The following is a 276676-nucleotide window of genomic DNA, read 5'->3' on the forward strand; positions in this document are numbered from 1 at the left end:
CAGTTTCACTAATTGTATAAATGTGTGTGTGTGTGTGTGTACACGCACGTGCATGTATAGTGCTGTAATAGACATAGATATGCAGATGTCTTTCTGGTAAACCGATTTATTCTCCTTCAGATATGTGCCCCAAAATTCTATGGCAGGGTCAAAGGGTAGGTCGGTTTTTAGTTTTGAGGAGCCTCTATACTGAGTTCCATAGTGGTTGTACTGGTTTTCATTCCTACCAACATTGTATGATGGTACCCAACATTTTTTCACCAGCATTTGTTGTTTTCTTTATGGCTGCCCTGACTGTGGTGAGATGGAATCTTGGGGTGCTTTTGATTTGCATTCTTGATAGCTTAAAGATGTTTAGCTCTGTGTGTGTGTGTGTGTGTGTGTGTGTGTGTGTGTGTGTGTGTGTGTGTGTGTGTGTGTGTGTGTGTGTGTGTGTGTGTGTGTGTGTGTGTGTGTGTATGTGTGTGTGTGTGTGTGTGTGTGTGTGTTTTGTCAGTTGTGGGGTTTGAATTTGGCCTGGGCGCTGTCCTTGAGCCTCTTTGTACTTAAGGCTAGCACTCTACCACTTGAGCCACAGAGCCAGGTCTGGTTTTTGAGTGGTTAATTGGAGATAAGAGTCTCAGGGGGACCTTTCTGCCTGGGTGGGCCTTGAACCTAGATCCTCAGATCTCAGCCCCTTAAGTAGCTAGGATTCTAGGCATGAGTCACTGGCGTCTGGTTTGAGCAGCCATTTGTATTTGTTCTTTCTGAGAGCTGTTGGTTTGCCCATTAGTTGATTGGGTTATTCTTATACTGTTTATTTTTTTCAGTTCTTAGTATATTTTTAGCATTGGTCTTTTATGTGTTGTAATTTAATCTTTTTATTTTATATATTTTGGACATTAGTCCTTTGTGAACAGCTAACAAAGATTCTCTCATTCTATGGGTTGTCTCTTGATTCTGTTAATTGTTTCTTTTGCTGGGCAGAAACTCTTTAACCATGTCCCATTTGTCAATTCTTGGTCTTCTAGCTCAGCAGCTACCTGAGGAACAGTTGAGACCTTTGGACATTCTCCAGCAGGGACTGACTTCTAGAAACTTCAGCAGTTAAACTGGTGGTTGCACCTGGCTTGTAACTTGCCCTGGGTTTCATGACAATATGTTTAGATGACAGTGTGTCCTTTTGGACGATGGACCAGTGTGTCTGTCTATCAGTAGGAAAGAACATTACAAATGTGTGCCCTGAGTTCCATGTCAGCCTTTATTACAGCATTCCTTTAGCCATTCCGAGAAGTATTTTCAAACTAACACTTGAATGTCCTGACTATAAATTTGCAAGGGACCCCTGAGGGGAAGATGAGCAACCTGTTGTTTCTTAATTCCTTTTCCCACATTCTGGCCCTGGAAGTAGGGACAACTGCCAGCTGTTAAAGCTGCTGAGACACTGGGCAGTTTGAGGACCTACAATCACACCCACTCAATCCTAGCACCTTCCCTGTGAGCCAAATTAGTCACGAGGTATAGGAATGGGGTGAGCAAATAGGTCCTCTGATGCCACCTGGTGGCATTTGAGGAGAGCACCACAGTGACAATGGATACATAAGCCTCGTCTGAATTCATGGCTGGTTTTGTAAAAGGGCCAAATTACCGGAGCTGTCAGCTCTCCGTTGGATGAGAAAGGTAAGAACAGAGGTGGGTTGAAACATGAAAATGTTTTGGTTCTTTTTGAACCAGAGGAACAGAATCCTGAAACTTCCCCATACTTTAAGTTTGAATTGTTGACCTACTCCCTTTGCTTCCAGTGCTTGATCTAGAGAATGCACACACTCAACACTGACAAGAAAGACAATACTTGCAGGGGAACGCAGGTTTCAATGCTCCTGAGAGCATCATGGGAAGATCCTGTTGTGCTGAGTTAAGCAGAGCTCACTTAACAACATAGCCTTACTTAACCTCCAGGCTCAGTGTGCACACTTGCCTGAAATGCAGGACTCCCATCCTGCTCTGAGCTCTCTTGCAAATGTTATGTGAGAGAAATAGTATTCTAAGTCATTTGACTTTCAGAGAACCATGTGCTGCTAAAAGAACATAGATTCTGCCAGGCACTGGTGGCTCATGCCTGTAATCCTAGCTACTCAGGAGGCTTGGGTCTGAGGATTTCGGTTCTAAGCCAGCCCAGGCAAGAAAGTCCATGAGACTCTCAGGGGCAGCACCTAGGCCCTGAGTTCAAGCCCCACAACTGGGGGAAAAAAGATTCTTTTTTTTTCTTGTTGGTCGTGGGGCTTGAACTCTGGGCTTGGGTGCTGTCCCTGTGCTCTTCAGTTCAAGGCGAGTACTCTACCACTTGAGCCACAGCACCACTTCCAGTTTTCTAGAGGTTTATTGGAGATAAGAGTCGCACGAACTTTCCTGCCCGGGCTGGCTTTGAACCGATCCTCAGATCTCAGCCTCCTGAGTAGCTAGGATTACAGGTTTGAGCCACCGGTGTCTGGCTAAAAAAAGATTCTTTCACATTGGTAGCTGTGCTTGTCTCTTGCCCTGCTAATAGCAGGTGTTTTTTTTTGTTTTGTTTTGTTTTGGTCGGTTGTGGGGCTTGAGTTCAGGGCCTGGGCACTGTTCCTGAGCCTCTTTGCTCAATGCTAGTGCTCTACTACATGAGCCACAGCACCATTTGCATTAATAACTATTTTTTGTTTTTTGTTTTATTTATTAGTTTCTTATTTTTGCCAGTCCTGGGACTTGAACTTAGGGCCTGGGCACTGTCCCTGAACTTCTTTTGTTCAAGGCTAGCACTCTACCACTTGAGCCACAGTGTCACTTCTGAGTTTTTCTGTTTATGTGGTACTGAGTAATCAAATCCAGGGCTTCATGCATGCGAGGCAAACATTCTACCACTAAGCCACATTCTCAGTCCCATTTATAACTTTTTTTTGGGGGGGGGCCTGGGTGCTGTCCCTCAGCTCTTCAGCTCAAGGCTAGCTCTCTACCATTTGAGCCACAGCGCCACTTCTGGCTTTTTTCTTTTTTCTTATGTGTTGCTGAGGAGTCGAACCCAGGGCCTCATGCACTGAGCCACCTTCCCAGCCCCGCCATTCATACCTTTTTAATAGGCAGCTGTATTCTTGAAAATGAAGATAACAAGTAATCTACAGAGTTTGAGAGTTCTTGTCCCATTCAGTTTATACTAGCTAGGAGTAATAGTGTATGCATTCGTGGCCCTTGGGAGACTGAGGCAGGAAGACCTATCACAAGTTCAAAACTAACCTGGGTTACATATTGAAACCTTATGTAGAAACAATACCTACCTATCTGGGTAGCTGAGGGCGCAACTCAGTGGTGGAGCACTTGCTTAGCATATGCGAGGTCCTTGGCTTATTCCCTAGTCCTGCAAAACCAACAGTCCGTGCTGTGTGTATGTGATCTGGAAATCATGGATGTGTTGTACAATTATAAAACAGTCCAACTTCAATCCAAATGAGAATTCAGCCCTTAAAAGCAAAGCAAACCAAAGGAAGCGAGTCCAGTTATATAACAAGTTGGTAGCTTTCACAGAGGACTTATTTTAAGTGGCTTTAACTAAATGACTATTTTAAGTGGCTTTTCACAGTTGTTGACAAAAAATAGTAGCTGAGTATACCTCTTTAGTGGGCTCAGTTCTAAAACTAAAGTGAATTGCAAAGAAGTCCTACAGTTTTTATAAATTATGTTAATAATAGCATTGGGATGGTTATTATGAAGATAAGTAGATATGTCTGCATATTCAAATGACTATGTTAATGTGAGGAGCCAAAAATTTCAGTATAAAAAGATGCAAAATTATGAATTCTATAATTCTATAAGTTCCAAATGCAAATAGTGGTATGAACACATGATACATTTTCTCTAAAAATGTCAGTTTCTCAGCTGAAATATAGACTAGAATAATGGACCCTCGACAACCAGGAACTCCCCACATGCCCACATCCTTGCTTCTCAAATCCGTTCTCCACTGAGAAGAGCGATTAAATGTCTGTTTCCAGTTCAAGGGTAGGGAATGCGGAAGATGACCTGGATATCCTGGAATACTAGAAAGCGAGGAAATGATCACCCCAGGAGGCTCTTGGGGTCCTAGCAGACTGACAGGCTGAATTGGAACCTGGTAACAAAAAATAAGCTCAAGAACAACAGCCAGTTTATTAGAATCAGGATCTAAAACATGGTCCACTCTTGCTTGTGTTACGCTTCCTAAAGGTTTTTAAATTGGTATGGGGGGGGGGGTGGGAGGGAAATATTCCATGGAGTATTCAATGGGGAAGTATTTGATGGGGAAAATATTTTGTGAAGTATTTGATAGGGGAATATTCAATAAGGGAGCATTTGATGGGGAAAGTATTTGATGGAGAGATATTTGAAGGGGGAACTGTTTGATGGGAAAGTTTGATGGAGTAACTATTTGATGAGGGAACTATTTTTTTTTTTTGGGTCCGATCATGGGGCCTGAACTCTGGGCCTGGGCGCTGTCCCTCAGCTCTTCAGCTCAAGGCTAGCGCTGTACCACTTGAGCCACAGCGCCACTTCCAGCTTTTTTCTTTTTGCTTATGTGGTGCTGAGGAATCGAACCCAGGGCCTCAAGCATGCAAGGCAAGCGCTCTACCACTGAGCCACCTTCCCAGCCCCAGCTATTTTTTTTATTGTGAAAATACTGTACAGAGGGGTTACAATTACATGGGCAAGATAAGAGTACATTTCTTTTTTTTTTTTTTGTCGGTCGTGGGGCTTGAACTCTGGGCCTGAGCGCTGTCCCTCAGCTCTTCAGCTCAAGGCGAGCGCTCTACCACTTGACCTACAGCGCCACTTCCGGTTTTCTGGTGGTTTATTGGAGATAGGAGTCTCACGGTCTCTCCTGCCCGGGCTGGCTTTGAACCGAGATCCTCAGATCTCAGCCTCCTGAGTAGCTAGGATTACAGGCCTGAGCCACCAGCGCCCGGCAAGAGTACATTTCTTATCAAGCATTGTAGCCTCCTTCTTTGTTTCCCCTTCCCATCCCCTTCCTACCCCCATGAGGGAACTATTTGATGGGGGAAATATTTAATGGGAAAAGTATTGGGAGTATTTGGTGGGAGTATTTGATGGGAGAGTATCTGTTGTGCAAGTATTTGGAGGGGAAGTATTTAATAGAGGAATATTTGATGGCAGCTGTATTTGGTGGGAGACATTTGATGGAGGAAGTATTTGATGAAGGAAGTATTTGATGAGGAAAATACTTGATGGGGAGTATTTGATAAAGGAAATATTTGATGGGAGAAATATTTGGTGGGGGAGTATTTGATGGGAGAAGTTTTAGGGGGAAATGTTTGATGGAGTATTTGGTGGGATTAGTATTTGACGGGGGAAGTGTTTGGTGCGGGAAGTGTTTGATGCAGGAAGTATTTGATGGGGAAATATTTGGTAAGAGAAGTATTTGTTGAAGTAACTATGATGTGGGAGTATTTGATGGGGGAAGTATTTGGTGGGGAAGTATTTGATGGAGGAAGTATTTAATGGTGGCATATTTGTTGGGGGGATATTAGTTGATGGGGGATATTTAGTAGGGGCATATTTGGTGAGGGAGAATTTGATGGGAGAAGTGTTTGATGGGACAAGTATTTCATGGGGGCAAAGTATTTAACAGGAGTATTTAGTGGGAGAGAATTTGCTGGGGGAAGTAGTTGATGGAGGAGGTACCAGAGCATTTTCCACATTCTGGATTTGGCTGACTGCATTTCATTGGTATTGTTGAACATACTTGCCCCATTTAGATCCTCTTTCCACCTTCTCGTGCTGGCCTTCGCCCTAAGAAGTTGACCTAAGTGGTCTGTATCAGAGGGACCTCTAGCCTTCATCTTCAATTGAGTTTGGACATTAGGGAGCCCTCACAGGATTGGGAGGGACAGAGAAGGGTCAGTGTTTATTCCCCTGGCTCCATCCCACATAGCTACTTCTGTTGGACATTCTCCTTGACCAAAGGTATCTGTTTCTGTCCACAGATCGTCTTTCCAGGCTTGGGAAACCTCTCCTGCCTGCTAGAGGCTTTGCTGTCTCCCAGGATTCTGCATCAATTGATTGATTAATTGATTGTGTGTGTGTGTATGTGTATGTATATGTGTATACCATCGTCCCTCACTATACTGTGATTTACTTATTGTGGCTTCACTGTATTCCTTTTTAAAAAATACACAAATAGTGATCCCTCATCTATGGCAGGTGTTATGTTCTGGAGACCCTCAAGATAGAAAAAATCCACAAAGTAGCAATAAGCAATCCATGATATAGCAAGGGATGACTAGTGCTGCTACTTTGCAGATTTCCACCTGTCATGGAGTCTCTGGAACCTAACTCCCACGACAGATGAGGGATCACTGTATCCTGAAGCTTAAACTCAGGGCCTGGACATTGTTCCTTAGACTTTTTGTTCAAGGATAGCATCCTGTCACCTGAGCCATGGCTCCGCGTCCAGCTTTTTGGTGGTTAGTTGGAGATAAAAGTCTCACAGACTTTGCTCTCTGGACTGGCTCTATACTGCATTCCTCAGCTCTTAGCCCCCTAAGTAGCTAAGATTATAGTTGTGAGCTACTCGTACCCAACCCATCTTGTTTTTAAGATAGAGTCTGCTAACTTTTGCCTCCTAGTTATACCTTTCTGGCAGCTGGATGTTATTTAATCAGCAAATTATCCAGATGGAATTCATCTTGGCATAGGTTTGTGATTGGACTTTAATTGACTTCTTTTCAGACAACTAGCCAGTCAAAAGAACAGTATTTATTGACTCATCCATCTTCTCCCTGCAGATTTAAATTCTACTTATATTATTTATTAAATGACCTTCTAATCTTTTGGTTTGCTTCCAGACTCTCTTGTCTGCTCCATTCATCTCTCTATTTCTGAATTCATCATGAACTGTTTATTATAGTCACTTTATAATATACTTAAGGTCTGGCAGATTTGTCTCCCGAGACTCCCTCCCTCGCTCAGATCTTTCTTGATTTTTTCTCCCTTCATGATCTTCAGAATCAATTTTTAAGTCCTCAAATAATTCTGTGGTTATACTTATTTGCATCCCATAAAATTAATAGATTAAGAGATAGGCAGAATCTTCCTGCCCCACCCCACCCCCCATCCCTGGCAAGGGACATGCCTCTTCCCTTTACTCTGACTTTGAAGGGATTGTTCATGTTGTTCCTGCACATGTCTTGAGAGGCAACTCATTCATTTTAACATTGGAATGGCATTTATTCTGTCTCATCCCATGGTTTGTTTCATTGTTCCGCCCTTGTCATTCCAATAAATGCTTCCAAATTTCTTTTACTATAAATAGGGCTGCAAAAATACCCCTGTATGCACATATATTTGGGAAATGATGTTGCTACCAACAAAATGTCTAGACCAAAAGCTTTAAAACAAAAAAGTGTGGGGGGGGGGGTAGGGGGAAGATGGGAAAAAAAGAAATGTACTCATTGCCTTACTCATGTAACTGTAGCCCCTCTGTACAGCATCTTTACAATAAAATAAAAAAATTTTAACAAGGGCTGGGAAGGTGGCTCAGTGGTAGAGCGCTTGCCTTGCATGCCTGAGGCCCTGGGTTCGATTCCTCAGCACCACATAAGAAAAAAGCCGGAAGTGGTACTGTGACTCAAGTGGTAAAGTGCTAGCCTTGAGCTGAAGAGCTGAGGGACAGTGCCCAGGCCCAGAGTTCAGGCCCCATGACCGGACCCAAAAAAAAAATTTTTTTTTAACAACAAAAAAAAAGGTTAAATGTGGTGGTTCACACCTGTAATCCCAGCACTCAGGAGGCTGATGCAGAAGGACCTTGAGTTCAGAACCAGCCTGGGCCATGGTACTATAAAAAGAAAAATCAACAAATTGAAGAATACTAGGCTCTCATGAGACTAGTTTAAAAGGTTATGAAGATAAGTTAACAGAACACACCAAATAAGATTACAATGTGAAGTGTCCTCGATATGAAGAATACGATCATGACATGAAAATAAAATAATTAATAATTCACTTATTATACTAGTCTTACCTGCAAGACTGTTGCCTGTCTGTCCCCTGCTGGATGCTGCTACCTGTGTCCCATGAGGTTCTGTTCCAGGCTTTTCTCCACTGTCTTGGACACCTGGAAAGCTCCCCTACTGCACACAGCCAGGTCAGGGGACAGAAGCCAGGCCACTGAGAGCGTCCCCCATTCAGAGTTAGTCTTGGGAGTAAGCCAGGGAGACGACATGGGGAAGTTCCCTTTGCAGAATCAATCCCAGCAGTATCATGCAGAATCAAGAACTGAGTCACATCACTGAGGGCCTGGATCCAGCCTTGCCTGAAGGTGTTTCCAGGCAGGATTCTCTGGGACCAGAGCCACAAGCAAGGGTAGTTGCACCAGGACCCAGAGGTCAGCAGCACTGGGGAGAGGTGCTCATACACACACACACACACACACACATATACACATTTATATATATGTATATGTATGAACCATCTTGGCAGTGAGAGGTCTCTAGAAGCTTAGAGAGCACTTGAGCAGAAGGGACCAAACACCAGGGCTCAGTTACCTATTGCTGTGGAACAAACTACCCTGAAACTTCTCAGTGGAAGCAGAGACAGCACACGTGCTCAAAATTCTGTGGTCAGCGATTCCTGCTGGGCCCAAAGGGGAAGTAGCCATTCACCTGTCTACAGCCATGGGCTAGATTGGGGCAGTAGCTGGGGTAGCTTTGCTCAAGCCTGGGCCTCTGGGGGGTTCCTGGAACGGAAGAGGCAATTCCAGTTTTATGCACAAGGTGGCGCTGTTCCAAGACAGCCAGAAGCAGTGTGTAAGGGCCTGAGTCCCCTGGCCCCTGGGAGAAGGGGGGGATGTGCAGAGAGCTCAGGAGGGGTGAAGAAGCCTGGCCTTTTACAGGGGGCAGCGGAGGGCATCAAGGGCACAGAGATGGCCTCAGTCCTTCTACCTCCTCGCCTCCTGCTGGGACCTCTCTGGCTCCGGAAGCATTCTCCATCTGATGGAGAGTGACCCACGGGCAAGTGCAGTGCTATCAGCAAGGTGCATGCTGGACCAAGCCCCCGGACACTGCAGGGGCCATGCTCTTCAAGACCAGACCTTCGAAGAGGTGTTAAACGGAGGCGGTTGGGGTAGGCCTGGATCCGATCTGACGGCTGTCCCTGTGAGAAGAGGAGATTTGAACACAGGTACTGGGGGTATCTGTGCATGGAACAAAGGCCACAGCCAGGGGCCATCTGCAAACCCAGGACAGAGGCCTGCGAAGAAACAAACCCTGTTGTCACTTGGGACGATTCCTCCAGAACTCTGGGAGCTAAAGCACTGTTGTTTAAATCACCCCGCCTGTGGAAGTCATGGCAGACATCACAAATGTACATGGAGGCCTCTCTAGGCCTCTTATATCCTGTCCCCTGGAAGCCCAGGCCAGCCCAGCACAAACCCCACAGACTGACAGACCTGATGAGACTTGGGCCACCATGCTCACTCCTTCCCAGATATGGAGTACTTTCCCCAAATTCATCAACATAGTAAAATGGTTGCTTTAACCAAGTTTTAGGGGTTGTTTATTACACAGCAAAGCTAAGTTCCAGTGGCTCTTCTGGAGCAGTTACACTTCTTATAATTTCATACAAAAGGAGCTGGTGCACACCTGTAATTCCAGCATTCAGGAGGCTGAGCTAGGAAGATCCCAAGTTTGAGGCCATCCTGGGCTACAGAGTGAGACAAATACACAGAATACTTCTCTTTGAATATTACTAGCTTCGGCAGCACTGGTGCTGCCACCTGGTGGTCACCAGAAACACTGCAAGATATGCTGTTTCTTTTAGGAACATCTTACTTTCATTCATTCTACCAGAGTTCACCAGCTCTGATGGTGGTGGGTCAACTGTAGTTTAAAAAGCATGTCATAGCCAGATGTGGTACATACTTTTAATCTCAATACTTGGGAGGTTGACACAGGAGGATCTCAAATTGGAAGCTAGCCTGAGCTACATAGCAAGATCTCATTCTCAAACAAGCAAAACATAACATTACTGGTTTTTTAAAAAATATCCTTTCATATTACATCATGAAATTTCACAATTTCAGGCCAGGTGCTGATGGCTCACATCTATAGTCCTAGCTACTCAGGAGGCTGAGATCTGAAGATCGGGATTTGAAGCCAGTCCGGGTAGGAAAAGTCCCCCTGAGACTCTTATCTCCAATTAACCACTCAAAAACTGGAAGTGGTGCTGTGGCTCAAGTGGTAGAGCACTTGCCTTGAGCACAGAGAGGCTCAGGGATAGCACCCAGGTCCTGAGTTCAAGCCCCACAATCCACCAAAAAAAATTTCCACAATTTCTTATATTCTTTTCCCAAATCCAGACTTCTCTGAGAACTGATAGCTTGTTTTCATCAGTTTACAAGGGCTCACTCAGCAGCTAACCCTAATCTGAGCTGATGTGGGGCTATGACTAACCTTAATTAACCTTAACATTCTCAAGGACATCAGAATGTTTGGACAGGGGGCACTGCTGCAGACCTCCCTTGGAGGCTGGGGGCAGGGTTTGCATCAGAGTGAGCAGCAGCCCTCAAAGTGTGGCTTGCCAGATTAGGAGCAGCCTTGTCACCCAGGAACTGGAGAGAAATGGACATTTTCAGCACTGCCCCTGTGCCAGTGATGTCCCGCCCCCTGTAACTAGCCTTCCTAGTGATTTTGATTCAGCTCACTGGGTACAGTGAGCATAGGCACTACATTACACTTAGAAAATCCCTTAGCCTTCCCAACTCTTCCAGGGTTTAAGATAAGAGGTTGCTCTCAGACTTGTACTTTGAAATGTTCAGTGATGTTGAAGAAAGCCATGAAATGTTCATGTCTCAGAAAGGTAGGCAGAGGTTCCTTGCAGGAAGAGAGAAATAAGATCAAGTAATAACAGTAAACACTACTTTTACTCTCAGACATGGTGCCAAGTGCTTACACTCAGTCTACATCATGACTAGGAGATGGGCATTTTTATAGTCCTATTTTATGATTGGGGAAACTGAGGCAAGGGGCATGAGCAATGTCCAAAGCCCAGAGAGAGCCATCAACAAGTGCAGGGTACTTCAGGAGAGAAATATAGTCAATGTACATGCCCTCATTGTGTGTGTGTGTGTGTGTGTGTGTGTGTGTGTGTGTGTGTGTGTGTGTGTGTGTCTGTCTGTCTGTCTGTCTATGTACTGCTCCTGGGGTTTGAATTCAGGGCCCACATACTATCCCTGAGCTACTTTTGCTCAGTGCTAGTGCTCTACCACTTGAGCCACAACACGACTTCTGGCATTTTATTGGTAGTTTATTGGAGATATGAGTCTTGTGGACTTTCCTGCTCAGGCTAGCTTTGAGTCATGATCCTCAGATCTCATCCTCCTGTGTAGCTGGGTTACAGGCGTGAGCCACCAGTGCCCAGCACATGACCTCATTTCTTCTGCACTCTGATCTCTTCCTGGTTCTTCCCTAAAATGAGATCCCTATAACCATCTCCTCCCCAGTGGTTCAGAGTAAAGGAGAAAGACTAGATCTGTACCCCCCTATTTTAAATCTCTACTGCACATGTACATGTCACAAACCAATGCCACTGTGTTTCTGAAGTAACAAGACTGGAAGTATCCATTTTGACTTGCCATTTCCCATTGCATTTTCTGTTCTCCAGGTAGCTTTATCTCAGTTCATTTTCAGTTGTTCAGAATGCTATCATAGAAAAGGCTCCTTGGTTCATCTGTGCATTCCCCTATGGGCAGACTTTTAGGATGTTCCTAGTCTTGTTCTTACATATAAAGACAGAGTGGATATCCTTAGCTATCACTCCCTGCTCTGGAAGATGGGAGAATGTTCTAGGCAGGTCTTCCTAAATGTGGACTGCTGGGCCACAAGGTGTGTGCAGCCAACTTTCTTATATAATGCCAAATTTCTCTCCAAAATGACTTCTAGCGTTTACCTTCCTCTCAACGCAGGGCCTTCAGGTACCAATCTTAGCCTGGCAAAGTATTGACAAACCTGTCTCCCCCCCTTCCTCCCTCTCCCCCTTTTGTGCTGGTTCTAGGGCTTGCGCTCAGGGTCTCGTGCTTTTCCTTAGCTTTTTTGTTCAAGGCTGGTACTCTATTGCTTGAGCCATAGCTCCACTTCTGGTGCTTTTTTTTTTTTTCCTGCTTAACCAGAGATAAAAAGTTTCCTGGATTTGTCCACCTGGGCTGTCTCAAATCAGTATCCTCAGATCTCAGCCTCCTGAGCAGCTAGGGTTACCAGGCATGGGACGGCTGAGAAGGTTAACTCTGGCTATTCTGTTTGCATTTCCCAGTCATTTTGAGGTTGAGCATTGTCTTCCATCCAAGTCCCTTCTCTGGGGATGTACACCTTGCCTTCCTCCTTCAGCTTTGCCTAGGTCACTCCCAAGCCGAAGACCTTCTCTCCCCTGAGCTGAGGCTCTGGGCTTGATTTTGCCACTCAGAATAAGGGAACAACTTCTATGTGTAGAGATGGCAGCGAGTGACCATGGCTGCAGGCTGGAGGGTAACAACAGCGCCACCAACAGGACAAAGGTGGAAGGAAAGAAACCTCAGCATCAGTTGATGACTTCTGATATAGTATTATTATCTTGTTGTGTTTTCAGAACTGTGCATGGATGAGGAACATTTCCCTCCATAGAATTCCCAGCTGTGTATTATTATTATTTTTTTGTCAGTCGTGGGGCTTGAACTCTGGCCTGGGCGCTGTCCCTCAGCTCTTCACCTCAAGGCTAGCGCTCTACCACTTGAGCCACAGCACCACTTCTGGTTTTCTAGTGGTTTATTGGAGATAAGAGTCACGGACTTTCCTGCCCAGGCTGGCTTTGAACCTCGATCCTCAGATCTCAGCCTCCTGAGTAGCTAGGATTGCAGGCATGAGCCACTAGTGTCCGGCCCATGTATTATTTTGTCTTGTTTTGTTTTGCCAGTCCTAGCGCAAGAACTCAAGGCCTGAGCACTGTCCCTGAGCTACTTTTGCTAAAGGCTAGCACTCTATCCCTTGAGCCACAGCACCACTTCCGACCTTTTCTGTTTATGTGGTACTGAGGAATCAAACCCAAGACTTCATGCATGCTAGGCAAGCACTCTACCACTAAGCCACATTCCCCTGCCCCCCAGCCGTATAAAGGTGGCCGTTTTGTTCCTTCAGCAAACCCTCACTCTGCTCCTCCTTCGGCCCTGTCTTCACTGGACCCTGGCATCTGAACCATCCCAGTCTTTCATCAATGGTGCTGTCTGTATTAGTGGCCCAAGGCCACCACAACAGAAGACCACAGGCTGAGAAGGCTCAACAGCAGACACTTAATTTCTCACGATCCTAGAAGCTGGCAGTTAGACATCAAAGTGTCAGCAGCCTTGTGTCTTCTGAGGCCTCTTTCCTGGGCTTGCGGCTGGCTGGCTGCCTTCTTCCAGTGTCTTCAGCTGGCCTTTCTCTGTCTCCTCGTCCTTCCCCAGGAAGATCAGGGTTCCTGATGGAATAAGGTCCACTCACATGGACCCATTTTACCCTAGCTACTTTCACAACGTAGTTACCCTACCAGTCACCTTTTCATTGCCCTCACAAAACATGACCTTCCCCCCCCCCCCCCCCCCCCCCGCCGATTTACTTTATTGTTGTTTTAGAGGTGATAAACAGTGGGGTTACCTTTACATAGTCAGGTAATAAGTCCATTTCCTTTCACACAGAGTCACCTGTCCCTCATTCTCTCCCAGTCCCTCCCTCCCATCTCCACCCGCGAATTGCACAGTGCACTTTCATTGCTGTCCAGTGCGCTCCACTGCTGGACTTTTTCTCCCTTTTTCCTCGGATTCTGTGCCCTCAACCATCCCACAGATATGCATGTGAATATACCATATATAAGGTAAATTAAGAAAAAGTTCTTTGTTCCCATATCTTTAGTTCCTTTCAGTATGTATGTTTCAGTATGTATATTATTTTATATACATATGAAGAGGCGCTTGGGTATTGCACCTTTGTGATTCTCTCCTATCCTCATTTGGTCTCACTGTATGTATCTAGAATCCTGTGTAATTAAGGCTATGAACTTATAAAGAGGAAGGGTTGCCCTTGGTTCCCTAGTCTAAGGTCACGTGTTCCCATTACTTTGGTGTGGCGACCACCTCGACCAGCAAGGAAGACGCGACGCGGGATTCTTCTCAATGCGGTTTATTCAGGACCTTTTACAACATCTTCTTTCCCGCTTCTCCAGCCCGCTTCTTCCTGCTTCTCCCTGCTTCTCCCTGCTTCTCCATCCCCCCGCCCCTGCGCTCCGGTTATAAGCCTCCTGGATGGCCAATCCCGAAGCGCCACGTGGCATATACCGATAGGGCTGCAAACACGGAAGCAAACTAGGAGCCAAGTCATAGCCATATAAGGAGTTGTTTTTTACAGAGAGCACTCGTCACCGTCACCGGGAAGACGGAAGGCGGGAGCCCTGGCCATCTTAGGTTGCAGCCGCACCACGCAGCCCCGCCATTTTAGCTACAATGTTGCTTTTGCGGCCGTCTTTGGTCGTGGCTCCCGCAGCTCTCCACACTTTGGGCCTTCAGCAACAGAAGCTTAAGGTGGGGAAGCACTTGGGAAGGAGAACCCCGCAGTCACAAGCCAGGAGACATAGTAAAGGCAATGACCTAAGGGCCTCCCATTAGGTTCCACCTCTTAAAGGGCCACAGCACCTCCTCATGATACCACACAGGAGACAAAGTCTTTAATACCTGGGCCTTTGAGGACACTACATCCAATTAACAGCAAAGACCCCCCCCCCCATCTCCAAACATAGCCACATTTTGAGATGCTGAGTGTTAGGACTTCTCCTTGTGAATTTGGGATCTGGGGAAGACCGGCCATAACGCTGCCTAATAGAGAAGCAAAGATGGATTCAGCGATCACTACTGCAGGTAAAGTGACAATGTTGTCTCTTCTGCTCTGACCAAGTGGTTCTGGGAAGCCTCCCTTGAGAGGTGACATTTGAACTGACATGAGAGAAGAGTGGGACCCAGGCAAGGGAGCGGGAACAGGATATGTCGTGCGAATGATGATACCTCACTAGGTATGTAAAGACAAAGTCTTCAGTAGCACAGGTTGCCAGGGGGACGTGCAGGGTGACTTTGGACATGGTGACATTCTGCATCAGACACAAGCAATCCCAGCACTTCTTTTTTAAAAATGCAGATTTCCAGGCCAGGTGCAGTGGTGCACACTTGTAATCCCAGCATTCAGAAGGCTGAAACAGGAGGGGTGTGAATGCACGGCCAGCCTGGGCTATGTGAAGAGAGACTTTAAAAAAATCATCACAAGCCGGGCTACTCAGGAGGCTAAGATTATGAGGATCGAGGTTCAAAGCCAGCTCAGGCAGGAAAGTCTGTGAGACGCTTATCTCCAATTAACCGCCAGAACACCAGAAGTGGTGCTGTGACTCAAGTGGTAGAGTGCTTGCCTTGATCTGAAGAGCTGATGGACAGCGCCCAGGCCCAGAGGTCAGGTCAAGACCCACAGCTGGCAAAAAAAAAAAAAAAAAAAAAATCACAATTCAGACCCCAGGCCTGACCTCAGTCCAAGAGGAAGACCCAGAATCGGTATTTCTTTCAAGTTTTTCATTTTGAAAAATAACAAGCCTCTGGAGAAATGAAAAGTACAAGGACCACTGTATTTCTGACCTTCCCAGACCCACATCTAATATACACAGAACACTGAAATTCCACGTTGGCTGTGGTTCTTACAGCTAATTTTTTTTCTCTCCAAGATCCAAACGAGGTGCATATACCATGTATTTTTATGTACCTTTAGTCTCTTTTAATCTAAAATAACTCCTCACCTTTTTTGCTTTTTAATGAGACTAACTTTTAGAAAAAGAGGTCCCAGGCCTGTAGAATGCCCCATATTCTAGATTTGTCTAAATTTTCCTCCTCACCAAAATCAGGTTAAGTATTTGGGGCCAGATATGACGTGCATGGTGCTGAGTGCGTGTCATTGCATCATGACGGGGTTGGGGGAGGGGGGGAGTGGGGGAAACAATGTTGCCTTGTCTCCTTCCGCAGGAGTCTGCGTTGGGTCCTGGGTAAAGAGACCCCTAGCTCTGCCCAGGTAAAGGCACACATCCCCCTTTCTCGTTAGTAAGCAATCTGTGGTGTAATATTGTTTTTTTTTTTGGGGGGGGGGTGTCCAGTCGTGGGGCCTGAACTCTAGGCCTGAGTGCCGTCCCTCAGCTCTTCAGCTCAAGGCTAGCACTCTACCACTTGAGCCACAGCACCACTTCTGGCTTTTTTCTTTTTGCTTATGTGGTGCTGAGGAATCGAACCCAGGGCCTCAGGTATGCAAAGCAAGCGCTCTACCACTGAGCCAACTTCCCAGCCCCTGTGGTGTAATGTTTTGACCAGAGTGAATATTTGGCTCCCCAGAAACTTTTCTTTTGTCGGCCATGGGGCTTGAACTCTAGGCCTGGGCGCTGTCCCTGAGCTCTTCATGTCCAGGCGAGTGCTCTACCATTTGAGCCACAGAGCCACTTCTGATTTTTTGGTGGTTAATTGGAGATTAGTCTAAGGGACTTTCCTGCCCGAGCTGGCTTTGAACTGCGATCTTCAGAACTCAGCCTCTTAAGTAGTTAGGATGACAGGCGTGAGCCACTGGTGTCTGGCCCCAGAAACTGTGTTACTCCATGACTTCAGCATCTCCTGGGGATGGCTCCCTTCCTCAACTAATTATATCGGTGATTGAAGAATGGGATCTCAAGCCAGGCACCAGTGGCTCACGCCTGTCATCCTAGCTACTCAGGGGACTAAGATCTGATGATCCGGGTTCAAAGCCAGCCAGGGCAGGAAAGTCCGGGAGACTCTTATCTCCAATAAACCATTCAGAAAACTGGAAGTGGTGCTGTGGCTCAAGTGGTAGAGCACTCGCCTTGAGCTGAAGAGCTGAGGGACAGTGCCCAGGCCCAGAGTTCAAGCCCCAGGACCGACAAAAAAAAAAAGAATGGGATCTCTCTTTACGATTTGTATTCAGTTATTTATGGAGCAGTGCGGAAGCTGGAACTCTGGGCCTTAAGTGCTCCCCCAATTGAATCTCATCTCCAGGCTCTTTTTGCATTGGTCATTTCCAAGGTCTTGTCTTGCTTTATGCCCAGGCCAGCCTAGAACTGTTATCCTCCTAGTTTTGTTTATTCCATGTTTGCTGGGAAGCATGCCACCACTCCCAGCCATTGTGCTTCTCCCATTGCTGGGATGACAGGCATGCGCTACCTCAACCAGCAACTGGTTGAGATGGAGTCTCTCAAACTTAAATTTTTTTCTTTAAGCTTAGGCTGGCCCGGGACTTAGATCTCTCTCTAAAGATCAGGGATCCTGGTAGCTAGGCATATGGACTTGTGCCACTGAGTTCTACATTTGAAATGGTTCCATACCTCAGAGGATTTGGGGAACCCCACTTAAGGCAAAGGAAGGGGTGCTGGAGGATGAGAGGTTGCTGCCAAGATTGTGGTAGGTGTTGGCTGAGGTGTGCTGTTCATCAGAGTTGGTCAGAAGGCATGTTCCTGGGCCTGTCCCACCCCAAGGAATGAGGAAGGGGTGCAAAGGGGTGCCCAGGAGGCAGCACTCAAAGTCTCCCACCTTCTCTTCCCCAAACAGTCCGTGGCTCCCCCCAGAGTAAGAAATGGGGATTCAGGCTGGGGTCTTGAACCCTGGAGCTAAGCAGTCAAGTTGCATCTTCAACATACTTGTATTGTTTTGTCCTGTTTGGGGGAAGCCATATTTGGGTTAAAGATCAATCTTCATTGATTCTGTTTCAAATGGTCTGGGGTAAAGTCTGGGCCTCAAACGATCTTAAGCTGCCCCAGTGTGGTGGGACATACCTGCAATCCCAGCACTCCGGAGGCTGAGGCAGGAGGATCTGGAGTTTGAGGCCAGCTTTTGCTCCATTAGTGATGCTAAAGCAGGAAGGCTGACAGTCCATGCACAGGATTCCCCATAAACTTAGTGTAAAATGAAAACCTAGGGGGAAAAAAGGAGCAAAAAGTGAAAAGCAGACCATTCGACTCTTACCACCCTGTCCTTGGCTAGTCCCAAATGTCTGGGGCTCCCTCCATACCACTTACGGGGCTCCCATTGTATGCAGATGGCTTTGGAGAGTGGATAAAAGAGGGTGAAGAAAGGTCACTTCCCTCAAAAGCATGGAGACATGGGAACACACACACACACACACACACACACACACACACACACACACACACACACACAATTGGAGTTTTGCAGAGCAGGAAATGGGCACTGCCGAAAAAGGAAATGACTGTCCAACCATCTCCTCCTGCTAGGGTGTGAGCCAGGACTCGCTGACATGCCTTTCACCCTGCTTGGCTGGCCCAGGCTTATTTCAGACCACTGGGCACTCTTGCCTGGTCTGGAGTCACCAGCAGCATAGAGACCAGAGCCTCGATTGAGCAAGGCCTGAGCACCTGCTGAGGGGCTGGGCGCTGGTGGCTCACATTCATAATCCTAGCTACTCAGGAGGCTGAGGGCTGAGATCTGAGGATCATGACTCTAAGCCAGTCCGAGCAGACTCTAATCTCCAATTAACCACCAGAAAACCAGACGTGGTGCCTTGAGCAAAAACTAAGCTCGGGGGTACAGTACCCAGACCCTGAGTTCAAGCCCTGTGACTGACAAAAACAAAAACAAAAAATAAATAAATAAAACAACTTGCATGGAAACCTAGCTATTCTGGAGGTTGAGAGAGATTGAGGCTAGCCTCCATGGGAAAGTTCAAGAGAAACGACCTCAAAATTAACAAGCAGAAACATGGCTGGGGGATGGGCCCAAGTGGTAGAATATCTGCCTAGCAAGTAGAAGGTCCCAAGTTCAAACTCCAGTACCATACACATTTAGAAGTAAACAAAAAAGTTTTAGTGAAGCTGGTTGGGTGGTTTGTTCTTGTACTTGAGAGGCTGAGGTAGGAGGATCATAAATTTGAGGCTAACTAGGCTATGTTATGAAACTGTCTCAAAGGAAACAACCAGCCAAACCAAAACCAGCAAAGCACTTATGGAGATGTAATCTACATGCCATGTATTTATACAGTTCAGGTCTCTTTTTAACTGCATTCCTGGTGATACAGCCATCGCTGGGGTCAACAGAACATTTCATTACCACCTTCCCCCTCCCCCCCCCAACCCGTGACACTCTCCCAAGTGCGAGACAATCATGACCTGCTTGCTGTCTCTATGGCTTTGCCTGCTCCGGACATTTAAAAGAGAATCTTATGACATGTGACCTTGAAACCTGTTGCATTCATAGTTCTGCTCATCTGTACTATGTTGGGTGTTAGCACTTGGGGCTTGAACTCAGGATCTTGTGTTATTGCTTGGTTTCTTTGCTCCAGGCTGGCATTCTATGGCTTAAGCCATGCCTCCAGCCTGGCTTTTTGCTGGCTAAGTGGAGGTGGAGTCTCTTAGGTCTTTCTGCCTGGGATAGCTTTGAATCTCGATCCTCTGGATCTCAGCCTCCTGATTAGGAAGGATTATGAGCCACCTGCCTCTGTCTTGGTTTTTATTTCTTGCAAGTGCATACCTAGGAGTGGAAGAGGTTTGGAAGAGAAGTCCCCCATCTACCCCCCCCCCCCGCCTCCCATGTGTTTAGCATGGAATCCTACTGTTGGGGGAGGATCTAATTTCCAAAAATCGTTATACTGTGGTGAGGTATTGGGGAGCTGAGACAACATACAGCTTGGAAGGGACAAAGTTCAACCCATGACATACCTTTTTGCTTTCTTGGTAGTGTCCTTTGGAGCATGAAAATTTCAGTTTGTTTTGTTTTTAATCAGGGCTTTGCTATTTATCCATGTTGGCTTTGAACTCTATCACCCTGCTCACTTAGATTACAGGTATGAACTACCACACAGGGCTAAAAGTTTTCACTTTAATGACATCCTGTTCATCATTTCCCTCCTTTGTTGCTTATGCTTTAGGTGTCATATCTCAGAAACCATAGTCTAATCCAAGGCCGCACAGATTTATGCTACAATAAATCAGGTTGCCTTGTGAAAGTTAAAATGTGTTTGTGACTTTAACTATCACTATTCCACAATACTGTGAAATATGTGAAATTTACGTAATCACCTAATCTCAATTAAAGAAAAAAAGTGAGAGAAGGGATGAATTAGGAGAGATGGGTAACAATGTTATCAGACACTGTACTCATATACTGTTTTGTAGAATGGGAACAGCTTTGTACAACTACTTAAAGATAATAATTAATTAATTAAAAAATAAAACAGTTTTATGGGCATATCCTTGACAGAAGTTGACTTTTGCATATGGTGTAAGGAAGGGATCCAGATTCAGTCTTTGGCATGGGGCTCTCCAGTTAGTTTTCTATTTATCTGGATGTCCATCCTATCTTTATCACATTGTCATGCTTAGTGTAGCTCGGTTGTAAGTTCAAAATTAGGAAGTGTGAGTCCTCCAGCTCGTTCTGAGTACAGTATACTTTCACCTCGTGTTATCAAACACCTCTTGGAAGAAACATGAATGAACAGGCATCTTGGGGGCTGGGGACACCCCTGCCCTTAAGGACTTCATTTCAGGAACACAGGCTCCAAGTTCTATCCCTGCCTTGGAGAGACAATCGCCTCCTTCCCAGCCCACAGCTCCCCAGTCAAAATCAAAGGGAACAGGCTGCAGGCAACAACAGTCCCCTTGGGTTATTTTAAACATCACATTAAATCTCCTCCACCTGTTCCCTCTCTAATTGCTCCTACTGAAATAGTGTCATTCACAACTGGATTATTAATGAACTGAGAGGGAGGGGGCAAATGAAGGGTGGAGCTCACAGGACTTGGGGGGAGACTGGAATAAGCCCCACCATGGTTTCTTTTCTTTTTCTTTTTGTTGGTTGTGGGGTTTGATCTCTGGGCCTGGGCACTGTCCCTCAGCTCTTCAGCTCCAGGGTAGCGCTTTCTGAGTGGTTTATTGGAGATAAGAGTCTCACGGATTTTTCCTGCCCGGGCTGGCTTTGAACCGTGATCCTCAGATCTCAGCCTCCTGAGTAGCTAGGATGACAGGCGTGAGCCACCGGAGCTGAGCCAACTGTGGTTTCGTGTTCCTCCAGGGGGAAGTCATTCAGTTTCCTGAACAATCAGGAATTCACTAAGCCCAGTTGGTACTATCAGTCCCAACAGAATATTGATTAGTAACGACCCAGAGTTTTCCAACTCAGGGTGCTGTGAACCCAATTTAGCTGGGTACCATCCCCAAACTGAAACCACCTGGTTGGCCCTGGGGTGCTGAGTCTAATCTGGGAGCCAGGAAGAGCTCAGGAAACAAAGCCCTTGCTGGAAAAGAGAACCTATTGTTCAGCGAGTGGTCAGCGAATGTGGATTCCAGAGGATATTTGGGGGGAATGGAGTTTGCTTTTTCTTTCTTTTGTTTAACTTTCCCTGTTCTTCCTGGGGAAGGAGAGGAGGAGTTGCTGCTGCTCCAGGGCCACTTAAAGACAGTTAAAAACGTTGTCGCGAAGCAGGCCTACGGCTCCAGAAGTGGCGTTAACATACGTTCTGCGTTAGCCAGAAACCTCAGGCAAGCAGCAGGGCCTGGGTCTAGGTCTAGATCAGCGGGCCTCACACCACGGCGCGCACGTCTGCGGGCCACTTCCTTCCCCCTTCGCTCCACCTCCTTTCCAGAAAGGGGACACGGTGGGAGCCCAGGTCGCAGGTCACTTGTCCCCCTGTTCACACTTGTCTTGCTCTCCTCCGGTGACACACCTGCCCTCACAAACCTGTGTCCATCTCAACACCTAGTCTGGCTCCTGGACGCCGGGGTGGGGGCGCTGGGGGTCCTCAGACGCGGGCTGCAGTGGACCCTCAGGTAGGAGCCTGGGATCCCTGGCGCAGATCCTTTTCTGGGGTGCTGGGATCAAGGTTAACCCCAGAGGCTCCACCGTACGCATCTGTGAAATGGGATCACGAATACATTCCGTGTGGAAGGGAAGCTGATCTTCAAAGGAGAAGGATTCCCTACCTCGGCTGGCAACCTGAGCTCCTTTCAATTTCCTGCTGCGGCGGCGGCAGCTCGAACCCGAGGCCCCAGGCCGCGCGCGCCGGGACCCTTCCCCGCCCCGCGTGCGGCGGCTGGGGCGGAGCGCGCCCACCTCGCGCCCACCCCTTCCCGCGAGCCCAGGCCCCGCCCCGGGGAGGAGCCGGGAGGCGGCGCGGAGGCTCGCGGCCGAGCGCAGCCGGCTCTGTCGCCGCACCAGCAGCCGCGGCTCGGAGACCTGCAGACCCAGCAGGGGCCGGGAGCCGCCCGGGGCAGGGCTCGGGAGAGCGGGTGAGTAGCCCGGCGCCGCCGCCGCCGCCGTCTCCTTCCTGGCGAGCCTGCGGCCCGACCGCACGCGGGGAGTGGTGATTTGGGCCGGGAAGGTGGGCTCAACCTGGGGTAACCTGGCTGGGGGCGAGGGGCGCTTGCACGAGGGCGGGCGTCTTGAGATACTGGGTGGGGGTGGCGCTGGGATGGCGGGCGCGGGGCCGGGGAGTTGGTCTGGAGTGGGGGCGTCCTCGCGCGTCTGGCGTGGGGAGCGGGGGAGCTTGGGCAGGTCTTTGGCTGGGGCTGTGGTGGTCGGATCTTGGAGCAGGGAAGAGCATTCTGTGTCCATCGCTGCCTGCCAGCGGCCGGAGCCTCCGCGCGCCGAGCACCTCCAGCGCCCGGTCTCCCAGTCCGGATGGGGGCGCCGCCCCCTCGCGTGGCAGCGCGTGGTCCCGGCGGGCGGCAGCAGGACCGACCGGCTCCTGCTCGGGTGGGCAGGCGCCCCTGGGCGCAGATCTGCCGCTCGCCTGCAGGACCTTCCTGGCTGCTCCGCCTGCCCCGGGGAGACCCGGCGCGATGGCTCCCCGATCGCTGCACCGACCGCTCCCCCGGTCCCCGCGCGCGACTCCCGCGCGCCGGCTCCCGCAGGGAGGAGCGCCCCTGGGCGCCGAGGCCGGGGGAGAAGCCGAGCCGTGCTCCCCGAGAGGTCGCCCGGATCTAAGGAAGAGGGGGGGGGGTCTTCCCCAAGGTCACCCGGAGCGCCCAGATCGCCCCGGGTGGGGACGGCGTGGAGCGCGAGGCGTGGGCTACCCGCTTCCCGTCGCGGTGCGGCCTCCCTTCCTCCGTGTTCCCCAGGGCGCCCCGGCCTCGGGCTTCACGCGAGGCGCCGGTGATGCAGCGCCCGGCCCCCGGGGGCGGGTAACGGAGTCTGGGCGAGCTGTGGATCTGGTCTGGGGAGGGGGGCAGCGGGGCGCAGCCGGCTCGCGCCAGGCCCGGGCCCCGAGGTTCGGCGGCACCTCGGGGAGGGGGGGCGCGGAAGGAGAGGGAGGCGGCGGCGCGGCGCTGCTCGGAACCGAAAGCCGAGCCTCTGGCGCGCCCATGTGATTAGATCCCACATAATGGGTCCCTGTTTTCGCTGTCACAGCTCCCCGCGGCCCCGGAGCGCCAGGTGCGGCCTCTGAATCGCTCTCTGTGGAGGACCCGGGCGCTGGAGGTACCAGGCGCCCTGCCTCGGGGCTGTCTCCGCATAGGGCCTGCGTTCACCGCTTCGGGCCGCCGGGGTGCTCCCCGGGGTGTCCTGCCATTTGCTGCGGCTGGGGGGAGCACGGGAGACGCGACCCTCCCTCTGCGAAGCCGCCTTCCAGGCTGGTCAGCGCTGCCAGCGCGTAGCTGGCCGTGTGCTGGTGGGCACCGCACTTGGCCTCCCGGGCCTCAGTTATCTCTTAGGAATGGGGTGAGCCGTCAGGCTGCGGGGGTGATGCGCGGCCTCGGGGCGGAGCGCTGGTGCGGTGGAGCCACCTTCGGGGCTGGTTGGAGAGGGGTGGGGCGTGTCTCTTAGGTGCGGGAGTGGGGCCCTGGTGGGCCGTTCTGGAGGGGGTCGGGGGAGTTTCCACGGCTTCCTCCCTCGGCCCTGTCACCAAAGAGCCAGCTTGCAGGAGGCGGCGGGGGGGGGGTGTGGAGACACGGTGACTCCTTCCAGCGAGCCGCCTGCCAGCCCGCCCTTTCCCCCCACCCCCACCCCAGATCCTCCCTCTCTTTCTCTCCCACCTGTCATCCAAATCCCATCTCAGCCGCCTCAGTCCCTAAGATGCTGCAGGCAGGGTGTCAGCGTGACCCCTTTGGGACCGAGAATGCTCTTCACTGTCAGCTGGGGTCTACCCAACAGGGGGCCTCCTCCTCACACCCTCTCGCCGGCCCCAGCCTCTGGCTTGTTTAGATTGAGGAAGACCCATTTGATCCTTCCTTCCTCTCTTTTGGTCTTGTGAGGTGACACTTGTAGCTCACGAGCCAGACTTCTGTTGTTCTCTGGACCTTCCCTTCTCTTGCCCTGGGGCAGCCAGGCTAAAGCCTGATGCCCACTCAGACTTTGCTCCCCCTGTTGAGGGAGTTGGAGCCCAGGTTAAATTCTAATCCATTTGCTAAGTCTTTGGTGGAAGCTGAGCGGCTGGGAGGGGAAGCTGAGGCAGGGTGGTGGTTTCTCCTAGGGCAGGACTTTTCTGCACAGTGTCGCTAGCCTCTGGAAACTTTCACTCCAGGCTCTTCTGGACTCCCGGGGGCTCAGCCAACCTGGTTTAGCAGATTGCAAAGGCTCACACACCTGGATTCAGGTATGGTGCTGGAACGCACAGCCACCCCTCCCTGATAACCATGTCCTCTTCTTCCACCCTAGCCAACCCCCCAGGACACTTGTAGAAGTTGTTAGACATCCAGCCCAGAGGAGGGTATAACCTTAGACCTAGCACATCTTAGAGATCAGCTTTCATGGAGGATGTGGTTGAGCTTCTCTCTAGCAGAAGGCAGCCAGTTCGAAGAACAAGGAAGCCAGGCAGGTCTAGTTGAAATGACGGATAGCTCCGAGACTGTAAGCTCTTGAGGCCCTGGGTAAAACGCTCTTTCTCTCCCCAGCCCTAGTTTTCTTACCTGTGAAATGGGCATCACAGCAACGCCTCCTTTATGGTTTGTAAGGCTTGTGAGACCACAGCATTCAGGAAGTGCTGGAGGAGTGAAGGAGGCAGGACCTGGAGCAGGTAGGTAGGCAGGAAGTGACTCTTCTCACCGCTGCCCCCACTTCCTGCTTTGCACTGCTTCAGTGGCATTGGTGGTCAGTGTCTCGTCTGTCTCTTGCTACAGGGGCAGGAGAAGTCTTAGCTCGAGTGGGGGAGTCTTTCTCTTGTGAATGAGAGTCTGGCTTGAGCCTTTCCCCAGAGAGTCTGTGAGCAGCCTCTTAGCCTTTCCCAGCTAGTTGCCATTTCCCAGGGCTCATTGATTCAGTGAGCAGACATTGAGTCCATTCCAGACCTCATGCTTAGCAAGGGGTTTTAAGACGTGCCAGGCAGTTCTAAGATCTCTTCTTGGAAGCAAAACAGGTGTGGAGATAGATAAGGAACCCTGGGGAATCAAAGCTTCCATGGGAAGAAGATGGAGTTAGGATCAGGAGGAACAGGTGGGCTCAGGCTGCCCACGGTATGAACCTTCACCTGGTCACAGGGTGATGATGGACAGTTTCCTTTCCTCTTGTGTAGACCAGTGCAGATGTGAGGAGAAGAGACACTGTGGTTATCAGCCCAGCTCTGGGCCTTCTAGTGCTTACTCGCAGATGTTAGTTGCTATTATGATTAGTCTATTATTACCAATAACAGGTGGGCAAAATTGGCTGCGGGAGCACATTTGAGCCCGCAGTGACAGTCTCCCAGGTGGTGGGTAACAGAGTGGGTAGGCGGCCTGTACAGGGAGAACCATGCGTGTCAGGGCACGCAGGCTGGGAAGAATGGAGTGTCTGGTGAGCTGTGGGCAGGAGTTGCAGCTGAAGCCCAGTCAGCACCAAGAGCGAAGGAGGCTGGGGCAGGAGGAAGGCCAGGAGGGAGGCAGAGGTCATCCTGCCAGTGGCTCTGAATGTTCAATGCTTGCTGACCCAAAGCAAGAGCCTGCAGTTTGTCAGGTGGCAGCTTGATCTGGAGGACTGGCTGATCACAGCACCTGAGAAAGCTCAGGATTCATTTTTTTGTGTGTGTCGGGGAAGGGCTGGTCTACATTCATCTGTCAATGTATTCCCTGTTCCCATCAGCCCAGCCAGGAAGCACTGAGATCCCCTTCTTCCTGAGACACCTTTCCAACTTCTGCTTCTGGCTTTCTCTTCCTGGGACTCTTGTTTCTTCTAGGAAGGAAGATGGCACCGACTTAAGTGTCCTTACCTAACTCCTACTGATCGTGTTTTACTGAGTGACTTTCTGGATGCTAGTCAGCTCATGGTCTTCTCTTGCATTGTCCTCGAGTCCTTGCACCAGTCTAGAGAAGTCGATCCACCTACCCCCCAATGCACAGAGGGGAAACTGAGGGACAGAGGATGAGGCCCTTTGTAAAGGACATGATACCCCCCCCCCATGTGACTCACGTTGGAGAAATTTCCAAAGGTACTATGTGCTGGCCAGGTGCAGTGATGCGCACCTGTAATTCTAGCATTCAGGAGGTTGAGGCAGAAGGATGGAGCATTGGAAGCCAACCTAGCCTACATAATAAGATGTCTTGTGCTGTCCTGTATCATCTTCTTCATGTTCTTTGGAAATATCCAAAACTGACAGCAGAATGGTCTGCTTCTCCTGTTCTTCACCCTTAGGTGCTAGGCTTTGGAGATGGGTCATAGTGAGGTGTTGCTCTGGGTATCTTCCTGAGTACCGTGGTGACTGTGGGGGGAGATGTTCTTGGATATCTCAGCATGCAGAATGGCATTCCTCAGCCCACTGGTATCCCACCAACATGCCTTAATATAGGCCATTTGTAGCTTGATTGATATGGCAGGTGGTGGCCAAGCCCCCAGGTGGCCCCAGGGAGGAATGAATCTTTTAGGATGACTGCTCTCAATATCATGTGACCTCAGATCTTGCCTGTTACAGAACACATCCAAACAAAGTCTCAGATTACCCTTTGCGTAGGGGCAAAGTTTAGCTCCAGGGTTCAAATCCTGATTCTGTTTTCCACTAACTTTTGTGTCTTTGGTGATTTCTTTGCATCCTTGAGCCTCAATTTCTTCATCTGGAAATACAGACCATATGGATTACCTATCTATCTATCTATCTATCTATCTATCTATCTATCTATCTATCTATCTATCTATCTGTCTGTCTGTCTGTCTGTCTGTCTGTCTGTCTGTCTGTCTATATATATACACGTAAGTGTCTCTCTCTCTATATATAATGTATTTCACATACACAGTGCTGAGTTGTCTTGAGGACTTGGAATCCTAGGTAAAATGCTGGGCTTCTAAATTACAGACCTAATGTCCACCAAGTTTTTTGTTTTTGTGTATGGTACTTACCATAACTATGGTTATTTGGTTCTATTCATTGCTAACCACTTTTCTTTTAGCCTTCTGTCTTATGTACCAGAGCCATAGTTCACAACTGGGGACAATATGCCCCCAGTAGGGATATTGATCAACATCTAAAAATGTCTTTGGTTTATCCAACCCGGTTAGGAGGGCAGAGGGGGAGGGGAGCTATTAATACCTTGTAGGTAGAGACCAGGAGTGCTGCTAAGTATTCTGTAGTGCATAGCACATCCCCTCACAACAGCAAAAACATGTATCTACTTTCCAAATGTCAGTAGTGCCAAGGTTGAGAAAAGACTACAGGGGACTGCAGGTGCCCGAAGGGCAGTGACTGTGTCTGAATCATTCAGCTCTGTGGCCCCAGTTGTCCAGTGCAATATCCAGCACACGGGAGAAAATCAATATACATTAAAGGAATGAATGAGGACTTGGAAGGCTTTATGTGCCCTGGACTCCCACGATTTGGCTCATGGAACAATCTGAATGGGACAGAAGAGATTGAGAGGAATCTGAAGGATGAACAGCCTGTTGTTAATTGAGGCCAAGGACTTTGAGAGCAAGCGCTCTGATCTCTTTTCCCAGCAGGTGTGTGGGGCCCGCTTAGTATCTTCATGGTTGCTGTACAGCCTCTGCATTCTGCCCACACAGACACAGGATCCACCTAGACTTGAACGAGTGGGCTGGGGCAGGGGATATAGGTGCTGACAAGAAACGCCCTGTTGACTGGACCCTTGGGATTTGCCAAGCTGGGGTGCAGCTGCCATCAGCTTCCTGTTTTTTTTCCCCTTTCTGGTAGAATGGAGGAAACTCACTGAATGGCTATTTTTCCACTGACATTTACAGCAATGTGATAGGCCTTGGATTAATGAGGTCAGGCTACAGTGTGAAATCTGCCTGATAACTTGAAGCTTGGCCAACAGGAAGACATGACTTGTTTTCTTTGGGCTGTTTGATGTTTCTCGATGGCTTTCGGGCAGGGAAGTTGGTGGAGGGGTGTGTGTGTGGGGACTCTATTCAAAAGAAAGCAGTGGTTGATGCCTTGGAAGTACCAGGCTGGTGTTGCCTCTTTCCCCAATTTACTGGAAAGGCTTCTTCTAATGCAGATTTCGAAATAAATAGCTTGCTATAGCAAAGGTTCACTTTGAGCCCTGGCTTATTTCCAGGCAACATGGACAATGTAAAGGGCCACTCTTTGTGGTGTCCACAGGGATTTGAAGGTTGGCCCTGGAGATGCTTGGACAGGTAGGTGTGCACATCCAGGCGAGCTTAGTCCTACAGAGGCAGAGGTCCAAGCAGATGGCTCAAGCTGGTTCATCAACCATGTTGCCATTCCCATCCGAATGCAGAACTGGGTTTGGCAGGGCTGGAGCCGGAGCTTCTGCATTTCTGGTTGGCTTCCAGAGTGTCATCCCATGGGTCTGTGAACTGTGGCACGTAGTGGAGGCATCTGGGAGCCCTGACTCTACAGGTGAGGGTGACCCACTCAGGCATAGAAGCCATCTGTTCTGGCTGTGGGTAAAGTTGCAGATGTTAGCTGTACCCCTTCACGGTGTGCCCAGGCCTGGGATTGATCAGGAGCAAAAGAGAGCTTCTAGAACATTCCAAAACATGTGTCCAGGAGCACACTGTTCTTGGGTCAGCTGTTCACTTGGGATTTGTTAAGAGCACAGGACCCAGGTCCCAGCCCAGCCCACATGCATCAGAATAGGCCAGGGTGGGGCCCTGGGAATCTCTAGGTGTAGGGGAGGGGAGAAGGGAGGAGGAACTGGCACCCAGTGCCGGTTCATTGCTCAGCAGGACCGGGGTTGGGTTGCAGGGTTGTGCATGTGGGGGTGGGGGGTGGAGGGATGAAGATGGGGGTGGGGTAGGGGAGTGGTGACTGAAAGCCAGGCTGCATTTTGCTTGCTAGGCTTTGCACCTTGCACAGATGCCACTTGAAGGAAGAAGCCCCTAGTGATGATCATTAATGCTTGGTACTTAATGTGAGCACATTCAATTAAATCCTTTGGTCTACCTATCAACTCTTTATTTATTTTTGTCGGTCATAGGGCTTGAACTCTGGCCCTGGGTGATATTCCTCAGCTCTTCAGCTGAAGACTAGCACTCTACTATTTGAGCCACTGAGCTACTTCCAGTTTTCTGAGTGGTTTATTGGAGATAAGAGTCTTACTGCCTTTCCTAGGCTGGCTTGAACCACAATCCTTATATCTCAGCCTCCTGAGTAGCTAGGATTACAGGCTTGAACCACCAGCGCCTGGCCACCTATCATCTCTCATTCTCTCTCTCTCTCTCTCTCTCTCTTTTTGGTTGGTCATGGGGCTTGAACTCAGGGCTTGGGTGCTGTCTTTGAGCTCTTCAGCTCAAGGCCAGTGCTCTACCACTTGAGTCAGAGCACCACTTCTGGCTTTTTCTGTTTATGTGGTACTGAGGGATCGAACCCAGGCCCTCATGCATGCAAGACAAGCACACTACCACTGAGCCACCTTCCCAGCCCCACCTATCAACTCTTAAAAAGTGCCAGGTAATGACCCGACTTGACTGCTCAGGATGGTGGGGCACAGAGAGGTTCAAGGCCATCTGCAAGGCCGCACAGCCAGTACATGGCAGTGAGGATTTGAAGCCAGTTCATTTGGCTTTAAAGTCCTTGCTCTTAGTTATTACAGCTCTTTTGTGTACGCGGGGTTGTCCCTAGCCCTTCCTTCAGATGCAGGAGGCTAACAGCAACTGTCTCCCTCAGCCTCTCATCCTTTTTAATTGCTGCCTACACACCTTCTGCAACCTTTAGTAAGTTGCTTGGCTTCCATTGCTGAGCCTCAATTTCCCCTGTGCAGAATTTTCCCGTGTAAAGTAGGAACACAACGGTAGGAGACGCACATGATTAAACACGTAGTCTTTGCCTGGCAGCGAGGATGTACGTGCTATGTGCAGTGATCATTCTTGCATTGTTGTCTTTAAAGTCCCCCGGGAGTGGCTGGAGAGCGGAAGAAGTGAGCAGAGCACTGTGCCATGGTATTCCTAGAGCTGGACCATGTGCTCTTTACCAGGTGACTCATGCCCCTTCTTTACCTGGGCACTTGGTAAGGCCTCAGTGTCTGGGCCAGCCCAGTGAGTTCTCTGAATGTCTCGATCGGGTGTCTCAATCCCAACCTGGCTTGACTTCTTATCACCCAGTCACAAGTACAAGCCATTCTGAACCCTACTCTCTCTAGGACTCTTAGTCCTTCCAGAGACACTGCCTGCATCTCATAGTTCTTTCTAGAACTATTGCCATCCTCCACCTCCTGTGGGCTGGACAGAGAGGAAGCAGTCTCGCTTTGTAAACATTGCTGCTTTCCTTACAAGGACATAGGGAAGATTTCCTCACCCAAATATCATTTATCTTTTCCTTTGCCTTATAACATCAGGCTTTTGTTTCTCTATTGCTTTGTTTTATGCTTTTTAATTATGAAAAGAATACAAATGCTTCGTAAAAACCCTAACCGTACGGCAATGTGGTGGAAAATGGAAAAAAGTAAATTTTCCGAACTCTTTTCCCTAGCTTCTCATCTCCATTTGCCCAGAACTTCCTGGTTGTTTTGTGTATCTTTCCAGAAATTTCAAATTTGTAGCATATACAGATTGCTCATACAAGCTTGCTTTTATTTATTTGTTTATCTTTTTTTCTTTTTGGGTCCGGTCATAAGGCCTGAACTCTGGGCATGGGCACTGTCCCTCAGCTCTTCAGCTCAAGGCTAGTACTCTACCACTTGAGCCACAGCACCACTTCTGGCTTTTTTCTTTTTGCTTATGTGGTGCTGAGGAATTGAACCCAGGGCCTCATGCATGCAAGGCAAGCGCTCTACCACTGAGCCACCTTCCCAGCCCTCTTTTTTTCTTTTAAACTATCTGTGGTATCTATGCCACAGTCTTTGGAGACTCCCTTTTCCAACTAATGTATCTGAGCATATATACCTTTAACTAGATCTTCAAAGCTACATGGTATTCTAGTGATAAAAATTCACAATAAAGGGGTAACAATGTTTGATAAGAAATGTACTCATTACCTTACTTATATAACTGTAACCCTTCTGTACATTATGCATACAATAAAAAAATTAAAAATTCATGTTAAACTTTATTTTGTTGTCTCTTGCCATGGTTAAAATGGTATTTCCAGTTCTTTCCTACTGCAAATGTTCAGTGCAACATCTTTATACAATGTATATCTTTGTACTCTGATATGATTTTAGCCATAAGGAAAATTCCTTGCAGTTTGAATTGGGTTAGATACTGCCAAATTGTCCTCCCAAGAGGCCAAACCAATTTCTATTTGTTCAGGTGTGAATGGCTGTTTGCCAGCCTTCTCCAACACTGACTATGAAATAAGTTTAATTTTTGCCAGTCTATTAGAAACAGGTTGAGCATCCTCATATGACATGCACAGGATCAAAAAGGTTATGGATTTCTTCAGAGTTTGGAATCCTTGAAGACTCAAAAGGAACTGTCATGGGGAATGAGACCTAAGCCCAAACATGAAGCTCATTTATGTTTCATACATACCTTATCTGAAAGTGATGTGTTAAAGGTTTTTAGTATGCCTGGGTTTTGTCTGTGATATCTCACATGAGGTCTGGTAGAATTTTCCACTTATGCTTTCTGGTCAGTGTGCACAAAGCGTCTTATTTAGGTTGGGTGCTGGTGGCCCATGTCTATAACTGTAACTCCTCAGGAGGTTGAGGTCTGAGAGGATGGCAGTTCAAAGCCAGCCCATATAGGAAAGTCCTGGAGACTCTTTATCTCCAACTAACCATCAAAAAGCCAGGCTGGAGGCATGGCTCAGGTAGTAGAGCACCAGCTATGAGCAAGAAAGCTGAGCAAGGGTATGAGACTCTGAGTTCAAGTCCTGTCTATGTAGTGGGGGCAGGAAGTGGTGAGTGCGACTTCCTAGTTTGTCTATGGTGCTCAAAATCAAGGCCTTGTGCATGTTAAGCAAGCATGCCACAATTGAGCTACACCCTCCCACTCAGCCTGAGTAATGTTGAACGAGCGTCTTTGGTGGTTTGAGTGTTTATGAGTGGGGTTGGAGGGAGCCTGTGTAGAAACCTAGCCCGAGTTTGAAGGCAACTCTGGTTTTGGAGGGGCAAAAGGGAGCAGAAGGCTGGCTTTAGAAACCCCACTCATAACTTCAGGCTCATGGGGCTTGGGTGCGGGTGGCAGAAGCAGCTGTTTACCGCCGAGGTCACAAGGAGATGTGTCTGTGGAGGAGATGCACAGGTGAAGGTGCAGTGATGAGTGAGAATCCAAGGTCAGCCAGTGTGCTGTAAAAGCATGTCCACCTCTAAAGGATAAGGTCATCTAGAATGAGATCTGTCCACTCTGGACACTTGGTGTCCACTTAGGGGACACCAAGCCTTAGCTTGGACAGACCTATCTCAGACATCTCTTCATTCATTTGGAATATCTTTTTTTTTTTTTTTTGCCAGTCATAGGGCTTGAACTTAGTGCTGGGCACTGACCCTGAGCTTCTTTTGCTCAGGGCTACCACTCTACCACTTGAGCCACAGCACCATTTCTGGCCTTTTCTGTGTATGTGGTACTGAGGAATGGAACCCAGGGCTTCATGCATGTTAGGCAAGCACTACCACTGAGCCACCTTCCCAGCCCCACTTGAGATTTTTTTTTTTGGGTCCAGTCATGGGGCCTGAACTCTGGGCCTGGGCACTGTCCCTCAGCTCTTCAGCTCAAGGCAAGCGCTCTACCACTTGAGCCACAGTGCCAATTCTGGCTTTTTTCTGTTTGCTTATGTGGTGCTGAGAATCGAACCCAGGGCCTCATGGATGCAAGGCAAGCGCTCTACCACCGAGCCACCTTCCCAGCCCCTTCACTTAAGATATCTTAAGGGCAACACATGGCAAGGAGCCATGGAGAATATCATCCGAAACAGGGCTGTGGAATGAACCCAGCCATTATTTGATAGCAAATCCCCTGAGCAGGGCTCACAGAGCCAGTTGCTGAGCAGGCAGAGTGGAAGAAGACTGTGAAGGGGGACAAGGCTAGCACGCCCTCCATGGAAGCAAGGAAGGGGCCTGGCTCTGCTCCCAGGGGCTCTCCCCAGCAGGTTGCTGCCTTGTCTGCATTGATGCTGTAGCTCTTGCTCCAAGCCAAAGGACCTTCCCTCCCTCCCTCCCTCCCTCCTTTTCCCTTCACAGATTAAATTGCCATCTATTTAATTGTCCATTGTAAGGGGTTTCATCATGGCATTTTCATACATACATGGAACATTCTTGATCGTAGTCATCCTCTCTATTACTCTTTTTAAAAAATAGTTCTCCTTCATTTTTGGCAGTACTGGGGTTTGAATACAGGACCGCACACTTTCTGGGCAACAGCTCTAGCATTTGAGCCACCCCCCCAATACTATTACTCTTTTATCCACCCCCTTTCTTTAATTTCTTTCTTTATTTGTTTTTTTTATGCCGTGTGTTGCCCTTATCCCAAGGTGATGTATGTTGTAGTTACATAAGTCAGGTAATGAGTACATTTCTTTTTAAACAATGTCACCCCTTCCTTTGTTCTCGCGGCCTCTTCCTCCCATATCCCCCCCCCCAACATTTTCAACATAGTGTCTAGTGAGCACCACTGCTGCATTGGGTTACCCTTTGTGCCCCAACCCCTAACTTTCTTAAATGTTCCCCCCTCACCCCCCTCCCACCCCATGCTTAAAATTGTTTTTTTTTTTTTTGAGATAAGATCTCCCTATGTGGCCCAAGCTGTCTGAACTCCTGACCTCCTGACCCTCCTGCACAGCCTCCTGAGTGCTGGGATTACAGGCTGGTACAACCACAGCTGGCCAAGGACCTCTTCACCTGCTGTGGTGTGACAGATCTGCTGGAATGGTCTCGGTGAATTTGAGGTCTCTTGGCCTCCCATTTATGAAATAACTGCTGTATGCTAGGGGGGCAGTGGGGGAATGTCACATGTCCCTTGTCTTCTAAGTGCATCCAGTCAGATGGAGGAGGCCAGTCCAACAATTCCTCAATGCAGTGTTGAATGTCATGTTAGAGATGCAGTGAAAAGCCTCCGAACTAGAGATGGGAAAGAAATGTGTTTGGCTCGGGGCAGAGGAAGAGCAGTGAGACCAGGCTGTGTATGAGGTGTAAGGCTAGCCCCAAGCGCTGCCCGGACCACACTTAAGGGCCACATTATCGGTATAACCCTTGAGATGGCCATCAGAGATCAGAGGAGAGAAAGCTCGCAGGTGGAGTGAGTGCTGGTGTGCACATTGTGTGGGCTTAGCAGGAGGGTCTGGGTTCAAATCCAACACCTGCCTGCTCACCTCTTGTGACCTTGGACATGTTAAGATGAGGCTTCCTACTGGGTGCTCACAAGTAGCTCCCACCTGTAGTCATTGCTGCTTGCCACTCAGGAGGCTGAGATCTGAGGATCTGGGTGGGAAGCCTGCTCAGGCAGATAAATCTAAGAGTCCCCCCTCCACATTAAGTAACAAATATGCCAGAAATGGAGGTGTAACTCGTGGTAGAGCAGCAGCCCTGAGTGAAAAGCAAGCAAAAGTACGGGCTCTGAGTTCAAGCTCCACACACACATACACACAGACACACAGACTCTCTCTCTCTCTCTCTCTCTCTCTCTCTCTCTCTCTCTCTCTCTCTCTCTCTCTCTCTCTCTCTCTCTCTCTCTCTCTCTCTCTCTCTCTCTCTTGCACTCTCTCGCACTCTTTCCTAACCTGTTCATGGGGGATAAGGATACTTGTTTTTCAGACCCGTTGTGGAGATTAAAGTCAACTTCTGATAGTATTTGGCACACAGAGCCTGAGCAAATGGTGACGACTGCTGCACAGGTGTGAATCCATCAGGCTGGCTCTCTGTTGCTGGAAACCCCGCTATTTATGGCGTGGAGGTGGGAGGAGGGAGGTGAGGAGGGCGAGAGGGAAATGAAAATGTCAGGGTCACAGACACAGTACCGGCTGACAGGGGCTTGTGACTCCACTCCATCTGCTGGAGACATTCTCGCACAAGTCCCTGTAAGAGATACAGACTTGAAGCAGACTTGAGGCGGCTAGTAGAAACAGGGAGTAGGGCCCCCTCAGGTCTACTCAAAGATTGGCATTAGCATTATAAAGTCCTGCAGTCCGGTTGACTGGAGAGGCTGTTTAACACCAAGGTTGAGAACCAGGGCTTCTGTGTCAAAACCAATCTGAACTGGCTTTCTGGTTCCACTGCACCCTGTCTCAGTGGTCTTGGGCAGTTCCGGAACCCCACAATGCTTCAGGCCAAATCCTCTGTGGAGAGGGAGTTAATAGTACCTTTCTCAGAGGCGGGCGTGAGGACTAAGAAAAGCACTTAGCTCAGCTCTAAGGAATACAGTCAGTGTCCGACAAAAGTTGATAATTATAACGGGGAAATATATCATTTAATGGTGGGCTACTTAACATCCTGGGGCGCTACAGAAAAGACTTTGCTTTAGACTTTCTGGGGAAGGAGTAGCCCCCACGGCTCTAAGAAAGAGTAAGGAGGTTCTGTGCCAAGTTCTGACACAGCGCTTCTCTGGGGCACATCACACCCACTTGAGCAGCCTTTAGAAATGTCAGTTCCTGGGGACCAGTGAACCAAGTCTGTTGACCAGTGACCCTCAAACCAGTATTTTTTTTTTGCATGAAATGATTTATGATGGAAAAAACAAGCACAGAAAAGGATATAAATCCTAAGTGAATAATTTTTTTTTTTAACAAACCGAATGTGCCCATAAAACCACTTCCGTGTTCAAGATGTAGAATGTTGCCGGTGCCCCAGGCACTGTGCCCCCTGTCCTTCCCTGTTGTACCCCCACCTTAAAATGACCCTCCCACTGGGTTGAATTTCACCCAAATGGAATCACCGACTCTGAATATTTTTGTGTGTTTGAAAACTTTCAGCTAGCCTGGTAAGAACCACCCATTGTCGAGGGGGATTGTATATTGTTCATTCTGGTTGCTGTACAATGTTCCATTGTGGGACTGAAGCATTTCCCGCCCCCTCCCCCACCCTGAGCTGTTGTTGATGGGCGTTTTGGATTGTTGATACTTTGGCTCTATTACAAATAGCGCTGTTGATGCCTTTCAGGGGATGTGTGTAAAGATTTCTGCTAGGTATATTATTCTCAGGAGGGAAATTGCTGGGTTCTAGGTTCAGGTTTACAAAGATTGCTGAGCAGTTTTTTTGTTTTTTGTTTTTTTTAAAGTGGTTGTAGCAATTTATATTACCGCGCAGTGTATGTTCTTGCCCAAGAGTGTGTATTTTCCATTTTGGCCATTCTGGTAGCTATGTAGTGGTCTCGCTCTGTGGTCTGTAGTGTTCAGGAAAGCCTAATGCAGAGCTGAGATTGAGAACCTTTTTCCTAATACCTTTGGAAAACTGGCAGTGGAACTGGAAAAGGAGATGCTATAATTTTTTTTTTTTTGTCAGTCATGGGGCTTGAACTCTGGGCCTGGGCTCTGTCCCTCAGCTCTTGAACTCAAGGCAAGCACTCTACCACTTGAGCCACAGCACCACTTCCGGCTTTTTCTGCTTATGTGGTGCTGAGGAATCGAACCCAGGGCCTCGTGCATGCAAGGCAAGCACTCTACTGCTGAGTCACCTTCCCAGCCCATATATATATATATATATATATATATATATATATATATATATATATATATATATATATATATATATATATATATATATATTGTTGTTGTTGTTTTTGGTTGTGGGGCCTGAACTCTGGGCCTGGGCGCTGTCCCTCAGCTCTTCAGCTCAAGGATAGTGCTCTACCACTTGAGCCACAGCACCACTTCCAGCTTTTTCTGCTTATGTGGTACTGAGGAACCAAACCTAGGGCCTCATGCATGCAAAGCAAGCACTCTACCATGAGCCACCTTCCCAGCCTCATATAATGTTTAGAGGAAGCTTTCCCACCCCTACTTCTGTACTGGGGTTTGAACTCAGGATCTTATGATTACTACTAGGCAGGCATTCTATCACTCAAACTTGTACCTTCAATCCTTGTAGCCAGAGCTTTTTGTGGCCTTATCCTAGCTGATCAGGAGTGTGTTTTACTGTGGAAGGAGAAAGTTGAGGAGAATCCAACCTGCTGGCAGGGTCCTTGTTCCTGTGTTCTTTGGGGAGGGCCATGGCTCATCAGGAGTATTCTGAATGGTAACTTCAGATATAGTACCATGAAGCTCCAGAAGAGAGGCCATGGATGAGTTCAGTCTCTTCTTCTAACTTAAGACTTTAACTTAAGGAAATGGAGCTGCGTTTCAAGTGATAGGGTGCCAGCCTTGTGTAGAAAAAGCTAAGGGACAATGCCCAGGCCCTGCATTCAAGTCATAATACTGGAAGGATGAAGAAAAGGAGAAGGCAAGACCTGAAAGCAATGGGAAGATATAAGAAGTAACTAAGTGTATTTATGTGTGTGTGTGTTGGTACTGGGGCTCGAATGCAGGGCCTGAACTGTCCCTCACCTTTTTCTTTCAAGGCCAATGCCTTGTCGCTTGAGCCCCTGCTCCATTTCCAGTGTTTTGGCGGTTAATTGGAGGTAAGAGTGTCACAAACTTCCCTGCCTAGACTCAGATCTCAAGCTGTTGAGTAGCTGAGATTATGGGTATAAACAGCAGTTAATAAAAAGTGAACGTGGGCAGGATTTTAACACAGAGAACGGAACTTTATTCTAACCGTAGCACCGCTTTCATGAGATGGCTTTTGGCTTATGGAGACTTTATATGTTCAAAGAGAATGAAGCTGGTCAGAAGGAAGTTTGCTTGGAGTTCTGGCCACCCAAGGAGAGAATGAAAAGGAAGGAACTTGGGCGAGAGATCAAAGGGGAGGGACAGAGGGACGATCACACAGCCTGCTGCAGCGAGCTTCCCTGCAGAGCAACCTGGAAGGTCACATCTAACACCGAGAGACTTCAGAACCTGCAGACTGGATGAGAATGCCATTTTACCAAACTACTGAGCATCTTGAAACTTACTGATTTTACTAGTAACGGTGTCATCTCCCAGACAAGAGAGAAGTGAGGACAGGTGCTGGGTTGGGAACTGTTGGGTGAAGAGGATCTGAAAAAACACTCACCAAAAAGAGCATACTGGTCACAGGGGCTGAGCCCTTAGGGGTTTGGAAAGTACATGTGATGAGATTCTCAGAATGAGATTCATTTATTTCCTGCTTAAGAGCTAGGAGCAATGACAGCCCCTACAGTAAGGGGAGTTATGACTTTAATCAGTTTTTCCTCCCCTTCACCCTCCTCTTTTGTTTTGACTGCACTGGCCTTTGACTGTCTCAGAGTTGCAAGGCAGATGCTCTACCTCCTTTTATTTTTGGCATTGGATATTTTGAGATAGGGTCTTTCTTTTTGCCCGAGATCTGATGAGGCTTCTTGCCTTCACTGGGATGCTAGGCATGTGCTACCACACTTAAGAATCTTCAAGCTTTTTTTGCCCAGGCTGGCCTAGAATCACGATCTTCCCAATCTCAGCCTCCTAAACTGTTAAGATTATAGGCTGAGCCACTGTGCCTGGCAATCTGAGATGTTCTTGATTCTCTTTCTCTCTCTTGCTCCCTCTTTTTATTTTTTGCAAGTGCTGGAGACTTTTTACATATTAGGCTTTTTTTTTTTTTACATATTAGGGCTTTTTACATATTAGACAAGTACTACATTACTGAGCTTTATTGTCAGTCCTTTGAAACAAATTCTATGTAAACCCAGGCTGCCCTCAAATTGGTGATCCTCCTCCCTTTGCCTCCAGACAGGTGGCATTACAGGCTTATGCAACTATACTCGCTTTGTTATTGGCTCTTGTCTACCATAGAGGTAATGGTGATTCTGTGTCATGATATCCTAGAATCTGAGGGGCCCTTTTGCCATGTTTGATAGAATTCTAGACATCGACACTTAAGCCTAGAGGATTTTAGTCAGTGGGCTAATGATAAATATTAGAATCCAAGTTGAGGCAGGCGTGATACAGACCACAGTTGTACACTTGATATGCATCTGCCACTGCCTACGTCTGCAGCCAAAGCAGACATTACCAATCACTCACAGCACTCACTTCCCCCTGTTACCACTCATGGTTCCTTAATGATCTCTCACTTCACAGTGCTCCATGTGGCCATTACTAGCCTGAGAGTTGGCACAAGAGAAGAAAAAAGCTTGGGCAAAGTCATGCTGAGGGGCAGAGGACATCCAGACCAGGCCGACCTAACTAACATGAATGGCCGTCCCTTGTTTAATGACTGTGCAGCCTAGGGGGGTGTTCTGGGGTCACAGGTGGCCACCTTTGGGAAATGATCCCTGCAGCTGTGAAGTGAGTTTTATCGGCTTGCCCTGGGAAGAGGGGACCACGCCCCCAGCCTTGAAGGAGCTGCAAGCGTCCTTGGAAGGCTGGCTGTTTGGTTTAGCTGGGTGACTGTGACGACTGGGTCACACGGCTGCTTGTAGTTATTGTGTTAGCTCGGTATGTGCTCCTGGACGTAGCACCTGTGTTCCTGTCCCCCAAAGCCTTTCCCACACTGATATTCTTTTGTTTTCCTTGAAGGTACTAAGGGGATTGAACTCAGGGCTTCTGGGCTTGCCAGGCAGGTGCTTTATCACCTGAGCCACACCTCCAGCCATTTTTACACTGATTTTTTTTTTTAGAGGGGAGTGTAGGGTCTCACTTTATACCTGGGCCAGCTTGGGATGTGGTATTCCTGTTCGTGTCTCTCCGGGTTACTGGGGATGACAGGTATGTGCCACTGTACCTAGCCACTCCCTTGTAGCTTGGCTAACAGGTGTGTACCACCATGCCCAACTAATGGTTGAGATGGAGTTTAATGCCTTGGCTGACCTTGATCTGTGATTCCCTTACCTCTGCCTCCCAAGTAGCCAGGCGTGAGCCACCATACCTGACTCTCAAACTGTGTTTGGGTACCCATGAGTGTTCTGGGTTCATAGAGAGAAGCTGGACATGCGAGACTGGTGTGTTCCAGGACTCCTTGCACCTCTTTGGCTTTGACCTCCTTCACAGCGTTCTTGGAACACAGCCAGAGAGAGCTGTCCCACTGTCACAGGCAGACTCAACATCTGCTCGCAATGGTCCTTATTGGGACTGGATTGCCTGGTTGTTACCAAATGCCATGGTGCAGACACACAGGGTGGAGTGTTTACTCCTAATAGGATGATCTCTTTGCCAGGTCAGGATCGGCATGGGGTTCCTGGTGATGAGGACCCTTTGCATCATCACACGATGACAGATTTGTTGAATTGTCCACATTAGATGGTTTCTCCTCTTGCCAGGCCCACCCTGCTTCTTCATACTGCCTGTGAATGATCCTAACTCTGCCCTCTAGAGGCTTGCAGTGAAGCTGATCCTTTCCCTCCTGGCTTTTGTGAAGGCCTGATCCTCTGCTCCCAATGTTCCCACCCGGTTCACACAGCTCATTATTATCCCCATGTGGGACTTCATTCTTGTGGTTTTTGATTCCCTCATCCCTTTTTCCTTCTGAACATCACAAAGTCCCGTACATGGGCTTCAGAGAGCAGTGACAGTGAGAGACAAGTCCAGGACCACCATCCAGGGATCTGAATGAAGGAGTGACAGAATTGGGAGCAAACCCACAGGTCCTGAATCCCACAGCTGATTCAGAACCAGGAGGCCTGTCTAGAATGATGGTGCCCAGCATCTAAAAGGTTTGTCCCAGCAGGAATAGGACAACTAGTCCATTTTTAAAAGCCCATGAGAATGGCATTGGGCCGGGAGGGCAAGGATAATTTCTAATTCAGATATTTGGAGCACCTAGGGCCCCAGAAATTTCTTTGCTCATGAGTAAAACATCTTTATGCTGGGGGAAAAAGAAGATGCTATTATTCAGAGATGTGTGTTGTGGGAGGTGGGGGTGTGCGGCCTTTAAGAGAGAAAGTAGGTCTCAAGCGAGAACCTGGGAGGAGGAGGAGGAGAGCCAGGATGTTTGTTTTGTTTTCTTTTTTTCTCCTGTGCTCAACGGTGCAGGAAACACAAGGAGAAAGGCACTCATGGCCTTCCTCCAGATGCCTGCCAAGACTGTGGAGAGAGAATGGCTGAAGAACCCAGAAAAAAACCAAAACAAAACAAAAAAAACTTCACATTTTCTTTTACCAGGGTGAACTTTGAAACGCTTCCTGACTCATATTTTAATATCGCTGCAATTTGACTTCACCTTCCTTGTGTGTGTGTGTGTGTGTGTGTGTGTGTGTGTGTGTGTGTGTGTGTGTGTGTGTGGTTTTTTTCCTCAAAGCAGTAGGCTCAGGTCTAAAGATGTGTCAATCAGCCACTCCCCTGGAATTAAGTAGGCACAAGGCTTGGGTCCCCTTCTCCCACCTCCTTGGTCAGAGCTGCTGTGGGAACCTGGTCTTGACTTCTCACCCTTCCTCAGAGTGCGCCTTCCTCTTGGGCTTCAAGGTCCAGCAATAGCCATTGTAAGAAAAGTGGAGCTGTCTGGAAATGTGCCCGAGCAGAAGGCCACTACAGGACACAGTCCCGCCTGGGGCCATTATCAGTATCCCTATTATAAAGCATCATTATCATCATTTCTTGGCTTGGATAGGAAACCCTGAGACTCTAGTTACTCTCCTGAGAATCCCAAGTATTAGCTTCATCCATAGACTGGCTTGCAGCAGCAGGGTCAATATGCTGCACCAAAAAGTGAGCTTCTGCTCAGATCAGCTTAGAACATGTGCATACCCCTGAACTAATCATAGTGTCTGGTTCACACGTACTAGGAAAAGAGAACTTCTGATTGGACCAACTCAGGACATGTGACTATCCTTGAACCAATCATGATAGCTGGATCACAAGCACTGAGAAAAGAGAGCTACTGATTGGGCTGACTCAGAACATATGCCTACCCCTCAACCAATCACATGGTTGGGCTGAGACCATGGATAACAAGCCAATCACAGCCTAGCATGGAATGATAATGGCTGAGCTACACAGTCGACACCCAACCAGTGCTATGTTTGTTTTCCCAGACATCCTTACTCTTATAAGCAAAGCTTGTAATATAGCCTTTTCTTGGAGTGTTTGGGGTGGGCGGAGGGGGGGGGGAAAGAAGGGGTGGGTGGGTAGCACATCTCATCTATCCATGGTTCCACCTCCTGGCCAGGCCCTGGCTTCTGAAGCTGTGCCTCCGTGGCCCCAGATGCTTGCTAACTGGAGCAAGTGTGAGTGGGTGCAGGGAGAGCAGTCAGGTTCAGAGTCTGTCAGACAGCAGGCTGGATGCAGGAAGGTCCAAGGGAAGAGGTGAGGGCACCTGAACAGCCTGTTCCTGCTTCTCCCAAGGGTCAAGTGCCTTGCCCTCAAATTTCCTGTTAGCTACAATCAAGCTATTTTGGTTCATGGCCCAGATGTTGGAAAAATTAAATACTCCACCCTACTTCCCTTGGCCTTGGATTCCTTTTCTCATGTCACACACACACATTTCCTGAATGACCTCACCCACCTGGCCTCTGTGGAGCCCGCCCGCCCCCTCCTGACCCGCCTGGCCACTCTGTTGATTTGTGGCTCCACATGTGTCCAGGCTCTGCATGTATATGTCTCCTAACACACTGGACTAGTTTTTCTCCAAAGATGGCCTTCCTTGGGGACCCCGCTAAGTGATGACCCCATTGTTCTTCCAGGGCCTGGCTGTACTCTTATTTTTGTCTAGGACTTTCTCTGGAAGGGTGAGCAGGGGTGCCCAGCCCCTGGGAAGTGTGGATTCCTGGGCTGCCCAGGCCAGTGCCCTGTCCCAGGGGCTACCTAGCTAGCAGCACCAGGCAGTTCTTTAATTAGACCAAGCAGGGTTTTCTCAGACAGGGGCGGAGGAGGTGTGTGGATCTACTGGGGGAAACTAGGTCACCTGAAACCCAGCAGCCAAGAGGGAGCTGTCCTGGCGCCCCAGCTCCAGGGAACCCAAGGGGTGAGGTGGGAGAACAGAGTCAGAGAAAATGTGCTCTGGCCCCTTTTTCTGGCTCCTGGGAGACTCTGTTCTCACCTTTCTCCAGGGGGCTGGGCGACTGCCCTTAATTCCTTTGCCTGAGGTGGGGGACAGCACTGGTAAGAGCCTCTGCCTGCCGGGGCCCAGGGAGTGCCGTGAGTGAGGGCCCCAGGGTGAGGGCCCAGGGAGTGCCGTGAGTGAGGGCCCCAGGGTGAGTTGCTGCTCGAGGGATGTGCCCTTGGAGCCCATCACCTACCCCATTGTGCCCATTTTGTCAATCATCCTCCGGGGAGGCTGTGTCTTGTGTCTGTCTTTTCCTTCACTCTGTCCCTAACCCTTAGCACAGTCCTGGCATGTGGTAGATACCTGATAAGTATTTGTCAGATGAAATAATTTTCACAAATACTTTGGGGCCGGGGATGTTACTCAATGATAAGACCACTTGCCTGGCATGTGCAAAGTCTTTGGGTTCCATTCCCAACACACACACACACACACACACACACACACACACACACACACACTGCTACACTCAAAGCCGTTAAGAATGTCTCTTTTATCAGATTATTTATTATGAGAATCAGTAAGGTACCCAAATGCCACACTTGCATTTCTTTTTTCTTTTTCCTTTTTTTTTTTTTTTTTTGCAGTTGTGAGGCTTGAACTCCACCTGGGAGCAGTCTCTGAGCAATTTTGCTCAAGGCTAGTGCTCTTCTACTTTGAGCCATAGTGCCTCTTCTGGATTTCTGGTGCTTCATTGGAGATAAAAGTCTCATGGACTTTCCTGCCTGGGCTGACGTTGAACCCTGATTCTCAGATCTCAGCCTCCTGAGTAGCTAGGATTACAAGCATGAGCCACAGTACCCAACACTTGTATTTCAATTGCATTTTTTTTCTTTTGTCTTGCTTTTTTTTTAAAGCATTGTTTTGCCATGTAGTTCCAGCTGGTCTCAGGCTCGAGGACCTCTTTCCTCATCTCCCCTATCCTCGGATTACAGACATATGCCACCATGCCCACTTTTTTGGTTTCTTAGTCTGAGATAGGCTCTCACTATGTAACTTAGGCTGGCTTGGACTTGGCAGTGTAGCTCAAGCTGTCCAAGATCTTATGTCGTGTTCCTCTGAAGTGCTGGGATTACAAGCATGCATCCCTTTGCCTGGAGTTACTTACATTTCTTGCCATCATTTAGTTTTTTCGTTACTACTGACTTGCTAGTTTTAGACTGAAATAGATTTTTTTAAATGGCAATTTCGTATCACTACCATAAATAAGCAGTAACTGTGAAAACAAATCCACAGAAAACAAAACAGTATTATTCCATTTTCTCCTAGGATACTGTTGCTGGCCAGGAGGCTAGCAGCCCAAGGCAGTCTGTCTTTGTTTACAAGGGAGATTGGCATGGTTATGAAGATGCTAAGGGTTTATTGGTGCCAGACTGACACTTTTCTTCTGCAGAAACATCTTGAAAGGTGAAGAAAAAGCGAAGAGCCAGGCAAGGTTATACATGCCTGTAATCCCAGCACTCAGGAGGTAGAGACAGGTATTTGGCTTCTCTTTTCCATGCTTAGGGAAGCGCTTGGCCATGGTGATGGCTGGGAAGATCTTTTGAAGGGAGATAGTGTTTGATTTTTCCCCCCTAGTCCTAGTGCTTGAATTCTGAGCCTGAGCTTCTTTTTGTTCAAGGCGAGTGCTCTACATTTGAACCACAGTGCCACATCCGGCTTTTTTGAGTAGTTAATTGGAGATAAGAGTCTCATGAAGTTTCCTGCCTGGGCTGGCTTTGAACCATAATTCTCGAATCTATCTCAGCCTCCTGAGTAGTTAGGATTACAGGCGTGAGCCACCGTTGCCCAGCTGGGAGATTCTGCTTTTAGCAATGTGATTGTCACGATTTTCATCCTCCTTTAGCATCATCCTACCTGGCAAGGTGGTCAGCAGGAATACTGAAGAAATGAGCATTGCACAGAGTATCAGGGCTGAGAGCACCTTAATGGAATGTATGGGTCAGTCTGACCTCCAGTAATGGGGAGCAAGGATTTCCTACCTCCGGACACAGTCAGGCCCAGGAACATCTTGTGGAACTGCCTGTTGGAAGGCTCTTGAGGCCAAGTGTGTGTGTGTGTGTGCGTGCATGCGTGTGTGTGTGCGTGCGTGCGTGTGTGCGTGCGTGCGTGCGTGCGTGTGTGTGCGTGCGTGCGTGCGTGTGTGCGTGCGTGTGTGCGCGTGCGTGCGTGTGTACGTGTGTGCGCGCGTGCGTGTGTGTGCGCGCATGCGTGTGTGTGCATGCGTGCGTGTGTGTGTGCGCGCGTGCGTGTGTGCGTGTGTGCCTGCGTGCGTGTGTGCGTGTGTGTGTGTGTGCGCGTGTGTGTGCATGCGTGCGTGTGTGCGTGTGTGCGTGTGTGTGTGTGTGTGTGTGGCGGGGAGGGGGAGTGTGCAGGGGTGTCACACAGTTGCTTCCGTGAGCCTTCGTCCTGCTCACAGAGTCTTCCTTTCTCTGTGCAGATTGGAGCTCTGGATATTTGGGAGGCTGCTGTGTCATTCTGCCTGAAACAGGGGCTTCAGACTCAAGTGACTACAGGAGCTAGCAAGTGATGACAAGCAGGAAGAAGCCAGGTGGGCGTATTGGGGGTTAGAGGGGAGTATGATCAATTATGAGGCTACATGTCTCCATCTCGAGGGAACAGCCCTTCTGAGAGTGAGGCACTGAGTTCAAGCCCCAGTCCCGGCACAAAAAAGAAAGGAATGAAGGAAGAAAGACAGAAAAGAAGAAAAGGAAAAAAGAAAGGAAGAATAAAGGAAAGAAAGAAAAAAGAAAGGAAGGATGAATACTCAATGTTGGATATAAAAATCTCCAAGTTAGACGTGGTGTGGACTCAAACCAGACCAACCACTGAAGGTGGTGCTGGTTGCAGAGGGTTTTGGTTGAGTCTGGCACAGCCACTTGGTGCTCAATACTGAGCCCTCAGACTTCCTGATGCCTTTGGTCCAGACATTGCTGTCTCTAGCAGGTTATAGTTGTATGTGTTGATTTCTAGAACTTTCTCCACAGAGATCAGCCCCACTGCATGCCTTTGAACAGGACCCCCCTCAGCTCCCCTTTTCTCTCACTCAGCAAACTCCTCAATCTTTCGAGGTTCGGATCACTTGTCTTCTATTCTGGAAATCCTTTCCTCATAAACCCAGCTAGGCCTGTTCTTTGTCTTCCATCTGTGGGATGTTGGAGGATGGGGAGAGGTAACAGATAACAATGTAAAGTTCATTGGGTGCATTGCTTTATTGGCTGACAGCCAGCTAGGGGCTTTCCAGAAGGCAGGGCTGATATCTGAATCAGAGCGGGTCTCAGGGCAAGCCTTCACGAAAGTTCTGCTCCCTTGAGAAGGTAAGACTCGATAAGCACGTGCTTCTCCAATCTAGGGGCTCTGACTGTCACCACGAAACTGCGAGGGTGAACATCCAACTCTTTAGAATTCTTTTTTTTTTTTTTTTTTTTGGGCCAGTTGTGGGGCCTGACCTCTGGGCCTGGGCGCTGTCCCTCAGCTCTTCAGCTCAAGGCTAGCACTCTACCACTTGAGCCACAGCGCCACTTCTGGCTTTTTCTGCTTATGTGGTGCTGAGGAATCAAACCTAGGGCCTCATGCATGCAAGGCAAGCACTCTACTACTGAGCCATCTTCCCAGCCCTCTTTAGGATTCTTCTAAAAAAGCAGCCAGAAATACAAAGCCAAGACAAGAGGAAATGTTGGCAGCAAAGGTAGACGACTCACTCCTGGTTAGAAGGGACAGAAACAGGTTCTGTCTCTATGGAGAACAGGTTGGCAATTTTTTTTTTTTTTTGCAGTATTTGGGTTTGAATTCAGAGCCTTGACAGATGTTCTACCACTTGAGCCTTGCTTCCTAGTTATATTCTTTTTTTTGGGTCCGGTCATGGGGCCTGAACTCTGGGCCTGGGCGCTGTCCCTCAGCTCTTCAGCTCAAGGCTAGCGCTCTACCACTTGAGCCACAGCGCCACTTCCGGCTTTTTTTTTCTTTTTGCTTATGTGGTGCTGAGGAATCGAACCCAGGGCCTCAGGCATGCAAGGCAAGCACTCTACCACTGAGCCACCTTCCCAGCCCTTCCTAGCTATATTCTATGCTGGTTATTTAGAGATGGAATCTAGCAAACTTTTCTGTTCAAGGCTGGTCTCCAACTTCAGTCTTCCAGATCTCAGCCTCCTAGGTAATAGATTACAGGTGAGAGTCACCAGTGGCTTGGTAGTCTCCTTTTAAATAAAGCAAGTAATTAGAAGACGATCCTATGGTTGTACTCTTGGGTATTTATATCGAGAAATTAACATTTACAATCACATAGATACTTGTCCATGAATGCCATACCCCCAAACCGGAAACCACCCCCATGTTGTTCAGTGGACAAATGACTGAAGAACATTGTGCAGCTCCCCTGCACAATGGAGCACTGCTGGGCAGTGAAGGCATGAACTGTGATTCACAAGACAGCTAAGAGGAGTTCTGAAAGGAATGACAGGGAGTGGGAAAAACCAAGCCTCAGGTTACCTGCTAGTGGAGTCTGTTGATATAAGGATGATTCCCCTCCTCCCCTCCGCCAGTCCTGGGGCTTGAACTCAGGGCCTGGACACTGTCCCTGAGCTTCTTTTGCTCAAGGCTAGCGCTCTACCACTTGAGCCACAGTGCCACTTCTGGCTTTTTCTGTTTATGTAGTACTGAGGAATCAAACCCAGGGCTTCATGAGTGCCAGGCAAACACTCTACCACTAAAGCCACCTTCCCAGCCTCTGTTTTTGTTTTTCTGAGATGGCAGAAAGCTAACAATAGGAGACAGCTTAGTGATCACCAAGGGTAAGGGGCTGGAGTGGATGAGGGTGCATTGAGATGGTGGCTCCAGTGGCAATGAACTGTTAGCATTTGACTGTGGTGGCAACAGGTGGGTAGAGCCCAGTAAATATTCAAGGCAGAACACCACTGAACGCGGGGAAAATGGGACCAAGCTTGGCAGATGGTGATGTGGTCGCGTTCCTGCCCGCCACACCACACAGTAACTTTCGTGATGTTGCCTTTGGAGTTCACTAAAGAAAGTGTGCTGGAATCTCTGTATTATATGTTCACAACAGTGTGACTCTATAATGATCTCAGAATAAGAAGTTAATAGGACTGAAAACAAAAATCATAATGAAACCAAACAAAGGCCAGAGACAGCTGGTGAGCCTCTCTCCCGCTGACTTGTGACTGGATTATTAATGACTTCAGGCAGACCCATTCAGACCTCTGGACCTTTGAACCCTGTGATATGGTCAAGCCAACTTCGCTCCCATCTTCTGGTTTACCCTCCAGTCTCAGGACCAGTATATTCTGAGGGTCCAAACTGAAGTGGAACCCTAGGCTTTAGCTTTCTGGGGAAGGGCAGCCCAGATGGAGAAGGTGAGAGGAAGCAGAGGACACAGGAGATTTAGGACCCCTTGTTGAAGTTCAGGGTGATCCTGATCCTCTTAGAAAAGGCCCACCTTTCCCTATGTGGGTCAACTTACAGCCAGCTTGGCCTGCTGAGTAACATGTGTTGTATTCCTCCTTCCCTCCCTGCTCTTCTTTTCTCCACCTTCTATCTCGTTGCTTTTGGGAGCCTGACTTTTTTGGCCAGCTCTTTAGTCCTGTAAGTCTTGTAAATCCTGGGAGGTGACAGAGCATTATGTGTGTGGGCAACTGACTTAGAGGAACTCAAGTGATTGTCCTCAGACCCTCTTATTCTCCTACGCCCCCAGCTTTGCATCTGACAGCCCACACAGTCTGTGCCGATGAAGCTGGCTTCAGACTCTGGAATTTTCCTGACCTCGAGTTGGGAGATTCATGAAAGGAAGAAATGTGTATCTTTTTCTTTTAGGAGTTTTCCCAAGGAGTGAGTAAAACCTCAACTAAGGTTTTTCTAGGCCCCAGAGGTTTAGTAGTTGCTTTTTGGTCTAGGGATCTTTTTATCCCTTTAACTCGAGGATCCCAAAGATTTTTATCTCTCAGTCAGTATTTGCCATATGTGAATGCTGGAAATGTTTAAAATTGTTCTAATTCCTTTGAAACAATACACCTGTTGCTTGTTATAACAAAATGTGACATTTTGCTGGAAAAACAAGTGTTTTCTAAAATAAAAAATAGCAAGAAAATAGGTATTGTCTAAAAATTTTGTAAATTTCTTCGTGTGTGTGTCACGTGCACATATTGGTACTGGGGCTTGGACATAGAGCCTCATGTTCTTGGTTGGCTTTTCTGCTCAAAGCTGTTTTTTTATCCCTTGAACCACACTTTCACTTCCAGCTTTTTCTTTATTCTTTTGGTCATAGGGCTTGAACTTAGGGCCTGAGCTTTTTTTGCTCAAGGCTAGTGCTCTACTACTTTGAGCCACAGCTCCACTTCTGTTTTTCTGGTGGTCAATTGGAGATAAGAGTTTCATGGACTTTCTTACCTGGGATGGCTTCAACCCCCAATCTCAGATCTAAGCCTTCTGAGTAGCTAGGATTACAGGGGTGAGCCACCAGTGCTGGCTCAGCTTTTTGATGGTTAATGGGAGATAAAATTCTTGGGGATTTGTCTGCCCAAGATGGCTTTGAACCAAGATCCTCAGATCTCAGCCTCCTGAGTAGTTAGGATTACAGGTATGAGTCACCTGCATCCAGCACAGGTTTCTTTCTGTTAGGCCTCTTAACTGCATTCTGAACTATTTCTACATTTAATCTGTGGCAATGTCACCTATCCATAGCTTTGGACCCACTGTGTCCCTCTGAGATAATCAGAGTAGCATAATCATAGCATCTCAGTCTATTTTCTGCAAAGTTTTAACCTTGAGGCCCTTGAAAAGTCTTGAGGATTCCCCACAGGGCTCCCAGGCCATTCTTGGAGAACACAACAGGAGGGTGTTATACCCTCTGCTTCCTTTCTGTCCCAGCCCCATAACAATACATCCCATAATGAGCAAACAAAGAGCTTCTGTAGAAGGGTCAGAGACTTCCTATTTCTGAAGACTTGGCTTCTATTTGGATGCCCCCCAGAGGAGCTGGATTTGGGTTGCTTTGAGCCCCAAGTACCCCTCTGGTTCCGGCATCCACATACTGAAGCCAGTAAAGGAGGTCTTTAAAGCTTGCTGGAAAGGCATGGTACCTGATAGGTGTTTGTGGATGGAGAGGTGGATACCTTCCACTATCCCACAGAACTTTCTAGAATGATGTTCTTCAGCTATGCTGTCCAATATGGTAGCCATTAGATGGCTGGGGCTATGGTGTCCTTGAAATATGACCCAGGGCAGCCAGACCTCACGGATTCTTCTGGGCCACTGCAAACATTTGTCCCAGGAGCAATGGAAAGCAAACATTCAGCAAAAGGGTTTCGAACCCCAGGCAGCAGGGTGACATAATCAGGAGTTTCTGAGCCTGACCAGTGTCTCCACCTCTCTCCCTGCCACAGGCCCCACCATGAGGCCCCAGCCCCTCCGCAGTCCGCATGCTCCCATGGCCCCGGGCGCACCGTGCTAGCCCCAGCCAGGTGAGGGGAGGCTCCGGCCATGGCCAGCCACGTGGACCTGCTGACCGAGCTGCAGCTGCTGGAGAAGGTGCCCACGCTGGAGCGCCTGCGCGCTGCCCAGAAGCGCCGGGCACAGCAGCTGAAGAAGTGGGCGCAGTATGAGCAGGACCTGCAGCACCGCAAGCGCAAGCATGAGAGGAAGCGCAGTGCAGGTGGCCGCCGCAAGAAGGTGTCCTTCGAGGCCGGGGTGGCGCTGCTGGAAGCCTCGTTGAGGAACGATGCAGAGGAAGGTAGGTCTGTCCGTGCGCACGCGCACCCACCCACCCACCCATGCCAGGGAGGCCGGCGCTCCATGCACATGCGCACTGGTGCCAAGGCGGTCCCCTGGCACAAGCTTGCGTTCCAGGTAGGTCTCCTTGTGCGCATGCACACCAGCACCAGGGATTCATGAGCGGTTGCACACTCGGGCCAGGGAGGCTTCTCCATGCGCATGCGCACTGGTGCCAAGGCTGTTCCCTTCATAAGCTTGCGTTCCGGGTAGGTTCCGTTTTGCGCATGCGCACCAGTGCCAGGGATTCATGTGCTTGCAGGTAGGATGCCGGGCGGGTAGTCTGTAGCTCCTCTCTCCAGTTCTGGGGCGAGTTGACTGAACAGTAGCCCAACCCATCTCAGGAGGAGGATGTTCTCTTAGGAAAAGCTTTGGCTTTATCTTAGACTTTGTTGTTGTTGGAAACAAGGAATTCAGCCTTTGGCTAATGAATATCATAATAATTTGCTTTCCCACCCACCAATATTTACGACAACCTACTTCCTGCACAGTGCTGCTCTAGACCAGAGTAATGAACAATTGGATCTGATTTCCTTCCTCTAAGTGCTAAATGCTCCTGGGATCTTGCATTTATGTTTTCGTTTGTTTTGTTGGTCCTGGGGCCTTGAGCTCAGCGCCTAGTTGCTGTCCCTGAGCTGCTTTTGCTCAAGGCTAGTGTTCTACCACTTGAGCCACAGCTCCACTTCTGGCTTTTTTTTTTCTTCTGTAATTTATTACAGATAAGAGTCTCATGGACTTTTCCTGCCTGGGCTGGTTTCCAGCTGTGACCAAATCTCAGTTCCTGACTACTCAGTAGTTAGGATTACAGGCATAAGCCACCAACAGTTTTCATTTTTGATGGAACCAAACTCAGAATTATGTCCCTAGCCACCCCCCCTTTTTTTTTTTGCTTTAATTACTTTTCCTATAGGATATAACTTTTTCTACACATCCTCAGACAGTGATCCTCCTTCTTGTACCTCCTTTGAAGCTGAGATTAAAAGTGTTTACCATCACGTCCAGCCCTAGGATCTTACATTTCTTAAGCCCTTCCTCTGTGCAAATCTTCATTCCCTACTTTCTGTGTATGCTGTTCTTATTTCTCCTTTAGTGAAGGGGAATGAACACAGAGCCTTACACATGCTAAACATTAAGCACCACCCCCAGCCCTGTCTGATTTTACTAATCTTTGATGCAACTTTCATGGTATTGGGGAGTGGTTAAAATCATACCTGTGAAGTTTTCTTAGACATAGTCCTTTGTGAAACGAAGTAGTCATTAATATGTTTTGTCATACTATTAGTATTTTTATTTTTATTAGATTCCTAATTAATATTATCCTATGATGTCTATAAAGTTTGGGAGCAGACACATACATGTTACCTAGGACATTTTTACTCTATAACATGAGTGAATTATATTGTCCATATGGTCCCTTTTCAGACTGTATGATATTCTATTCTTGTTAATTTTTATCTCATTACATTATCTTATGTGTCCTGTGGTCTGGATGCTGACATCCATATGATACTGAGACTCAGAACCTGGCCCAAGTTGGTAGAGCAGGATCTGAGCTCCCAGCATCCAAGCTTGGGTCTCGAGCACCCTGACTCTGCACATTTGATTCTTGTTTCAAGATGAAAGGGGGATGATTTAACCAAAGCCTTCCTTTGTGGGCATGCGCCAAGGGCACATTGGAGCTGAGGTCTGTGCACATTCCTTCCATCTTTCCCCCTACCCGCCTTGGGCTTTGGCCTATCCCTGAATGTTAGGCTTTCTGTTGTCTCTGGAGTGGCCCAGTTGTTTCCTGAGCTCCTGGGCATACTCTGCAAGCACTTGGTGCTAACACAGCCCATGGAAGGACCGACTGGGAAGAGGTGGCATCTATAGTGAGGGCACTGGGTTTTACAGGCTGAACATCCCTGACTCTGGGATTTTGACATGTTCCAAAATTGGAAATGTGTCGAAAGCCTGTGTGATGACCTAAGTAGAAAAGTCCATACTTTTTTGTGTGATAGGGTGCAGGCAAGGCTCAGGTTTGCTCAAAACATGACAGAAAATGGCCTTTATGGGGGACCTAGTACTACCTGCCTGTAGTCCTAGGACCTGGATGCTGAGGTAGGAGTTTGGTGATTTTGAGAACAGCTTGGGCTACTTAGTAAAGAGATCTTATCTTAAAGAAATTGCCTTCAGACTGTGTGTGTGTGTGTGTGTGTGTGTGTGTGTGTGTGTGTGTGTGTGTGTGTGTGTGTGAGACAAGTGTGTATGTGACTCAAATCTGTTATTGACACTTAGGTTCCATTCTTTTCTTTTGGGGGGGGGGGTCCGGTCGTGAGCCTGAACTCTGGGCCTAGGCACTGTCCCTCAGCTCTTCAGCTCAAGGCTAGCACTCTACCACTTGAGCCACAGCACCACTTCCGGCTTTTTCTGCTTATGTGGTGCTGAGGAATCGAACCCAGGGCCTCATGCATGCAAGGCAAGTGCTCTACCACTGAGCCACCTTCCCAGCTCTAGGTTCCATTCTTGAGATGTCTCTTCCTCCTCCTCCTCCTCCTCCTCCTCCTCCTCCTCCTCCTCCTCCTCCTCCTCTTTCTCCTCCTCCTCCTTCTTCTTCTTTAATCCAGTATTGGGACTTGAACTCAGGACCTTCCACTCTTGCTTGGCTTTTACTACTCAAGGCTGGTGCTCTACCAATTGAGTCATACCACCACTTCCAGCTTTTGGCTGGTTAATCGGAGATAAGTATCTTGTGGATTTTTCTGCCCAGGCTGGGTTTGAACCATGATCTTCAGATCTCAGCCATCTATAGTAGCTAGGATTACAAGTGTGAGCTTCTAGTGTCCAGCTAAGATCTTTCCTCTTGTGCGTGCGTGTGTGTTTATTTCCAATTCTGAAAGAAATCCCCAATCCCGAACTCTGGTCCCATGCCTTTCCAAGCAGAACACCTAATCAGGCTTGGCCTTGCCCTTTGGCTTTCTAGAACCCTCTTGAAAGCCTGTTCCTTTTCATGCTGGAATCACAGGGCTCTAAGAAATGAGCAATCTTGCTTCACAGATCCACTAGCTGCAAACAGCTCAGCCCAGAGGTGTGACGTCCTGGAACGGCTCATTCCCACGTGTGGCTTGCTGAGAGACGAATGATGTGGCAGTCCCTTGTCATTCAGGGGGCGGCTCATGATGAGGTGTAATTTGAATGGGGGTGGAGATGGGGGGGGTTATCTTCTCTCTCCATTCTCCATTCCTGGTTTACTTCCTTCTTCCCTTACAAAGTCCCGTCTCCTTTCCCCAGGGCCTGCTCAGAGGTGCTGGGAGCAGGCTGACCTGCCAGGCCCCATCTCTTAGGGACTGTTGCGTGCCCTGGGGCACATAACTCTAAGCTCTGGGCTTGGAGTTCAAGGACAAGTGTCACTCAGATTGCAAGTCCTACTTTGCTCCGTGACAGTTTCCTGGGTCTAGTTTTTCAGTTGTGTAAAATAGAGCCCTGACTGCTTGCTTACCTGCTTGGAAGCAGGTGTGGCGAGAACTTGAGCAGATCTTGCATGGGACAACTCTGAGTCCTGTGGCAGAACAGTGGTATTTTTTACACTTTTTTCTTCCTTAAAAAACGTGTGTTGTTGTTGTTTTTACAGACTTTAATGTTTTGTTTATTTATTTATTTTTTGGGTCTGGTCATGGGGCCTGAACTCTGGGCCTGGGCGTTGTCCCTCAGCTCTTCAGCTCAAGGCTAGCACTCTACCATTTGAGCCACAGCACCACTTCTGGCCTTTTCTGCTTAGGTGATACTGAGGAATCGAACCCAGGGCCTCATGCATGCAAGGCAAGCGCTCTACCACTGTGCCATCTTCCCAGCCCCGACTTTAATGTTTTAAAAAACTCAAATATACACAAATGCATTCTTAGAAAAAAATCAACATAGGTCTTTCCCTCCCTCCCTCCTAGTCTCCCTCCTTTCTTCCCTTCTTCCCTCCCTCCTTGCCTTACTCCTTCCCTCCTTCTTTCGCCCCTCCTTCATTTTCTCCCTTCCTCCCTTCTCTTCTCTTCTCTTCTCTTCTCTTCTCTTCTCTTCTCTTCTCTTCTCTTCTCTTCTCTTCTCTTCTCTTCTCTTCTCTCTCCCTCTCTCCCTCTCCCTCTCCCTCTCCCTCCCTCTCTCTCTCTCTCTCTCTCTCTCTCTCTCTCTCTCTCTCTCTCTCTCTCTCTCTCTCTTCTATGGTCATTGCTTGCTGGTTTTTTTTTTAACCATTCAGGCATTTCCCTCATTTACTTTTGTATTTGTGAATTTGAAGAATTATAGAGCTTTTTTTTTTCTTTTGAGATTTTACCTAAATGATTGGAAACCTAGACATACTAGTTTAAAGTTTTCTTTCTTTTCACACAATAGAATGTCTTCAAAATATCTTCTTGTCAGTACACATACAATGTAATATATCTGCATTGTTGTTTAGTTTGGTGCTTGTCCTGGGGCTTGAACTCAGGGCCTGGGTGCTGTCCCTGAGTTTTTTTTTTTTTACTCAAGGCCATCCTCTACCACTTGAGCCACAGCTGCACTTCTGGCATTTTTGGTGGTTCCACAAACTTCCTGCCTGGGCTGGATTTGAACTGTGATCCTCAGGTCACAGCCTCCTGAGTAGCTGGGATTACACGTATGAGCCACCAGCGCCTAGCTTTTAGTAGGTCTTTATTGATTTTTTTCCAGTAGTTTTTGCTAACCATGAACATTTTGTGTACCCATGCAAATAGTTGTGTAGACCAGATGTGAGAAAACGGGGGCTGCTGGAGGGATTGAAGTGGTAGACTCATAGACTGGTGCCGCTGGCTGTGGGGATAGTAGCAGGAGGCTGGAGGACAGAACACGGCGTTCTGCAGCATGCTGTGGAGATGGGATGAAATGTGCCTCTGGGGTCCCCGTGCATGGACTGGGGGTGGGTCCTGCCCTAATCTTCCTGACAGCGCATCAGAGCCCACTGCTCTGAGCTGGCTGAGACTGGCTTTCTGCTTGTTGGTGAAGCTGGTGTTGGGGTGGCTGCTGAGGTGTTAGCTCACAGTGGAGTGGGAGCCGGGGGCGGCTGCTCCCCCGTTCCCCTGAGCTCATAGCATCTTCTGAGTCAACCTTCCCCACCTGCCTGGGGAGTGTGAGCTGTTCCCCAGAGAAAGGCAGTATTGGGGAACTCACCCAGCTTCCTTCTCTGGCCCTGCATTGCCTTTAGACTCATGGGCTTGACCTCAGACCTGCCTGAACCCCATCTGTTCAGCTTGGACTCCCCATTCTCCAGGCAGCTCTAGCCTAGCTCCTGCTGGCTCTCTCTCCCCTCCGACCCCCTCACCTCTGCTTGCGAAGGTCCCTCTGGAACAAGCCCCGGACTGCCACCTCTAGCTCTTCAGGGCTGGGTGTGGCATGGTGAGCCACCAATGAGATGCTTAGAGGAAAAACTCAATATGTATCTGATGTTCATTGGGAGGTAGGATGGGGTCTGGGCCAGGAGTTGAACTGTCCATTCTCCAAGATCCAAAACCCAGTGCCAGTGTTTGCTAGCTGTGCACTCTCAAGGAAGTTACTTGGCGTCTTGGGGCCTCTGTTTCCCCACTTGTAAATGAGCGTGACCATAGCATACTGGCCCCACAAGATGGCAGAGAGGTTCATTGGAGTTGGTCAGGGTTCGGATGGTGTGATAAGTAGACCTGTGATAGAAATGGTTATTTCTGTATTATCTGCATTCACATAATCTCTTATTAGTACATGGTAATAAGATTATATAATAATGCTGTCTTCATGATTATTTATCAGGTGCTTGCTTTGTGCCAGGGCACCTGCTCTTGTGTATGCGATTTTCCTTAATCCTTGAAATTAGATGGAGGATTTCACCCTATTTCTGAAAGAAAGAACCTAGAGTTTAATTTATATAATGTATCATAAGATTTGTACCTTTTAAGTGTACAGCTCAGTAGTTGTTCAGGCTATTTACAGAGTTACATGAGTTATATGTCCATTACCACCCTCTAGTTTTATTTTTTTTTGTCAGTTGTGGGGGTCCTCGTTTTGGGGTCTTACAGACAGCCACCACAGTGGCTTCTTCTCAGGGCCACAGGAACCCCACCAATATATTTTTAATAGTTTCGTTATGGAACCTTCAGTCACCAAAAAGGGTGAGTGAATCTTGGGTACTAAAGTTAGCTCTTAAGTCTTATTTTCTTGTAAAGATTTTCACACTCTCTTTTCTGAAGCAGTGGAAACTTTAACTTAAATGAAACCTACTATGTAAAACAGGGGGAAGGGCAATGCTAGCTGAGGTTGGCTGGGGTGCTAGGACCCGGTCCACACTAGTTCAGACTTTGCACAGGCACCTGCCAGACACTGCTCAGACTACAGGCTTGTCTAGTTTTGACTTTCAGTAATTTTTAGAAAGAAAAGTTGCTTTTCTTTGTGTTATAAAAATAATTCATCCTTGCCAGGTGCCATTGGCTCATGCCTATAGTTCTAGCTACTGATAGGAGGCTGAGAGCTGAGGATTGTAAAAGCCAGCCTGGCCAGAAAGGTCCACGAGACTCTTACCTCCAGTTAATCACCACAAAGCTGGAAGCAAAAAACAAAACAACAACAACAAAAAACCTCAGGGACAGCAACAAGGCAGAGTTCAAGCCCAGCAACCAGGCCCTGAGTTCAAGCTCCAGGACTGGCACATGTACGTGCACATGCGTGCGCGTGCGCACGCACACGCACACACACACACACACACACACATACACAATTCATCCTTGTAGAAAGATTTAAAAGTACAGAAGAAAGAAAGGGAGAAATATTGAGAAGGTAAAATTTAAGCTGGCCATGGTGATGCATGCCTGTAATCTCAGCACTCAGGAGGCAGAGGCAGGAGGATCATGGATGGGTTTGAGGCTAGCCTGGGCTACATTGTGAGTTGGAAGCCAGGCTGAGCTACATAGGAAACATGTCTTCAAAACACTGAGAGAGCCAGGCGTCAGTGGCCACACCTGTAATCCTAGATACTCAGGAGGGTGAGATCTGAGCAAGGAGGTTCGAAGCCAGCCCAGGCAGGAAAGTCCATGAGACTCATCTCCAATTAACTTCCAAAAAGCCAAATGTGGAACTGTGGCTCAAGTGGTAGAGTGCTGGTCGTGAGCAAAAAGAGCTCAGGGATAGTGCCAGCCTCTGAATTCAAGTCCCAGTAATAGTAAAAAAGAAAAAAGGAAAACCAAACAGAAAGAACAAACATGGAGAGAGAGAGAGAGAGAATTAAAATTGAGGAATTAAGACATTCACTATGTTAGAATAATAAGCTCATTATCCGTTAAACTTTGTCTATTCCTGTGTAACAGCAGCTTAGCTGGGCAGTTCTGGCTCAGACTCTCATATGCTATACTTACCCCACTCCAAGAAAGTATGTTGACCTGACTCTTGACAGGAGACCTCAATTCAGCCCACAGGAGCCTCTCAGCATGTTGGGGCAGGTGGCAGTACCGAGAGTGAGGGAAGGGGTACAGGAAGCTGAGATGACCTTGTGACCTTGGAAATCACGTACCCTGTTCTGCTCGGGAGACATGACTCATTTGGTGCAGCCCACACTCCAGGGGAGGGAGGACGCCCCATCTCCTGAAGGAGGAATTTGTGGACTTGTTTCAAAGATACCACATGCTCACAGAAGTATTTTTATAAAAAGTCATGATTTTTTTTCAAAACAAAAAATAGTGAATTGTCTTGTGTTATACTTTTTAAGGTGTGTGTGTGTGTGTGTGTGTGTGTGTGTGTGTGTGTGTGTGTGTGTGTGTGTGTGTGTGTGTGTGTGTGTGTGTGTGTGTGTGTGTGTTACTAAGGCTTGAACTCAGCCTGATAGTCTCAACTTGGCTTTTTCCTCCTTGAAAAGGTTGGTGCTTTGCCACTTGAGCCACACCTCCACTTCTGGTGGTTTGGTGTTCATTGGAGATAAGAGTCTCAGTCTTTTCTGCCTGGGCTAGCTTCAAACCTTAATCCTTAGATCTCAGTCTCCTGAGTAGCTAGGATTACATGCTCGAGCCACCAGCATCTGGTTTACCTATTTTTTTTTCTACTAATGTATTTCCTTTTCTTATTGAATTGAATGGTTGTAGGTTGATGTGTTTGAGAGAAGAGAATGAGTGTCAATATAGGGGGAGATGTTAACCCTTTGTTGTTGGTTTTGGCTCATGTATTTTCTGCCATATATAGTCATGTTTTCATTAACTTTTTGTTTATAGTGTGGTGTTTTTTTTTGTTTTGTTTTTTTGTTTTGTCAGTCGTGGGGCCTGAACTCTGGGCCTGGGCGCTGTCCCTCAGCTCTTCACCTCAAGGCTAGCGCTCTACCACTTGAGCCACAGCACCACTTCCTGCTTTTTCTGCTTATGTGGTGCTGAGGAATTGAACCCAGGGCCTCATGCATGCAAGGCAAGCACTCTTCCACTGAGCCACGGTCTCAGCCCCTGGGTTTTGTTTTTGTTTTTGGCAGCACTGGCATTGAACCTCAGTGTCTTCCATATGTTATACATGCATTCAACCACTGAGTGTGTTTATTGTACAGGTTTTGTGCTTCAGGGTTTCAAATCTGTTTATACTAGCTTTTCCCTTCTATTATTTTGTTCTATGCTTTTATCCTTTAAAGCAAGAGTCAGAAAGCTATGACCTGAAGGCCAGATCTGCCAACTGTTTTTATAAATAAAGTTTTATTGGAACACAGCCACATCCACTCACTTACATATTGCCTACGGCTGCTTAACCACAGTGACACAGATGAGTTTTTGTAAGAAACCCTATGGCCTGCAACAATGACAGTACTTCCTGTCTTGTCCTTTCTAGAAAAAACCTTGTCAACGCTTACTCCAATGTTTTCCCCATCTAACAATGTCTGTTAACCTGTATTTTTCTTCTAAGTATTTGTGGCCTCATTTAAATAGTTAAATGTATAATCCCTCTGCAATGCATTTTGGTTTTGTTTCCAGAGTTATATCAGTGCTCCCAGCATGCTTCACTTTCCCATAAGTTTCTGATGCCACCCTCACCCTTACCCGCCCAGTTGTCATTTACGCTGGAATCCTTCAGGTTTCTGTTGAGTCTTGATATACAGTTCAACAAGGACTTCCTCAAGTTCCTCTCTTTTTCTTTTGCTACTTATACCATGGCTTGAACACAGGGCCCCATGCTCTCCTTCAACTTTCTAGCACTCTATCACGTGAGCCATTCCTCCAGTACAGCCTTCTTGCTGGTTAATTAAAAATAGAATCTTGCAAACTTTTCTTCCTGGGCTGACTTCGAACTTTGATCTTCTCATCCTCAGCCTCCTGAGTAGGTAGGTTTACAGCTATGAGCTATCAGCACTGACAAAAAAATTGTTCTTTTAAAAAAATGTGTTCTAGGTTATTTTCAGTCATTCACAATATGTATTCTTCACATCACGTTTTCTTCAGAACTTCAAACATTTAGAGTACTAATTGGTATTATAAGGAAATCAATCAATTAATTTGGATCAAATTTACCATGGTAATTTTTGCTAAGTAGGCACATGGCTCATGACTCTGAAAAGTATCCTTCCATATCCTTTAGGAAAGCTGGAATGTTATTTTTTTTCTCCCATGAAAGTCCTATTAACTTGAGAGGAGGACTCATGGTTGTTGTTTATTGTGGTGGGGCTTGAACTCTGGGCCTGGGTGCTTTCCCTGCACTCTTAAACTCAAGGCGAGTGCCCTAAAACGCTTGAGCCACAGCACCACTTTTGGTTTTTGAGTGGTTTATTGGAGATAAGAGTCTCACAGAGTTTCCTGCCCAGGCTGGCTTTTGTTTGTTTGTTTGTTTTTGTCGGTCTTGGGGCTTGAACTCTGGGCCTGGGTGCTGTCCCTCAGCTCTTCAGCTCAAGGTTAGCCCTCTACCACTTGAGCCAGAGTGCCACTTCAGGCTTTTTCTGCTTATGTGGTGCTGAGGAATTGAACCCAGGGTCTCATGCATGCAAGGCAAGCACTCTACCACTGAGCCACCTTCCCAGCCCCCCAGGCTGGCTTTGAACCATGATCCTCAGTTCTCAGTCTCCTGAGTTGCTAGGATTACAGGCGTGAGCCACTGGCGCCCGGCGGCTTTGACATTTTTGAACATGCTCTGCTTTCTTCATATCCTTCCTAAAGTCTGATCTGGCTTAACTTAGAGTGAGTACAATTGTTACTTTTCTCATTGTGGTTTAGTTTGTCGATTAGCATGGCCCAAGTTTCTGTCTTTTTTTTTTTTTTTTTTGATAACTATTATTGATTTGTACTGAACTTGTAAGAAAATAAACTCCCTCGACTGGTTTCCCAATAATGAAGTATCTTTCCCATCCTGATTTTCTAGGAAAACTGTTCAAAGGGTAGCTAGCTGCACTTCCATATGCCACATGCACACATGGAAGCAGCCTTAGTTAGCTGGAGAAACAGAACCTCGCCAGGACCCAGAGCTCTCCTCGACACACGCTTGCCTTTTGACTCCAAAGTCAAGAATTTGAATTTATCTTGCTCACTTAGAAGCCCATTATCCACCTGCTCAGTTAATTTTGGATTCTTTTTTTTGGGGGGGGGGGAGAGGTCCAGTCATGGGGCCTGAACTCTGGGCCTGGGTGCTGTCCCTCAGCTCTTCAGCTCAAGGCTAGCGCTCTACCACTTGAGCCACAGTGCCACTTCCGGCTTTTTTCTTTTTGCTTATGTGGTGCTGAGGAATCGAACCCAGGGCCTCATGCATGCAAGGCAAGCACTCTACCACTGAGCCACCTTCCCAGCCCTAATTTTGGATTCTTAACTGATGAATTAGGGCTTTTTTAATGTCACTAGTGACAGAAACTCAAGCTAACTGAGGCAGGGTTGTATGTATCTGAAAACTTCAAGGAGCTCACAGCTTCAAGCACATGTGGGGATATAGGTTACAAAAAAAAATCTCTAAGTTAGATGACTATGACCAGTCTATCCTAACAGTTAAGTTTTTCTTCTCAGCTTTGTCTCAGGTTAGCTCCCAGTTCCCAGAATTGTATCTTACCACTTATACTTCTGGTTCTTTTTACTTTTAGTTAGGTATTTTGTTTGTTTGTTTGTTTTTTGTTTTCCAGATAGTGTCTTATGTCTGCTTCCCCTTCCCCCTGGGTCTTGCCTGGACTGTCATCCTCCTATTTGCATTTTCCATTAGCTGGGATGACAGGCACACATCTAGCTTTTCTGGGTTGATAGTTCTCAAGCCATGACCCTCCGTTTCATAGTGGAATGAGCCACTATGGGAGCGGAGTCTAGCAGAACCACTTTGTCAAGGCACAGCACTCATGTAACTGTGCCATAGAGAGAGGTGTTGTAAAGATGGCCTTGTCAAGAACGGGCTCCAGAGAAAGGAGGCAAGGAGACCGTTTATGAGCATTGCTATTTAGTCCTTTCCAGAAGAGAGGACACTGTGACCAATAGCTATGAATGTTTACATCCTGTTGCTAAGCATAATCTAATTATGGAGAAAGGAGAGTTCGACCCATCTCGGCATAATTCCCTCCAACACGATGACTGTGCACCTCCTCACAACCTTCTGATTGCAGTTCCCACCCCAGCTAGGTCTGCTGCTTATAGGCACAGAATGAGTGAACCATGCTTAAATGAATCTCTTGCCATGGAAGGCGATTCTCATTTCCTGTCATCCCAGTGCTGTGATTTTGTGCAGTAGCCTCATGATATTAGATAGTGTGAAATTCTTCTTTGGGAGCGGAAACTACTTTGTTTAGTTTGGTCATCCATGAAACTAATGCTGACCTGGAGGTCTTGCAGAGGGGGAAATTCAGCCAATTGAAACTCCTTTGGCACTGGCCCCCGATCCCAACTTCCATGCTACTCAGCCAGCATCTCTCCAGGGTGTCATAACGACAAATAGAAGAGGGCTTGCCAAAGATTCTTTGGAGTTAACAGAGCCCGTGTCAGTCCCCTTGTTGTGACTAAATACCAGTGACAACTTAAAAGAAGGTGGGGTTTATTTTGGCTCCTGATCTTGGAGGTTTCAGTGCATGGTCACTAGGTTCTATGGTTGGGTCTCCAGTGGCACAGTAGTACATCATAGAGAGGAGACTGCTCACCTCATATCAGCTGGGAAACAAGGTTGGACAGAGAAGGGTATCCCTGCACTGTGATCCTCCTATTCTCCAGTGTCCCCTTTAAAGTCATACCTCCCCCTGCCCACAATGACCTAGTTTCCTCCCCTTAGGTTCCACCTCCTCGAGGTTCCACCATCTCCCCAAAACACCGCAGGCTGATGACTAAACCTTCAACACATGGCCTCTGAGTGCATTCCAGATCCAAACCACATTAGCTTCTCTCTCTGAAATGTCCCAGCCTACAGAACTCACTGAGAGAGTTGAAAACATTTCTGACATGACTTACTCCTGCTTGCTGTCTACCTTCGACCTGTTTCCTTCCTGATAGAGTGGGAAGAATGGCCAAAGCCAAACCATCTGCCAACCACGTAGAGGAAAGTTTTGAGAAAGGTTTGAGAAGCTGAAGAAAATTCTAGAATGTTCTCACCTATGCCATGTTTGGGCCAACAACAGAGCTAGTGCTACTGTTCCCTGCCTTATTTACTGTGTTAGACTTCAGGGAGTTTGCGGAGCAGAGGTGAAGAGGGAAGTATGAAAGTTGCCCAGTAGAAGGAGGACAAGGGCACTTTTGTCATTTACAAAAGAAAAGCTAAGTTACACTCAGATCTGATGGAGGCAAGGCTGTCAGTCCTCTAAGAGAAATGCTCCACAGTGTTTGTGCTTAGGGCCTCTGAATTCCCTGGATACCACAAAGGCAGGAATGGCAGGTCTCTGTGTGAGTCACCGTGAAGCGCTGTGCTTCATCTGTCAGCTCTTGTTGCATAACAACTCCCCTGAAACAGTGCTCAGAACAGCTTACTATTTCCCAATTATTCTTTGGCTTCAGCAGGCAGTTCTGCTGCTGGTCTTATATCAGGGAGCAGCTTGAGTGATGAAGTCTTAGTTGCCCCAACGAAGCAGTGTTCAGTGGTTGAGCTCTTGGGAAATGATTCTATCTTCCGGGCTCCAGCCTAACCGATGGGTTCATCTATGGATGAATTTATAACGTTGTGGACCATTGGGAGGGGTTGGAAATGGTAGGAGATGGGTCCTAGTTGGAAGAAGTTAGGTCCCTCTGAGGTGTGCCCTTCAAGGTGTTTCTCCTCCTTGCTCTTTCCTTCCTTTCCGCTCTCTCGGCTTCTTTGTCCCTGTAAGGTGAGCAGCTTTGCTCTGCCCTGCCCTTCTGCTGGCTATGGGTGAAAACCTTTAAAACTATGAACCTAAATAAATCTTTCCAGGTCGAGTGTTGGTAGCTTCCACCTGTAATTCAAGCTACTCAGTAGGCTGAGATCTGAGGGTCAAAATTCAAAACCAGCCCAGGCAGGAAAGTCTATGAGACTCTATCTCCAATCAGCCAGCAAAAAGCCAGAAATGGAGATGTGGCTTAAGTGGTAGAGCACTAGTTCTGGGCAAAAAAGCTAAGAGGCTGGGTGCCCGTGGCTCACGCCTATAATCCGAGCTACTCAGGAGGCTGAGATCTGAGGATCATAGTTCAAAGCTAAGAGACAGTGTCCAGGCCTTTGCTTTTTCATTTCCTTTCCTCTTTCCTTTCCTTTTTTCCCCCTCCCTTTGGGTCTTTTCCTCAGGTACTTTATCATAGTACTTAACTAATAAGCTGACTAACACTTTTTGCCTGAGTTTACTCCTTTGTTGTTGTTGTTGGTGGTGGTGGTGGTGGTGGTTGTGGGGCTTAAACTCAGGGTGTGTTAGCTATCCTTGAACTCTTTTGCTCAAGGCTAGTGCTCTACCACTTTGAGTCCCAGCACCACTTTCAGTTTTCTGGAGGCTAATTGGAGAGAAGAGTTTTAATGGACTTTCCTGCCCAGGCTGGCTTTGAACCATGATCCTCAGATCTCATCCTCCTGAGTAGCTAGGCTTACAGGTATAAGCTATCAGTCCCTGGCCTGCTAGGCAAGCATTCTATCACTAGGCCTCTATTCCCAGCCCTGGCCTGAGTTCATGCTTAGGGCCATAGGTACTACAGGGTCAGCCAGTGTTTTGCCTCTGTGAACCTGCCTTGTTCTCTTTCTCCATGTGGTCTTTCATCCCAGATCATGGTCTCAGTTGCAAGAAGGTAAGCCCAGGTACACGAGAAGTTATCAAGGTCTTGCCTGTATCAGGTTTGCTGATGTCTCATTGGGCCAAGTGAATCACATGGCCAAGTTTAGCATCAGCGTGGAAGGAGTCTGTGCAGGAGCATGCGTACTGAAAAGGGTCATCATTGTTATCATCTACCATGCATTTTAGATGTTCCTTTTCTTTAGGCTGGAATTCTAGTAACACAGTGTGATAATTCTGAGCATGTCATGTTGCGCAGAGACATGATATGCTCTTGATGTCCCTAAAATGTCTGAGTTCTATTGGGTGGGCAACCACTGTGACCAGATCCTCCCTCTGGGACCCCTAGACCTCTGGGTTGAGGACACACACATACACTTGACAGATTTTGGTACAGGAGAATGATGCTTTTGCTTATTTAATTTGATAGCTTATTAGCTGTATAGCCACAACTCTGGATTGTGTGATTTCCTAAGGTCATGTTGAACTCTCAATAATTGGGGTTAAAGTCTGGATCAATGTTGAAACAGAAACTCGAATAGAAAAATAATCATCAGCCAGATGGAATGAATTACTAATTCACAAATGCAGCATGCTCAGTAATAAAGCCTCTGAGAGTGTAAGTGGGGTGTGAGAAATTGAAGGACCTTAGAGGTAAGGTACGGGTTTCTGGGGTATGTGGTAGACCCCAAAGGTTAAGAGCTTGCAGTCAGATAACTTTGCAAATTACCCAACCTCTTTTAAGTGCTAATTCCTCATCTGTACAGCAGGATGAATGATATTGGGGAGAACTAGGGGCTCAGAATATTCATAGATGGGCAGTAAGCACCATCAAAGGAGATGTTGACTATTACCTCTATTAGCTTTGATTGAAGTAGGCTAGAAGCAAGGTTAATACCTCTTCCGTTGTAGGTCATGTGTACATTTTTTTTCTGTTTACTCAAGACTAGCTTCCTATCAGTCATTCATATGAACCTTTTTTGTTGTTGTTATAATCATTAGCACTTTAGTATGAAAGATTTCTTTCTTTTTTTTCCTCCAGCAGTGTTCATTGTAAATCAGAGGGAGAAAGCAAGGGTTGTCTGTCCCACATAATACATCACGTAAAATTGCTTGCATTAGGGCGCTCTTTTAGTCTTCCCCCTTCTCCCCCCTCTTGGCAGTACTGGGGTCTAAACTCAGAGCCTTGGGCTTCTTAAACAACCACTCTGACTACTGAGCCACACCTCCAACCCTGATTTTTAATGGTTGTTTTTTAGGTAGGGTTTTGTTTCCTGCTGGGGTGAGTCTGGGTGTGATGCATCTATGTTATGTTTCTTGGTAGCTAGGATTACAGGTACCCACCATTATGTCCATATCTTTGTTGGCAATGCGTCTCGAACTTTTTCCCTGCCCAGACTGGCCTCCAGTGTTAGTCCCAAAAATTTCAGCTTCCCAAGGGCTGTGATTAAAGGTGTGAGCCATGGGATGCCAGCTTCCCATCACCTCTTAAGCTAGTCTTGAATATATCTATTTGGGTTGGTTTGGGCCCATCTTAATGACAAAAGCTCTTTGGGGGGACCCTAATTAACTTCTGAGTTGCTTTCTCCAACCTTCAGAGTGAATGCAATCTCCCATTGTTACTGAAAGAACCCACAAAACCCCAGAATATCTTGTGACAACTTCTCCCAAGTTCTTTGGCACCCAACATTGTGCCAAGGAGACATAGGACCAGCCTTCCTCTGAATGGGCTCATTTCTGCAGTCATTCCTTCCGGCTCATGACTTTCTTCTCCTTTTGCTGCCCACGGATGCTGAAAATAACTTGTTTTCTGGCAAGCCTGAAATGAGATTCCTTATGATTTAATCAGATCCATAATGAAGCTCTTCCAGCTTTCAGGAGCAAACATCTAGAATGGCTGGGCTGGTTCGGGGCAGGTTACAGGACAGGCCACAGGGAGGAGGAGTCTGAATATCGCACTTGGAAAACTGCCGCAGTCCCCTACACAACAGCTGGGGTTCTCCCCATCACTAGCCAGGACTCATGGCCCTGTCTGGCAGAGTTCTGTGGTATAGGTCATGTGGGCTGTGCAGTCCCCATCCCTTAGCCCAGACAGACCCAAGGCTTAAAGATAGTGGGTGCGATATTGATTGCTCTATGCCATAGCCAGCAAGAGGCAGTGTCCTCCAGATACAGAGACCAGGATGGGTTCATCTTGGCTAAAGCCAGGTTGTGCTTGGTGTTCATTGAGAAGGTAATAGCTCCAGATGAGAGAAGAAGCTGGGAGCGGCATGACAGGGAGTTGGCTAAAGAAGGAACAGGTCTCAATCAGCCCGTCACCCCTGCAGAATTCCCTCTACCAGCATATATTGGATTCTCCAGCTCCTAACATTGTGTGCGTCTATGCACCAACTTACATATCCTCTCAACAACTCTGAACCGAGGCTAGGCGCTAGTGGCTCATGCCTGTAATTCTAGCTACTCAGGAGGCTGAGATCTGAGGACTGAGGTTCAAAATCAACCTAGGCAGGAAAATCTATGAGACTTTATCTCCAATTAATCCCCCCCACCCCCAAGCCAGAAGTGGAGTTGTGGCTACAATAGTAGAGTGGAAGTGGAGGTGTGGCTCCAATAGTAGAGCCCCAGCCACCTCACCTTGCAGGTGGATAAACGGAGACATACCACAGTCTAGAAACGTATGCACACAAGAGACAGAGCCAGGACCGGCTGCCTGCAAGACTTAAGTTTCCAGCCTAGTGCTGTAGCATGTCTCAAACCTGGAGCATTTATCCCCCTCCACCAGCCTGGTTGTTCCCCCACCCCCCCCATCACTGGTTAACGGTACCTGGCAAGGTGAGGGTGCAGGTAGAGCATCCTCTTTGAGCAAGGAGTCTGAAGAACATGCTGAATGCCCATGGCCTCCTGGATGCTCTGACTCAAGCTCTTTCCCTAGGAGATCTGTCAGATAAAGTGATGGTTTAGCCCAGGCTTCCCCGGGAAGCAACTAGACATCATTGGTATTGAGACATGGATAGTCCTGGATGACTTTCCATCATTCTCTATAGGAGAAGACAGAAAAGACATCTCCCTCTGTCTGAAGACATGTTAAAGGTCACTCCCACCTGACTTTTTTTTTTTTTTTTTTTTTTTTAGCAATACTCGTATCGCAGGTATTCTACCATTTGATCCATGCTGCTCAGCCCCCAGCTGACATTTTTCAAAAGCATCTGCTGGTATTAGGTTCTTGGGAAACATTGTATGGCAATAATTCTGGGCCTCAGAAAAATTTCTTTTTTTTTTTTTCTTTCTTTCAGTTGTGGGGCTTGAACTCAGGACCTAGGCTCTGTCCCTGAGCTTTTGCTCAAGGCTATTGTTCTACCACTTTGAGCCACAACTCCACTTTCTGTTTTTGAGTGGTTAATTGGATATAAGAATCTCATAGGGACTTTTCTGTCCAGGATGGCTTTGAACCATGATCCTCAAATTGCAGCATCTTGAGTAGTTAGGATTACTGGAGTGCGCCACCAGTGTCCAGAAGAAAGACATTTAATTAAGAAAAATAACAGTGCCCAGGCCCAGAGTTCAGGCCCTATGACTGGACCCAAAAAAAAAAAAAAAAAAAAAGAAACATAGATTCACATTTGGGTCCCAAAGAGTCCAGGTACTTTTTATTTTAAGATAGTAATGTCACAGGGCATTGGTAGCTCACGCCTATAATCCTAGCTATTCAGGAGGCTGAGATCTGAGGATTGTGGTTCGAAACCAGCCTGTGCAGGAAAGTCCAGGACTCTTATCTCCAATGAACTGCTCAGAAAAAGCCAGAAGTAGCACTGTGGCTCAAGTGGTAGAGCACTAGCCTTGAGCCAAAGAGCTCAGGGACAGTGCCTAGGCACTGAGTTAAGAAAGTAATATCACCGGGAGCTGTTGGCTCATGATTATAATCCTAGCTACTCAGGACACTGAGATTTGAGGATTTCGGTTCAAAGCCAGCCCAAGTAGGAAAGTCTATGAAACTCTTATCTCCAGTTAACCACCAGAAAACCATTTGGCAATGGCTCAAATAGTAAACTGCTAACCTTGAGCCAAAGAGCTCAGAGCTCAGGCTCTCAGTTTAAGGCCTATGATGGACAGAAAGAAAGTAATGTCATCTCAGTATCTTTGGTGATGAGATGCCTTGTTCAGTAAATTGCTGGCTTCCAGCTATACCACCCCCTCCAGGAGGTTCTTTGTTGGTGAAATTGTTTTTCACTAAAAGAAGCTTAAGGTTAGGCACTAATTGGTGGAAGAGAGTTGGATTTATGTAGATGGATCTGGTAGGTAGGTCTGGGGACATGTCAGAGGCACCATCTTTGTCTCAGCTGCTGAAAATATCTTCCTAAAAAGCCCACACAAGTCTGTAGATTTCTTAAAGTTCCATTTTTGGCAAGTATATTCTGGTCCTGGTGTGCTCTGGCTAATAAACAGCTTCTGACTCACGGCACTGGGTGGCTGATCCTCGTGGTGACCCCATGTGTCCTCAGGGCACAGCTGGTGGCGGCGGGGGGGACCTGACATCCCCAAGTGGTCTGAGCTCCCCCGTCTTTCCAGGACAACGTGACCCTCAGGCCTCAGTGGGACCCTCGGGCACTTTCGTGGTCAGCTTGGGCTGCCTAACGAACCTTATAGACAACGTGGCTTAAGCAACAACTCTTGCTTCCTTACAGTTCTGGAGGCTGGAAGTTCATGTTCAAGGTTCTAGGATGGTTGGTTTCTGGGGAAGACTCTCCTTACTGTATGGAGGGAGGAGGAGACAAACGATGAGAGGAGAGGAGAGGAGAGGAGAGGGGAGATAGACAGGGGGGCGGAGAGGGAGAAAGGGAAAGAGGGAGGAAGAGGGAGAGGGAGAGGGAGAGGAAAGAGAGGGGAGGGGAGAGGAGGAAAGAAGAGGAGAGAGCACTTCCTGGTATCTTAAGGGCATTAATGCCATCCTCATAAACTCATGTATACCTAACTAGCTCCCAAAGGCCTACCTAGCTCTCCAAATACCACCACAGTGAAAGTTAATACTTTAATATATGAACTGGGGGCAGAGACACAGTTAAGCCACAGCAGATACATTTTCAGTGGTACAGAAGCTGAGAGAGATCCTGCAAGGCTTGCTGCATGGAAGGCAAGTCCACTACAGACTAGAGGAGCTCAGGGGGGGGTCCCCAGGTCTTGGCAGAACTTTGGACCTATCATTTTGTGGGGGAAGAATCTTGTTTCTCTGGGAGTGGGGTGGGCAGAATGGGCACAGGGTAGATGGAGTAGAGGAAATTTCATCTCTACACGGTCTTGTCTGCCATCGCAGGAAGGGTGATTTCAGGAAAGAACACCAGGCAGCTGACTGGGTCTCTGCCCTTCCTCATGTGGCTCTAAGACTCTTCCCTTTCCTGTCATGTCGGATGGCTCAAGGCTTCAAGAGCAAGTGTTGAAGGATGTAGGAAGCTGCCAATTTCTTGGGACACAGAACCACCATAGTCCACCCAGATTGCAGGGGAAGTGGGTGATGGCAGGTGTTTTTGTTGGTCAGTCTGCCAAAGAAGCTATGCAGCGATGTTTTGGTACTGGTCTCTCGATCATGTTGTAGCTCACCTTGGTACTCTTGAGTTTCCCCAGGCTGGGGTGGGAGGTAGGGAACAGGAAGTGACTGCTATTGGACAGGAGGATTGTGTGTGTGTGTGTGTGTGTGTGTGTGTGTGTGTGTGTGTGTGTGTGTGTGTGTGTGTGTGTGTGTGTGTGTGTGTGTGTGTGTGTGTGTGTGTGTGTGTTTATGGCAATGGTTGTAGCGGCTCTCGTGTAGCCAGTGACCAGGCCTTTTCTTTCTGTTATATCTACCAGCTTGAATGTAAGCTATGCATGGAACGTTTACATGCACAGGTAGCTATCTTACAAAGGGAAAAAAGAGCAGGTGAAGTTCATTTTAGTACTATATTTTCTTTAACCCAGTGGATCCAAGATCAGTAGGAAACTTTTGCTAGAAATTTTTTCGCTTTTTTTTTTTTTTTTGTCAGTCCTGGGGCTTGAACTCAGAGCCTGGGTGCTGTCCGTGAACCTTTCTGCTCAAGACTAGTGCTTTACCACTTGGAGCCACAGCTCACTTCTGGTTCTTTTGCTAGTTAAGCAGAGATAAGAATCTCAGAGACTTTCCTGCCTGGGCTGGCTTTGAATTGATCCTCAGATCTCCTGTAATTAGGATTACAGGCGTGAGCCATCAGCGCCTGGCTTGTTTTTGTTTTTGCTTTGCTTTGTTTTTGCATATGGAAGAAATCCCATGTGGCTTGTAACTACTACTGGGGTCTGGATTCAGAGTCCCTGTACCACCGGGATGAAGTGTCTCAGTTTTCAGTAAGGGAAGGAGTTTTGTTCTTTCTATTCATATCCCTCAGCTCATAATCTACAATCCCAAAGTGACATCCAGGGTCTCCATGCTGGCTTCATTCCCACCCAGGGGACCCTCTCTAGATGCTCTCATCGATGTCCTCTCTCTTGCTCAGAGTACCCACATCCTTTTGGGGGTCTGTCTGATTCCCCTTGTCTTTCCCCTGGCTGCCCCTCACCCTGTTCAGGCATACAGCCCTGCAGTGTAGAAGCAGCCAGGCCTGGATGCAAGTCTGCCACTCACCTGCTATGTGACTTTGGGCAAATCACTCAACCACTCTTGAGTTCCAGCCTCCTCCTCCTTCCTCCTACCATGGGATGTTGGGCTCCACGTGTCTCAGTTCTGTCAAAGCCCAGCTGTTATTTGAGCCAACCCTGACCTAAGCAAATTCTAGATGACCCCAACCCACTGAGGGCATGCATGTGATCCTGCAGCCCCAGGCTTCCTCTACGACATGGCTGCCAACCCCAGATACCTGTGACGCTCCAGTGAGCTGGGTCCACCTGGAGAGCCAGGCTCTGCCTTGGGTTCTGGCAGGGCCAGCCTGATCCTGGTGGGGATGTGAGCTTCTGTAGGTCTTTCCTTGGGGGTAAGGTCCTCTACTCCCTCACTTACCCCAGCTGACCTGCATCCATCCCCTGCAGTCCACCTGAGAACCAAGATGGCAGCTCTTGGCTTCCTCTGGCACCTTCTTGGCTTCAGATCTCTTTCTGGCTCCTGAGAGGACAGCATCAGACCTGGCCAAGCCCAGCCCACTTGGGGTCCTAAGTCCAGTCCATGGCTGTTGGAAGACCTAGCTCTGCGGCCTCCTCACTCTGGCTTCCTGCCCTCTGCTTAGGGGTGGCCTGTGCTCAGGCTGACAGCCTCAGCCCCACGAAGCATCAGCATCGTGAGGTGTGGAAAAGGGATGCCAGATGACCAGTGACCCTGAGCCAGAGTCCCCTATCTCACCGCTCAGTGGAGACAGAGCGGCGTTTGCATATTGAGTGTGGAGCTGGGCCAGCTGCAGAGGAAATTATATAAGACAGAAATGGTAAACAGCCTCTTTACAGGAGAGCAGACTGAGGCCTGTCGGGGTCTCCCAGCTCCTAAGTAATCAAGTTGGGTTTTGACTCCATCAGATGCATGCTAAGTCTGTGGTCCTGACTACTGCCACTTTACCAAGGAGCAGGAAGTTCTGACAGGAAGTCGTCAGCTGCAGATCTGGGGCCTGGGGCACAGTGAGAGCCCCAGTGACTTCCAGTGGCCCAGTCACGGCTGACCCTTCATCCCAAAGCCTCCCGGCAGAACAGATGTGAGCTGGTTGCCTCCTCTGACTGGAGATCTGGAAGGGCCTTGGGATTTCTCCTGGGTGGAGGCAGTCTCAGAGAGTGAGCAGTCAGAGGAAGAAGGAGGCTAGCAGCAGCGTGTGAGTGGCTAGGGGTGGCTTTGACCCGCCTTCCGCATGAGGAACACGGAGGCAGTCTAGGGGTGCTGCAGGTATCCTTTCCTGCTCTTCCCCTGCCCCCCCCCCGAAATGTCAGCCAAATTCAGTCTTTGGAACTCTCTGGAGTCCAGTCTCTGGACTGATTCCTGGCATGCCCAGCCTCTGCCTGTCACCATGGCATCCTTTGGGGGCTCTGATGTTTAAAAGGAGTGAGCGTTGGGGTTAACACAAAGGGTTCTTGCATTCTCCGCCCCCCTCCCCCCTTACCTCCCCCCCTGCCAGGGGCTCAAGTTCTGAAGCAAGAGTGCCTTTCTGGGCAATCTGAGCCATGCACAGATACCATCATAACCTGGAAGACACCCCACTCAGGGTCATCCTGCTGTCTGGACCCTTGCTTCTCTCCTGCACTTGCAACCACAGGCAAAAGTTGTGTAAACAAAGTCCTCAGAAGGCAGCTTCCTGGGGAGAAGATAACCAGGGTCTGACCACAGGCACCTCCAGCCACAGGTGGCCCACTTCCTTCCCTCCCTGTCTGCAAAAAGTGAACTTGAAGCTTGTTGAACTTGAACTTGAAGGCGGTCCCTTTTCTCCTCAGTACCAGATGTGCCTGCTAGCAGGTTTAGCTATCTGTGTGCTGTGAGAGAACTGAGAACTAGGACTCCTCTGCTAGGCTGGGAAGGAGTGTCCCCTTTCTGTCCCCAGAACCCCCAGCCATGCCTCCTGCCTCTCTGACTCTATGCTGACAGAAGGAACTAAGCTCTATTCTGTGTGTCTCTGGGCCTGTTGCTCTGATGCTCCGTGCCTCAGTTTCCTCAAGTAGACAGTGATGGTAACCATCACAGCCATCTTGATGGAACTCTGAGACTATGTGTGAGTGGACCACAACTGGCCTATGGCAAGTGCCCAGTAGAGTTCATTTCCATCATCTCTGCTGGGGAACCAGGATGAGATGAGAATCTTCTGTTTAACAAATAATTCTACTCTGAGGTATTTCCCTGAGAGAAATGAAAACATATCCATGCAGAGCCTTACCCAAGCTTTTTAACAAAATAATAATAGCTTCCAAATGGAAACGATTCAAATGTCTGCTTATCCTGGTAAATGTGTTAATAGAATGTGGTATAGCCATTCCATGGAACGTTGTTTGATCAGGTAAAGGAGAGAAACGCTGACAAATGCTGCGATTTGGATGAGCCTGGCTAAGTCACGTGACTCAGAAGGTCACGTACTGTATGGTTCTTTCTACAGGCTGATTTCAGAACAGGTGAATCTATAGCGACAGAAAGTAAATGAGGGGAGGAGGAGAGGACTAGACTGCAAATGGGTGTGTAATATTTTTTTAAAGTTGATTATGGTATTGGTTGTACAACTCTGTTTCTGCCATTGAATTGTAACTGTAAATAGGTGAATTACATGGTATATGAATTGTTATCTCAATAATACTGTTAAAAATGCAGTGTTCAAGAGAGAAAAAGGGCATACTAGATATCACTTGCCAGTGGCCCTGACTTGAATTCCTTCATAAATATCCACCTGCTTCATCCTCATGACAACCCTGTAAAAGGTGCTGTTATTCCTCATATTTGCAATTGTGGATACTGAAGCACAGAGAGACCAAGCAACCTGTCCAAAATCACAGAGCAATGAGGAGCAGACCTGGAATCTGGAAGCAGGCAGTCAAGACCCCATTGATCACCCCTAAAGACAATAGCCAGGGCTCATGGTGTGTACAGGACCCAGGGGAGACCATGTGGCCCAGAAAGGCTGCCATGATCCCTCCCCTCTCACATAGGATGCTCCAGGCCTGGGCTAGGGAGGAAGTGGGACCCAGGGAAAGTAGCAGAGAGCCTTGTTCTGAGATGCAGCCTCATGTTTCTGGGTAACTCTGAAGGACGGGGTCTCTGACCCAGTTTGAGGGCTTCCTGCCTTCCCAGAGCCCTGCCAGGGCTGCAAGAGAGCAGTGAGCACTTAATTAGTGTGGCCTCTTTCTGACTGGGAAGATACAGTCAAATGGGCTGGGTTGGCCTGAAATCCTGCTCGTGGCCTCAGCCCTGGGCCCTGGGGCTCTCTGTCTCTTGGGCTCTGTCCCCTTGGCCCAGCCATCAATCAGAATGGCCTGAGTTTTCAATTCCCTCCAGCATGCTCTGCCCCATCAGGGCCCCGTGGAGGAGGGGATGGGCTCTGCCTCCCACACAGGGCCCTGAAAGCATCCAGAGGCTGTCACTCAATGGACGCCCCGCAGCAGAGGGGACAGAGCAGGCTTTGGACCTGTGAGTCCTCTACCTTCCAGCACAGTCTTCTCCCTGCCTCTCCCTTGAGGATATCACACCCCCGGAGGGGGTTGCTTTTGGTTTGGGAGAGAGGGTGATTGATTGTTAAGGCTAGGAGACCCCAGAGAACCCCAGAAACTGACCAGGCTGTGCTGTCTTGGCTGAGTGTGGGTAGTGAGAGGAGAGAGGGACTTATGGGCTAGTCTGTTTAGCTGCTCAGTGACCTTTGGCAGGTGGCTTGATCTCCTTTTCATGGCCAAATATTCCATTGTATAGATAGACCACCCACCCACATGCATTCACTGTACACACACACACACACACACACACACACACACACACACACACACACACACACACACACACACACACACACACACACACACACAGAGGCTGCAACCCACTTCCAAGGACAAAGCAATGACTCTAAAATACATGGGGCTCTGGGCTCCTTTGGCTATCAGGATGAAGCAGGTGTCACACGGACAGTGACCTAGGAGATGGGGCTGGTTAAAGATCCTCTACTTAGAGCAGATCAGTGTCCTGCGTGGTCCAGCCAGGAAGCACAAAGGTACATGGGCCAGGCCCTGGGCTCGGGGGTGAGACCATGTGGGCTCCAATCCTGACTCCCAGCTCCTAGTGGCTGTGGAAAGCCTTCTCGTTCCTTCCGTGCCTCAGTTCCTTCTTGGGTTAACTGGAATCCTGCTACCTACATTGAAGGATCAATTCCCAGAACAGAGGCAGATTCCCAAAATGTGGTGGCCCTGAGAGATCTTTAGTCTTTGATCCAGTGGTTAGGAGTGATGCAGGGTCTGGGCTGCCGACCTCTTACCCCCTCCCCTGCTCCCCATGCGCTCACAGCAGGGCTTGCCTTCTATGCCTAGAAATCTACACACAGGTTGTTTTCTGTCTGGGCCGGTGATTGATTCCATTTGTTCCTGTTAAGCCCACAAGGGGAAGGCTGGCTTGGCTCAGGTCGGTGTGCCTGGCCTGCTCTGCATGAACAGCAGCACACATTCTACGCCTGCCTTTGATCCCAGCGCCCGGCAGAGGGGCGCTCACGCCCCCTTTATGTGTCCAGAATTACAGATTCCCAGGGGCTCTGAAAAAGAATGCAGAGTAGCTGCATGTGGTAGCTCATACCTTTAATTACTGGCAGAAGGCAGGCAATCTCAAATTTCAGTCCACCCCAGACAGTAAAACTCAGTGAGATCCCCTCTGCCCTCCGCCCAGTTGCTGCCCATGGGAACACCTTGCAAAACGATCATATTGCAACCAGGAAAACCATGGGAATGCGATTCACTGATTCTGTTCAGATTTTGCTTGTTTTCCATAACTCTGTGTGTGTGTGTGTGTGTGTGTTGCTCTGTGAAATTTTTAATGACCCATGTAGATTTGTGTGACCACCATCACAGAATTTCAGTTGTATCACAGAATGATATGTTTTAAAAAATATTCTGGGTTAAATAAAACGGTTGCTCAAATTTCCTGTTTCTTTTTACCTTTTTGGTTTTTTTTTTTTTTTTTTTGGTATTATCAGAAAAATTTAAATGATAGCTACTCAGGAAGCTGAAGCAGGAGGAGGATTATGGGGTGGAGAACAGCCAGACCTATAAAGTAAGACCCTTGCCTGACTAAATTAAAAATAAATGATATTAACAGGGCTGGGATGTAGCTCTGTGGCAAAGCACTTGCCTAGCAAGTAAAATAGTCTGGGTTCAATTTCCACTATCAAAAATATTACAGTTAAAAAATATTAATAAAGTGACTCTGTGACCCATATGGAATTTCTATTGGACATCACTGATTTAGATATCACCTATTGGTCTAGAATGTTCTCTCGTGCCTTTCCCAGAACTTAGGCAATGTTCTAATATATATATATATATATATATATATATATATATATATATATATATATATATATATCCACTCGAAGTATGTATTTTCAAGGCAAAATGCACATAATGTAAAGTGAGCCATTTAAAAGTGAGTGTTGACATTCAATATCTTCACAACATTGTGCCAGCACTTTACCTAGTTCCTAAGTATTCTCTTTTTTTGTTTTGTTGGTTGTGGGGCTTGAACTCTGGGCTTGGGTGCTGTCCCTGTGCTCTTCAGCTCAAGGCGAGCGCTCTACCGCTTGAGCCACAGCGCCACTTCCAGTTTTCTAGTGGTTTATTGGAGATAAGAGTCTCACGGACTTTCCTGCCTGGACTGGCTTTGAACCGTGATCCTCAGATCTCAGCCTCCTGAGTAGCTAGGATTACAGGCTTGAGCCACAGGCTCCCGGCCTTCCTAAGTATTTTCATCATCCAAAAGGAAACCCCAAAGCCACTAAACTGCCACCCCTTCTTTTCCCTCCTATTGGTTCCAAAAGTCGCTTACCTGTGTGCTGATTCTGTAGGTGGGCCTGCTGTAGGCATCTCATACCCAGGCAATGTGAGACAGGCAATGTGTCACCTTGTGTCTGTCTCTTTCACCCAGCATGGTGGCTTTAGGGCTCATCCATGTTGTAGCATGTGCTGGGACTTCATTCCTTTTCCTGGCATCATAATGCTCCATTTATGTAAGCATACACAGAGTTATTCCTGTATCTGTTTCTGTCTGTCTGCACCACACCTTTGTTTCCATTGTGTCAGCTATTGTGAATTGTGCTGCTGTGACTGAGTAATGTTTGTTGGAGCGTCTGTGTTTAGTGATGTTGGTGGACCCCAGGTGTGAGACTGCTGAGGTGACTCTGTTATTACCCTTTTGAGGAACACCTTAGACTTAAGGTGACCACACTGTTGTCCATTCTACCAACCTATAGGAGCTCCTATTTCTCATCTTCCTTGTCAGCACTTGGTATGGCACTTTAAATAATTACCCATGCTGGTGCATTTGGCTCATGACTGTAATTGTAGCTACTCAGGAGGCTGAGATTTGATGACCCAGGTTCAAAGCCAGGCCAAGCAGGAAAGTCCAATGCGACTCTTACTTCCAATTAACCACCAGAAAACCAGAAGTGGTGCTGTGGCTCAAGTGGTAGAGTGCTGGAGAGCTCAGAGACAGAGCCCAGGCCCAGGGTTCAAGCCCCACGACCAACAACAACAAAATACCCATATAACTGGGCACTGGTGGCTCACGCCGATAATCCTAGCTGCTCAGGAGGGTGAGATCTGAGGATCAAAATTCAAAGCCAACCTAGGCAGAAAAGTCTGTGTCTGTGAGACTCTCTTTCGCCAGTCCTGAGGCTTGAACTCAGGGCCTGGGCACTGTCCCTGGGCTTCTTTTGCTCAAGGCTAGCACTCTACCACTTGAGCCACAGTGCCACTTCGGCTTTTTCTGTTTATGTGGTACTGAGGACTCAAACCCAGGGCTTCATGCATGCTAGGCAAACACTACCACTAAGCCACATTCCTGGTTTTCTGTGAGACTCTTATCTCTCCTAAACTACCAAAAAGGGAGAAACTGGAGCTATGGTTCTAGTGGTAGAGTGATAGCCTTGAGTATAAGAAGCTTAGGGACAGAGCCCAGGCCCTGAGTTCAAGTCCTAGGACCAGTGCACACACAAAAACAATTATCCATATTATTATTATAGCCACCTACATGGGAGGCAGAACGAAGCCACTTTCGCTTGTTCTAGAAAACTGTGTAAGTAGAGCCGCTCAGTGTGGGCCTGCTGGAAGCTTCTTTTACTAGGTCAAGGGAAGACGGTGGAGGGTAGCCTGGGGGCCTTAAAGAACCTTCTCCTGGCCTGTGGAATGTGCTTCAGGCGATGATGAGATTCTTTAAGGCAAAGGTGACAGTTCTCAACCTACTATCTCCCATAGATCCTGGGCCTGTCTGCCTCCTTTCATTGAGCAAAGGTGTCACCTACTAGGTACTAGGGATGTCAGAGGTGCCAGTGAGTAACACACAAGATGCCTGCCCTGTTTGGGTCCTGTTGGGGTTGGGGAGACAAGTCAACAGACACACAAGCTGTAACTTAAAGGTGTCAGCAGGGCAGGGGAGTGGTACAATGGTAGAGCATCTTCCCAGCATGCATGAGCTCCTGGGATCTAGCCCCAGCACTGCATGCAAATGACTAAATACTATAGAGAAACAGAGGACAAAGGGACTGTGTAAGTAGGGGAATCAATCAGGGTAGGTCTGAGGACGTGACCTGAAGGATGAAAATGAGCTACCTAGGCAGAAAACAAATTAGCACAAGCAAAGGCCTTGGGGGCAGTGGTCCCCCTGCTGGTTCAGTGCTAGGTGGGGAAGTTGTGACTCCTGCCAGAAGAATGTGCTCTGACTGTTGGCTGATGGCAGGGGCTGCAGGAAGCCGGATGTGAGGGCTCTAGGCCACCTTCCCTCCTGTCTTAGCTTCAAGGAGCAGCTCATCTAGGGCACAGGGCTCATCCCAGTGCAGCCTCTCAGACTAGGGGACCAGGCTAGGGTGTCAGTTAGGGATAGCTTTGTCAGAAACTCTGGGACAAAAGCAGGTGCCCAGGCTCCAGCTCCACTCATCTGTCTCCTGAATCATGCTTTGGACCATCCCCTGCCCCTACCTGTATGTACTCTTCCTCCCAGGCTGCCTGGCACCCTGCCCAAGGCCCAGGTCCATTCTCTGGCTGGCCTCTTGGCACTTGGAAATCAAACTATCCTGTACCCAGAGTTCAGGCCCTGGGAATCGAGTACACCAGGCCCAGGATACAAGAAGAAAGGTGAGTCCGGCCACCAATTATGTCAGGGTGTCTCTGGAATCTGGCTCCTTTTGAATTGTGGTAGGAAAACGACACCCAGACAAGCAGCAGTAGGGGACTGAATAGGAGAGTGACACCCTCGACTCACCCCAAGACCAGTCTGTATTTGGGGTGTGATTTTATTCCTTCTGTACTGTAGGTATCTACTCCGTGCCAAGCCCCCTGGTGGTGGGATTCATCAATTCTGTGGGACAAAGGAGAGGGGAAGGAGGAAAACAGCAGTCGGGAGGAAGGCAAGGGAGGGAAGGACAGAGAAAGGGAAATGGGACAGGAAAAGGACAGGGAAAGGAAGAAAAAGAATGAAAGGAGAAATGGGCAGAAATGCCTTGCAGAGCTCACCACGGCGGGGGGGAGGGGGGAATGGGGGACAAGTCACGTGTCTAAATATTTACCAAGTAGTTCAGCTTCCAACAATGAGAAAACAAATCAGCCATCTCTGTCACTTAGCTTTTTTCTTGTGGTTGTGTCGCAGTAGAAAGGAAGCAGGTGGAATTGATTCAAGTAATTCAACTGGAAACATTTCAACATGTCCCCGCTGTAAAAATTAGGTATGACAGATGTGACATTTCTTGGTGTGTTTGTTTTATTCCCCTACCACATTTTCCAAGTCCACTGTGATTTACTACCTAAGCACCTGTCCATGTGCGTCACATGAATTTCAAGGGCTCCATGCCCCTCACAAAGCCTTTGGGGGAACCCAAAATCTCCTTTCCCAGAGCTCTCTGCCAAGCCAGGAGTCCCCTGACCTCTGTCTGGGCTGTACCTCTAAATCAGAAAGATAACCAGGGTGCCTAGTGACGTATGCAGAGGGTTCTCAGCACCGCAGGGGAAATAGAAACTCTGAGTCAGTGGTGGGGTTCAGTGAAGAATTTCCGTGGTTAAGGGAAATTTGGCTGATTGTGGGTGAGTGGAAGCTCAGATGCTGGAGGTGTCTGGTGGTCCCCAACTCTGTGTAACTTGTGTAGGCTTGAACCTTCTACTCTAGTTGAATACCTCTGGCAGATTACTAACAAATCTGCTGCCTAATTTTGCCCACATGTATCGAGGGAAAGCAATCATTGTTATGGCTTGTTATCTCAGTTTTGGGGTGTCAGGAACCTAGGGGGTAGCTGGGTCTCAATGTCAGCCAACACTAATGTCATCTACTTGGCCACAAGCTAGATCTGCTTCCAAGATGGCTGCCTCACAGGCTGCTGGCAGGAGTTCCTCACTCTGGGTCTCCCAGTGGGACATCACGAAAGCTTCCCAGTATGGCAGCTGGCTTTGCCCAGCGAGTAACCAAAGATGGAAGCCAAAATGTCCCTTATGATTTTGTCTTGGAAGTCACACTGTGTCTTATTAGTGACACCCATGAGCCCCTCTTAGCAGAGGAAGGAACTGCCCAGAGGGTAGATTGTGGGAGGTTGGCAGGACTTGGGCTAGACCTCCAGAGATACTTGCTGCCTAGATCTTGTTGTCTTGGGATTGAAGACTGGGCCCCATCTTCCTGAGGAAGGCCCATGGATTGGGAGATGAGACAGGTGAGATCGGCAAGCTGGACAGTCCCCTTCAGCTAGGCACCGAGGTCAGTCTGCCCTTCACAGTGGAGTTCTCAGATAGTCTCATGATGTTATAGCTCCCATTAACAGATGGGGAAAACTGAGACTCACATAAAGGGCATGTCTGATTTGATCCCTGAGGAGGTAAGGATTCCTTGCCCCTAGGCTTGTATTTGCATGCTTTGTTGATCTCTCTGCAGGGTAGAAGTTTATGTGACAAAGCTCAGACCAGTCCCTTGTCCCTGGAGCTCAGAGCCTGGTGTTGGAATCACAGGCCCTCTGGATACTTTGGATCCCTGACACTTGAAACCATGAAGTCAGCCTTTGGCTATAAGGCATCAGTATAGAATTCTCATGGCAGAGCAAATTCAAATGTGAGGGTGCTGGGACCTCCTACCAGCGGAGTGGATGGGAATACTGTGCCTAATTATCTCCACTTGTAAATAGCCCCTTGGAGAGCCTACCTCCCTTCTGCCTGAGATTGATAGGAGGATGAAGTGAGATCGTTCACTGGGCTGGTCTGTCTGTATGAGCCCAGTCAACAGGAGTGAATGTGTGTCATCACCCGCTCATTGGCTCTGCTCTCTGTCCCACACCTGGCTGAGCTTCGAGGACTCAGAACCTCTGCAACTGACCCCCCACCCCCATCCCCAAGGTCCTAGAGCTCGGAGCATGATCAGCCAGTGGCTTTTTCAAATACTACACTGAACTCACTCTCTGTCCTCTCCTGGGTGTCTCTGAGCCATGTGTATGTTCCAGAAGCTCTGGGACCTGCAACGAGCTGCCCCCAGGCTCCGCCTGCTCCTCTCTGATAAGAGTGGATTTTTCCACTTCCTGCAGAGCAGCGATGCTCCTGTTTCCCCTCTGCCCACCAGTCGCCCTGGTTTCTGCTCCTGCACAGCGGGGAGGAAGATGGGCGTCTGAGTGGCACCAGGGGAGGTCGTACTTAGCTGTGGGGAGACAGTGGGGGGCGGTGGGAAGGCAGTAGACCCTCTTAGGAGACAGACCCTCTTTTTTGTGGTTTGACCAGGAAACCAAGTCTGTATCAGATGCAACAAAAGCAAACACCAACCAGCAAACAGGAAGCAGGGGCTGGATAAAAATATCAATGTGTCTGCAGCTGCAGCCTCTGCCATTCAGGTTACAGAAGGTCTTTCTGCTCTTGGCAGGAAGAGGGGAGAGGCCCCTGAGCTGGGGTAGGAGGTAGAGACTTGGAGTGTCTCAGTGGATCTGGACACCTTTCAGTCCCTGGCAGGTAAAGATGCTCCTGTTTCCCACCTGGCACAAGTGTTGATTTTTGTCCTCTTTGCCTAGAACCATGAGATCTTCAGTGTGCGTGTGAATGGAGACTGTGGTTTTAAACCTGTTTTGTCAGCTGAAAACCACTTCCCTGAGAATCAGCAAAGTTTTTCTGTTAAAGGACCAGATTTTCTACTGGATGTTGGTGGCTCCTGCCTGTAATCTCAGGAGGCTGAGATCTAGGGATCATGGTTTGGAGCCAGCTTAGGCAGACAAAACTAGGGGACTGTTATCTCCAATTAGCCAGCAAAATGTCAGAAGGGGAAATGTGGCTTAAGTGGTAGAGCACCAGTTTTGAGTGAAAAAGCCAAATGAGAGGACAAGAGGCCCTGAGTTCAAGCCCAGTACCAACACACAGAAATAAAAGCAAGCAGACAGTCAGCTGTGTGGTCCATGCAGTCGGTTTCACGACCAGGCCCCCCAGCCGGGAGCCGCCCAGCCACACAGAGCAGGAAGTATGTGCTGCACTGAGCTGGTTCTTCTCTACTGTTTTTCATCACTTATAGATTATTCTTTTTGTTTCTGATACTTGGGATTAAACCCTGGGCTTTGAGCTCCTTAGGTAAGTGCTCTATTACTGGAGCCAGCCTTTTTGTGTATTTGTTTCTTAGACAGGTTCTTCTTGCTAGGGAGCCTAGGCTGGGCTCGAACTCAAGGTCTTCCTGACTCAGCCTCCCAAGGGCTGATATCACACTGTGTGCCACCAGAGCTGGCTCAAACTTATTCTCTTCTTCTCTGCTCTCCCCTTCTCTTCCCCTCTCCTTTCCCTCTTCCTCCTCTCCCGGTCTCCCTCCCCTACGCTCTCCTTTCTTTCTTCCCATTCTTCCCATTTTTTCCTCCTTTCCTCTCTGTCATCCTCTCCCCTCCCCTCTTTCCCCTCCCTCCCTTCTCTCTCCTCCCTTCCTCCCTTCCTTCTCCTCCCCCCTTTTTCTCTCCTGTCTTCTCTCTTCCATTCCCTCCCTTCCCCTCCTATCCCTTTCCTTTTCTAAGCTTCTCAGTTCTGGAATCAAACCCATGACCTCAGCACCCCACACAACTGTTCTGCCACTGAGTTAAACTCCCAGTCTTTACCCAAGCAGTACAAAAGTAAGTGCCAGGCCAGATATAGACCTGTGGACCATTGTTTACCAATGCCTGTGCTTTGTGAACATATTAGTTCCTGTTATCTCTACTGCTTAACTTCCTTCCCCACACAGGAAGCTCAGCTTTGTGACAAAGCCTGGGATTTCATTTCTGTAGGGACTGTCATCTTGGGAAAGATTTGTCCTTTAGTGAAACTGAAAAATTCACATTATAAATGCTTAAATGCTTATAAAATATTGGCAACTATAAAATAAAAGTCACTGATAATCACAGTTAATTTCCTCCTCTTTCTCCTCCTCCTCCTCCTCCTCTTCTTCCTCCTCTCTTCCTCTTCCTCTTCTTCCCAGAACAGAGCCTTGAACTCAGGGCCTGGGCACTGACCCTGAGTTTCTTTGTGCTCAAGGATATCTCTCTACCACTTGAGCCACAGTGCCACTTCTGACTTTTTTCATTTTATATGGTACTAAGGAATTGAACCCGGGGCTTCATGCATGCTAGGCAAGCACTCTATCACTAAGCTACATTCTTAGCCCCTTTGTTTTTTTTTTTTTTTTAACTAATAAAGCATTTGTAGAATTAAAAAGTATGTGAAATGTTTTTTTTCTTTTTCAATTGAAAATCCATTGGACATATAGTGTGTGTGTGTGTGTGTGTGTGTGTGTGTGTGTGTGTGTGTGTGTGTGTGTGTGTGTGTGTGTGTGTGTGTGTGTGTGTGTGTGTGTGTGTGTTTATATGTGTATCCGTGCCAGTCCTGGGGGCTTGATCTCAAGGACCTTGTGCTCTTGCTAGGCTTCTGTTCTGCCCAAGAGCCACAGCTCTACTGCTTGCTTTTTGGTGGTTAATTGAAGATAAGAGTCTCATGTACTTTTCCGAGTGGGCTGGCTTCAAACCATGATCCGCAGATTTCAGTCTCCTGAACTAGTGCCCAGCTTGAACCTCTAATTTTGATGACTTCATTCTCTATTATATGTATCCACATTTCCTTAGGCCACTAAAAACACCCCAGATACTAGCTTCAGAATGTCATATTCACCCTGATATTCCAGGGTTTATTAACAAATGTGCAGTTATTTAGATATTTGAGTTGAATCCAAGATCGCGTTATTAAACTGCCTGTTAAACAATACTGTTCAAACATCCTTGTCTATAAATCTTTGCCCTCTGATTTTTTTTTTTTTTTTTTTTTTTTTTTTTGCGTCCGGTCATGGGGCCTGAACTCTGGGCCTGGGTGCTGTTCCTCAGCTCTTCAGCTCAAGGCTAGCACTCTACCACTTGAGCCACAGCGCCACTTCCGGCTTTTTTCTTTTTGCTTATGTGGTGCTGAGGAATCGAACCCAGGGCCTCATGCATGCAAGGCAAGCATTCTACCACTGAGCCACCTTCCCAGCCCCCTGATCTTTTCTTTAGGACATGTATACTGAAGATTTATGGAACCGTTCTGCAACTGACATATCCTAATTGTTTTTGCCTTACTGGATTTTTTTTTCCTGATTATGCAATGTATGAGCTTTCTTTCTTTCTTTCTTTCTTTTTTTTTTGGGTCCAGTTGTGGGGCCTGAACTCTGGGCCTGGGCACTGTCCCTCAGCTCTTCAGCTCAAGGCTAGCGCTCTACCACTTGAGCAACAGTGCCACTTCCGGCTTTTTCCTTTTGCTTATGTGGTGCTGAGGAATCGAACCCAGCGCCTCATGCATGCAAGGCAAGCGCTCTACCACTGAGCCACCGTCCCAGCCCCTGTATGAGCTTTCTTGCGTGATACCACCTTCCTCATCCTGCCAATGGGCCCAGGCAATCATTGATCTGCTTCCTGCTTATTATTACATCTCGAAGGTTCTTTTTCTGACCATACTAAGGCAGATTGCCTCCTTGCTTTCCCAGAATTCCTTGGGGGCATGATGTAGCATTGCCACCCCCATGTTCTTTGTGTTTGCATCTGCCTATCTTATATTTAAACATTCCTCTATTTTTAGTCCTGTTATTTTGTTTGGGGTATATCTTTTGTAGGTTTTTCTTTTTCTGCAATCCTGTCTCTACTGCTTCATAGGGGGTGGAGTATTATTATGTTTATGCTAATGGCACATGTGAGATTTGGGATCATCTTGGTTCATGCTTGGTGGCCTTTAATTTTTTTTTCTTTGTCGGTTGTGGGACTTGAACTTTGGGCCTGGGTGCTGTCCCTCAGCTCTTCAGCTCAGGGCGAGCACTCTACCACTTGAGCCACAGCGCCACTTCCGGTTTTCTGAGTGGCCTACTGGAGATAAGAGTCTCATAGACTTTCCTGCCCGGATTGGCTTTGAACAGAGATCCTCAGATCTCAGCCTCCTGAGTAGCTAGGATTACAGGCATGAGCCACCAGCGCCTGGCCTAATTTTCTTTATTATTCATATTCTCTTATATTATTTATATTATATGCTATTTATTATTTATATATTATTTAGTTTTCTTTATTATTATCATCACTTTGTAATGTCTTTTCCATCCATGATAAAGAAGGTACAAATCCTGATTTAGATTTCTCATGTGTCTGGTTACCTTCTAATTTTTCTGAAATGTGATCAGTTTCCTAGTCAGACAGTTGAAAGCTCTGGGTAGAACTGTCTGTATCCTGTGTAACATGGAGCTGAGACAGAGATGTAGGGCACTGCCTCCTTAAGAGAGACCAAAACCAAGGGTCAGGAAGACAGGCAGAGAGAGGGGTCAGGTGGTAAGGGACAGCGGTCAGGTGGAGAGGGGTCAGTGGGACAAGGAAATCAGAGGGAAGATTCAAAATGGACAGGTGGCAGCTGGAAGAACTTCTCCCTTCCTAGACAACCGGTTTCTTCTGTCCAAAATATAAATCTAGCTCCTCAGGAAACTGAAAGCTGAGGAATGTGGTTCAAAGCCAGCCTAGGCAGGAAAGTCGGTGAGACTTATCTCCAATTAACCACCAAAAAGCCAGAAACAGAGGTGTGGCTCAAGTGATAGAGTGTCAATTTTGCTTGAAAAAGCCAAGTGAGAGTATAAGACTTTTGAGTTCAAGCCCCCAATATTAGCTTGTACACACACACACACGCGCGTGCATACACACACACACACAATATCTGCTTCACAATTGAAAAATCAGCAACAAACCTTACGATATTATGACAACTGTGAAGCCATTACATGGTGATGTGTCTGCATCTTCTACCTGGATGGCTGGGAATATTTTTATCTATTATTTGCCTGGAGATATGAAATAATTGAGCTATTTAAGAAAAAAAAAAAGATCTAGGAGAGCTAGGTGGACAGAGAGATAGGTTAGGAAAGCAAGAGAAAGTCAGAAGGGAACTTGGGGCATTGGAGGAGAGAATTGGAATAAGAGCAGGTACCTTGGAGAGCTCCCTTGGTTAAGCAGCGGGCTCTGAGGGGCAGAAGGGAGCTCAGGCCCCTGGGCCTGCAGTACTGCTAGGGACAGGGTGGGGGTGGGGGTGGGGGGAGAGACAGGTGTTAGAGAATGCTGAAGACAGTCAGAGAAGATGGGTCCCTAGCACCTGGGGTCTGCTGTGTTTCTGAACCCTGAACTAAATTGGGGGGGGGCGGAGTTCCAGGATCATGTTACAAGACAGGAAGTCTTGCCTGAATCCCTAAGACAGTACCACAGACAGCAAGAGTTCTTTGAAGGGAGTTAATGAAAGAAGATAGAAAGAGGGTGTGGGAGAGAAGGAGGAGGAGGAAGAAGAGGAAGAGGAGGAGGAGAAGGAGGAGGAGGGGTTCAGTGAAATTGTGGGTGAGTGAAGGAGAAGAAATAGGAGAGAAAAAGAGAAAAAGGAGAGAGAGAGAATAAGAGTGAGTCAGAGTCAAAAAAATCTTTGCAGCTTTGATGGAAGAATCATACAGGCTCCTGTATTTTAGATTTCCCTTCCCTCCCTTCTCTTTTTTTCTTTCCTATCTTTTTTTTTGGTGGCAGTACTGAAAAGTGAACTCAGCTTACAGTGTGGCAGAATCACACATATACCTCTCCTCTCCTCCTCTTTCCTCCTTTACCCTCCCTTTCTCTCCCCTCCCCTCCCCTCCTTTGTCCTCCCTTCCCCTCCTCTCCCCCTTTTACTTTCCTATCCCCCTCTTTTTTTTTTTTCCAGTTCTGGGGCTTGAACTCAGGGCCTAGACACTGACTATGAGCTTCATTTGCTTACGGGCTAGTACTCTACCTCTTGAGCCACAGTGCCACTTCTGGCTTTTTCTGTTCATGTGGTGGTGAGGAATGGAACCCAGGGCTGTATGCTAGGCAAGCACTCTACAACTAAGCCACATTCCCAGCCCTATCTTTTTTCTTTTTGATGGCAGTACTGAAAATTGAACTCAGATCTCAAGTGTTCTACCACATGAGTGTGACTTGCCCCCCAGGCCAGGCCCCCATCTTCTCTGAGCTAAGTGCAGCCCCCTGTCCCCACACTCCAACACCTGGAGTAGCCCAAGAACAGATGTAATATCCAGTTCTGAGGTGGGGATAGAGGCCCTGGTAGGCCCCATCCTGTCCTGTGGGCACCAGATACTAACTGGGGGCCTGGACTATGTCACAGTAGCTCAGAGGTCCCCTCCAACTTCCTCTCAAGTACTTCACAGGCAGATCCACTCACAGCTGCACCCTGGCTCTTGATCAAGCTCAGGCCAGTGCCAGCCTAGGGTTTCAGCAGAGGCTTCCTTAAGGCAGTGGCATGTAAGCCAGGGCCTGGAGGGCCGGAGGAAGGGAAACTGGGGAAGATAGACAGATGGAGCAGCCAATGAGCAGGCCTAGAGGTGCACAAGGAGGGTGGGGCCTGGGAGCTCCTGAGAAGAGAGCACAATGGTCAGGAGAGGTGGCAGATGGCAGATCCTATAGGCCAAGAGAGACCTGACCAGCCAGTGGCTTTCCCCTTCCTCTCCCTTCCTGTAAGAAATGATTGAACACCTGGTGTCTACTGGGTGCCATCTTGGCACTGTGGATTCTGTCATGAGGGGGATAACACTGTGCTGATCTCACAGAACTACGGGGCTGGCAGAGGAAGGAGCTTCCAACAGGATGTCTGGGGACCAGCTGGGAGCTCCCTCCCTTTTGATGGAGCTATCCTTTATCTACTATGATATTCATTCCTTTTAAAGCAGTCTCAGTGCAAGTCCTTGCCCAGTTTATATGGCCACCATCACTCTCTTAATTCCAGCTACTCTTATCACCTCTAAAGGAAATGCTGGACTCTTTTGCAGTCTCTCTCTGTTCTGCCATCTCTACCACCAGGCACTAGTGACTGCCACTCAGTTCTCTGTCTCTGTGGATTTGCCTACTCTGGAAATTTCATGTAAATGAGATCATATATGGCTTTTCTAGTCTGATTTCTTTTGCAAAGTTCACCAATGTTCTAGCCTGGGTCAGTAATTCGTCTCTGTTTATGGCAGGGTAATATTCCATTGTGTGGAATTTTGTTGGTACGTTCATCAGCTGATAGGGTTATTATGAAGTTTATTTTGTATATGTGTGGACATACCTATTCATTCCTCTTACATATATGTGCCTAGGAATAAAATTGCTGGGTCACATGATAACTTGATATTTGATCTTTGAAGAACTACCAAACTGTTTTCCAAAGCAATGGCATCATTTCATATTGGTACCAGAACTTTCTCCACATCCCCACCAACACGCAGAATCTTCTGACTCTGACTCCTCTTCTTTGTTTTAAAAAAAAATTGTGCTGGTATGGGGGCTTAACTCAGAGTCTTGCACGCTTAGGTAGCCTTTTTGCTCAAGGCTGGCTGCTACGTGATCTACAGTTCCACCTCTAGCTTTTTGTTGATTAATTGGAGATAAGAGAATCTCACAGACTTCCATGCCTGGGCTGGCTTTGAACCATGATCCTCAGATCTCAGCCTCCTGAGTAGTTAGGATTACGAGCATGAATTACTGGTTCCTGGCTGACCCCTCCTCTTATGAGTGGACCCTGGAACACTGCTCTCTGCAGGAGGAAGGAGAGGGGCTGGGCCTGGCATGGGACTTTGAGAGACGCCCACGTCTTCCCGGGCCGTCCTCCGCCCTGCCTGAGTCATTGCCCAGAACCCCAGTGAACTGCCTGGCAGAGGTGCAGCCTGCGCCAGTTACTGGAGACAACCCCGCGAGACTTGACTGCAGCCTGGCTTCCTTGGAGGCAGCTATTTCTGGCTCTTTTCTTCTCTAGGGAAGAGCAGTGGTGGGTGGAAAGGTTGAGATTTCTCAGTGGGATGGTTTTGGAAGGCACTGTGCAGTGAGGTCCCAGGACTGCTGTGACTGGTGGGGGGGGGGGGGTTGGAGAGAGGAAGGGAGAAGGTAGAGGGGGTGGGAGGCTGCTTTCTGTGAGTGCTGGGTCAAGGGCTGGGCCCCCTGAACCCCTTACAGCATCTCCAGGAAGGAAGACAGGGCCAGTGTGGGCGGGATTTTTCATGGGTGGATGGGTGTTTGGGATCAGGATGGGGCGGGTCTGCACTGGAGGAGACACAGCCTGAGGACACGCAGAGGTGGCGCTGGAGCTGGGCTTAGAGAAGCCATACATTTTCTATAGACCCCAGGCCCACAGAGGCCCAGCCTCTGCCCTTCATTTACAAACTGTAGTAACAAGGTTGCTGTGATCACTCTTACGATTCTTGTCTTTGAGGTCATGGAGTGTTCTAGAACACCTAATTTGGTCACAACCTTTCCTTTCACTTTTTTTTTGGCCATCCTTCGGCAACTTCTGTTTGACATCAGGTCAGCAAAGTGGTCAAATGTACAGTCTGTGGAGGCCCCAGGCTCCCATTCCCAGCCCTGGGCCCTCAGACAACTTGTTACACCTGTCCAGGCCTCACTTCCCCATCTGTGAATCGTGCAGTAATCCCAGGTAGTCAGAGAAGAGCAGGGGTTGCTCACTTTCCTGAGTGGTTCCAGAGGATGAGTTGGTGATGTCATGCGTAGTGACTTCAGTGCTACTGTGCTCAACACACAGCCACACTGCATCATACAGAGGACAGCCCAGGCCACTGGACAGAAAGAGTAAGGAGCCAGGACAGGAAGGAGATGATGCCAGCCTAGGGAGAGGACTGTGGGGAGAGGGCTGAAGGCTTCTGTGCTCTGGCTGCACGGAGGAGAAAGACTGAAGGAGGCCATTTGCTAATGTGTCACATGGAAAATGGTCCCCTAGCCTCTAGGGCAAGTAGCGCTGTGGCTAGTGAAGCAGATGCTATGGTAATGTACTAGCTGGGTATGGTGGCCCACACCTTTTATCCCAGCACATGGGCTGCTGAGGCAGGAAGAGCATGAGTTCAAGACCAGCCTGGACTACATAATGAGACTCTGCTTCACCAAAACCCAAAGTAGTAGTAGTAGTAGTAATGATAATGATGATGATTATAATAATAAAAATAACATTAAAAAAAGATGTAACAAATGCAGAAGTACTGTGGGAAGAATGGCTTCGAAAGCACAGTTGGCACTCAAGTCACCTTGAGTTGGTGACAGTTTGCCTGGGATCTGAGGAGGAAAAGGAGTATGTTGGTACAACGCGGGAAAGAAAGAACGTTCCAGGCACAGGCAACAGTGTGTCAAGGCTGAGAGGCTGGGCGCTCAGGTTTTGCTTTGTTTTTGTTTCGGAAGTAAAAGAAGCCAGTGTGGCTGGCGCAGTGAGCTAACCTGGCACTGAACAGGAAAGGAAGGGAGACTGGGTGGGAGCATGCTCAGGGAACATGACCCTCAAGTCACCGGGGCCCATTTCAACCCCTGGAGCAGAGGCAGATAGCCCCGAAGTCCCTGGCAGTGGGAGACCCCTCTGTTTTACTGGTTCGTGTTCCCTTCTGCAGGGCAGAAGGCAGGAGCCACACCTGTGGTTGCCTGAACCTCCCACTTGCTTGAGGTCAGGGGGCTTGCTCTGTGGGACACGTTGGGTCAGATGCAAACCCAAGTCTGTGAGCAGTGAACCTCCCGCCTTCTGCCCTGGGAGGCGGCTGCAGCCTCAGCCTCTCTCTGGCTCACTGCAGCTGGAGATGGAGGGAGCAGATGGCCCGCTGGCCCACGTTCCAGCCAGATTGCCAGGGAGGTGTGGGCAGAGCACCAGGCGGGTGCCAGGAGCAGGATGCTCCAGGGAGAGGGGGCGGGGCCACCTCTTTGCCCTCATGGGATAGGGGGTGGTGCAGGCGGCCCTCTATGGCCTCACAGTGGTCCATCAGCACTGCTGCAGAGAGACCCGCTTCTGTCCGTTGTGACCTGCTCCAGAGCTCTGGAATGATGCATGCGTTCCGTGCAGCATCCAGCCCTTCGGGGAAGGACCCCAGTGGAGCTCAGTGATTGGTTTTTTCTATGCATGTTCCTAATGTAAGTGACACTAGCTTTTAGACACGATTCTACTAAATCCTCACAGCATCCTGACAATGGATGTGCTGGTGGGATCCCCACTGTCTGGTTGAGGACTTGTGGCCCAGACTTGAGGGATAACTTGTGTAAAGCTACGGTGAAACAGACAGTGAGAACCCACGGGTCATTCTGACAAGCTGGTAGCCAAGCCTGGGAGCTGGGAGAAGAGCCAAGGATGGGTAGTCAGCAGAAGTGGGGGGGCACTCCCAGCTCACTGGAGGGCAGGTCCCTCTTGTCTTTGTGCTCCCCAAGCCTAGGCAGCTCTTAGACCTCACACCAGCTTCCTCTATTATCCAAGATGCCCAGAGAGTTGGAAGACAGGGCCTTGGTGTGGCTGAGCGAGTTGCACACTGCACAATTTTAGAGCGCTTCATTGACATCAACTAGGGTGAAAATAATCCCCTGCCCCGGGAATTGTGCAAGGTGGTCATCTTTTAGATGAGACCACCTTGAGAAGGACTTTGGGGACCAAGGGTCTAAAACCCTAGTAAATACATATGGCCCACAGTCTCTGTGATGACTCCACAGCTTTGCCATGGTAGGGTAAAAGCAGTTGTAGGTGAGATGTAAATGGATGAGTGTGGTGGGGTCCAATCAAGTTTTATTTACAGAAATAGACTGCCTGACAGATTTGGTCCACAGGCCAGTTTGTCAATCCCAGTGAAGATCATAGAAGGAATTTAGACCCATGTAGCACCAGGAGAGGGCTTTAAGCTAGGGTAAAGAGAGGCCAATTTACAGTTGACATAGCCCCAACAGATCTGACTGTGCCCCAAACCCCTGACCAAGGCAGAATGTTTCTTCAGCTTTGTTTGTGGTTTATAAGAAGCAACTTGGCCTGGCACTGGTAAACTTCTGATGCTTACCTGGTCTGAAAAGTGGAGACTACTGATTCCCCTCTTCCCTGGCTAGCTCTTGGTTTAGTTCTGGAAGAGCAGAGCCATCACTTGGGCTCAGGACTCAGCATCTGGTGCCACATTTTATTTAACTCTTTATTCAGTGTGTGTGTGTGTGTGTGTGTGTGTGTGTGTGTGTGTGTGTGTGTGTGTGTGTGTGTGTGTGTGTGTGTGCGTGCGTGCATGTTGACCTTTCTGACCCTCTGTCTCCTTTTCTGTATGTGGGGACCCTGATAGATGTGAAAGCAGGAAGGAACATGATTCTGCATGGAGCTGGGAGCACAGGGTAGGCTCCGTCCAAGGACTCCTAATAGCCGAGACCCAGAGCACCACGGCCACACATTGGGGAGTGGGACTTTGCTCCACTGAGCTGGGCCCAAGGCCAGCTCCAGCCTCCCTGCTGGAGCTGGGCAAAGAGAGCTGCTGAGGAGGCCTTGGCTCATGAATATTAAGGGTTTCTTAGAGATGGAGATGACTTGTCCCACTTATTGGGCTGAAAATAACTGCCCGACATCAGGGTAATTACATGGCTTGGGCTCCCACGCAGCACAGAGAGCACCCCAATAATTACTATGCACAAAGACTGCTGTTGGCAGCTGCTATTTGTTTATTTATTTATTTATTTGCTTCTTGGAGAGCCTCCTGGACAGGAAGCCTGGCCGATCAGCCATCCCAGGCAACTCCAGTTTGCCTCATGGGAGCAGAACCTTCTAGAAACCCTTTTCAGATAGTCACAATGTCCATTTCTTCTCTCCCTCAAGCCTCTGTCGGGTTCAGGAGCACCCTCGCCCTCCCGGCCACCCCTCCCCCCCCCATACCCACCCACCCACCCATTGACCCTGGGGCAGAATGTGCCTGGGTTGTCTGAGACTTTGCTGTATTCCTTAGCATAGCCCAAGGCCAAGACCAGTTGCCAGGCGGCTCACAGGCCCTTGGGAGGAACCTGCAGGCCAGAGCTGCCTGCTACAGGCAGGAGTCTCCAGGCTTAGCCCTGGCTAACGCTTCACTGCTCAGAGATGGAGAAACTATGAGCTTGTACTGAGTTAGGAGGCTGCCTATTGGGCAAAGCCCCGGAGGAGACCTTGAAGATGAACTCTCTATCATGCTTTAGGAATAGAGTTACCAACACCAGACTATGGTCTTACCTGCTTAGGGCTTAGAATCTAATGTCAGACCCAAGGTTGCAGTGTTCATTGTGATAAGGCTATGAAATGTACAATAGGAGCGTTAGGTGTGTGTGATGGGGGGAGATTGGGGAGTTTGAGCTGAGTCCTAAAGGATGAGGAGTGAGGCTGGTGTGTGTGTGTGTGTGTGTGTGTGTGTGTATGTGTGTGCACGTGATGGTGGATTGGTGGGTGAATGGGTGACTGAATCTTCCAGTCAGTGGGTTCAGGCTTATGCAGAGGTTCAGAGGTCAGAGGAAGTATGTAACTAGCGAACAAATAATGATTACAGGAAATGTTTGGAGTATAAGAAATGAAACTAGAGTTGGGTGTCAGTTGTTCACACTCATAATCCTAGTCACTCAGGAACCTGAGACCTGAGGATTGTGGTTCAAAGCCAGCCTGGGCAGGAAAGTCCTTGAGACTCTTATCTCCAATTAATCATCTGAAAACTAGAAGTGGCGCTGTGGCTTAAAGTGGTAGAGCACTAGCCTAGAGCAAAAAGGGGACAGTACTCAGGCCCTGAGTTCAAGCCCCATGACAGACCAGAAAAAACAAAAAGAGGAGAAAAATTGAAACCAGGGCAGGGGGATAGGATTAGTGCATATATTTTGGCGTATTGTGCATTGAGCAGCTCCAGAGGGTGCAAGTCTTCCAAATCATGATGCCAGCGGTGTACCTGCCTCTTCGAATTGTTCTGGATGGTGGTCTACAGATCACTAGTGCAGGGACCTACCATGCATGACCTCGAATGTCATAGGAAGCAATGTGGCCATTGTTTCTTGGGCAATGGGGAGTTAGGGCCGGCTTTTGCCATTTGTGCTGCGGTTCATTTCCATTTATGACTCCTGAAAAGAGCACTGAGCAATAGAACTCTGTGTGTGTGCGCGCGTGTGTGCCTGTACACCAGTCCTGGGGCTTGAACATTGAGCTTGGACATTTCCCTGAGCTTTTTTGCTCAAGGCTAGTGCTCTACTGTTTGAGTCACAGCTCCACTTCTGCTCTTCTTTTTGATGGTTAATTGGAGATAAGAGTCTCATGGACTTTCCTGCCCTGGTTAGCTTTGAACAGTGATCCCCAGATCTCAGCCTTCTGTGTAGCTAGGATTATAGGCGCGAGTCATCAGTGCCTGTCTTCCAGTAGAACTTTTTAAGAAGTTAGCAATGTCTCGATGTGCTTGTGGCATTAAGCATAGAGCAACCGAAACACTTGCATGTTTGTGAATTAAATTTTAAGTCATCTCAATAGCTAGACTCAGCTCACGGGTCTGTGTGAGCATGCAGAGAAGAGGCTCTCTGACTAGACAAAGTCCTGTCACCTCATTCTCAGCAAGTCTTCTGAAGACCTCACCTTGCTATGTGGAGGCCTCAACCCGTCCCTCACATGGGGCCTCTGCGTGCTGGGGCTGGCGTGCAACTGGGCTGTGGTCTGGGAGTTGGGAGATTGAGTTGAGGGGCTGCCCCCATCCCCACTACTCCTGAGGCCTTGTGGGCTCTCCCCCCTTTCCTGTCAGAGTCAATGACTGGTGATTGCCCTTAAGAATGAATGATGCTCTCCCCCTAGCTTGTCCCTTACAGCGGGGGCACACGGAGGAGGCCATGTCCAACCGCACTGGCCATCATGGTCACCGTGGGCTCCAGTGGATCCCTCCATGAACTACAGAGTGGGAGACTGCCCAGATCTGGGCCTTCTAAAGCTGGGGTCAGAGCCAGGAGGTCTTAGCTGGCCTGTGGGATCATGGGACTTGCGCTTCAGGTGACAGCTGGGGCCAATATGGTGTATGCGGGTGGAGGAAGATGACCATGGGAAGGGGACAGGCCAACTGCTGAGATCAGTGCCTGACATACAGGAAGACTTGACAGCCACCACCTCATGCTAGTCTGGCCCAAGATAAGACAAGCCAAAACCCTTCTGTGCCCTCAGTTTTCTCATCTGGACAACGGGGAGGGTGTTCCTACCTCATCGGCCTGGGCCCCTGGCACATGCCTTCCCTGTGTGTGAAGGGATCCTCACTCTGTCCCTCCTGTTACAGTCCGCTACTTCCTGAAGAATAAAGTCAGCCCTGATTTGTGCAATGAAGATGGACTCACAGCCCTTCACCAGGTAAGCCATGCTTGCTGGGGTCCCCGTGTTCCCTGCTTTGATGGGGAGCCCTCCCTTCTCCCTGTACTGTCCTGCCCTGCTTCTCAGGGAAGAGGGAGAGAGGGACAGAGAATGGCTCTTGTCTGCCTTGGGGACGTGTGTGTGTGTGTGTGTGTGTGTGTGTGTGTGTGTGTGTGTGTGTGTGTGTGTGTGAGAGAGAGAGAGAGAGAGAGAGAGAGAGAGAGAGAGAGAGAGAGAGAGAGAGAGAGATGCTCACACATGTACAGGACAGGCCCAGGGGACAGGAGGTCTTTGTGCCTGTCATCTCCACTGCCCAGTTGACAAAGATCATTCCCACTCACCAGGATATCCGCTGTGCTGGAGATGTAGGTGATTGACAGATGTTGGCTGTGGTCACAGGGCCAAGTGTTTGGCCATGACCCCTATGCACCATGATGACACTTCCACTTCCCCAGTGAGCATGGCGGTAGCCCGCCTTGCCTGGGATGAGGCTGTGTGGGATGTCATGTTTCTCTCTCCTCTGCAGCCTCCTAACCCACCCCAGGACATAGCCTTGCTCCCTGAGATTAATCAACACGTTCTTGTCCTAATGCTACTCTCCAAGACCCTGTGAAGCCTGGTCCCTGCCCAGCGCTCTGAGTCCCTGCCTCTAATCCCACCCTGGCCTAGAGGAGGTCTTTAACATGCGCGTGGTGAATTCCTGATCAACACACTGGAGCACTTCTGTGCCCTGGCCAGGTCTGCAGGTAGATTGGTTAGGGGGAGGCCAGGTAATTGGAACCCTGCTCAGGAGAAGAATGGACAGACTGGCCATTGTGACTACCCATATGTGTGTGTGTGTCTGTGTCTGTCTGTCTGTCTGTCAATCTGTCTATTTCTGTCTCTGTGTCTGTCTGTCCTAACTTTCAGCTCCATGATTCTAGGCTACTTGGGGCTGCACCAGAGGCAGGGAGGGTGGGCAGTGGAAACCCAAATGTTAACTCCCCAGGCCAGCTAGGGTCCTGAAGCCAGGGCCGTGGTGATTCAGTGAAGCCTGGAGCTGCCACTCCCTGGCTGGTGACCTTGGACAAGTTCCTTAGGCTCTCTGGGCATCAGTGACCTCCTCTGTGACAAGCTCTGGCCTCAGAGCTCCACAGAGTGTGGCTAAGGTGATGGAAGCTGACTTTGGAATTAATCACAGTGAATTTAGATTACGAGTGGGTGGGCCCTGGCAGAGCGGGGTGGCACCGGGGGCTCTTGCCAGTACACGGCGGCTGCAGAGCTCCAGGCCAACCTGGGGTTGCCATCTGGGCCTTGGTGAACAACCTTCAGTCGCCTCACTTTGGCTTGGAGTTCCTCCCATCCCCACATTATGCTTCCGCTTCTTATTTACTGGTCACATGGCTTCCCCCAAGCCCATTGCTCTTCCAGTGGGTTCCCGGTACCCACTCATAGGCAGGGAGGTGAGAACTGATTTGGTCCTGAGTTTCGTTATCTTTAGTCCCACCTCCACCATGATACTCACCTTGGGCCCTATTTTGCCATCGCTCTCCTTCCACTGGCCTGCATTCATTCATTCATTCATTCATTCATGCATTCAACCAATCTTTATTAAATATCTACTCTGTGGTAGGCACTCTTGCCGGGACAGGATCCCAGGAGTGAATTAGGCTGCTTCTCTGCTCTCAGAGTTGGTGGTTTGATGGGACCCCCAGCTCAGAAATAGCAGGAGTAAGGCAATGCAGAGGAGAGATGAGGAGATGAGCTCAGGCTGGGGACAGATAACGTGTCTCAAAGGAAAACTAAGAGCTGGACAGTGGTTCACACCTATAATACTAGCTACTCAGGAGGCTGAGATCTGCGAATCATGGTTTGAAGCCAGCATGGGCAGAAAAAGTCCATGAGAGTCTTAACCTCCAATAAGCTACTCAGAAAAAGCTGGAAATGGTGCTGTGGCTCAAGTGGTAGAGCACTGACCTTGAGCACAAAGAGGCTCAAGGACAGTGCCCAGTCCCAGAATTCAAGCCCTAGAACCGGCACAAAAAAAAGGGGGGGGGGAGCAGGGCAGGAAGAAAGGTTTCCAAGAAGACATCAGCGCTGAAGGATGAGTAAGAGTTTGCCAGACAGGAAAGGAAGAGAATGTGAAGCCTGGGAAGAGTGAACAGGAACTTGGCTTTTCAAGTTGGGAGTCTGAGGGGTTGATTCTGACATAATTCAAGTTCAGGAAGCCTTAGGGAGAAGGCAGGAGACAATTGGGAAAATTGACAATAGGACCTTTGGTTTTTTGTTTTTTGTTTTGTTGTTGTTTTAGTTGTGAGGCTTGAACTCTGGGCCTGGGCACTGTCACTCAGCTCTTCAGCTCAAGGCTAGTGCTCTACCACTTGGGCCACAGTGCCACATCTGGTTTTCTGGTGGTTTATTGGAGATCAGAGTCTCACAGACTTTCCTGCCCAGGCTGGCTTTGAATCGTGATCCTCAGATCTCAGCCTCCTGAGTAGCTAGGATTACAGGTGTGAGCCACCGGCGCCTTTGGTTTAATGCAACTCTATGGATGGATTTGTTTGTTTGTTTTTGTACTCTCATTTTTTTTTTTTTTGAGACAGGACTTCCCTATGTAGTCCCCAGCTGGCTTCAAACTCTGATCTTCCTGAGAGCTTGCAGGCCCAGCTGTCTATAGGCGCGTTTAAACCTTTGTTTAAACCTCTGTTTCTCATGGTGTGTGACCTGGTGCATCTGTCCTTTCTGAGCGAGGAGCATTGAGAAGGCTTGCTTGGAGGATTAAATGTGGCCATAAATGGCTGAAGCCTAGCCAGGTACTTGACTGAACTAAATCCTCAAGAAGCATAGGTTATTGTTGTTGTTGTTGATATAATCACCTTGTCGTCAGAGCTGTGATGGTTGTTTTGAGTGTCACTACTATTCCTGTACAGAGGAGACTGGGAGCTTGTGGAGCTCCCCAGGCCTGGCAGAGAAGTGTGGGTTTGCTTTTCTTGGCAACGGGGAGTCTTCCAAGGTTTGCAAACTGACAGCGACATGGTGAGAGGAACAAGAAGCTCCCTCTGGTTGAGGGGAGTGGGAGGGAGGCAGGGAGACCTGATGAAGCTCACCCAGGGCGGTGGGAAGGGGACAACAACTGGGGAGACAAAATGGAGGGCCATTTCCTACCATGTCCCACCCTGCGCAACGCATCACAAACTGCTCCTTATGTGCACCCCTGCATTCCACCCGCAGAGGCCTGGAATAGGAACACTTCAATCCCTGGGATGGGGCTCACAAGATGCAGTTCTGGGTATACTACTGTATACCTTCACCCCCTCAACTTGTGCTTTCTGCAGTTCCTAAGGGTGGAATCTCAGGGCTTCCTGTCCCCTGACCCCCATTACAGCTCAGGGACTGCCCACAGCTGCCTCACACGGTGTCTTTGGTGCCCCCTGCTGACTGTGCCAGGACACTGCATGGTTCTCCTGCCCATCTAAGTCCCATCACCAGGCCCCTGTCCAGAGACCCAGCCATCCCCCAGACAGGCTGCTTGGAAAGAACCTGGGTCTCTGGTATCATCTATACCAACAGCTGTTCCTTTCAAACGTGTCCTTCCGGCACTGAGTCCTGGCTCCCTGGGGCTGGCCTGGGTGTTGTACTGTGGGTCCCTTCCTACTTCACCCACTTGGGGTCTCGGGTTCCCACAGGTGCCTCTGCTCTTGTTTCTGGGCTCCTGTCTCATCTCCTGTCCCTACTGTCACTTCTGTAAGCCAGGCCACCATCATCTCTTAACCGGGTGACTTCAACACAACATCTCACTGTCTCCTCTCAGTGTGGGTGTATACACACACACACACACACACACACACACACACACACACACGTGCACACACACAGTCTGTTCTCCACATGGAGTGACTTTCTTAAAAAACAAGTCGGACTGCACAACTCTCCTGAGCTCAGGTCTCCTCCCTTGTGCTGTCCCGCTAACTGGCTTCTCCAGCTGTCACCTGGAGGGAAGACTCTCCACTCTGCAGGCTGCAAAGTGCTCCCTGAGCCCCTCCTCTGCCCTCACCGCTCCCTGATAGCCCCAGTTGAGCCCCCTCTGTCCCCTTGGGGGACTTTTCACTGTCCAAGGAGTTTGGGGTCTCTTGGAGCCTGTGTTCTCTTCGGGGAGCTGAGGCTTCCTGACACTCATGCCATAGCACAAACTCACTGTCTCCCAGCAGGCACTGTGTCAGGACTCCCCCCCTCCATCCCCCCCCATCCCCGAATCTGCCTGTTGGATTCTTGGGGTTGGGAGGAATTGTGCTTGTTTGGGGATTCTTGAGATCTGAAGTTTGTAAGTCAGAGGTTTCATACTGTGATCCAGGGACACACTTTGGGGGACGCAGCTCCACACGAGGGTGAAAGATACTGCCTGAACATGGTGATAACTAAGTCAGCATCTAGGGTCTCCAGATGCAGCCTTCTGGGATTCTGAAGCCATGTGTAAATTGTGTGTTGTTCCAGTAACACTTGCTGAAAGGCTTATAGTTGACAATCTTCTTTTTAAACCTTTATTTAAAAATCTTATACATTCTTAACTTCATTCTTTCTCCCAAGGAAACAAGGAGACTAAGAGGTAAGGCACCTGGCCTAAAAGTCCCCAAGGTTTGAACTCAGGTCATCTGATTCTGGGGTCCTTCTTAAGTGGCCTCTTTTGGGGGAGCATTGTGTGACTCGACGCGCTAGGGCCCTGCCCTCTGCCTAGGCTCAGTCTGCCTCTCTGTCCCTTCCTAGTGCTGCATCGACAACTTTGAGGAAATTGTCAAGCTACTCCTTTCCCACGGTGCCAATGTGAATGCGAGGGACAACGAGCTGTGGACGCCCCTGCATGCTGCAGCCACCTGTGGCCACGTCAACCTGGTGAAGACCCTCGTCCAGTAGTACGTGCCCCTCCACCACCAAGGGCCCCTGCCTTCTGCCTCTGGCTTTTCTCCATTTCCTTCCTTCCTTCCTTCCTTCCTTCCTTCCTTCCTTCCTTCCTTCCTTCCTTCCTTCCTTCCTTCCTTCATCCCTCCCTCCCTCACTCCCTCCCCCCTCCCTCCCCTTCTTCCTTTTTTCTCCCTCCTTGCTCTCACCTTCTCTCCTTCCTTCCCTTCCATCTCTTTCTGTCCTCTCCTTCTCCTCCTCTCCCTAGTCCTTTCTTTGTCTCTGTTTCTCCTCCGTCTTCTTTCTCTTGTAAATTCCCTTTCCTTTCTCTTGCTCTCTTTGTATCTCCTTTATTTTGTTTATTTTTTTGTGTTGATCCTGGGCTTGAACTGGGTGTTGTCCCTCTGAGATTTTTTTTGGTCAAGGTTAGTGCTCTACCACTTGAGCCACAGCTCCACGCCTGGCTTTTTGGTGATTACGTGGAGATGAAGTCTCAGGGGGCTTTCCTGCCCAGGCTGGCTTCAAACTGTGATCCTCAGATCTCAATCTCTGAGTAGCTAAGATCACAGGCATCAGCTCCTCCTGGCACCAGCTCTGCATGTCTTTATCTTTTTCTCTTCAGCTCTTCATCTCTGTCTGTCATTCATTCTATCTTTCAGCTTGAGCTTGTGTCTTGATTTAGTCTTTCTTCTTCATTTCTTTTCTTCCAAGATTTTCACGGTGGGAAAATACAAATAATATAAACGTTGTTACCTCAGCCATTTTTATATGTCTGCTTAGTGGTATTAAGTATATTCATGAAGAGGATCTGCTTCATTTCTCTCAGCTTAGAGAGCCGAAGCTTTGGGCCCATTAGACAAAGCCCCCCTCCCATTCCCTAACCCCTTCAACTCTTGGCAAGTGATGCTTTACTGCTTGGCTTTGTAAATGAACTACTTCAAGTACCTCAGTGAAGTGGAATCGTACAGTATTTGTGTTTTTTGTGGATTGCTTATTTCACTTAGCATAATGTCAAGTTTCATCCTTGTGTGAGGATTTTCTTCATTTTTAAGAGTGAGTGAAGTTCCTCTGTTGTGTGTGTGTGTGTGTGTGTGTGTGTGTGTGTGTGTGTGTGTGTAAATGCGTATGCCATAACCTGCTTATCCATTTGTCTATGGAAGGACATTTGGATTTCTTTCATGTGATTATACTGTTATGAATATGCACATCCAATTATTTTGTGTATATACCTGGAAGGGGAATATACCTGCTGGATCACATGATAATTCTATCTTTAGTATTTTTGAGGAACTTCTGTATTGTTTACCCCCTGGTCCATTTTACATTCTTACCAACAATGCATAGAGGTTCTAATTTCTTCATGTTCTCACCAACACTTGCTATTTTTGTTTTTGTTTGCTTGCAGTTATCCTAATGGCTATGAGGTGGAGTGTCCTTGTGGCTTTGATTTGTTTTTTCTCTAATGATTAATAATTGGAGCCTCCTTTCACTTGTTTACTGTGTATTTGCATAAATTCTTTGAAGAACTTGCTGCTTGAATTCTTTGCTTTTTTTTTTTTTTTTTTGTCCATTGTGGGGTTTGAATTCAGGGCCTGCACTGTCTCTGAGTTCTTTGGCTGAAGGCTAATGCTCTAGCACTTTGAGACACAGTGCCACTTCCAGTTTTCTGGTAGTTAATTAGAGATAAGAATTTCATGGACCTTCCTGCTTGGGCTGGCTTTGAACTGTGATTCTCAGATCTCAGCCTCCTGAGTCGCTAGGATTACAGGTGTGAGACATCAGTGCCTAGCCCTTTGCTTCTTTATGATGTTGCTGTGTAGCCTAGACTGGCCTCGGAAGTGCAGTCCTGCTGGGATTATTGACGTGCACTACTCCACCTGGCTCTCTGCTTTTTTTTGGAGGGGGCGGGGTGTCGGTATGAGAGGCTTGAACTCAAGCTCTCACACTTTCATTGACTCTTTCACTCATAGTTGGTGCTCTTCCACTCGAGCCATACCTCCAGTTTAGCATTTTGCTATTTAATTGAAGTCTCTTGGACTTTTCTGCCTGAGCTGAAACCTCGATCCTCAGATCTTAGCATCCTGAGTAGCTAGATTTAATAGGTGAGAGCTCCCAGCCCCCAATTCCTCCCAGCTCAAAGTTGTTTTTCTGTTTTGTAGGAAAAATTTTTTTGAAAGGCTGGAGGAATGGTTCCTGAGTTCAATACCTAGTGTCTACCCCGCCCCCCCAAAAAAAAGGAAAGAAAGAAAAAAGAAAATGGGAGCTTTTGATAGGATTGCATGTAGATTTCTTTGTGGAGCATTGGCATCTTAGCAACACCAAGTCTTCTAATCCATGAACTTGGGCTGTCTTTCCATTTATTACTGTGTAATTTCTTTTTTTTTTTAATTTTTAGTTTTTTGGGTCCAGTTGTGGGGCCTGAACTCAGGGCCTGGGCGCTGTCCCTCAGCTCTTCAGCTCAAGGCTAGCACTCTACCACTTGAGCCACAGTGCCACTTCTGGCTTTTTTCTTTTTGCTTATGTGGTGCTGAGGAGTTGAACCCAGGGCCTCTGGCATGCCTCTACCACTGAGCCACCTTCCCAGCCCCTACTGTGTAATTTCTTTCAGAAATGTTTTGTGGTGTACACTGTGTCCGGTTTTCAACTCTTGGTTAAGTGAGTTGCTAAAAGTTTTAGTCCTTTTGATGCCATTATAAATTGGTTTTATTATTTTCCTCTTCTGATATTTCACTGTTAAAGTATTAAAAAAATCTGCTGATTTGTGTGTGTCTGTGTATTGACCTTGATCTTGCCACTTTGCTGAATTTAATGATTTGTTGTAACAATTCTTGTGGAATCTTTAGGATTTTCTACATATAATATTAGATCATCTGTGAACAGAGATAATTTTGCACTTCCTTTCCAGTTTAATCGACTTTTTAAAGAGTTTTTTTTTTTTTTGCTTAGTGGCTCTGACTCAAGCCTGTAGCTCTATGCTGAATAAAAATGGCAAAATCAAGCCTCTTTGCCTTATTCTGGATCTGAGAGGAAAAGCTTTCACTGTGGAGTGTGACTGACATTTGTTGTGGGTTTTCTGTATATGGTTTTGTTATTTTACAGTTTCTTTCTATTTCTAGTTTGTTGACTTTTTTTAAATCACAGAATACTATTGATTTTTTGCCACATCCTTTTTCTGCATTAACGGACATGATTGTGTGGGTCCCCCCACCCTTTATTCATTCAATCTCTGCCAAACCACGCAGGCTTCCCCAGATTAAACCCCAGAGCTTGTGGTGGGATCCTTTATAATATGCCCTATGTGGGATCTTTTAAGTATGTTGTGAATTTAGTTGGCTGGATTTTACATCCTTTTCTTATGTTGTTTTCCTGTCAGGATATCATTCTATTGTTGTTGTTGTTATTATTATTATTACCATCAGCTCTTTTTCTTTGTTTTTCTTCATGAGTCTATGCTGAGAAAGAGTCTAGTAAAGGAGTTTATCTCCTTTATTTTCTTTATGTATTGTTACTTTGTGTGTGTGTGTGTGTGTGTGTGTGTGTGTGTGTGTGTGTGTGTGTGTGTGTGTGTGTGTGTGTGTGTGTGTGTGTGTGTGTGTGTGTGTGTGAGTGATCATCCTGAGGCTTGAACTCAGGGCCTAGGCACTATCTCTCAGCTTCTTTTGCTCAAGGTTTTTGTACTCTACTTTTAGTACTTGAGTCACAGTCTACTGGCTTTTTTGGTAGTTTATTGGGGATGAGAGTCTCACAGACTTTCCTGCCACAGCTGGCCTTGAACCATGTTTCTCAGATCTCAGCCTCTTAAGTTGTAGGTATGAGCCACTGGTGCTTAGCTGATTTTTTTTTCTTTAATTGAGTCTTCTTCCTTGGTCTTGCCCCAAATCCTATAGACATACTTTTCCTTAAAAGTAGAACCGTGTGTGTGTGTGTGTGTGTGTGTGTGTGTGTGTGTGTGTGTAAGTGGACCACATAGCATCTTTCCCAGGGTTTAGAGCCATTTCTGTTTGTACTCATAGGAGGTCTTTTTCTACCCTGAAGTTCTTTCTAGGCTTCTTGGATCTTTAAGCACAAATTGCAATGTCAACTATATTCCATAATAATGGTTGGGTACTTGAGCTGCTCCAGGTCCTATTTTTATACTGGGCACACAGAAATGCAAAAGATCTATGAAGTCAGAAAGGAAAAACAGAGCTGTGATAGACAAAACCAGTGGGCTGGGATTTGTGCAGATCAAAGAAACATGCGTGAGTTCAGGAAGTCAGGAGGCATGACCAAGAACAGGTAGGAACAGATAGCATCTATTGTGCAGGTATTGATCCAACAGTGGGAGCCCACCAGATGGCCACCAGGGGTGAAGCAGAGATAGCATTACAGCTTCCCCAGTGCAGAGCAGGTAGCTTGACTTGCTCAAGGACATACCCTCAGAGAGCTCAGGGAGGTTGCAGTGGAGCACTAACAGTCAGAGGACAGCATGGTGGCCCATGCTACTCCTCCAATGAGAGCCAAGTTGGCCAAGAGCATCAGGTAACCATCGCCCAAGCCATGGTGCCCACAGGCATTGAGAGAGCGATGCAGGCCTGGCGTAGTGGCTCCCCCTGCTGGGCCGAAGCAGAATCGCCCAACACATGGGTTTCATATCCGTTTCCCCAAGCCCATTCGAAGGACTGCATTGCAGCAGGTCCGAGTGAACCCCGAAGAACTTGCATTGCATTTCCGTGGTCCCCCAGACATTCCTGCTATCGGCACTCAACAGCTCAAAGGGTGAGCTCTGATAGAGATTCCCAATGCTCTGATCTAGTCCTCTGCTGGCCTGGCCAGTCTTTTATTTGTTTACATTCGTTTTTATTATTATTAAGGTGTTGTAGGGAGGGGCTACCAGTTCATAAGCCAGGTAGTAATTACATTTCTTTCTTTTTTTGGACAATGTCACCCTTTCCTTCACTTGCCCTCAGTTTCCTGCTTCCATCCCTATCCATAAGTTGCATAGTTCATTTTTCCATAAAGTGTCTCCTGAATACCATGATTGCATTTGCTTGGGCTGGGAAGATGGCTCAGTGGTAGAGCGCTTGCCTTGCATTTGCTTACTCTTCTGGCCTCCCTTTCTGTACCTCTCTTTGACCCCCCCCCCAAAAAGACAAAAAATAAAAACAACCCAAAGCAAAAATAAGCAGCAGCAGCAGCACCACCACCACCACCATCATCAACAACAAAAACCCATGTTTCCATTTCTTAGGATTTGTTTTGATAAATAGTATTTTCTTTTCCTTTTTCCTTTCCTTTCCTTTCTTTCTTTCTTTCTTTTTTTTTTTTTTGAAAGTACTAAACTCATGGCCTGGGTGCTGTCCCTGAGCTTCTTTTGCTCAAGGCTAGTGCTGTACCACTTAAGCCATAGCACTACTTCTAGCTTTTTCGGAGTAGTTTATTGGAGAAAAGAGTCTCATGGACTTTTCTGCCCGGGCTGGCTTTGACCCACAATCCTCAAATCTCAGCCTCTTGAGTAGCTAGGATTATAGGCATGAGCCACTGGTGCCTAGCAATGAATAGCATTTTAAATGGTCAGAGGCGTTAGGCTGCTGGGTTCCTCCTCTAGGCAGATACTCCTTTAGTCTGACTGCTTATGTGTGAATCTGACTAGACTTTTGCATAGGGACTTGGAAGATGTGTTTGCATGTGGTCAAAGATGGATATAGAACAGGAATTGAAAAGAGCTGACCCATAAGAGGTCTAGGTTCAAGTCTTGACCCTGCCATATGCAAACTGTGTGTACATAGGAGTGAGCTCATGTGTGCCTTTGTTCCTCTTAATGTGCGAGGAAACTCACAGCGCCTCCTACCCCCATCCCGGGTCTGTGGTGAAGATTAAATAATGTGTTGGGTGTCAGAGACTTAGAGCAGACTTAACTCCAAGCAGGTGAGTGCGGCTGCTGCTTCTGATAATACTTTTTCTTTAAAATTATATTTTTGTATTGTCTTTAAGTGGTTGTACAGAGCAGTTTACCTCTCAACAAATCAGATTATGAATACAATGCCCCTTGATCGAAGTTACTCCTTTCATCTTCCCAGTTCCTTCTTAACCCCTCCTCTCCCTTCCCCATCTCTCCCCTTTTCTCCCCTTCCCACCCTCCCCTCAGTTTTCTTAATTTGGTAGGATGTGCGTTGAATATCATGACTGCATCCTCCTTGCCCCTTTCTCTCTTCATGTGTCCACCCCTCTCCTCAGTATTATTATTTTTATTGTTACCAGGAGTGGGGGTGGGGAACTCTGACCTCTTTCCCTAAGTGTCCACCTGCTGCCAGAGCAGGAAGTGGAGCGGTCATCTGAGATCACTTCCTTGGGACTCTGGGTCCCTTCAGTGAAGCCACTGTGCTAATGGACTATGCAGTGAGCAAGAGAGGGCATCGCCTTGCTGGCACGCTCCGCAGAGGGTGGCCATGGCTGCTGGGGTGTGCACGGGGGTTGTGGGTGAGAGAGGTCAGCCAGACCAACTGTAGCAACCTCTTCCTGGGCCTTCATCCTGACCCTGTCTCCGCAGTGGAGCCGACTTGCTGGCTGTCAATTCCGACGGGAATATGCCCTATGACCTCTGCGAGGATGAGACCACCCTGGATGTCATCGAGACCTGCATGGCCTACCAAGGTAAGGAGGGCAGCAGGCTCTATAGTAGGCACATGGCAGCGTCGGTGAGTGAACACATTTGCCAGCTACGTGCCCGGCTCCCCACGCCCAGTCCTCAGTAAATGGAACGGGTCCTCATCATGAGTGCTATGTGTGCGATTAACGAGATAAAACACATGACAGGACCCTGGAAAACGTGCCGTGCAAAAGGAAGGCATTGTTCTTCTCCCCTCACCCCCCACCCACACACGTGGGCACACGCGGGTGGCCTCAGCTGGCCTTGTCTCCCCATTGTCAATTCAATTCAATAAACATTCACCATACAACCCTGTCCCCATTTGGGAAAATAATGTTAAAAAAAAAGAAAAACAAGAACATTTGTGAGTGCTGATTTGTGCCAGGCACCAAGCTGGCTGTCAGGGGCCCAGATAAACAAGGTGTGGGCTGTTCTGGGCTCACAGTGAATTCTCAGAAGAGGAAAGATGGGGAGCCATGGGAGATGTGGGTACTGCCTGCCCTGGCACCCAGCATGCCTGGCAGGGGGAGACCACCCCGAGATTAAAGGGGACTCCAAACCAGACCTTCAGCTGCAACTCAAGGTCCTGCCCCAGCCTTGCCTTGAGCTGCTTCTCAGTTCTCTGCAGTCCCATTTGGTCCTGGTACCTAAGGCTTTTGTTACCCATCTCCTGCAGAGATTCTTAACAATTTTCATGGCAGCCTTAGGAATCTATGGACTTTGGATCATGTTCGGCAAATTGCATCCCAACATAGCTAGGTAGCAAAGTATTTTAACATGTATGAGATAGGGAACATGATTAATTCATTCAATGATAAGGTGACCAAATGGGGAAATACCTGGACTTTCTGTTGGTGATAAACTCATAGGCATGGCTAATAGTACTGAGGATTTTATTTAAATTTGAATGGTAGGAAATACTAAATTTCATTTAAGGGCTAGTCAAAATGTATCATTTTCTTTTTTTCCTTTTTAATATATTTTTATGGTAAAAAAAACTGTACAGAGGGGGTACCGTTACATGAGTAAGGTAATGAGTGCATTTCCTATTGAACATTGTTACCTCCTCCTTTGTTTTTCCCCTACCATCCCTGTCCTTCCCACCTCCCCAACTCTCCCCTCCCCAAAGTTGTAAAGTTCCTTTTCAACATACTGTTTTGTGCATTTCACTGTTACACCATTGTAACAATGTATCCTTATTTAAGCATTTTGTTATTCCCTTCCGCTCCCCAAATTATAAAAATGTATATACCAGATGCAGGGCACGGGAATCAAATACAGTGAAAAGCAGGGGTTATACCATGATATATACCATATACAAAAGGAACAAAAAGATCACATAGTACATTATAAATACATTAAAAACAATAGCAAGCAAGAAAAAAACCACTTGTGTCCTTGTCTTGGAGATCGTTGTGCTTAACATCATCTTATATGGTCATATGTACACAGCTTTTTACCTTTTTTGCTTGTCCTAGACATATACTAGTTATTGCAAATAAGAGAAACCATGGGACTTATGTTTCTTTAGGCCTGGCTTACTTCACTTATATAATTTTTTTCCAAGTCTTTCCATTTTCTAACAAATGGGGTGATGTCATTCTTTCAGATGGAGGCATAGAATTCCATTGTATATATGTATGTATCACATTTTCTTGATCCTGTTTTTCCTTTTAAATCTATAGACTTCCCCTGAATTCTCTCCAAGGGCACTTGCTGTAATGTTTCCTTTCACAGAGTATGTTACTTTCCTCTTAAACATCATTAGTAGCTAGGGATTGGTAGCAAATGCTTGTAATCTTAGCTTTTCAGGAGATCAATATCTGAAGATTGCAGCTCAAAGACAGTTTGGGCAGACTCTTTTTGCAAGGGACTCTCACCTTCAATTAACGATTTTTACTCGTTAATTGAAGTTGGACTGGATGTCTGGAGCAAGTGGTAAAGTGCCAGCCATGAGCTTAAAAGCCAAGCAAGAGTGTAAGGCCTTGAGTTCAAGTCCTGATACTGGTGTGTATATGTACCCATACCCACACCCACACCCACACCCACACCTCCCCCCCCTCCACAATACCATTACTAGCTGCCCATAAAAGTTTCACTTTTCAGTCAGGAATTCAGGCTATGAGATGTCCCTTTGGGCCCCTTCCTTCCAGCTACTCAATTCTCTACCTGAAAGGAATAGCACCCTTAATTCAGTCATTTCTGCAACACAAATGTAATGCATATTGTGATCCCAGTCATGGATAAGACAGAGGAAAGTGAGGGAGACGTGGGTCAGACAGAGTGGCTAGCAAAGCCTGCGGGTGGGGGGACCTGCATGAACATGAGCAGAACGGTATTGGCACAGCTGGAGCTGGGTGGGAAGATGGTCAGAGGTCCTCCAGGTAGATGAATAATAAGGGGCTTATGTCAGTACACCGGGTATTGGATGACCTTTGTGCTGTGGGTCAACACGGTGGGCCTGGAGAAAATTATTTATGGGAATGTCTGTGTGCCCTGTGCCTAGCAGACCCTCGGGGAGCAGGAGCAGTGTGACTGTCCCTCCATCCACCCTCTCTTCCTTGTGACTCGGGCCTGAGGATGTTGAGTGCACCCTCTCTTTTTTCCCAATGCAGGCATCACCCAAGATAAAATCAATGAGATGCGAGCAGCACCCGAGCAACAGATGATTTCAGACATCCACTGTATGATTGCGGCAGGCCAGGATCTTGACTGGATAGATGCCCAGGGTGCCACATTGGTGAGCAGATGGGGCCAGTGCCAGGGCTAAGACTGTCTAGGGTCAACTTGAACCAGGGGCCAAACCTCTCCACTTGGGCTTGTTATGACACTGAGCCTCCTCCAGATCCTTGGTGCCCCTCCAGGGTTGCCCTTGGAATATGGAAGTGATCAGGCTCCTAGATAGGAGCCTCAGCCCAGCTGACTCAGTCTCTCAAGTGCTGGGATTACAGGTGTGCACCACCATGCCCAGCAAGGAAGGCATGCCAAAGGATTTGGAGACATAGTTTTTATACCATCCTTGTGGAACCCCTGGGACAACAGGAGAAGAAAATCCATCTCTGCCTTCCTTTTTTTTTGGTCAGTCATGGGGCTTGAACTTTGGGCTTGGGCGCTGTCCCTGAGCTCTTCAGCTCAGGGCTAGCACTCTACCACTTGAGCCACAGTACCACTTCCAGTTTTCTGGTGGTTTATTGGAGATAAGAGTCTCACAGACTTTCCTGCCTGGGCTGGCTTTGAACAGTGATCCTCAGATCTCAGCCTCCTGAGTAGCTAGGATTACAGGCATGAGATACTTGTGCCCAGCAAAACATTGCCTTTTTTGTTTGTTTGTTTATTTGTTTGCTGGTCCTGGGGCTTTAACTTGGGGCCTGGTCTCTGTCCCTGAGCCTCTCTATGCTCAAGGCTAGCGCTCTACCACTTGAGCCACAGCACCACTTCTAGCCTTTCCTGTTTATGTGGTACTGAAGAATCGAAGCCAGGGCTTCAAGCACTCTACCACTAAGCCACATTCCCAGCCCCCTCTGCCTTCCCTTCAAGGTCCACATTTCAGAGTTAATAACCCTTTATACTATGGCTGGTGTCTCCACCTCACTTCATTCCATCCTCCTGGTCCCAAGAACAGTCTAGGACTTGAAAGTGGGAGAAGATCATGCAGCTATTGGGACCAGCCCCCTAGGGAAGGTTCACTTTTTCTTATCTCTTCCAGCTGCACATAGCAGGAGCCAATGGATACCTGCGGGCAGCAGAACTCCTCCTGGACCACGGCGTGCGTGTGGATGTGAAGGACTGGGACGGATGGGAGCCTTTGCATGCAGCAGCCTTCTGGGGACAGGTATGTCCCACCCACAGGGTCGCACAGGGTCCACCTGTGTCATTTGGACTGGCAGTTAGCTCAAAGTCTGTTCAGGGTGTTGACTCCAGCAAGTACATGGGAGTATGAAAAGGCTCAAGGAGTCTATTTGCTAAAACATTTGGCTAGTTGTGTTCTAACAGGATGATGATTACATTTTCCAACTTATAGCCAGGCTTTGGTGACTCACACCTGTAATCCTAGCTACTCAGGAGGCTGAGATCTGAGGATGACAGTTGGTAGGAAAGTCCATGAGACTCTTATCTCCAATTAGCCACCAGAAAACTGGAAGTGGATCTGTGGTAGAGTGCTAGCCTTGAGCAAAAGAAGCTCAGGGATAGCACCCAGGCCCTGAGTTCAAGACTCATGACTGACAACAACAACAAAAAATTGCCAACTTAGAAAATTCCTAGCATTTCTTCATTTGTTTCCCAGATACGATTATAGCTTCTGTAATCTCTCCTTAAAATATCTGCAGCGGTAGAGTTACAGCTGACCTCTCCTTCTCTTCCTGGGAGTAGAACGTAGCCATGCCAGGGCAGGCGCCAAGCCCATGTGTCTGCCGGTCCCCCACAGCTCCAGGGTGCAGTGCTTTCCGTGGGAATCAGCTGAGTTCCATATTCTTGAGAGTTCTTGGGCTCTCTCCACTTCCTAGGCTCTCTGAGCCTTGGGCAGGGATCATGGGCTTCTTCTTCTCATGTTTCAGATGCAGATGGCAGAGCTGTTGGTATCCCATGGAGCTAGTCTGAGTGCCAGGACCTCCATGGATGAGATGCCAATTGGTAAGCCCAACACAATACTTGGTACACACATCGGTAACTCATCAATTTTCTGATGAGTGGATGGGTTTGTGTATGAATATAGGGTTGTAGAGCGATGGATTGTGGATAGGTAAATAGAAGAATGAGTTAATTAATGGGTGATAGATTCCTGGATTGGTGGATGGGTGGGATTGATGGGGAGATGTGATGATGGATGGATGGATGAACTGTTGTTTAGGCAGAGAACAAATCTATGGATAGAATGACCAAGCCTACAAACAGGGGGATAGGTATATAAAAGGATTAGATAGATCAATGGAGGGTTTTCTCAACTTCTCCTCATTTCTTGTTGAGGTACCTACATGTTTTCCTCAGTGCTTCTCATGTCTTTGGTGACTTGATGGCTCTCCCTGCAATGTTCCCTTGGTCCTACTTGGGAACCTCTGGAATTGAACCCACTCCTAGGATATCTGGTGTTTCCCATTCTCACATTCCTCTAAGGATGGGGTTACAGCCCAGGAAATATGGCTAGTCCTGTTTTCTTCCCTGCCTGTGTATCCCCAGAGAAATGTTTGGAGCTTTTTAGTGGGATGAGGTGGAATAATGGTTCCTCTGGTTCCAAGCATCAGTGTGGATCTCAGGTCCTGCCCTATCCATTCCTCTCTCCCCCCACTCCCCACAACTGACCCTTCTGCCCTTCTAGACCTGTGTGAAGAGGAGGAGTTCAAGGTCCTGCTGCTGGAGCTCAAGCACAAGCACGATGTGATCATGAAGTCCCAGCTGAGGCACAAGTCATCTCTGAGCCGCAGGACATCTAGCACAGGCAGCCGGGGGTGAGTCCTGAGGGAAGCCTGCACGGACCTGCCTGTGACACCTGGGCGCAGCCTCCCAACATCCCCTCTGTCTCCTCAGGAAGGTAGTGCGTCGAGCCAGCCTGTCGGACAGGACCAACCTGTACAGGAAAGAGTATGAGGGAGAGGCCATCTTGTGGCAGCAGCGGAGTGCCTCCGAGGATCAGCGCACGGCCACCTACAACGGCGACATCAGGGAGACCAGGACAGACCAAGAGAATAAGGACCCGGTGAGTGACTCAAGTCCTGCCCCAAGCTCAGCCTCTGATGTAGAGCAAGTCAGGGCCAGCCTTGGCCTGGCCTCTTTATTGAAGACCCTTCGGGGGGAAGTATGTAGCTAGACCGCGGCTTTAAACATCTGGATCCTGTTTGATGGTTGCGACTGGTGTAGTTAATGAGAGGACTTGGGTCTTGTTACATTCAGCAGGGAAGTCGGGGCGGGGGGGGGGGCTGGTCCTCATTCTTCCAGCAGATCCTGGCCCTAGACTTCCCCAAAGAAAGGCTCAAGTGGACAGTCACCCCAGAAGCTAAGGACCCTAAAACTTTTTTGAGATATACAACAAGATGTTGAGAATGATGTTTTTCAAAAGAAAATCTCGGATGAATTTTTTTTTGGAGAACCTGGGTAGGATGTTTGTAGTTCCCTAAGCAGACTGCCTGGCAGTAGCTGGTGGTTCTGGGGTTGGAAGGGCTTTTCTAATTAAGCATGCATGTTCTTTCCCTGTGGCTTCAAGCTGCATACACACACACACACACACACACACACACACACACACACACACACACACACACACACACACACACACACACGTGCGCGGGCGCGCGCACACACACACACAGGTACACACACAGGCACACACATATCATTGTTATAGATGCTAGAAGTCTAATAATTAAGATGTCAACAAGATTGGTTCCTTCTGAGGGTCCCAAAGGAAATCTGTTCTAGGCCTCCCTTCCTGTTCCTGGTGGTTCAGGTTTCACTTTTGCTAGGTAAGCTCTCGGTCATTTGAGCTTTGAGCCATGCTCCTAGTCCTTTTGTTTGTATTTTGTCCCACTGATTTTGCAGGGATGAACCTCAAACTAGTGGTCTCCCTGCCTCCATCTCCTAAGCAACTATCCCTTGACTTTGAGAGTATGACCACTTCTGGACCTCTCTGTGTGTCTGGCTCACTCTCTCGCTCTCACGCTTACTCTCTCTCTCTCTCTCTCTCTCTCTCTCTCTCTCTCTCTCTCTCCCTCTCCTCCTTCCCTTTCTCCTTCCCTTCTTCCTTCTTTCCTTCCTTCCTTCTTTCTTTCCTGCTGATTCTGGGGCTTGAACTCAGGGCTGCTGCATTTGCAGCCTTCTAACTACCTGTAGTTCCGGAAGATTCTCTTCCTGGTTGTGCTAGTAAAAGTCTTGGGTTGAATTTCAGTGGATCCAGTGACAACTCACTCATGGACTAATCCATGTTATGAAATATGCTCATTAGCCAGGCCTGGGGGCTGTGGTCCAGACCTGGAGCAAGGATGGGGGAGTGGTCAGCTCTGCCAGACACACAGACTGGAGATGCTCCAGGTAGAGCCAAACACTGCAGATGCTCAGATGGGCGGTACAGATCCAGTCATCAGATGGTGTTGTCCTTCTCCTCCCCAGAACCCCAGGCTGGAGAAGCCCGTGCTACTCTCAGAATTTTCTACTAAGATCTCACGGGGTGAACTGGACGGGCCTGTTGAAAATGGCCTCCGGGCTCCAGTGAGTGCCTACCAGTATGCACTGTCCAATGGAGATGTCTGGAAGATGCATGAGGTACCTGACTACAGCATGGCCTACAGCAACCCGGGGGTGGTCGATGCCACTCCTCCCTGGAGTGGCTACAAGGAGCAGAGCCCCCAGACGCTTCTGGAGCTGAAACGGCAGCGGGCTGCAGCCAAGCTACTCAGCCACCCCTTCCTGAGCACCCACCTGGGCAGCAGCATGGGCAGAGCAGGGGAGAGCAGCAACGAAGGCAAGGCTCCCTTGATCGGAGGCAGAACTTCACCCTACAGCAGCAACGGGACCTCAGTGTATTACACAGTCACCAGTGGAGATCCCCCACTCTTAAAGTTCAAGGCCCCCATGGAAGAGATGGAGGAGAAAGTCCACGGTTGCTGCCGCATCTCCTAGTCTCCCAGTGCTGGAGGAGAGAGATGCTCCGGGGAGGGGTCCCTGGAGTTCAGGCCTGCCCAGCAGCCCTGGCTGGGGAGGCATCAGGGGGCAGGCCAGAAGAGGTGGGCTCTGCTGAGTCCCACCCCTCATCCAGCTTCCTGCAGCATTCCCATTCCCCCTCCTTCCTGCTTCCTGCTGCATTGTCTGCCATCTGAAACATAGCAGCTTGATTCATTCTGCTGTCCAATTGGGGGAGGGTGGGCTTGGGCTCCAGTTCTGTTCTTGGTAAAGGCTTTTGGGGACCAGGACTCCCACGTGTCTCACACACTCACACATACACACACACACACAGAGTCTGTCTACATGTGCAAGAACAACACATCTGAACTCTTTGGGAAGCAGGTGGGGCTGAGACGTGGTGGCCATTTCCCAGAAGGATCCAGGGAAGACTTAGGCTCAGTACTTCTGCTGATATGGGGAAGGTCTGCTGGGCTGAGTCCCACAGTCCTGCTCTGAGTCATACTAGGGGCCAGCTAGGCTACTATCCACACCTGGCAGGGACAGAAAGTCCTCTCTTGTGTTTGGGAGAGCCACGAATCCACAGGGATTAGATGTGATGGGCACAGGCCTGGTGCCCTGGCCTCACTGAGCGCTGCTTTCCTGCTCCGAATGGCAAGAGCTATGTGACAGCCCAGGGTGGAAAACTAGGCCATTCTACTCCTGAGGAAACCAGAATGGGAGAATCAGGGGTGCATTTAATACAAACGTGTGTGTGTGTGTGTGTGTGTGTGTGTGTGTGTGTGTGTGTGTGTGTGTGTGTGTGTGTGTGTGTGTGTGTGTGTGTGTGTGTGTGTGTGTGTGTGTGTGTGTGTGTGTGTGGTGTGTGTGTGTTGGTACTGGGCTTGAAATCAGGGCTTGGACACTGTCCCTGAGCCTTTTTACTCAAGGCTAGTGCTCTACCACTTGAGCCACACCTCCACTTTTAGCTTTTTTGTGTGTGTGGTTAATTGGAGATAAAAGTCTCATAAGTCTCATAGACTTTCCTGGCTAGGCTGGAGATGAAGCACGATCCTCAGACCTCAGCCTCCTGAGTAGCTAGGATTACAGGCATGAGCTACCAGCACCTAGCAAGCTTTGTTGAAGGCTGTGAAGCAACACATGGGAGGCAATGAATTCTTCTCCCAAGAGGGAGTCACTAGTTTTTACTAGCTGGTGTTGGAAAGTGGAAGCTCAGTAGGGAACTTCCGGGAAAGCCTTTTATTCCCCCCAGGGAAAGTGAAGTCATCTCTTAAAGCCTCTGGTCAGAAATGAAAATACCCAGAAGCACCTTGGTCATCTTTGAATATTCGGGCTATTTGGACCTAGTGTGTCTCAGCCAGCGCTGCTCAAACTGAGCCTTCATCATGAGTACATGGGAGCCTGCTACAGCACTACCTTGCCAACCTTAGACATCAGTTCTGTGTGCAGAGTGAATGTTCAGGATCCTGGGCCCAGCCTTGCCTTTTCTGGATGCTTTGGCAAGACAGGTATGCCAGTAGTTTCTGCAGGCCTGGGACTCCCAGCCTGCTTCTGCTGGACTGGTGATGCTGAAGCCTGCAAGTCTTAAGTGCTCAAGCCCAGTGTCTTGTACCTGCATTTAGGAGAATGTGGGGAGGCTGGAGTTGGATCTCAACCCTCTGTTTCCTGGCCCCAGTCTTCCAAAAGCAGGGGAAACAGGACTCCCAGCACCTCACCTTCTCTCATGACCCCTTTGAAATTGTTGTCTTTGCCTCATGCATGGACCAGAGGCTCAGCCAAACTCCTTTGGCATAATTAACAAGGCACATGTTTGTTCTCTGCTTGGTGTGTCTTTTCTTCATCTTAAAACTACCTCCTTAGAGCTCTGAAGGGCCTCTCACCCCAAGTCCAGATTATGACCTGAGGGAACAGATACGGGTGCCCTTTAACTGCTTCTGTCTGAGCCTGTGAAAATTTCTTCCTAAAAGGCACCTAGCCAGGGGGCTGGGGCTAGGGAAGTAATTCTGGGCCACAGCCCTCATAATAGAGTCTGCCATTTGTCAGTCTCTGTTTCCTACTGTGATTCCCATGGCTCCTGTTACCTGGAGAGGAAGCAGGATCTTCCAGGGCCTGGCCTGATGTTTTACTAGGAGCAGAGTTGTGAGCCAGGGAGTATCTTGGGGGACACCAGGCCACCTCTACCCCAATTCCAGGCTGGTTGTAGTCTAGGGTGGATGGTCACTTCTGGAAACTGAAGACTGGTATAAATGATTCCTCTTGCATCCATGGGCCTTGAGGTGGGCTCTCATCATTTTAGCCTGTGGTTGAAGCAGAGGATGCTCCAGCACACACAGCCCCTTGGTCCCGACAGACACTGAGATCCTTCTGCAGCCAATTAAGCCACGAGATAAGAGTGCTGAGGGCAGCCACATACTCCTCAGGAAACAGCTGATCTGTTTGCTCAGGAGCCAGAGAGGGAAGGCATTTATTGCCCACCTTGAACCATCCAGGACCTTCCCTCTCTCCCCTTCTTCCTGCCTTGTGGGTCATTCTTCTCCAGCCCAAGGGCTGGGAATCTCAGCCATAGGAGCCTCAGCCTTAGATTGTGAACTTGTAGGCTTTTTAGCATCTTGTGTTCTCTGTTAGGGCTTCAAGTCCCCATTCAGGGAGCTTTCCCTACAAGTCTTCTGAGTGGTGAGGGATAAGTCGAGGCACACTCTCCCACAAACAGGCAAGGCTCTCTGCTTTGTTCACTCATGAGATTTACTGAGTGGCTGCCACAGACCAGGCACTATGTTAGGCTGTGTGGATAAAGGAGAAGCAAGACAGTGAGAATTGCTCCTGATGGTTTTCATTCCTTGGGAGCCACAGACATCCTGCTGCAGCCCCAACCAGTTCCCTTGAGTGACTACATTCTGGTCCAGTCAGTGTCCCTGTGCTTCTCACTCCTGGAATCCTAGCGTGTGAATCTCTTTAGCTGTGAGACAGCTTCACAGTCCACCCCTGGTAATGTTTGCGACTAAGTATAGATGTTGGGTCTTTGGTCCCAGACAAATACAACCCCAGAATCTTCAGGGATAGCTGCCTTTGGGCCAGCATCCCTAGGAGACAGTGTAAGGGCAGGCTGAGGTCAGTGTCTAGAAGAATAAGGAGCCTGCAATTTGCTGCCAAATGCATCTCTGATCCTCAAAGTCATTGTCTCTTGCTCATTTTTGCTGTCACATAGTACCGTCACCCTGTCTGTGGATATGGGGTGGGGGTAGAGAATGGGGGTATAGCAGTTCTCTTTTAACATGGAAGTCTTTCCTTGAGAGTCAGCCTCTCTCCCTGTCAGGTGTGGATCAAAGGACTGAGAGAACTCTGGTGAGGTCAACCAGATGTCCAACTCTTGCAGAGACCCAAGTGTGGTGGTCATTCCTGGCAATTCTCAAAGCAGGTATCCTGTGGCTCACTGTGAGCTTGCTCTGGACCTTGCTTCCCTTGTGCCCACAACAATTGGAAATTGGTGGCTGTCACCAGATTGTGTTTCTGGCCAGTAGCTCAGGGAATAAGAATGAGCCCTAAGCTCAGGTCTGCTGACGACTTCAGGATTCTCCATCAAATAAGCAGCATTAGTAGAACTGCTCTGCACATTCAATCAATTACAGGAGGCTTGGAGAAGTTGATAAGGGTGTGGCTTGTATCCTGGCCCACCACTGTTGGCTGGTTTTACAATAACAAGAGTTTCTTGGTTCTTACTGTCAGACACTGTTTAATCCTGATCTCTCTCCAACTTGCTGTCCCAGAGCAGGATACTGGGGAAATTTCCAGAAGGGCGCTCCTTGCCACATGCCCAGAAGGCCCATATATGACTTTGCTATTTGTAGCCTGGAGAATAGCCTCTCCTCCCCCAGGGCACAAAAAAGCAAAAGGTCATGCATGTGGTCAGTGGCCAGCTCCATTGAGGTGACCCTTTTGGCCAGAAGCCCTAGCCCTCTCCTCCACGGAAGTCTCTTGTTGGCCGGAGGGCCTGCTTCCCGTGGACACTGCAGGTGCCACCATGCGGGGCCTGGCTCTGCACACCCAGGAAAAGTCTGCAGACCCCCAGCCCTCCGCAATAATTCACCAGACCAGAAGCCACTGATGTACAGAGAACATTTAAGAAAAATGTATTTTATGTGAAAAACAAAAAAAGGTTAAAACTCTGTATACTGTATCAGCAGCTTTGTGTAAAAATGGCAATCCAGAGAGTCTAATATATTTAAAACTTTTTTTTAAAAAATCCTCATGGATCTTTGATATTGTATTGAAGTAACTTCCAGGTAGCTCCTTGCCATGTGGCTGTTCATGTCCCAGACTGGGTTTGATCACATCCCAAAGGATGCCACTCCCTGGAGTTGCTTCCAGTCGACAAGGCCTGTGATGGAATTGCTGTTAAGAATTTTTAATTAAGGTTATTAAATTCCTTTTAATAACACTCACTAGTCTGATTGTGATTATTGCTATGAGTTCATGTGACCTGGGCTGATTTGAATTTGGGGAGAAGTGATACTGGTGCTGGGGATAGGTGATGCTTGACATCCTTACTCCCTCTCCCCTCCCTCCAGAAAGCTCTCTCAAGAGGCTCCAGAGGTGGAGGGGGATCTGGTGGCTCCTAGATAAAGCTGGTGTGTTTTTAGATTGGGAGAAAGTAGAAGCTGATGAATTCAAGGAAAGAAGAGAGGCAGTTGGGAATTTATATCCTATCAAATACTCCTTTCAAAATGACATGAAATCCTGTGATAGCATAGATTTAATCCCTAGGTTTAAATTTTTTTTCCTGACTATATATAATATGCATACTAATTCACACACACACACACACACACACACACACACGTAGAAGGTTGGCCAGAGAAGCTAGTGCCCAGGAAGAAAAGTGGCTGTTGAACAGGCATGGCCACAGATCATCCATGCAAACAGAAGGTTTGCTTGCAGGTATGGTTGCCAGGGTGCAAGTGGAAAACAGAGTTCACATAGAATTTGAGTTTTGCTAAATAAAAAACGTAGCAGTGAGAGAGGAGAAATAGAAGGGTGTACCCATTGTGTACCCAGTATATATGTATACATAGGTATATATAGTTATATACATACACACACACTCTCTCTCTCTCTATATATATAGACACGTGTGTGTCTATGTAGTCCAGATTTGCTATCTTCCTACAGTCTCTTGAGTGCTGGGATTAGAGGTGTGCTCCACCCGGCCCGATTTCGGCCTACTATTTTTTGAATGAATGAATGGATGGATGATTAGGCACATGGGATAATGGCAGTGCGCTTGCTACATTCAAACTGAGAGCCCAGACGCGGTCAGTGTGCCCAAGAGTTAGCCAACAGCTTTTCCTCGCTCCCTGCTAGGTCTGACAGTCGCGGGCCTGGTAAGACCGCACCGGGGGACAGGGGGCTGCCGGCAGGGGGCGCGCTAGGAAAGGCTCGGAACGGCTCTAGGGCCTCTGCGGGAGCCCGGTGGCTGGCAGCGCCTCCCGGGGTTGCACAGTCCCTCGAGCGTGGTTGCTCCTCCGGCTGACCACGACAGCTGTTTCCTGCAGGGATTGTTTAGAGAGCCAGATTTAAATTCCCCTCGGCCACCGGACGGTGAGGCTGCGTGGGACCATGGATTGTCATTGCAGCCGAGCGAAACGGCGGGGCGCGAAGCCGCCAATAGCCATCAGGAGGCGGGGTCTCGATGACGTACGTCTCGCCCCGCCCCGCCGATGGGAGGCAAATAACCAATAGGAGAGCCTGGGCGGGGCGGCGAGCCAATGGCGCGGGCCGGTTTGATTCAAAGGCGCTTATAAAGCGGTCCTGAGAGAAGTCGTCCAAGTAGCGAGTGTGGTCGGGAGCCGCGGTCGCCATGGCCTTCCGGCTCGAGGTCCCGGACGAACTGCCCGCCGCCTGCCTGTCGCCGTGCGGGCCGCCCAACCCCGCCGAGCTGTTCAGCGAGGCCCGGCGCCTGGCGCTGGAGGAGCTGGTGGCGGGCGGCCCCGAGGCCTTTGCGGCGTTCCTGCGGCGCGAGCGCCTGGGCCGCTTTCTGAACCCCGACGAGGTGCGGGATGTGCTGCGCGCGGCCGTGCGGCCGGGCGGGGAGGGCGCGGCGGCGGCGGCGGCGGCGGCCGAGGACTCGTTTGGCTCGTCGCAAGACTGCTCCTCGGGCACCTACTTCCCCGAGCAGTCGGACCTGGAGCCGCCGCCCCTGGAGCTCGGCTGGCCCGCCTTCTACCGGGGCGCGTACCGGGGCGCCACGCGCGTCGAGGCGCACTTCCAGCCCCGCGGCGCGGGCGCCGGCGGCCCCTACGGCTGCAAGGATGCGCTGCGCCAGCAGCTGCGCTCCGCGCGAGAGGTGAGCGCCCCCCGCAACCCGGGCCGGACGGGGCATCGACCCATGGCTGGCCGGGGAAACTGAGGGCAGCGGGCCGAACCCCCCCCCCCGGGCCGGACGGGGCATCCACCCCTGGCTGGCAGGGGAAACTGAGGGCAGCGGACAGCGCGGGCCGAGCGCCCCCCCCCCCGGGCCGGACGGGGCATCCACCCCTGGCTGGCAGGGGAAACTGAGGGCAGTGGACAGCGCGGGCCGAGCGCCCCCCCCTCACCCCGATCTCCCGGGGTCCTCGGCTCGCTCCTCTCCCCGAGTCTCCGTCAGATCCTGGACCCCCCCCCCAGCCGCTCTTTATGGCAGGTGTGGGTGTGGTGGGGGGGAGGGGAAGGGGGTCCCCAAGGATGCTGCTTGTGCCACCGAGTCAACTCCTTTCGTGTTCGTTTGCCTCTGGAGAAGGAACCAGAATTGTTTTCAGTTCCAAGTCTATTATCAGTTGAAGCCACATTTTCCTGATCCCACTTTCAGTAGCGGCTTAGGACATGCGTTACTCCACCCTCGCCTCGCCTAGGGGGAAAATATCCCTGAAGATAATCCCTTCTTCCAAAAATCTTATGGGACATGGGGGATCAATTACTGCTCATTAGTTACACACTTTTTTTTTTTCCTTTTCTTTTGCCGGTCCTGGGGCTTGAACTTGGGGTCTGGGTGCTGTCCCTGAGCCTCTTTGTACTCCACAATTTGAGCCACAGCACCACCTCCAGCTTTTTCTGAGTAGTGTATTGGAGATGAAGAGTCTCACGGAGTTTTCTGCCCTTGACTGGCTTTAAACCATGATCCTCAGAGCTCGGCCTCCTGAGTAGCTGGGATTACAGACATGAGCCACCAGCACTCAGTTTAATTCTATACATCTTACTTTGTTGTTAGCAGGAGTGTTAGAGCCTGTCTCCTTGCCTCTGGCCAGGGACTGAAAGGAAATCGTTGCCTCTTGTTGAATGAGAGGGACCCAGATTTGCTTTCCTATGGGTAGGGGTTGTTCCAGGTAGTGTTTGTCTAAAATACAGATAACCTCTGTATTATATCAGCCTTTATCCACAATAGGCTATGGTCCTAGTGTGTGATGCAGTGTGTGTTAGTGGGGGAAGGGGAAATGCAGGAGTATAGCAGTAGACACCATTGTTCATAGCTAAAACCAGCATGATTGCTGGTGGGCTGTGCCCCAGCTTTTTGGCTTTCTGAGTGTGCTAGGGAAGTGGCAGGCAAAGTCCCAGGCATGGTAAGACTTGATAGGCCCTGTGCCAAGTGGTAACTGGAAGGAGAAATCTGTGCATTAAGTTGGTCTGAGAGAGCCAGGTCCAGAGGAAAAAACCTGTGTTTTTGATGTTGGCTCTAGACCTGACTGGCGGGGCTGCAGACTCTGACCTGGTGCCTTGCCTTTGGAGTAGCGAGAATGTGTCATCCCATAGTGTTTTGGGTGGACTGAGGGCCCTTTTGATGATGCAGACTGCCTGTGTATTCCTTCAGTTAGAACCGTTGGTTACTAAGATGAAAGAGGAAGACTTGTGGGGTAGGTGTGCATTCCCAAAGCTCACCTCCAGGAGGGGAACTTGAGTACTTGGAAAAAAAAGAGGTTCCATGACAGAGACAGGGACTGCTTTCGCCTTCTACCCAGCCCCAAATTAGAGTGGTAGTGGAGGGGCACTGAAGCTAGATCTAGAAGGAAAACTACAGTATGGTCGTGAGCAGGCTTAGAAGGGATGGAGGCTGGCTGGAATGTAGACTCCCCTTATCTGGGGTGATCTGTAATACATTCCTGGATAGAGCTTCCTGCCTTGTAAACAATCCATGCCCTACTCCTGTGGTTGGCTCTTTTCTCCTAGATTTTGTATTGGAACCTGGGTAATTTAGCCTGAGAAAGGTGACACCTTAAAATCCAACGAGTATTTTTAATGCATCTACCATATTGCCAAATTGCTGCTGTATTCAGTGCCTACTGTGTATCACACAGCTCTCTGAAGAGAAAGCAGTTGGATGGAGTAGAAGAGAGGGGCCATGAGATGAGGGTACAGGAAGCGTGAGCGGGACTGAGGGCTGTGGTGTGGCTCGCTTTTGTGCTCCAGACCGTGATAGCCAAGGCAGATGGTGATACTACCAAACTGGAAGGAGGATAGGCTGAGGGTAAAAGATGTGGGTATGAGTTGGATTTGATTTGGAACATAATTGAATTCGAAGATCCAGATACCATCTCTTTTGTTAAAAAAAAAATTGCCCAAGTGAAAATTGTTTCCTCTTTGTTAGACAGCATTCTACAGTTATTTTGTCCATTTTATAATGAGACTAGGTTGTCAAGAGATTATGTTGAAAGTGATGGAGCCAGACCTCCACCCGAGGCTGACTTTGGGTCCTTGCTTTCCTTGTATCCTCTGTGGAGAGAAAGAGCTGGCCCTGTAATTCTGAGACATCCTCAGATGGGTGGGGAGAGGGACTAGAGGGCTAATCTGGTGGCTCTTAGGTGCTGCAACCTGCAAAGCTGTGCATTGTGTTTTGAGTTGTGCATTGTGTGTCACTCTGGCTACATCCTTTGAAGTCATTGCCCGTGACAGCGAGGACCGTGAAGGTGCACGTCTCAGGTGATGTATTCTGATGGTAAACATGATGATGACATGCACAAGAGTGCTGTGAAGGAGCCCTTTTCCTGGATTATCTCACTTAATATCCTTCCAGTGCTGGGAGGAGGCCACAGTGAAGAAAAGACCCAGCACCCAGAGGTTAAGTAACTTGCCTAAGATCAAACCACATGATCCACTGTTGAGGTCAAGCTCTAGTCAGGTGGATCCCACCCTCTTAATTACCTTCCTTCGCTGAGGAGGAAGTATTGGTAGGTTGGAAGTTTCCAACAGGCTGAGGGGTTTTTGTTTTTTAACTGGTTTCTTAAAGATTTGGACTTTTCATCTCCATGATATGAATCTATAAACAGGACAATGATGATGACAGAAGACTAGTCTGGTCAGTTTTAAAAGGGGGGAGGCATTAAATAAGCAGAGACCTCAACCCATCAAATAGAGAAGGTTGTTCATGACCACAGGGCACTTGAGGTCCCTGGGGTTTAAGTTTTATAAATTAGCATGCAGTTTGCTCTCTTCAGGGAAGGTAGAGCCAGTAAATTGAAGCAGAGGAGTATGTGGAATTGTCTAGTAGATGAATAAGAACTTTGAATTCCACATGGAAGGTCCCACTTAATGATCAGTGAGCTTGGGGCCAGGCTGCATGGGAGCAGGGTCAAACTTAGGAGAGTGCCCTGTGAAATTTGTCCTCAAAGAGGAGGTGTGGGTTCAGCCTGAATTATCTGGGTGACTCTGGAAGGGCTCCATGACCAACCTGTGGATATGGGAAGCCAAGGGCAGTAGCCAGTGGCTACTGACGGGACTGAATCCTGACATTGTAGCCCAAATGCCTGTTTCTGGGATAGATTTTATCTAGAAGTCCTCTTCCAGGCTAGGTACTCTGTATGGGGCCTATTGTACACCCTCCTCTATCAGGCCTCATACTTTTGGAGGGGTAAGGGATGGAGAAGGGAAAGGTAGGAGTGGAAACTAAGTAGTTTGGGTGACTCTGTCTTTCTACTCAACCATTCTTTATCCCTGAATAATTGTGATGGGTTTTGATTTGCCCTTCCACTGGCTCCATTTCTGTGTGCCTTTCAGGGTACAGGCATCTGTCACACGGAAAAAGGTGCCAACTTTATGTGAGGCATGGGTTCAAGCTGACCATGTACCTGGCATTCTGTTGCATTTCACCAGAGCTGCAGGAAATACTGCTTTGGTGTCCCAAGGGGTTTTTGTTTATTTTTAAATTTGTTTTATTTTTTATTTTTTGTTTTTGTGCTGGTACTGAGGTTTGAACTCAGAGAATTGTGCCTGGGTTTTTTGATCAGGGTTAGCATCCTCCCACTTGAACTACAGCTTCACTTTTGGCTTTTTTGGTGGTTTGAGATAAGAATCTACAGACTTTGTCAGGGCAGGCTTTGAATTGTGATCCTCACATCTCAGCTTCTGGAGTAGCTATGGTTATAGTTGTGGATCCCTAGCACAAAAATTTGTTTTTTTTTTTTAAAGGAGTTTTTGAATTATGCAGGATCTCTTTCCTAACACACTTGGTTTCAGAATCTACCCTTTCCTTCTGTAACTGGTGAGGTGTGACTCTGTCACTCAGTCCTTTGGGTCTGTCACTGTGCCAGTTAGTGCTTAGCTGAGCACTACTTCGGAGTTCTGGCTGGCCTCATTTATTGGTATGATTGATTCTGGTGTGTTTTTCTTGACTTTTTTTCTTTTTGAGGCATCATCTTGCTCTGTTGCCCAGACTGGCCTTGAACTTGCATTCTTCCTGCCTCAGGTTCCCAAGTGCTGGGGTTACAATTATGCATCACTGGTACTTAATTATTCCTGGCTTCTGAATAAGACTTCACACCTAAGTTCATCCTATTAGGAGATTCCCAACTTTTCATAGCTGTCATTCTTACCAGCCGCCATTCCCTGTGTGCCTTTGTTCCAAAGGGTCCCCTTTTGTTGTGACCTCATCTTTGGCCATCCTTTTGATGACCTGAGCGTTAGCGATCTTTGCATAGCCGGAGAACCCTGCCTGGCGGACTAGCAGCTGAGGAATCTGATGGAGGCCCCTGTGAGTATGAGGATGTCCTGATGCTGGCTCTGCTGATCTTGCTCAACCTTGTATTACGATAGAATCTGTGCTGTATCAGTTCCTGTTCCAGATGCCCAGATCATCCCAGAGCTTTCTCAACCTTGCTGCTGTTTTGGCATTTGAGGCTGGATGATTCCTTGTTGTTGTTTTTTTTTTTTTTGGGGGGGGTGGCTTGTCCTGTGTGTTGCAGGATGTTGAGCAGTATCACCAACCCCCACACACAAGAGACCAGTAACAGCCTCCCACTCCAATAGTTGTGATGGTCAGCACTGTCTTCAGAGGGACAGCAGGACTTATAGCCTTATGCTCAGTTTCTGTTCCGGATGTTGATTTGGAAATGGAGGCAAGGGTTGTACTTGTCAGCAGGCTGAGTGCGCAGAACTGCCCATTTAAGATCGCAAGCTTAGGCTGTATGTTGTATCCCAGTTTAATTTAAAAAAGAAGTTGCCAGATGTCTCCCCTGGGGGCAAGGTCAGGTCCTGGCGAGAACCCTTGGTCTGCATCATAGGATGTTGTCCTCAGACTCCACTGTGTTGTGTCCACCGTTTGTCCCTTCCTTTTGATTGTGTGCATTTTAGAATCCACGGCTATTTCTCTTTAACAAGGTGGAAAAATATATGTAACAATATACAAAAATATACATCACCATTTTTTACTGTATAATTCAGTGGTGTTTGGGACATTCACAGTGTTGTACACCTGTCATTACTGTTCATTGTACTTTTCCTTCACCCCATGCAGAAGCTCTGGGACTCTCATTTCTTAACTTTCCTGTGTCCTCTTTCTGGCTCCTGGTGAGCACTGCTCTGTTTTCTGCCTGCCATTTCATTTCTCCATTCTTTTCCTCGGGCATCCATTAGGTAGTGAGGCAGCTGTGGATTATTCTTCGACTCCTTTATGGCTATAGGTTCAATTCTCTAAGAACTCCAAAATGCTGTGGCTGTACTAGCTTTTAAAAATCCTTGATGTGCCAGGTTCGGTGGTATGCTCCTATAATCCCAGCATTCAGGAGACAGAGGCAGGATGATTAAGAGTTCAAAGAGTTCAAAGTGAGCTCTTGTATCTTGTCTCAAATAACCAAAAAAGTTCTTTTTTTGTGTGCTGGTAGAGGGGCTTGAACACAGGGCTTTATGCTCTTGCTTGGCTTTTTTGCTCAAGGCTGACATTCTACCATTTGTACTGTACCGCTACTTCTGGCTTTGTGCTGGTTATTTGAGATAATCAGCAAATTAAAGTCTCATGAGCACCAGCCTTGAGAAGGAAAACAGTGCCTAGACCCTGATTTCAAGCCTTAGTAGCGCGCGCGTGCACACACACACACACACACAACAGAACAAAACAAAAACCATGTAACACACAGAGAGAAAATGTGTCTTCTGCCTCTGTAGCAGGAGACTATCCAGGTGAGTAATAGTGAGCGATGGATGGGGACATGTGGTCAGCATGCGGAGTCCAGTGGCCAGGCTGACAGATCTTGAATGCATAAAAGGCTTTAGTGAATTCCAGGCAGGTTGCACATCTGGGTGGGAAGGGAGGGAAACAGATACACAGGGAAGGGGTGATGGACATGTCCTTCCGGCTTCATATAGAAGAGCTGGAATGGGGATTGGAATGACAGGCCCCAAGTGGCCCCTTGAAACATTGCCTGGCCATATCTCTGACCAGCCCAATGGAGGGCTCACGAATCACGGACTGGCTAGAGCAGGACTTGTTTCCAGGACAGTGAGGCCCAAATAGATGGCCTGACTAGGGATGGTGCCAGAATTTGAACAAAGAATGTGAAGTACATGCTACTGAGGGCTTGCTACGTGCCAGAAACTGCCAGTGGATTCTCTCAATCACCAGTACAGAATAGAGTGTTATTTGCATATTATAGAAGCCACTGTAACCAAATATGTGATGGCATGCCTGGTTCTCAGAAGTGAAGGAGCCAGGATCCAAGTCCAAGTTCAGATTCTGTTCATGGGACATCTTCCCCATGTCGGAGCTAGTCCTTACCATACTGTAGAGAGGGGGTGCCCTGTGGACCAGACAGCTCCTTGACCTTTGTTCTGGTAATTAATCTTTGTTGTTGTTGCCACTTCTGGGACTTGAACTCAGGGTTGAACACTTGTCTCTGAGCTTTTTTTTTTTTTTTTTTTAAATTGGTCACGGAGCTGAACTCAGGGCCTGGGCACTATCCCTGAGCTTTTTCACTCAAGGCTGGTACTCTATTGAGCCACTTCCAGATAAGAGTCTCATGGATTTTCCTGCCCAGGCTGTTTTCAAACTGCGATTCTAAGATCTCAGCACTTTATGTAGCTAGGATTACAGGTATGAGCCACTTGCTTATTTCTGAGGTTGTTTTTTGTTTTTTGTTTTTTTTTTTTGGCTCAAGGCTAGTGCTCTACCACTTGAGCTGCAACTCTACTCTCAGTTTTTTTCATAGTTATTCAGAAGTAAGAGTCTTAGAGATTTTCTTGCTTGGATTGGCTTTGAACTGTGATCCTCAGATGTCAGCCTCCTGAGTAGCTAGGAATATAGGTGTGAGCCACCAGCAACTGGGCTCACTTCTTACCACTGTAAATGGTCCTTTATGGTGGGCTTTGGCCAATGTACTTTAGGGTAGGGTACTTTACTGATCCTGTCAGGATTCATTCATAGCACTAAGTTGTTTGAAGACTGGATAATAGACTTTTTTGAATAATATTTAATCCAGCACTTTTTTTTTTTTGCAGGTCTTGTGGCTTGAACTCTGGACCTGGTATTGTCCATGAGCTTCTTTTTGCTCAAGGCTAGCGCTCTACCACTTGAACCACAGTGCCACTTCCTGCCTTTTCAGAGTAGTTTATAGGAGATAGAGTCTTACGGACTTTCCTGCCCAGGCTGGCTTGAATTGCGATCCTCAGATCTCAGTTCCTGAGTAGCTAGGATTATAGGCGTTAGCCACTGACACCCACCAAAGGGCATTTTATTTATTTTTTGTGCTAGTACTATGGCTTGAACTCAGGGCCTCATGTTCTTACTTGACCTTATTATTCTACCATTTGAGCCAAATCTCTACTTCTGTTTTTTTTTTTTTTTTTGGCTGATTATTTGGAAATAAGAGTCTCATGGATTTTTCTGCTGGGCTAGCTTTGAACTACAGTCCTCAGATCTCAGCCTCCAGAGTAGCTAGGATTACAGATGTGAGCCACTAGCACCTGACTCATCTGTACTTTTTTCTTTTTTTAATAGGTGGCTTTGCATTCATACAAACATTCTAGTTCTGCACATGGCTAAGAATGTCCCTTTGAACATGCTTTCCAGCCTCTCCAAGTTTTCTTATTTACCAGGGGTTAATGGGGTGTTAGAATCTCTAGGTATCTATCTCCTTTGGGCTTTTGTACAAGAAGGCAAGTGGTAAAGACCCCTGCTGTGTATGATGAGTAAGTGGGCTCCATAGTTTTTGTAGAGATGGAGGATACCGGTGATCTGTCCTCTAACACGAGGCCCTCTGAGTGCCTTGGGGCAAGTCAGTCAGTGGTGGGCAGCTGAGGGACTGAGTTTGTCACCCAGGATGAGGATGTGGGATTTGACACGAGTGTGACCACTGCAGATGCAGAAGCCCCAGATGGTTGTGGGGCCCAGGCAGCAGTCCAGACACCCCAGTTTCTAAGTGGCTGGATGTTTCCTCTGTAGATAATCATATTGGGGCTGGTTGACAGGTGGGCACAACTCTGGAGTAGACTTGAGAAGTCACCCCATGCCCAGCTTTCTAGCCCTGAAGGGGCAGGCTTCGCAAAGCATGGGCTGGGAGTGGCAGTGTCTAGGATAGCTGTAGGCCCATGGGGGAAGGCTGGCTAGCCCCTTTAGGGAACAGGTTCAGTGGCCTAGACTTGGCTAGTGAGGAGGAGGCTGGATCATTGCCTGTGTCTGGTTTAGCTGTACAGAGTGTGGAGGTGGAGAGACACAGGAGGATGGGTATGGGGATCTCCTGCTGAATGTCGCCACAAAGAAGACTGGGCCTCCTGGGAAGATAGGTCTCCTGAGAGTCCTGCTTTAGCTGAGAGTTCTGCTTTAGTACAAAAGGAGAGTGTATTGGGTTCCACAGATTAAGGAGAAGGAAACCCTCCTCTCCTCCATGGCCCTGAGGTGTCCTGCAGGGATTAGGGACCAGCCTCCAACCCAACCTGTGGGAAAGGTCGAGGCTTTAGAACCAAACAATGAACCAAACAGCAAATTACATACTCATCAGACAGCAAAGGTGTTAACTATGCAATTGTTCTGTTAATTGGTGAATCCAAGTTCATTTTGGCTGGCGTCTTGTGCTCTGGGCTCTGTTCCCAGTCAGCCTCCAGCAGCCCTGTCCAACACTGCCAGCTGGTGCCCGTTCCATCAGCCCCCGGGGTATTTCAGAGTACACCACATGGTGTCACCCCTTGGCTCTTCCATCTCATCAGACTGGGTTCTCAGACTAGAGGGACACACATCCTCAGTGCCCAAGGCTGTGCCAGGCTCATGGCTGCACAGAAGAGTAGGCCGTCAGGCAAAAAGATCTCTATATTTCCCTCATTGGTGCCCTGCTGTGCATGTGACTCTGATTCTCACACTTGTATTTAAGACCCCTCTGCGTTGCTCCTCCACCTGCAACCCTCATTGCTTCTTACCTGGCTACTGTCAGAAGCTTGATCACTGCTTTTTTTTTTTTTTTTTTTTTCTTCTGGGTCTCTAATCAGAACTTTTGCTGAAGTCCATTAGCCATGTACCTACTGTGTTGCAGGCACTTAGTGTGTGACCCAATGTACAGTCTCAGTTTCTTCTGTCCTGTTGGATTCTCCACTTTGCACTCTATTCACAGCCAGTGTGGAGGAGGATTGGCATTGGTCTCTGGTTGGCATTCAGGGACCTCTTACCATTTTGTTCCTTTATCCCTCTTTCCTAGTCATGTCCTATGACCCCACCCCCTCCCTTTCATGCATACTTTATGTTTCAGCCACAGTGGTACAAACCTCATCCCCAACTCTTCCCTTCAGCTCTTCTGAGGCCTTATGTCCAAATCTTGTTCCTCTCTGTGATTCAGCTCAGATTCAGCTCTCTCAGGAAGCCTTCTACATCTTACTTGGTCAATATCTGCATGCCTAAAGGCAATCATCACTGTAAGGAGGATGATTGACAGCTCCCCTTGTCTTGTCCCCTTATGAGGTGCTTTCCTGAAGCTTGTGTCTTGCAGCCAGCTCTGCCTACTGCAAGGACAGGGTCAGCCCACAGTAGATTCTAAGGAACTGGCTGCCTAATTGAGCATATTATTTCATGCTTGCCCTGAGCTAAGCCCTGAGGATTAAATTTACAATAGTCCTTTAACATAGCTGCTGCTATTATCCATATGTTCCAGAGGGTGAACTAAGGCTGAGAGAGATTAAGAAACTTGCCCATGGTTATACAGGTAGCAAGTGGCAGGACTGAGTTGTGTGTCCTGGCTTTTCTGTCTTATAATTGTTATGTGATCTAAATGAATACTCTCAAAACATGATGCATGGAAGCCATGGGAGGATCTATACTTCTGAAGATGCCACCAATGAAGGAAGAACATTTTTTGCTTTTTATTTATTTCATGGTACTGAGGACTACACCTAGGCCTTCTCAACTGCTCTACCACTTGAGCCATCCCTACCCTCTCCTTATTTTTTAAATCTGTGTGTGGTGGGTTTTAGCTGTGCCCTTTACCCAGAATTGCTCATGGCTAGTACCTTCAAGATCAGATGGGGAAAGGAGGGTGGCCAGAGATCCTGGTCTTCTGGGAAGCATTGGCTTCCCAGAAAGATGGTTTTCAAGGTCCCTCATCTGAGTAGATGAGACCCTAGTGTTTTAGAGAGAGACAGCAAAAGGGCCTCTTTGTCTTTGCATTGCTTCTTTAATCCTGAAGATGGGTAAGACTGGCCTGAGCCCTGTGGGACCAAGAGATGACTTGATCACAGTTAAAGGCCACTGTGGAGTAAAATTGATCACAGTTAAAGGCCACTGTGGAGTAGAAGGAGAGAGAATTAGAAATCTCAACATTCAGAAATAGGGTTAACAAGATTCCAAGAGACCTGGGAGCCTACTGTTGAAAAACCAGGAGGAGGGAGGAGCCCTGACAACTCTGATTGCAGAATAGCTCCCCAATTTTGTGCTCCTAGTTTGCACTGCCAACTCCTGGCTTGGCTTGTAGGGGCCTGTCTGCAAGCTAGGATGTTTCCACACCCCTTCTACCCTGCCAGGAGCTGAGGGCCATGGTTTTAAGCCTTTGTAGGGGGTGATTAGAAACCCTAGGGCTGCAGCAGTTCTTGAAAGGAGCAAGTAGAAGCTGTTGGGTGTCTCCCTGTAAGTAGCTGTTAGAACAGCTGCAGCTCTGGACCAGGAAAGTGAATGCCTGAGCGGACAACACAGGGTCTTTTGGACTTTTGTGTATAGTCATTGATTTTTTTGGCTGTAGACCTGCCTGATCTGCAGCTAAGGAAACAGACATTCAGAACAGCTGTAATTTGCCCAAGGACACATGGCTGAGAGGCAGCTCTTAGTTGTAGTCTCTTGCTAGGTGTAGAAAATTAATTATTAGCAGGCACAAATGAAGTGACATTGCTGGGGGGGAGGGGTGCAGGTACGTGGAGAGAAAGCACTGATTGGAGGTTAAAGGCAGAACTTTGTTGGTTTTTTCTTTTTTTTGGTGCTGGTCCGGGGGCTCAAATCAGGGCCTGGGCACTATCCTTGAGCTTTTGTGCTCAAGGCTAAGTGCTCTACCATTTTGAGCCACAGGTCCCCTGGGCTTTTTGGTAGTTAATTGGAGATAAGAGTCTCACAGACTTTCCTGTCCAAGCTGGCTTTGAGTAGCTAGGATTACAACTTTGAGCCGCCAATGCCCAGCTTAAAGGCAGAACTTTCAGAAACTATTCCTGTGGTCTTGTGGACTAGTACTGGAAAATGAACTACAAAACCACAGGAGCCATCTTTTATGGAGGAGAGAGCTTTTGGTTAGAGAAGGCCTCCCTCGTGAAAGGAATGCTAGGAAGATTTGGTGTTGGGAAGGCAGAAGATAAGAAGAGCTCTGTGCCTCATTTGATTGGTTCAAGCTGTAAGTTGATGATGGATTGGATGGGTTTTTGTACATCATAGTAAAAAATCAGAGCTCATGATCCAAAGTCAGTATTCAAAACCATAGACTTTTTTTGTGTGTGTATGCTGATACTGAGTGAACTTAGGGCCTGGGTGCTGTCCCTGAGATTGTTTTGTTCAAAGTGATCTCCATTTGAATCACAACTCTGGTGGCTTTTTTTTCCCTGGTTAATTGGACATAAGAATATCATAGACTTTCCTGCCTGGGCTGGCTTTGAATCATGATTCTCAGATCTCAGCTTTCTGAGTGGCTAGGATTATAGGTGTGAGCTACCAGCATCCAGCTATTTGCTTACTTTATGGACCGAAAAGCAGTAGGAAACACAGCATGCCCTAGATAATGGAGTTGGCCCAGAACCTAGACGGCTTGCTTATCTGAATGGAGTCTAGAGGATGATGGCGTTTAGTAAAGTAGCAACGTTGAGTGGAACAGGTTCACAGGACAGGGCAATGACCTCTGTATTTGTGAAAAATTTGCCAGTGTGGTAGGGGAAGGCAGTGGGGATGTGAGCTGGGCCAAGTCAAGACTTTCAGGACAGGTGTGTCTAGGGGTCTTCAGAGATGGAAAGTAGTCTATAGTGAAAGGAAACCCACACTGCAGGTGAAGGAACGGGGAGGACTGTTGAAGGATAGACTGCTTTCCTGCCTCTGAGATGGGGTCTAGACTTCAGTCAGTATGCTGTAGGGTATTGTGCTTAGGAGCTGACAGCTTGCTCTTCCCTCTGCTTCATCTTGTAGGTGATTGCCGTGGTGATGGATGTGTTTACAGACATTGACATCTTCAGAGACCTGCAGGAAATATGCAGGAAACAAGGAGTGGCTGTGTACATCCTTCTGGACCAGGCTCAGCTGTCCCACTTTCTGGACATGTGTATGGATCTGAAAGTACATCCTGAGCAGGAAAAGGTTAGTGGTAGACTATTTCCATTCTTGTCACAGTCAACAAATATGATAGAGCCCCCCAGTCTCCAGGTGGGTGGTGGCAGCATCTTTCCTAACAAGTTAGGGAACTAAGGCTAAGGCCAAGTCATTTGCCTGGGATTCCACAGGAAATGAACAATACTTTTGATCCAGTCACAGGTATTGATACCTGTGATACTTAACATACTTAATACCTCAGCATTCCCCTTCTAAGTGTCTACCCAAGAGAAAATACAGGTCCACATGAAAACTGTATCTGGATGTTTATGGGAGTATTATTCATAATAGGCAAAGGATGGAAACAATTCAGTGCTTATCAGCTGATAAATGGGAAAACAATATGTTGTCTATTCAGCTATCAAAAAGGAATGAAGTCCTGACCCATGTATGACATGAATGAACCTGAACATATGTTAAGTGAAGGAGCTTGTCACAGAAGACATATATTATATGATCTCTTTATATGCAAGACCAGAGTAGAGATAGAAGGAAGACTGGCATCCGTATTGGTGGGAAAGGAGATGGAGGGATCAGTGGGGTGGTAGCTAAGGGTGGCCACCATGTGTAGAACTCCAATTCTGCTCTGGGCAGTGCTTTAACAGATGTTATATAACTAGTCCTTTCAGTGGCTCCATCGCAGAAGTGACTGTCCTGATGTTTTAGGTCAGGCAGTGATGACAGAGCCCAGGTATCCCCCGCTACGATGCCATGGGCCTGGCGTTCAGTGCATCTACCTGTCTCCAACTCTTGTGCACGTAATCACTGCGGTGTGCTGCTGCTCTTCTTCATCATTACAAAATTAAGATGTCCTTTTCTTTAGTAATGAAAATAAGTAAACATAAGGGTATGCAATCTATTGGTTTGGTTTCCATGGTAGAAAAGGCAAGAACAATTGTCATTTATTTCAGAATCCATTAAAATTGCTCATGCCTGTAATCCTAGCTACTCAGGAAGCTGAGATCTTAGAATCATGGTTCAAAGCCAGTGCAGGCAGGAAAGTCTGTGAGACTCTTATCTCCAATTAACCACCAGAAAACTGAAGTGGCACTGTGGCTCAAGTAATAGAGTGTTCACCTTGAACTGAAGAGTTCAGGGACAGTGCCCAGGCCCAGAGTTCAAGCCCATGACCGGTGGTGTACAGGTGATATACAGAGGGGTTACAATTACTTCAGTCAGGTAAAGAGCACATTTCTTTTTGGACGATGTCACTCCTTCCCTTGCTCTCTCCCAGTTTTTCCCTCCTGTTCCTACAAGTTGTAATAGTTCATTTTCAACATGGTGTCTAGTGAGTACACTGCTGCACAGAAATCTATTTTTTTAGAAATGCAACAACATTACCTGTGCCCTTCAGAATTTATGCATCATCTATTTGGCAGGTACTGTCCTCAGTAGTAGGAATAAAGCATCCAGGAATGCAAAGAATTTGATCTTTGGTACTATGGGTTTCTGCATGGGTCACTATGTTACCATCTTGTTGTTACCTAGCAATTTTGTCTAGAAAATTCCCACCATTAATCTTCTCCCAGAAAATCAGAAGATTGGGATTCTCCCTTGAGAAAGCAGAAGATTGGGCTTACTTAGGTAGTTACTTGTCACTTGTGCCACACTAAATTCATGATGGAGGTCTGATTGAGACTTAGAGGCTGAATGAAATGAGATAGCCATGTGACCTAGCAATCAGTTTAAAAATGAGATCTGGTGGACTCAAGGATCATGCAAGTTAGGAATGGGAAACTGGAGTGCTATCCTATAACTAGGTGTTAGAGAGCCAGAGAAGAGATGGAAGGAAGGTATCAGCATATAATTCCAACGTGCTTTCTATAATTAAGGCTGTGCCTGAGCATTGCTGGTTACTGCCTTCTTGGTGGTCCAGATCCTCTGTAGGAGAATTTGAAGGAGGTACGTAACTCTGGCAGCCTCACCTTTTGTAGTGGGTTAACACCTTCCTAAGGAGACGGGGCACCGTCTCCAGCCCCCATCACCCCATTGCTGGAGAATCTGTGCCCTCTCTGGGTGCCCTCTGCTCTGGGCTCTGGTGGTTCGGATCACTAGATTATCTTGTCTGTAGGAACTTGGGCAGGTATTCATGGGTAGGCATCCAAAAGTACTTTGGCCTGCATAACATTAAGATGTGTGTCAAAAGGAAAGATACACAACCACTCCTGAATCTGCCCGTAGTGGTATTTTTATGCCTATTACATGTTGATTCTTTAAGACTCAGGAGTCATCTGCTTCAGTCAAGCCTTCCTCCTGACAATTCCATGTGGGTATCTTTGAAATTTTCTACTTTTTTTTCCCCTTTTTTTGTTGTGGTATTGGGGTTTGAACTCAGGGCTGCTTTGTACTTGGTAGGAAAGTACTGCTTGAGCTATACCCATGGACCTTTTGTTTATATTGTGTTTTGGAGATAGGATTTTACTACCTTTGCTTTGGCTGTTCTTGAACTCATGATCCTCCTACTCCCACTTCCTGAGCAGCTGGGATTACAAGGTGTGTGTGTGTGTGTGTGTGTGTGTGTGTGTGTGTGTGTGTGTGTGTGTGTGTGTGTGTGTGTGTGTGTGTGTGTGTGTGTGTGTGTGTTCATTTACTTTGAAATAGTTACAGAGATGGCTGGGAAGGTGGCTCAGTGGTAGAGCTCTTGCCTTGCATGCATGAGGGCCTGGGTTCGATTCCTCAGCACCACATAAGCAAAAAGAAAAAAGCCGGAAGTGGCACTGTGGCTCAAGTGGTAGAGTGCTAGCCTTGAACTGAAGAGCTGAGGGACAGCGCCCAGGCCCAGAGTTCAGGCCCCACAACCGGACCCAAAAAAAAAAAAAAGAAAGAAAGAAATAGTTACAGAGGTAATATTAGGAGTACCTGAATACACTTTATCCAGAGTTCCCATATATTAACATCTTTTGAATCTTAGTACTATAATATCTCATCTTCAGACCTTATATCTCACTAGTTATTCCATTAGTGCCTCTTTTCTAGTCCAGGGTCCAGTCCATAGCTACACCTTACATTTACTTGTCAGGTATTCTTAGCTCCTTCATTCTGAAGCACTGCCTCTTGTCTTTCATGGTGTGATGATGTTGAAGAATAGTAAGCAGTGTTGTGTAGAATTTAGACTTGTCTGATGTTTCCTCCTGGTTCAGTTCATATGCATTTTAATAAGAATACCACAGAAGTGACATTCTGTTTAACCATAGTGTTTCATTTTTAACTTATTTTGAAATAATATTAGGTTCACACAGTTGCACAGGTAGTACAGAGAAGTTCCATGGGCCCTTCATCTGTTTTCCCCAGTGTATCTATCTTATGTAATTGATAGTCCAATAATGTCAGGTGGACATTGGCATTGCTGTGATGTGCGTGTGTGTGTGTGTGTGTGTGTGTGTTGTGCCATGCACATCCAGACAGAACTATTCTGCCACAGAGTGCACACACACACACACACACACACACACACACACACACACACACACACGCTAATTAGTAGCCTCAACAATAAACATAGGAAACTGACATAGAGAAGACTATAAGTAGAGTGACATCACTTAGGGAATAGTAGGCTAGTCTGCTGAGTGTGTTGTTTGTAAATGGTGACTCTTAAGCCACATAGCACCAGCAAGTTTGCGAATTGTAAGCTAAGCCTTTTGGTCTTACTCATTTGTTCACTGAATGGAAATCATTGACTTCTTCATTGATTTTTCTTTTTTCTTCCATTTCCTGGCCAATAGCTGATGACAGTGCGGACTATTACAGGAAACATCTACTATGCAAGGTCGGGAACCAAAATTATTGGGAAAGTTCATGAAAAGTTCACATTGATTGATGGCATTCGAGTGGCCACAGGCTCCTACAGGTATGTTTTTAACAAGTGCATTAAGTGTATTGTTAACCTGAATTCTTCAGAAGAACAAGGTAAACACGTCTTGTTCCTCTCAGTGACAGCCTTTGTGACTCAGCATTCCCAGGTGTTCACACCTGTGTGTGAGTTGGCTTATTCCAGCCCCTTCTATTGGAGGTAATTGGTGTGAGAGTCACTTCCCTTGCCATGTCCACAAATCTAAACTGCAGAAGTTAAACAAGCACAGAGAACATATAGTCAGCCTTAGATTCAAGCCTGGGCCTCGCCCTGACTAACTGCCACACCCAGCCTTAAAGCCTGGTTCCTTGGGGGTTTGGATCCCATTTGCCCTGATTTCTGAGGATAAAGGCATTGCAGGCATTGACATCAATATGGCAAACAGACCTGAAGCTGTACCTTTATACTTAACTCCTTCACCTTGCTTTCAGACTTGTGATATAGTACCTTAGCTGAGGAAATCTTGGCTATGTTTCAGACCACCCTGAGAGTCTCACTTTTGTGGTGTCTTCAGGTAGAGAGTAGGGAGGCTGAATGAGGGGGAGAGATCAGGAGATGTTTACATTCATCTCTGGAAGTTGTGTGGTTTCATAGTTGTGTGTTTTGCCACTTCCTCTGACATTGTCCAATTGTAGCTGTGGGGGTGACTGCAGAGTAGAAGAGAAAAATCCCCTTTTGAAGAACTATGTAGCCTAGAGTGCCAGCCTGGGCTTTTGGCAGATGGGGCAATCAGGAAGCTCTTGGTAACTTCCTTTCCAAACAGAGTTAGATCTCTTCCTTGAGATTTCCTTTTATAAGAAATTTATCAATATCAGAAGAAATAAGGTTTTCATCCAAAGTAGGGTTTATCCACACTAATGAAACTTACCTCCAAATGGTTTCTGGCAATTCTAAAACCTAAAAATACAAAAGCTAACCTCCACAAATGAACTACTCCCTCATGGATGGTATTAACTTCCACCTTATAGTCCTAGTGCTGAGTGGCTGTTTTATTACCTCACTGATGTTTTTCTAAAGAATCTTCCTGCTGGGTGCTGATGGCTCATGCCTGTAATCCTAGCTACTCAGGAGGCTGAGATCTGAGGATTGTAGTTCAGACAGTGTGGGAAGAAAAGATCCCATGAGAATCTTTGTTTTTTTGGGTCCGGTCATGGGGCCTGAACTCTGGGCCTGGGCGCTATCCCTCAGCTCTTCAGCTCAAGGTTAGCACTCTACCACTTGAGCCACAGCGCTACTTCCAGCTTTTTTCTTTTTGCTTATGTGGTGCTGAGGAATAGAACCCAGGGCCTCTGGCATGCAAGGCATGCGCTCTACCACTGAGCCACCTTCCCAGCCCCCCATGAGAATCTTATCTCCAATTAACCACTCAAAAACTGGAAGGGGAGCAGTGGCTCAAAGTGGTAGAGCGCTAACCTTGAACAAAATTGCTCAGGGAAAGTGCCTAGGCCCTGAATTCCAGCCCCCAAACTGCAAACAAAAAAAAAGGAAAAAAAGAAAATTCTTTTTCAAGCTTTGAAGGTAGTTCATAAGTAGCATCTGTATTAGTCAGGGTTCTTGGTTGTAAAAGACAGAGTTGAAACTATGTTTCAGGATCTCTCATTAAAGCATCCTACTTAAGGTAGGCAAATATCTGTTATCAGTGTAGTGACTACAGTGCACCTTTGCAGGGTGATAATGACAAACACAGAATAGGGAAGTGTGGGAGAGTACATTTGGTTGTCAGCCTCTCTTGACCAAAGGCTTGACTCTGTCTGGATTCTGCTTTTCTCTGGCTGAACTTTACTCTTCGGCTGGCTCTTTCCCTTTGATGGCAGAGACCCTGGCTTACATATACACCTTGTAGTAGCTGTTTCCAAAGTGAGATTCTCTTCAAAACAGTACTGGTATGAATTTCTGGGAACTTATTAGGCCATCATGGGGCCTTACGCCCACCCAGGAATAATAATCCCTGAATCTAAGGAGATGAATTCACTGGGCAATCTGGGCAGTATGTCCACCCCTGTTGAACTTAGATGGGCACATAAAGCTTTCTCCTGTTAACAGAGATAGAGATGCTGGACAGGCAGGGGCACAGGGGCAGTAATCAGCTCTTAGTGTGTTCAGTGTTAGGGTAACAAATCATCTCTTTCTGCAGAAATGGAAACCATAGGGACGAACATGGTGTCAGGTACGGGCCTAATCTATGACCTATGAATAGCTCCCTATTGTGGTACTGTTAGTGGGTTCATCTCTAAAAGAGAACATAGCACTGCCTAAATACTTGAGAGTCCCCTTCTCATTTTTAAAACTCTAAGAGTGAGGATCATGTGGCTTTTACCTGTTGATTAAACAGTTGGTCTGCCTTTTTCATTTACACACACACACACACACACACACACACACACGTTCTATACTTCTGTTAAGGTGTGTTGATGTCACACTGAATTGGTCTGTATGTTACCACCAACGTTGTGAATATTAAATAGCAGAATATGAGCTTCATTATTAAGACTGTCAGTAAACTGAAAGTCCTTATCCTTACCAGCTTTTGTTGTCTGTTTTCAATTTTTCAGTTTTACATGGACGGATGGCAAATTAAATAGCAGTAACTTGGTAATTCTGTCTGGCCAAGTGGTTGAACACTTTGATCTGGAGTTCCGGATCCTTTATGCCCAGTCAAAGCCTATCAATTCCAAACTGCTGTCTAACTTCCGGTTCCATGGCGGGTTTTACCACCTGGCAGACCGGAAACCGTTGTCCAAGACGCTCACGCTGGGCAACTTGCTGCGCATGCGCCTGGACAAATTGTCCAGCACGCCCAAGAAGACACCTCTGGGCCCCGGGACTACGGGGGCTGGGGAGGATGCTCAGCGCCAGGACTCGGAGGCCTCCACCATCAGCGAGGATGACTACCTGCACAGCCGCCAGGATGACCTGGACAGCAGCCAGGGGGTCCATATTGCCACCCAAACAGAACCAGGAGAGGAGCTGGCTGCGGTGAGCGTGAGCGAGGTGGGGACACAGACCAGCTCCAGCACCGCCTCTGCGGGGACCCAGACTGAGGTGGCCACCAGGGCTGTGAGCTCCCAGACTGTGCTGTGGGCCAGGGAAGCCACCACGCAGACGGATGCTGAGGACAGCAGCCTCCCTTCCCAGGGACCCCAGTCCAAAGATGGGTCACCTGTGTCAAAGATGTCTGTGTCCAGGTCGTCTAGTTTGAAGTCATCCTCCTCTCTGTCTTCCCAAGGCTCTGTGGCCAGCTCCATTGGCTCCCACACTTCTCTGAGAGCCACTGACCTCCACAATCCTGGGTACCCCAATTACCTGGGCACCCCGCACCTGGATCTGTGCCTGAGGGACTCGCTGAGAAACTTGAATCAAGAGCGACAGCATCACCTGACTGGCATCAGGTCTCGCCTCAACCACATGCTGACCATGCTCTCCAGGAGAACGATCTTTACTGAAAACTACCTTAGCTTTAGCCCCGGAAGTTACACCCGAGCCTCAGTGAATTTGGTTGCTATTAGAGATGTCCCTCTCTTTTCTACCCATCAATGATTCTCGGTCCAAGTACCAGCAGTAGGCAGCACCTTACCTTCCTGCTTTGAAAACCATCGCAGGATTCCAACTGCTGCCTGGCTGTGAGTCACCACAAGTGACTTGAATTCAATTTAATTCTGCACATTACATGCTTTTCTTTTTGTATCATAGAAACCAAAGATTGGTATTATGGCTTAAACACTATGGGTATGGTTTTTTTTTTTTTTTGCACATTTTAAAATGTTATTACTTAAAAAAATATGTAGGTGTTTTAAGGTTAAATCATTGCAAAGGAAATGTTCCATGTTTTTCTTTGTGTGTATACTCTTCTGCCTTAGAAGTTTGAGTCACTACTGTTTTTAGGATCAAAGTTCTGTTTAGAAAAGTTTTGCTGTGGTTTGTCTCTTAAATGTATATTCTTAGCATTAAGTGTTGACTGCTTGAGCACTTTTTTTTTCCTGACATTTTTGTCTTTTATCTTTAGGAATATGTAAAAAAAAAAAAAAAAAGCACTCGTAGGTATCTGTGCAATCAAGTGGGAAAGAAATGAATGGTCCAGATTGTAAAAAGGAAAAGATGCCACTTAAAGTTACTTGATGGACTGGAGATGTGACTCAAGTGGTAGAGTGCCTGTCTTGCAAGCATGAGGTCCTGAGATCAAACTCCACTACATCAAAGTTGGGGTTCTGCCATCCATGCATGGTGAAGACTGATGTCACTCTGTTTGAGTGGGGCACTTTGCCGTGGTAGTGGGCCTCTAATGTGCTCTTGCTTTTGTGTTTTCAAAGAAAAACCTGAGCTATTTCAGGGAGGACATGGGTTTTCTGCCTCTCTGCCAAAGGAGCCCTGGATGCCTGCTCAGCATAAAGTCTAGTGGCCCCATGGGCCTCATTTCATCAGATGGGTTTATTGGCTGTAGTTTAGCAATCTCCCGTCCCAGAGCAGGGGCAAGAGAGGACACTGACAATTATCCCAAATTCCTAGTCCACTGGCAAGCAATGTAGCTGGTTTCTACATCCTGCTAATCAGGATCAGTATAGTTGTGGAATCTTGTTTTTGTTTTATTCACATGAACAGACAAAAGAAAGAGAGTTAACTTGTGGCTTTCTTGTTCTGGCAGGCTAGAGCAGAAGAGCTGTATAATAGGGAAGGTACTGGGGCTGGGAAGGTGGCTCAGTGGGAGAGCGCTTGCCTTGCATGCATGAGGCCTTGGGTTCGATTCCTCAGCATCACATAAACAAAAAGAAAAAAGCCGGAAGTGGCACCATGGCTCAAGTGGTAGAGCGCTACCCTTGAGCTGAAGAGCTGAGGGACAGCGCCCAGGCCCAGAGTTCAGGCCTCATGATCAGATCTCCCCTCCCCCCCCAAATAAATAAAAATAAATAGGGAAGGTACTGCCTGCTGTGTAGAATGCTGTTGCACCAGGATCCAGAGTACTCCTGCAGGTTTTCATGCAGACTCCCGGCTCTGGTCAGGTTATGTGCTGGGTTAGTGAAGCAGATGTGTGGAAACTGGTCTGTATTTGCCTGTAACCAACTCTTAACTGCCTACAAATAATATGGGCTAAGCCTCAGGTAAACTCATTGTTATCTGAAGCCATTTGCAGTCTTAGGCCTCTTTCTGTGTGCAATCTTAAGCTTTCATGATAATGTAGTAGACAGCTTTGTAGGCTAGACAGCTGTTACCAATTTTTTTGTGTGTGTGTCAGTATTGGGGCATGAACGTAGCTCCTCATGCTCTTCACGTGGCTTTTTTGTTCAAGGCTGGTGTTCTATTCCATGAGCCATGCCTCCACTTGGTTTTTTTGCTGGATAATTGGAGATAAGAATCTCACAGATTTGAGGATTTGTCTGATGCTAGGATTACAGACATGAGCCTCCACCATACCCGGCATGTTTTCCAATTTTTAGATGGCTCAGATTAAATAGCACATTCAAGGTCCTATGGCTGATCATGTGAAATTTGATGACACAAGAACATAAATTTCCCGATTCCAAGTTTAGGACTCTGTGAGGTGACTGCTTCTCTATATGGAGTAGGGAGGCTTTGGAGCATTTTCCTTGACTAGCAGCAGTGTAGTGGTGACAGAAAGTGGAACCTTAGCCTCAGGTACAAATGGAGGTACAGAACATTAATTTGTGTGACCATGCAATTTAATTCCATATGAAAATTTCACCCTTGTTTCTATGGAACTGTTAATAGGATTACATGTAAAAAGTAAGATGACTCAGGGCTTCTCAATGGGGCAAATACTGAGCCTGTCATGCACATACCTGACCACACTAACCCCTTTGAGGGAGCAGGACTTAAAACCATTGTTCACATGGACAGACAAGAGAAAGAGAGTTAACTTATGGCTTCCTTGTTCTGGCTGGCTAGAGCAGAAGAGCTCTGTAATAGGGAAGGTACTGCCTGCTGTGTAGAATGCGGTTGCACCAGTGTTGAACTTGTTGTCAACCATTAGAAATAAGAATTAGATGGGGCTGGGAAGGCGGCTCAGTGGTAGAGTGCTTGCCTTGCATGCATGAGGCCCTGGGTTAGATTCCTCAGCACTGCATAAGCAGGAAAAGCTGGAAGTGGCGCTGTGGCTCAAGTGGTAGAGCGCTAGCCTTGAGCTGAAGAGCTGAGGGACAGCGCCCAGGCCCAGAGTTCAGGTCCTTACAACCGGCAAAAACAAAACAAAACAAAACAAAAAAACCCCAAACCAGAAGTTACATGGAATCCCAAGAAAATAGTGGTCTCATCTTAAAATGAGCAAAGCTTTTCTGGAACTGAATTCTGGAAAGTGTCACCATAGCTTAGTTCCCTTAAAGTGAGATCTGAGCACCACTTGCACCAGAGTGTGCTGGGGTGCCCAGGGACACCTGGATGTGTAGCTCAGTGGTACAGTGGCTGCTTAGCATGTGCAAGGCGCTGCCCCTGTACCCCTCATGTTGATTACTGGCTCTCATCCCAGGGGAGAGGAGGGCACATGAAAGAGACTATACTTTAAAAATGTTTGTCACCACTCCCCAGGAGAAAACTATTTCTTCATCCATCTGATATCAGACTTGGCTATAAATATTTCAGCATTTATCTCTACTTCGTTTCCCTCCCCCCCCCCCCTTCTGATGCTGGGGATCAAATCCAGAGCCTCACAAATACTAGGCAAGTACTCTGCCACTCTCTAAAGGACAACTTACTTTTTAAAAACTACTGCAATACCACTATGACACTAAACAACTTTGCTAAGTTCTTGTCAATATAAAATAAATATTCATTGTTCAAATTCAGTTTTGTTTTTATTTTCCTCACGAAGTTTGTTTTGTGTTAGAGAGTCACACAGATTCAAGATTGACCTGGTTATACTACAGGGTTGACATTTCTTTTATAAAACAAGGAAATGAACTGATGAGATGGTTACCCCACCTCCACAGGCAGTGGGGCTGGGGACAATCTCTTATGGGACTTAAAATAACAAGAAGGACTTAATTAGGGTAACAAGTTACAAACTGTAAGTTACAAGACTGAAACTAAGTTACATGAATGAAATTCAAGGGTAGAGATGCAGAAAGGAGTTAGGCATGAAGCCATGCATGTTGTATCATACACACACACACACTGCGTGTAACTTTAAACTTGATGGTAGCTGAGATAGCAAGGAACCTGTTAGTTACATCATTCAGTGTTCCCAGAGTGAAGTAAGTCCAGGTACAGGATGAATAATTGTTCCTGGTACTAGGCAAATACAAGAATTTCTTATAGACATCTTAGTAATGTGATACTGTAGAGCATTCTGGTAATTTATCCTGGTAACAAACAGTGACATTTTCTGGGGTGAACTCAGACCCTGAACTTGATAGAAGCCATAATGTAAAAGGAATGTATTCAGTATTCTGTAAGCATGTTCCTTACACAGAATAGTTCCAGATGGTCAGTTCACTGGTGCTCCACACCTAGATAGGTGCCCTACTTTGACTAGCAGATTTCGCATTTGCTCATTCCTACAAGTCTCTATGTCATTCTGAGAAATGTCCCAGTTTTGAGACAATATCCAGAATGCACCTCATGGACGCAAGAAGGCCTCCAACTCACACACACTCCATACTCTCACACCTTAGGCTAACACAGTGCAGATTCCTTGAGCTGTGGAATGTCTTCCCAGGGGATCTTTCCTTAATGCTAGTCACATCCTCAAAGCTAAGCAAACACTTTTCCTTATGCTCATACAATGTGAACGCCATCACTGGCATGCAAGTCAGTGAACCAGACATATTTACAACAGTTGCAGAAGTTGCACTTAAGATTCTATGGAAAATTCTGGTAGAGTTCTGAAAAGCAGTTCTGCAAAAGACGGGCTTTTCATTTTGGAGGCAGCTGTCTGATCCTGCTTCCTGGAGCCTACCTAAGGGAATAGCATTTTCTGGAAAGCTAATAGCTCTAGCACATGGATTCATGGATGGTTGTAACTGGACATACCCACAAGACAATGTTGGCAGCTGGAAATTGACATGGTCATCATTTAGAAGTGGCAAAATGTACCTTAACACATGATGCTACCTTAAGAATATATCATAGTTATTGAAATGAACTCCAGGAAATGGGGGAAAAAAGAAGTTATCATGGAATTGGAGGTATGGCTCAAGTGATAAGAGGGCTGGTCACCCTTAGTAAGAGTGCAAGATCCTGGGTACAAGCCCCGGTTAACTGTGGGCATGCAGGCATGTGTGTGCATGCATTTGTGCACACACAGTTTGCTAGGCATAGTTGTGTACACTTGTAATACTGCACTTGGGAGGCTGAAGCAGAAGGGTCTAGAGTTTGAGACCTCTCAAAAAAATCTTTTTAGGCCATACTTGCTGAAAATAATCAGGAAGAGAGAGAAGATTGAGTGCATTCCTAGTTTATAACAATTCTACACTCAACATGTAGGTTATTTAGGTAATATTTTAATAGGGGAAAATGCTGATTTTATATATATATATATATATATATATATATATATATATATAAATAAAACATTTATACACACATATTTGAAAAGGCACTAAGGGCATGTGTCAATGAACGTGAATGTGACATGTTTTCCTTGTCCTTAAGAAGTTCTGGTGTATTGGGAGATGGGAAGGGATGGGAAGGGGAAACAAAGGACGAGGCAACAATGCTTGATAAGAAATGTACTCATTGGGGCTGGGAAGGTGGCTCAGTGGTAGAGTGCTTGCCTTGCATGCATGAGGCCCTGGGTTCAATTCCTCAGCACCACATAAGCAAAAAGAAAAAAGCCAGAAGAGGCGCTGTGGCTCAAGTGGTAGAGCGCTAGCCTTGAGCTGAAGAGCTGAGGGGCAGCGCCCAGGCCCAGAGTTCAGGCCCCACGACCGGACCCCAAAAAAATCTCGGAGACAGTGTCCAGGTCCCGAGCCCCAAACTTGTGGGTCGAGGAAGTCAGGAAGAGCATTTTAAAAGGCTCGATCTTGGAATTGGAGTTGGGAGACTAGAATCTACTTTTTAAATAGGCATATCACTTGGAGGAAACATGAGGCAGCGCTCTGGCCTAACCAACTTCTAGTCTCTTCTTTCAACCGTAATCCCCTCCTCGCCTCTCTTTGGGGTTTTACCGTGCAGGACCTATGCTATTTCATAAGACTCACTGATTGGTAACAGTAAACACTACTTTTCTCTAGGGCTTATTTGCAATCCACCTCACCCCTACCTTGGACACAAACTGCAGTATCAGGGCACAAAGTAAGCTCCTAAAGCTTGCGGTAATCTCGGACCCACGGAGTAGCTGTATTGTTACCTTTCAGTTTGAAAATAACGAGATCAAAGGAGAATTAGTAAATCAGAGACAAGCCATCATCCCACTGAGCAAACGCTCCAACATGGCGGGCCAGTCACGTGAGCCGAGGGGGCGGGACCAGAGCCCAGAGACGATCACGTGGCCGTGAGGGGGCGGTGCCGACAGGGGGCGTGGCCTCCACGGCTTTCGATTCGCCCGGGGGGCCCCCCCCTCGCGAGCCACGCCCCCTGTCTTCTGCGGGAGTGGCGTGCGGCGGCGGGGTGGGGCCTTCCTGATGACCTTTCACCCCAGCATGGCTGCGCCCTTGGGACCCGTGAAGTTCTGGCGACCCGGTAAGGCCCGCGGCGGAACGCCGATTGTGGCGGGTGCTGGCGCCGCGGCCGTGCGCCGGGGCCTGCGGACGCGCTCGCAGGCTTGACCTCGGCGGGCCGGGCGCCGCCGCCTCGCGCGGGTGGACTCCGCGGGGGACCCCCGCAGGCCCCGGGAGTTGGGGCGTGCGCCCCCCAGCCTGGGCGGGAACCGCGACCTTGTCGGCGGCCCAGGCCCCCGGGGCGTTTGCCGTCTTTGCGGCCCCGGTCCCGATCCGGTTCCTCCCCACCCCTCGCGGTGCCAGTCCCGCAGCGCTCGCGCGCGCCCGGCTCCCGCCCGGCGCCACGGCGGGCCTGAGCGGCTCAAGGGCGCAGACCCACGTTCCGGCTTCGGAGCCGTGGAAGGGGCCGGAGGAGGAGCACCGACGCCTGGCTTGACTTAGGAAGTGCGCCCCAGAAGGGGACCGGTGTTCTCGCCGTAGTTCTTGCCCACCCCGAACTCTCTGGGGTGCACCTTCTTCCTTCCGCAGACGGACGGCGGTCACCATTACAGAATGCTTTCTCTTCTTGTGGCATGTGTGAATCGGCTTTTAATGAGCATATAGATGCACACGTACCAGACCGTGCTAGATGCATGGTACTTCCTTTCTGTCCATCAGTGTCTGGTAAAAAGAAAAGTAAAACCCAAACCCACAAGTTTCTTAAGCGTTACCATCCCCCCTCCCCTGTTTGGTTTTAAACCATTTGCATCTCTGTAGGTCTGGATGTGCAAAATATATTGCAGCAAAAATGAAGTGAGACCGAAATGAATGTAAGGAAAGCTTTTAATGTTTTAGAATGGTTTCTCGAAGTTCTGACAGCTCACACGAGCCATGGGGGAGACAAACCCAAGCAAGCAGTGTGCTTAATTCTTATTTATTTGATGGTACTGAGGGGTTTTGTATTTTTTGGTCAGTCCTGGGGCTTGAACTCAGGGTCTTGGCACTGACCCTGAGCTTCTTTTGCTCAAGGCTAGGACTCTACCACTTGAGCCACAGCACCACTTCCAGTGTTTTCTGTGTATGTGGCACTGAGGAATCGAACCCAGGGCTTCATGCATGCTATGCAAGCACTCTACTATTAAGCCACATTCCCAGCCCCCCCCTCCCCCCGGTACTGAGTTTTAACTCAGGGTCTGTGCTTGCTAGGCAGGCACTCTACCACTTGAGCCACACCCCCAGATTTTCTTTTAGTTGTTGGTTGAGATGGGGAATCTGGTCTGACCTTGAATCTCAGTCCTTCCAATCGAGTGGCTGAGGTTAGAGTGCTAGCCTTGAGCTGAAGAGCTGAGGGACAGCGCCCAGGCCCAGAGTTCAGGCCCCATGACTGGACCACCCAAAAAAAAAAGAAAAAAAAGAAAAATCTCAGGCATTGACACCCCTCCAAGCCTAACTGTAGTACCAATAAATTACAAATAAGTAAACCTATATGCCTATCTCGCAAGGCATACAATATTATTAATACATTACACTACTCACTTCACCCCCTCCCCTAGCTGCCTCTTAAAATAATTGATGGGCCCTCCTCTCAGCATCCCTCCAGTATTTCGTAACACCCCTCTGGGATGCTTTTCATTCAAGATGCCACTGCCAGGGTAATGCTGGCCATGTAATATTCCCCCTTGAAAATAGTGACGTGCAAAACCCTTAACTTTCCTCTGAGCCCTTTCAGTGATGCTCTATCCTACTTTTTAGCTTCATTGCCTACCACACCCCAAAATACAGCTTACCACATCACACAACACCATTGCACCACTCAACTATTTGGGCTCAATTATTTTGGACATTCTTCAAGCACAAATCCTATTCTGCCTCCGTTCATGCTGCACCCTTTGCCATGAACTAAAACGTTCACTCCAAAAAAAAAAAAAATCTTTATGAAGTATTTTTTGTCTACACACTCCATCTTTCCCTCCCTCTTCTATACTTCCATATAATTATAATAGCTATGTCTAATGCCAAGAGCCTTTCATGTATTAGTCTCACTTAATCCTCACAACAATCTTGTTATGCCAAGTTTCAATGGAATAAGCAAGACTGGAGCACCTAAGTGACTCTGTCTAGTCACCAGGTTAGTATGTGGTAATATAATCTCTCCTAATGGGGCTGGGAATGTGGCTTAGTGGTAGAGTGCTTGCCTAGCATGCATGAAGCCCTTGGTTCAATTCCTCAGTACCACATAAACAGAAAAAGCTGGAAGTGGTGCTGTGGCTCAAGTGGTAGAGTGCTAGCCTTGAGCAAAAGAAGTTCAGAAACCGTGCCCAGGCCTTGAGTTCAAGCCCCAGGACTGGCAAAAAAATAAAAAAATCCTTCCTAATGGACATCAAACATCACATTCAATTCACAAAGAGGACACCTTTAGAGCAGAGCCCTGCCCATTTACATTTGTCTCCTGATTACAGAGTTTGTCAGTAAGTATACTCAATGAACTAAATAGCAGAACTCTTACTGTAATTCCAGAGTAGCTCCTTGGTTATTCAGACCTTTACTATACTTAACAATTTTGGCCTGTTACTAAATGCTTGAATAAATAAAAGGTAACTCCTCACCTAATGTGATCTTAATTTTTGTTGAAAATAAAGCTCAGCATAGAAAAGTGGCTGAAATATGGAAGAACTTAATCATAAAACTATCACAAAGAGAAACTACAGACAAAAAAAAAAGCAGCCATACATGTGGCAAATACTCTACCACTTGAGCCACAGCGCCACTTCTGGCTTTTTTCTTTTTGCTTATGTGGTGCTGAGGAATCAAACCCAGGGCCTCAGGCATGCAAGGCAAGTGCTCTACCACTGAGCCACCTTCCCAGCCCCTGCCTGAGATTTTTCTAGAAAAAGCTTTCACTTAATTTGCTGGATCAGAAGGGACTGTCTCTTTTCATTTACTCATACTACTGTTTAATGGTTGCTGACTGTGTGCCTTGCAGAATAACTTCGACTTGACCCATAGTAAGAACTGTATTGTGATATAGGTACACATATGTAACAAATAGTACTGCTTTCTAGAACATACTCTGTTTTCTATTCTGTTTGTGTTTGTGTGTGTGTATGTATGTATGTATGTATATATGTATATTATGTGTATGTTTGTAGTGCTGAAGATTGAATCCTGGGTCTCATAGTACATAGGCACTTAGCTGCACCAGTTTCTGTTTCCATTGTTTAAAAAGTCCAGGATGAGCTGGGTGCCAGTGGCTCACACGTGTAATCCTCGATACTCAAGAGGTTGGGATCTGAGGATTACGGTTTAAAGCCAGCCTGGCAGGAAAGTCTGTGAAACTCTTATCTCCAGGTAACTGCCGGAAAACCAGAAGTGGCACTGTGACTCAAGTGGTAGACCACTCACTTTGAGCTGAAAAGCTCAGGGACAGCGCCTAGGCCTGGAGTTCAAGATGCAATCGATCCCCCCCCCAAAAAAAAAAAAAGTCTGGGATGGCCCACAAGCCCAAGTTTCCTTACTATTCAAATGTGGAAAAGATGTAATGTTACCAGCCTCATTTTACATTGGAGAGATGAAGGTGCTCTTTACTCCTTTCAGCATAAAATGTATTCCTAATGGAAAACCATCACAAACAAAAGGGGCTGTGGGAGGTGAACTGAGAGAAAGCAGCTCTAGTGTTCTCGTTTGGCTGAATGAAGTCTTGTAAGGAGAAGATAAGCCCCATATTGGTTGACAGCAGCTGTTCTTGCACTAAAGGACATAACAGAGTAAGCTGTGCTGGTCTGGACTATAGGTTAGACAAAGAAGGGACAGGGTAGTGAAGGCAAGTCTTGGGTGCTGCAAACCCTGGTATGGAAGGAAATACAAGAGCTTGCAGGATGGTGTTAAAATACTCCAGTCTTAAAATGTTTTCAAAAAGAAGACAGTCTGGTCAGAAACAGAGCAGAAGAGGATAACATGTTCTTTGGTATTGTGTCCTTGTTAAAGCTCACAAGGATTTATCAAAAAGTAGCATTGGTAAGAGGAGAAAGGGAAGGAAATCCTCTCTGATCCCAGGTTTGTTCCAAGTTTTCTTCTGTTTTTTTATTTTTTTATCTTGTTGAAAGTGTTATACTGGAATTTGATCTTGAGATACAGAGAAGCCACATTTTGAGAGATTTAATCAGGAGGCTTTACTAGACAGCTGGTGACTGACTGTGTGTGGACACATGTCCCCCCAGAACTTGCAGCCTGCAATGCACGATAATACTGTTAGGAAACTGAGCCATGATGATAGTAAAGAAAGAGCAGAAAAACAATCTCATCAAACCAGATCAACTCTAATGGAGAGTTGAAGAGGGTCAGGAGATGTGAGGTATGGCGCAATGGTGGCAGGGGAGGAGGGGCCTAAATAGGGTCATGGTTAGGTGGGCAGGGTCACAGGGAGAGTTTGGGGCCTTGTGAGTTCATGGTCAGGTCTGGCAGGTCTGGGAACCTGTTGTCCAAGTCCCCACCCCATTTGCTTCTAGGAGTTCAGGGTCTATCGCCTTTGCCTGGGGGGTAGGAAAGTGGGTGGGATTTCACCTCTTAAGAGTGTTTGGAAAGTCCCCATCATCCGCCAAGGTGCCATGATGCGCCAGATAACCAAAATTCATATATCAGAAGGAAGGTCAGCACTTGGCAAAAGCACAGCAGTGCCCACTTACTTGATCTTTGTCAGTTTTGGACCTCTGGTTTACCACTGTGCTCCTGGAAGTACCTGGAAAAGAGACGGAGTTCTAAAGCAGTGGTGCTGAGTTTCACTTGAGGATCCCCACTGTTTGCCTATAAATTCTGCTGCATTTCTCAGATTTCTCAGCCGTTCTCAGATTATTAAAGAGATCAGGGAACCATAAAAAATGCACAGTTGAGCTCGGTATGCTAGTATATGCTGATCATAACATTTGAGCCCATGTTTTGAGGCTTTTTTCTTTGCAGGTTAAAGGGCTGTGGTATCTTCAATGGGATTTGCCACCTCCCCATACCAGAGTTTGAACTCAGGGCCTTGTGCTTGCTTGACTTGTTTGCTCATGGCTGGGCTGGCACTCTGCCAACTTGCCATGGATTGTACAAAGGAGTCTCAGTTTGGCATGTCAGTTTATTGGTACAGTGAATCTTGATTGGTGTCCCCCTGCCTTCTGTTGCAATCTTAGTTCCTCTTACAGGGTCTGTTTGTTTAATTGGCACTTATTCATGTACCATATTATATCTACTCAGAAGCAAGTAAGCACCAGGCTTGGTGGTATGGCACTGCACTTAAGAGAGTAGGAGAGGAGAATCAAGAGTTTGAGGCTAGCCTGGCCTATTATGAGTTGAGACTGTCTTTAAACAAACAAAAGCCAGTAAGCGCCTGCTGTCTTCTGCTGCATTTCCAACATTAGCGTGCCCAGTGTACTGCAGGTGTTCAGTCCACCCCTCCTCCCTTTCCTGTTTTGGGTGCCTGTAATGCATGGCAGATCATATATGCTGATCATAACATTTGAGCCCATGTTTTGAGGATTTTTTCTTTGCAGGTTAAAGGGCTGTGGTATCTTCAATGGGATTTGCCACCTCCCCATACCAGAGTTTGAACTCAGGGCCTTGTGCTTGCTTGACTTGTTTGCTCATGGCTGGGCTGGCACTCTGCCAACTTGCCATGGATTGTACAAAGGAGTCTTAGTTTGGCATGTCAGTTTATTGGTACAGTGAATCTTGATTGGTGTCCCCCTGCCTTCTGTTGCAATCTTAGTTCCTCTTACAGGGTCTGTTTGTTTAATTGGCACTTATTCATGTACCATATTATATCTACTCAGAAGCAAGTAAGCACCAGGCTTGGTGGTATGGCACTGCACTTAAGAGAGTAGGAGAGGAGAATCAAGAGTTTGAGGCCAGCCTGGCCTATTATGAGTTGAGACTGTCTTTAAACAAACAAAAGCCAGTAAGCGCCTGCTGTCTTCTGCTGCATTTCCAGCATTAGCGTGCCCAGTGTACTGCAGGTGTTCAGTCCACCCCTCCTCCCTTTCCTGTTTTGGGTGCCTGTAATGCATGGCAGAGGAACTTCAGGCCTGAGCCCTGTGCTGCCAGCAGCCTTGTTTCCCATTCTTGAGGAAGCCATTCCAGGGGCTTAAAGGGCCTGTGTACAGGCGCAGAAGTGAGAGGAAGAAAGCCTGGCAGCCTGTGTGTCCTGCGTTCTGGTTTCTTGCACCTGGCTGCCATTCTGCAGTAGCTAGGATTTGTCCTTGTCCTCAGCAATGGCCTTTGGGTTTCTTGGACTTTTGTTAGAGATTTAACAGCTTTCTGAAACTTGTTTCTTTCTCCCAGTTTTGTCTTTGAAACTATATAACCTTTATACATTTCCCTGCTCATCGATTCAGAGTCTAAAAGCCCATTTCTCTTGCAGGTACAGAGGGCCCAGGTGTCAGCATCTCTGAAGAGAGACAAAGTATTGCTGAAAACTCCTCAACAACCGTTGTTTACAACCCTTACGCTGCTCTTTCTATAGAACAGCAGAGGCAGAAGCTGCCTGTGTTCAAGGTATGTGCAGCCATAGTTGTCCACTCGACCCTGCAATAGTAGATTTTCTCACTCTGGGTGCTTCTGTAGAACACACAGTAGTTTTCAGAACTTGTGCAGTGTGTAGTTTGTGTGTGTGTGTGTGTGTGTGTGTGAGAGAGAGAGAGAGAGAGAGTATATGTGAGAAAGAGAATCATATAAGTCTGGAAAATTCTTGATTTTCCCCACTAGATCCTACATATTAGAAAACAGGAAGAATGGGAATGGCATTGTTTTCTCCCAGTTGTTTCTTTCTGTTATGGACAATTTTAGACATACAGAAAGTAATCAGCATAGCACAGCGAACTTTATATCCAGCTTCATTTTATCGCCAGCATATGGGCAATTTTGACTTTCTTTGTAAAGACATATTTCTTTAACCAAGACAAACTGGGAATTGGGGTTACTTTCTGCTGTGATAGATATTTTTTAAATATGGTTTCCAGATGCTCTGTGCATATCTTGACACTTGACTTGCGTGAAATGACTTGAGTGCGTGTTCAGCTCATGAGACCAAGGTGTAGGTGTGTTCTCTGAGCACATTCAGAATACATGTGTTCATGGTGAACCCTGGTCCTTTAGTACCAATGGCCACCGTTGGTGGACAGGATTTGTACCCATTGGCAAATCTGCATGGAAAGTCCCTGTAGTCAGGAAGCAGGCTCTCAGCCGCAGGTGGGCACATGCTTGGAGCCAGTCACAAAGGCTGTGGAATTCTGCCTGCCTCATGGCTGTCTTGGAATGACCCAAGTGGATATGGCTAGCAGCAGTACTTCTTTCCTTCTCCTGGAGAGACTGGGAATGAACACTGATGAATCCCTTTGTCTGCTGTGCTCCTAATTCCGCGTCTGTTAATGTGTCCTTTCTCCAAATATGAACCAGTAGTCTTAATTTAGTCAGACTGAGGACCATGGTTCAAAGCCAGATCAGACAGGAAAATCTTTGAACAAAAAAGATAAAGGCCAGTGCCCAGGCCCTGAGTTCAAGCCCCTGTACTGACACACACACACGCACGCACGCACGCACGCACGCACGCACGCACGCACGCACTCACTTACGCACGCAAGCCAGGTGCCAGTGGCTTATGTCTGTTATCCTAGCTACTCAGGAAGCTGAGATCTGAGGATCATGGTTCAAAGCTACCTCTTGTTCCACTAGTGCTAAAAGTAGCTTTACAAACAGAAGTTGGTAGTAGAAAACTTGCTAGCCTGTATGGGGCCCAGGGTTTGATCCCCAGTATGGCACAAGGAACAAAACAGAAGTTGAAACTTCAGCTAATCTCAAACTCTCCATTCTCCTGCCTCAGCCTCTTGAGTTCTGTTATTATGAGTTGCTAGGATTAAAGGTGTGTAAGTACTGAGGCTTGAACTCAGGACTTTGGCACTGTCCCTTATCTTTTTTGCTCAAAGCTGATGTTCTACCAACTGAGCCACAGCTTCACTTTTGCCTTTGGTGGTTAATTGGAGATGAGAGTCTCATAGACTTTCCTGACTGAGCTGGCTCTGAACTGCCATCCTCAGATCTCAGCCCCCTGAGTATCTAGGATAATAGGCATGAGTCTCCAGCACTTGACCAAGTCCAGACTCTTTAGCTACTAATTCAACCCCAACTGTTTCTCTCCTAACTCATTTGCAATCCAAACCTGAATTTTTCATAGCCTTCCCAATAGAGTTTGCATCATTTGCTTATTTCCATCTTCTTTCCTTTGTTTTTCTTATTTATGTGTCCTAGAATGCCTTAGCTGTTCTAAATTTATCTGTGTTTAAATTATCTCTCAAATTTTCCTTGATCCCTACCCATCTAGCCATCTCTCCACCGGTCTGTTCATCTGATGAATTTTCCATTTACAAAATAAATGCAAAGAATCTAAACTTTCATTATCTTCCACTCAAAATGAAAAGAAACACAGGAGTCCAAGCAGCAAGAGGAGAACACTTAGACAACAGTTAATTCCTGCACCTGCAGTAAGCTATCCTTTGAGTGAATGTGTAAATACAATTCCTGGGCTCCTTCTGGCCCACTGGTCAGAAATTCTGATAGCAGGAATCTTCATTTTTGACAAATATCCTTTCACTTTTAAAACTGCATATGTAGACCCCATATAATGCCAAATTCAAAACCCCAAGTAGCCAGTCACTTGTTTGACTGGCCTCATCCCAGGCTTCTCAGCCTCACCACGCTGTTGGCGTGGTACCAGATGAGCCCAGGGTGATCAGAGAGCAGGAGGCAGTGTTTGTCTTCAGTCCCAGCCTGGTGGTTATGGAATACCTTCATTACCTTCTGGACCACCAGGCATGACTGTAATCAGTGTTGGTTATAGACAACACCTCCTGAAGCCAAGTAGATAGGGCGTTGGATTTACCTGTGGCTTTTCAGTAGCTGAAGCGGCATTTTAGCTCAGCTACATGGGGAAACGAGGTTTAGTTGGAATGTATATAGAACCCATGAGTGCTTTATCGTGAACTTGGATTTAGAGGTACGAATGAAAGCCTGTGCTTTTGTTTCTTTTTCTGTTTTTTTTTTTTTTTTGGTTGGTCGTGGGACTTGAACTCTGGGCTTGTGTGCTGTCCCTGTGCTCTTCAGCTCAAGGCGAGAGCTCTACCACTTGAGCCACAGCACCACTTCTGGTTTTCTAAGTGGTTTATTGGAGATAAGAGTCTCACAGCCATTCCTGCCGGGGCTGGCTTTGAACTGCAATCCTCAGATCTCAGCCTCCTGAGTAGTTAGGATTATAGGCATGAGCCACTGATGCCTGGCTTCTGGGATTTTTAAAAACATAATAATAAAAAATTTAAAATTAGGTTATATATAAATGTTGGGCAAAGTTCAAAGTTCTCTTTTGTATCCATGATTTCCAGCCTTCCTATTTCTCTGGAGTATTTATCCTTTCTTTGAAACGATAAATACTGTGCATCATTTATACATTCTATAACTTTCTTTCTTTCCATGTTAGTACAAATAGACTTTTTCCTTTTTGTGCTGATAGTGAGGCTTGAATTCAGGGTCTGGGTGCTGTCCCTTTACTCAAGGATGGCGCTTGCATTAGCCACAGCTGCACATTTGGCATTTTAGTGGTTTGTTGGAGATACAGTATTACAGATTTTGCTGCCTGGGCTGGCTTTGAACCAAGATCCTCAGTTCTCAGCCTCCTGAGTAGCTAGAATTACAGGTATGCGGGTCATTTGTTTCTTTTAATAACCATGACTTATTCCATTGGAGTGCCTTATTGATTTACCCAAATACCTCTTGATGAAGATTTAGGTTGTTTGAAGTTTTGGCTGTTGTAAATAATGTAATGTATATACACACACACATACACATATATACATCTTTGTATATACTTTGTATTAATGTGTCTGTAGTGTAATTGCTTATAACTAAAATCTTGAATCCAAGAATTGGCTTATTTTGCTGTTTGCAGGTGTATAGCATATATACCTGCAACCAAAAGTTGGAAGAACATTTTGATGGTTCTTTCTAAAATTTACTTTTTGGAAACAACTCATCTTCAGTGTTGAAATATTTTTGTTTAGGTCTTCTGAGGCAAAATATGGCTGTTTATAATGCACAGTTATTCTTTTCCAGCTTAGGAATCATATCTTATACTTGGTAGAAAATTATCAGACGGTGGTGATTGTTGGAGAAACAGGATGTGGGAAGAGCACTCAGCTTCCTCAGGTGAGTGGCCACTGAGCAGGGCCTGACGCTTTGCTGAAAGAACTCTCTCTACCACATTTTAGTCTAAGGTCTCCTCTCAATAAATAATTTACCTCACGTTCTTAAAATTAAACCTTTAAGACTTACACTTTCCTTGAGTTTTAGTACAAAAGTTGACAGTTGTCTTTAATTTGTTATAATTCTAAAATTGTAATGGAATAGCCATTATCTGAAAGGAACAATGGCATTCATTCACAGAGGCATAATATATAGTTTTTGTTCTCAAGTAATTACAGTTGAAGAAGGCTAAGGGTCCAGTGAACTGCTGTAGCTACAGGTAAATATTTGCTATGACAGAATTATGCATTGCTACAGAAGAGACTTTTTATCAGAAAAAATCGTACCTGGTGTGGGTAGGAGTGGATGAGAGGGTCAGGAAAGGCATGGTAGAAGAAATGACATTTGAAATAGACCTTAGATAATTGGTGAGCTGTCAGTGGAAAGGTGGTCCATTCCGTGAAGGTTGTGAGTAGGGTGGAGAGGGGCAGGGTGCCGGCAGAGCTTGCCTTCAGACCTTGACGGGTAAAGCATGGTAGTTAAGGACAAGAATGGAAGGTTTTTCTTCCCCTTTAAAAAATTAATTTGTACTTGAATATAAAGTACATCTAGGGTGGGTGGTGCATCTGTCCTACCTGTACAGCTTGATTTCTTTTCACAAGGGAACACACCTGTATACCAGCACCCAGATCAAGACAAGAGCATGTTTATCACATGATGTACAGGAAGTAGGGGCCAGATCCTTAAGAAAAACTACCGGCAATCTTAGACTTTTAGGGGTCAGGAGCAGGAGGAAGACAGCTATTTCCAGAGTATATTTTTCCAAATATCTGCTACCCTCCCATGGAGGGCTTCCTTTTTCTGCTAGAAACTCAATTCTCTTTCTCTGAGACAGTCACTGCTAAATTTGATTTATGACTTGGGAAAATTAGAAAGGCGGAGGCACTAAACATAAATGGAGCAGCCTTTTCTGGATAAACTTTTGCCAGAGTTATATATATCTTCTTGGAAAATACAACTGACTGAAGGACCAAACACTTATCAGTTTTGAAGTTTCACAAATTATATCTGGAATCTAGATGATATTTTTTGATGATTCTGTCAAAACAATGGGTTGTGGAAACAAGCTCTTAAACCAGTTTGTACTAGTACTGTTGGAAGGCCAAACTTGGGACTCCTTTAGCAGCATGGAGCACTGAGATGGGATTCGCCTCTGACTGTGATTTCAGACCCTTCACAACACCCACTACCTCTGTCAGCACTATACCTGCTTCATCATTCAGTTTCTTCCTTAAGTATGCAAAAGAAGACTGAATCACACAGGGTGTTGATACATAGACAGGTTGTTCTATTTTTTTTTTTTTTTTTGGCTAGTTGTGGAGCCTGAACTCTGGGCCTGGGTGCTGTTCCTCAGCTCTTCAGCTCAAGTCTAGTGCTCTACCACTTGAGCCATAGCACCACTTTTGGCCTTTCCTGCTTATGTGGTGCTGAGGAATCGAACCCAGGGCCTTATGCATGCAAAGCAAGCACTCTACCACTGAGCCACCTTCCCAGCCCCAGGTTGTTCTAGATTTATGGAAATGACATTTTTTTTCCATTTAAATACTCCACTTAGGAGATGAACTGCATGCTTTTAAGTGTTTGGTTTTGAGTGATAGGGTTGTGTTCTGGTTCTATATCCGGGCTTTGGTTTGCTGAGCTTGAATTCCAGGTATTAGATGTTTATCAGCTTCCTTGGACAGGCTGTGTGATCACTCTGGTCCCTCATCTGTACGTGGCTGATATTGCTCTGTCTTCCTGGTAGGATTAATCATGGGGAATAACCTGTAAGGCATTCAGCCCACTTCTCAGCACTTAGGAAGGTGCCCACCGAACATTCGTTTAGTGAGACCCCATCTGAACAAATAAACCAGATGTCATGGTACAAACTATCATTCCAGCTACACAGGAAGCCTAGTCAGGAAAATAAGAAAACAAGCCTAGTGAAACAACGGAAACAAAAAAAGATGTATACTCAGATGTGATTTTGCTTACAGTATCTGGCAGAAGCTGGCTGGACAGCGGAAGGAAGAGTGGTTGGAGTAACCCAACCTCGAAGAGTAGCTGCTGTGACAGTAAGTTTTTGCTGAGATTCAGCTTGTGTTTTTGTTTTTCCTTGTTTTCTTATTTCCTAAAAACTGCAAATGAGTAGAAGCTGTTCCTTAAGAATTTAGTTTAGTCAACAACAGTGAATTGAATTTTTGTAAATGAATACTTCTACATTATAAACATTTAAAGAAAGTCCTAAGGATACAGGTGGACCCATTGCAACAATAAGATGTACAAGTCGTTATGTCGAAAATGAACTTTACAACTTTGGTGGGGGGGAGGAGTGTTGGGTGGGGTTGAGGGGACGGCGGGGGGGGGGGAGGATGGGAAGGGAAGGGGAAACAAAGGAGGAGGCTACAATGCTTGATAAGATATGTACTCATTATCTTGCCCATGTAATTGTAACCCCTCTGTACAGTATTTTCGCAATAAAAAAAAGTCCTAAGGAAGTAAAAAGAAAACAAATAATTTTTAACTCCCTCCCCAAATGTTCCGGCACAAGCATTGTACATATTTGTGAATGTCAAGGTTCCTTTCAAAAGACAAGTGTCTGGCTGGTTGGATAAAATAATTGTACGGAATGATTATATGTTTACTTGTGTTGAATCTAACAAGAGGAAACTGAATGAAAATATGTGTAGCTACTGAGGTTTGGGTACATACTTGTTTATTTAAGAGAATTTATTAAAGCTGAGAAAGAAAGAAAAACCATAAAAAATAATATTACTTATTAATCAAACTATGTTACAGTTCCTGTTACAAAAGAGGAAATTCTCACATGTTCCTTGTGTACCTTCCTTCCTCATTAGTTATAGAAACATTGCTGACATTTTTATTTCAAGCTCTATAATATATACTATTTTTTGTTTAATATAAATATCAGTATGCCCCTTCCCCCCTCCCCTGTTTCTGTGGATTTTAGAAACCACACAGAGCCTTGCCCCAAGCTCCTACAGACTCACAGCTTTCATTGAGGTTTCTTATACTGTTCTTAGGAAGAGGTGCATGATTTTTTTTTTTTTTGATGGTACGTCCATCAAACCCAGGGTCGTGCACTGGCAAGCGGTACTCACACTTCAGCACTATTCATGTGTTTTTAGTAAATAAATCTTATTTGGTTTCTTCTCATCTCTACCTGAATCTCATAATCACTTTTCTTAAAGAGAATTTAGTATTTAGAATGGAAGAAGATAGTGAAATATATTATAATTTTTTTTTTTTTTTTTTTTTTTTTTTTTTTTTGTCAGTTGTGGGCCTAGGCGCTGTCCCTGAGCTCTTTAGCTCAATGCTAGCACTCTACTGCCTGAGCCACAGCACCACTTCTGGCTTTTTCTGCTTATGTGGTGCTAAGGAATCAAACCCAGGGCCTCATGCATGCAAGGCAAGCACTCTACCACTGAGCAACATTCGCTTATGTGGTGCTGAGGAATCAAACCCAGGGCCTCATGCATGCAAGACAAGCACTCTACCACTGAGCAACATTCCCAGTCCCTATATTACAATTAAAAAAATCCAAAATTGATAGTTCCATAAACATAAAAATATCCAGGAGACAGCAAGGCTTTTTTTCGTGTGTGTGTGTGTGTGTGTGTGTGTGTGTGTGTGTGTGTGTGTGTGTGTGTGTGTGTGTGTGTGTGTGTGTGTGTGTGTGTGTGTGTGTGTGTGTGTGTGTGTGTGTGTGTGTGTGTGTGTGTGTTCTATAGTAGTTGTACAAAGTAAGGCATTTCATCATGACATTTCCATGCATGCATATAGTTTACTCTGACCATATTTGCATTTTCTTTTTGTTTGCCCTTCCCCTTCACATTCCAGTAGTACCACATGAGCTGTTTTTTATTAGCACACAGTAACTATACAAGGGAAAGGAGGTTCATTGTGACATTTTCTCCTATGTAAACAATATATTCCAATCAATTCTCATTCCTGCTGAAAACAATCTCAGAGGCCAAAAGCAGATGTATAAGCAGTGCTTGATGTCTGTAAGAGGTTATCAGTAATGAATGCTCTAACTACTAGCTTCACCAGCTCAAAGTTTGACTTCCAGACCCAGGCCTTCCTCCATGAAAGATTCAGGGCAGACCAGGCTTTCCTTCACGAGAGATTCAGGGCAAGCTGAGTGCCTACCTTCTTCTAGCTTCCACACTCATAGATGCCAGTATCTTGCCCCCGATCCATGTATCTTGCCCATTATCTTGGAAAGCTCAGGGCCCCAGCACTTTCTGTGTAGTACTTAGTAGTTGGTTCACTAGGTAAGCACTGTACTATTTGAGCCACATTTTCAGTTTTTTTGCTTTTAGTTTATTTTTCAGATAGAGTCTAATGGTTTTGGTCTTGGACTGTGATCCTTCTACTTCTACTTTGGAATAGTTGGGATTACAGATACACACCTACACACCTGGCTTGTTTTCAGATAGGATCTCATGTTAACTTGACCTGGGCTGACTTTGACTATGATACTCATCCCAAGTAGCTAGGATTACAATTGTGGGCATAGCCCTGTTTTTGTTTTTTGTTTTGTTTTTCTTTTTCTTTAGCTTCTTTCTGTATATATTGGGATTGTCAAAAAAGGTAATATTTGTCTAGCCAGTTGATGAGGTTATGGGAACAAAATGTAAATGATAGATTAAAAGTCTATGAAAAAGCCAATAGAGTATAACCCTGTATGATTATAATGATGAAATTTTAAAAAGTTTGAGGGTAAAACTATTTATTTACTGATTAGTTTAGATGTAGGGTTTTGTTTATATTCCTGTCTGGGCTTGACCTTGGAGAAATCTTTCTGCCTTAGCCTTTTAAGTGCTGGGATTATAGCCATGTGCTCATGTCCAGCTAAAAACATATTTTTTTTTCTTTTTTGGGGGGTGCGGTCGTGGGGCCTGAACTCTGGGCCTGGGCGCTGTCCTTCAGCTCTTCAGCTCAAGGCTAGCGCTCTACCATTTGAGCCACAGCGCCACTTCCGGCTTTTTTCTTTTTGCTTATGTGGTACTAAGGACTTGAACCCAGGGCCTCATGCCTGCAAGGCAAGCGCTCTACCACTGAGCCACCTTCCCAGCCCTAAAAACATATTTTTTATGCAAATGTATATAATACAAATAGCAAAACCACTAGAATTAAGAAGCTTGGTTTTTTCTCTATAGAGCCATATGATTTTTATGAAGAGGATTGGCCAACTTAGTCTCATTTCTATAAGCCTATTGTCCCTTGAGGCTCCTACTGTCTTTGTATACATTGTGCCATTTTTTCTGGGACTTGTAGTATAGTGGTATTTAGGGTTAACTCGAAACAATAACAATAATAAAACTGGCTTGGTGAAAAGCTGGTTATGGGGAAATACAATCTCTAGAGTTAAAAGCTATGTAGGACGAATGTCTGGTTTCATAAGAGGTTTTGAAAGACTACATGATGTAGACCAGCTGCCTGATGATTGGTTCAGATTTGGCCTGTCAGATCTGTAATTTCAAGTCACTAGGCAAAACTATTTCTTTTTTTTTTTTTTTTTTTGCTCCGGTCATGGGGCCTGAACTCTGGGCCTGGGCACTGTCCCTCAGCTCTTCAGCTCAAGGCTAGCGCTCTACCACTTGAGCCAAAGCGCCACTCCGGCTTTTTTCTTTTTGCTTATGTGGTGCTGAGGAATCGAACCCAGGGCCTCAGGCATGCAAGGCAAGCACTCTACCACTGAGCCATCTTCCCAGCCTGCAAAACTATTTCTGACTTTATGTGTTCTTCTGTTTCTTAAGCAGTAATGAACAGATAATACAAAGTGAGCTTGGCTGAGAGGACTAAGTGCAGGGAGACTCTCGGCTTCTGTGCCTGGGGCTGCTGGGCCAGAATGGCTGTGTTAATCAGCTCTGCCTCAGACACCTTCCGTAGTGGTCATGCTCCAAACTAGGGTTCAGGAACTCCAGACGAGGGATAGGGGTCAAGGATATGTGTGCATGGGATAGAAGGCCAGTGGATGCCTGCCTCACCTGGCTTGATGTGCTGGCTCCCTGGAAGCCTCTATTCTTATCTCTTTCTTTTGACCCTGCACTTACGTGGTTAGGTAGTGAATGTGAACATTTTTATTGTCTTTTAAATTAAAATCAATGACAAACATTATTACTTTTTAAGATTTGCCCCAAGATCATGATAGCCAGCTATATATATATATATGTATATATGTATCAGTTAGTACATGGAATAGTTAGTGTGTATATCTGACCTGCAAACAGGACATATATGTTAGTACTTGACATAGTTTTCACATTGTTCTCTCATAACCTGCCCTTTGTCTCCTCCTTTGCCACTGTGCTCACATACTAGTTAATGATGACCTTTAGTCTCTGTAGTACGTGCTCTGTGCAGTAATTTCTATGTCTCTATTTTCAGCATGATCTTTCTTCCCAAAGGTTGCAGGGAGAGTAGCCGAGGAAAGGGGTGCAGTGCTGGGCCACGAGGTGGGCTACTGCATCCGCTTTGATGACTGCACCAACCCACTGGCGACAAGAATTAAGGTACTTGAGCTGCTTCTGCTAGTGTGAGTGGGGAAGAAGGTTGTCTTGGAGGAACTTAAAGCATTTTTCCCTTATTGGTGAATAGGACAGAAAAGATAGAACATCAACCTGGTTCTTGTGGGTATTAGTTTACTAGGAAGTACAGAGTCTTTGAATCTTAGTCTAGAAAGAAACTCAGAAGTAACGTTTAGCCCTTAGTTTACAGAGGAGAAGGTCGAGGGTCTGGGAGGGTGAATGACTTAACCTCTTGTGATATGCTCCTCAGTCACAGTGCCGCCAGTCAGAGCTGCCATTTCTTATGCATGTTGCTCTTTCCTACTGACTCACATAGATATCTAAATATAGAAATAATCCTACCAATTTAAAAGCCAGATGAAATCATAGAAATTGAATTAGTGTAGAATTCATAAATGATGTTTTCACTAGTTAAAACTGGCCTAGTTTAACATGATAATGGACTTTGTCTCTGTCTTTTTTTTTTTTTGGGTCCGGTCGTGGGGCCTGAACTCTGGGCCTGGGCGCTGTCCCTCAGCTCTTCAGCTCAAGGCTAGTGCTCTACCACTTGAGCCACAGCGCCACTTTGGGCTTTTTTCTTTTTGCTTATGTGGTGCTAAGAATTGAACCCAGGGCCTCATGCCTACAAGGCGAGAGCTCTACCACTGAGCCACCTTCCCAGCCCTCTCTGTCTTATTTGACCTAGTTGCTAATATTAAAGTAATTATTATCAATAGTAATGAGTATATAATCAGCCCAACAGGGTGTCTGTTGTTTAGCACTATGCTGGAGTCAGGTGTAATCAGAACAAATGCTCTGATGAAATGAAGATTGGTTATTAGAATCTCAGTTCTCTCTCCTGCAACAGAGGAAAGTTGAAAATAATCAGATGAGTCATATGAACAGAGGAGTGGTTTGTAAACATGTGACCTTGTTCCAAGCTTGTGTAATTTGTTATCTTTGACGTGCATTTTTCCAGGTGAAGGGAGTGTTCATCTGTGCTATCAAGTATAGCGAGGCTAGCTCGTTTTATTTTTTTTTACATTTTTTATTATTATATCTTTAAGTAGTTGTACAAAGAAGTTCCCATTCTACAAAACAGTATATGAGTGCAAGATGTCTGACAACATTGCCACCCATCTCTCCTAGCCCATCCCTTCTCTCACTTTTTAAAAAAAAAAATGAGATTAGGTGATTACATAAATTTCACATATTTCACAGTATTGTGGAATAGTGATTCTCAGTTAAAGTCATGAACACATTTTAACCTTCACAAGGCACATTGTCATTATCGTGGTCTATAAAGTTTGTGAATTCTGTGCTTTGACAATACAAATTATTTCTTCCACATTAGGTTCATTTTCTTTTTCCAGGGGTTATGCAAGCACATGATTCTTAGGCTTTCACGAGAAGCTTTTGAGTTCTATTTGTCAGTAACTTCTAGGTGCTCAGTTCCTAGTAGTTTTTCACTTTCCCTTCTGGCAGCTGGTGCCAGGGCCAACCAGACTATGGTGGGGAAATGTCCTGCTCTTAAAAAACAAAATACTTCAGATTTGGCACATGAGAGAGATTCCTAGCCTTTGTTAATTACTGAACTTGTAATAAACTAGTAGCAGCGTCCAGTAGATGTCATATATTTCAGAACATTTCATAAACCTTATTAACTGTAGCTGGCATCCCATAAATACTTTCTATGTGATCAACCTTTGTTTTCTCTTGTCATGGTAACCCTGTAAAGTAGTTTTATTACCACATTTTAGAAGTGAGGATTCAGACTCAAAAGAGGATAAGAACTTCTCAAAGTACTTATAGCAAGTAAAGGTAGAGCCAGGATCTGAATTTCCAGCAGACCCCATAAACGAGGTTCTTAGCCTCAACCCTACGTTTACTTATCAACAGAAGGTGAGGTTAATAACCTTAAGAGCAGCAGCCTATAACCTGCTGTATTTGGGACACAGTAAGACCAATTATGTCAGACTCACAGCATCCTTGCGGCAGACTTGGGCTTGTCTTCATTATGTTCATTAACAGTACCAGAGCAGCCCAGAGCAAGTGGACCTTTGTTAACTGAGGTAGAATTCTGCCTCATTTACTTTGTAACCCGATAAGAATCCTGTATTTGAAATTTTTGGTTGTGCTTGAACAGAATTGCCCTTGAGCTTAAAGTCATTAATTTATGTTTAAGTAAACTTTTTCTACAATTTTGTGTCTTTACTTTTTAGTTTCTTACTGATGGAATGCTGGTGAGGGAAATGATGGTTGACCCATTGCTAACAAAATACAGGTAAACATGACTTTCCTGTGATAACTTCCCTATTGTTTCCAAGTATACAAGTGAGTTAAGAAACATTGTGTTTGTAGCTGAGATTCATGTATGTGTAGCTGCCCAAAGCTTTTTTCTTGACCATGGCTGTTCCAACTCATGGTGATGTTCTCAGAATGTAGGTAGTCTGCTTTTTTTTACAGAAAGCCAAAAACCTAGCACACGGAAATTCCTCTTACTGTTTAGACAACCTGTTGACTTGCCCTTTTTGTTTAAATGTTGCCTCTCTGCCGCTTTAGAATGGGGGTGAGTACAATCACAGCATGGCCAAGAACTCACTGCTCAGGGTTTTGTTGAATATGATAGAGACCAATTTCTTTATTTCTCCTTAATTGCTTTCTCGCTCCTTCCATTATGATATTAGCGTTAAGATTCTCTCCTAGGCTCTGTATCCTGGGAGAAGATGTCTCATGTGACTGCCTGGTACATGTGTGTTATAGCTACAGTTAGTTCCCTCTTGGGCTGTTATTAAGCTTAATGGTCTTAAGATGGTTGAGCCTTGTTCTGATTTTTATATGTTCTGTAGGGTTATTGATTTTAAATATCATTTAAAATTAGGTATTAAATCCCATTGAAATCCATTGTGGGTGGTAGAGCTCTTTAACGATAGTGGTTAGTCATGTTCTTCACCAAGATATATTGAGGTCACCATGCTTATTGATAGGAAGTGAGGGCTGAGTACCCCTTTGTTGGACTGGTTGGGAGTTTGGGTTGGCTGTTGCGATGCTCACTGCAGGTACTCTCCGATTCCTAGTGTCATCATGCTGGATGAAGCCCACGAGAGGACTCTGTACACGGACATTGCCATTGGCTTGCTAAAGAAGGTATGACTCCTCTCCTTGCCTCTGCTTTCTGTATTTTGTTGTGTTGCCAACTTAGGAGAGTAACTGCAGTAATTCTGGAAATCCAAAAAGGATGAGGAAAAAATAAAAATAAAACCCATCCAGTATTCCACCTCTTCAGAGAAGATCCCTGATGGAATGTTAGCATGTGTCTTCTTCTTTTTTTTTTTTTTTTCCTGAGTGTGATTTTGTGTTTTTGTGCTAATTTATATCTTGCAAGTTCCCCTCTTTTCAAGATCATTTCTGTGTCATTAAATATTATTTGAAGAATAACTACATAATCACCTGTCTTTGCCATAAAATATGTAACTCTTTCCCTATTGTTTGGCATTTTATGTGGCTTTCAGATTTTATGTATTGCAAGTATAGTTGCAGTAAATGCCTTTTATTTAAGTGTGTCGCATTTTTGTTTCTTTTTGCTTTTTAAACTATTTATTGTAAAGTTTCCAAGCCTACTCCAGAGGAGATAAACAGTTGTAATGACCTCTGCCAACACTCTGGTTCCAAGAATCACAATAAATGTCCAAGTTTGCCTTGCCTCCACTTTCTCTTCCCTCCTCTTCCTCCTCCTCCCCCCCTCCCCCTCCTCCTCCTCCCCCTCCTCTTCTTTTGGACAAATTCTCAGTGACAGGAGTCCAGAAAACAATAGTAGACCAGGTTAATTTAGAGACATGCTGGGTTCAGATTCTGACTGCCATGCTTACCTATCTTTAAAATAGGGATAATAAAGTCTATATCTGTGCCTCTAGTCACTGGGGCTATTTAGATTTAAGTTAAGGAAGAAGAAATAAAATAAAAGTCAGCTTCCCTGCCACACTGGCCTTGTTTATTCCATGGGCTTTACATAGCCTCCTGTAGCCAGTGGCTGCTGCACTGGAGTGAAGAATGGTCTACTGGTCAGTGCAAGCTCTGCATCATTTGTTATGAGACTCAAATGTGAAAACGTGAACCACTCAGAATAGACAGCTTCACAACTAGACCATGTAGGACCTTCGTCTAAGTAAGAAAACTGTGCCCTCTCAGGGAGGATATCTGAGCTAGGTAAGGGGAAGGTGGGCTTGATTTTAGATTCTCTTAATCTGTTTGGCCTTAGGCATCTTTGTTGGGCTTATGTATGGCTGTATACAAGTCTTGTAGTATATAACACATAACTTAGAATTTGTGAGCTGTGTTTGCTGATGGTATACTCAGTATTTTATTCCTTGGCCAAAATGAGACTTTTTGATAGAAGGAATTTTCTTACCAGGTTAGGAATAGTAAAACAAAGAGGGTCCATTTCTCTGGATCTTTGTACAACTCTATTTGCCATAGAAAAATAAATCCTTATGGTGGGGTAGATGAAAAAGAAATCATTCTTCATTATTGTTAGGGATTTTGCTCAGGTTTATTTGATTAGTTTCTACTACCCATTAACCATCTGCTTTTTGAATAACTATATTCTATTTTGATACTATCAATTGTTATGTCTTAGCTTTGTTTTTGGTGCCAGTCCAGGGGCTTGAACTCTGGGCCTGGGCACTGTCCCTGAGCTTCTTTTGCTCAAGGCTAGTGCTCTACTACTTGAGCCACAGCTCTACTCTTGGCTTTTCAATTTTTAAAAAAAAATTATACATACAAGGTGTTATATAGCGAGATTACAGTTATGTAAGTAGGTAAAGGGAACATTTATTTTTGGACAATGTCACCCCTTCCCATGCTCTCTCTACATCTGCTTTTTTGGTAGTTTATTGGAGATAATAGTCTCATATAGTCCTCGCTGGTGACTCATGCTTGTAATCCTAGCTTCTCGGGAGGCTGAGATCTGAGGATTATGGGAAGCCAACCCCAGAATGAAAGTCCCCATGAGACTCTTATCTCCAGTTAACCACTCAAAAGCCAGAAGTGACTCTGTATCCCAAAGTGGTAGAGCACTAGCCTTGAGCAAAAGATAAGGCTAAGGGACAGTACCCAAGCCCTGAGTTCAAGCCCTTTGACTGACACAAATAAAAGAGTCTCATGGACTTTCCTCCCTGGGCTGGCTTTGAACCGCTATTCTTACATCTTAGCCTCCTGTGTAGCTAGGATTATAGGCCTGAACCATCAGTGTCCAGCTTATGTCTTTGCTTTTTGACTGTTATGTATAGATGCTGTCTCAGCAGCCACGTATCAGGAAAAAAATAGTTACATTCAGGGCTTAAAAGCTTTATATATATAATTTTATTTATTTATTTTTGGTTGGTCCTGGGGCCTGAACTCTGGACCTGGCAGCTGTCCCTCAGCTCTTCAGCTCAAGGTTAGCACTCTACCACTTGAGCCACAGCGCCACTTCTAGCCTTTTCTGCTTATGTGGTGCTGAGGAATTGAACCCAGGGCCTCTTGCATGCAAGGCAAGCACTCTACCACTGAGCCACCTTCCCAGCCCTCTTTTATATTTCATATAAAGTTATTCTTTGCTTTGTATTTTAGAAAAGTCCTACATTTACAAAACTAGAAAAAATAGTATGATGGCCCCATTTTCTTACGACTATTAATTGTGGTTGTTTTGTTGATAAACTCCCTTTCCTCCAAAAATCTTTTTCCCACACTGGGTTGTTTGAAGTAGATATCAGATTATTCCATCTATACATATACTGTTATTGTGGCTTTCTAATATCTTATTTTTTAGATTCAGAAGAAGCGAGGGGACCTTCGGTTGATTGTGGCTTCAGCCACTCTGGATGCAGAGGTGAGAGCCTTTCCCTCCTTCTTCCTCCCCTGTTAACACTGGAATTTTTGGGCATAGCCTTGGGAAGTTACCTCTAGCAATCTCTCATCTTTGGCAGAATGGCCTTCCTTCCTTCTGGGGCCATCTGGTGTCCTAGATTCCACCAAATCATAGGATGCTCCTTTTTAACTGTGGGTGGAAATTAATCTGTAATTAGCCAAGAGAGTTTATGATTACCTACTTGTTTCTCTACATGCTGTCTTTCTACATGGCAGCTTTTTTCTTTTCAACTTCTTTCAGTGTGAAACTACGGTTCTTAATTTATGTATGACCATAGCAAATATGTTTAGACTTGTGCAATTGGAGCTTACTCTCTATACATAATCATTTCCGTGTGTGTGTGTGTGTGTGTGTGTGTGTGTGTGTGTGTGTGTGTGTGCGCGCGCGCGCTGGTACTAGGGTTTGCATTCAGGGCCTTGTATGTTCTTGTTTGGCCTTTTTGCTTAAGGACTGCCATTCTACCACTTGAGCCACATCTCCAGTTCCTCATGTTGATTTTGTGTATGTGCCAGTCTTAGGGCTTGAGCTTGGGGCCTGGGCACTGTCCCTAGTTTTTTTTTTCTTTCTTTCTTTTATTGTAAAGATACTGTCCAGAGGGGTTACAGTTAAATGAGTAAGGTAATGTGTACATTTCCTATCGAGCATGATTACCCCTTCCTTTGTTTTTCCCCACCATCCCTTCCCTCTCCACTTCCCCAAAGTGTCCCTAGTTTTTTTTTTGTTTTTTTTTGTTTGTTTTTTGTTTGTTTTTTGCTCAAAGCTAGCACTCTACCATTAGAACCAGAGCTCTACTTCTGGCTTTTTTGGGGGGTGGGGAGGCGTTAATTGGAGATAAGAGTCTTGTGGACTGGCTCCTGAGTAGCTAGTATTGTAGTATTGTAGTATTGTAGGCCTGAGCCACTGGCTCCGGCTGTTAATTTTTTTTTTTTTTATGGCTAGATTTACATTGTTTTTCTCTCTTGATGACTCGCATTTTAGTTCAAACAGCTGTTCAACTTTACACAGTTTTTGGCTACTTGCTATTATTATCTGCTAAGCACCAATCTAGTTATAAGAGATCCATATACACTCTCTCACACCTTGGGGGAGGCAGAAACAAAATTAGATGTTTACTGTTCAATATTAAAAGTGCCAAGGCAACCAGTGAAGTAGTACTTCAGCTAGCTTGGGGGTATCTAGAAACTCACCTAGGAGGTGACAGTTCAGTAAGGTTTGAACGATGCACAGTAGTTTTTGTCTTTTGGGGGTTATTGAGATTTAAAAATTCTCTTATTTTTATTCTTGCCTGTAGTAGTTGATATAGGAGACTTCCTGGGCTTAATTTTTTGTTTGAAGTGGGAAGGCAGAGTAAATTCTTCAGTCCTTTCTGTATAGGACCTGCAGGGCTCAGCTGAGATGATTTCTTCTTTCCACCCTTGCCTGTGTATCCAGTGCCTGCTCTGTGAAGGGAAGTGTGAGGTCTGTGTGGGGGTGATCCGTGGGCTGGATAGGATAGGTCCAGGGGCCATGCGGGTGTGGCAGGAGTTCCTTTGTGAGAGTAAGAGAACAAAGAAGAGGATAGGAGTGGGCTGAGGAGGGCCCAGTGAGGAGCATGGTAGGGAGGGAGATGAGGAAGGCGTGGCTTAAGTAGCATTTTACAATTGTTATTATAAAGGTGACCTACAGAGGGGTTACCATTTCATAAGTCAGGTAATGAGTACATTTCTTTTTGGACAATGTCACCCTTTCTTTTTGGACAATGTCACCCTTTCCCTCCTGTACTTGCCCACAAGTTGTATAGTTCATTTTCAACATAGTGTCTAGTGAGTACCACTGCTGCATTTGTTCACCTTTTGTCCCTTCATTTCTGTGCTCTCCCTTACCACCCCCCCCAAAGACAGATAAATGAACAAACAAGACAAAATGAAAGACTTTTGTTTCCATTTTCCTGGAATTCATTTTGATAAATATTATTTTATATGTTCAGAGGCACTGAGATATTCTCCTTTGGTCTCACTGTGTGTGAATGCCTAGAGTCTTGTATAATTTATCATGTCCTGGTATATTTTAGATCTACCTTCCACATTTGAGAGAACATATGCACTGTTTGACTCTGAGCTTGGCTTACCTCACTTAACATGATTTGTTCTAGGTCTAGCCTTAGGTAGCTCAGAGGTACCCAAATCTCATCCCTGCTTCCCAGCTGTTGCATCTGTGGGTGATGGACTAATTCCAAATGTCTATAGGATAGGAATAGGGCTGCTGATGGGCCACCTGCTCTGGTTTTACCTGGGGACTAGGGTGGCTTAGCTTGAAGGTGAAGTTACCTGTGATCAGTAGGTGCTGAGACCAGTGGAGAATGATAGGGGCTTTGATTGCTTTAGTTGCCTTGTTAATGTAAGCTCAGTTAAGCAATTAATACATGACCAGCTGTAATTGCCATGTATTTATTGACCTTTGTGTTATTCAGTATTGTTTTGCTTTCATTTGCATCTATCCACCTACAGTTGCTGGCAGTTCCTGCTTTTTTTTTTTTTTTGTCACAAGTCCCAACTATTTTAGAAAGACTAATTTTCCTCTTTCCAATTTCCTGGAGAAGGAACCTGGGGTTATCTGGGGTCGGAATCCCATCGTGTTCCAATCTGTATCTTGTAGGCATGTGGGGGGTGGGGGGAGGGCATGGCCACAGGGAGCCCACTTGTGTGGGTCAGATAGGAGCTGCTATCAGCAAAGTAATCCATGGAGAGCTGGAAGACAGCCCAGCACGGAGCTACATTATTTTCATTTTGTGTCATGGACTGTTCACTTCCCCTAAATCTCATTACATTTCTTACCACATGTCCATTGGGAGCCCTCCTCCTAGACCCTGGCTCAGACTCTTCTTTTCTAGGTGTGGGGGAGCTCCTTTTATTGTTCCTCTTCTTGATTTCTACTTCAGGATTCATATACTGTTCCTACTATATTTACTTGCTTGTATATATTTCCAAATGATTTTTATAAATGATAAGCATCTTAAGGACCAAGATCTTATAACATCTTATGCCTTCTCAGTACATGCTGTTTTTCTTGCAGGAAGTTGTGCCTGTCTTATTCCTCAGTACCACATTTTCCTTAGCAGCTAAAGTTTAGTTATCTACTCCAACAAAGTTGTCAAGGCACGATCTTCCTTCTTGTTCTTCTACGTGCTTTGTTGTAACTTTCACCACTGTCTGCCAAGCCCTTCATAAAACCTTCCTGCTCTTCCTGCAGCTTCTGACCCAGTCATCTTTGTTCTTTTTTTTTTTTTGCCTCTGCCATAACTTCCTCCCAGGCACCTTTGGCTTCTGCTCTTCTTTCTCAAGGCTGCCACTTGGGGTCCCTGGATTCATTCATCTGATAGTCGGTACTCTACAGGTGGTTTTGATCTTGCTCCTGTGAGCCAGCCTTAGCTGTCCAGCAGTTGGCTGGTTGGGGAACACTGAAACTTTGAAGCCTGCTCTCTTGGGTTTTGTCTTAGCTCTTTTCTCATGATCATAGTCCTTTAGGTCCAAGACTGATTGCTTTAGGAAGTGCAAGACCCTGCTTGAATAAGAATCGCTTTTACTCTTCTCCCCATCATGATTGTGAGTGTGAATACTCACTTCTTGTCAGGTGCTATCTTAGCAGTCATTCTCTGGAATGCTTTGCTTGAGTTCATACTTTGATTCTCTCTCCCTTGAACTATTTTAATAATTCCCTTTGTAGTCCACTTGCCTGAAATCTCTTCTCTATTTTGTCTTCATAATGCCACAAAAGTTGGGGATGCAGAACAGAGGTCTGATGATAATCATATTCATCCTCACTGCCCTGGTCTTACTGAATAGTGTCACAGGCAGTCATGCACGCTGTTCAAACCTTGCAGCAACCTGGCCAGTAGGTAGAAGTTTGTTCATGTTGTAGATGAGAGAGTTAACTCAGTTAAGGTAGGTAGGTATACCTGAAATGGTTATCTTTTTCCTTTAAAGATGCTTCTTTACGTCTTTGTCCACCCTTAGTATCATGCAGAAGGGATGTTGTTTCTTCTTCCCTTTTAGTAGTGAGCATCTTAATCCTATGTGGCTCAGCCAAGGGGCAGTGCTGTGTCCAGGAAGACTGAAAAGTCAGTTGTTACTAATCTTTTGTTCATTCTGATTGTGATGATTTGCAGGTCTTTTGTGGTAGGCATTCTTCCCCCTTTTATTCAATCATAAAAATGGTTCTTGGCACAAAATATGTCTTTCCTAGACTGTTTATGCTTTTGGAGAGTGTATATGGGTCTGTTTTTTCTTGCTTGTGCCTCATTTCCAGTGTGCCCATGCTTGTATGACCATTGGATGCAGTTAACCCAGAAGGATTGTGAAAGGGGTGTTCTGTGTGGAATTCTTTGTAGCACAGAGTCCTGTTGTTGACAGGAAGTACTTTTATGTATTCCTCTTGCCAAACACAGGGCTGAGGTCTTATATCAGGTGGTCAAGTGCCATGGGGCAGGATGTGCCTCCTATTTGGAAGAAAGTGCCTGGGGCCACTTCTTCCCACAGGGTCCCGTAGGAATGTGGAAATGTGTGATTGATGACCTGCCCATACAGACATTATGTGAATTCCTGTAGGACAGGTAGAGATGAAGATATACACTGATGTACATTGCCATCAATCAGTGTATATCAGCAACATATGTACAGTTCACAGAAGCAATCATATCCTTGATAGAAATGTGCTTTCCAGATGATTAGAGCGGTATGTTACCCTGCCTTAACATGTACTCAACTTGAGTCACACTATGATCTAACCTTCAGTTAAATAAAATACAGAAGGTTAGGAATAAAATTATTCCACAACTACATGACAAACTTAGATGCATTACTGAATGCAGTTTTGGAATCTAATCTTCATTATATTTATCAAACCTTTATAGTCATTGAATATAATTCCTTAAAGTGTCAATATGTGCATGGAAAAATTAGTGCTGTATAATCTGTTAAACATATGAATACTTAGCTGTCAAACTCTCCTCCCAGTTTTATATTAATTTTTCTTCCCAAGAAATATTTTTTTATTTTTTGAGAGAGAAAAAAAATCACTTTTTTTTTTCTTATAGAAATTTCGAGATTTCTTTAATCAAAATGAAACCAGTGACTCAACCAGGGATACCTGCGTGATCCTTACAGTGGAAGGGCGAACGTTTCCAGTGGATATCTTTTATCTGCAAAGGTTTGATAAAGCTTGCTTCTCCATGCTGGTGTTTGAACAAGGCTTGAAGTGTGGGATGACAGGAAACTGCATCTGCTTCTAGCACTGAGATGATGCAGAGAAGCATGTGTGTCTCCTGTCTCTGACAGGTGTTCCAGAGCCCTGCTCAGCCCCACTGCTGGACTTGGGTCAAATCTTGACCCTGACATGCAGATCTGCTCAGCCTGTGGTCCTTAGCTCAGCTGGAGAGCAAAGTTGTAGAAGTGGTAAACTGGGGTTTGCCAGGATGCCAAGCAAGGATGTACTGGTAGTGGATAAGAAGGGACATCCTAATGCCTGTACCTATTCAGGGTGAACTAGGACCAGAACCTGGTCTAGTGGCTGATAAATCTAGGGGGCGGTGAACTTCACTTCTCAGTTAAAGATGCCCACCAGGTCCATCTACTCAATCCAGGAGGGAAAGTGAACTGGGAATAGGGTAGGCCTCAGCACTCACTGCTGTCATTGTTTTTTCCTGGCTCAGTATCTGTAAGCATTGATATATTCTTCTTATTTCTTTACAAATACAGCTAAAACGAAGTTCCCTTTTACAGTTTTTGAATGCGGCATCTAATACATACACTATATATGTGTATGTATATATTGAATATCTTTCTTGCAGTAGTAGGGATCAAACCCAGGGCCTTCTGCAGCCTCGCCAAGTATTTTACCACTGAGTTACATGCTTTGCCCTGGGTTACTGTGTTTTATAAAAAAAAAAAAAAAAGAAGAAGAAGACTTCATATTTACTTTATTTTGTACTAGTTACTACTGGGCAGGCTCAAACTAACTTTCATGAAGTTTTGCTGCCAGATTAGTATGGTAATTATTCTATTATTAATGATCATTTTAATGATGAACTTAGTTAAACATATGTCTTTTCAGTCCTGTTCCAGATTATATCAAATCAACTGTGGAAACTGTGGTGAAAATTCACCAGACAGAGGGAGATGGAGACATACTAGCCTTTCTTACTGGCCAGGTAATTCCATTGGGCCTCTCTGATGAACAAAATTGTTAAGGCAAGAATTAATATAGGGTCTGGCTAGCCATTTATTTCATGATTTTGTAGTTACTAAGTTGCATAAAAAATTGTTGAGTTACCTACCAACTAGAGATCAAGGAACCATATTTCCTTCCTCCTGTTCTGTCTATAGAGGGTTAACTTATAGTCTATGGGTATTAGCTAATTCTAAGAAGAAATAGTTGAGTCAGTAAGCTGTTGGGTGGACCAACACTGAATGTTGGTGTATTTTATTGCTGCACATTGCCACCACATGCTTCTATGCTGGTGTGGCCTTCCCGGCTCATCCTGGAGGTGGGAAGTGACCATATTACTGGAAAAACAACTGAACAAGTCTAGTGTTCCCTCTGGATTGCAGTACTCTTCAGAACTCCCCTCCAGCTGTAATATTTTCCACTGTGAGACATTTTCCACAGTTAGTAATCTTTCTGCGGAAACAATATAATGATTTTATAGGCCACGACTTGTTCCTGTTCTTGAAATGCTTTGTTTGCCCACACACATAAATAAGCTGAGTAAAATTATCATTGTTTTTTATTTATTGGGAGCTCTTCACTTAACTGAAGACAGTTTGGTTTCACTAGTTAATATTACAGTTACAGACTTTTACCCCTTTGGGTACCATACTTAATACTATTTGCTCAACAATCAGCCAAGAGGGATGGGTGGCAGCAGTTAATTTCCTGAACTGACCAGCATTAAAACTGTGATTTCTCAACGATATGTGTTTTTATGTGATAAAATGATGGGTCTCAGCTTCCTGGGGTTCTTCGTTCAATGTTTAGGAAGAAGTAGAAGCTGTTGTGTCTATGCTGATTGAGCAGGCCCGAGCCCTGGCTCGCACTGGGATGAAGAAACACCTCCGGGTTCTCCCCATGTACGCAGGGCTGCCTTCCTTTGAGCAAATGAAAGTGTTTGAAAGGGTGTCACGAAGTGTCAGAAAGGTGAGACTCCCCTGGTGGGTGACCAGTGGTGTTTGTAGCCACTTCTAGTCATATTGGCAGGCTTTTACCATCGGTACCACAAAGTCTATATTATTGATTTTTAAAAATTGAAGTGAAGCTTGCTAAACAAGAATGTGTCATTCAGGGTGGATACAACATGGCCCTTCATGTTCTAGAATAAAAAAGACCTGCAGGTCACTGCCTCGGAAAAAAAAAAAAAAAAAGAATGTGTTGTCCAGATTTCAGTCCCATGTTTCTAGACCTCTTAGATCTAAAAGCACATAGGCCATAGAAAGGTCACTCTGACAGTGATGATCAAAGTAGATGACTTCTCTTCTATTGCCAAATTTTTCTCATGACCTAAGAGACGGTCATGGTGGATTGTGATCAGTGAGGAATAATAGATAAATTTTTTACCAGTGTTTCTAAAGCACCTATGTTAAGTACCATTTTGCCTATAGAGCCAAGTTTAAATCAATTAATTCAAGGTGTGGCTACAAAATATTTAGCCTTGAAATTGGGTTGGGGAGGGATGTGATGGGAAAAGGCGTCAGTGGGAGCCAGCTGTGGGAAAAAGTGTCTGTTGATTAAAAGGAGCCAGCTGGTCTGCCTCCTGTTCCTCCCCTCATTGTTTCCCTTTCAGTAGATGACTGTGTAGCAGGTGGCAGAGAATAAAGTAGGTGAGGGTGGTCCGAGGGTCTGCTCTCAATTTTGGCCCTGGGCCAGTGGGCTGTAGCAACCTGAATCTGCCCAGTCAGACATGAACTGCAGCGAACCACCCAGTGCGTTGATGCCACCCTGGAGTTGCTGTGTGCCCCAAAATAAGTTCTTAACCTCAAGTCTCAGTTTATCATGGTTATAAAACATAAATAACACTTTTAGATAGATGATTCTATAGTATAAATCATAACTATTATGTAAAATGTTAGCAGGTTTTTATAAAACGAATTTATAAAAAGTGTCTGAAAAAAGTCCTGAGAGCTCCATATACATCCCCGACTCCTTCCAAGGCAGGTCCCAGTACCTCGCTGTAGCCCAGAGACTGTACTGCAGGCCCTGCTTCTGTCCTCAGGCCCTCCTACCTTTGAAATAAAGCTTCACTTGGATTTCTGGAGGGTTGCAACAGGTCTCAGCCTTATTTTTCAGAGAGGTTCCGTGGCCAGCCGATCTAACATCCCATTGTTATAATGTAGAATGATTACATGCCACATCATAGTAGATTGCTGGATTGTATTTGTAGTCCCTCTCTTCCTCCCTTTTTCCTTCCATTTGGTGAAGAAAAACTCACCTTTGTAGAGGTTTTTTTTTTTCTGGTCCTGGGGTTTGAACTCAGGGATTGTGTGCTGTCCTGAGCCTCTTTGTGCTCAGGACTAGTGCTTTACCACTTGAGCCACAGTGTCACTTACAGCTTTTTTCTGAATGTTTTATTGGATATAAGAGTCTCATGGACTTTTCTGCCTGGGCTGGCTTTGAACCATGATCCTCAGATTTCAGCCTCCTGAGTAGGTAGGATTACAGGTGTGAGCAACTGGCAACTGACTTGTAAAGTTTTTCTGTTCTAAGTAAAATGTGATTTTTTTTTAAAGGAGGGAGATTGGGAGATATTACTGTAAATAGAAGCGATCTGAGGCTATAGAGATTTGTAGCAGTTTGCAAATATTGGAGGAAAATAAAGACTTTGAATGAATCAGGAAAGATTGAGTAACTCTGTTAGGATGTTATATAGCAGATTTAAAAGGGAGTATACTGTTCCCATCCTCAGAGCAAGAGGGCACAGGACTAATCAGCGACTGAAGCCATTCCCATCAAGCCTAGAACTAACAGCCATTGTCTTGCTGCTCCCAGTGTCCCATGGACCTTTCTCCTGACCACAGTAGGAGTTGGGGAGGGATCTGGGCAAGAACTATACACATTTAGATGTTTATCTTTATCTTTTGGGAAGGAAATAGTATGGTTAGGTAACACTGTGTGTTGTGTGTGGGAGAGGCAGACAGCTGGCTCAGGGGGACATTTGCCAGCTTCAGTTATTCTGAGACACCACTGGCCTGGCTTGAGAAATTTAGATCCCTCAATGTGAGCTTCAGCATTTTCCTTCGAGGGGAAAAACAAAACGGAAAGATTCTTCCCAATCCTGATGCATGCTGAGCCAGTTTTCAAGGACTGTCACATAAAAGGGTCATAGTTTAAGGAGCTGGCTTTGAACAGGTATCCTCAGATCTCAGCCTCCTGAGTAGCTAGGATTATAGGTGTGTGCCACCGGTGCCTGGCATAACAGTGTATTTATATAAAGTGAAAAGAACCCAGTGACTTTTCTTCCTACTCTTCTTTTTGTGGTGTGCGTAGGTGATTGTTGCTACCAATGTGGCAGAAACCTCCATTACTATCAGCGGCATTGTGTATGTGATTGACTGTGGCTTTGTGAAACTGAGAGCCTACAACCCCAGGACAGCCATTGAATGCTTGGTGGTGGTGCCAGTGTCCCAGGCGTCAGCCAACCAGCGGGCAGGACGTGGTGGACGCAGCCGCTCTGGAAAGTGTTACCGCCTTTATACAGGTTAGTGCGGCTTTCCTAAAGGGCTTGTGACTTGTAGTTAGCCTGGGCATTGTTATTGAGAAATACTGAACATACTCATCCCTAATGGCAAAAGTTGATGTAAAATTCAGGTCTTGCTCTCAGGGTCCTGTGCCTTTGGGCCTTCACCTTTCTCACTCTAAAAACAGACTTCTTTGCAAGTAGTGTGTTCCACTGAGTCGTCAGCTGCCTGCCAGCTCTGGTCTGGTCTAGTGTCGGGGCCTAGGTCCTTCTGTGGTCTTATAAACCTGTAGCATACATAGGCATACTTACCTTTCCCTTAGCTTAATGTGCTGTTTTTTTGTTTTGTTTTGTTTTGTTTTTTTTGGGTCCGGTCGTGGGGCCTGAACTCTGGGCCTGGGCGCTGTCCCTCAGCTCTTCAGCTCAAGGCTAGCGCTCTGCCACTTGAGCCACAGTGCCACTTCCGGCTTTTTTCTTTTTGCTTATGTGTTGCTGAGGAGTCCAACCCAGGGCCTCATGCATGCAAGGCAAGCGCTCTACCGCTGAGCCACCTTCCCAGCCCGTAATGTGCTGTTTTTTTATCCAGACAGTTTTTTAAAAGGCACATTGTTTCAATGTATTTATCAAAATATTTAAAAAATAATGGTCCTTCCTAAATATAAAAAGAACTCTGCATTACAATGCTGTATGCAGCTGGCCTAGAATCCTGCAGCCTCTTGCTGAAGGCAGAGGAGGACTGTTCTCTGGCTGTGATTGCATTTGACTATCACTTTGATATCAGACAGTTCTGCTTTCTATCCCCAGAGGAAGCCTTTGACAAGTTGCCTCAGTCCACTGTCCCTGAGATGCAGCGCAGCAACTTGGCTCCTGTCATCCTACAGCTGAAAGCACTGGGGATTGACAACGTGCTCAGGTTCCACTTCATGTCGGTGAGTCCAGCCTTTGGTCTGGAGACATTTCAGGGTGATACCAAATACTGTGGCTGGACACACCAGCTCTCTTTTTCCATTGCTTGGCTCAGATGTTGTTTGCCTAACACTCAGACAAGGCACAACTGTGGCTACAGTTCCTGTTTTTAGGTAGTTCCTGTTCTGCCCTGTTCTGTCTGTTGGGGGACAGAGACAAGAGAGTGGGTGATTACAGAGCAGTGTGCTCTGTATTCTGAGAGACAAAGGAGGAGACTTCCACCCTATTAATCATATCTGAGGCAAAATCTGGATTCCAAGTGGGATTTTACCAGCTTGGGAGTACAACTCGGTATGACCAGTTTTATTTCTATTGATTTCCTAAGGCAGGTTGGAGTGGAATTACTGGGCCTAAGGACCAGAGTCCTTTTGTGGGCTCTTGATATGTAGTCTGATCGCTGTACCATGTCTTCAGTAGTGCATGCTGGCCTGGTGCTGGCATTTCCATCCTGCTGTATATTATCTTTTAGACTTTCGCTGTGTGATTGGTGAGAACAGAGATGGAGGTATTATCTTTACCTACTTTCTGTTTGTTCCTCATAAAGTAAATTAAAAAAAAGTTTATTGGACACTTGTTATTTCATTTGAAGTTTTGAGCTATTTAGAATTTGGGTTTATTAGTGACTTTTTTTTTCTTTTTTGCCAGTCCTGGGGCTTGAACTCTGGGCCCGGATGCTGTCCCTGAGCTACTTTCACTCAAGGCTAGTGTTGTACCTCTTGAGCCACAGCACCACTTCTGGCTTTTTCTGTGATTAATTGGAGATAAAAATCTCATGGACTTTCCTTCCCTGGCTGGCTTTGAACTGTGATCCTTAGATCTCAGCCTTCTCAGTAGCTAGGATTACAGGCATCAGCCACCAGCACCCAGCTATTAGTGATTTTTAAAGAGTCCTTAACTATTATAGACATTACTTTTTAATATTTCATATAAATGTTTTTCCTGTTATTTTACTGCTTTTTTGAGGTACAGATGTCTTAAACATATGAGACCTTTCTGCCTTTGTCTTTATGATTTTTATAGTTCTCTTATACATATGAAGCACTAGTTTAGTTACCATGTTTTCACTCACACTTTCTGGAGTATAAGTGTGCTTGCTGGCTGTTTTAGCCTGCTTGTGTTGGTATATGGTGTGATGAGTTTGGGTTTTGGGGTAAGAAACTCCCTGCTGTTACATCATGGTTAACTAGGTGAATAATACAATGCACAAATGCCAGCCCCTCAAATAAAGTAATTGTGTGCTTGCTGTAAGCATAGAGAAAGTGTCCCCTTTGACTATTGCTTGATAGGAGATGATACTAGAAAAAAGAAAACAAACATAACATAGGCAAATTTAATGAGAAGTCCCACATCTAAGAGTAAAGGAAAACTTGGCAGAAATGACCTGTCAATATCTTAAAGAATACAAAGAGCTTTCATCATGTATCATCTAGAGTAGCCCAGAAAGGCCATAAGGGGAGAAGCAGCACAAGCTGTAGACTGGCATTAGGGTATATTCCTTCTCCAGGTTACAGAGAGGAGCAAACTAGCCTAGTCATAAGATCTGATGTCACTCTAACTCAGTGATCAAATACTAAGGAGTGGGCTGGGATGTTGCTGGGTGGTAGAGCACTACTACCTAATGTGTGCAAGGCCCTGGGTTTCATTCCCAGCACTGGAAGAAAACAAAGCATGAGGAAGAGTGGCAAAACCTGAAGCAGGTGCAGTGGGAAGCCCTTCCCCCCTGCCCAGTGCCCCTTTGCTGCTGGCCGTCCTCATGAAGGGTGACCTCATGATGGTGGGGTTTTTTTTTTGTTTTTTTTTTTTAACCATTGGAACTTTCTCCTGAAGAAATAATTCAAAAGAAGAAAAAAGTGTAGATGATCATGTTTATAGCACTGTTTTATATAACATTAAAAATTAGGAAAAAAAATGATGAAAGTACTAACAAAACTTCTGGACAATTAAAAAATGAAAAAAATACAAATGTATCCTTATATATTCTGGCTATTTCTTCATGCGTTATTATTTTTTGTAGTTGAATCAAAGACATGTATAATTTTTATATTTAAGACTGCCACTTAAAGTAATGAAAACCTAGAGGCAGCTCACTTGCCCCTAGCAAGGAAATTGACTTCCCTATAGAGTAGGAAGGTGAAGGAGCATTGTATAGCTCTCCCAAGTAATTATTTGGGGGGTTTTTGTGGGTGCAAGCAACAGGGAAAACAGGCATATATACAGAGAGAAAAACAAAGTACACACACTGTATTCCAAATATGTGAATGCTTACTTATGATCCTCAGTAAGATGTGGTCTTAGTGAATGCTTCATGGTAAATATCTGTTAAATGAAAGTAACAAGGATATGGTTTTTGTGGGGGTTGAAAGGAATATGTTTTTTTCCTCCTATAGTTTGTTTCTATGTGCTTTGTTTGAATATTTTGATTTCAAGTACTTGTACAAAGGAGTTGCCATTCAGCAGAACAGTTTAGTTTTTTTATGATATTTGAAATAGGGTCAGGATTGCAAGAAGTCAAAGAAGACCTTGTTAACTTTGTTTTGTCATTGTTAATGCTGGAATTGGAGCTTTGCATCCTGTTGTGTCCTGTGACCTCAGTGTAGCAGAAGGTCCTGTGAGGGTTTGAAGGCCTGCATTTTTGTGTTGGGGCTTGTAGCTCTGTGAGGGAGAGGCTGGTGGGCCGATGGCAGGGTTGCTCAGCAGTGATGTATTCAGAGCTGGCGGGCAGTAAGCTATTCAGGGTTGTTTCCACCCTCCTGAGTTTGCAGTGTACCTGCGTAGGCAGTCATTACAACTCTGGAAAGTTTGGCTTTGTTCTTGGGCAAACAAAGTAGGTTTGGTAGAGTGGAAATAGACTGTGCCACTGACTGTTCAAATGTCTCTTACTGATTGTACTTTCCTGTCTATAAAGTTGAGCTTACATTTATCACATGAATGCATTTCGAAGAAAAGTTAAGCAGGTCAAGAGAGTACTATTCTTACCTGACTTAGTAGAAATCAAGTAATTTAGGAGAATGCCCTTACTCAGTGCTTAGTAAAGATTTGTAGAGGGAAGGTCACAATATAAGCTTGGCTTAACTGGAGAGTATCTAGCATCCTCTGTTACTTTCAGAAATTCAAAGAAAATACTGTTTTGCGTGCGTGCGTGCGTGCGTGCATGTGTGCGTGTGTGTGTGTGTGTGTGTGTGTGTGTGTGTGTGTGTTAGTCCTAGGGCTTGAATTCAGGGCCTGGGCTGAACTGAAAAAAAAAAACAAAAAAAACAGCCTTTTTGCTCAAAACTAGCACTCTGCCACTTGAGCTACTGCTCCACTTCCAGCTTTTTTGGTAGTTAATTGGATATAAGAGTCTCATAGGCTTTACTGTCTGGGCTGGCTTTGAGCCTTGATCCTTAGATCTCAGCCTTCTGAGTAGCCAGGATTACAGGTGAGACCAACACCCATGCCAAATAATCCACCGTAGGCAAAGCTTGGAGCTGGACTTTGGGTGGTAGAGGTAAATGGCTGCTGTAGTATTGGGGGCTGCCAGGGTTAAGACTATAAAGTCAAGGTAGAGGTGTCTAGGGAGAGCTTAGGAAAATGAAGAGGAGAAGAGATGGGAGCATCCTCCTGATGAGTGGAGGATGAGGGAGGGCCATATGGGGAGCAGCTAATGTAGCTGGGTTTTTGAGGCCAAACAGTACCAAGGTTGCTGAGAAGGCAGGAAGCATATGTCAAAGGCGTCCCCAGCAGTAACAGCATGGGGGCTGGAAGCACTGGTGCATGCTGGAGGGAGAGGGGATTTGAGCCAGAAGTGGTCAGTTTTTTGTTCCTTGCACAGAGAAATTAATTTAGGATGATTTTTATGTGTTTTACAGCCCCCTCCAGCACAGTCGATGGTTCAAGCTTTGGAGTTACTCTATGCTCTGGGAGGTAGGCCTGCTTCCCTTATTATATGTTCTCCTATGAGATGAGAGCTAGGTGGATTCACAGTAGGGTTCTTAGTGTCTTTGGGAATGGGGTTGTTTCTTCTCATATGGCTATAATTTACTCTATTGAAATAGAATTTGAGACCATAATTAGAGTAAAAGCTACTTATAACAATTTATAAAGCATACCAGTATGTGAGTACTTGGGTGGTATTTGCAGAATGTAAGTTTCAAGTTTTTATGTAGCCGTAGTGCTTTGTATTACTTGTGCTTTTAGTGTCATATCTAAGATAACATTGCCTTAGAGCCTAAAGTAGTAGCTCAGTGGTAAGCAGAGTGTTTAGTTTATATGAGAGCCTGGGTTCACACCCATCACCCAAACACAAACCAGCCAAACCCCCAAACAACATTGTAAGGACTGGGGGTGTAGATCAAGTAGTAGAGCACTTGCCTACTAAGCGTGAGCTGTAGGTTCAATTCCCAGTACACAAACACCAACACCTCCCCATCCCTACACACGCACACGCACATGCACACACACACACAACCTTACCCCCATTCAATTTTACTCCATTGATTTTCTTCAAAGAATTTTATAGTTTTCCTTTACATTTAGGCCTGTGGTCCATTTTAGGTAATTTTTTGCTTGTGAAACCGTTTTCCTTCATTATGTTTATGATGTTTCTCTGGAATATATAGTCAATTGTAGGTTTAAAAGTTCTCTACTGATTTACAAGGTCTTCAGTTTTGTCTGCATATGACCAGCCCAAAATAAATGTGTTGGAGTAAGTTTTTGGATTATCTGTATTGAGATATAAGAAATGTTGACTGTGTAGGATTTTTCACTTGGTTGCTTTTCCTCCAGTCACACAGCAAAAGTTAAAATAGTCCAGTGTGGGAACATACCTATAATCCTAATTTCAGGCCAGCCTAAGACCCTATTTCACCCCCTATTTTTCCCCCCCTTCTCCAAAGTTATACTATTCTTTACTGTCTAAATGAGCTGGAAAATGTGGAGAGAAACCCCAGAAGAACAGCCTTTTCTGTCTCACTCTGAGCACTTGTAGTGTTTGTTTTACTCAGTAACGCAATTGTCTATCTCCTGGGAGTCTTGGGAATGTAATGCCTGTATTGGCAAATGCTAGATGCCAATCAGGAAGATGGGGAATTGGAGGAGTTGGCTCAGTTCAGTAAACTGCTTAGGGGCCAGTTGGATAAACAGGTCTAATGTTGGCACCACATCTGGGATTTGGCCAGGGCTGGGATTTAGAGCTCTGAGAGTTGCTGGCCATATGATGGCACATGTTCTATGTGAAGAATGTGGTGTGAGGTAGGCTGCCATCCTTCCAGATCTGACCTGTTGGGTCCTGGGAGTGGGAGAAGATGTAGACGGTGACTGAACAGTAGCCATAAGGAGGTGGTGGAGAACCTGGAGAGCTGTGGTCTCAGGAGCTGGGGGAGAGTAACTGCCAAAACAGAGGGAGCAGAGCCCAGCACTGCTGAGACAGTGGGAAGATGATTGTGGTGTCTTCAAGCTGTTGGGCCAAGAACAGTGTCTGAAACACAGGAGAGAGGGCTGGCTGTGGGCCAGGGAGAGAGTGGGGGCAGAAGTTACAGGGCTATTGTCTTACAATAATGTCCTTGAGGAGAAGTCACTAGACACAGCAAGCCTTTTTTGTTTTTGTTTGTTTTAGCTGGGCTTTTGGGAACTCAGTGGAAATGTCTGATACTGTGATGGCTCTCTGGGGTCAAACCCAGTTTGGTGATGCCTGAATCATCTTTTGGACACTTTTTTTTTTTTTACATTCATCTTGTATTCTCTTACCATTTGTACATCTTCAACAGAATGGTACATGCCTTCTGATTTCTTTTGTTCTTTTGCAGGTCTGGACAAAGACTGTCGCCTAACTGAACCACTTGGCATGAGAATAGCAGAGTTTCCTTTGAATCCCATGTTTGCCAAAATGCTGCTTGAATCAGGTGGGTAGGGCCTGACAGCTCATGTTGATTTTATTTTGGTATCAGAGGAGTTGTTTTCTTGAATTCTGTGAACCCTGGGAGAAGAGAGCCTAATCATGGTTAAACAACAACAGATAATTTACTTTTGACCAATAGTAGTTGTATATGTTTATGGAATACGATGCAGTGTTTCGATCTATGTGTATAGTGTAGAAAGATTCAGTTGGTTAGCATATCTGTCACCTGACCAACTTATTTTCTCTAGAGACAATGTTAAAAATCTATTGTTTTAACATTACTCTTAACTGTGATTACCATGCGGTACAGTTGATCACCGAAACTTAACTCCTAATCTGAAACTTGGTATTCTTAGAGCAACTTCTCACATTTCCTCATCTCTCCTCCTTTTCCACCTTCTTTCCTTGCAGCCTGTGGTAATCGTCTTTCTACTCTATTTCTGTGAGATAGACTTGGTAGATTTCACACGTAATTGAACCAGCTTGGTGAAAGTTAGCTGTAGTGATTTGGAACAACTAGATGGTCTTAGCCTTCCACAGGAAACAGATCCTGAGTGTGGGGCTGGGAGAATCCATACACAGGCAGGAAACTAGGAAGGCAGCAGGAGAGCAGTTTGCTCTGTCCAGTGCCCTGCAGGGTTGGTTGCTGCAGACTCTTTCCCATGATTCAGCAGGCGCAGCAGCCACACAGTACCATCCTGCCCTTGTTAGGCTTTGGGCTTCCCAGACAAAGGAGCACTTGTGAGAGGCAGGACACTTGTGGCACCTTGCAGAAGGGCCAGGGCAAAGAAACAGGAGAAGGCACACCCCACACTCCCCGTTCCTAGCTTGTGCCAGGATTGCAGATATCCACATGGGAGAGGAGGGAGTAGGTAGGTGTGCGGCTGGCCTGCCCTTGGTGATGGAGCCCTCAGTGTTAGTACTGAAATGCAGAAGAGCAGCTCCTTTTGCCAAAGTTCTTCATACTGCCATGTATATAGGATATTCTAGCTGGTTGAATGAAGCACTTGACAAAGAAACTCTGGAAGCACTATCTTTACATTTGCATGTGGTACAAAGAAAATACTAGAGGGGCTGGGAAGGTGGCTCAGTGGTAGAGCGCTTGCCTTGCATGCCTGAGGCCCTGGGTTCGATTCCTCAGTACCACATAAGCAAAAAAGAAAAAAGCCGGAAGTGGCTCAAGTGGTAGGGCGCTAGCCTTGAGCTGAAGAGCTGAGGGCAGCGCCCAGGCCCAGAGTTCAGTCCCCAAGACCGGACCCAAAAAAAAAATAAAAATAAAAGAAAATACTAGAAAATGTCCTTCATTTCTTGTAGCTACATTGCTGACATTTTTTTTTTTAAAGTGATGCTGGATTAGAGTGAGGGCCTTGCACATGTACTGAACCTCAGAGCCAAACACAGCCCAGCTTGTTGATTCTTACATAATTGTAAACATACTTTTTATTTTCTAGGAAATTTTGGCTGTTCTCAGGAAATTCTAAGCATTGCAGCCATGATGCAGATCCAGAATATCTTTGTGATCCCTTCAAACCAGAAATCTCAGGCAGTAAGTGCAGTCTCCTTCCCAAGCTGCTCATAGTCTTACTTCATTTTGAGCATCTCTTGTTAAAACTTACCAGAATCTACTGAAGACAAAGCTAGGCAAGTGCTATTGGTTCACATTTTAAGTGTTTCCTGTGTGTATGACATTGTGCAAAGTGCTTTACCTGTACAATTTCATTTTATCTTCAAAATAAACCTTGGATGTAAGTGCTGTTACTGTGTGTGTGTGTGTGTGTGTGTGTGTGTGTGTGTGTGTGTGTGTGTGTGTGTGTGTGTGTGTGTGTGTGTGTGTGTGTGTGTGTGTGTGTGTGTGTGTGTGTGTGTGTGTGTGTGTGTTATATGTTATATGTTACCATATATATCAGGGTCTAGATGCTGTCCCTAAATCTCTTTGTGCTCAAGGCTAGTGCTCTACCACTTGTGGTTTTTGATTGGTTAATTGGAGATAAGAATCTCATAGGGACTTTTCTGCCTGGGCTAGTTTTGATCTGTGATCCTCAGATCTCAGCCTCCTGAGTAGTTAGGATTATAGTGCCTGCTGCTGTTAACATATTTTAAAGATTGGCACTGAACTATTAGGAAACTCCTTCATGGTTGCACAACTGGAATTGGAGGAGCAGGCTTTCATAATCTAGACTTTAACCCTTGCATTGCTGACTTCAGGTGCCCTTTTGGAGAACTGCCACTCAGGCTACTCTGCAGAAACATTGGGGGGGGGGGGTATGTTAGCGGTGTTTCAGATGAAGCATTCAGAGCTAGAACTGAGATGGCCAGACTGCCTAAGACCTGCTTAAATAGGTCGAGTTGGAAAAAAAAGTTTGAGTATTGCTGAGTACCAAGAGGGAGGAGATAGAAGGATGGAGGTGGATCCTGGGGGAGTGGATTGTGCAGGGGAAGGAGCCCTTTCTCAAGGGTTGTCACCTCCTAGAGAGTCCTGTCTACAGATTACGGGGTTTCTTGCCTCCACAGCCCAGTAGTGCCATCTATTTCCTCAGGATTCTTATTTATTTAACTCTTTATTGACCTTCTTAACAGCCCTACCTCAGGACACACAAACGAAGTTGCAAAGGGAGAAAATGGAAGTTCTTATCTCTTTGTCTAAAATTCCAGTAAATGTCCTTTCCCAGCCATTCCCTGATTTCTTTTTCTCCTCTTGACACTTCCTATAGTTTCTTTTCTTCTTGTAGTTCCTTCACTAACTTTTATTCATTATTGTAACTCAAATGCTCACAACAGTGCTTGTTCTAAGGTTAGTGCTTGGCAAAAATCTGCGGAGAGAAAAAAGAAGGGAAGGGTATGTGACACTTACTTCAGGAGAAGAGTTCTGGAGTTAATGAAAAGATTTGCCTTCTTGATGTATCTGTACCTCAATCCCATGGGAACAAATCATCATTCAGGATCTTACAGAAAGAATTCGGTGATGGAGTGTGAAAGGACTGCAGCTAGCTCGTGTTGGCCTTGGGGTGTGGCATAGTCAACCCCTTCCCCCCCCAGGAGCCTACACCATGTTGGGATGGGAGAGAATGCTTCTGAGAGAAACCATTCCGACTGGATCGGGGAAGGCTGAGACAGGGACACAGGCATCCGGTTCTGGTGCCTGGGACTTTATAGTTCATTATTTTCATCCACAGCCATCTTGACAAAGAAGTTTAATTTCCAGATTTTAGAGATAAGGACATTGAGGCCAAGCAGGGTTAAGTAACGAAGCCAAGGGCTTTTAGGAATGCGGCAGGGCTGGGAGCAGTGTGAGCCAGGCTCCCTTCTGAATCCACAGCCATACGCTGTTGATCTTGCAGTGCCTCTCCCAGTCCTAGTACAAGGGGTTTGTGGAGATCAACTTGTAAATGAAGCTTTATTTGTTCCAGATTCGAGTGCACAGGAGATTTGCTGTGGAAGAAGGTGACCACCTCACCATGCTCAATGTGTATGAAGCATTTATCAAAGTAAGCATAGCTGTGGTTCACACACCCAAAACCCAACTTGCAGTGACGTAGGAATTCACAAAGAACCAGAGGAGACCCTCTATTTCATATAGGGATTCTTGCCACATAGTGTTCCTGGAAGGAATACAGGATTCGTTCATTGTTCTTCCTTGGTTGGAGACATGGCACCCTAGTGGTGTGCTGGCTGCTCAGTGCCTACATCCAGTGTCCTCCCAGTCTGTACATCTACTGTGTAGTGGACAGAAAGGCAGCATTTGAAAACACGTCCTGCCACATGGCAGTGTTGAGAACAACTTCAAGTCTTGGATGAACCTTCAAAGTTGTCCCAGCTGCCAAGAGAAGATGCGTAGGCAAGTGTCTGTCATCACATACCTGGACCATATTTGCTACAGTCCGTGTTAACTTTCATCCTTCATGTTCAGTAAAGCCATGAACAAGTAAGAGAGCTTAAAGGTTTCACCAAATATCTTCAAAAGACTGAAGCTGATGAAAATGGTGAAAACAGAAACCTCATATAAAGAAAAGGGAATGATATTTTGTATTTTCACTATTTGTAGGGCTTGAACTCGGCCTGGGCACTGTCCCTGAGCTCGTTTGCTCAAGGCTAGTGCTTTACTACTTTGAGCCATAGTTCCACTTCCAGTTTCCTGGTGGTTAATTGGAGAGAAGAATGCCACAGACTTTCCTGTCTGGGCTGCCTTTGAATCACAATCCTCAGATCTCAGCCTCCAGACTAGTTATGTTTACAGGCATGAGCCACCAGCACCCAGTCTCTTTTGTATATGAAGACAGGATTTATTCTGTAGTAAGGTCAGTGCTGGGATTATAGGTATACACTATCTGTATTTATTTCCCTTTTATCCAGTTCTGGGGATGGAATTAGGCCTCATACTTGCTAGGCAGGTTAACTACTACTTTGGCCATGCCTCCAGCGTTTTCTTTTTGTGTTGGTTATTTTCAAAGTAGAGTTGTTTTATGACAGGGCTAGTCTGGGCTATCTGTGCTTCCCACATTGCTGGGTATGATAGACATGTATCACTGTTTTGTGCCTGGGTTGTCCTTGACTGTGATCTTCCAATCTCTGCCTCCAAATAGCTTGGATCACAGACTTGAGCCATTATGTTTGACTTGTATTCATTTCTTTATTTTTATTTTTACTTTTTGTTGGTCGTGGGGCTTGACCTCAGGACCTGGCCACTGTCCCTCAGCTCTTCAGCTCAAGGCTAGCGCTCTACCACTTGAGCCATAGGGCCACTTCTAGCTTTTTCTGCTTATGTGGTGCTGAGCAATCGAATCCAGGGTCTCATGCATGTGAGGCAAGCACTCTACCACTGAGCCACCTTCCCAGCCTCTATTTACTTCTTAAGATGCTTCTTTTACCAGAGATATGAGAAAGATTTTTCCAGTTAGTGAGTGGCTTTTGGAATAATAAACCCCTATCTCTTTACCAAGACTTATGGATACAGTTAAAATTCTTTTGCTCAAGTTTCCTTTTTTTGTTGTTTGTTTGTTTTTGTTTTTTTTTTTTGTCAGTCGTAGGGCTTGAACTCTGGGCCTAGGCACTGTCCCTGAGCTCTTCAGCTCAAGGCTAGGACTCTACCACTTGCACCACAGTGCCACTTCCAGTTTTTTCTGTGTATGTGGTACTGAGGAATTGAACCCAGGACTTTATGTATGCTAGGCAAGCACTCTACCACTAAACCACGTTCCCAGCTCCTCACCATGTTTTCGCTAGCTGCAGATTGCATTATTATTGGAAAATCCTATATAAATTACATTTTCTTATTTTTTTTTAAACTTTCCTGCCTGGCTTGAGCAGTAATATAATCAAAGACATGGTCATACTTCAGAATGCAGAAGAAAATTAAGGATTACTGGCAGAAAAACCATACTTAGGGGACAAATAAGGAACACTTGGAGATAGTTCCAGCATGTGACAAGAGTCATAAAGTGTAGGCCAAAGCCTACCCAATAATAGAGATTGGTTGAGAGTGAATTTCTGGCAGGTGGCTCTTTCTCATTGGGCTTAGATTGACAGCAGCTTCTGTGTCCTTCTCATTCACTCCTCAGTGCAGAGAGCAAGGGAGATTGTAAATGTAGAGAGATGGGACAAAAACATAACAAAACCAAAGAACCAGATATGACATGAAGTTGTCTCCAGATGATAATGTCTCCCCATATTGGGTCTCAGCTTTCCTAATGCTCTGTCTGTCCTGCCCCATTGTTCTGCAGCACAATAAAAACTCCCAGTGGTGCCAGGAGCATTTCCTGAATTACAAGGGGCTTGTCAGAGCTGCAACTGTGCGAGAACAGTTGAAAAAGCTGCTTGTGAAGTTTCAGGTGCCCAAGAAGTCCAGCGAAGGTGAGTGGGTGTGAAGTGGCCCTGTGGTGACTTCCCTTTCTTTGCTTAGCTGTGGGTTGATAGGTGGTGGCATGGCGTGCTGTCCCTACATCAGGCTTCGCAGCTTGAACTACTTAATCAATGAAAACCTGAAGGTAAAGTTTGTGTTTCTCTCAAGGTGATCCATCCATTTTTTATTTCTGAGGCTTCTTACCAAGATTTTTAAAGCTATGATGGCATATAAGAGTCTTAACACCGACAATGGTGTGTCTACGGGTATGGATTTGTGTTTAAGGCAGAGAGAGCAAGTTCATGTGGAAGTGAAAGGAAAGCCCTGAAAGAAGGGAGACTCTCCGGAGTGAGTGCCAAAGAGGAGTCCACTGGAGTCCTCTCCGAGGGTGGTTATTTTAGTATGGGGCTCCTCCCCTATATCCTCCCCTGGGCTTTGCACTGATTTCTCAATGGCTTGTACATATGCTGTCCTGGCTCTTTTCATTGGTTAAGTGGGAACCCAGGGCATTATGGGAAGATGTATTTGAATGGGAACCCAAGTTATCATGGGAATAAGAAGCATCATGACAGGCCAAATATTATCTGCCACATTTATGACCACTACGTTTTATTTCTACCTTCACACATCATACAATTAATATAATGATGGTCATTGCAAGAAAATTAATTTAATTGAATAAAGTTCACGGCTATTACATACACATCGTATTTTCTTTTCAGATGCAAGTGTTAATAAAGCAAAACCATGTGTTTAGTGTAGGTGGTCACCTGGGGTAAGGCAGGTAGTCCCGTGTCATGTGGTCTCTGGCCTGTAGCACTGGTCACGGTGGCTGTGGAAGACATGGTAGGGTGGACTAGTGTTGGGCTCTGCAGACTTCTCTCTTTCTTCTCCCTCTGTGAGGCATAGCGGTTGTGCCCTGAGTGGGTGGAGTTATGGGAAAGGCATCATTCAGGATAACACAGCTGATAGTCAGCAGAGCCCAGTTGTTGCTGCTCATCAGCCTACATTTTGGAGGTGACATATCTGTGCATCTGTTTAGCAGCAGTTCCTTTTTTTGTGTGTATGGTGTGGGTGTGTACGCAGTACTGGGGACTTAAACTCAAACACTCATGTTCTCAGTTTTTTTGTTCATGGCTGGTGTACTACCACTTGAGCCACACCTCCCGTTCCAAGTCCTCCTGATAGTCTTAATTATGTCTTAGACGCTCAGCCACATTCTCAACCCTACAAGTTTTCTGCTATCATTTTTTGAGTGCCTCTAGCAGGCCAGTTAGTGTTCTGTGTTAATGTTATTTTATTTGTTTGGTGTGGGGGTTTGAACTCCAGAGGCTTGTGTTGTTCCATGTGAGCCATACTCTTCCAGTCCTAATGCTCACAGCAGCTCTGAACTGTGTGCTGCTGTGGCTGCATTTTATAGATGAGAATCATGAGGCTCACTTGCTGAAGTATACACACAGTGAGTGTAATGTGCAGGCAGTTTTATTTCAGGGCCTTATTTTGTCCAAGAGCAAGAACCAGGTCTTTTGTCATTTCTCAGTCACCTGCTCTTAGCATAAAGGCAAATATGGGCTGCCTCGGATTGTGCTGGCGGACATTTATTTGGCAAGGAGAGACACAAGGCTGGGCTGGTTCAGGCGATGAGCAGCCTGGAGGCATGAGGGAGGGCAGTCAGGCCTGGATCCTGTGCATTCCAGCACAGGCCTGAGCATGCAGAGCCTAGAGCCAGAGAGCATGTCATCATCACTGTTGCTGCCTTGGGCAGGTGATCCAGATCCCGTCCTGAGATGCATCGTCGCGGGATTCTTTGCGAATGCAGCCAGGTTTCATTCTACTGGAGCTTACAGGTAACATGATACTTCCTGACGTCATTTGTAAAGGGGAGTCTTTAAAGTGACAAAAACAGAAATCAATGGGCAAACAAAAGAAATCAGATTATTTTGAATTATACCATGCCTCCTTCCAGAACTGATTAGAAGATAGCTTTACGCAGATTATTTTAACTCTGCAAGGGGCTCTAAATACTCAGTGTGTCCACATGTTGCATAAGGTGACAGTTCTAACCATGGAATTGTCAGACTGCAGGAAGCCATTAATCTGCTTTCTCAGGGAAGTTATTTTACCATTGAGTAGTTTTGTCTTTAGAGTCCTTTAGGCCCTAGACACTGGTACATTGTGCTCAGGATGTCTTGGAGCTGGGCAAGTATCTTTTCCTGCAGCCTTAGTTCTTCTAGTCCTTTTTCCAGGTACACAGGAAACTGCCTGTCGCCAATGCCTTTACCATATTCAAATACAGTGAAAGCCAAAGTGTACTTAGACTGTCTTCTCCAAGCTAAATCTTCCTAGTTTGTTGGAATTGCTACTTGACGTCTGCCCCTCCTGACCATTGGCTTAATGTGGTCTCATAACTTACTGTTAGCTATGAAGTTTAGCCATCATTTTATCATTGGATTTTTTTTCTCCTACTTTCTCTGCTGTTGTGGATAGGACTCATAACCTTGCACATGTTAGGCAAGTATTCTACCACTGAGCCACGTAAGAGTAGACAGGCCTGTTGCCAAGGCTATGAACTTGGAATTTTTCTGCTTTGGCTGCCTACTAAATAGCTGGGATTACAGGCATACGTCACCATACCTGGCTCTTTCCTTATCCCTAATAAAAGGCTTTTTTTCTGAGTTCTTTTTTGGATTTCCTCTCATTTTTTTGCCGTTAGTCTTTTCTTTGGAAGGCTGTACTTTTTTTTCCCCCCTCAGAAAATATTAGACTCTGTTTTCTGACAAGTTCCCTTTCCCAGGACACTAAACTTCTGTTAAAGGGTCCAGAATTCAGTGAATGTTTTTAATTTTGGCAGCCAGATCTGCTCAATCTAGTATGCTGGAAGCTGTGTGAACATTAAATCGAGGCATGTACCTTGTCTTTAGTGAACTCTCATTAGTCCAGGTCAGCGGTCTAGCTCCTTAGGGCTGCTGCCTGTCCTGGGGGGGTGGGGGGGGCTCTGCCACCTTGATCTCTGTGTGGAGGCACCCCTTCTTTTTGGGAGGGGAGACCCCTTTTGGAGAGGCCTGAGCTCCCCCAGTCAGTGCCAACTTGGGCATTTTGATTGTCTTTCTCATTTTAAGAGTGTCACTTAGCCATGGTGATGGGCTTTTTACAAATTTCATCAGTGTCCTCAACAGAAATAGGGGTTATGTGAAAGGCTCTGGCCAGTCATTTTTTTGGAGATGAAATTTAAGGTGGTCATCTGGCTTTGTGATGGGGCCAGCAGGACACCTGGCAGACAGACCCAGTGCCCACAGAAACACACATATTATTCATGCCTGGTGATCTGCTCTTGCTGGTAGTTATGTGCACAGTTAATAGTTTGAATTAAATTGAATCAAATCTGAGACAGAATTGGAAGTAATACATGTTTCAGAGAATCTAATAATCCCACACTGAGTTCACTTTTTCCACCATTTCAACTTCCTCTGTGGTCTTTAACCTTAATATTTAACTGGCTGTACTAGGAAAGCTTATAGAGACTCACATTGTTCTTTCTGACTTGAAGGGAATTGTTGGGAAAGAACCTGCAGATTATAAACACACACACACACACAGAGGCAGATCACTGTATTCTGATTTTTCTGCACACCCACACATTGCTCTTCTCTTTTCTCCATGATTTATTCTTCACTTTAAAGGTGGGGGTGGCTGCAGGTGGCATTTACCCTTGGTGCATATTTTGATAATGTTAAAAACTGGGAAAGCTGGGTGCCAGTGGCTCACAACTGTAATCCTAACTACTGAGATCTGAGGATTGTGGTTTGAGGCCAGCCCAGGCAGGAAAGTCTGTGAAACTCTTATCTCCCAATTAACCACCAGTAAACCGAAAATGGAGCTGTGACTCAAAGTGGTAGAGTGGTAACCTTGAGCGAAATAGCTCAGGGACAACACTCAGGCCCTGAGTTCAAGCCCCATGCCCAACAAACAAAACAAAACTGTGGTCTTGTGAAGTGCCTTAGACAAATTGTGTCTTCCAAGGACTATCCGCGATGACCATGAGCTGCATATCCACCCCGCGTCCGTCCTCTACGCAGAGAAGCCGCCACGCTGGTAAGTCCCTCTGCTGCCAGGTGAGGCCAGCCTGCCTGCCTGCCTTGAAGCAGGTCACCACAGGGTTCCCAGAGCAGGGTCCAGGGCCTGGAGTACAGGTGCTCCCCAGGGTTGGTGGACTTGGTGATTCTGCTGAGCCGCCCTCAGGGTCTCTGATCTTACAAAGCTCCTTTAAGCAAACAGTGGTGTGCGATGAGCTCTGCACCCAGCACAGCCAGCATAGGTGATGTCAAGAAGGTCCGGTTGCAGTCCAGCTGGAGATGGCTTTGCCAGAGGAGTGTTGGAAATGCTGTGGATGGCTCCTCTATGGAGGACAGACAGAAAGGACTTTAAAGGGCTTTTAGTCTGAGGAGTCGATGGGGAACGCATGTCAGTAGGAGCAAAGCCCGTGTCTGGGGGTTGGACATCACTGTTACAGCTGGCAAGCTGACCCTGTGTCAGTCTGAAGCACTGGCTGGCAAGGAAGGGAGAAGTGCAGAGGTGGGGGAAGGCAATGTTTCTTTAAAAGTAATTTGTCAATACTGTATTTTACAGAAATATTGATTGGCAATGTGTCAGGACAGTGCCGGTGGTTCTTTACCACTGACAGACCTGGGAAATAGGCAGGGGCATGCGTGCATAGATAGAGGGTAGAAAGACCTATTGCAGGATGGCTGGTGTATTTTCGGGTTTTATGGTTTGAAGAACACTCCGGAAGCTCAATATCTCCTAATGTCCCCTGGCTCCTGAGTTTTAGGTGAGGCTTTTTCCTTTGACAGGTCTGTATACCCTTGTAACTTGAACTCCAAATAAGATACAAAGTATTTTCATCACTTTGCGAAGTTCCTTTGTGTCTCTTTAGAACCATTTCCCAGTCCTTTTCATAATCAGACAAGCCTTTGCCTGTGTTAATGCGCTTCCTAATTGAGTCCTTAAGTTCTTTTCAGAGCTCCATAAATGTGGACTAAAGCTTCTTTGTGGGTGATTGTGGTGTCTTAGGAGTCCTGTGGGGTGTATAGCTCATTTGTAAAGCACACTGTGACACTGTGTGATGCCCCCTTCCCCTGTTCCCCCTCCCCCTACCCCCGGCCAAGAGGCTCAGAGAGCAGCCTGAACACCCGTGCTTGCTACAGGGCCTGTGCGGAGCACACACCAATAAATGCAGGAGGGCCCTGCAGTCATGCCTCTTGTTTGTTTCAGGGTTATCTACAATGAAGTCGTGCAGACCTCCAAGTATTACATGAGGGATGTGACCGCCATAGAATCTGCCTGGCTGCTGGAGTTGGCTCCACACTTCTACCAACAAGGAACGGTAGGGTAAACCATCTACCCAGCTGCTGTAGCAGCCCCCTCCTGTCGAGAAGTATATGCTGCCTCTCCAATTCAGTGCCTAGTGTTGGTCAGGTACTACTGAATACCCAAACATTCCAGCTGAAAGCACTCACTCATGTGCTTCACAAGGAAGACAGTGAAAAACAAGTCCCTCCAACTTCTTAAGGAAAAAATAGCTCCAGCCCTTCTTTCTCCCTTCACTTCTCAAAAGCACGCCTAAAGAAATCCTCTCACATTTGTTTCTCAGACTGATTTTTATTAACATCTATTAATTGTACAAAGGGGTTTTATTGTGGTATTTCCATATGTGCATGTAATGTACTTAGATCATTTCACTCCCTGCTCTTTCCCCTCCTCCTTCCTTAAACAGGTTATAATGAATTTCATTATTCTGCTTTCATGCATGCACCATCAGAGTACTTTGATCATCCCCCTCATCCTCTCCGTCAGCCTGCCCATCATATACTGATTCCCTTCTTCCAACCAGTCCCCATGTTACACTTCTGTCACTCAACATGGACTTGCTTTCAGAACAGTCACTGCCCAGAGGCCAAGTGGGTGCCAGCCGCCGCCACAGGTGCTGGTTGAAACCCTTGGGCAATGAATGCTGAGCAGCGGGACTGTCACCTTTGTCACACCTTCCTGGCGTGGCAGCCCCAGTGGTACCAGTGGGCTTGTGAGATTTGCACGATACTTTATAGCTTTGTGTTCTTCATTTCTGCCAACGTGGTCCTTTCATTATCATTCACAGGCCTCCACTCTTCTAACAAGATTGGAATGGAAAGGCAGTGTTATATTTGGAAGGCTGACAGATAAATTAGAGTTCACAAATTTCCTGGCTTCAAGTGGCTCTAGACTCAGTCTTTGTGGTCTGCACTCTGCTTTTAATTTGCATGTTTATTTGCTGTAGTTACTGATGTGGTTAGGTTTAAGCCTGCTACCTTGCTGTTTTTCCTTCTTTGACAAATCCAACTATGTCCTTTGTTTCTCTTCAGCCATACCCTCAGTCTGTTTTTAGTTTAATTTTACTTTTAGTTCGGTTTTCAGATAAGGGTATTATGGCCAGACTGGCCTTGAATTGCAGTCTTCTCATCTCTTTCTCCAGAGTAGCTGGGATTATAGGCATGAATTACCATGCCTGGTTTATTTTAAAAAAAATTTTTTTTAATTGTAAAGATACTATATAGAGGGAATACAGTTAGGTGAGTACAGTAATGAGTACATTTCCTGTCGCTGGTTTATTTTTTTATTTTTTGGTCGGTCGTGGGGCTTGAACTCTGGGCCTGGGCGCTGTCCCTCAGCTCTTCAGCTCAAGGCGAGCGCTCTACCACTTGAGCTATAGCGCCACTTCCGGTTTTCTGGTGGTTTATTGGAGATAGGAGTCTCACAGTCTCTCCTGCCCGGGCTGGCTTTGAACCACGATCCTCAGATCTCAGCCTCCAGAGTAGCTAGGATTACAGGCGTGAGCCACCAGCGCCCAGCTGCTGGTTTATTTTTTGAGATAGGATCTCACTAAGTTTTGTCCAGCCTGACCCCAGAGAGCCTCCTGTCTTCATATCTTAATAAAGCTGGGATTATAGGCATGTATCACGGCCCAGCCTAGATTTTTTTCCTTTATTTTAGAATGTTGATTAAACAGTTTTTGGCAGTCAGTTGTTTTATCAGCATATCATTTTTATTCTGTTGAGTCTTTTTTTTTGGTTGATCGTGGGGCTTGAACTCTGGGCTTGGGTGCTGTCCCTCAGCTCTTCAGCTCAAGGCGAGCACTCTACCACTTGAGCCACAGCACCACTTCCTGTTTTCTAGTGGAATATTGGAGATAAGAGTCTCATGCACTTTCCTGCCCAGGCTGGTTTTGAACCGTGATCCTCAGATCTCAGCCTCCTGAGTAGCTAGGATTACAGGCATGAGCCACTGGTGCCCAGCTTCTGTTGAATCTTGACTCCAGTCACACACATAAGACCCAGCTTTTTTGAGCACAGTGCATGCCGTGTACAGCCGACCACTCAGCCAGACTTCAGTGTGGACCTCTGGGACTCCTTTATACAGCCCTGTGAAGCCCAGGCTTTCTCTGCACTCACCCCTTTTGCTTTTTTGTTGTTGTTGTTTAGAATTTGTTCATCTATGCTAAGGTTTGGCGAGCTACCTCTTCTGTGTTTCCATTTTCATGATTCATAGCCTGCACAAGGTACTGCTCAGGGGCGCCATGAAGCCCTAGGCTCCATCTCCAACACTAGGAATAAACTAAACTCTTAAGAGAGAGCTAGAGAAAGAGAAAAATCCCGGTGCTGTTTGTTTTCCAGTGCCTAAATAGAGTTGTTCGGCTGTTTTTTCCCTGGGTCATTGCTGTTTGTAGCCTGAGGGGAGGTCTGAACCCTCTTACTCCATCCGGGCTGGAACTGGGCTGTCCTTTGTATTCTAACCAAGATCTCAACTGAATCAAACCAAAATCTGAATCCTGCATATTAAAAGTGTAAGACTTAGGCTGGTTGCAGCAGCAGCTCCTATGTGCTGGGAAGTTGAGTCAGGAGGATCACTTGAGCTCAGAAGTACAAGGGAAGCCTGGCAATATGGTGAGACCCTGCTTTCAGAAGAGATTCCACATTGACTGAATTTCTGGTTTCTCTAGAAAAACATGTCCTGTACTTGGAGACAGAGCCTGGAGGACTAGTTTTTGAGGTTGGCCTAGATAACATAGCTAGATTCTATCTCAAAAAGAGAGAGAGAGAAAAAAAAATCTAGTACCAGTGGTCTGAATTCCCTGTTTGGTGGCAATCAACAGGGCTGAGGTGGTTGTTAGTACTTTCCAGGTGCCAGACTATTTTCTGTGTTTATTCAACCAGCTCAAGTCTTGGGGACATTGGAGTTTGTGGCTCTGTGAAGGACAGTTCTTCTCACCCTCATCCTCTGTTGTAACAGAGCAAGGGAGATTGCCCTACTGTGTTTAATCCATAGCCAACCAGACAAAAAGCAAGTGAGACCTGTTGCAGTTTCAGATATTCAGCTGCAGAGTGGATCGCCTGCAGGAGCTGAGAAAAACACAGAGTGCTGTCTCTGCTCTGTGGAGCTTATCAGAGTTAACTTGTGTGGCAGAAAAGCAGACTTCAGGCATCCCAGAGAAATGATGAGAACTACACATAGCCGTGGACTGCAGACAGTGGGGGACAGAAGCGCCTGTTAGAGTTACAGAATGCAAGGACTTAGAGAAGGCTGGGCTGGGCAGTGCTTGGATTCATGCGGCCTGTCCAGAACCCAGGTAGCCTAGAAGCTGACGCATTTTTATTCCCTTCTCAGAATTGCAGTTTCTCCTTCCTTCCTTCCTTCCTTCCTTCCTTCCTTCCTTCCTTCCTTCCTTCCTTCCTTCCTTCCTTCCTTCCTTCCTTCCTTTCTTTCTTTCTTTCTTTCTTTCTTTCTTTCTTTCTTTCTTTCTTTCTTTCTTTCTTTCTTTCTTTCTTTCTGTTCTAGAGCTTGAACTCAGGGCCTAGGCACTGTCCTGGAGCTTCTTTTATTCAAGGCTAGCACTCTACCACCACTTGCGCCACAGCACCACTTCCAGCTTTTTCTGTTTATGTGGTACTGAGGAATCGAACCCAGGGCTTCATGCATGCTAGGCAAGCACTCTACCACTGAGCCACATTCCTAGCCCCAGAATTGAAGTTTCTTTAAGTCAAACCCACAAAGCTAAAGGGCAAATGGCTTCCAAAGTTTGAAGAATATGATAAGCCCAAATTTTCACACTTGTCTTTTCTCTCCAAATTCCTGGCATTTACCACGGTAAGAACATTTTCAGAGAGGCTGAGACCTTAGGAAACACCTGGTATGACAGACTCATTGTACAGGTGGGTGGCCAAGCCCTGCTGTTAGAAGAGTTGGTCCCTCTTTAAAAAAAATTAATTTTATCGTAACAGTGATGTACAGAGGGTTACAGTTACATAAGTAAGGTAAAGAGTACAATTCTTTTCAAACAGGGTTATCCCCCGCCCTTGTTTTCTCCCGCTTCCTCCCCCAACCCCCCCCCCCAAGTTGTAAAGTTCGTTTCCAGCATGTTATCCCGTGAATATTGCTGTTGCGTTGGTTCACCCATTACCCCACCATTTCTGTGATTCCCCTTACCTTCCCCAAATTAGACAAACCTATATACAAGACAAAAGGTCCCGAAATCAGAAGCAGTCCAAAGGTACTTCTATTCACATGTCCAAAGATTGATTTCCCTGGGTACCAGCTCTGGCCCCAGGGCGGCCGTGTATGGTGCAGCTCACCCCGACTCACCCCGGCTCACCCCCTGCCCAGCCCACAGGTCATCCACACTGTCCCTGGCACCGCCTGTGACTTTCCATCACTCAGCTTTCAGTGTTGCTCTCACCCTGTAAAGAAGCCCGAAATGGTTCAGAGTCTACTTTGTTTATACTCAACATTCCTTCCAGAAAAGAGCACCAAAAAAGGCAGCACAGGCACGCTGGCAGCCTCTCCATCCACAGGTCACGGCTCTGGATGTCCAGCGGTAGTGGTGGGGGTCACATCAGGTGAAGGGCAGAGCACAGCGTGCAGTCAGACCCACAGCTCAATAGGAAGAACCAGCCTCCTGTTGAGAGACTTGCCTTCCTGCTCTTAAATTGTTTTCCCTGATTCTCCAAGATACCTTTGTTATCTAGGGGGAATGGGTAGAATTCTGTTGCTTCCTCCAGCCCAGGTCCTGTTACTCTCTTGGAGCTTGCTGGTGTGGCCTCGGGGTATGCTGAGGTATGAAGTACAGAGAGCCTCTGGGTGTAAGGGTGGCCCCTCCAGGCATCTCTGCATCATCTGCATGTGATTATTCTCAGTGAGTCAGCTGTCCCGTAGTTGGTGAGTGGAGGTCCCTACTAAAGGCATAAGCCTACCCACTCTGGCTCAAATGCACATTTAAGGGTTTCTTGCACTTTGGGTTTCACCTTAGAATGTTACCTGGTACCCACGATTGTGATTTAGTAGGCTTTGTGTTTCTTACACTGTTAGAGGAGCGTCTGGAAAAGAAGTGTCACTCTGAGGTGTCTGTGCTGTCTTCCAGTCTGCGTAGCATGTCGCCCCATATAGGCTGGGCCATAGCTTGAGCACAGGCCCTGACGTCTTAAGACTCATGGTAACTTGACTCATTTCCTTATTCCCAAGGTGTGGGTTCTACTCCATGGTTGCGAAGTTGAGGTCCATGCCCCACCCAAGCCTAGTCCCAGAGCCCAGGCCTTTGGTTGCAGCCAAAGAAAACCTTTCTCTGGCCCTAGTGTTGCAACTTCAGGCTGCTTGTGGCCTCTTAGGGCCATTTCCTTGGTGGGGCACTGGGCTTTTCTCCACAGTTTTTTGTATAGCGTTTGTGGAGAAGGTGGAAGAGTCTACTTGCTCACTGCTGGGTGAATTCTGGTTTCTTTGTCTCAGCATTCTCATCTGTGGTGTTTTCTCTTCTCTTGCAGCACCTGTCCCTGAAGGCCAAAAGGGCCAAGGTCCAGGACCAGTGAGCCCAGCTCGGCTGGGGCTGCAGGGACTGGCGGGCAGCAGCGCAGGTGGAACTTTGCTGCTGCCTTGAAGTGGGCTGCAGCCCGCCCCTCAGCCTCTTTGCCCTCTCCCCTCAGTATCTGCAGGAGTCTGCATGGGCAGGGGGTCCTGCACGCGGCACCCAGGCAGGGCTGGGGGGGACTGGGCCCTACGGTCAGCCTCACTTGCTGCTCACCCAGCCAGCATGCCACTCCAGCAGGGTGCGCTGCTGGCCAGCCAGGCTCTGAGAGGAAGAGGAGGAGTCAGCCTGAGGGCCAGAACCTGTGTGGGGCCTGTGGGGTTGGCAGGACTCCCTTGCTTTCCCTGCTCTGGCCCCAACTGTGTCGACCAGTGAAGTCCACTGTGGGCATGTACAAGCTGCTCTCTGCAAGGAAGAGACCGCGAGCGCTGAGGACTTCTACCAAGGCCGCCAAGGACCAGGTCTGTCAGGCACAGGGGCTCACACACCAAGCAGCTCCCGCCCGCCTCTCCCCAGCCCCTGTGCCTGCTTCTGTGAGGCCAGGAGACTCACAAGGGGCTGGCCGTCGGCAGGAAGACTCAAGGGCACTGTCAGCCCAGGCTTTCGTCCTTCACAGGTGGGCTTGCTTCCCTCAGTACAGTACCGTGTCCTGGTGTCACCAGCGGGGCACCGGGCCATTCCTCAGCTCCGGCCCCACGGGAGCTCGGCCTTAGCAGGAATTCACTACAGTTTAGGCACTCTAAACTTCTGTAGCTCAGGAACATAACTCTTGTATGTTGATCTTAGTCTGCTTGCATTCTTGCGAGAACGTGGGGTGGCTCTCCCAGCAGGCACTGGGTCAGGGCCGCGCCAGGGGCTGCTTCGCTGTGACGATGACCGCACTCACAACACATGACGCCACAGGTGTTTCCCCTTAGCGATTCAGTGACATTTACCTTAAAACACGTGGCTTGAAGATGCATTTATTTTTGTACTGGTTTTAGTTTGGATCCGCCACTTTTGGCACCAAACCTGTATGTCATTTTTATTTCCATTTTGTCATTTTTATAAACGTGTAAATAGTAACGAGAACTTGTTAATAATAGTAAAAACCTTTATACCTGAAGTAAACCTGTTCCCTCCCATCCGTGAACCTTGTGGTCTGTATTTAAGATGGTCTTATTCATTGATCCAGGTGAGGGCCCACCGTTAGCTACGAAGCCCAAGGCTGAGGCAGACCTCTGCTTCTGGGTGCGGGGGGGAGGGGGGTCGCAGGAATGCAGGACGCCCCACCAAATACTCTTTGTGCCTGATTGCTTATCAGCAAGACCTTCTTAGAGCAAGCTATTGATGCTATTTCAAGAAAGCCCCAGAGGTGCAAATTCTCACCAGTGTTCAGTGGAGATCTTCCCAAACAGAGTTCTGAAACATTTTATTTTTAAACAGTTATGTTGGGGGTTGGGAAGGTGGCTCAGTTGTAGAGCGTTTGCCTTGCATGCATGAGGCCCTGGGTTTGATTCCTCAGCACCACATAAACAGAAAAAGCTGGAAGTGGCGCTGTGGCTCAAGTGGTAGAGTGCTAGCCTTGAGCTGAAGAGCTGAGGGACAGCGCCCAGGCCCAGAGTTCAGGCCCATGACCCGCAAAAAAAAAGTTATGTTGGCATGGAAGGGAGAAAAAGCATCCACTTCGTCAGATTCAAGACCAGAGATCCAAAATGGGAGGTCAGACCGGAGGGAAGCAACCAGAAGCAAGTATACCTTCACCTGTCACCTCTGTCCAAGGGCAGGTTCTGAGTACATACATTCCCTCCTTCCCCCGTCCCCCGGCCTCGTCAGGCGGCCTCCCTGCTCTCCTGTGTTGTTACTGCCCCTCGTGGGTCTTCAAGGTCTAAGACCTTAGCTCTTTCTGTGTGTGGGGCCTGCACAGGCCTGCGGGGGCGTGGCCTCCACCGGGGCTCCCTGCTTCAGTCTGCTCGTGTGAGCCTGCCCTGCGAATGTTGACTGAGCCCTTGGGCTGTGTGTGTGGCACAGGAGAGGGAGGGGGGGCAGGGTGGAGACATGAGATGCTGGTGACACCACATGGTAGTCCTTTTGGTTAAAAAGGTTTTCCTTAGAAACAAAATGCTAACCATCTATATCAGCCACCAAATTAAAGACCAATTAAAAACGAAACTGCAACCTGGTGGGTGAAATCCTCAGGTCCAGGGCTGCTGGGCTGGGGGCTGTGGACATCAGGACAGTGCAGCAGCATCCTGGGAACAAATGTGATCCTGGAAGCTGAGCAGCTGTCTTCAGAGAACTTTTGGAGCACTGGGGCGGGGGGAAGAGGGGTTTCTCCCTTCAACTCTCAGCGTCAGCCCACGTCATACTTCCTCACCTCCAGCTATAATCAGACTTTCCCTTCCAGTGACTCACCTAGACTCCACCCGCCCAGGGCGTTGGAACTCTGGACTTGTCTATTGCATTTTTTAAAAAGAAGTGTTGGAACAGGAACTAGCCAATCACATCGCAGCTGGTTTGTCTCACAGGTGGCCTGGTTGGGCCTGCCGTCCCTGGTCTTCCAGCACTGCTCCCTCTTGTGAACAAGGCCGGTTGTGCTGGCATCTGGGGTGAATCACAGAGATACTACTTTGTTACCTTGGGTGGTATTGAACTTGTTCAGGCAGGCTGTCTCTGCCTGCTTAAGTGAAAATTAAATGAGAAGACATTTTAAGTGCAGTGTCTCCCGGTGGCATACGAGGCCTCCCCTCCTACTGGTGGGTATTAAGTGAAGGCACCAGTACGTCAGGAGCTGGCAAGCAGGAGATTCACCAGAGAGGGAGGGAGAAGGGGAGCCAGGGTCTGCCGACCTTACCCAGTGACCATAGCCTGGCCAGCGGCTTTGAATACAGTGTTCATTTCTTGGACGTATTTATCTGTGACCCCCAAGAGGTGAGAGATCATGGGTTGGCTTCAGAGGGCCTGCTGCTGCTGTCTAGATGGAGCAGCCTGGCAGGCGTCTCCCCGTGCTAACAGCATGCTGTCCAGGCGTGTGACGGAGTGATGCCCTCGCAGCGGTTCCACACCCCCACTCAGTGTTTTCAGTGGCCGTCAAAGCCACCAGGAGTAGGGCTCATTCCACCCCTGGAGAGACATAGGCCCGTGGTTCACCTTCAGGAGAGGTGAGTGAACTTGCTGGAAAAACAGACAGCTGGTGTGTGGGGGAGGGAGGGTGGGCAATGGGCCTTGTTGGGGTTGATGGGATCCAGCGCCTCCATATTCCCCATAGGAACTAACATAGGACAGGTTGCATCACCGGGTCTTGCCCAACAGCATTGTCAGGTGGGATGTGATGCTGTTCACCTGCAGGCTCACCTGCTGCTTCCTCTCAGCTTGTGCGGTGCCGCGCCTCCCAGGCCCTTGGAGCTGGCCAGGATCATCGGCCAACACCGAGGCTTGAAAACCCCTCGTGAACCCTTAGCATCAAAGGTGGGCTAATGTCAGCTATTGTATGGCCCTCAGGTGTGACTCCTCACTGTCTGACCTGTCACTGAGAACCAGCCAAGTTAGCACAGAAGTCTGCTTTTTTTTCTTTTTTTAAAATGGCTTTATAAGGGGCCAAGATCTGGGCCAAGTGGATGAGCTAACAGCAGGAAACTTACAATTCTCTCTTCATCTAAACTTAGCATTGCTTGGAGAAGGGTATGTCAAGCAACTCTGCATATTCCAGACTCGCGCTGCAGATGCAAGAAGAGGCCAGCTTCTGGGATAGCTGCTTGTCCAGGTGGGAGTAGGGACTGTGTGGTGTCCCCTCTGCTCCCCAGCTTAGCTAGCATGTAAAACACTTGAGATACAAGGCTGGTGTGTGTGTGTGTGTGTGTGTGTGTGTGTGTGTGTGTGTGTGTGTGTGTGTGTGTGTGTGTGTGTGTGTGTGTGTGTGTGTGTGTGTGTGTGTGTGTGTGTGTGTGTGTGTGTGTGTGTGTGCGCGCGCATGTGTAAGTATGTGGAAGCTCACGCTTTTAGACCAGGCTGTAGTTCATCCTTAGGCAGGGAGGGGCAATTCCGGAGTCCCACTCTGTTCCAGCCAATCAGCTCAGCTTCTGATGCTGCAGAGCAGTGCAGTGCTGCCCTCTGCTGGCCAGGGGAGGCAGCCACTCAGCCACTGCTGTTCCTGCCTTGGCAATGGGCCAAGGGGAAGTGAACCATATTACCATGCTTTTGGTCTCTTGTTTCTGGCCACCCGGCAGCAGATATGGAGGGCAGAAGTGATGTGCAGCACTCTTCCCCAGTGCTCTCAGGTGTGTGTTATTCCATGCGATTGAACCAAGTCGTGTAGGGGGCTGAGGTTGGCTAGGTTGGTGAGAACTCATTGGTTTTGTCTTACTCTAAGTATTTCTTGGAGAAAGGTCCTCAGCCCCTTCACCATGGTGGCAACTAGCCCAGGGAATTCCTTCTCAGCCCCTTTTCTCACAGATGGAGGGACCAATCCTGACATTCAAGTTCACAGGTGTAACCTGGAAATACCTTTCCTGAGGGTTCCCGCACCCAGGCCTCAATCAGAATGGGCTCGGCAGGACAGCTGCAGATTTGCAGATTTTCAACATACCTCCCGTGCGCAGGTGCAGTCTGTTTCCTCCTCCATCCTGGCCTGCTGGAGTGATGGCTGTGACTGTTTTGTCTGGCCACAGGAGGCTACATTGCTTCTGTCCTGTTTGCTTACCAGTGACTGAGACCAGAATGCCGGAGAGCTCATTGGAGGTGTGGGCAACTGTCCTAAAGGGTTCCAAGGAGGAGGGGGACAGAATGTCACCATGGAAGTGGGCTCTCCATCCGGTCCCCTTAGGTCCAGCCCTCTTGCTCTCCCTCAGCCAATACCCTCTCTGCCAGGATGGAGACGAAACACATCCATGTGCCCTGTTCAAATCTCTGACCGTCTGTGAACAAGATAAAATAGCAGTCATGTGTGCCACCAAGTTTTGGGCTGGATTTCTAGGCAACAGTAGTCCCCAGATTATCCACCCAGGGTAGGACTTTCAGACCCAGGCCTATACGTCTGGAACCTGAGGCTGTGGGAATGCAGGTTCCCTGGGAATGGCCCCTGCTGGCTAGCAGGGCAGCTCTGGCTTCCCTGTCTAGGTGACACTGAGCTAGCTGCTCAGGTCCCATATCCTGGCTTTTAATGTGCAAGCCAGATACAACCGTGGCCCCCGAAGGTCTTCCTGGACAGTGATGCAGGGCATCTGGAGTGACAGAAATCATTCATACCTGGGGCTGGGGGGACTTGAAGGTGGAACTGGACCAGAAGGAAAGGCTGGAACATCGTGGACGGATAAGGACGCAGGCACATTGCGAGTGGATGGACTGGTCCCTGTTCAAATGGCCCAGGTGTCGGGTCGGCTCCCCAAGGTTGCTGGTGGCCTCCCTAGGGTGCTGGGGACCTGTCCAACCAGGCAGGGCCACCTCTTCTATTGCTTGGTGGTACCGGGATGCTCTGGGCAGATGTTGCACGTGGCTGCCAGCAGGGGGCGCTGGTGCCCCACGTGTGTGCTCTTAGATAACACTGTCCTACTCTGGGGGTGCTGTGGCTGGGTGCTGATCCCTGCTTGGTGCCAGTGTGCCATCTGCCCAGCCAGGCATGCTCCCAGGTGGTCTGGCCCAAACCTCAGGGCGTACGGACCGGCTCCCTCCTGTATTCTGGCCATTCTGCCCAAAGCTGGGCTTCGCCACCAGGTCCTTTAATCTCTACCACCCATAAGAAGGATACATCAATCTCTCCACTTTGCAGGTCCAACCAAAACAACAATGACAACAACAAACCCCCAAATACCAGCAGACCTTTATTGAGTTCTGATGATTGACGGGCCTGTCAAATCCTACAGAGTGCAACCTGGGCAGGTGCTGGGTGGCGGATGAAGGACCCAGCTTTCTTTGCAGACCTGAGGACTTGCAAAAACTGAGTGGGGGGCGGTGGGGGGGGGAGGCGTGCCAATCTGAGGAACCAATGGGATGTTCAGGCCTGCTCAGGCCACCCCTTAATCTGTGTGCCTGTCTGTTGCACCCCCTTTCCTGCAGTCTTGCGTGGCCTAGGCACATGGAGAGAGTGGCTTGAGTAACCAGGAGCCTGGCACCTACCAAGAAGCAGGCCCAAGGGTATGGGAGCCAAGGCCATGAGGTCCAAGTTACAGCCACTAGCACTCAAGACTTGAGCCTGTCCGGTGCTAGGCTCTGATCTGTTGGAGGCCAGCCAGAGTTTAACCAGCCCCAGCTTCAGAAACGGGCCTGACAGTGGGGCAGTGGGGTCAGGTAGTGAAGGGCCTGTGGGTCACACAGGGTCTTGGCTTAATCCTGTTGCTGTGTGAGCACAGGTGTGACCCTTCACCCTGGCCTCAGTTTCCTTCATCTGTGAGAATGATGTCAGTTGATACCTGTGCATTAATCATGCTGCCTTTTATGTCTTATGATGGATGCTTTGAGATGTTGGACACTGTTGTAGGGAGGGATTGTCCCACCCAAGGCCAGCTGATCCAAGAAATGAGAGCCATTTGTCTGCATTTTTGGTTCCTTCTGCTTCCTGAGCCGGCCCCCCCCCCCCCCCCCCCCCCCCCGGGCTCCTCATAGGGCCTGGCCCTGCCTGCTGTGGCCTGTCCCTTTTCTGTTGGGAAACTGTCAGCAATGAGCTCTTTAGACAGTAGTCTCTGTGTCTGTCATTTTACTTGTGACAGCAGATAGCTGTGTTTTATAGAACAACCTCATAAGACAGCCAGCAGGGGTGAGGTGGCTGAACTTTTCTGAAGTGCTTACAACAGAGCCGGCGGCCACAGTGCTGAACAAGCCCTCTCTGTGCTCCTCCCTCGCCCTCCTCTCCACAGCTCCGAGCTGGAAGGCTCCAGGCAGAGCCAGTGCCAGGTGGCCTGGGGGCAGGGCAGCCAGGGGTCTATGCCCTTGGCAATGGTGCTGGGCCCCAGGCTGATGCTGAGGGTCGGGGAGGAGCAGAGCAGGGATTCCAGCACAGGAGACCCCCCCCTTTGTGCCATTTTGGCTGTAGTGACTAGGGTTCCAATTAGGGTCAACCTCCTCAAACCTGCCCTCCATAACCCGCCTAGCTCAACGAGGGTGATGGCTCTGACTCCCAGTCGAAAGAATAGTCATCCCCTTTCCTCCTCCTGCTCTTCCCCCTCCTCTTCTCCTACTTTCCCTTCTCTGTCTGGCAATTTATATGAGCCGTTTCTGGTTCGAGCCCCATAGTCCCATGACCATAGTTGGGCTTGAACTTGGGACCTGGGCGCTGTCTCTGAGCTCTTTTGCTCAAGGCTAGCACTCTGCACTTCTGGTTTGCTGGTGGTTAACTGGAGATAAGAGCGTCACAGACTTTCCTGCCACGTCTGGCTTTGAACGGCAGTCTTCAGATCTCAGCCTCCTGAGTAGCTAGGTTCCAGGCATGAGTCACCAGTACCTGTCTAGTTCCTGGTCTATACTCTTAAGGATTTTCAAGGCGTGGAATGCACTTCTGTGAAGGCAAATTACATTGCTCCTATTTTAGGAATTAAAACAAATTTTTAGTAACACTTGTTTACAATTTAAGAGAATAACAGTTAAACATATTAGCATAAATGCCATTTTATGACTGATAACCTGTATTTCCCACATACTACATTTAGGGGAGAAGGCAGTATGGCATTGTTTGACAGTTTTTGCAAATCTCTGTCGTGTCAGATTTAATAGAAGACAGATAACTAGATTGTCCTTTCTGCTTCAAAGTTGTTGCTGTTGTTTTGGTAGGGTCTCTCTATGTAGCGAAGGCTAGGTTCAAACTTATCATCCTCCTGCTGCTGCTCTTCCAGTGCTGAGATTATAGGCATGTACAGCATGCCTGGCCTATGTTCAAGTTTTGGGGTTAATCCTACAATCTTGGAGCATTCCACCAAGAGTCAAAATTTCCCCCGAGAACATAAAAGACATTTTTGTATTACTATTATCATTATAGTTTTGACTTTTCTGGGCTTTTTGCATAGTCTCCGAAGCCTCTAGATGTACTTAGAATACATACTTCTTCTTCTCTTTTTTTTTTTTTTTTTTTGGTTGATTGTGGGGTTTTAACTCAGGGCCTGGATACTGTCCCTGAGCTCTTTTGCTCAAGGCTAGCACTCTGCCACTCTGAGCCACAGCTCTACTTCTTGTGTTTGAGTGATTAATTGGAGATAGCAGTCTCATGGATTTCCCTGCCTGGGCTGGCTTCAAACCGTGATCCTCAGAGCTCAGCCTCCTCAATAGGATTGCAGGCCTGAACCACCATGTTAAAACTACTGTCATATTTACACGATGCTAGATTCTTCCATTGTCCCATTTTGCATGTGAGAAAACTGAAGTACAAAAGGAGGTAGCAATTTGTGCAAGGTCACGGGGCTGGGCTTCAAAGCGAGGCGTCTGGTAGGTGGGAAGTCACTGAGAAAGGACCTTGATTTTGGTGCCTTGGTCTCTCCACAAGGCCCTGAGAAAGAGAATGTGTTTGAGCTTGGTCAGAGCTAGAAGGGCAGTACAGGCTGGTGTTGAGGGGGGAGGGCCTGCAGTAGGGGGGGATGAGTTAGTCACCAAGTGGTTGGGTGACAGGGCTGGAGATGGCAGCTGGCTTTGGCGGTAGCGGCGTGGCGGAAAATCAATAGGTGATCAGCGGTCCGGGGGCAGCTGTTCATCAGGTGCAGCGGAGAGGCAGGGGGGGGGGGCGGGGAGGACGGAGGCCCCCCTGTGGGATTGATCAAACAGCCAGACACCCAAGGCCAAACTCACTAATAAAGTGAGACATTCAGCTCAGCCCTCAGCAGTGGCTGGCTGAAGGTCTTAAAAAAACCGCTTAGCTGGGGACTTCTTGCTAAACTGTCTTTGTTTCTCCAGGCTAGAGGGAGGGGAGGGAGGACAGCTTGGGGAGGGGAGGATGCCTGGTTTGGCCACCGTGTGCCCTGGCTCATTCAATGTGACACCAGCCCAGAATATAGAGCCCACATGACAAGTGTAACCCCGCTACAGCACACACCATTTCACGGCTTTGCATACCCATGCACACAACATCACGCTTGTGCACAAATATTGGCATGGGACATGCGTGTGTCCATGTCTGCACACATGTGCTTGCATGTACCTGCAGATGACAGCAGCATGCGTGCATACACACGCATGCGCCTCAGTACTACAAGAAGAGGAAGTCTAGACTGGGAAAGGAAGAAGGGGGAGGGGGTCAAAGAGTGCAGGGGTTGAGAGGCAAGAAGGCAGGGGAGGAGGGCAGGGACAGAGGGGCCTGGGATCTGTGAGTGAGAGACAGAGGGCAAGAAGAGGGCCCTGGGTGGAGGATGTGAATTCTGACACTCTCAGAGGGATCCAGACCAAGGCTGGGCTTGTGGATTAAATATTGGGAGTTACGCTACCTGGAATTCCCTTGCAGACAAAAAGGTTGCACTAAGAATTTCCCAGGTGTCATTTTTTTAAGCTAAACAAGGCCTGGCTCTTCCTTCCATTGTGTGGATGCCTCCTTGGAGCTCAGAGATTGACCTGTTGTTCATGGAAGTCTCCTGGCTAACGAGAGGTAGAGGCCGGAGGCGTGAGCAGCCTTGTGGACTCCAGGGCCCATGACTGCCCTGTCCCAGCATGTGGCTGCTGGGTGTCCCCCGACCAGGCCACTTTGGGAAGCTGTTCCTGTCACTGCACTTGTCCTGGTGTGAGGCGTACAGTATGTATTCGGTTTACACACTATACACCCATCAGCTGTTACCGCCTGCCTGGCCCTGCCCTGCCCCTCCTCCCAGACCTCCCAGCTGGGCTGGGTGTTTGCTCTACTTACTGAGCAGGCCCATCTGGGTGCTGGCTGTAGGAGGGGGCTGGGAGGAGCTCCCAAGCTGACTGTAGGATGTGTAGATTTTAGTCTCTTATAGTTTTTTTTTTGGGGGGGTGGATGGGTTGTGGGGCTTGAACTCTGGGCCTGGGTGCTGTCCTTCAGCTCTTCAGTTCAAGGCTAGCACTGTACCACTTGGGCCACAGCACCTTTTCCAGTTTTCTGGAGGTTTATTGGATATAAGAGTCTCTTGGACTTTCCTGCCCAGGCTGGCTTTGAACCGCGATCCTCAGATCTCAGCCTCCTAAGTAGCTAGGATTACAGGCGTGAGCCACTGGTGCTTGGCTGTCTCTTACAGCTTTTGGGGCTTTATAAAAACATGGATCCCATTCATTGAGACTGCTTGGAGACATTAAAGTGTTTTCTAGGATATGTTAGATGTTCAAAATACAGGGTTTCATGATGACATTTGTATGTATTATATATATTTTATAGTAAATATATTTAAATATTATATATTTAATGGAGTATATATTATTACATATAATGTATATTATATATTATATATACATTATTATATATTAAGTATATATTAGTATTATATATTAAGTATATATTAGTATTATATATTAAGTATATATTTGTATTATATATAAATATTATAGAAAATACATAATTTGATTATATTCATCTCCTGTTACCCTCATTTTCCCACTTACCCTTTTCCTGAATCGTTTCCCTTCTACTTTCATATTTATGTTTATGTGTATGAGCGTGCCTGTGTGTGTGCATGCTGACACTAGGGCTTGAACTCAGGGCTTTCTGGACTTAGCCTTTTAGCTCAAGGTTGGCGCTCTACTACTTGAGCCAACCTCCATTTCCAGCTTCTTGCTAGTGAACTGGAGATCAGAGTCTTAGGAATTTGTCTGCCTGGGTTGAACCTTGATCTTCATATCTCAGCATCCTAAATCAGTAGGACTGTAGAGAGAAGAAGGTAACAGTGAGATTTCCCGATGGGTGAATGGACAGGTACCTCTCCAGCTCTGTCCTGGTCTGTCTTCCTGGCCCTCAGAGACTGCCCACAATGCCCTCTCCCTGCCTCCCTCTGATGAAGTCATTTCATGATGCTGGCTGGTACATGATGTTCACGACCCCACAACGAACAACATCCTTCAATAAGCCACAATATTTTCCCAGCCAAGAACTTGCTGTTCCAAATTCATTAAAATTGGTTGATATTCGCTCTCCATGTCTGTGCCAAGAGCTGGTGTGGGCAGAATTTGTAACGTCATGGGGTGGCAAATGTAATGGGTTGTTCGGTTGGAAAGCAGTGAATGTGATTTTTTTTTTAAATTTTTGCAGTGCACCTTTCAGCTTGGCGATGAATCTTGGCATGGCTGTGGGGAAAATGGCTCACTTGTGTGTTTATTAAGGGAGCACAAATTGGTACAGCCCTCGTGGAGAGCAATTTGGAAATGATATGAGATCCACAGTGTGTGGAGGTGGTTTTGGGTTTCTTGGAATTCAGAATGACAAGGCAAGTATGTTTTTGTTTATCCATAAGTGAGTTTAATTTCTATCTCAATTCCTTCTCCTCCCTTCAGAATACTCATAAATCTTCCACCAGAAAGCAGAAGGAAAATATAATTCTAGTTAATTTGAGAGTGCGCAGCAATGAGGAAGTGGATTCTTCAGTCAATTACAACTCATTCTTTTGCTTATTTTCTTCTTGCAGAGGGGGAGCTGAATTTGGGGGTGGTGAGTGTTTATGTAGAGAGTCCTTGTTGAGGTTTGACCTAGAAAGGGAGTTAGAAAGGTGCCTGTGGATCGGCACTGAGTTCCCTCGGGTGTTTGAGTCCCTTTCCCTTTCTTTTCCCTTTCTCTTTTCCCTCCCCTCCCCTCTCCTCTCCTGATTACAGGTATTAGCCAGCAGCACCTTCTCTATCATATTTCTAAGGACAAATTAGGCAGGAAAGTCCTTCCCTTCCTTTTCTTCCTTCTCTTCCTTCTCTTTCTTCTCTCCCTCTTTCCCTCCCCCCTCCCTTCCTTTCTCTCTCTCTTTCTTTCTCTGGACTAAAGTTTATATTTGTCTTCTTCATCTCTCTTCCTTTTCCCCAGCTGTGGTTTTCTATGTTACATGTTTGCTGTACTTTAGCATCTTTTTTTTTGTGTGTGGGGGATGTCTTTTTCTACATTTAAAAAAAATCACAGGAGCTGAGTGTGGTGATTCATACTTGTAATCTCAGTGTACTCAGGGAGATGAGGCAGAATTACATGTTTGAGGCTAGTCTGGGTTACAAACCAACCTCCCTGAAAAATGATAAATCCAATAAACAAAAACCAAGTGCAAAAAGCCAGAAGCGTTCCAAGCAAACCTGGGCTCATCTTCCTGTTAACTCCCTCAACAGGCATCCATTATAATTTTCTAGTAATATCACTTTAAACAATCATTTCATATTGAAATGATTTTAGATGACCAAAGGCTGCAAAAAAAATAATAGAGGGGATTCCTCTATGCCCTCTATCTCCTCTGACCCCCCACCCAACTTCTCTAATGCAGCATCTCTCTTTTAGTTTTTGGTGGTACTGGGCCACTCTGGCAGCTCCTTTTTGCCTTGGTTGGTTTTGCAATAGGGTCTCCCTTTTTTATACCTGATCTGACCTTTTTTCACTTAGGCTGGCCTGGCCTGGGATCTTCCTGTTTGTGCTTGTCTGTATCACTAGGATGAAAGATGCTTGCCATTCACACCCAGCCATTGGTTGAGATGGAGTCTTGTGGACTTCTTTTGCTCAGGCGGATCTCCATCTCCCAAGTAGCTAAGATGATCGGCTTGAGGCACTGAATCCAGAGAGAATTTCATATAAGAACTGCTGCATGTTTCTCCAAAATAAATTCACACTGGGCCCAGACTATTCACCGAAGCACCAACATTATTTAGATTTCATTGGCTTTTTTTTGGGGGGGGGGAATGAGTCGGTCATGGGGCTTGAACTCTGGGTCTGGACACTGTCCCTCAGCTCTTCAGCTCAAGGCTTGCGCTTTACCGTTTGAGCCACAGCGCCACTTCCAGTTTTCTGAGTGGTTTATTGGAAATAAGAGTCTCACAGCCTTTCCTGCCCAGGCTGGCTTTGAACCACGTTCCTCAGATCTCAGCCTCCTGAGTAGTTAGGATGACAGATGTGAGCCACTGGTGTCTGGCTGGCTTTTTTTTCTTTCTTTTCTTCTGTCTTTTTAAGGTGATGGAAAAGTTTATTAGAAAAGGAATATGGCAGAGAAGGAGAGCACATGGCATAAACACGGCACAGGAAGTCATCTCTTCAGAGCATCACAGCCACCTTGTGCCATCTTCCTCCTTATGGAGCCTGGCCTTGGGTTGAATGTTGACAATTGGCATCTTTGGAGATGGCTTTCTGATTGGTGGATCTCCTTTCTGTTCCCTTAAGGTTGTGATGCCCAAACCGGACTGTTTGGGAACCTCTGCAGTTCTCTAAGGGAAGAGAACAGCACCCACAAAGGCTAACCTGGCTCCGTGAGAAGGTAAGAAATGTTTTCTTATCCAGGTGGTCTGAACTGCCCAGTCCATCTGGGGATGACCATATCTGCTCAGTGCCAAGCCGGTGTCTGGAGCTCTTCTTGGAAACTTGACTTTTGTATTACCGAAAAGTTTATAGACAAGCACTTGTGGTAATAGTTAGATATAACATATTTGTCTTAGAAACTTCATCTCTTTTGATAAGCTTTGGGGAAAAAAATGATAAGCCCTGCACCATTTAATGTAGAATACAGGATGTGACAGACGCTCGTCAATCTCCTGCTCACACCGTGCGTGCTTCCAAAGCACAATTTGTGAGTGTGCCTGCGACTAGGGTGACACTTGCTGGTTCCCCTCAGATCTCGGGGTCCTCAGAGTCTTGCTGCTGGCACCAGGGAGGGGTGAACCCTGGGCTGCAGGTCTCTGTACCTACCCAGGGGCCTGGTCCCTAGCATCTGCCCTGGTTGCCAGGGAAACAGCCCTTTATTGAGTGGAAGCCATCCCTAACCCAGCCCAGTGATTTGTCCTTGTCTAATTATTATTACTCTTTGCATTTCCCCTTTGGATGAGTAATGGGGGAGGGTCGAGGGTGGGAGCAGGAAGGAGCTGAGGGGCAGTGATTTGTGGGGTTGACAGCTCATCTTTGAGAGGGGCACATTTATCTTTGTGGAAGCAGCAAACAGTCCAATGGAGGAATGAATCCAGCCATTCCCAGGTGGATGTGTGGATGTGTGGACGGGTGAGCTCCTGCTGGTGTGGAGTGCACTGACTGGGCATGTGTGTGCACATGGACTGGAGGTATGGGGATGTGGGCAGACTTCTCAGTCTGTGTCCACAGCCATGATCCCAGGGCATGCGTGGATCTTGTAGCTCATCATGCCACACATCTCTGTGTCTCAATGTCTGTGTCTCCTTTGCGCGAGCTTCCTGTCCCATGTGTGATGTGCTGCTGGTGAGCCTGGAGTGATGGTGGGTATGGACAAGTGCATTATAGATAATGCACGGAAAGCCTGGGTGTGTACAGGCTGGAGACACAGCTGTGTGTATGTGTGTGTGTGCGTGCACACACACATATGTGATTCTTCTTGCATCAATCTGTGACCGTGGCTTACATTCTGCTTTCTAATATTGAGCCCGTGTTCATGGGACTGAGGCCACACATAGGTGCAGCCAACCTCTGAGTGTTTTATGAAATCCAAAAAGAGATCCTAAAATCGGTGCTGCCCTAAACCAGAGACACCTGAGCTGGAGACACGTTGGTGGATAAAATATCATTATTTGCATAGTGCATGTTCTGGTAGCTGGGGTAGATTGCAATATAACCTTTCTCTTTCCTGCCTTAATCCAGGCCCTTCCAATGTAGCCTTGCTGCTCATCCTAACAGAAGGGAAGGTCTGCTTTCTCACCCCTGAGCTGGGCTGGAGGAGCATCCACTTTCCTGATTGCTTACAGGTTGTTGGCAGATGTTGCCTACATCTGGCTAGATGTTGGGGTGTGCTTGTTTTCCTCAGTTTCTTGTTGATGGACCTTTTCATAGGACAATTTACAATGTTCTAGTCATACCCCTCTCCACTCCTTCCCCTCCCCTCCCTTCTACCTCCTCCTGTTTTCTCTTTTCCTCTCTCGTTTTTTCCCTCCCCTCCTTTCTTCTCTCCCCCCATCCTCCTCTCTTCTTCCTCTTCTTCCACCCTTCCCCACGTGGGCCACTGAACAAGACCATCTTTTTTTTTTTCTTCTTCTTTATCTGGCTTTTGCTCAAGTATACAGGCTGTCAGAGCAGGTGAGTTCTGTGGCCTCTGAAAACCTGAGTGTTCTATTCTCTAGGCCCCAGCAAGGGAGCTGAAGATAGTTTCTCAGAAAGGAAACCCTGTGCAATTCACCCTAGTCCCCATCTCCTCCTCTCCCCCCCCTGACACACACACACACACACACACACACACACACACACACACACACACACACACACACACACACACAGAGGTTCTGACTGTACCTGCACCTGCTTGAGGAGAGACAGGGACCCCAGGTTCCCAGAAAGGAAGAGGCATGAGAAGCCTCTGTCTGCCTAGAGTATGGAGGGGTGCCCCTTGAGGGGTGTGGCCTCCATGGAGGAGCTCAGTGTCCTCTCCAGGTGGACACCCTTCTCTCCTGGTCAGGGCTGGAGGTGGCAGGGGCAGGGTATCATCTTGGAGAGCCAGCCAACCCTTAGCTAATCTGCAAGTTTAGGTTCTTTCTCCATAACCAGAGATAGTGACCCTGAGGCTCTATATACTGCAGAGGCAAGTAGAAACACACGAAGTGTGTGTGTGTGTGTGTGTGTGTGTGTGTGTGTGTGTATGTGTGTCCCTGAGAATATAATTAGCAAAGATGGTGGTTGGAGGCATGGCTCAGGTGGTAAAGGACCAGCCAGTGAACAAAAGCATTAGACATCCGGTTTTAGTCTGGGTCTTGAGAAAGAAAATTAGCCAAGAAGAGTGGAATGGGAAAGCAGCACCGTGGAGGCGGACGACGGTGGCATGGCAGCACATCTCCTCATGGCCATCCTTTGTGTGGGCATTCACCTGGTGAGGGGTCTGGCTCTGGCCCCTTGCTTTGGTTGTTGGGTATAGAATCTTCCCCTTAGCCTCATCTGGTCTCTGTTACCTCCTGCTCACAGAGGAAGCGGCTCTGCTTCCATCACGGGTGTCCAGGGAAACTGGAGCCCTAGGAGGTAGAGACATTCAGGAGCAGATTTATGTTAATTGATGCTAAGGTACAGAGATCATGGGGGCAGATGAGTCTACAGGCCTGTGTTGAGGTCTCCAAGTCCAGGAGGAGCTGATGTCCCTGTTTGAAAGCAATCAAATGGAGGAAAAGTTTTCTCACTGAGGCAAGTCAGCCTTTATGCTATGTTCTACTCAGGCCTTCAACTGGTTGAGTGAGACCCACCTACACCAGGAGGCCCATCAGCTTTAACCCAGGTCACTCATTCAAATGCTAATCCTATCCAGAGACACCCTCACAGCCAAGCCCTAAATCATGCCAGGCCAAATATCTGGGCACCTCATAAGCCCTGTCAAGTTGGTATGCATGTGACCCCTATCAGGCTGGAGCAGAGGAATAGGCTGAATTGCAATCCTGACAGTATAGCTCTCTGTACCCTGAATGACCTCCATGCCAAATCAAGCAGTGTATGCGATTCATCTCCCTGCACCTCACCCTAAAATGTTGTCTTCCTTGATTTCTCCAAGCGAACCCACTTGGAAAGTTTGCCCCAACTCCATCACAGCCATGCCCAGCCCTGGCCCTTCCCTCCCTTGCTCCAAGCCCCACAGGCTGATACCGTGTCTTCGGGGCAGCGTGGGCCCCTGCTTCCAGGTGGGTGATCACGGAAGCCCTGTAAGTCTGAGGGAAGGAGAAGGAGCGAGGCCATTTCCCAGCTCTTTCCCAGCTCTAGCCCAGGCTCCGGTGGCATGTTTCTCCTCGCCTGGTCCCTCAAGTGTGGGGACAGATGACCGCGTCCCCAGTGCTGCCCAGGCCTGTTTCCTGTGCCCCATCCCCGCTGCCACGTGTCTCTTAGAATTGAGAGCAGCTTCTGCGGGAGCCAGATCAGGGAGCAGAGGCAGCAGGCCCAGGGCCGGGTCCGGCTTGTGCAGGGACACTCAGGGTCAGCTTCACGAGGGGCCAGCTTCATTCCTTTATTTGCTGATGAATCTGGGCATTAGCCGAGCCTGTTGTGTGACAGAGGCAAGTCAAGCCAGGGCAACTTTCTAACCTTCCCTCCTCTTCTTGGTGAGGTGGGTTAATGAGCCCTTCCCAGAGGCTGCTCTGGGGGAATGTGCATCATCCTGCACAGTGGGCTCTGTTGCTAAGGAGAAATAAGTCTGTCTACTCACTCACTAATTTACTCACTTACCCACCCACCCACTCATTCATTCATTCACCCATCTGTCCACTCATACTCGTTCATTCATTCATTCATTCATTCACCCATTCCACTCATTCACTCATATACTCGCTTACCCATTCATTCACTTCTCATTCATTCATTCACTTATTTATTTAGTAAGTACCCTTTTGCTCTCACAGTGTCCAGATTTTGTGTCTGATGATTAACCACTAGGTCAGAAGTAACTTTCTATCCTTTCTTCCTGGCCTCCAGCCTATGGAATGTTTTAAAGGTCATTGGGGGTATAATTTGTGAAATCAAATTCTTCCATTTTATGATGTTTATAGTACAATGACTTGGGGCTTCTGCACATACCCAAGCTACCCCACTCCATTAAGACACAGAATGTGTCCACAACCTCTGGAACTTTCCCTGATGTCTCTGTGAGGTCACCTTTCATTCGCTTTTCAGTAGCAAACAACCACTGATTCTCAACTGAACATTTAGTTTTATTTTACTTGGTGTGTTTTTTTTTTTCTTCAGAGCACAAAGGGGGAAAATGACTCATTTTTTAACTACCTACCTTCTTCCACCATTGGTGATTATGGCTAGATGCAAAACACACACACACACACACACACACACACACACTCACACACACACACACACACACACACACTCACTCACACACACACACACACGTTCCCTGGGCTGAGGCCCACTTGCTCCCACCTTCTGTTCTCCTGTCAGAGTCCGAGGGAGAAGAGAAGAATCGGAATTCTTGCCCTGTCTCAAAAGTAAAAGGGACAAATTAGTTTCTTGTCAGTGCACTGCAATAAATACATTGTCATTTTTATCCCCTGGTGAATCATGGTCTCCATTTCTCCCGTAACTATTATACAGTCTGCTGGCATTATATCATTTTTTGGTAATTTTATTTTCACCAATTGTTTTATGAAATTTTTGAGTTTTATGGACACTAAAACAAATCTAGCCTGCGAGTGTTATAGCCCTTTAAATCATCGGCAGGAAATCTCAAGGTTCCCCCAGACTCTGGTAGAAGGGAGCTTTAGGGAAGAAAGATTACCTCGAGCTTATAAACTGAGCAAAAACCCAGAGATAAGTTTGTAAAAGGGACATAGATCATGGTGGGTGAAGACTGGGATGTAAAACATCGCTCTGCTCAGCTTCTATAAGAATAAAAATCTAGCAGAAACGCTAAAGTCCTGGGGAGGCGGGGGAAAGGAATGCCACCTTGCTCTCACCCCCCCACCCCCGAATCCTCTCCACATGAGGTGGCACCCTCTGCTCCCAGCCAGGAAGGCCCCCAGGTACCCAGAAGTCACATCTCTTTGATGACAAGTGAAAAAAAAAGAGATAAAACTAGGGAGGAAAAAAATCCCAACAAGATGAGAATAGCAAAATTGATTTGGAAAATGGCTTTCCTTACTAGGTATTAAAATGTGAGATAAAGCTACAATAATAAAACCTGTATGTTATGGACACAAGTGAAGATGGGCAAATCAATAGGCTGAAATAGATAGTCCTGGGTGAGAACTTGGTCCACAACGACAGTGCCTCACGTCTCCTCAAGAGAGGCATGGATTTGTCGGTAATTGCTACTTGGACATCTGGTTATTTGGAGAACAGTTTTGATCTTTATTTTATTCTAGGGTCCAAAAAGAAAAACCACCAAAAAAACCCAATCCCAACCCCTGAATGGGTAAAACAGTAGGAAATAAACCAATACAAGACTGCCAGAGAGCATAAAAAGAGAAATGTTTGATTTCAAGATGAGATAGAATTGCCAAGAGAAAAGACTGACAGATTTAGCTTAAAAAACAACAGCAACAACAAAAACAAAACTTCTATATCTCAAGACACTTCCCTAACCAAACCCAGAAGTCCAATGGACGAATCGTTCCTGACATGTAAGATAGCAAAAGGTCAGTGTCTACACATTAATAAAGAAAGTCTTTCATCCTTAAAGAAAGATAACATCTGGAAGTGGCTCAAGTGGTAGAGCGCTAGCCTTGAGCTTAAGAGCTCAGGGACAGCACCCAGGCCCAGAGTTCAAGCCCCAAGACCAACCTAAAAAAGAGAAGAAAGATAACATCTTACTGAGGAGCAAAGGTGCATCATCTCCTAAGCATAAGAAAACACTTCCCATCATGCATAGCAAAGTGCTTCCCATCAAGTTTGTAGTGATGGCTACTTTCAAGGGTCATGTGACTGCCACAGAGGAAGGGAACCTGGTCAGACAAGGATTGGTAGGTAGCAGCAGGGGCTTTATGGAAGTGGAAGATTTGTTTGCAGTGACTTATTTTTAATTGTAAAGTGATGTTTTTGAACCAATGTGTGGTGGAATCACCTAGCCGGGGCAGGGACAGGGTGGGGGGTGTCTTGTTAAGTTGCAGGTGCTATGTAAAGCCTGAGATGATAAATTTTGTTTTCTCTTTTGACAGTAGTAGGATTTGAACTCAGGCTTCTTTTGAGACAGTTGTGGTGGTACACATCCATCATCCCAGCTGTGTGGGAAGCTGAGATTCGGGAAGATTGTACCTTCAGGCTGGCAGGCAGAAAAGTTTGGAAAAAAGCCGAGTGTGGTGACATGTACCTGTTATCCCAGCTATCATGGGAAGCCTAAAACAGGTGGATTGAAGTCCAGGTTCATGCTTAGGCAGGAAGTGAGACCCTATTAATATCAAGATTTCCAGCACAGAAAAATGTTTAGAAGTATGGCTCCATGATGGAGCACTTGCCTATGAGGTTCTGAGTTCAAACCCTAGTAATACCAAAAGAAAAGATCACTTTAAGCATGGTTTGATATTTTACAGGACATGGATTTTGGTAGAGAAGCATAGAGGAGGGTCATTTGTTAATCTGTAATCTGAGCTCGGAAGTAGCCAGCGATATGGAAGACAGGTATTATCTCCAGCGCCACCTTATGGCGAAAGCTTGCATTACAGAAGTATGTGCAAGAGGCTTTTTGGGATACAGGGATGGATAGTGCTGAACCAGGCTGTATCAGCTTGGATTTGCTAGGCAGGTGCTCTACAACTGAAGCCATGCCTCTAGCCCTTTAGCTTTTTTTAAAAGAAGGGGTCTTGCATTTTTGGCCAGGCTAGGCTTGAACGATGATCCTATCCCTGTCTCCCAAGTAGCTGGGATTATAGGTATGCACTTATCTTTGGGCATGTCAAGTTCTTTGCTGGAGATTGTTTTGTGCATGGTAGAATGTTGAGTTGCATCTGGCTTTATTGTGACTCTGTGGGTGGGATCATTGCTAGTGGGTAGAAGCCAGATGCACTAGCAGTGCATCCCACCCACAGAGTCACAACAAAAAGTGTCTCCAGACATGGCTAGAGTTGAAGACCACTAAGCTATAGCAAAGCCATGGCCAACAATAACAGCTATAGAGGAGTTTTGAGGGCTTTGTGTGTTTAGCGCTTAGCCTGAACACATAGCCACATTACTGTTGACATGTTTAGTCCTTGTAACATTTCCATGATTGGGGCGTAGACACCTCCATTTGGAAATGAGGACTGAAGCTAGGTGAGGTTAAGCCTTCCTGGGCCACAGCCTCAGCTTAGATTGTTGAGTGGATTAATGTGGGGACCAGGGCCTGTGGAGGGCACAATCCATGTTCTTTTCTTAATGTTGCTGAGATAAAAGTCCACACCAGCTCAGTAGCTCAAAGCATGTAATATGTTGTCAGCTTGCAGTTTTAGAGGTCCGAAGTCCTAAATGGCTAAAATCAAGGTGTTGGCAAGGCTTAGTTTATTCTGTAGGATTGAGGGGGGGGAGAATCTGACACCTAGAACATTCCATGGCCCTCTGTCGCATCCTTTTCACACATGGATAAGGGTGTCAGTCCACTCTGGGGAACCCTAGCAACTCTAGGGAGGTTTTTTTTTTTTTTTTTTTTGGTCAGTTATGGGGTTTGAAGTCATGGCCTGGACACTGTCCCTGAGCTATTCTTCTCAAGGCTAGCACTCTACCACTTTAAGCTACTTCTGGTTTTCTGGTGGTTAATTGGAGATAAGAGTCTCACAGAGTTTCCTACCTGGACTGGCTTTGAACCATGCCTGAGTAGCTCAGATTACAGGTGGTGCCCAGTTTATCACTTTATTTTTGTGTCAGTCCTGGGGCTTGAACTCAGGACCTGGGTGCTGTTCCTTAGCATTTTTTGCTTAAGGCTAGTGCTCTACCACTTGAGCCACAGCTCTACTTCCTGCTTTTTGGTGGTGAAGTAGAGATAAGAGTCTTAGGGGTTTTCCTGTTCCAGTTGGCTTTTGAACCTCAATATCAGCTCGGATGATAGGTGTGAGTCATTGGTGCCTGGGCTACTTTTATGTTTGAATTTGTGTTAAACAAATCTGAGGGGACAGTTCTGCTGTGCATTATTTTCCTAGCACAGGGTCTTGGGCCCCTGCTCCCTTGACCCTGGGATTTGGCTCACAGCTTCACACACAATGGAGAGTAATGGGGGTAATGGAGAGACGTTTAGAGAAGAGAAATCATCACACATAGGAGGGGTATGGGGTGGTGTGTGGCTGGACATAGTATCCATAGGGAGCCTTCACCACCTCTAGGCAAAGGGGTAAACTCAACTGCCTGGAGAGGCTGCCTGGGAGGGAGGCCAAGGCCTAGGGTGGAGCCAGGGATGGCCACTCCAGCCCTCCTCCCTCCTTGTTTTACTGTCAGTGCCTCCCTGGCTGGATACAGGCAGAAGCCAGTGGGCACAGGGTCCCGCCCCCACTCCCCAGATCCCTCCAGCCTGGCTGGGGCTTACCTTGACCCCACAGCCCACTCCCTCCTCACATCCCTGCCTTAGCTAGCTTCTTCTTTCCTCTGGCCCCAGGCTGGCCTGACCAGCAACAGCTATGTCTCCTGCTGTCAGGGCCTCCAGGATGTGACAAGCGACAGATGGGCTTCTGATCAATGGACCCTGTCCCCAGGCAAGGACGTGGGGCTGGGGGGCAGGATGGGGGAACGGCGGTATTAATGGATGGGCCCGGGAGCACTGATGGATGAGCAGGAAGAAACTGCTATTTGTCTTGGGAAGTGAGTGGTTGGTGGGAGGTGGGGGGGGGGGAAGGGAAGGCATCTGCTGGCTGAGAGGATAGAGCGGGAGTAGCAGAGCTCAGCAGGCAGAGGAGGTGTGGGGTGAGGGTGTCCTGGCTGTGGTGGGGGTGGGTGGAAGTCCTCCCACCTTAAGTGAGAGGCCCAGCCCTGGATGAGAGTGATCCACAGCCAGGAAGAACCTCCAGGAGGTCCCTGTGGAAATGGAAACCGTCAGAGCCTTCCTGGTTGGAGCCTCCCTGGGGTTCTCATTCTTGAAGACTTCCATGACTGCCCCTTATGCTGTTCTCACCTAGCTTCTCTCCCCTGCTTGGGCCTCTCTAGCCTGAAGCTCACTTGCTGGTTCTTCCTCTAGGCCTCCAGATGTACAATCCTCTAGGCTTCTGCCCTTTCCCAGTCTTGGGCACAGCACACTCTCCCTTCCCATGGGCCTGCATCACAGCTGCCTTTCCTGAGGGTATCTAGAAAGCAGCAATGGCTGCCTTGTTTTCCTCCTCCATCTGGTACTTCTACCGTCCTTCATTTTTTTGGTTTCCTTGATAAACAGGACTGCAGACTCTGAGGACAGGTGCCAGCCTCTTTCATGAGCTATGGAGTTTTCCGTGCTTGGAATAGCACTTACAATGAACACGTTGGAGGTGTATGTCCCATAAATGGAAGGCAAGGTTCAGACTCCAGCTTGACACTTCCTGAGTTTGAACCATGCCCAAGACTCTTTCCTGGAGGCTCTGCTAGGATTCTTCAAGGCAGCTCCCCAGAGCACAGGGCCTGGGAAGTGCCTATATTTTGGAGAGCTAGAGTCATTTCTCCTGGGCCTGTTTGGAAGAGGAGGGTTGAGGTGGAGGCAAGGGGTAGAACTTAGAAGCTGGACAGAGAGGATAGGAGAGAGTCTGAAGGCGAGACTCCTGGAATCTCTGTTTTCAGCCCCCTTTGAAAAGGTTCTCCTGTGTCGAGGGGGGAGGTGGGACAGAAAAATGCAGGGGGAAATTCCTTCAGTATTTCTGTCCCAAGATAGTAGCTCAATTGCTGGGAACAGTTGCACAGGCTGTGGCCTGAACAACTCTAGGTGGCGCCATTTGCTCAGAGTCCATCAGAATGATGCTCATCTTGTTCCATGAGATGTGAGGACAGACACACAGAAGCCCCGGTGGTTATGCCACCAGAACAGGGTGGACCTTTCTCCCCTTCCTAACGGAAAGTCACACAGCTCAACCTTGGTTCTTTTGTGTCTGTGAGAGAGGAATTCGAGCAAGATATGAAGCCTAATGAAGAATGGTAGAAAAGGCTAGTAGAGTAAGAGTGGCTGAAGCCTAGGGGCTCTCACCGTGTGTGTGGGAGCTTCTCAAGGCAGACCTCCTGCCTCTGTGTGTGTGTGTGTGTGTGTGTGTGTGTGTGTGTGTGTGTGTGTGTGTGTGTGTGTTGGTACTGGGGGTTGAACTCAGGGCTTTGTGCTTTTACTTGGCCCTTTTACTCAAGGCTGGCGCTCCACCACTTGAGCCACCCCTCCACAACCAGCTCTATGTTGGTTAATTGGAGATAAGAATCTCTTGGATCTGTCTGCCAGTGCTAGCAGATCTCAGCTTCTTGAGTAGCCCAGATGATAGGCATGAGCCACTGATGCCTGGCCTGGCTCTCTTTTAAGCCTCCCTTTACAGCTTCTGGGGACATATTGGGTACCTAACTGGCTTCTTTCCTCTTTTCTGTCTCCAATTTGAGAGTCAAGGAGGTGAGGGAGATAGGACTATCTCAGCCCAACCACTTATCTGCTTTGTTATTAATTGAGCACAAGGAGGCAGCCTCTTTACAATACAGGATGGTCTTCAGCTACTGGGTGGGCAGAGACCCAGTGCTCTCCCAGGCCCATCCCCCACCCCTTTACATCTGCAGTCTCTCTCCCTACCCTGGTCAGGGACAGCCCACAATGGCCGTGGTTTATTACAGCTCACTTCCTGCTGTGAGTAAATAAGTTTGTCTCCTTTAAATTCCCCGGGCAATTAGGAGAGTGAAAGACTGAGCTTTGGATTAGCATTTATTTCCTCCAAACGTTTATATGAGGCCATTTTCCCACTGACAAATCGCGGGGCAAATGGTTCTCCCAGAGACTCTGTCTGCAGCAAAGGTGCCGTGATTAAGCGGGGCTGTGTAAATTTGGGGCCATAAATTCTTTCACCCCGGTTAACGGGATTTATTTGAAACAACTGCCATTATGGCTCAAAGAAACAATAATAAACGGGGTTGCTTTTGCACCTGTTTCAGGGTAATTAATATGCACACTAAAGAGGAAAGAAGTTGTCTCTACAAACTGCCTGGCTTGTGGTTCAAAATTCAGAGTCACTCTAGGCCCATGGTGGGGGGGGGAGGGGTCAGCTGGAGGCTGCCTGCGATCTAATCCAAGGTGTGTGTGTATGTGCTTGTGTAGGTGCCAGTACTGGGGCTTGAATTCAAGGCCTAGGCTCTGTCGCTCAGCTTTTTTGCGCAAGGCTGGCATACTACTACTTGTACCACAGCTTTATGTCCAGGTTTTTTTTTTTTTTTCTTGGTTAACTGGAGATAAGAGTCTTACAGACTTTCCTACCCTGGCTGGCCTCAAGCCTTAATCCTCAGCCCTCAGCCTCCTGAGTAGCAAGGGTTATCACATGCACTATTGATACCCTCTTAACCCCAGAGCTCTTATACTGTTGGTAGCAGAATCTGTAAGGGCCAGGGCTGAGCAGAATGTTCATGAATCTCTACAGTGGCCTATTGGACAAACCTCACAATGGCCTCACTGGTGGCAAATGGCAGAAACCCAAGAGAACCCAGCTCTGAGGATGGAGGGAATGACACAGGGACCCTGTCCCCTTGATCCTGCAGGAGACTAAACACCTAGAGCCCCTCTCTGTCTTTTTCACTTTTTGCCTCTGCTCTCTGCTTTTCCTTATTCTTTGTAAAAAGACAATGTTTTAGCCAGGTGCGGTGGCTCACACCTGTAATCCTAGCTACTCAGGAGGCTGAGATCTGAGGATTGTGGTTCAAAGCCAGCCCGGGCAGGAAAGTCTGTGAAACTCTTATCTCCAATAAACCACCAGAAAACTGGAAGTGGCACTATAGCTCAAGTGGTAGAGCGCTCGCCTTGAGCTGAAGAGCTGAGGGACAGCGCCCAGGCCCAGAGTTCAAGCCCCACGATGGACAAAAAAAAAAAAAAGACAATGTCTTCCTAAGTGAAAGATCAAGGTGCTAATTCATTCAGTTTGTCTTCAGTCTCATTCAGGAAAGATGGTGTCCATGCATGCATGTGTGTATGTGCGTGCATGTGCGTGCGTGTGTGTGTGTGTGTGTGTGTGTGAGAGAGAGAGAGAGAGAGAGAGAGAGAGAGACAGACAGACAGACAGACAGACAGACAGACAGACAGTTTTTCTCCACCTCACCCTAGAGGGTCTTGATCTTTCCAGAACCCTTTCTGGGGAGAGGGGCCTGCAGACATTCATAAAAGTAGCCCAGAACTCACCATTTCTTCTTGATACCCATTTTGCCCTATGGCCTCATGTCTTCTGCTTATTTTTTCAGTTCCCTAGACCTGGGTAGACATCTCTACCTGGGGACTTCACTCCATGTCTCTAGCTGTCCTGTATTCTTGTTGCTGTTGTTGTTGATTATGGGGCTTGAACTCAGGACCTGGGTGCTGTCCCTGAGATTTTTTGCTCGAGGCTAGTGCTCTACCACTTTGGACCACAAGCCCACTTCTGATTTTCCAGAGGTTAATTAGAGAAAAGAGTCTTATAGCCTTTCTTGCCCAGGCTGGCTGCAATCTACAACCCTCAGATCTCAGCCTCCTAAATAGTTAGAATTATCAGCAAGAGCTACCAGCGCCTTGCTTGGCCTGCAGTCTTGTTCCTAGTGGATGTACCCCAAAGCCTGGGAACTGAGCTCACCAGGAGAGGGACTCATTAGTGGGGCTCCCATGCTCCATTTCCAGTTGGGAGTGAGATCTGTTTAGGTCCCCCGACTCTCATCCACTCTTCAGCACTTGTCTCCAGGGGCTGGGAGGCTGAGGTCCCCGGAGGAAAGCAAAGGGACCCATTTGTATTTCAGCACAGATCCTCACAGGCCCCTGACTGGTGGTGGAGCCACAGTGACACTGGAAGCCTGGATCCTGGGCCGGAATGTCCAGATTTCAGTCCCTGATCATCACTTTCTAGAGGTGTGGACCTGGCCCAGCCCTTTCACCTCTGAAAGCCTTGGGTTTCCAGCTGTGAAATGAATCTAGGGCTTAAAGTCAGACAGTGTACTGTTGAGAACTTGACTCAAGGAAGGAAATTGGGGCAGATTTGAGGAAGGGCCCGAGGCTATCCTGAGAGGGGCACTTTAGTGACCTACGGCTTCCTTAGTCCCTGGAAACGCTGAGCCTAGGGGAGAAGGCAATGCTGGCTTCAGATCAAACTCTGTGGACCTAATTGTTGAACAGTGTAGGGTTGTGTGGAGCCAGTGCTAGCTAATGGCAGATGCTGCTTGGCTAAGGTGCCTCTGGTAAGGTTGTCAGTGTCTTGAATCTGGTGTACTTGTCTTCTGGAGACGAAGTGGTCTCAGAAGCAGAAATCCATGGTCTTATAGTATCAGGGCTGCTTCCTTCTGAGGGCTGGAAGGGTCTGTTCCTGCCTTTCTCCCTGTCTCCCGGCTGTCTGTCTTTTCCCCATGACTTTGTGCTGTGTTACTCCTGTGTGTGTGTGTGTGTGTGTGTGTGTGTGTGTGTGTGTGTGTGTGTGTGTGTGTGTATTCTTGTAAAGATTCCTACACATTCTGAGATACTGAGGGTTAGGACTTTGGTATATTAATTTTGGGAGATACAGTTCAACCTAAAACCCTAATGAACCTGCAAAAGGCAGAAGTGATGTCTGTCTTATAGATAGAGGTCAAGGATGAGAGGGGTCAAGGGTGAGAGATCAAGCTCAGGGTATAGAGCTGGAATGAATGGGAGGTACTTTGACTCTGGTCTGTGGAGCTATGCTCCATTCAGGCTCAGGGGAGTGGGAAATGTGAAGGTAGGAGCTAGACCTCTGCATGGCTGGATCTCCAACATAGCAGCCCCATTGAGTTTATTCAGGGTCAGGCTGTCTAGGGGGCTAGAAGGAGGGCATGATGGGTGAGAAGAGATTTCACTGTGGACATCTTTCCCCAGGCCTTTGTCTCTATGCATCTTATTACTCTGGCTAGGTAGATTTTTGCTTGGCTGAGCTGAGATCAAAAAGTAATTTTTCTTTTTGCAACAGCCAATTAGAAATTCATTTATTTTCACATTATGGACATTTGGCAAAAATTTCCTTGGCAATTTAGCTCCATTTATATAGTCTGCATAAAGGGAGACAGTGAAGCTGGGGGGAAAAAAAAAGAAAAAGGCAAGGCCCCGGGCAAAAATTAAATGCAGAATCATGTATTAGAAATGAGATGTATTTACTATTGTTTTTGAAAATTAATGGTGCATTTTTAGCTTTTATAATGTAATTTAATGATGCAATTCATCTAATAATAATAAAAAAAACAGAGCCCATTTTAACTCAGTCACAGAGACCTTCTGTGGGCACAGCACGGAACACCTTTTCCACAGGAAGAGGTTGGAATGGAATGCTTGGGGCCTTTCTCTTGCTGTGTTAGGAAAAAGAAAAATAACTGTGTGTGTCAGGGGGGTTGGCAGGAGCGGGGGGGGGGTTCCATCAGGCGTATCAGTAGGAATCTAATATATTAAAAAAAGGGCATTTTCCTTTTTCCATACTTGAGTTTGGGCTGTGATCATAGTGTGGGAACAAGCTGTTGATTCTGGAATATTTGAGGATGTCTGCTACCCCAGCCTGCTGAACTCAGAGGCTAAGATGGGGAGGGGGAGGGGCAGGAAGGAGAAATGGGTTTAGAACTCCATAGAAGTTGGGGTCTTCTGGACTCTAGATAAAGCGGTCCCACTGGGACACATGCCCTTGGGGTACAAGGCGCTGAGGGTCACCCTTTACATCGGTCATTTCATTTACTTCCGTGCTATAGACAGCCCCTTCCTATCGCTTGGTCAAGAAGCTTTGTAAACTGAGATTCCTATTAGATTTTCCCCAAAGTTGGGGCTCTGCTTGATTCAGTACCAGAGCTTCCCAACCACATGGCATTCCCGCCTCTCACAGACACTGGCCACAGAGATGATAGTGATCACAAGACATGAGGATCTGTAGGCTTCTATCTGCTGTGAAAACCTAAAAGACATAGGTAAGTGGAGAGACACTTAGATATGTCACACTACACAACTTGTGTACAAGTCCACATGCACACACACCACACACACGCTTCATGTGTCCCCAGACACCTACCTCCACATGTACCCCCAACCACACACACACATTTTCCAGAATATATGTGATCACTCAGGTCGAAGATGTACTTAAGCTGGGCACCTGTGGCTCACACCTGTAATCCTAGCTACTCAGGAGGCTGAGATTTGAGGATCATGGTTTGAAGCCAGCCTGGGTAAGAAAGTTCATGAGACTTCTAAAAAAATGTTGTTATAAACAGAAAGAACAGTGCTGGAGGAATATCAATACCAAATTTCAAACTCTACTACAAAGCCATAGTAATCAAAACAGCTTGGTACTGGCACAAGAACAGACCTCAGGACCAATGGAATAGAATTGAAAACCCAGAAATGAACCTACAGACCTATAGACATCTAATCTTTGATAAGGGAGCTAAAAACATAGAATGGAAGAAAGACAGCCTCTTCAGTAAATGGTGCTGGCAAAATTGGTTAACTACTTGTAGAAAACTAAAGCTAGACCCGTATATATCACCCTGCACCAGAATCAACTCCAAATGGATCAAAGACCTCGGAGTCAAAGCAGACACTCTGAAAACATTACAGGATGGAATAGGAGAAACCCTAGGTCTCCTTGGCACAGGCCGAAATTTTCTTAATAGAGACCTGGAAACACAACAAATCAAAGAAAGGTTGGACAAATGGGATTGCATGAAATTGCAGAGCTTCTGCATGGCAAAGGACGTAGCTAATAAGATCAATAGAAAGCCCATGGATACAACAGACAAGGGTCTCATATCTAAAATATACCTGGAACTCAAAAAATTAAATCCCCCAACAACAAATCTTCAAAGAAACAACAGCCCAATAAATAAGTGGGCTAAAGACTTAAAGAGAAACTTCTCTGAAGAGGAAATAAGAATGGCCAATAGACATATGAAGAAATGCTCAACCTCTCTAGCCATAAAAGAAATGCAAATCAAAACAACATTGAGATACCACTTCACCCCAGTTAGAAAATCTATAATCAAGAACTCTAATAACAACAGATGCTGGAGGGGATGTGGACAGAAGGGAACCTTACTGCATTGTTGGTGGGAGTGTAAACTTGTTCAACCACTTTGGAAAGTAGTATGGAGGTTCCTCTAAAGACTCCACATAGAGCTCCCCTATGGCCCCGCAATCCCACTTTTGGGCATTTACCCAAATGTTCACAAACAAGACCACACTAAAGCTACCAGCATGACTATGTTTATTGCAGCCTTATTTACCATAGCTAAGATATGGAACCAACCCAGATGCCCTTCAGTAGATGAATGGATCAAGAAAATGTGGTATATATACACAATGGAATTCTATGCCTCCATCAGAAAGAATGACATTGCCCCATTTGTTAAGAAATGGAAAGACTTGGAAAAAATTATATTAAGTGAAGTAAGCCAAGCCCAAAGAAACATAGGTCCCATGGTTTTCCTTATTTGCAATATCTAGTGTATGTATGAGTCAAGCAGAAAAGGTCAGATAAGGTGATGTTAGGAAAATGAACCCTAAGATATGTATTTAAATGTTTTTATTCTTTCATGCATTTGTTTCTAAAGCATTTACAAGATTATTTCTTTGTTGCTTTGTATGTCCCTCCCCCACGGTATAACCCCTGCTTTCACTGTATTTGATGTTGTTATAATTTGTGGAGGGGAAGGGGAAAAACAAATCCTTTAAATAGGGATACAGGTGGACCTGTTGCAACAATGAGACGTACAAGTCGTATGTCGAAAACGAATTTTACAACTTTGTGGGGGGTGAGGAGGGTTGGGTGGGGGGGCGGGGGGAGGATGGGATGGGAAGGGGAAACAAAGGAGGAGGCTACAATGCTTGATAAGAAATGTACTCATTATCTTGCCCATGTAATTGTAACCCCTCTGTACAGTATTTTCACAATTAAAAAATGTTGTTATAAATTTATTATAAAGGAGACAAAACTATAGAGCCCTCTCTCAGGATCTAAGTAGGATTGGTTCCAGAATATTTTAACAATACCCTCAAACAATGGATATTCAAGTCCTTTATATAGCAAGGCATATTTGCATATAACCTTATAAATCCTCCGTTTTACTTCAGATCATCTCTAGGTTAGTTACACTCTTCTAATGCAAACAGTAAGACTCTTATCTCCAATTAACCAGCAAAAAGCTGGACATGGAGCTGTGGATCAAGAGGTAGAACATTAGCCTTAAGCAAAATAAGCTAAGGGACAGCTCCCTGGCCCTGAGTTCAGGCCCCAGTACCACCAGCACATGCACACAAAAAGATATCCCTATATATACACCCACATCATTGGGCACACACACACACACATAGAATGTACACACATCAACACTATTACCCACAGCATGCAGCTATTCAGACAAAAACTTTCCATGGATGCCAGTATTACACACAGATATGTTCTCCCACCCCCGGGATGCAGAGCCAGAAGCCTCTCCACAATGGCACACAATTCCATGCAGAGATGCTTGTACACTCAGATGCAACCTCACAGAAACCACACACACACACACACACACACACACACACACACACACACACATCCCGACATACTACTAAAGCACCCATTCCAGGTACAGAGAACAGTCCCTCCCCATATCTGCCCAACTCAAACACTCACTCAAAGCCCAATGATCCAATTTAAACTGAAAAGGGAAATCCAAGTTGGAAATTAGAGGGGAGGAAAAAAAAAAAGTCCTTCAGAAAGTATAAAGCGAATAAGCTGGGAGTAGTGTTCCAGCTACCTTCACAATATCAATAACTCAGTATTGGGTTTCCAAAAAGACATCACATAATTTTTCAATGAGAAATCCACGAGCCCCGGAGATGCTGTTATGGTGTGAATTACAATGCGCGCGGCTTGTCAGCCGTCCCTGTCAGCACTTTCTCGGCTGCCTTAACGGGCGGGAAATGCTGTGGCTGCAGCCAGGCTGGTGGCTGTTACTATTTCTTCCTTTTGGAGTTTCAAATTAAGAATGTGGGGAGCTGGGGGTGGGGGTGGGGCTCATCCTCTGCCCTCCCCTCCCCCACAGGCACCCAGATCAAAACTTCTGTGGTTTGATCTGTTTCCTGAGAGGGGCTTCTCACCTCTTGGTTCCTTCTCCCCTGTCCCTGGGACCTCATTCTGAGAAGTGCTGGCTTTCACTGGGGCTTGGGAACCAGGACCAGGGTACAGGGGAGAAGGTTGGGATCCATGGGCGGAGCAGTTACGTGTGATGTAGGTGGAGGGCATAGGGCATCTTTTTGAGCATACTTAGAAGGGATTTGGTGGCCAAGAGGAAGGAAGAAAGTGGACCATGTAGGAGGAGGAAGGGGATGTGTGTGTGTGTGTCGGGGGGCCTTAGGCACTAGATGTACAGCTGGGAGGAATTATGCTTATATATCATTCTGTTTAACTCTCTTGTGCCTCTTCTATTTGCCTTGGGAAAACAGGTAGTCATTGCCACATAGGCACTGGTTCCAGAACTCAGTGATTGAAACAGAACTCTGAGTAGCTTTGTTCAGAAGCAAAGCTGACTTTGCTGACCCCAGACTCGTGAATACTATTGTATAGTGCTGAGCTATTGGGGATGTTTGTTACACAGCATTGCACTGCAAAAAAAAAATGTACCAACACAAGATTCTTTCTTTTTTGTAGTTCTGTGACACCCCGGGCTCAACTTATTCTAGCATTTATTGTAATGGTGGTCGACGAGCCTGCATAAACATTTGGGGATAGACTGAGGCTCTTCAGTGTCTAGCTTCAAATCCTAGCCTTAACATTCCCTAACTATAGTTTTGAGCAAGTCATTTTACCTTTCTTTTGCTTCAGTATCCATGCCGAAGGATTAGAAGATGACTGAAGGCACTTGACCTAGGAAATCAGGATCTCCTGCTGGATCCTCGGGGACCAGCACTCCCATGATCCCCTTCCTGGAGCTCCCTTCTCCCCCTGTCATGCTTCTACAGGTCCCCTGAGGCCTACATTTAAATGTCAGTTCTTTCCTCCGAGCTTCCCAATGCAGGTACCAGGGGCTCGTGTCCATTCCTGCATGCCGATGTCTGGTGGCTGTTCTTTCATTAGTCTAGGATATATCCAGGTGCAGTCAGTTCACTCTTCTAACTTTCCGGAGTTTTTCTGCAGGAGAGACACAGAGTCTTGTAGTCCCTCTCTCTTTCTCCCATATGGAGATTTAACCTGCTGCTCACCAAGGAAAGATGAACGAATCAATTATGCTTGCAAAGCTACTCTGTACGTAATTGCTTACCTGTCATCGTGTGGGGGTAATCGTCCTAGCCCTGATTTCCAGCTGTGAGTGCCGACAAAGCCAGGGGAGATGCTGAATCCTTGCTCTTTGGGAAAGCAGACCAGTGGAGAGGGAGGTCAGGAGGGCGAAGGTAATGAGAAGTTTCGAGGGTGAGAAATTCCCAGGGTAACAAATGGCCAACAGGCTCTTAGGAACCCTCGTGTCCAGCATCAAATTAGAAATGGTTCTTTGTTCTTTCAGTGTTCTACCTATAGACTTTTAATAAGATTCTTAAATACAACAGCCTTGTATTAATGCTATCTTGAAGTCAGGAAGGAAAGAAAAGGTATGCAAGTTACATTTCTTATTTAGCTTCAGGCAGGAAAAAAATGGATTCTGACTAATTGAAGCAGCAAATGAATTTAATAAGGGAATATTGGATAAGCCAGTGACATGATTACATATGAACTTAGAGTAGTGACCCTTCTACCACTCACTGGGGATGGCCAGCCTTTAATAACTGCATGCTCTGCTTTTCCAGAGCATCCCTTCCCTTTGGTTCTTTGAATAAAATAATGGACAAGGGTAGATCATACAAACAGGAAGTTCCTAACTTTATTCTTAGCAGGCATCACTAATGGTTCATGCGTGGGGTCCAGAGCAGCTACCTGGGCCCTTGTTCCAAGCAGGCATTACCAATAGATCATAGATGACATATATAACATTTCTGTTCTACAGTCAACAGGACACTCCTTTCTAAGGCAAATTAAATGATATCACCATTGCCTTAGCTCAAAGCAGCTGTAGATTTCATGTCCTATGTGGTGAAGGACTGATTGCCTTTCTTGGGGGCTGCTGAGGTCAGAGGCCATCATTTGCCGGTGGGGCGCTGTCATCTTGAGAAGCATGGCCCACTTGAAGAAGTGTGGAAAGAGCGTTCCCAATGAGTGACACATCTTCTGCCTGGCTCCATTTTTCTTTTGGGAATTCCCAAGCTTTCCATCCACCCCACAGAGCAAGTCTGCTTTGCGTCATGATGCGCTGATTCCAAAGGGTTTGCTAGCTTCTCTTGCTCACTACCTGCTTTCCAATCAGGCCAGCGGGCAGAGATGGACAGGCAGCCTGGCTAATCCGGGTTAGAAGGGAAGAAATTAGATACATCGAATCAAAGCTGGTTCCAGCCAGGGATTGCCTCCATCACTCTAATGTGAGGGAACAGCCTTCCTCTTTGCTGTTCAAGTCTTTCCTCTAGACTTGGCGATGCCCACCAATGCACTTTTCCTGGAGGAAAAGAAAAAGAAGTCAAGAAGCATTCAGAATTAGGGAGTGGATGGGGGGGGGTCTACATCCTGGGTCACCTTTGCTCTTGATGTGACCCTGTGAAGTGTGGGTGGCACTTCCTGGGAGGGTCTTGGCAGGACTGAGGAATTTGAGCATGGCCATTTGTGGGAGCGAACCCACAGCCTCGTGCAACTCTACCACGTTGAGTCACGCCACCGGCCACTTTTATGTCAGCTGTTCTCTAGATAGGCCTTTGTGTTTCAGTCTTGGCCAGCCTGGACTATGATTCTCCTATTTCTGCTGCCCCGTGTTGCTGGGATGACAGGCGTGCACAGTAGACATTGCACTTCTCCTATCCCTGGGAGGATACGTGTGTGCTTTTGTGTCCAGACCTTGGTCAACATGGAGTCTTAAGATGTTTTTATTCACTGGAGCTCACCTCAGACAGTGATCTCAAGTAGCTAGGATTACACACTTGAGCCACTGCACTCAGCCCAACTTTCTTTTAGAAGAAACAAAACCCATATACATTATCCACTAAGGGCCAGCAGGCATGTTATTGGGTCAGCAGCTCTGTGCTGTGAACTTGTTTTGCTGTTTCTGGGCCATGTTTGGGAAGGTTTGTTCGCAGGTGACAAGAGGCAGTGCTACCCTGCCCTTCTTCTGGCTGAGCAACCTTCTGGATGCCTTTGCTAGGGCCTTCTGCTCAAACCAGCTCCCATGCCTGCAAGGGGAAGCATTTTGCTTTATTCAGTGCTTGGGAGGAGCAGGGGGAGGTGGGGGAAAAATCTCCCACATCTCTGGACAGCCCCATTTGAGCATGCCCAGAAATTCTCCCCGGCTAGGGGAGCTGGCAGGAACACTCCCCTCCCCGCATCACCCTTCTCTTATCTTCTCTAAGCAATGTGTCAGCATGAGAATGGCAGGTGTGCTACTGCATCAGGCCCTAGAGTGTGGGGAGGAGGAAAGTGGAGTAGGAGCCTGCGTCACATTCCATCAGCCACTGGAGAATTGGTGGGAGGCTGCACTGGGGGATGGCAGGTGGCTGGCGTGAGGGGCCACGCCCATCTTAGCCAGGAGGGCCCTTTTCTCTCTCTCTGTCTCTCTCTCTCTCTGTGTCTCTGTCTCTCTCTCTCTCCTGGGGAGAAATCCTAAAATCACTGTGAAAACTGAGGCTGCTGCCCTCTCCCTCCCTCTCTCCCACTCCTAGCTTTCTTACTAGTAAAATTAGGAGATGGGAGTGCTCAGGTTCCCTGGGATGTCTTGGGAACAGAATTCACTGAGTGTGAAAGTATCTAGTTCTGCATACATTATGTCATGAAACCCTGGGAAGGATGCATGTGTTCTAACAGATCAGGAGACCTTAAGAGCCTGTCCACCATTATACAAGTGTAGACTGTGCCTGGTATGATTTCCAAGCCTGAGTGCTCAGTGATAGCTTTCTAGAAGTCGGCCTGACCTTAGAAGGAAATCAAGCTCCTCTTCGATAACAGGGGTTGCTATACTTGGCCAAATTGTGGACTTCACTGAAGGGAGCTGTGGAGGTTAATGAAGGAGATTCTTCATCATCATGATCTCCTCCTCCTCTTGTCCTCCTCTTCCTCCTCCTACCCCCTCCTTTACCTTTCCCTCCTCCCTTACCTCCCCTCCCCCCTCTTCTTTTCTTTTTGGAGGCACTGGAATATGAACTCCAGGGCTTACTCCAGGGCTTGCTAGGTGGATGCTGTATCCCTTGAGCAGGTTCCTCCAGCCCTTTATGCTTTAATGATGCTTTGAATAGGATCTTGCGTTTTTGTCTAGGCTGGCCTGGTCTGTGATCCTCTTATTTACGCTTCCCACAGGTGCATGTGACCTTGCTCAGGTACTTTTTCTTTTAAGATTTCTTTTCTTTTCTTTTTTTTTTTTTGGGTCCGGTCCTGGGGCCTGAACTCTGGGCCTGGGCGCTGTCCCTCAGCTCTTCAGCTCAAGGCTAGCGCTCTACCACTTGAGCCACGGCGCCACTTCCGGCTTTTTTCTTTTTGCTTATGTGGTGCTGAGGAATCGAACCCAGGGCCTCGAGCATGCAAGGCAAGTGCTCTACCACTGAGCCACCTTCCCAGCCCCTCTTTTAAGATTTCTTATTAGCGTATTTATTGCCCAAGGGGATTTCATTGTGATACGTACACGCAATATATCCCGATCAAACTCAGTAGCTCCATCAGTCTTTCGTTCTCTCCCCCCTTAAGATAATTTTAACAGGTTTCACTGTTCTATTTTCATACACACTTGTGAAGTAATTTGGCCATATGAACTCTCATTGACGGCCACCATGAGGTCTTGTGAACTTTTTTTTTGATAGGGCCAGCCTTGAACTATGGTCCTTCCATTTTTCTGCCTCCTAAGGAGCTAGTACCTCAGGCATGCATTGGGAAGCTCTTTGGAACTGACCTAGCCTGTATCTAGTTGGTGGAAGGTATGTGAGGGGTGGATGGGGAGAGGAGAAGAATGAAGAGGAGGAGCTCTGTCTTCTTCTGTCCTCAGTCTGACTCCTCCCTCTCTCTGGGACCCCAGCACCAGTAGTGCAATGCCAACTCTCTGAGGATGGCCATGTGCATTTTTACCATGTAGCTCTGCCTTTCCTCTTCACATAGGATTTTCTTTCTCTGACATCCTTTCTTCCAAGAGCTACTGGTCTTTTCAGATCACTATTTGTCTATGAGCCATCCCAGCCTTCTTCCTTTTGCTCTGGCCTCTTCTTCCTTTCTCTCTTCACCGCTCCTTTTCTATTCCTCTCCCTCTAAGAGGGTGATATGTGGGACCTTTGAAGTCTGAGGAAAGTTGTGGGCACAACTTTATTTCTTGGATAAAGATCAGGGACCTTAGGAGCCGGCCCCCTTTGGTCATCTCACAGGCTGGCCACAAGATGGCACCCTGGGACCATCAAGCACAGAGCCCTGCTCATTTAATAGGCTTCGGTTACTCTGGAGACAATTCTCTCCTTTAAAAGTTCTGCTGGCACTGAAGGGTCTCTATTTTGTCACTGCGATCACCCTCATTGCCATCCACAAGCACACACACACACACAACATCACGAGAGGTGACACAGAAAAGAATGACCCAGATTTCAGGGAAGGAATGAGAGTTCAGACCTCCAGCCGGACACAGCCCAGATCCTCTACATACCAGCTGAGGCTGGTTGGGGGGGTGGGGGCATCCCCTGGGTGTTCACTGTTTTGGAAGTTGCTGGTTGCTGCTGGCTGAGCAGGCAGAGTATGGGTCGGCTCAGGCCTGGGACAAGGGAGGCTTTCTTGTACAAGAAAGACCGTCTCAGTGACCAGAGGAAATTCCATGCATGCACAGGGGGCAGGGCAGCTTAGGATGAGAAACCTAGTTGACATGGCAGATGGCAGCCAGGAGGATGCCTGACCAGATGAGGACTCAGCTCCTGCCAGGCACTTCTCTAGCATTGTGATGGGTTAGCCTGGTAAAGCGGGTTTCTTACAGGGCGGGTGATGGAGAAAGACGTATGATGAGAACCAGGCTAGGTAAGCAGATGGACCTGGTTTAGGATAATATACCCCAGGGTGCATGCAGCTCTTGAAGGCAGGGGTGGAGAGAGAACCCCTCTGGTTATTTTCAGGGTGCCGCAAGGCCTGTCATTTCAGCAGCCTCCATTGCTAGTTTTCCCCATCAGAAGGAATAGTCACCCACTGAAGCTGGAACCTGATTTTGTAAAGCCATAACCAGAGCAATGCATTTCAATCGATTATCAAGCATTTGTTTATTAGGGCTCAGTATCTCTGGCTCAGATCACTGCTTAAGTAGTTATTAAACATCATAGAAGATGTTTCTGTTTATATATTTTGTTTATCTACCCTCATGGGAAACATTATTGTGTTGAATTAAATGTCGATTAAGGGTCGATGATTTGAATTAAATTATGTACATAGTGTCAAATCATTTTCGTGGTTTGGAGATAGAATGGGCTTCTGCTTTAATGTTCAGAAGGGTTAAGTGTTAAGGGGCAGGGGTGGTGGTGGTGGTGGTGGTGGTGGTGTGGGGGATGGGGTGAGGGGGTGTGGCTCTCTGTTTCTGACCTCAAGTGACCTCCCTGCGAGAGAGGGAGGTGATGGCATTTGTTCATCATCCATCATTCCCGTGTGGATTTTGGCTTTGCTGTAGTTGCTGTTAATTTCTCCAAAACAAAATAACCCCAAACCTTAATAACCATCACAAAAGCCTTAGATATTTCATCCCAGGGTTGCAAAAACAGATGAAGAAAGGAATCTGAGCTCTCCAAAATCAGCAGCCGTGAGGGCAGGAATAACTGCTGGAAGGAGCCCAGAATTCACCCAGTCAGTATCCGGACAACAGATTTCAGTCTCTCCCTCTCCCTTTCTCCCCCCCCCCCCCCCCGTAAGGAATAATTTAAAGGACAATTTGGAGACTATTTCAATGTCCTAAGAAAACAAATATTTATGAGATCACGTACAGATATTTTTGGCTTTTAAAATTATTTTTTAAATAAAAAGATGACTACAAAGTGCACTTATTTATCACACACAACATAATGCTTAAAAATCTGAATTTGGACTGGGTGCAGTGACTTAGCCCTGTAATCCCAGCTACTCAGAAAGCAGTGATTAAGAAGATCATGGTGGTTCAAGGCCAGCCGGGACAAAAATGTTAGTGAAATTCCATCTCAACAAAAATCCAAGTGGCTGGGCACCAGTGGCTCGTGCCTGACATCCTAGCTACTCAGGAGGCTGAGATCTGAGGATCGCAGTTCAAAGCCAGCCCTGGCAGGAAAGTTCGTGAGACTCTTATCTCCAATCAATCTCCAGAAAACTGGAAGTGGTGCTGTGGTTCAAAGGGGTGGAGTGCTAGCCTTGAACTAGCTCAGGGGCAGTGCCCAGGCTTAAGTTCAAGCCTCATGACCAATCAACAACAAAACAGAAAGAGATGGGGCATGGCTCAAGAGGGAAAACACCCATATAGCAAGGGCAAGGTCCTGAGTTCAAAGAAAGAAAAGGAAAATGCATGTGTGAAGCCAGGAGTGGCAGCTCACTTGTCTAACCCCAGTACTTACTCTGGGGACGGAAGCAGGAAGATTGCAAGGGACTGCAAATGCAAGGCCAGCCTAGGCTCTGCAGCAGGGTCTCCTCCCTCCACACAGTCATTGCTGGAGTAGCAGTCCTCTGGCAGAGGCCAGGACTTGGTCAGGGATAAAGGAAAGAGAAGGTGAGAATGGAGAAGAGAGTGAGGGACCAGCTTGGTGAGATTAGTATTGCATTGTCTTTTCCTTTTTGGGGGCTGGTACCAGTACTTAGGGTTTTACACTCTTACTTGGCTTTTTTTTTTTTTTTTTTTTTTTTGTTGATCACAGGGTTGAACTATAGGCCTGGGCTCTGTCCCTTACCTCTTTGGCTCAAGGCGAGCACTCTGCCACTTAAGCCACAGTGCCACTTCTCACTCGGCTGTCTTGCTCATGGCTGGCGCTCTACCACTTGAGCCATACCACCAGTCTCGATTTTTGCTGATCATTTGGAGGTGAGGTATTGCAGACTTTTCTGGTCAGGCTGGGTTTGAACCAAGATCCTCCTGGTCTCAGCCTCCATGAGCCACTGGTGCCTGACAGTCATTGGACTGTTGAAGTGCTTCTCAATCTTGACTTCCTTACTTTCCCTCCTTCTCCTCCTCCATCCCCCTTTCCCCTTCCCCTCTCCTTCCCTTCTCTTCCATCCTCCCTCCTTTCCCTCCTCTTCTTACTCCTCCTCTTTCTTTTTCTTGTTCTTCTCTTCCTCATTCTCCTCTTCCTTCTCCTTCCGTCTTCTTTCTTCTCCTTCCTCTCTTATCAAATAATATATTTTTTCCCTTTTTCTTTTTGTGCCTGTCCTAGAGCTTGAGCTCAGTGCTTCTGGGCACTCTGATCTTTTTCATTCAAGGCTAGTGCTCTACTACTTGAGCCACAGTTCTACTTCTGGCTGTTTGGTAGTTAAGTGGAGATGAGTCTCATGTCATGGACTTTCCTGCCAAGGCTGGCTTTGAACTGTGATTCTTAGAACTCAGCTTCCTGAGTGGTTAGGCTCCCAGGGGTGAGCCACTAGAGCCCAGCTTCAAGTGATATCTTAAGTCAACCTATGCATCTTAGTTTCATATATATAAATTTTAAACAAAATCGGGGTGTTTGGAGGAGAAGGCCCCTCACATGGGCCCTGCCTGCCTCCCTGCAGCTCCAGTGCTGGGGCAGCCCCATCCTCAAAAGCCAGTCCCCAGCTGGCTCCAGAATTCCAGGGAACAGATCCCCACCTTAAAGTCACAGGCCCACCGGCCAACCTGGAGGCCCTACAAGTCTTTAGTTCACCCACTTCAATAAGGATCTCTGGGATGATTCTAAGGCAGGCTGAGCGTTGGTGGAGGGCAGGGCATGAAATTTAAGGAGGCACTGGTTCTCAGTGCTGGCCCTGTACTTTCTGGATGCTGAGATTAATTGCTTCCTTAAGGTCAACCTCTGGGCTGACTCTTCCTAACCTGGTCCAGTCTACTCTTGGCACCCCACTGAGCGGGGTGCAACCACATACAGAGGTGTTGCCACTTACTTACAAAGCTGTGGACTTGGGTGTCCCAAGAGGATAGACAGCAAGGGAACAAGCAGGCAGGTACAAAATTTTATTACCCCCATTAGTTTTTTTTTTTAAATTTTTTCGATGCTTATATGTAGCAAGGCACAATGAAACAAAGCAAAAGAAAACACTTTAGTCTAATCAGAACCCTGCCTACACCCATGTCCCCCACTTTGTCCAGAATTTCTTAGCGGAGTTGTGTCTCCCTCCTCTGTATCTATTTCAGAGTTGCCAAGGATTCTCCAAACACTATAGTTATTTCTAGAGAATTCTTCATACTACCAGAAATGCATTTATCTTTTGAAAATTTTGCAAAATATACACATCATAAAACTCAGCATCTTAACATCATTTAAGTGATTCATACTGTTGGGTAACCATCAGGCCATCCGTCTCCAGGATGATTAATCTTGTAAAATTGAGACTCTACTCACAAAGCAATAATTCTCTGTTCTCTTCCCACCCTAGTCCCTGGCCCCTGGGCAGCCCACATTCTGTTCCCTGTCTCTGTGGCTATTGTAAGCATTGAGTGGAAGTTAAGTCATATAGTATCTGTCCTTTAGTAACCAGTGGATTTCACTTAGCATAATGCCCTCAAGTATTATGCATGTTTTAGCATATGCTAGAATTTCCTTCATTTTCAAGGCTGAATGATAGTTCAGTGTGTGTATGTTTAGGTGACTTCTATATTTTGGTGGTTGTGAATAAATGCTGTTATGAACATTGTTTACAGTTATCTTGTTCAGACCCTGTATTCTATTCTTTCAGGCATATTTTACTCTTCCATCGGAAGAGATGGATCATGTGCTGATTTCATGTTTGAGTTTTTGAGGACCTGGTGTAGTGTTTCCCACAACAGTGATACTGTTGCATTTCTTTTAACAGTGCACAGGGTTCCAGTTTCTCCACATCCTCATCAATACTTATTCTTGTCTCCCCCCCCCCCCTCCTCCTCAGTCCTGGGGCTTGAACTTAGGGCCTGGGCACTGTCCCTGAGCCTCTCTGTACTCAAGGCTAGCACTCTACCACTTTAGCCACAGCACCATTTCCAGCTTTTTCTGTTTATGTGGTTCTGAGGAATTAAACCCAGTGCTTCATGCATGCTAGGCAAGCACTCTACCATTAAGCCACATTCCCAGCCCCTTTTGTATTTTTTTATTTTTTAGTCTGTCGTGGGTCTTGAACTCTGGGCCTAGGCTCTGTCCCTGAGCTCTTCAGCTCAAGGCTAACAATCTACCACTTGATACACAGCACCACTTCTGGTTTTCTGGTGGTTTATTGGAGATAAGAGTCTCATGGACTTTCTTGCCCAAGCTGGCTTTGAACTGTGATCCTCAGATCTCAGTCTCCTGAGTAGCTAGGATTACAGGCATGAGCCACTGGTGCTTGGCCTCTTGTATGTTTTTAAAACAACTATTTAAAATATTATAGTAGCCATTTGTGTGAGTAATCTGAATGCATTCTGTGTGTGTGCATGAGCATGTGCATGCATGTGTGCATGCATGTGTGCACATGTGTGCATATCTGTTCATGTGTGCTGGTCCTGAGGCTTGAACTGAGGGCCTGGGTACTGTGCTTTAGCATTTGTGCTCAACTCTAATGCTTCTACCCCCAAGCCACAACTCTACTTCCAGCTTTTTGGGGGTTAATTGAAGACAAGAGTCTATGGACTTTCCTGCCTGGGCTGGCTTCAAATCATGATCCTTAGATCTCAGCCTCCTGAGTAGCTAGGATGACAGGTGTGACCCACCAGTATTTGGATCTGAATGCGTTTTTAGTAAAGATAACCGTTATCTTTTTTTTTGATCAGTCATGGGGCTTGAACACGGCCTGGGTGCTCTTCCTGTGCTCTTCAGCTCAAGGCGAGCACTCTACTGCTTTTCTGAGATTAATTAATTGGAGATAAGAGTCTCAGATTTTCCTGCCTGAGCTGGCTTTGAACCACAAGCCTCAGATCTCATCCTCCTAAGTACCTAAGATTATAGGCATGAACCACTGACACCTGGCTGGAGTGGCTTTTATGCTGCAAAGATGATGGTTATTGCTGGGTGCTGGTGGCTGTAATCCTAGCTACTCAGGAGTCTGAGATCTGAGGATCTGAGGTTCAAAGCCAGCCCAGGCAGGAGTGTCCAAGAGACTTTGACTTCCAATTAACTACCAGAAAACCTGCTATGGCTCAAATGGTAGAGCACTCGCCTTGAGCTGAAGAGCTCAAGGACAGAGCCCAGACCCAGAGTTGAAGCTGCATGATGGAAAAAAAAGCCATTCCAAACACAGTGACTTACTAAAATTTCCACCTACTCAGAGTACAAGTCCCTGAGTTGGCAGTAGGGGCTGAGCTCAGCTGGGTGGCTCTTCCACACTTACTTATATCTAGGGCTGGCTACAGGCTGGCTTGTCTAGGATCTTTCCAGCTGGAATGACTCAATGGTGCTTCTTGCCATCTCTCATCTAGCAGGTTATCCCAGATTGACCACCTAAAGGCTGGGCAGGGCTCCCACGGAAGCCTACTGTAGTAGAAGTAGTACATGAGTTCCTCTCAGTTTCATTGGTCAATGCAGATTACCAGCGTAGCCCAGATTGAAAGGATGGGAAAATTTCATCTCTTCACTGGGAGATCTGTATGGTAAAACTCAAAGGGGTACCTGGTTATGAGGCAGTGAATAACTATCACTCAGTTAAAAAAAATCTAGCATAACAACATTTCAGCAAGTTTTCATATAAGATAGCAAAAATTTGCATTTGAGATTCACTGTGTGGAACTCACCCAATTCATGAGTTTTAAAGGCTCTGGTTCACCCTTGCAAATCTAGACTGTTCTGGGTATCCTGGAATCAGAACCATTAGCTTGATGATTCTCCAATAAGACTCCTTCCCCTCCCCCACCACGGAAGCCAGGACTTCTTCCTCGCTCATCTGTGGTGAGCAGTGGACTCAACAGCCACTTGGTTCACATAGCCCTGTACAGTTCATGAGAACCTTTATGCGACTGACTTGTCATCACCTTCAGACCGTGCCAAGTCAGACCCTCCTTTGCAGACAGTGACCAAGGAGCTGCCACAAAACTCTGCCGTCGCTTCGGTATTCAGAAAGTCAAACCCAAGTGAGAACTAAAGGCTCTTACAGTTCAGAGCTTTATTACTAACTCGATAAATACAGGGTGCCGCTAGATCCAAATGTGGAGAGCTGTTGCCAAGGACACATGTGCACTCCGCATTCTACCAAGCTGGTATATCAGCCCCTGTAGATAAAGCTGAAAAACTTGTAGGACAGATATCTTCTGCTGGGTGATTTCAGGTGCTCTTGCAATAATGCTTTATAACAAAGTACCCCAGGAACACTGGGTAACAACAGGGCATTGTTCTTTGTTCCTCATGGGTCTGGGACTTTCTGGGATTCAATTTAGCTTGGTCAAGCCAAGATGCACCCCAACAAATGTTTTGGTTCCAGGTGTACTCCACAGAGCTGGTGGTGCCTAAACTATTGGTTACTGGATCTTTGCTGAAGACATTTGACTATCTGTTGTCTAATGAAAAAGACAAATGGATAAGCAAGCAATGACAACACAGTATAGCAATGGAGTGACAAAAGTAAGTACATGGTTTGTGGTAAGGTGGGATCAAAGATCAAGAAAGGCTTCTTGGAGGAAGCAATGCCTAAGCTGAGCTTGAAGGAGTGAGTTTAATAATTTAGGCAGGTTGGGGATATGGCTTTGTGGTAGAGTGCTTGCCAAACATGAGTGAAGCCCTGGGTTCAATTGCTCATATCACATAAATAGAAAAAGCCAGAAGTGGTGCTGTGGCCCAAGTGGTAGAGTACCAGCCTTGAGCACAGAGAGGCTCAAGGACAGAGCCCAGGCCCCGAGTCAAGCCCCAGGGCTGGCAAAAAAATAATTTAGGCAAAGGTGTGGGGAGAATTAACAGAAAAGCATGAACAGACTCTAGAAATAAGAGACTGTATGTATGGTGTGGGCTTGGTGTGGTGGGAACTGAGGGCAAGGTGAGGGGTCAGAGGGGAGATTGTGAGGACAAGGCCGCCCCAGGCAGGGGTTCTCATCACTATCTGGTAGTTGGCATTTGTCAGCAGTGGTGTGTGCTCTGTATTATGCTATGCATAATACATTTTGTTCTATGCATACATTTTGTTCTTTCCTTCTTCTCAGTGGGGATTTTATTGTTTCCACTTTAGAGATGGGAAAATGGATGTGGTATGATGTGTGGAGCCTTTCTAGAAAGAGGATTCATTGGTGTCTGTCACATCCTGCAAGCATTAGCTGTTGTTTCTGTTACAATGTTGAGGTGTATCAGGCCGAGGTCTCATGAACTTGTGGTTCCTTGGATACAGGTCCTAGACTTGCTGTATTCCCCAGCCGTCCCAAGCTCATGCTCATGCTTAGCCCTCCTCCTAGGGCCATCCTCGGTTCCAGGGCTTCTTGAGCTGCGGATTCAGCATCCAGTTGGGCTCTTCTTCTCTTCTGGCTCATCCAACCTGTGATCTCTGCCCTTTCTCTTCTGAGGCTAGTGTGATCTGATCGGAGCACAGATAGATCCAAATGGACAGAGGTGTTGCTCTCAAGTCCTCTGGAAAAACACCTCTGGGACTTGAGGCAGCTACCTTCCAATGCTTCCTTGCTTAGCTGTGTCCATCCCACATGGAGGAGGGACCCCCCTCCCCAGCATCCAGGAGAGACTTGCTAAGGGACCACAGGCTTTCTCATTGAGTCCAGACACAGGCTCAGAACCCTGTTCAATACAGGCTTAGCCAACAGACTTATTCTTTCCTTCACCCAGAAGAGGGATGAGGGGGAAGAGTTTTAGTCATGCAACACTTCCTGTGTAAACCTAACCCCTGCTTCCTCCCCTCCCCAAGAAGCCAGCCTTTTCTCAGCTCTGTTTTTGACCCAGGTTTCAACACAATTCAACAAATGTTCAGTGAGAATTCGCTGTCAAGAAGCAGAGATGAATAAACATGATCTCTATGCCCCCAGGAAGTCACTTTCTGATGGGAGAAGTTACTGATTTCCACCTCCTCTGAAGTGGCAGCCTCCTCTGCTGTTCTTCAGGGTTGTGTGGGATATAGCTGTGCAGGCCAGACTAGTCTTTCCTACGGGAGACGAGGCCATGCCTGAGTGTGGTCATGTGACCAAGACCTCAGCATTCTGGCCAGTAGGAGAGAAGATACAGATTCCCCATTAGAAAGGCAGCCACTCAAGATGAGAGATGAAAAGTTGGGTTTATCAGGCTGAAATCATTTAGTTTGGCCTGAGCAATGGGTACATTATGAGGTCTCTGAAGTTAATAATGAGGTAGAGCACTGTAGGGCTACCCACTTAGCCCAGGTAGAGTTGGGGAAAGAAATGCCAAGCAAAGATGTAAAGGTTCAGGACCTTAGCCCTCAAAGCAAGAACATAACAAAAAGGAAATGGAACCAGACATTGGTGACTCACACCTGTAATCCTAGCTACTCAGGAGGCTGAGCTCTGAAAATCACAGTTGGAAGCCAGCCCAGGCAGAAAAGTCTGTAAGATACTTATCTCCAGTTAATCTCAGAAAAATTCAGAGTGATGCTGTGGCTCAAGTGGTAGAGTACTAACGTTGAGCAAAAGGAGCTCAAGGACAGCGCTCAGGCTCAGAGTTCAAGCCCCACAACAGGCAAAAAGCAAAAAACCAAACCAAAACCAAAGGATATGGGCAAGGGAGTAGCCAGTCCACCTCTGTGGCATAGCGGACAGGCATATGTCAGGAGATTCAACAGGCTTTTGAAAAGCACTGGCTCGTGGGCTAACTTTTCTGATGTAGTCCACAGTGGAGTAGCACTTGACAGTAGGGTCCCCTGTGTTAGAACTAGGCACAGAAGTGGCTTGTAATATTGTCAATTTTGTGTTAGCAAAAATGTAATGATTACAGTCCAGCCCCAGAGCTATCTCTCTAGCCCAAGAACTGGCACTTAAAGTGACTTCCCCAAAGGGATACCTCATGGCTGGAATTACTGCTCTATCCAAGGCAATTTCTAGAATCTACTAAGTAGATGCCATAAATAGTCAGTGAAGGGCGTGTGTTTGTGTCTTAGTTACTCTATAAACAACAAGCACCCCACACAAGGAGTCACAACTTCATTTCTTGAGGATGAAGATATGATTATCATATCAATACCCTCTCCATGCTGGGAGCAAGACTGCCCTCGCACCCAGACCACTGGCACCCAGCCAGGCACAGACACTGGATTTTAAATATGCTGCCTCTTCTCCACCCCTCCTCCACTGCCTTGCATTCTTATTTATTTATTTGTGGTTTCTCTAAGCTTATTTCTCTTGAAATTTCCACCTTGTGCCTGTGTACTGCTGACTTCACATTTGCTGTAGTGTGAACTCCACATCTGTGAATGGATGACAGGAAAGATTAATAGCCCTGCTCCCTTCTCCTTGACTGTGGGCCTAGCTAATGAATAAATAAATAAATAAATAAACACAGCTCCAATCCCCTAAATAGAGACCCAGAGCCGGAGAGAAAACAGCATTTTGCTGAATCCATTCTTTAAGGAAAAAAAACAAAACAAAACAAAACACCAACCTCTAATGATCTCTGATTTACATAGTCGGCAGTTTTTCACTAAACATTTTACAGAGACACAAAAGTTTGGGGTGGAGGGATTACCCCTGTACTCTTGCCAGACTGAGGCAAGGGGCCAAGAAGCCCACTTGGGCTGGGCTGGGCTTAGCTGGGCTGGCATAGATCATGGGCTGGCATGAGAATGAGCCTTTTCCCATTTAGATCACCAGGGATCCACTGAGCCAACTGATGGTAAAACTGACCCCTCAGGGGTCACAGTAGTGGCCTCCATGCTATGGAAGGGTGCAGATTCACCTGTCTGCTCTGGTCTATGACTATAAACAGAGAAGGTAACCCCTTCCCTCCTGTCCTCTTCTTGACTAATTCCTGTGAAGGAGAAGCTCAGCCTGGGACATGGGATTCTTCCTAGGATGCAGATCCTCATTCAGTAGGTCTAGGAGGGGGCTGAGATTCATAGATCCCAACAAGCTAACAGGATGCTGTTCCTACTAGTGCAGAGACTGAGCTTAGAGCCACATCAGGTGGCTAGGAGGTGGCAGGTTCTGTCCCTGCCTCTGTGGCCACTTGTTCAGAGCTTTATGACAAAGGCATCTCTTTTCTGACCAGCCCTGGGATCAGCTGTTATCTGGTTCTTCGACTTAAGCTAACAATATGGGTCTCATTATTCCCAAGTATCTCAGCCAAACCTGGCAAGAGCACCCTTTCTGGATCAAGCTGGGACAATTATTGCCTTTACTGGCTGCATTTTTAAAGCCTGATTACCTTCTGCATGGCCATGCATCTTCAGCTGTACCCATTGTTGGAGAGGAAGGCAGGGTGATGGGGTGACCTGGTTGAGGGCAGCAGGTCGAGGGGAAGCAAAAGGTGTCCTTAGGACCTAGGTGAACTGAACGAAGGCCAGGGTTATGGGCAGTGACTGCCAGAGTGGCAGTGAGATGGGTTTTTCCAGGAAGTGGGTGACCAGACCAATGGATCCCTTGTTGGTATCCAGAAGCCCATTTGACTCTTGTTGATGCTAAACCAGAGGTGAGACCGGCACATCAGACCTCAGGGCATGCGCCATATCTTCTTGCAGTCATGGAACTGCTGGGTTAAGTAAGTTGGGTTCAAGGAAGCCAAGCAATGGCTAGGTGGGCAGATATAGATCTGACCACATAGTGATGAAGGGAGCAGATGAGGTAAGGGTTAGGTGGATCCACATCCTGACTTTCTGCAGTTTTTTTGCCACTCAGCCAGGTTGTCAGACTCATCCTTATCTTCCATTCCCAATGGTGAGACTGCTGTGGAAACCCCAGGACCAAGCTAGGATCCGTTGAGTGTAGGTCATCTTATTTTTCCTTAGATCCGTCTTCAGGTGACTGCAACCTGTCCCACTTCCTAGATACCCCATCCAGATAACCATGCCTTTGTCAGATTTTCTATTTACCCACCTGTGAAATGGGGGCCACAACACCACCTTCATGGAGTGGGAGAGAGGAGAGGAATTGACAGTGCCTGGGTATGGTCTCCACCATTGTAACTCACCCTGCCAGGGCAGTGAGCATTCCCATGTCTTTGGCATAGCCTCTCCTCTCTGGGACTCTTCTGTGTCCCAGCTGATCCACTATTGGGCGCCATATTTCCCCTAGGAAACAAATTCCATGAAACCCAGCCCCCCCCCAAATAAATAATTGAGAAAGTTGCATAATATTCCTTGCTTGAAAAGAAAATCAATGTAATCAATGTAAACTTGCTTGTTTCTGCTTCTCCTACTTTTATTTGATCGTGAAACTTTTTTGGGCATCACACTTATTAACAAGTAGGAATCAGGAGATGGGAGGAGCTGACAAACTTCTCCTCCAAAGCTTCAATGCAGGGGAGTGGCTGGGTGACACACCAGAAGCAGGCCTGGCGAGCTGGGGGAGCTGGATTTATGGGTGCAGGTATCTCCCTCCTCTGCAGCCTCCTGAGCACCCATCATCACAGGAGAGGCTAAATGCTATTCATCTTGTGCCTGATGGGATTTTTCTGCTGCTGTTTTCTATGGAAGGATGTAACTACAGGCAATTAATGCAGTGAGTGGAGCCCCCAGCCAGCGCCTAATGGAGTATATTTGTTTCCCTTAGCTGCTGTAACAAAGCACTGCATACTGATGTCTTAAAACAACTAATTTTTCTCTCTCTGTTCTGGAGGACAGAAATCCAGAATGGATATCACTGGGGAGAAATTAAGGGCGGCTGTACTCCATACAGAGATTAGGGACAATGCTGTTCCTCTTTCCTTCTAGCTTTTCATGGTTGCCCATGTTCCTTAGGTTTTGGCCACATCACTACAATCCCGGCCTCTGTCCCATAGGGACCTGTGAGTGCATTTTAGGGCTCATTTGGATGCACCAGGAGGACCATGGCATCTCACGATCCTCAGGTATGTTCTGCCATAGGAGGTCTCACAAGTTGTGATGGGGGATGGGGTAAGGGGGAGGATTATACTGTCAAATTCAAAAGGGTTGCAAGATAAATACCCCAGTTTCCTTGCTTTTTGGCTAAGTTAATGTCCAGTCCTGTTGTATGTGGTCCCTTAAAGTTTCCCAGAGAGATGGGGTGTCCCTTGTCTATAGCAAACTCCACAGCCCACTTGGTTTCCTTTCCTTCTTTGTCTTACTTTTCCACTTATTCCTGTTCTTCCCTCCCCCCTCCCCCAACTACTTGGTCTTGGCTCTCCCTCTCAGGGCTTGCTTCTGGGGAACCCAATCTAAGAAACCCATCTAGCACCAACCATCTACAGTAAAGGCAATCAATTCTGTCAGTTGCCTTCAAATTCCCAAACTCTAGATGGGTGCGCCCACTAGGTGAAGTGTACAGAGCTGTGGATAGCAAAGGTGGGACTAGCACTAGTCCCTTGGGGACCCAGGCTCCCCAACCACACTCTTACATTACTACCTGTCACTGTTGGTTGGATCTGCAACCTCCCCTGCCTTGCCCATGGGTTATTGCTTCCTGCCTGGGTTCATGCTAGGCCCCAGTCCACCTTTTAATTGAATGTCTTTAGGCTTCTCCTCATAGTTGGGATGACCGGCATGCACACCATGCCAAGCATCTTTCTGTTGAGGTGAAATCGTATGAACTTTTCTGCCTTGGCTGGCCTGGAACTATGAAACTCTTGAATTCAGCTTCCAAGGTAGATAGGATACTAGGTGGGAGCCACAGGTGCCTGGTGAGTCGGTGTCACTCATCACATTTCCCAGCAAGGCAGAGATCTCGGTGGAACATGAAGAATAGCAAATATATTCCACCATGGCCCACTATTGTCTTCTTGATTCAGACTTGACTTTCTGCAGGCATTGGGGAAATAGAGGTCATGGCTAACCTGAGCAGCACACACATGATATTAAATCTGAAAAAAGAAATAACAGGGTGAAAGGACATAGAACTAAATGAGCTGGTAAGAACAGTCCTGACTCACTGTCCTCACAGTAGAGATTGACACCATCTAGTCATGCTCCAAACCCCAGTGTGTTGGTGTTTGGAGATGGGGGGTTTTGGAGGTAGTGGGGCCTTCATGACGGCACTAAGGACAGGCCCAGGGAGGTCACAGTATGGAGGTGTAGCCATCTGCAAATCACAAAGACCCTGCAGCAACTGCTGTGTTGACCTTGGACTTCAGCCTCCAGAAATGTGAGAGAAGAAAGAACTGCTATTTGAGTCACTCAGTCTGTGGTGTTGTTTTGGTTTGGCAGCATGAGTAGACTAATGCGGAGGCAGAGGTAGTTTGGAAATTTTGATGAAGAGAAATATTGTTTTTACCTACACAGTTATTCTTTATTTAAATTATATAAGGTATATGTAGAGAAAAATAATAGGTGGAAGTAATAAAAATGAATGCCACTTGTTTCTAGTCTACTCAGAAAGGGCCACTCTGGACATTTCTATTTATATATATATATATATGTATATATATATATATATACATATATATATATATACACACACACACACACACACACACACACACACAAACTGATATGCTGAGCCTTGTAGTGTGTGTGTGTGTGTGTGTGTGTGTGTGTGTGTGTGTGTGTGTGTGTGTGTACTGCTACTGTGTACACTGCTACTGGGGCTTGGACTCAAGGCCTCATGTTTTTACTCAGTTTACTTGCTCATGGCTGGTGAAGTTACAGCTTCAATCCAACATTTTGTTGGTCAACTAGAGATGGGATCTGGTAACTTTTCTGCCCAGATTAGTTATGAATTGAAATCTTCCAGGTTTCAGTTTCACAAGTATCTAGGATTACAGGCATGAGCTGCTGATGCTTGGCTAAGATGTTCTTTTATGAATTAATGTTTAATTTACATCTCTTCATATCATTCAGTGTTATTTTATATACATAAATAAGTAAATTTATATCTGTATTTGATGTAAACTGAAGTTATCCTAGAATGGTAGTTCTTTTAAATCATACAAACACTGAGGTTGGGAAAGTGGCTCAGTGGTAGAGTGCTTGCCTTGCATGCATGAAGCCCTGGGTTTAATTCCTCAGTACTACATAAGCAGAAAAAGCTGGAAGTGGTGATATGGCTCAAGTGCTAGCCATGAGCTGAAGAGCTGAGGGACAGTATCCAGGCCCTGAGTTCAGACCTCATGACCAACAAAAGGAAAAAAAAGGGGCTGGTAAGGTGGCTCAGTGGTAGAGTGCTTGCCTTGCATGCTTGAGGCCCTGGGTTTGATTCCTCAGCATCCCATAAGCAAAAAGAAAAAAGCCGGAAGTGGCGCTGTGGCTCAAGTGGTAGAACACTAGCCTTGAGCTGAAGAGCTGTGGGACAGCACCCAGGCCCAGAGTTCAGGCCCCATGACCAGAACCCCCCCCCCCCCAAAAAAAAAAATCACACTATCCAGGTTTTTTTTTGATGGAAAAGATTTCTACATATTTACTTTAAATGAAAGAAATTCTTGTTCTGAGGTACATTCATGATGACTTCCATGAAGAAAATTTCCAGTTACGTAATTAATATGCTAGGGTTTACTAGACTGCTCAGCAATTTTTTTTATGAGTTAAACAATTATTGAAACTGATTTCTCTTCAAAAATATTTATTTATTTTTTGTTATCCTTAGGTAGCTGTACAACTCAATTCAATAGAAAATTTGATAGGTGCTCTGGTGAACACATTTGAAGCCCCCTGAACACTGTTCCCTTGTGTACTTCTCTGGATCATCACTAGTGTGAAATTGGCACTTGTCACTTCAGGGTGGTTTTTATCCAGTCACACTTATGACTGTGCTGGCTTGTGGTCATAGTTTTGTGATAACCGACAATGCTGTATAGGTTTTCAGTTGCTTAGTGTCTCATTGTATGCTCTGTTTTGTGCCTTGACTGTTCAGATCCTTTGCCAATTTCCATTTTTTGGTAGCATTTGTTTGATCACTTGGATGCTGCTGGTGTAAGTCAGACATAACTTCACTTCCCTGTTCCTGCTGTCTTTGTATCTCCAGTCTCTGCAAGATCTGGCTGTGGCAGGTTACTCATGAAAGTCTTTAAGGACTGTTGACAAAGCTCTAACTCCTCAGGGAGACATAGGTAGACTGGTTTGCTTTGGCCTGGAACTTCTGCACTTCATGCTAAACTTCCTGCTTGGTTATACATCCCCTAATCTTTCCAAGCCCTCAGTACCAGCCACTGTTCTCAGATACAATGCCTACCTGTGGCTGTGGGGGAATATTGCCATTTCCTTTTCTTTGGAGGAATGGCGGAATAGGCTGAACCACTTTGTCCATCTGCCACACTCACTCCCCATTATCTGCTCTTCCCTGTTGCTTCCATTTTTCCAGTGTATACCACAGGAATATGCTTTACATTTTGTAGATTATCTGTGGATTATGTTGTAGATAACCTGGTGGTCAGCTGGTATCTCCTGGTCCTTTGTGTTCTAGATAAGATTGCACAGAGCTCTGATTTTATGTCTAAAGTTCATCAGAAACCTTCCTGACTTCTCTGCCTCTTCTTCTAGGCCTTATATTTTTTAGCATCACCTTTGACTAGTGTATCCTGTGTTCAGGAATTTAGCCTTTAATTAATGATGATTGATAATGGGTAATCCAGCCCCTTTCTTGAGGCCTGTGAACAAGCCCACTTCTTCCATGAACTTGTGAACATGCTGAGAGACTAGTAGAAGTCACATGAGGAGCTGGGTGCTGGTGGCTCACACCTGTAATCCAAGCTATTTGGGAGGCTGAGATGCCGGAGGGGAGTGTGGGGGGAGAAGGGAGGGAATCAAGATTCGAGACTAGCCTGGATAGAAGTTTATGAGCCCCTTTCTCAACCAATAGCTGAGTATGGTGGTGTGTTCCTCCCTGGAAACCTGGCTGTGTAAGAGCTGAGATTGGGTGCGGTGGTGCATACCTATGATCTTAGCTGCAACAGGAACCATAAAATAGGGGGATTATGGTCCTAGAAAACACCGGGGCAGGAAGCCAGACCCTATCTCAAAATCTAACTTGTGAAAAATTGGGCTGGGTAGGTGGCTCAGCTGGAGGGTACCTCTCTAGAAAGCTACAAGCCTGTACATGGCAGCCCTTCTCTCCTCCTCCGTCTGATATCTCCCACTGCCATGTTTTCATCTTCTTCCTCTCCAGCTTTTCTGCCCTGGATCGGGCATCTCTTTGAGGTGAACTGGAGGAATTGAATTGAAGCCTGGTGATATTAGGGTAGCGCTGGGACTCAAACACAGGGAGTTTAGCCCTCTGCATGGTGCATAAAAGTACAATGGATTGATCCTTGTCCCTGAGGAGAAGAGATGAAGATAAGAAAAGACCTGCTGCTGTAATTCTCCATGATTGTGATACAGTCTTTCTCATCCAGGCTGTGGGGAAGGGACAGTATCGGTTTCACTTTTGGGGCTATAGAGGACAGAGATGGATGGGGTATGGGGTTGGCAGGCTCTAGCTTCTGTCCACATGTTCTTTTCCCCATCTGAAAAATAGGTACTTGAGCTAAACACATCAGTGGCTCTTGTCTATAATTCCAACTACTCAGGAGTTTGAAATTTAAGGATCATGGTTCAAATCCAGCCCAGGCAAGAAAGTCTGGATGACTCTCATCTCCAATTAATCACCAAAAAGCCAGAAGTAGAGTTGTAGCTCAAGTGGTAGAGTGCTAGACTTGAGAGAAAAAGTCTGATGTAGAGGCAGGACTGGAACTTCCATCTTCTCTTGTCTTGAAGTCTTTCTGACACATAATACTTTTTATTCAGCTCTATCAGGGGAAGGCTGAGTGACTTGCTCTGGTTCGAAGCTAGACACAAGTTCTGATTCTGCCTCTAGGTCACCTGTTGCAATGGTCACTTAGAATGCTTGGACGTTTCCTCTATTCATATATATATATATATATATATATATATATACACATATATATATATATGTGTGTGTGTATATATATATATATATATATATATATATATATATATATATATATATATATATATACACACTTGGCTTTCAGTGGTCAGCATGAGGCTAAAGGACAGTGGCCAGGCCCTGAGTTTAAGCCCCGGGACTGGCACGCACACTTCCCTCCCCCGCCCAATGTTATCAGGTCATTGATCAGGCTGGTTATACTTGGCGAGACCCAGGTAATTTGTTTTTACTTCTTTTCTGACCTTAACACATACACACACCTACACCCACTTCGTAGGCACCAATGGCTGGAGGCTTTGGGGGCAGATCTGTTGTTGCTCAGTTCTAGGCCTTTCACCATGAGTGGGAGTTCCAGGGTTGGGCAGTAGGGAGCCAGAACTGTCACTTTGAATTGCAAAGTCTCTACCTATCCATAATGCATAAAGGGGCCTCAGTGAGTAGCCACAGCCTCCTGTCGTCCTGCAGCTCAGGGAAATTAGACAGCTTCAGAGTCCCTTATGAAAATGCAATGTATTACCGCTGCTTTTTGACTAGTGAATTATGCATTCGAGAGTGACAAATTCTGAGCTGCCGCCTTTATTAGGAACTCAGTGCCGGGTGGGTGGACAGTGGTGCCTGCCAAGCTTGTGACAGAATGTTTAATAACTTTTTCTGACTGTGCTTCCCGGAGGTGGTGTTTATAATATGTATCTCCCTCCTCCTCCTTTTCATTTTTATCAAAACATTGATGTTGGAGATCATTGCTCTATTTATGCATTTGGAACCTCTTCCTGGGTTAAAGGGCAGCATCATTTGAGATGACAAAAGGCAACGACAGAGATCGGGTTTGTAACCGATCTGTCTCATGTGCCTGCGACCTTGGCGTGGTTGGGTTTTTAAAGACCCATTTGTTTAGAGGAGTCAGCTCCTTCCTGCACTTCAGGACTCAAGACACAAGACAGCATGGGCCGTCTCCTGCCATTCTGTTGGCAGGGAGGGACATGTGATGGTGCCCAGGAGACAAGAATCATCTTCCCTGGGTGGGGTGGGGGTGGGAGAGCACCACTCCTGCTTAGAGATGGCCCAAGGGCTCTGCTTCTTATTTAGGCAAAGAGAGCAGGCTTTGGTCCAGTTCAGGCTGTGGTGCCAAGTAGAGCTGGCGCTGCCCATCTGATTGTGCTGCGCCTGCCTCAAAGTTTATCTCTAATAAAAAGTCTTGGCAATCCATGCCCCCATGGGGAATGCTACATCGAAATGTCCCCTGACGTGGTAGGCTCTCCTGTCTTGTCCAAGGCATTTCTTGCCAAGCTCCTCAAGGAAACAGACTTCTTTCCCTTCCTTCCTCCCTCCTCTGTCCCTCTCTCTCCTTCCTTTCTTTCTTTCTTTCTTTTCCTTCCTTCCTTCCTTCCTTCCTTTCTTCCTTTCTCTTTTTCTCTTTCTCATTTTTGTTGGTCACGGGGCTTGAACTCTGGGCTTAGAAACTATCCCTGTGCTCTTTAGCTCAAGGCGAGCGCTCTACCGCTTGAGCCACAGAGCCATTTCTGGTTTTCTAGTGGCTTATTGGAGATAAGTCTCATGGACTTTTCTGCCCGGGCTGGCTTTGAACTGTGATTCTCAGATCTCAGCCTCCTGAGTAGCTAGGATTACAGGTGTGGGCCACCGGCACCCAGCTGTTTTTTCTCTCCTTTTCTCCCTCCTTCCTTCTTTTTCTTTCTTTCTGGTACTGTGATTCAAACTCAGGGCCTTGCAATTTCTGGCAGGTGCTCTACCACCTGAGTCATGACCCTCCACCCACTTTTGCTTGCATTTTTCTTTCCCAGGGCTGGCTTTGGATGATGATTCTTCTACCTACAACTTCCTCACCTCTGGGATAACAGATTTGTTCCATCATACCTAATTTGTTGGTGGAGATGGGGGTCTCCTTATATAGACTATTATTCTCCTGATCTTTGTCTCCTGAGTAGCAGGGGTAACAGGCATGAGCCATTGCCTTTCTAATGAGCACATCTGACCTCCTCCTCATTACTATTTTCTGTGGCTCCCCTTTGCTTATGGAAAAACTTGAAATTCCTGAGCCTGACCTAAAAGATGTTTGGTGGCCTTGACCTGTGGGCCTTTCAAGCTTTCTTATTACTTGTTCCTGTCTGCGCTCCCAGTACGGGCAGTTAGACTGTGAAGTCATCGCATTAACACTTCTAACTTGAACAGAATCTGTTGGGCTGTGGGCTCTGTATGACTTTGCACATGTGGTTCCCTCTGCCTGGATTGCCTCCTCTGTGGAGAATTCCTGCCCATCTTGTAAGACTTGGCTTTTGTGTCTCTAAGGGGCAGTATGCTTTGATGTCCCATGCAGCTGCCAGTCCCTCACCCTACCTGTGTGTGGTAGATAACTTATCATCATTGTGGAGCTATCTGAGAGAACTAATTTGAAAGGTGGAAAAGGCTTACTTAAGTTGCTGTCTATGGTTGTTTGGGTCCCATTGCTTTGGCCCTGAATCAAGATAGAATCTCATGGTGGGGATAGGACAGTGAAATAAGGCTGCTCACCTTATGGAAGCAGAGAGTGAGATGGAGAAGCTGAGAGAGCAAGGAAAGAAAGAGGAGGAGGGGGAGGAAGGGAAAGAAGGATAGAGGGAGAGAGAGAAAGAGGGAGGGAGAGGAAGAGGGAGAGAGAGGGAGAGGTGGGGGGAAGGTTTGGGAATACACTATTTAAAGGCATGCCTAGTGACCGGCTTCCTACAATGAGGTTCCACCTCATAGTAGCTCATTCAGCTAGAACTGATCAGTGAATTCGTCCATCGATAAAGTTTGCACCCTCATGATCCAGTCACTTCCCAATAGTGCTACCAGCTGTGAAGAGCTCTTCATATTCCAGCCCTAGCACCATGTATCCACCGTTTGTCTGTATCGCGATCATAGCAATAATCCCATTACCTTCCAGTGATGGCTGGTCTTTCTCTCACCTCCTGTTTCCTCTTCCTTTTCCACTTTCTTCTCCTCCTCCTTCATTTCCTCCTCCTCTTCCTTCTCCCTCCTCTTTCTCTTTCTACTTCTCCTCTATTCTTCCTTCTTTCTTTTTCACCTTCTACAGCATCTAGACAAATGTTTGCTGGCTGTGTGTGGTGGCTCGGGTTACTTCTGACTAAAATCCTGGCCACGTTCTTTCATGCCTACAATAGTAAGCATGGGGCACTTGTTGGAGCTGGGCAGTGCTGGAACCCAACCTGTGGATTCAACTCCTTTACAAGGTCACTTTGGACAAGTTACCTGTCGGTGCCTCAATCTCATCATCTGTAAAGTGGGAACAGTTTTGTTTTAATTTATAGCAATCTACTGAGAAAGAAAAGAAAAAGGATACAAGTCCAGCTCCTCTCAGCACAGGCCTGGCCCAGTGGTGACACATGACAAATGGCAAGCTGCAGTCATCATCATCATCATCATCATCATCATCATCATCATCACCACTACCACCATCATGAGTGTCATAGCTATGTTATTACATCCTAATAGTGTATAATGTATATTTATAATAATATAAATACTTTTATGATTCTTCTCATTACTTGCTCTCCTTGAACTGCCCGGGCCTCCAACTTTCCCTGGCTGCTTTGCCCTCACTTGGCAGATGGGATGTGGATCATTTTAATTAGGTTTTATTGGGCTGTTATATGGGTCATAATTGCAGCCATTATTCATTTTCATGGGGCTGCTGACACAGCCTAGATTTCGACATGATGCTCTCTTGACGAGACAAGTCCCCCTTATCAAAGGGATCCCTGGGTGAGAGGCTGGAGCTGCAACAGGGAAAGGGTCCTTCGCAGACCTACACCCAGACTCTACAGAGATGAATGGCTGGGTGCTCACCTAAAAATGCAGGATCTGTTGTTCTAGGTGGGCATGGGACTGGGATTATTGCCCCCACATGTCTATGTTCTCTCTGCTTACCATAGGGTTCCCTCTGCCAGGTACAGAGGAGGCACGGGAAAAATACGGACTGAAGGATGCCACAGTTTGGCTCACTCAGGAAGCAGTGAGGAGTGTAGGGGAGCAGGTAGGATGGGGCACAGATTCCCGGGTTCAGCCCTGTGATGTTCTACAGAGCCACAGGCAAAGGCTTAGTGAGGTGTTAGTATTGGGGTGCTGTGGTTTGAATGTGGTTCGTTTCCACCAAAACTCATGTTGGTGTTTGCTAGCCTGTGAGGAGGCACTGGGGCCTTTAAGGGAGACTGAGTCTTTCTTGAGAGATTGGGTTCATTCTCTCAGGTGAGAGAGAGAAGTTTGTTAAAAGCCAAGCCTGGTACGGACCCCATTACATCTATGCCTCTTCTACACATGCCTGCATTCTCCCTGCTTTTCTGCCATGAGTTGAGGCTGAATAAGGTCTTCTGCTGCAAATTAGGCAGAGGCTCATGCCTTACAGAGAGCATCTTCTCTCTGTAAGTTACCCATCCTCAGGTATTCAGTCATAGGCATACAAAAACAGTATGTGGAGAGAGGCAAGCAAAGGCTCCTAGTTTACACTATTCCACAAGTTCCAACTGTGTCGATCAGTGTGTTCTCAGGCTTGGCACAGTTGGATCATTGTCAGAAATTCTCACATCCTCTTGGCTGGTAGGAATCACATGTCCCTGCCCCGTGGATCCTAGGCATGCCCCTATAACTTGTTTTGGACAAGGCGAAATTAGCAGATGAGACAAGAAGAAGCTGTGAACAGGCCTGCAGGGTCTGGCTTTTGCTCTCCTGCATACACACTGGTAATGTGCCATCCTGACAACCATGTCCAAGCTAGCCTCAGTACAAACATGCCTGCAGCAGACCCAAACCCAATGTGTAGCCTGGAATCACATCCACTGCCGTTTGCCTCGAAGCAGAGTCATCCCCTCGATCCAGCCTCCATGAGCAGAGCCAAGTTCAACGACAGACCCGGAGCACCAGATCAAGTGCTCCTTGTTGTTGGCTCACTTGGAGGGTCTGTTGTAGCTGGAGCTGACAAATACAGCCCAAGGAAATGCCATCACAGGCCACCACTGTGGGCTTCCTGCACTGGGCTTCTTTTTCAAATTACTTCTGAAATAAGAGATTAATTATCGATAATGGATGGAAAACCACTAGATCAGAGGTTCTCACCAGAGGTAATTGTTTTGCTTCTGGGAAGAGGACATCAGACAATGTCCACAGACAGTTTTGATTTGATTGTCACAACTAGGGGAGATGGGTATTAGGACAGAGAGAGAAAGAGAGGGGGAGGGGAAAGAGAGTGAGAGAGAGTGCGGAGAGCATGCCTGGATGTTGTTCACCCTTACAAGGTACTGGGAAGTCCCACATCAGAGAATTACCTGGCTCAGAATGTCAATAGAGCAGAGATTGGGGAACTATCTTAGATCATAAAATAGTCACCATCAAAAGACCCATCCTTCCCGCTTTCTCCCTTTCTTCCTCCATCCACCTTTCTTTCCTTTCTCTTCCCTCCCTCTTAAACAAGATAGATATATAGCTAGCCCTTAGGGAATTTGTATTGAGTGGGGAATCTCAGACAATATAGGTATAAAGCAGTGAATAATGATGACAAATGCTCTGCAGGCTGCTGGAAGGGAGGACAGAGAGGACCACCCTTTAACAGGTGACAGGGAAAACTGTCCGGGCAGCTGACAATGGTAAAAGCATGAAGGGGGAGACGGAAAGCAGCCAATGAGAGAGAGAGCGTGGCTGTAAGAAAAATGAGTGCAAAGGCACCAGGCTGTGTTCTGGGAAGTGCACTTGTCTGCTGCCTCCTTGCAGGCAGGTGAGGCCAACCCCATCTTCTCCGGCACCAGGCTGGAGCTGGCAGAGCAATTTGCTTGATCTAAATCTTCATTGTGGAACTCTTGCATCTTGGTGACTAAGGCAGGTCTGAATGAAAAGCCAGGGCCTGACAAACACTCAGTGCTGAGCTCAATCCACCACTTAGAGGTGCAGGGATGAACGCAGAGTAGCATTCCAAGCGATGGACTTTGGAATATATTCATGTGAGCACCCATGGTGGGTTCTTGTTAGGGAGCACAATCTTACCAGGACACACGAGGCCTGTGCAGGTGGGTTCAGCCTCTTTGAAGTACTGAATCCTATAAAACCACTGTGTCCTTGTAATTTCCAACTGGGCCCCTTCCAATGCACCCTCCACAGGGAAGCCAGGACTCAATAAGTAGGGTGACTGTGACTCACTCTGCTCTTAGGATAAAAATCCCATCTCCGTATTGGGACTGGCACGGCCCATCATGATCCAGTTCTTGACCAACCCGTAAGTCCCACAGGCCCCACTTACTCTGGGGACCTTAGGGATTACCGTAAGTCCCACCGGCCCCACTTACTCTGGGGACCTCAGGGATTGGCTCACCTGTTTCTTGCACCAGGAGGGGCTCCTTCTGGTTCCCTATGCTGTGCAGTCACTCAATCACCTTTCACTCCCCAGGGTGTGTCAAAGTTGGTGTTTTCAGGCCTGAACTGTGGTCCTCTTTCCCAGAGTTTGGTAGTCTTAACCTCCAGGATCCCCAAAGATAAACATGTTTGGAGATAAGGTCTTTACAGAGGCAATCAAGTGAAAAGGTTCTTCAGGTAGCCCTAATCCTTATACAAAGGTTAAACTTGGTGTTGGGAATGTAGCTCACCCCACCTCCGCTGGCATCTGTGTGTGTGTGTGTGTGTGTGTGTGTGTGTGTGTGTGTGTGTGTGTTGGGATGCAGGTGAGGCGGGGAAGGTGGAGAGCCAGAGCCAAGGTATAATGAAACAGAGGAGCAGCAGAATCTGGGAGCTGGCAGGACCTTCTTTCCTGGAAGAGAGAGGAAATGGCAGGTTGGCTTCAGTTCTTCAGCTAAATCCCTGTCCCTAATTACCACCTGCACTGAGCTCCTGAGCGACACTGGCCTGGCTCATCTGTAGTTTCCAAGAGGCCGAGGATCCAAGCCAGGTATCGGTGTGCAGGTCCTTGTGGCCACCGAGCAATGAGAGGACTTTAATTAAAGCACTAATTACTCTGGTCTACTGGAAAGTCTGCAGCTGCCCAGCTGGTGTGCAGCAGGACTCCCTCTTCATTGGGGCTTCAAGAGCATGTGGAATATGGATGTGTATGTATGAATGTCTAGGTGGGTGTCCATAGCCTGCATGTGTGTTCAGTATATGTGTGTGTAGCCTCTGTACAATGCATGTACAGTTCCACACAGTATAGGAGTATTTGTGTATGTGCAGTGTAAGTGTGTGAATGTACAGTGCACACACATGCACAGTGTGTGCCTGTGATGTGTATGTGTGCCTGGTACATGGTGCATACACACTGTGCACATAGGGACAGTATGTGCATGTGTGCAATGCATGCACATGTACTTTGTGTGCGTGTGAATTTTATGTGTGTGGATTTATACACTATGTGTTCATGTTCACACTGGGTACACATATACAGTGTATGTGTGTTCACATGCAGCTCACATATTGTACATGTGTATTCATTTGTGTCCATGTGCATACTATGCACATTCATAGTGTGTATGTGCAAGGTGTACATGTGCAGTGTTTGCATGCACAGTGTGTGTTGGCACCACAACTGCATGGGCACTGTGTGCATGTTCAACGCATGCATGTCCATGTGCACCTGTGTGTCCATGGACACAGTATGTGCTATGTCTAACGTGTGCATGTGCAGTGCATTGTGCATAGTGTATATGTGTACCTTCTGTGTGTGTAATACTGTATACACATGCACAGAACATGCATGTGAATGTTCAGAATGTCTACGCACAGATTTAATGTATGAATGAAGTTTATGTGTGCATTCGCAGTGTATGTGCACAGTATTTCTATGTTCACACTGTTGCCATGTGTGTATACATGTGTATGTGCATACTGTGTGCATGCATACAGTCTGTATATGTATGTGCAAAGTTATGTGTACATGTCACATTGTGTGCACATGTGTAGTAGGTGTGTGTAAATGCATCATGTGTGCATATGTACAATGTGTGTGCAAGCACACAGTGTGTATATATGTGTGCACAAAATGTATGTGTACTTATGTTCAGAGTATTGTTTGCACATTCATGTTCACATGCAGCTTATGCATGTACGTGTGTGCACATACATATATTATGTATGAAGTATGTGCTTTCATACAGTATGTGCATCAGGTTTATATACATGTGTTCAGTGTGCATGTGTGCATATGCTCAGTATGTTTGTGTGTGCACACTGCATGCATGTGCAGTGTGAGTGTGCACAGTTTGTGTGTACAGTTTGCATGCTTAGAAACAGCAAAATTATCCTCATCTTATATTCACACTGGACACAGGCCTTCTGAGTAACATTTACACAGAGAGTTTGATGTTTCCAAAAGATGTTAAGAACCACTTGAATAAAATGAACTCTAAGTACACCACTAGCTCTGTAAGTAGAGAAGCAGCTTTGCAAATTGCTCTTCTTGAGCCCTTTGAATAGCTCCTGAAAAGGCCAGCTCCTCTAGCACTCACGAAACTCTGATTATTATGATTGTCCCATTAGCTAAATCATCTCTGAAAAAAAGAATGATGTTTTTGCATCTGAGAAACAGAGATGTGATGTCTTTTGCCTTATAGACAAATCAGAATGCTTTTGTTAGCAGTAATGAAAAGCTCAAAATTGTCTTAATGAGGGTAATTTATGGATATTGACACATTTGGGTATAAGGTGGTTCTGGGCCTGGCTGATTCACCAGCTCAACAACCTTGCAGTAACTCAGGGTCTTTCCATCCTTCTTCATGCCCTTCCCACTCTGAGAATCTCCCCGTGTGCACATATGTTTGAAGCACCTTGTCTCCATATGTTGCATGTGTGCCATGATGCCTTCATGCACCCACTTTATGGAGGAGGGGGCTGGGACCCAGGATGGAGCCAAGTCTCCTCAGTCTGCCTCCAGGATCTCTGTGTGCCTCTGTGTATCATTTCCACAGTCATCTTCTGCCACAATCTGAGCTAGTTCCAGAATAACATCTGTACTGCCTTCTTTCCCTGGATCTCCTACTATAGGTTGGTTCTAGCTATAAGAAGGACCAGGACTGCAGGGTGTGTGTGTGTGTGTGTGTGTGTGTGTGTGTGTGTGTGTGTGTGTGTGTGTGTGCGTGTGTGTGTGTGTGGTGGAGGGTGTGTGAGCAAAGCCTGAGTGTGAAGACATTTGGGAAGGATATCAGTATCAGATGTTGTTGCCTCTCATCCCCAATGGTGACAGAAGAATGTCAGGAGTGACAGGAGAAAAATCACTTGAGATGTCCTGCATTAAATCCACAAGGGCGGGATGGAGGATGGGCAGGGGAGGTGACGGTAGTGCCGTGTTAGGAATGTGTGTTGAAAATCTGGCTCAGACCACAGCTCACTGAACATCTGGTGTTGTTGGTACTCGGCCTACCGAAGAACCTTCTCAACTATTCGCCTCAATCAGTCCCAGAGCACTAATCGTGTATGCTAGGACTGTCCATCTATTCGCAAACTTTTCTCCTTATGTTAATTAAGGTCTCCTAGAAGAGCACTACATATATATGCATATGTGTGTGTGTGTGTGTGTGTGTGTGTGTGTGTGTGTGTGTGTGTGTGTGTGTGTGTGTGTGTGTGTGTGTATATATATATGTGATAAATCTAAGAGGATTCATTGGATTGGTTTACAGGGGCTGATCATCCCTTCTTTGCTCTGGAAAGTCAGAGAACCTAGTAAACGGCTGGAAGCATGAGACCAAAGCATGAGAGCCCAATGATGCAGCCCTGGTCCCAGGCTGAGGGCCTGGAGCCCCTTGAATGACTCTGTAGTCACTGTGTGGGTCCATGATGAAAGGCTGAAGAGGTCTGAGTCCATGGGTGACAGGGCCGTGAAGCCACGCCCACTGAGAATGGAGTAGGAAGAGCCAATGAGCTTCCTCCTTCTGTGTTTGGTGCCATTTGGGCTACTGGACAGTGCTCCCCAATCTCAGGGCGTGTCTTTCTCTCAGTGGGAGGATCCAGATGCCACTCTTCTCAGGAAATGCACTTACAAGGATACCTGAAGTGTGCTTTACTAATTTCCTAGGTGTCTTTCAGTGTTAATCAAGTTGATGACCAAGATTAATGATCACACCTACTGCAGATTATCCTTCCCGCCATCAATACACAATGTGAACTCAGTATGAACAACACCTACCTCACTTCCCCATATTTCCTTTCAAAAGCTGCTACCTCTCAGGTTCAGTAGACAGAATCCTAGATCCTCTCTAGCCCTGCTGCCTTCCAGCTCAACCATGTCCCAGGATCTGGTTCTCCCCATTTCCAGCTTATAGTTTCTATAATGAATTAACAAATCCTTTTATTTCAGGGGACTCTTATCCTCAAGGGCTTTAGAGAACAGGAATAGATAAAACCTGGGCTTAGAACAGGCAGATCTGCAAACAGTAGGCATGAATAGCTGTTATAACAAGTAAACATGCCATCTCTGGGACTTAACACAATGACCTCCCTCCCCTCTCCTCCCCCCTCCCCCCCCCCTCTCCCTTCCTCTCCTTCTACTCTTCCCTCCCTTTCCCTTCCTCTCTTCCCTTTCTTTTTTTAAAAAAAATTTTATGTGTGAAATACCATACAGAGGGGTTACAATTACATGGGCAAGATAATGAGTACATTTCGTATCAAGCATTGTTGCCTCCTCCTTTGTTTCCCCTTCCTATCCCTTCCCATCATGGCCGTAGAACCTCCCCGCCCCCCCAAGTTGTAAAGTTCGTTTTTTGACATAACGACTTGTACATCTCATTGTTGCAACAGGTCCACCTGTATCCCTAGTTAAACAATTTTTTTCCCCCTTCCCCTCCACAAATTATACCAATATCAAATACAATGAAAGCAGGAGTTATACCGTGGGGGAGGGACATACAAAGCAACAAAGAAATCATCTTATAAATATGTTAGAAACAATCGAAAGAAAGAAAAACCATTTGAGTCCTTATCTTGGGGTTCATTCCCCTAACATCAACTTATCTGATTTTTTCTGCTTGTCTCGGACATATACTAGTTATTGCAAATAAGGGAAACCATGGGACCTATGTTTGTTTGGGCCTGGCTTACTTCACTTAATAAAATTTTTTCCAAGTCTTTCCATTTCCTAACAAATGGGGCAATGTTATTCTTTTTGATGGAGGCATAGAATTCCATTGTGTATATATACCACATTTTCTTGATCCATTCATCTACCGAGGGGCATGTGGGTATGGTAAATAAGCTATGGTAAATAAGGCTGCAATAAACATAGTCGTGCTGGTAGCTTTAGTATGGTCTTGTTTGTGATCATTTGCCCTTTCTTTTTATTGGCAAGGTCTTGCTATGTAGCTTAGGCTGGCCTTAAACTAGGGATCCTCCTGCCTCAGCTTCCTGAGTGCTGGGTCAGTTTATTTCTTGCTCACACAAAGTGTGCTTGCTAGCAGAGTCAGGTGAAGGTCTTCTGCTGCACAAGATCCCCACAGGAAGCCAGGGTGCTGGGACCTAGGTGCCTTCAACCCAGGGCTCCCAAGGTCAAGCATCTGGAGCCAGGACAGTGCAGTTGGGGAGCGGGGAGTCACCTGAGGGAGTGGTGACATCACTCCTTTTGTTCCAGTGTTCTGGAACTTGGCTGGTCTGTGTAGCCTAAAAGAGTGTGGAAGCCACGTGCACAGGAATAAGAGGAAATGGGTTTGGAAAGATTTAGCAGTCTCTGCAACACTGGGCTTTTCAATCCCAGAGTCTGCCCCTATCTACGAGACCTCAGTTCCCTGAACACAGCTGAGCCTGGGTTTCCTTGTGAAAGGTGGGACAAGGGAACCACAGGGCCAGCGGTCAGTGCTGTGGGCAGGGTTTATTGAGTCCTGTCCTCCTCCTCCTCCTTTTCTTCCTCCTCCCCTTTCTCCTTCTCTTCTTCCTTCTTCTTTTCCTTCCTTCTTCTTCTCTGGGGCTTGAACTCAGGGCCTGGGCACTGTCCCTGAGCTTCTTTTGCTACTTCCAGCCTTTTCTGTTTATTGGGGCTTCATGTGTGCTAGGCAAGCACTCTACCACTAAGCCACATTCCTAGCCCTATTAAGTCCTTTCTTCAGCAGAGCCTTGGCGCCCTGGTCCTCTTTTGCAGACTCCTGGCCCCCTGTTTGCCATTGTCCATAGACTGTCACATCCTTTGGAAGTGACACCCCCCTTGGAGTGTGAACCCTGCCGGAACAGGGCCATGCTGCTCTTAACCAGGGCTGCAACCCCGACCACTGGCCTGGAGCCTAGTAGGCATTCCATATATATGTGTCAAAGGAATGAGTGCATGGGTGACTTGATGTAAATGCATGCTTGCTAATCTGTACTCCTTTAAAAATCTGCTACAATAGATTTCGCCACTTCCATGTTCCATGGTGATGTGGTGGTGATGGGGGGAGGGGGAGAAGAGGAGGAGGAGGGGGAGGAGGGGGAGGTGGGAGGAGAGGCACCTTCTTCCCAACCCTCCTATAAATAGCTCCATTTGGAATCTGACTGCAGATCCCTCCAGCAAAGTCAGCATCCCCAGGACCTCTCAGCCTAGATGGGGACTGTGAGCGCTTCCTCATTAATCACGGCTCTTTAATTAACAGCTCTGAGCCGGGAACAAAAGGTGCTTACTGGGAGAACGCCAGCGGGCCCTGAACTCTGGCCGCCTGTTTTTATTTGGAGGACCCGGCGCCTTGGGGAGCGGTCCTGGCAGGGCTCAGTGCTGAGCCCGGCAGAGGATGGGGGTTGGAGGGCAAGCAGCTGGCAAGCCGGCCGCCTGTCTCCGCCTTGGACGTCACCTCACAGCGCTGACTCGACTCTGAGCAAGTTTTTGGCAGCTTTGTCCACCTCGGGCAGAGGCTGAGTAATTGGTGTGGGATGGGGGCCGGGCCGTGGAGTTGTCAAAGTTCCCAGGTGCCCCTCAGATGTGGCACAGTTGGAGACCACGGCTCTAGGGATGGTAGGTTTGGTGGAAGGCAGGGAGCCAAAGGCCGGCTGAGTGATCCAGAGACATGGATCATCTTAGGGCTCCTGAGGATGCTCAGAAGGGCACTGAGCCACATGAACAGGAACTCAGGGCAGGGGCCAGGTAGGTAACCTGCAAGGTGAAGGAAGCACAGCACAGCACAGAAGCAGTGGATTTCTGCCTCCACGGAGCCCCACGAGTGGGGAATTTCTCCCCCATGGAACGCTGACATTCTCTTAACAACTGCTGCACCTGTACTGTGAGTGCTGATGAAGGGCTCCCAACAGCAGACCTGGTCATTACAGCACTCCCTGGACTTGATCTCTTCATTTATGACATCAGATCACATTTACCAATATCTAGAATGTGTGTATGTGGAACGTCCTCACGGAACCTTTGTGCAACCCAGATCCAGGACGACAAAGTCCTCATTCTACACGAGTCCTTCAATGGGCTGGCCATAATCACCTGAAAAAGATTTTGCTGGCAATCTGGGGCTCAGTGGAAAGGTGGTAGGGTTGATTAGTAATGTCTGTCAGGGGTACAGGAAGGGGAATTGTTGGCATAGAAGTCATGAACATTACTATTTTGGTCTAGATGTCAACTTTATGAAGTTCATGATCCCTCAGAGTTTAGGAGATATACATTATTCACTTAAATATCTGTGGAAGGAAGAATTTCTATTTTTTTCTAGTTATAATTGCTTGGGTTTTCTTAGATTTTTCCTCACTAGGTCTTCTCTTCCTTGGAGAACTTTTTTTTTTTTTTTTTTTTTTTTTGTGCCTGGATGCTCTCCCTGAGCCTTTTTGCTCAATAGTAGCATTCTATCACTTGAGCTATAGCTCTACTTCCATTTTATTTTTTGTTTTTGTTTTGGTGCTTAATTGGAGATAAGAGTCGCAGGGACTTTCCTGCCTGGGCTGGCTTTAAACCATAATTCTCAGCTCTCAGCCTACTGAGTAGGATTACAGGCCTGAATCACTAGCATCTGGCTTTACATTCTACTCCTTGACCCTAGTTTTTCACTCTGAAGTACTCCAAACCCTCTTTCTATCCACTGTGAATCAATTGCCCCAGTTTTCTAGTTGTTTCTCATCTAACCCTGGACATTTTTTGAAGCCAAAAGCTAGTCCCAGGGGATACTGGTGGCAGTTGCCTCTGTCCAGGGTGCTGACCTCTCTCTCTCTCTCTCTCTCTCTCTCTCTCTCTCTCTCTCTCTCTCTCTCTCTCTCTCTCTCTCTCTCTCTCTCTCTCTCTCTCTCCCCTTAATCAGACAGAGATTAGAGCTAAGAAGTGTTTCTTTTCCCCAGTATACTTGAGAGCATGTGCATATTCCCAGGTCATCTATGATGGCTGTCCATGGACCAGCTCAGAAAAGAGATTGGGAATCTGTCAGCCTCAAGTGCTCATGTGATTGTGATGCATTGAAAGTTAGTAAGTCAGGGAATCTGACTCCAGATAGAACTCCATTTTAACTGTTCCTTGGTGAAACTGATGTTTCTCTCTGTTGTCTTCAGCCCTTTCAGCTTGTTTTAAGCTGTGCCTTTCAATCAGTGGTCTCTGGCTATTGTACCAGTAGTTTGGGGTACAGAATACCAGTATAAAGATTTCTGTAAGTCTTTAAGGTGGACTATATGGGATCCTATGGTTTTGAAAATCCTGAGATTCTAGGTTTCGGGGAAGGGTCCTGCTCCTCTTATTACTTTACTCTCCACTGTCTTGGTGACTGAGTCAGAGTTTTGAAGCCCCATAGCCTGTTGTTTGCAGTGGATGTTGCTAATGTGCATGTGAACTGCCTTTTACTTAGGTTCTTCTTCCTCTCACCTACATGGAGTTGCTACAGAATGGTGGTAAGTCTATCCATCCTAGTATTCTTATCCCTCTGTCTCCTCAAACTACGTGCCATTGTACCATGAAGATGCGGCATGGTACTCAGATTCAAGTTGGATATGAGAGGGATAAAGAGAGCTTTTCAGAACAAAGTTATCTTCAAACACATCACTGGTTCCTTCTACTCTAGGACATTCATCCTTGCTCTGACCTAGCTACCTAGCTACAACAAGAACCCCTTCACTTCTGTTGAATGTCTCAGGGGGTGTTCTTATATCTTTGGTTAGCTTTCTCTAAATTTGAATAGCTTAGGGAGCCAAATTCATCCCTAGCCCCTTGGTCATAAAAGAACTCTTCCCAGCTAATTTTCTTTCTACAGGTCTCAGCCTTGAATTTCTGTGGTTTGCATTAAGTAGAAGAGCTCATCTGATTCCACACGGGAATCAGCCAGTATCTCATAGGATGCTGGAGCCGAAGGGAGGAGGAAACTGAGGCAGAATCCTTACCTGGGACCAGGCGTGAGTTGTCCAGCCACACACTCATTGCCTCAGGATGGGCTTCAAGTGCCAGCCATTCCCGCGTGTCATCCTGCCCCAGGTGTCCAATGCATTTGCACAGGTGACAGAGCAGCTTTTACCTCAGCTTCTGTGCTTGGAGCCCAGTGTATCTATGAGGGCTTGGGCAGGTTTTTATTGCTGAATCATTAGGAAAGGCCTATGTTCTATCTCCTTCACCTGGCAAATTTCTGTCCTGTGCAACAGACATGAAGCTAGCCATAAACGAGAGTCATCTGTGTACTTTAAAATGTTCTAGCAGTCATGTTACAAAAAAGTAAGAAGAAACAAATTATTTCTTTTGGTACCAGTCCTGGGGCTTGAACTCAGGATCTATGTACTGTCCCTAAGTCTTTTCGCTCAAGGCTGGTGCTCTGCCACTTACGTCCAAGCTCCACTTGTAGCTTTTTGGTGGTTAATTGGAGATAAGAGTTTCATAGGCTTCCCTGCCTGGGATAGCTTTGAACCTCAATCCTCAGATTTCAGCATCTTGAGCAGTTAGGATTACAGTCATGAACCACCAACAGCTGGCCGAGAAGCAAGTTGTTAATTTTGATGGTACACTTAGCCTCATATATCTCAAATCTTAGATTTCGATATGTAACCTATGTAAAAAAATCTCTGAACTATCTGGGTGGCTAGCTCACACCTGTAATCCTAGCTACTCAGGAGGTTGAGATAATGAGTATTGTAGTTTGAAGCCAGACTGGACAGGAAAGTCTGTGAGACACTTCATCTCCAATTAGCCAGCAAAAAGCCAGAAATGGAGCCAGGGGCCCAGATAATAGAGCACCAACTTTGAGTGAAAAAGCTAAGGAACAGTACCCAGTCTTTGAGTTCAAGCCTCAATACTGGTACAAAAACAATCACCTAGCTAGCCTACCTTGTCTTTCATTAGTGTGCTAAGGCTTTGAAATGGGGTGTCTATTTTATACTTTTATCTCACTTACATTTGCACAGGCCACACGACAAGCTCTGTAGCCTCGCGTGGCTTGTGGTGATCATACTCGATGGTACAGGAAGTTCCATCCTCAGAGATGCCCCTAAGTCTGGACTGATGTGTTCCCTTGATCAAAACACTTATTATGTTTTATTATTGGGATGTTTACTGTTTTAATCCCCTCTGGATAATGTTTTACAAAAGCACAGGACAAAGGCACCTGTTTTGTGTATCTCTCAGCCCAACTGGTACGCATTTATAGAGGTTCCAGAATGCACGTTGAATGAAAAGTTAGCAGGGCCCTTAGCCAGGGACATCTCACCAGCTCTGGTGTTTTATGTTTTTATCTATGCCCTGCCTCAGTTTCTCAAATCCCACACACTTCAAGGTCTCCCCGCCCAGGCCCTTTGCCGGCCCTCTCTGGAGGCACCTGACAGCAGGGATTATTAGTGGGCAGTCTGGGGAGGGGGCTTAATGGACTTGGGAGAAGGCCCCGGTGTGTGTGGGGAGCCAGCACAGCACCAGGATCAGGCAGAACTGTCTGGAATGAAGGACAGCCTCTCCTGCCAGCCCCAGGAGGCGCCACGCACACACTTCCCAGCGATCGGTGCCAGCAAGGATTCCAGGGACATTGCTAAATGCCGGCTGTAAATCTCGCTTAAAGGGCCATCAAGAGCAGCTTTTGGCTGTGAGCATCTTTGCCATTATTCTTTACTAGGCCCTTTTAACGTAGCTGGGAACAGGGCAATATTTTGTTCAACTGTAACGCTCTAAAAGAAGCTCAGTGGGGTTTAATGGCTGAGGTGTAGGCAGTGCACTCTTCCTGGGAGGGATCCCAGGCCAGCTGTGGCCAGGTCTGGAGCTGAGACTTGCTGGTTGGTGAGGATGAAGGTTGGTTCCTCCTCCTCGGGGCTCTCTCCCTGCCCCAGAGGTGAGGCTAGGGGCTGGAGATTTCAGGGGTTTTGATGGCTTGTGGAGCATCAAGAGAAACCAGAGACTCAGAACAAGAGGCTCGCAGCAAAGGCACACGAGCCAGACATCTCTCTGTCCCCAAAATCTCATGATTTTCAGGCTTCCAGCAAGGGCAGCTTTTTAATTTTTACTCCCATCACTCCTCACCCGCCTCTGGCCCGCTCCTTCCAGGGACTTTCCATCCATAAATCCCCCATCCTCAAAACTCCCCAGCAATGAGAGAGCCTTGTACTACTTTCACAGAAGCAGTGGTGCACAGCCCCTACCTGGGGACCTCACCTTGTTCATCAGATAGCTGAGCTTGTGAAGGGTCCCTGAGGTCACCACCATCCAGCGGACTTCTCTCACTTATACGAAGCTTCCTGGTGACTTTAGGCAAGTTGTCTTATTGTCCCTCTTAAGTGGGGGAGGGGGCATTTGCATCATGGTGTACACGAACATCATGTCCTGAATCTTTGCAGTACGCAGCTTGGGCAACCCCATGAAGCAGTTATCCTCAGCCTCCAGCATGACGTTGGTGTGAGAGTAGGGAGCCTGGATGTGTAGTTCTCCAGGAGTGATGGTGGCTCAGACACCCTTTGACAGCCAGATGTCACCTGTCCTTGGACCAGGTGTGAGTCTTTCATTCCCCCAATTCTGACCTCTCTCTCTCTCTCTCTCTCTTTCTCTCTTTCTTTCTTTCTTTCTTTCTTTCTTTCTTCTTTCCTCTTCTCTTCTTTCTTTCTTTCTTTCCTTTCTCTTCTCT

The 276676-nt window shown here is 46.9% G+C and overlaps 3 protein-coding genes and 1 long non-coding RNA gene across 9 annotated transcripts; 3 read left to right on the plus strand and 1 right to left on the minus strand.

Annotated features, from left to right (window-relative positions):
* Window positions 1-14216: 14216 nt before the first annotated feature.
* Window positions 14217-25016, minus strand: LOC138804073 (uncharacterized). Of its 2 annotated transcripts, none has more exons than XR_011365159.1 (3): window positions 24934-25016; window positions 17854-17992; window positions 14217-15506 (listed from the first exon to the last, which is right to left on the minus strand). It is a non-coding gene; the product is annotated as an uncharacterized lncRNA (long non-coding RNA). The 2 variants fall into 2 exon arrangements; XR_011365160.1 differs by lacking the exon at window positions 14217-15506 and adding an exon at window positions 16201-17733.
* Window positions 22233-120015, plus strand: Ppp1r16b (protein phosphatase 1 regulatory subunit 16B). 4 transcript variants are annotated; one of them, XM_069988347.1, is made up of 12 exons: window positions 22233-22317; window positions 45791-45901; window positions 50745-51091; window positions 96402-96472; window positions 101213-101358; window positions 107874-107977; window positions 110588-110712; window positions 111679-111804; window positions 112529-112604; window positions 113287-113416; window positions 113496-113664; window positions 115071-120015. In XM_069988347.1, the coding sequence occupies exons 3-12, from the start codon at window positions 50842-50844 to the stop codon at window positions 115578-115580; spliced, it is 1707 nt and encodes a 568-aa protein (XP_069844448.1). In that variant the 5' UTR covers window positions 22233-22317; window positions 45791-45901; window positions 50745-50841; the 3' UTR covers window positions 115581-120015. The 4 variants fall into 4 exon arrangements, with proteins under 4 accessions (XP_069844448.1, XP_069844450.1, XP_069844449.1 ...); XM_069988348.1 differs by lacking the exon at window positions 22233-22317 and adding an exon at window positions 24544-24620; XM_069988349.1 differs by lacking the exon at window positions 45791-45901 and having other exon boundaries at window positions 22240-22317.
* A 1419-nt stretch (window positions 120016-121434) lies between these two features.
* On the plus strand, window positions 121435-145203 carry LOC138804074 (protein FAM83D-like). Its single transcript, XM_069988351.1, has 4 exons — window positions 121435-121920; window positions 134440-134607; window positions 138345-138469; window positions 141025-145203. The coding sequence occupies exons 1-4, from the start codon at window positions 121435-121437 to the stop codon at window positions 142007-142009; spliced, it is 1764 nt and encodes a 587-aa protein (XP_069844452.1). The 3' UTR covers window positions 142010-145203.
* A 2849-nt stretch (window positions 145204-148052) lies between these two features.
* LOC138804075 (probable ATP-dependent RNA helicase DHX35) lies at window positions 148053-205190 on the plus strand. 2 transcript variants are annotated; one of them, XM_069988352.1, is made up of 22 exons: window positions 148053-148099; window positions 154451-154584; window positions 158188-158280; window positions 160353-160430; window positions 164793-164897; window positions 167114-167175; window positions 167969-168038; window positions 170701-170760; window positions 175871-175983; window positions 176887-176983; window positions 177811-177969; window positions 180313-180523; window positions 181307-181431; window positions 185317-185371; window positions 187252-187347; window positions 188795-188889; window positions 190751-190828; window positions 193061-193190; window positions 194945-195026; window positions 197200-197271; window positions 198451-198562; window positions 204024-205190. In XM_069988352.1, exons 1-22 carry the CDS (start codon window positions 148060-148062, stop codon window positions 204066-204068), a joined length of 2112 nt encoding a protein of 703 aa, XP_069844453.1. In that variant the 5' UTR covers window positions 148053-148059; the 3' UTR covers window positions 204069-205190. The 2 variants fall into 2 exon arrangements, with proteins under 2 accessions (XP_069844453.1, XP_069844454.1); XM_069988353.1 differs by lacking the exons at window positions 148053-148099; window positions 154451-154584 and adding an exon at window positions 156478-156566.
* The last annotated feature ends 71486 nt before the right edge of the window (window positions 205191-276676 follow it).

Source organism: Dipodomys merriami, unplaced genomic scaffold (assembly GCF_024711535.1).
Source record: "Dipodomys merriami isolate MVZ:Mamm:240054 unplaced genomic scaffold, mDipMer1.0.p SCAF_354, whole genome shotgun sequence".
Classification (NCBI taxonomy): Eukaryota; Metazoa; Chordata; class Mammalia; order Rodentia; family Heteromyidae; genus Dipodomys; species Dipodomys merriami.

Coding starts and splice junctions, on each gene's coding strand:
- LOC138804074 (XM_069988351.1), top strand. CDS start 121,435: ATGGCCTTCCGGCTCGAGGTCCCGGACGAACTGCCCGCCGCCTGCCTG. Junction 121,921..134,439: donor AGCTGCGCTCCGCGCGAGAG/GTGAGCGCCCCC, acceptor TTCATCTTGTAG/GTGATTGCCGTGGTGATGGA. Junction 134,608..138,344: donor TACATCCTGAGCAGGAAAAG/GTTAGTGGTAGA, acceptor CCTGGCCAATAG/CTGATGACAGTGCGGACTAT.
- LOC138804075 (XM_069988352.1), top strand. CDS start 148,060: ATGGCTGCGCCCTTGGGACCCGTGAAGTTCTGGCGACCCG. Junction 177,970..180,312: donor TGTCACGAAGTGTCAGAAAG/GTGAGACTCCCC, acceptor TGGTGTGCGTAG/GTGATTGTTGCTACCAATGT. Junction 195,027..197,199: donor CATTCTACTGGAGCTTACAG/GTAACATGATAC, acceptor GTGTCTTCCAAG/GACTATCCGCGATGACCATG.
- Ppp1r16b (XM_069988347.1), top strand. CDS start 50,842: ATGGCCAGCCACGTGGACCTGCTGACCGAGCTGCAGCTGCTGGAGAAG. Junction 101,359..107,873: donor GTGAAGACCCTCGTCCAGTA/GTACGTGCCCCT, acceptor CTGTCTCCGCAG/TGGAGCCGACTTGCTGGCTG. Junction 111,805..112,528: donor CAGCAGCCTTCTGGGGACAG/GTATGTCCCACC, acceptor CTCATGTTTCAG/ATGCAGATGGCAGAGCTGTT.